General features: G+C 40.5%; 3 protein-coding genes, 1 non-coding gene and 1 pseudogene across 16 annotated transcripts; 3 read left to right on the top strand and 2 right to left on the bottom strand.

The window, feature by feature from the left end:
* Window positions 1-4121: 4121 nt before the first annotated feature.
* HABP4 (hyaluronan binding protein 4) lies at window positions 4122-39495 on the bottom strand. 2 transcript variants are annotated; one of them, XM_025282024.3, is made up of 8 exons: window positions 39023-39494; window positions 34406-34568; window positions 27501-27662; window positions 27219-27287; window positions 25215-25298; window positions 11142-11313; window positions 7552-7737; window positions 4122-5513 (listed from the first exon to the last, which is right to left on the bottom strand). In XM_025282024.3, the coding sequence occupies exons 1-8, from the start codon at window positions 39381-39383 to the stop codon at window positions 5457-5459; spliced, it is 1254 nt and encodes a 417-aa protein (XP_025137809.3). In that variant the 5' UTR covers window positions 39384-39494; the 3' UTR covers window positions 4122-5456. The 2 variants fall into 2 exon arrangements, with proteins under 2 accessions (XP_025137809.3, XP_025137810.3); XM_025282025.3 differs by lacking the exon at window positions 27219-27287 and having other exon boundaries at window positions 39023-39495.
* Window positions 39496-82201: 42706 nt separating this feature from the next.
* On the top strand, window positions 82202-107973 carry ZNF367 (zinc finger protein 367). Of its 2 annotated transcripts, none has more exons than XM_045165128.1 (5): window positions 82202-82805; window positions 97928-98078; window positions 100996-101115; window positions 102124-102262; window positions 105453-107973. In XM_045165128.1, the coding sequence occupies exons 1-5, from the start codon at window positions 82389-82391 to the stop codon at window positions 105673-105675; spliced, it is 1050 nt and encodes a 349-aa protein (XP_045021063.1). In that variant the 5' UTR covers window positions 82202-82388; the 3' UTR covers window positions 105676-107973. The 2 variants fall into 2 exon arrangements, with proteins under 2 accessions (XP_045021063.1, XP_045021064.1); XM_045165129.1 differs by lacking the exon at window positions 82202-82805 and adding an exon at window positions 92961-93947.
* A 2595-nt stretch (window positions 107974-110568) lies between these two features.
* On the top strand, window positions 110569-242135 carry SLC35D2 (solute carrier family 35 member D2). Of its 11 annotated transcripts, none has more exons than XM_045165120.1 (22): window positions 110804-110936; window positions 118495-118582; window positions 119915-119948; window positions 121850-121936; window positions 132329-132396; window positions 138177-138248; window positions 139654-139722; window positions 145032-145134; window positions 146672-146764; window positions 152204-152271; window positions 165080-165158; window positions 166267-166349; window positions 169380-169476; window positions 213899-213974; window positions 215730-215837; window positions 216864-216931; window positions 218510-218545; window positions 221611-221645; window positions 223029-223110; window positions 223630-223695; window positions 226860-227009; window positions 241396-242133. In XM_045165120.1, the coding sequence occupies exons 2-22, from the start codon at window positions 118554-118556 to the stop codon at window positions 241504-241506; spliced, it is 1614 nt and encodes a 537-aa protein (XP_045021055.1). In that variant the 5' UTR covers window positions 110804-110936; window positions 118495-118553; the 3' UTR covers window positions 241507-242133. The 11 variants fall into 11 exon arrangements, with proteins under 11 accessions (XP_045021053.1, XP_045021056.1, XP_045021059.1 ...); XM_045165119.1 differs by lacking the exon at window positions 110804-110936 and adding an exon at window positions 117858-118368; XM_045165117.1 differs by lacking the exon at window positions 118495-118582 and having other exon boundaries at window positions 110571-110936; window positions 241396-242129.
* LOC112583946 lies at window positions 210513-211847 on the bottom strand (annotated as a pseudogene).
* On the top strand, window positions 212002-212107 carry LOC112584073. The gene has a single exon (XR_003108428.1). It is a non-coding gene; the product is annotated as a U6 spliceosomal RNA (small nuclear RNA).
* Window positions 242136-242341: the final 206 nt, after the last annotated feature.

Genomic DNA, 242341 nt, shown 5'->3' with positions numbered 1-242341 from the left:
TTGGAGCCCAGGAAAATAAAGTCTGTCACTGTGTCCATTGTTTCCCCATCTATTTGCCATGAAGTGATGGGACCAGATGCCATGATCTTAGTTTTTTGAGTGTTGAGTTTTAAGCTAGCTTTCTCACTCTCCTCTTTAATTTTCATCAAGAGGCTCTTGAGTTCCTCTTCGCTTTCTGCCATAAGTGGGGTGTCATCTGCATATCTGAGGTTACTGATATTTCTCCCTGCAATCTTGATTCCAGCCCAGCACTTCTCATGATGTACTCTGCATGGTAAGTTAAATAAGCAAGGTGACAATGTACAGCCTTGACATACTCCTTTCCCAGTTTGAAACCACTCCATTGTTCCATGTCCGGTTCTAACTACTGCTTCTTGACCTGCATACAGGTTTCTCAGAGGCAGGTCAGGTGGTCTGGTATTCCCATCTCTTTAAGAATTTTCCACAGTTTGTTGTGATCCATACAGTCAAAGGCTTTAGCGTATTCAATGAAGCAGATGTTTTTCTGGATTTCCCTTGCTTTTCCTATGATCTAGTGGATATTGGCAGTTTGATCTCTGGTTCCCCTGCCTTCTCTAAATCCAGCTTTCATGTACTGTTGAAGCCTGGCTTAGAGAATTTTGAGCATTACTTTGCTAGCATGTGAGATGACTGCAATTATGCAGTAGTTCCCTGGTGTATCAGATGGTAAAGCGTCTGCCTACAATGTGGGAGACACGGGTTTAATCCCTGGGTTGGGAAGATCCCCTGGAAAAGGAAATGGCACCCCACTCCAGTACTCTTGCCTGGAAAATCCCATGGACAGAGGAGCCTAGTAGGCTACAGTCCATGGGGTCGCAAAGAGTTGGACACAACTGAGCGACTTCACTTTCACTTTGAACATTCTTTGGCGTTGCCTTTCTTTGGGATTGGAATGAAAGCTGACCTTTTCCTATGTGTAAGTTGATGCCACTTTATTCTCATGACAGGTGTTCCCCAACGATGCTCCCAAGTCAGCCTTCTGAAATGGGGCCACATTTTTGCAAAGAAACAAGGCAGTTGGTGCTTTCCCCACACTATGGGGCCAGCTTCACCTGTGGTGAAGCTGTGATAGTTTAGAGAGCGTTTGTGGTTTGGTTGGGGAAAGTCCTACTGCCTTGGGTCCTGGGAAACCTAAGGCCAAGGAAAAGGCTCTCCCAGAGCAACAGGAGATGGGCAGAGGTGGCCTGGGCAGAGGCTCCTGGAAAGCTTCGGACTTTAGGTTTCATGAGGCCCCTGGGAGAGCCAAGCTTCTGCCTGTCTCCACCAGCACCTTGCCAGCAGCCTTGAACCTAGTCTCGTGCCCTCCCAAGACTTGCCATCACCACCTGTGCAGGAGACCTATTAAAGCTTTCTACATGTGTACTAAGTCGCTTCAGTCATGTCCAACCCTTTGCGACCCTATGGACTATAGCCCACCAGACTCTTCTGTCCATGGGATTCTCCAAGCAAGAATACTAGAGTGGGTTGCCATGCCCTCCTCCAGGGGATCTTCCCGACTCAGGGATCGAACCCACGTCTCTTACATCTCCTGCACTGGCAGACAGGTTCTTTACCCCTAGCACCACCTGGGAAGCCCCAAAGCTTTCTAAGAGTTCTTCAGATGTTTTTAGGAGAATGTGTCACAGTGTGGCATTGCCATGGGTACCACCTCACCCCAGGGAGTAGCTAAACACAGAGCACACCCCATGCGGTCCTTTGGCTCCCACAGAGGCACACGTATCTTCTGGCCTTTCCTGACCCTCTCTCTACAGCTTTGCCCAAAGGACTAGTAACATTAACTAGAAATTTCAGGGGTGTGTAGAAAGAACACAGCTTGGGGACTGAATCTTCTTTCTCCTTCATCTTTTCATCCCATTCCGCCCAAATACTAGTTAGGGAGCATGGAAGATGGATGTCTCTTCCTGTTCCCTGACAAGTCATGAGACAATTATAAGACAGCACACAGCAGTTACTCAAGAAATGCTCATTTCCTCAAGTTACCCAGGTTCTGCAATAAAGGTAGAGGAGGACCCTTCAGACTTAAAGGACATTCAGGTAAAGGGCAGAGCCGTATCGCTAAGGATTGCCTCTTTGGGCAGTGCTTCCTCTAAGTGAGGATAGTACTCCTTTCAGAAGGAGGGCAGGCTGTGATTGGCAGGGTCACATGGACAGCCTCCTGGGCAAACAGGTTCCTTGACTTAGGTGGTGGTTACAATAAAGTTTTGCACTTTTGTGTTGTATTTAACAATAAAGATTTCTTTTCAATAACTTGCTTTCTTCCTTTCTCACTCGCTTTACTACACAAATACTAAGAGCCTCCACCCCTGGGACATGCTGTGGGCAGTGTCGCTGGCTGCCCGAGCACCTCACTTCAGGCCAGAGTCGGGAGGATGTGGAGGTGAGGCGGCAGGACCCTGGAAGGCGTTCACAGAATGTGATCCCCACGGCCCTGTCTTCCCCGGGTGCCGAGGACAACAGCAGCAGAGTGAAAGTGGGCACATTTTTTCCCTCGAAGTGAACCTCTGCTTGTCCTGCTGGACTCATGCTCTGGTCTCCCCGCCCTCTGTTGGCAGCGTCTCTCTCTCCTGGGTAAGTTAGTAGGTGGCAGTCCTGTTTTCCCTTCAAGGGCTGACCTTTCCCAGCATCTGAGGCCTGGATCCTGCTCTTCCCTAGAACTTGCCAACACCACACATGGTGTGGTTTAAAGGAGAAGCAATGCCGTCATCCATGAAACACCTAATGCCCTGGGCTGGCATGGAGGAGCCAGGGAATACGGGAGGACAGAGCCTCCACTAGAACCCAGCACTAGAAAATGGAGTGCCTGCTACGGCTTCTGTGAGGGGCCAGCCTTGCATGAGATGAAAATGTCAACTGTTCATCAGTAACACTGGGCTAAAGATATATTTTCAAAGTAGCCTGGCTAGATGTTCAGACCATCCAGCACCAGGTTCCCGGCCAGCAGCAGCTTCTGCAGTGACTCCGCTTCTTCCTAGATGCTCAGGTTTTCATCTGGTCAAAGCAGGGACCAAACCCTCATCCAGCTCACACCTCTTTATTGATGAGCCTCTCCTCGCTGCAGGTCCTGGGACCAGCTCATCTCTAATTCCCGCTCTGGCAGCCTGAGCCCCTGAAGTGAGCTCCTGGGTCAGAAAGCTCGGGGCTGGCACACCTGCCTTGGGAATTCAAATATGCTTGACCTCACTTTCTAAAAGGGTTTGTTAGACTCACAAGTTTTCTTAGCTGGGGTTAATTTGCTTAGTATTAAAGTTAGCAGCCAGAAACGGGTCCCACCTCATGACAACATGTCTATACCAAATCACCTCAAAGGAGTTGTGCAGGGGAACTCCTGTGGAAGGCCTTGCCTTGTGTACAGGTCCAAACTCAATCCTGCCTCCTGAGTTTCCCTACATCACATTATGTATTCCTCCTGCCCTGTGCTCCTGCCCTGTCTTCTCTGAGGCTGGACTGTGGACAATCCTGTGACAAAAGCCTGACATTCATCTGACCCACCAAATTGGTGAGAGGTAGGCCTGGTGAGCAAATGAAGACCTCTGCAGGACCAGAACCCATCCCCTATCCCCTCACCAGACTTTCTGACCATGAGATCTGAGACTGCTCCATGGTACAGGAATTCTCAGTCTCTCTGGGAAGGATGCAGTGTTTGCATATACAACATGAAATCTAGCACAAGGGGCTTTGCAAGTGTTACTCATGACACTAAAGGGAATAAGGGAATTTTGAAAGGGATCTCTGTTTTGCCAATCTTCAAAGCCAAGGCAAGGCAGAATGACTTAACGTGACAGCTCAAGCCTGCTGAGTAGTGACACACGGCACCAGCTCTCGGCTGAACATGACATTTACTCTCACAAGACTTCTTAACTCAGATTAGGTACTCACACTCACTGTCTTTTTCTGGGGAGGGGGAAGAAAATGATGACCTTAATACTCAGATTAATAACAAGAATCCAAAAGTAGGCTGTCAACCACAGTGGCTTAATGTGACTAAGGGTTCAGCTCTGATTATTCAACAAAATGTGAAATGACTCCACTGTGGTCTTTCCCCATGTTCTTCCTGCTTGACCTGGGTGTCACCAAAAGGATTCAACTCTCTATACACAAAGTTAGGAGGGAATACCAACCTTTATTTACACTTGGGTTCAAGTTCAGAACTGCCATCTTGGACAGTATAGCAAGGCAAAAAAAAGCACAAATCCTGAGACCAAGGTTCAGATTCCAACATAAACATATCAACTGTGTAACAAGTTTGTGACTGTTACCCAGTTTCTTCAGTAAAATGGGAAGAGTGTCGCCCCAGCTTCCGGGGCTGTTAACAGCTGCCTCCACCCCAGCCACCATCGCGGCACTACCCACAGGCAGCTAGCTGAACCGCCATGGGCCTCCCAGTCTCAGCCCTGCTGATTAGTGGGGTTTTCTTGAACCTCCAAGGAAACCCCTAACCCTAACATGCTCCAAAGGCAAGAAAGAGGAACTCGAACTGGTACAGGGCCGAGAGAGAAAAACTGCTTATGGGTGTTCAGTATTATTTACAAGTCTTGCCCAGGACAGGGACAGACAGCCTTTGCACACAGGTGTTGAATTCTGACACTAGCTTTGAGGGAGAAAATCTGCAACACTCTTTTCCCTGGACCCTTTTCATTTGATTGGTGGGTTAAATAACATGATTTTAAAGATCATATACTTAATACTCATCCTAAAAACCACCCAAACACTAAATATGCACATTTATACTAAGCATGTGTGTATGTGTGTTACATACACACAGAAACCACGAGGTAGTTTAAATCACCATGAAAAACCCCAATACTTGCCCTAATTCTCTGCCACAGAGTGGTAACCTATGAGTGCACAATAACTATTTAAAATTATTGGTTAAATAAAAAACCAAAAAAATTCCAGGAGAATATAACATTTACAAGTAAATGGTAAATATAACTGTATTTTAATTTCTTGGTCTCTGAAAACTAGGCTGTGACTGCTTTAAATTAATAGCAGAGTTATATGTATTTCCTCTAATACTGAAGGACACAGCCTTCCGGTATCTATACAACTTACTAAGTAGTCTCAATAGATTCTATTTTACAACTTGCTTCACTCTCCATGCTTTTGTGGAGGATTCAATACAATTTCTATGTACAAGTTTTAAACATTATTTCTGAACTACATTTGGAATTCATTAAATAAAAAAATAATCACCATTATCTACTTTCCTGGGAAAGTGCCAGACTAACCCCCAGCCAGAACTGCTGCTCTTTAGGTGTCTGGAGAAATCCCTATTCCCACAAACCACCCAGACCAAAAAGAGTGCAATGAGTTCAAACTATACAGGAAAAAGCAACATCTATTGTTCTTAGAGTCTGACTCTCTTCCCCACAGCAAGAAAAGTCTCTTCATAGGTATGCCAGTGCTGTTTAAGTTGCCAGGGAAATTGGGCTGTCTCAAGCCAGAGCAGGGAAGTCTTCAGGGTCATCCGGGTTTGGAGCAACATCTTGTATCTGAAAAAGAGAAGTTTTGAAACCAACTGTCAGTTCACCCATTCCCACCTGGGTGCAGAAGTGTGTGAAACACAGTACCTACTCTCTCAGGGAGGAGCTAACCGAGTAGGGGCAGCCCAAACACTGAGGGAGGGAGAGGCCCAGTGGGAAGAGAAGAGTGGCAGGGGCACTCTACGCGAGGCCCTGCTCTGAGCTGCAGCCAAGTTCTGCACAGACCCTGCAGAGGGGGGCACAGAAGCATGCTTCTCCCTCCTCTGACCTGCTCTGTCCCCACTGCAGAATGGCTGGCAGTGCCTGCCACCCTGCCTCGCCCACACCCTGCCCCAGCCCTCACTCCCACAAATCCTTACTGTGAGCCTTTATTTGCACCTTGCGTGCATGCGTGCTAAGTCACTTCAGTTGTGTCTGACTCTTTGCACCCCTATGGACTATAGACCAACAGGCTCCTTTGTCCATGGGATTCTCCAGGCAAGAATACTAGAGTGGATTGTCATGCCTTCCTCCAGGGAATGTTCCCGACTCAGGGATCGAACCCGTGTCTAACGTATCCTGCATTGGCAGGTGGGTTCTTTACCACTAGCACCACCTGGACCCTTTATCTAGCCCCTCCTTCATCCAATAAACATGACGGAACGTTTGCTACATGGAGATACAAGGATGATTAAAGACAGTCCTACCCTCAGGAGCTCACAGAGCTCCTGCAGGAGAAGCATACTGGTCACATCAGTAACAGGTGGCCTGGGAACAGAGGCCCACAGTCAGGGCGTCCAGTGCAACTTGGTGGCCATGCACATGTTACAGTTAAGTGATGTCTTCTAAAAGAGAAACTTCTGGAGATAACCACAACAAATGAGCAAAAAGAACAGGATTCTGACACAATGCAGCTGTGAAGGGGGTGGGGCCTGAGGGTGGTGCAGAGCTGGAAGAGCCCGGGTGGGTGGCAGGGCCCCTTGCACCAGATAGCCACACTGCACCACAGTGGCAGAGCTGCTATTGGAAAGGGGCAGGCGTGTATTTTCTATTTCCAGAATTGATCCTTTTTCCAAGCTGGCCTCAGATCTACCCAGAAAAAACACTTGTTTTCGTTCTTGCTGAAGTATAACAAGTTAGACTCCTCCCAGGGGTTGCTCCCTGGAATAAGGGAATCGGCAGCAAAAGGAACATTTCCAAGATCAGCCACAAAGAAGGGGCTGCTCCATTCTCACAGGGACAGCATTGGTGCCTCTGCTGGCCGCCGAACCTTGTGCCCAATTCCCACTAAACAGGTATTGGTATATTTGTTCATAAAACACTGATGAAGCGTCCAGTACAGCTTATATTATACTAGGCACTGGGGAAACCAATCTGTCTTCTGGAGACAGCAGACGCTGACCAACAACTGTACCAGCGATAGTACAATTAAAAATGCAGATGGTGCTTCAAAGAAAGGAAGGCCTCTGATCTGGTCTGGAAGCCTCCTCTGATGAAGGGAGATTAGAGGATCTATCCTAGGTAAACAGGCAAAGGGGTGGGAAGAAGGCCAGCAGGCAGAAAGGCCCCATGGAGTAAGGAACAAGGTTGTCTGTCCCAGAAGTAGGGCAGTGTTGGATGAAGAGTGGCAAAGAATGGTTTAATGTGAAAAGGTTGCCTTGAAGCTGTTGGAAGGATTCTGTCTACTCTGAAAGCATCAGGGCACAGGGTCGCTTACACCGTAGTAAGCAACTGTCAGTTGATCTAATTCAATACCAAGCCTGGGACCTCATCTGATGCACATGTGTGAATTTTTCTCCAGCTGAGTGTACAATCATAGCAGACAGACTTCCCTGGAGACCCTGGAGGCCAGGGCTACACAATGGTCTGTATCCAACTGATGCCCATCATGCTGATGACCATTCCAAACACTCTAACATGAGACTCACACTAGACAGAGGAGAAAGAATGTCCTCTATCTAGATCAGGAAGAACTTGATGATCCTCCAAAATTAAACTATGTAGGCCCAGGGCATCTTCATCCTCTCACTTTAGAAAACCATCCAGGACTTAGAATATACACACTTACCACCACTTCTGCTCTAGGTCCATAGTTTTCTGCCCTTCTGATCCTTCCCCGGCCTCCCCGTGTGCCACCTCTGGCTCCACGCCCGGGACGAGGGAGGTTACCAAAATTAATCTCCAGCTGGGATGTGATGTCATTGGCCGCTTTCCGGAAAACGTGGGCATCATCTTCATAGTCATCCTTTACCATCTGAAACACAGTTACAGCATCAAACACAGAACATACACATGGCCGTCTCCATGGACACTCACTGGGCTGAGCAGGGGAAGATGATACGGCTGCTCTGCTTCCAGATGTGTGGGTTTTGCACATTTTGCAGCCACACTTTCTCATACTGACAGGCCTTCTTTTTTTATTTAATTGGAGTAGCTGATTTACAGTGCTGGGTTAGTTTCTGCTGTAACATCAAAGTCAATCAGCTATTGCTTTTGTTCAGTCACTAACTCGTGTCTGACTCCAACCCAATGAACTGTAGCCCACCAGGCTCCTCTGTCCATGGGATTCTCCAGGCAAGAATACTGGAGTGGGTTGCCATGTCCTTCTCCAGGGGATCTTCTTGACCCAGGGATCAAACCTGTGTCTCCTGCACTGCAGGTGGATTCTTTACTGCTGAGCCACCAGGAAAGCCCCAGTTGGCTATATAAATGCATAAATCCACTCTTAAGATTCTGTCACCATACAGATCATCACAGAGTATTGAATAGAGTTCCCTAAACTCTACAGTAAGTTCTTAATAGTTATCTACTTTATACACAGTAGTGTCATAGTCTTAATTCAAGCTTTTTTGAACTTACTTCAAGTCAGACCAAATTTCTATCAGTTTAGCAGGTTAAGATGTAAGATTTAACATGACTAACAGAAATCCTATAAATGTTGCATATCTAAGTGTATTTTGCTGAGACTGAAAAGTTTTAGTTCCTGCCTTTTGTTTCGTTCACAAATGCTACTTTGATAAATAAGGAAAATTCACCTTCCTAGAAAAGAACTTGATGGAGAAACTGCTCTCAACATGGGTGCTGACTGTACAAATACCATATGTTAAAAATTGGATGATTTACAGTAAATAATTTTGACTCAAAATATATTGGAAGAGTAACATAACAGTATGATTATCTAAGGGTTGCTACCAAGGCTGAATAAAGAACTCAGGCTGCTTTTTAAAAACCGCCTTAGTTAAAATTCTTTGAGAATATACATTTTATTGTATGGGGCTTCCCTTGCAGTAGCTCAGTTGGTAAAGAACCTGCCTGCAATTCAGGAGACCTGGGTTCAATTTCTGGGTTGGGAAAATACCCTGGAGAAGGAAATGGCAACCCACTCCAGTATTCTTGCAGGGAGAATCCCATGGACAGGGGAACCTGGCAGGCTACAGTCCATGGGGTCACAAGAGTCAGACATGAATCAAAAGGTCATATTAGTTCTGTCTCTTGTCAAAACTATATTAATAAACCTTCAAATTTGATTTAGTTTCAATTCCTAACAATGAATGAAACAAAAACTCTCACTTGTAAGTAAAATATAAACCTACAGAGAAATATAAACCTGCAGAAAATAGGCCAATGATTGTGGATGAGAATCTCCAAAGTGTTATGTGGTTAAACATCCATTTGCTTGTCCAGCAAATGGAATCAAATTTCCCAGAGCACGTATTTCCCTTTTGGCCATATGTGTATTCCAGGCTTCATGTTTAGCATTTGTGTCCCTAGGCAGATGTACTCTTGAAGCTAAAAAGACGAAGGAAAGAACAATTCAGAACACTTGCACTCTGGTAACAAGATAAACACAAAAAATGTAAAAGCGGCAAAATAATAAACTGCTGCCTGATTTAGAAAACAACTGGCTGTCAAGGCACCTCAGCAGAGACACAGCAGACTTCCCAGTAAGAAGGCACAGCTTGCGATGTAAGTTGAGTGAGCAAATTGTCAGGCCAAAGTGCTTTAAGGGCCTGCTCTATTCATAGGCTACTGTTAGGTCTTAACTTTGGCAAGAACAGAGCTCCAAGGAAACAAGAGGTATTATTCTAGTGCTTTTGTTCTCTTTAGGGTATCCAGAACAAAGTAGTGACACCAAGATTTGGCCTCTGTCTCTATAAGAACAACTCCTGGCTGAAATCATCAACGCTGTAAGGTTAATAAGTACCAAAGATGTGTGCCTTACTGAGACCAAGCTCAATGACTCAGCTAACCCAGTTGCTTCAAAGATTCCAGGAGACCTCTCTCAGAAGCCAGGGAAGATGAATCTGGTGTGGATTAAGAAGAACAGCTTCTGTTTTTACTTAACATGTCAGCTGCACATTTCAAATCCTGACAGCACAATTGTTTTAGGCAAAACTTTATGTACAAAAGAAGAAAGTGGATAGGGGAAAAAAAAACCCAACCCAACTAGCTGATAGACTTGTAAAAAGACCTCACAGAGCTTTCTGAGAGAATAAGGCTCTGGCCTCGTATGTGTACAAAAAGTCTTTCCTAGAGGAACAGCTCAAAACACAGACTCCCGGAGTTCGACTGCCAGGAAGAGGAGGTAGGAAGGAGTCCAGTATCATAAATGATCCCCAAGAGAAATTATTCATAAAAAGAATATAACTAACCAAAATGTAAATGGGAACACAGACAAATCTACATAGTATAAAACTCCTGATTTTCAAATGGAAAATCAATGAGTAACATCAAGCAGAGAGGAAGAGTGTTCACCACCATCATTGACACAGAGACTGGTATCAAGATAAATAGCTGTGACTGAATGATACTAACTCTAAATTTTAAAATTACAATGCTTCAGTGTACCCTCCCTTAAGTTTAGGAATCCGAATAGAATGTGATTAAATAACTCTCTGACCATCCTTATCAATATATGCTGGAAGATATTTTCAAAGCTGAAGACGCCAACAAATAGGTGAACATAAACCATGTAAAATCAGATCTTAAGAATGTGTGAGCAATCCCAAGAGGATAGCTGGCCATGCTAGCATGCCTGTCATGGGGGAGGGGCTTCAGGGGTCCTCTGGTGAATTTCTGCAGCGGGAGCAAAGCTACTGCAATATCACCAGAAAGGATTCACCCAACTCTGACTGGTTTAAAGTGACCAACTAGTTTCAGTTAAACACACTTATTAAGAATTAGAACTGTGAAAAATAACATTGAATCAGTTTTTTGCACACCTGAAACTATAAAAATATTGTAAATCAACTCTACTTGAATTAAAAAAAAGAATCATAACTGAAGGTAATCTAATCACAAAAATGCCTAGTTGTTATCCTATGAAATGGCATCATTCAGGGAAACATTCTGGATCTCTCTTTGGACACAAAATTGAAATGTAACTAAAACACAACAGTGTGAGCATAGTCTTCACACAGTTCTGAAGTGAGCAGAAAATGTGCTCACTATAACTGCTTTGGATCAAGTATTAATGGGTCAATTTTTTTCAGTTAATAAAAATATAGTAAAATTAGGCATGCATGGTTACTCTTAGGTTGAAACAGACACGTCTGATTACTATAAGGTTGAAACTAGAATGTCAACTACTAATGTTCCATTTCGTTTTCAGTAAGGTAACAATGAAGATTACCTCTAGATATAAAACATCATGCTTACATCATCTCTATATTTAGACTTGTGTATCACCACTGCTTTGGAAGGGACAGTAGACTCAGGTTTCCGGATGTTAAATTCGGGCTTTGGTCTGGTCTGTTCTTGAAGATTTTTCCACTCATCTAGGGTCATCTCTTGAACTTGAGTTTCTTCTTCTACCTCCAACTCAGGAACTCTATAAAGAAGTGTAATCATAAAGAATGATTTTTGATGGGTCTGAAATGTCTATTTTATGAAAGAGGAAGTCACACCCATTAGTTTAATGTACTTTCACAGAACTCCATCTCAGATTTAAATAAGGTAAGAAAATCTTTGAACCATAGCTTCCTTATTTTCATAATTTTATGCCATCACTCCCAACTGAAGATACTCCCTGTCTGTGTTCAAAGCAGTCTTTGAAAAATGGGAATATAACCATTCCAGTGACATTCATATTACACTCACCACCAAGCATTCCCTTCCCATATGGCATTACATACAAAATGAGATAATTGTAGAAACAAATGGGAGAAGCTATTGAGACAAAACATATATAGAGAACCATGAACAGGGGTTATAAACAGTGAGTCACAAATGCATTCTTTTGTAAATATCCTCCTTAAATTCATGAATTCTGAAAAAAGACAGACATATAGAACAATGAAACAAAATTTAACATCTAGAAATAAGCCCTCATATTTATGAGCAATTAATTTTTTTGACCAGGGTGCCAAAGACCATTATTTTACAAGTGGATATTAAGTCTTCCCAGCAACAGTTGTTGAAAAGTTCTTTCTCCTTTGAATTAAGTTGAACTTCTACCTCATACCATAAGTATAGGAGCTAAAAGTATAAAACTCTTCAAAGAAAATATAGGCATAAACCTTGGATTAGGCAATGGCTTCTTAGATACAACACTGAAAGCAGAAGCATCAAAAGAAAAAGTAGATAAACTGGACATCACCAAAACGGAAAACTTTCATGCTGTAAAAGGACACCATCAAGAAAGTGAAAGGATAACTCACAGAATGGGAGGAAATATCTGCAAACCATTTATCTGATAAGGGACTTAGATCTAGAATACAAAAAGGACTCTTACAACTCAATATAAGTAAATGACACAACTAAAAAAAGTGCAAATGTCAAAACAATGAATGTGCATGTATTTTTGCACATTTCACAATACGTAAATTCTATATCAGTTTAGGTGGTAGGAACAGGTGTGTTTGCAAATTTTCACAATGAGATGTTGGGAAAATACTAATATGAAAATATATCCCAGCAACTTCCGTGGTGGTCCAGAGGATAAGGCTCCATGCTCCCTGTGCAAGTGGCCTGGGGTTCAATCCCTGGTCAGGAAACTAGATCCCACATGCTGCAACTGAGAGTTCACGTGCTGTGATGAAGATGAAAGATCTGGTGTGCAGCAACTACGACCCAGCACAGCCAAGTAAATAAATATTTAAAATAAAAACATATCCCAAATATACACTGGCAAAAATATAAAAAGACACTAAATTTTGTAATTTCAAATACTGGAAATGACCCAAAATCATCTGAAGAAGATCTTAGTGGAAAACTTATAAATACTACACAGCTAAAAAAGAATCAGAAATACATATATTGCTATGGGGCACCTCCAGGATATACTGATAAAACAGCAAGGTAGAATATATGTTTCCATTCACCTAAGGAATACAAATATATATATATACATACAAATATATATATATACAGATTTTAAAAATAAAATCATAATATACACCAGGGAAAGAACAGGGATATACACTAACTGGAAAATATCATGTCTTAACAGATTGTATTTTGGAAACATGTAAATATTTTGTATAATTATAAAACAGATTTAAATTCAATATCTAAAATTTGGAAGCAAGATTAATCAAATTAGCCTAGTTTATCACATTGGCGATAAAAAGCATCAGAAAAGAGCTATTTGGAGTGCCTTGAAATATAAACTTGATTTTTCATCTCTATATATAACTTTTTAATAATCATGTTACTGAAGATAGTGTTGGTAATGTTATGAATATTTGTCGTGTGTGTAGCAAATGACAGTACAATATTACTGACAACTGGGATTTTCAGCATGGAAGAAAAAGAAAAACAAATGTAAGAAAGTTTAGCTAAAATCTTGTACTCCTAAATTTCAAATGAAAATAATGAATAAACTCATAACATATTTCATCTTAAAAATGTGTATATGTGTATTTCTCAGCTCATCCACTTAAATGTACTAGAAACAGTTAAGAATCTAGTAGTAGTAAGTAACCCCAGTGCCTAGATTATGGTTTCTAAATACCATATTCTATCTTTTAAGTTTATTTTATGGAAGTACATAAAGTAAATTTACAATGAACAGTAAAGTGATTCAGTTATATATAGTTATACATTCTTCTTCATATTCTTTTCCATTATGCTTTATCACAGGATATTGAATTCTCTGTGCTATATAGTAAAACCTTGTTATTTATCCATTCTATGTAAAATAGTTTGTATCTACTAATTCCAAACTCCATCCCATCTACTCTTCCCCAACACCCACTCCCCCTTGGCAACCACAAGTCTGTTCTCTATGTCTGTGAGTCTGTTTCTGTCTCATAGATAAGTTCACTGGTATTATATTTTAGATTCCACGTGTAAGTGATACCATACAATTCTAAATACCATATTCTATTAAAGGACTCTGGCTCCCTGGAAAAATGACTCAGTATAAGGTGTGAACTACAGATGATGAGTCATAAACATGTCTTGCCAGAAAGCAAGCAAGCTATCAAAGATTACTGAATGTGTCTCAAAAGGATCAAGGATCAACTTGAAGAGGCCCCCTTCAGTCAAAAAATGGATCAGTTTAAGTACCAATAAGCATAAAATCTCAGTGGACTAAAACATATCAGATATGTTTAAATCTCTAAGTTCATAATGACACTTAAAAAAAGTCACTGGCACCTTTGAAAGATATGAGGGAGCCAACTCTTTCTAAAAATGAGTAAAAGTAAAATATTTCTTTTATTATCCTTCATTTCCTTAACAAACTTACACCTCACTGTAATCAACTAGTTTTAGGTAAGTTTTTCTTTATAGATCATCCCAGCTACTTAAATAAAGAAAGAATGATAGAATTAGACTATCACTAATTTGCAGCCCTAATAAATCAATGGATAAAGGAAATGATAAGCAGCAGCCATTCATAAACTTTGCAACAATCTTACCAAAAAGTTAAACCTGAATTTGATCAAACCTCTGCCTCTCACTATTAGTATTAAGAAAATTTTTTAAAAATATGAATAACAGAGAAACATGTTTTACTACTCTATAATGCCATGCTGGATTTGGCTTGCACTAAGTAATAACAGCCAATATTTTTTTCAGGAATTTTGTGATTTGGCTGTTAAAATACAGTTGTTAAAAATTAACTTATAGAGAGAAGAACTACAATCCTGCAGCCTTCAAAATGAAAACCACAATCACAGAAAGTTAAACAAAAATTAAAAGGCAGAGGGTTATGTCCCAGATGAAGGAACAAGATAAAACCTCAGGGGGGAAAAAAATAGCTAAATAAAGGTGAAGATAGGCAACCTTCCAGAAAAAGAATTCAGAATAATGATACTGAAGATGATCCAGGATCTCGGGGGCAGAGGTGGGAAATGAGAAGATGCAAGAAATATTTAACAAACACCCAGAAGAATTAAAGAACAAATGAAGAGAGATGAATAATACACTGGAAGGAATCAGTAACAGGATAACTGAGACAGAAAAATGGATAGTGACCTATAAGACAGAATGGTGAAAATCACTGTTGTGGAACAAAATGCAGAAAAAAGAATGAGAAGAAATGAAGACAGTCCAAGAGACCTCTGGGACAACATTAAACGCACCAACATTTGCATTATAGGGGTCCCAGGAGGAGAAGAGAGAAAGGGCCCAAGAAAATATTTGAAGAAATATTATTTAAAAACTTACCCAACATGGAAAAGGAAATAGTCAACCATGTCCAGGAAGCACAAAGAGTCCCAGGAAGGATAAACCCAAGAAGGAACACATTGAGACACACAGTAATCAAATTGACAAAAATTAGAGACAAAATACTAAAAGCAACAAGGGAAAAACAATAAATAACATAACATACAAGGGAACTCCCATAAGGTTATTGGCTGATTTCTCAACACAAACTCTGCAAACTAGAAGGGACTGGCACGAAATATTTAAAGTGATGAAGAGAAGAACCTACAAACAAGAATACTCTCCACAGTGAGGCTCTCATTCAGATTTGACAGAGAAATAAAAAGTCTTTCAACAAGCAAAAGTTAAGAGAATTCAGCACCACCAAACCAGCTTCATAACAAATGCTAAAGGAACTTCTCTATGTAGGAAACACAACAGAAGGAAAAGACCTAAAAAAACATACTCAAAACAATTTTTAAAATGGTAATAGGAACATACATATTGATAACTAATGCAATTATTGATTAATCAAAATACAAATACATGAAATGCACCAACCAAAAGACATAGACTGGTTGGGTAGATTCCAAAACAAGACCCATATATATGCCGTCTATAGGAGATCCACCTCAGATGTGGGGACACTTACGGACTGAAGGTAAGAGGATGGGAGAAGGTATTCCACACAAATGGAAATCAAAAGAAAGCTGGAATACCAATACTCATATCAGAAAAAATGGACTTTAAAACAAAGACTTGTTACAAGAGACAAAGGAGGAGGACTACTACATAATGATCAAAGGAACAATCCAAGAAGATATAATAATTCTATTTATATATGCACCCAAAAACATAGGAACACCTTAATATGTAAGGCAAATACTAACAACCATAAAAGGAGAAACTGACAATAATACAATAATTTTTTAAAACTACAGTAATAGTGGGGGACTTTAACACCCCACTTTCATCAATGGACAGATCATCCAGATGGAAAATTAATAAGGAAACACGGGCCTTAAATGACACATTAGACCAGATGGACTTAATTGATATTTATAAAGCTGCTGCTGCTGCTGCTGCTAAGTCGCTTCAGTCGTGTCCAACTCTGTGCGACCCCATAGACCAGGCTCCCCTGTCCATGGGATTCTCCAGGCAAGAACACTGGAGTGGGTTGCCATTTCCTTCTCCAATGCATGAAAGTGAAAAGTGAAAGTGAAGTCACTCAGTCGTGTCCGACTCCCAGTGACCCCATGGATTGCAGCCTACCAGGCTCCTCTGTCCGTGGGATTTTCCAGGCAAGAGTACTGGAGTGGGGTGCCATTGCCTTCTCCAATTTATAAAGCATTCTACCCCAAATAGCAGGTTACACAAGTGCACATGGAACATTCTACAGAACTGACCATATGCTGGGGAACAAGATGGCCTTGATAAATTTAAGAAAATTGAAACCATATCAACCAATTTTTCTGATCATAATGCTATGAGATTAGAAATAAACTATGAGAAAAAACTATAAAAAACAGAAACATACGGCAGCTAAACAATATGCTACTACATAACCAATGGATTACTGAAGAAATCAAAGAGAAAATTTTTTAAAAACACTTACAAATGAAAATGAAAAGCTCAATGGTCCAAACAAGAATGGTCAAGAAACAAGAAAAATCTCAACTAAACAACTTAACTGTGCACCTAAAACTAGAAAAAGAAGAACAAAACAAAACCTAAAGTCAGCAGAAGAAACTATAACAATCAAAGCAGAAATAAATGAAACAGAGACAAAGAAAACAATTGCAAAGGTCAATGAAACTAAAAGCCAGTTCTTCACTTTAGATAAGTTTGACTTAATTGATATTTATAGAGCATCTCATCCAAAAGCAGCAAGACTACACATTCTTCTCAAGTGCACATGGAACCTTCTCCAGGATTGACCACATGCTGGGCCACAAAGGTGAGCCTTGGTAAACTGAAGAAAATAGAAACCATATTAAGCATCTTTTCTGATCACAATGATATGAGATTAGAAATAAACTACAAAAAAAAGACTCTAAAAAACACAAACATGTGGCAGCTAAACAATATGCTACTAAACCATCATTGGATCACTGATGAAATCAAAGAGATATACATAAAAATGTATATCCACAGAAAGACACACAAAAATGTTTATAGCAGCTTTATTTATAACAGCAAAAACTAAGTAATCTAAATGATCATCATCAGGTAGATAGTTAAGCAAATATTGGTCTATCTGTAAAGTGGATTATCACTCAGCAATAAATGGGAAGAAACTGTTGACACATTTAACAACCTGGATGCATCTTAAAATATGCATGCTTAGTAAATAATATAGACAAAAAAAGAATACATGCTGTATGATTCCATTTATATAAAATTATAGCAATTGCAAACTAATCTTTAATGACAAAAATGTAGGTCACTGGTTGCCTAAGTGGAAGGGGCAGGAGAGAGGGATTACAAAGGGATACAAAGAAACTTTCTGGACTGACAGATGTGCTCATTACTTTGATTGTTTGAAACTTGTAAGACTGTATATACTAGATATGTGCTGTTTATCGAATTCAGATTATACCTCAATAATGTTGCTTTATTAATAAAAATATATAAAAAACACACCCATTAAAATGTATATTTCAATATTAATTCAAACAAATAAATTGTTTTAAGAAAAGATTTTAAGATAATCAGGAAAACTCAGAAACTGACTAGATATTTAATGAGATTAAGGAATTGCTTAAAAATTTTAGATGAGATAACGATATTCCAGTTATTTTCTTTATTCTGAAACATTTTTGGATGATATGTAACATATCCTGGGAGTAGAAGAAGTGGGTAGAGAAATCTATGAAATAAGAATGACCATGATTTGGTAACAGTTTAGTTTCAACTACTTACTCCCAGTTTCAATATACCATTCTTATTTAAATACATTTTTTTCTATAACTTTTAACAAAAGGAGCTAAAAACAAAGAAATATTAAGGCGTCCTGAGGGGTTTTGTAGCCTATTTGTGACAGAATTAAGAAATTTGTGGAACTGGATGCTACGAATTTGAGGATTCTTTCATAACTAAGATAACCTAATAGAAGTTAATAAATTCCAAAAAGTTCAGTAAGAATGGGTTCTGTGTTAAGATCACAAGGAATTGTCCTCAAAACATATGTCTAAACATAGAGAAATAGAACAAAAAAGTAAAGGCATGTAAGAAAAGCAGACCTGAAGTGAAAAAAAGACATCCAAAATAAAGCAAATAGTGCAGTTTAGAATAGGGCATTTGCCACAAGTGATTCCCTCTATGGAGGTGATCAGCCTGACACTGTTCACTCAGATGCACCTCATTTAAATGTGTTCTTACCGATGCCCTGTATGCATTTCCCGTTATCACCTGCCACTTCAACAAGCCACGTTGGGAACAGTATAAAATTACCAAGGATAGGTTCCTTAACCTTGTTGTCTATTGACCAAAAATTATTAAACATTCTAGGACTTTTCCGGTGGTCCAGTGGTTGGGATTCTACCTACCAGTGTGGGGGACACAGGTTTGATCCCTGGTCCAGGAAGATTTCACATGCCATGGAGCAACTAAGCCCATGTGCCCACAACTACTAAGCCTGCACACCTGGATAGAGCCTACGCTCCACAACAGGGGAGCTGCTGCAATGAGAAGCCCAGGCACAACAGTGACGAGTAGCCCCCGCTAACTGCAACTAGAGAAAGTGTGCACAGCAACAAAGACCGGGTGAACCAAAAATGAGAAAAACCAGAAACAAAACACACTCTAAGCAAACAAACAAAACAGGAAGATTCCATCGTCCCACTTGAATCAGCACTGAATTCAGTTTTTACTGTCATTTTAGCAAAGACTGGATATTCAACAAGAGATACCGCTAATTCTCAGTTTCAGGAAGGACTAATGCAAGTGCATTTCTAACAGTTATAAAAGCATCATAACTGCTATCAGTCTAAAGTCAACAACCCTTTTTTTGAATAATTCAAATATATTTACAGCTCTGGTTTATGACAGAAAAATTTTGGAGAGAATTTTCCATCAAAACTGCTTATAAACATAAGGTGTCAAATGTATGACTTGAGAACAATGCTATATGTAAAATTGATAATAAAACATTTTATTTCTAAATGAGTGAAATTACAGAAGAAATAGCTGTTTTAACAACAGTTACCTTTATGTAGAAATAAGTGGGTAATAATGCTAACATTCACTGCATGTTTACTGGGTGCCAAATGCTCTTCAAAGTGCTTTACATTAATTTGCCTGTGATAATTAATCCCACAAGTTAGATAAAATTAACAGCTCCATTTTACAGATAAAAAAATCAAGAAGGGAGATCATACAGCTAACAAATAGCTAACAAGTTTCACATGCAGTCATTCTATCTCCAAAGCCCACATTCAGCCTCTATGCTATGTAGGGAATAAGACGGCAGAAAAAATGCTTAGATGGAAGACAGTTGAGATATGGACAGAGAAAGCATACAAATCTTCAATTCAAATGTCGAAACCTCCATTCAGACAGTTATCTTTTCACCTGAATATGTGAAAATGTGAATCAAGGAAAAGTGGGTTCTAGACATAAAACTTTACTCAATGAATACCTGACTGGAGCACATGGATCTAATCTAACATGTAAATAATACCACCTACCTCCTTCCAATGAAAGGGAAGAGAATTTCATGATAAACTTTGAGTTCCTTATAAATTTGCTATAAAAATTTTTAAAGAGCTATAGTCCTGCATTAAGAAAACTCAGTACATAATAATCTTCATTGTCTAAGCCAATATGCTTGGAAACAAAGTACAAAATAATTCATAGCAGATATTTTGTAATAATGCTTCCTCACCATTCTCTTCTCATGGTTAATAATTTTTAAGGATGGAAGGGGCAGTTGTTGATCCATATTACTGAATAGGCAAATCCTCAGTGATCCTGGTAGCTCTTTCCCTGCTTACAGAACCACCTTCTCCCATTTGCAGTTCTTAATAGCAAGTTCATCTAAATGGCACTCTTAACCTTTCCTAGCACTCAGTATAGGGCTTCTCAGGTGGTTCAGTGGTAAAGAATCCACCTGTCAAGGCAAGAGACGCAGGTTTGATCTCTGGGTTGGGAAGATCCCCTGGAGAAAGAAATGACAACCCACACCAGTATTCCTGCCCGGAAAATTCCATGGACAAAGGAGCCTGGCACGCTACAGCCCACAGAGTCTCAAAGAGTCAGATACAACAGAGCACGCATGTGCCACTTAGTACAGTTAAGAACATGAATGTTTGTGCTACGAGATCTGGTTCAAATTCTGGCTCTGCTACCTACAAAAACTAAGTTGTCTAACCCATATGTCTCAGCATTAGAATAATTAACAGTACCTTCTCCTTTACAAGCAGCAAAAGATTAAGTGAGTTAAACCATAGAAGCACTTAGCGCAGTTACTGGCATACCAAAAATGCTCGGTAAATGTTCAATTTATTTTTAAAGCAAAACACAGTTAGTTGTCACAGGTATCCTCGGACATTAGCACACCACAAGACAAGAAACATATAATACTTCTGTAACGAATCAAGGAAGGAAGGTCATAACACATATAATTGTCAACAAAATGTGTCCAATTTGAGGAAAATGTATGTACTCTGGGTCATAGCTTTGAGCATATGTTGAGGGTATATTAAATTTACCAACTAAGTGGCACAGTAGTAAAGAATCTGCCTGCTAATTCAGGAGACCCCAAGAGATGCAGGTTTGATTCCTGGGTCGGGAAGATCCCCTGGAATAGGAAATGGCACTACACTCCAGTATCCTTGCCTGGAAAATTCCAAGGGCAGAGAAGCAGAAGTCTACAGTCCACAGGGTGCAAAGATTCAGACACAACTGGGCACAGCGTGAAGTATGAAACCAAGAGTCTCACTGAATATACATTCTGGCTTGATCAATATCCAGACAAAGCTGAGACCAGAGAGCATCTCCATCCTAAGATGTATTTACAAGCCTAATTTTGAAACTATAAAAAACTGTAATTGTATTATTAGAAATGTTAGTAGTAATAATTTTAAAATTTGACAAGGCAGTGCAGAGACACGAATTTCTCAGTGTGCTCAGCAACTAGAGCACAGCTGCTGTGCACTGAAGCTCCTGCAAATCTAAATGGGTGCTCACTGTCCACCATGGTCAGCAGAGAGAGAGATTTGCTGACTAGCTCCACCAGGATATTGCAGACAGTGAGACTGCCACCAGAATCATTAAGTATTTATTTTGTCTTTCAGAATAACTGATTTAATTGAAAGATTTTGTCTAACACTATGAATGCTAGAATACCTCAATTAATTCTAAAGATTATAATTATGCTATAATTTACTATTATTCTGCCTTACATTATCTGAACTTGTATAATGGTTTACCGGCTCCAAAAGGATCCAATTTTTCTGAGGGTATCTAGTTAACTCACTTCTTAACATTCGTATACACTGTTGATCTATTTCCTTAGTTAACTCACTGTCTAAATATTCATATGACTATTAATCTATTTCTTTAATTAAATACACTTCTTAGTTGTTCTGAATAGTAAATTAACAGCTTTCACAATCATCAATCATTGCAGCACTTTACTCTTCTAAATAACAATAATAATAGTAGATATTTATATAGCTGGCCCCACCCTACATGAAACTCATGCACACCCAACCAACACTTCTGACAGCCTTCAGATGTAAGGACTATTATTATTCTCATTTTACAGATGAAAAGAACTGAGGCACAAAAAGATGAAATAACTTGCCCAAACTAGTAAATGGCAGAGCTGGGATTTGAACCCAGAACACTGGCCCAGAGTCTCTGCTCTTAACCACTTGATACCCTGCCTCTTCACAGTGGAAGGATGAGTAAGAGTTAAATAAATAGGTGAAGGGGCTGTAAAAGAGAAGTATAGAAAAACAAGAAAACAGCACTTGTGAAAGCTTTTTGGCAGGTATGGTTAGGAGCTAGAGAAAGGTGCTTGCGAACAAGAAAAAGGGTCATGTGGTAAACATGTGGAGAAGGCATAGGCGTGTTGAACTTGAGGGCTCTTTGGGGGTCAGGCCATGCAGGACTGCGCAGGTCAAGGCAAGGGACAGAAAAAGGACAGGAAGCCACTGGGGGTAGGTCTTAGTGGGAGCACGCCGATCAGAATGGCAGAGTGAAAGCCACTTTGGTGTGGAACAGGTTGATAGAAGCTGAGAATACAGGGAGCCCCCTTAGGAGCTCTGGTGAGAGAACAGACAGAAGTAGCTGAGACTAAGGTGGTGAGTGGAGATGGTAGATACAAAAAGGTACAAATCCTCAGGGTAGAGTGACAGATTGGATTCTGGAGAGACAGCGGGTCAGGAAGAAGGAAATCTCAAGAATGACTCCTAGGTTTCTGGTTTATGCAACTGAATAAGTGCTGATGCTGTTCTGAAAGACAGAAACACCTAATGAGAATGGGGGCTTCCCTGGTGGCACAGACGGTAAAAAATCTGCCTGCAATGCAGGGAGAGCTGGGTTCTATCCCTGAGTTGGGAAGATCCCCTGGAGGAGGGCATGGCAACCCACTCCAGTATTCTTCCCTGGAGAATCCCCATGGACAGAGCATCCGGGCAGGCTACAGTCCATGGGGTTGCAAAGAGTTGAACACGACTGAGTGACTAAGCACACAGTGACTAAGCACACATGGGGTCTGTGGACCTCAGTTCTGGCCACGGTGGGCATGAGGTGCATATGGGATGCCGATGGGGAGGTGTCCAGGAGACAGATGGACACACGGGCCTAGAATCCATATTGAAGGTTGGAGCCAGAGGTATATGTTCCGGAGTCAGGAGATAAACGACAATTCAAGCTGCAGGAGTGCATGAGACGTTAGAAACAGACATCAGACACACAGAAGAGGGTCTAAGGCAGAGCCCTGAAGAACTCAACATTCTAAAAGAGCAGAAGACAAGGTTGAGCCTGCAAGGGAGGAACTGATGGTTGTGGTTAAGTGGAAATCAACACAGGCATACCTTGTTTTATTGTGCTTCACAGAGTCTGCCTTTTTTGTTTGATTTTCACAAAATTTTATTTTTTTTAAACCTTCTGTTTGTTTTTTTTTTAATTGGAGGATAATTGCTTTACAATATTGTGTTGGCCTCTGCCATACATCAACATGAATCAACCACAGGTATATATATGTTCCCTCCCTCCTGAATCCCCCTCCCATCTCCCATGCCATCTCACCCCTCTAAGTTGTCACAGAGCACTGGGTTGAGCTCCCAGATTCTGCCTTTTTAACATATTAAATATCTGTGGCAGCCCAGGCTAGCAGCACTACTTTCTCAATAGTATTTGCTCACTTGATGTCTCTGCGTCACACTTTGGTAATTCTCGAAATCTTTCCAACTTTTCATTACTATTATATTTGTCATGGTAATCTGTGACCCAAGATCCACAGACATTACTACTGTAATTGCTTTGGAATGCCACCAATTGCACCCACATAAGACAATGAACATAATGAGTAACTGCTATATGTGGTTCTGACTGCTCCACTAACTGGTCTTTCCATCTCTCTCCTGGTGCCTCCCTATTCCCTGAGACACAATAATATTGAAATTAGGCCAACTAATAACTCTATAATGGCCTCAAAGTGTTCAAATGAAGAGTCAATCAATATGGCAAGCTTCATTGTTGTCTTATTTTAAGAAACTGCGTAGTCACCCCAACCTTCAACAACCACCACCTCCATCAGTCACCAGCAACAACATCAAGGCAAGACCCTCCACCAGCAAAAATATTATAACCCACTGAAGACACCAATGATGGCATCTTTTAGCAATAAAGTATTTTTAACTTAAGGTACGCACATTGGTTTTTTTAGACACAATGCTATTGTACACGTAATAGACTACACTATAGTGTAAACATGATTTTTACATGCACTGGGAAACCAAAAACTGCTGTGTGACTCGCTTTATTGTGATATTAGCTTTAATGAGGTGGTTTGGAATCAAACCCACAATATCTCTGAGGTATGCTTGTAAAGTCAAATGTTCTGAGAGATCAAGAAAGTTGTAGACTGAAATATCTGTTAGGTCTGGAGATATGTGATGACTGTTTCAAAAGAGTGGTGAGGACAGAGTCAGACCTGGAGTGAAGTGAGGATGAAATGAAGGGGAAATGAAGGGGAAGAAATGAAGAAAGAGTGCACACAACCCCAAAAAGGAAGGTGGATGAGAATGTAGGGGCAACGAGAGGCTTAAAACAAGAGAGACTTAGCACATATAAAATGCTGACTGGAAGACCAGATTTGGCGGGAAGAAGGTGAGTATGTCTGAAAAGGAAAGAGCTAACTGAGATTTCAGTGAAGTCAGAAGGAAATACGAACCAAAGGCTGAAGAGGTTGATGGTGAGACTCTATTTTACCATGAGGAAAGAAGCCCAGGAGAGTGTGAAGTTCCCATCTGATGGCTTCTAATTTCTCTGTGGCATAGGAAGCAAAGTTGTACTCAGAAAATGAAAGAGGAGGTGTGAATGTTGGAAGGATAGAAGAAGGAAAAAGTGGGAAGCAGTGTCAGGGCTTTGAGGGGACAAGAACTGAACCAGTCATTGTAGTGGGTTGGGGGAAAGAGTGAATCCAAGAAATGGGCATTGCTGGGCAGTGTTGAGGGCTCATCTCAAAATGCGGTGATGGGGAATTTACAGGAGTTCCCATCAGCCTGCTGAGGGACTTGCAGTACTCAATCTGTGGGTGCAAGTAGAGAGATGGCAGATGGCTATCAGTTGTCCAGGAGGTGGATTCTGCTAGCAAGGTACTCATAGACCCCAAGGGCAAGGGTGCTAGAGATGGACTAAGGAACTAAGCTCCATGAAGAAAAGAGGGAAGGAGGGACCAGAAGAAAATAAAAGGACAAAACATGGGGGTACTGAGAGAGAGAAACTAATTACAGTACAGGCTGCTGATGATTTGAATTAATTAGTTTGATTATTCATTAACACATTAAGATCAATCCTCTGTGATATGACAAAAGGCTGAGCTTCCTGTTCTATGAAGAACTTCTTATAAATCTTTAAGAAAAAGACCAACAACCCAATGGGGAAAATGAATGAAATACCCACTTAGCTGGAGATTCATCCTCCAGAGGGCCCAGGGACTCCTCCACCACTGTGGTCTCTTCCATGGGGGCAGCCGGGTCCGTGTCACTGCAAAGCGGCAAGAACCAGTCTAGTCAAACAAATCTGTTTACATCAATGACCTTCTATATTCAAGACAGAAATAAACACACTTTAATGCCCTTTTTCCCTCAAGAAATTAATATGTACATACAAGTAACCCACATCAAAATAAAAAGAGAAAAAAATGCTCTTAATTGCTAATCCATATAAATTATTTCCAAAAATGTAAAAGTATTTGATAAATACAAGTTTTTATTGATGGACTAAAATTAAAAACATATTGGAAAGGACCAGAACAACTATTCAAATCTGTTATTATCCTAGGAAATTCCAAATATTAACAGGAACCATAAAAATTCTTAACGTGTAAGTCTTCAATGACTTATAATAGATAAGAATATGCCTATCTTATCAAACTTTATCAAACTTTAAAAAATGGCAAGAAAGTGGAAACATTCCATAAAAAGGAATGTGTAGGATTACAAAAAGGTGTAATTACCAGATTACCAGAAAAATAAGGCTTTGAAACATTAATTTATATACTGTCACATCTAAATATACAATCTGCAGATTAGAAATTAGAGCACAATGAAAAGCAATTTGAATTTTAACAGCATAATAATCTTAATTTTTATGTTGATATTAATCCTATATGACTATTGCTTTTTAAAAAAATATTAGCAAAAGAAATTTCATTCTCATGAAACCCAGAGGGGCCTGGCGGGTTACAGTCCATGGGGTCGCAAAGAATTGAACATGACTGAGTGACTAAGCACACGACTGGACTATATCATGGTGGCAAATCAAAATCTCAGTGTATTAAATAAGAATTTAAAGTCTTATGCTACAAAAAAACATTCAATTACAGATTATTACCACCTAAGAGCTTTGACTTTGTAACTCACAAACCAATCTAAAGTAAGTGCCCTGGGATATGCGTCATTTTAACATTGGGACATACCACCTACTAGGAGCATGTTTTGGTCTCTTCCAAGGCCAATGCTTACCTCTTAGAGTAATCAATCATTTGGAGCCAAAATGATTTTAAATTGAAATGCAAACTGAAATGAGGTGGTAGTATTAAATAAGGTGGTAAATCAGATGATTCAGAAGGTACTTGTACATTTTAAAAAATATATTATCACAGTAAAATAAAATGAAAAGATCTGTAAACATTTAACAAGTTTCTTTTCAAGGACAACACAGATATGCAATGGTAGTAAATCTATATTTGCTGTTATCGTATACATTTATTTTTAAGGATAAAAATTTAAGAAAAATAAGTTTATGTAAAAAATTTAATTCTTCAAAAGAAGAAATGTGGAAGTCTTGATCTCCTCAAGCCTTCAAACTTGTGCAAAGCTTGCCCTACAACACATCCTAGGGCAACTCATTCCTCATATTCCCTGCAGCCCTGTAATAACAGAAACAGCAGAACCAAGTACCTCTCCTAAATAGCAAAACCGGTTCAAATCTGAGATACCATAAAACCTCAGAGAAATGCCAGATTTGAACCTCAGGTGGAACTTGTCATTGAGCTTGGATCTGCAAATAATTTTATAAGATCAAGATGCAATATATATAAAAACTTTGGAAGGTCACAGAGAAATAAAGTATAGAATATCTAGTAATTTAAAAAAGCAATCAGACGCATAGGTAAATATACAGTGCCATGTGCTTGGGATATGAACAAATATACAAATTTACTTGGCTAAATAAGACAAAAGAATTTTGAAAGTGGTTTCAAAGCTAACTACAATAGAGCAAACCTGTTTTTAAAAGTTATCTCATGAAACAAAAGCTTAAATTCAATTTCTATATAAAGCACACAAGTCTAAAGACACCACAAGCATACCACAGAGGACATAATCTTCAAGACAGGCAAATAAAGGTCCAGATATTTCCACTTAATTGCAGGTTCACAGAAGATACATATTTGCACCATACCTGGTATCTTTACCTGATCCCCAGGTGCGAACTCCATATCCACCCATGTTGTCTTCAGTTCTGATTGCTCTAGACAAAGAAAAAGTATTCCCTTAAACTAGAAACCTGTCTCCAGTCAATCTCCAAATTAGAAAAGTTGATCAGAAAAGCTGTCCCAGGATCAGCTCCCTCAGGAATAATTGCATACTAATATAAAGTCAACTAAATATTAACACACAACAGATTCACACCATATATTACATCAAGATCTTAAAGAGACAACAGCATTACAAAGAAACTTACATTTTATCATTCCCACCATATCTGTCAAATTCTCGTTTCCCTCTCTGGTCAAAACCGTCAAAAGTTCTGTTCCCAGGACCACCTCTGCCTCTGCTTCGCATGCCCCCTCTTGGGCCTCCACGTCCTCTCAGTGGTCTGTCTCGATCAAACCTGTCAATTGGTCTAGGAAGAAATGAGTACCATAAAAAGTGGTGAACTGAATTAAAGGGCTAAGGCTTTTTTTTTTTTTTTGAGGAAAAAAAAATTCTAGAAGTTCATTATGGCTACAGTATGTTGGAAAGAACATATGTTGTGGCTTGAATAATAAATTAATAGTTAAATTTTACTGAGCACATACCACCTTTGATACTGTTGTGTGCTCTTGGCATACAGTTTATTCATTATAACTAGTGACCACAGATGAGGAAAATAGCTGAAGATGATGTCCTTGTTGTTAAATCCAGTAGCCACTTCTGTCTCTAGGTCATTTGACCCCTATGCATCATTTGATACTGCCAACCACTAGTTTTCCTCTGCTCTTTCTGGCTTCCCTTTCCCTGTTTGTCCTTAAAAAGTTCTTTTTGCAATAGGTAACATCCAAACATTCACAAGGTACTCATCCTGCTTCTTGGGCACCCAATTCGACTTCTTGGAGCCAGGGACTGCAATCACATATAAAGAAAGGAGGGAGGAGGGTTCAGGATGGGGAACACATGTATACCTGTGGCGGATTCATTTCGATATTTGGCAAAACCAATACAATATTGTAAAGTTTAAAAATAAAATAAAATTAAAAAAAAAAAAAAGGTCCCATACCTTGTCTTTTTAAGGAATATGTCTTGGATACCCTTCTTCTGGATACCCACCCATCTGTCTAAGAATATCAGCATTCCCACCTCCCCACTCCTGCACACACCATCCTCATCTCTATGCTATTGATATGTGACCCTTTCATGTGCCCCTGTGTCTCTCATTTGGGGGTCTCTCTGATTCCAGGTCATAAAGACAGTTACTTCCTGGACATTTCTCCGTGTCACCTCATGTCCCTGAAGATACATGACCAACACTAACCAAGGGATTAGTGTTGTGCTCCCCTGTGGTCCCTAACTCACATCACAGAAGTATCCAAAGAATCTGCCTTTTCTCACTCTTCCCCCGCCACACCCCCTGGATCCAGGGCCTGACTGTGCGCTTCTCCTCACTCTGCTCTCGGCTGCCACCAGGTCACAGTCACTCTTTATAGGGACTTGTTTCTCCTCCACCAGACTCAAAGCTTCTGCAGGAAGAATCTGATCTTTTTCATTGTTAAACCTTACGTTAATAAGATAAATTATATATATTTCTAATTTGTCAAGACTTTGAAAAACATTGAAAGCAACAAATTACTTACTGAAATCGAGCGACATTGATGGCTCAAACACCAGAACTGGAGATGTATTTCAGTCTACTTTTAGGGCTGAAAATGTTACCTTAAAAAGCTACTATAGATCGTGGATAAAAACACACAAAGTTCACAATTCTCCTTACTCAAAAAGATGAAAAAATACAGAAGCACTGATCATTAACTTTATGCCAGTCTCTTTCAAGAAACATCACCCTAAATCAGTTTCCCAAGTTGGCTTTTTCTGTCTCCCACCTCCTCTGACCAAAACCAAAATTTTAAATGGAGACTGTTGTAGAATATGATTCCTCATTACAGTAAATATCTAAAGCAGAGTTCTAAAACAATAATAAATGAAAAGTAACTGTAAGTTCTTAACCGGGAAGCTGGACAGGGCCATAAAAGGAGTCTACCTAAAAACTGAGAGGAAATGAAGCATAAAACCGTATGTGGAAAATAATACGAGTAAAAATTAGGTTTAAATGTACATGAAATCTAGATCAGATACTGATAAAATAACAAATTCATTAAAAATATGATAGTAACTGAAACTGGTCCCCAAAACAGCTTTGTGGTCTGGTTTATTCTAATCCCTTAAATAATTTTTCTTTATCCCACAGGTTTACCCCACCTCTACCTCATCCCAATTAAAAGTATTCTCAAGTGCTTCCTTATAATTCCCTTCTTATAAAAGATATCCTCTATTTTTTTATAGGTTGGTAAGCATTGAGGAATCCTCGACTCCACTTAGGAAGCTTTATCATGACATACAAGCAAAAAGAAAACAATATTGCACTGGGCCAACCGTCCCATCCCACTTCTCAGTTCAATTCAGTTCAATCACTCAGTCGTGTCCGACTCTTTGTGACCCCATAGACCGCAGCATGCCAGGCCTCCCTGTCCATCACCAACTCCCGGAGTTTACCCAAACTCATGTCAATTGAGTTGGTGATGCCATTCAACCATCTCAACCTCTGTCGTCCCCTTCTCCTCCTCCCCTCAATCTTTCCCAGCATCAGGAAAAGCATCTTTTCAAATGAGTCATGTCTTCTCATCAGGTGGCCAAAGTACTGGAGTTTCAGCTTCAACATCAGTCCTTCCAATGAACACTCAGGACTGACCTCCTTTAGGATGGACTGGTTGGATCTCCTCGCAGTCCAAGAGACTCTCAAGAGTCTTTTCCAACACCACAGTTCAAAAGCATCAATTCTTCAGTGCTCAGCTTTCTTTATAGTCCAACTCTCACATCCATACATGACTACTGGAAAAACCATAGCCTTGACTAGACGGACCTTTGTCAGCAAAGTAATGTTTCTGCTTTTTAATAGGCTGTCTAGGTTGGTCATAACTTTCCTTCCAAGGAGTAAGTGTCTTTTAATTTCATGGCTGCAGTCACCATCTGCAGTGATTTTGGAGCCAAAAAAAATAAAGTCTCTCGCTGTTTCCAGTTTCCCCATCTATTATATCCCTGTAATCTACTCTTTTACTGTAGTCCTAATAAGTAGACACGAGTACAGGTTTTACAGGTAAAGGGAATGAAGTTTATGGAGGGAGGAATTGGGAGTTAATGTTTAATGGGTATAACGGGAAGATGAAAATTTTCTGGAGATGGATAGTGGTGATGGTTGCACAACAATTAGAATGTATTTAACATCCCTGCACTGTACGCTTAAAACATGTGATGCATCATCATGTGTGCATGTTCAGTTGTGTCCAAGTCTGCAACCCCACGGACTGTAGCCCACCAGACTCCTCTGTCCATGGCATTTTCCAGGCAAGAATACTGGACTGGGTTGCCATTTCCTACTCCAAGGGATCTTTCTGACCCAGGGATCGAACCTGCATCTCTTGCATCTCCCACATTGGCAGGCAGATTCTTTATCATTTTACTACAAGTTTTAAGGCTCCAGGAGTTGGTGATGGACAGGGAAGCCTGGCATGCTGTAGTCCATGGGGTAGCAAAGAGTCGGACATGACTGAGCAACTGAACTGAACAAGTTTTAAAAATTCTTCCTGGTGAGGAAGAAAAAAAATTTAGACTTCTGAGTAAGTGATTCTTTTAGGACTGGAGCTGACTTTAAATGACCAGAAGTAAACTGCAGAAAGAGCCAAAGAAAGAATCAAACTATATGGAGTCAGAATAATTGTCCAGACTAATTTCCTAACAGTCTGTTCTAAGAGTGTACTTAAGAGTTCATCATTTGGAGAATAAAGAAAAATTCTTACTGCATTAAAAACAGTAGCTGCATTCCCAGAATATATACAAGTGACACGGCTGATCTCTGTACCTAAGCCACACGACAGTTACTTGCAGCACCATCCATGGCTGTTGCTTCTATGTGAAAACTATGTTCTGCTCTAGGGGAATAAAAATCCATGCCACTAAAACTCTGGGTATATCCTTATCCATAAATTGAGAGGACTGAATTAAGTAGTCTGTTAAGATTATCGAAATCCTATACACAATAAACATGCCCAATAAAGATATATAGATATCAAATTTTATCATACTGAAGTCTACAAAAAGTGCTATGAGAAATACTCTTATAGATTACTATTAACAGCAACAGAATAAACTGCCATGTTACCAGCATGGTGATTTGTCACTATGCATTAATAGTCCCCTCCAATTTTTGTTTGTTTCACACTACAGGTACCAATCCAACCTCACACTGAAGTACCAACTGGGTCCCAGATTTGGAGACATGATACACAGTGGAAAACCACTGCTTTAAGACCCTAATTGGGACTCCTACTTTAAGAACCACATCTAGGAAAGGCCTTGTATGGGTAAAAGTCTGCTCACTGAGTATTATTCTTGAAGCAAAAAGCTGAAAGCTGAGCAAAGATCCAACGCTAATGGAATAATTACATTATAATACTCCAAACAAAAGATCATAACAGAACCATTAGAAATGCTCACCAACACTGTCCATGACATCATCGTTAATGACTTCTACTTGTCAAGTGGAAAAGAAAGAATATATAGTACTCAGTGTATATGCACTGGTGAAGAGTTAAACTGTAGTCACCTCAAATGGTAAAAGAGTGGTTTAAATTTTTTTTAATTTTATTCATTTTCTGAATTTTCTAAAGTGACTATAAAATTATTTTTATTAAAGATCTTATGGCTCTTTATCAAATGAAAAGTATTTTTTAAGAAAAGAGGAAAATTATCTTTTCTGATACTACAAGACTTCACAAAATATATTTTCAAATTTCCTTGAAAGTAAACATTTCCTACATATTCCTAATATGATACACTGGGAAGGACACAGACATCACACTTCTACTGTATCCCTGCCAAAATGCAGGACCTTGTCTCATGAGGAAACAGCAGGCAAATTCAACTCCGGACTGTTCTACAGAATAACTGGTTCATGTTCTTCAAAAATGTCAACTCCATAAATAAATGAAAAACTAAAGAGCTGTCTTAAGACTAAATGCAATACACGGAACCTCGCTGGCAATACAGTGGTTAAGAATTTGCCTTCTAATGCAGGGGATGTGGGTTCAATCCCTGGTCAGGAGGAACTAAGCCATGGGGCAACTAAGCCCAGCTGGAGAGCCCGTGCACTCTAGAGCCCATGCTCTGCAATGAGAAGCCCGTGTGCCCCAATGAGAGAAGCCCCCATGTACCACAACAAAGACCCAAAGCAGCCTAAATAAGTAAATATAATGCATATTCCTGGACTCTGAACTGATTTTTTTCTTTTGCTAGCATATTAAAAAGCAGAGATATTACTTTGCCAACAAGGGTCCATCTAGTCAAGGCTATGGTTTTTCCAGTGGTCATGTATGGATGTGAGAGTTGGACTGTGAAGAAAGTTGAGCACTGAAGAATTGATGCTTTTGAACTGTGGTGTTGGAGAAGACTCTTGAGAGTCCCTTGGACTGCGAGGAGATCCAACCAGTCCATCCTAAAGGAGGTCAGTCCTGGGTGTTCAATGGAAGGACTGATCCTGAAGCTGAAACTCCAATACTTTGCCCACCTCATGCGAAGAGTTGACTCATTGGAAAAGACTCTGATGCTGGGAGGGATTGGGGGCAGGAGGAGAAGGGGATGACAGAAGATGAGATGGCTGGATGGCATCACCAACCCAATGGACATGGGTTTGGGTGAACTCATGGGGTTGCAAAGAGTCAGACACGACTGAGCGACTGAACTGAACTGAAAGGGATATTAATAGGACAATTGGTACAGTTTGAGTAGTCTATAGATTACATGATTCAGATAATTAGATAATAAGTATTGCAGCAACGTTAATAAGTTTGATAACTGAACCATGTTTTTAGGAAACATTCCTGCATCTTACTCTCAAAAGCCAAAGAAAAAAGATATGTGTGTGTGTGTGTGTGTGTAACAGAGAGAGAAAAGGAGAAAGAGGGGGAGAGAGGAAGGGAGGAGCATGATAAAGAAAAGGTGGTAAAAAGTTTTTGGAGAATCTGGACGAGGATATATGGGGATTTCTTATACAATTCTTGCAACTTTCTGTAAATCATCCCTCAATAAGGCATTTTTTTCATGTTAATATATAAAGACTTATCCTTTAAAAAAAACTCATAATTTTGCTACTAAAAAAGCTGGAAATTTGAGTTATAATTTATTTCCACAGAATAAGTCCCTGAAGTAGGGGGAAAATACACAAATGCTTCCCCAATAAGCAGCTCTGATCTAGAAGGCTTTCTGTAAGCAAGCAGACTATAGTGGTTGCATAGCTAATTTGAACTAATCACCCCCAAAAAGCAGAATTAAACCTTTCTCTTGCCTTCATCCTCTAACATGGTGGCAGATATACCATCTCTGTTTTGAATGTGTAATGAAATACATAGTCAAGAAGTTAAAAGACTTTGGGAATAACAGATCCCTTGACATTAAACTGTACATTATTCTAGTCTCTTTTAGCTTTTTAAACTTTCTATTCCTTTAAATGTGATTCACAAGTAGTTTTGTTTTAACCTAAATCCAGTGCTATGTAGGTTTAATAATTAAAAACTTGAGGCAGCAAGTATCCATCCTGTTAATACTAAGCATAAGACATTAAGAACTGCTTCCTGCGTTCAGGTGGGTATGATAGCCCACATACTGCCACGTTACTCAGACTGTATCAGCCTGAGACCATCTTCCAGGTCAGAGCACTCTCTAGAGAAGGCATGGAAGCCTTAAACTGGCATTACACATTCTATCAGTTTTTTCATCAAATTTCATCATAAATTTGTTTAAATTCATTAGTGGTCCAAATTAGTTCTACTAAATCAAGAACATAATTATACCTCTGGCCTAAACTTCAAAAGAAAATTTAGCATACTCCTGTAGAGTTTGTTATAAGAATGTCTTTCAAAGTTATCAGTAAATTATCCACTTTTTATTTTGTAATCATTTCCTGAACCAATGGAAGATCCTTCATGTGTTACCTAAAGCCGTATGATTTGTTACTTAGATTGGCAAACTATTCCCAGGACTGGCACCACCAAAAGTTTGCAAAGGCTCATAGTCCTCTGAAAATCCTTCTGGTTCCTCCAACCTGAGGTCTGCAGTACCTACTTTTCATCTGTAAACTTCTCAGGTGTAAAATCCGCCTGCCTCTCGGTGTCATAGGGTCGATATTCCCTGTAGGATCTCCGCTCTGCTCTATCAAGCGTCACCTCTGTCCCTCGGCTATCACTCCATCCTTGTTGCTCCCCTCTTCTGGGAGTTCGCTTCTGGCCTGAGAAGGAGAAATCAAAGGGAAGAACTAGAACCAAAGTCTGCAGCAGCACATTATTACAGGTACTTTTAAATTTCACTTTTCTAGAAATCAATGTCATAGGAATATTTGGGAAGTTTGAAAAACTTCAGAGAGAAAAAAAGTTGCTGATATTACTACTGCCCAGAGTTGTCTTTTAATAAAACTTTGACATTACCATTGAAGCATATGCTTTCCCTTATGTCCTAGAAAATATGATAAGATAAACTATACCAACTAACCTACAATTAAAAGTGTCTCACAATGACTTTGTGATAGCTATTGAAGATATATATCAACTACATTTCACAAGAGCAGCTTTATCAAAACATGGTAGTTAAGGTCTTTCCAGAAAAGTAAAAGACAAATACCCTGTGTTTGGAATCCCACCTATAGTTTATCATTCATTACCTAATAAACTTTTCATTTTTAAATAGTTTGTACCATTATAATTATTCTTATTTGAAAACAGATTTTCCTGTTCTTTGATGAGATTTATACATTCATAATCGCACTTCTCAAATATGAGGCCAAGTTGGTATTTGCCAACTCATGTAAGGGCCGGCCAGCATTTGAAGGGGTATCTCCTGTCCATGGAGAGGCCGGCACTGAGGAGCCTGGGGCTGGGGCCACTCCAGTCATCTCTGTTCTCCCTTTACCCTTCTCAGTTTTGACACTTTAAAAATTTTCAGCAGAGTCTATGTCTTAAGGCCTCTATTATTTGGTAAAATCAATGTATTATGAAGAACATTGTTACTTCTTAAATAATCTTCCAAAAATATGTTTATTCTTCCCTTGTATACATTTAGTAGGTCTCCATCTCAAATATTATGTATAACTTTTATTTTAGTAGCTTCGATTTTTCTTGGTATAAGTCACCGTTCACATTCATTGTATGGTTGTAAAAATATATTAAATGTATTTGCATTAATGGGTATTATTTAAACTACTGGGTTCCTTTCTTACTTAGGAGATACTCATGACTCTTAAGGAATATATGTTTACCTGTATTCTATTTTCCCATTTAATATTTTCTATCAAAAGTTTATAAAGAAGGCACATGTAAATATTAACCTAGTTTCAATAGCTTACTGATCTCATTTTAAAGCAAAAATCATGTTTGCAACATCACTAACACAAAACTGTACAATTTATTACTTGTTAGTTAATTACTTGAAATGTGAAATGTTACACAACAGATCTAAGTTCAATCTTAAGTTAATGTCCCATTAACCTAGGAAATGCTCAAATCTGATTTGAATCCTGAAGCCACAGTCTAAACTTGTGACATGTTTAGGATACAGGAAAGATGTTATCATAAATAAAGCATTATCCTTTTATTTCAGAAACAAAACAGAGACTAACACTCATACCCAGCTGTCCAGGAGTATGCAAAGCCATATCCAAGAGCACACATGTTACTAAGAGAGATCAAATTTGGAAGAGGCATTTAAAATGTAAGGCAAAAATGTTATTATGAAAGTTAACTAACAAGTTGAAAACTGTAATAGACTATGACATAATAGCCATCAGCAAGTACCTCAACAGTAATAATACTTTTCCCTCAATGTAAACAGTTATTTTAATACAGTTTCAAATTTCCTATCCATAACCTATAACTTATACTAAATATTTCCACTTAACCACACTTAAGAGCTTATTTCCACCTTCCAGTTTTCAGTTATTTTTAAAACTGTATCAATTAAATTTGGAATTTATCATTCAAAACTTAAAATGACATTTGCTACATACTTTATACTACAGCATCTTCCAAAGCTTCTGTGTATAAGTTGAAAAGCATTAAATATGACCTGGCAATTTATTAGGATAATTATCAATACCCTGCAAACATTTCATTTTCTTTCCAAAATCCAAAAAACAAAGATAATAGAGGTCCAGTTTTTCCCACAACTTACTACTAAGAGATCAGGACTGCAACTGAAGCTAGTCGTTCTGTGCTGGATCAGCAGCTCCAAGTGGATAATGCAAACACTGAATTTTACTAGCCCTTTCGAAACAAAAGGCTGGCATATGCAGTCTGATCACTGATCTAACCCCAGCCCACATAAAGAGACAGAATACTGTAAAATTTACAGTGCAATCTCCCTGAAATAAAGTTGAGCTTTGACTTGGAGAATTTCTGAAAGGCCAGGAAAAGCAAAGCTGAAACAGCCTCTGAAGACAAAGAATACATTTTTTCAGTAAGGGTCTATATTGTTAAATAGTGAAGGATATTAAAAATCTATTTCTATGGGAAAATCTCATGATTTTCACATTCTTTTGTGATTAATGTTTCTGTTACATGTCAAACTTGTTTTGACTTTGACTCTTGTCTACACTAAGTATTCACTTTTAATAGCCAAATAAACTTTAAAAACTTGAGTGTTAGAGAAGTACAGTCCCTATCAATTAGGGTTACAAAACCTTAAGAGGGAAGCTCTCTGACACCCATTACAGATAAATTCAGTACAGTAACTGCACAAATGGAAATTAATGACCTGTTTGCTTCTGAAATAACACACTTGAAAAAGAACTAGAACTACAAAACTTCCATTCTAACTACAAAATTAACTAAAGTTCTTTAATACAGATCTCAAAAACCAGATGACCTGGATTATAAACAATTGACAGAAAAAGTTATTAGCATACTACATTATAATGCTAAGTTTATTTATTATGCTAAACGCAGGGTGCAACTGAGTTTATAACATCTGAAATTTAGGGGAAAAAAAGAAGTAGCTCTGTGCATTTATATGTGTAAATACAAAGTGTTAACAGTAAGAAAAGTATGGATTTTCACTTTACTTCATACACTTCTGAATTGTTTAAAATACAACAAAATGCATGACAATTTTACTAGTAAAAAGGTTAAAAAGCAATACATTAACAGAAAACTAAATTCCGTTTCTCACTAAAAGATAATACATATTTTCACTTGTTAAAAAATAAAGCTTAGCCTGTCCAATTTTTTATTACTATGATATTTATCTAAATAGATTTAAGAGAAAAATAGAACATATACAAAATATACAATATATCTCAAGTCTCACTCACTGTTTAAATAGGCTCATATATGTACTTGCCTATCAAGAAATCTTGGGATATCCCAACAGCATTTAAAATAATTGTCAATATTATAATAACTTAATTTTCCGATTCTCAAGAGATATTGCTGGATTGAACTTTGCACAGATAAAGGTAAACATTACCTAGCTGCAGAAGTCAAGGCCCCAACAATCAAGTCAGGAATTATTCTCTCAGGACTGGGCTGACAATTGTTATCAAGCATGGAACAAGCCAGTAAAGCCGAGTTGAATACACCGCCAAACACTGGCTGGCGTGGTCGAATCATGCATCTGAAAACTTTTTTTCGGAAACCTTAGGACCACTATTTTATTTTTGGAAAACAGAGGAAACACAGGTGGAATCTTGGAGGCTTTACCACTGAAGCAGTTCAGGTGGGAAACGACTCTTAAGCACCATCCATGCACAGATGCAGTCAGGAGTACACCAAGCTTTGCACTGGCCATTCTGGCTAAGCAGGGAATGGGGAACTTTGAATATTCTTGTTGAAAAGGTTAAAACCGCTTTTCTTAAAGCAGCCTGAGTTAATGACAAGTTACACAAGCCATCAACACTACTTGATGTATTGAAAAACCCGTGCGGGATGACTGTTGTAAGCCACCGTAAAGGAGGTGGATGGGTGAAGTGAAGGCACAGAGCTTGGAATGCGCCGGGGACCCCGCGTCAACCCCCGCCGCGTTGTGCTCGCGGCTCTGACGTCACAGCCCACCCCCGCGGTCACCTAGGCCTTCCCTCCATCACAGAGGCCCTAGCTCCTCACCCCGGCGATCCTTTCACACACCCCGAGTTCTCGCCGCCACCCCCAGCGGCCGGGTGCGCCCTCCTCCATTCTCCCTAAGAGGCGCTCCCCTCCCTCCTCCCACGACGCTTCTTTTCGCCTCCCGACGCGAATCTTGCAGAGGTTGGGCTGGAGGATGGAGAAGGTCCCTGCTAGTTTTAGATCTGAGAGCCCTGGGGCAGCGACCCCAGTGTTTGCCCTCATACACCACCCAAGAAATATCCCCTCAACTTTGCCCAACTTGTAAAGGCTCAGTCCCACCGTTCAGAAACCCCCTACTCCAAGCCGGCACTCTCCTTCGCTCCCAGAAGGGACTGGGAAAGGCCAGAAGGGGCGTGACACTCCCCCCACGCTGTCCTTTTTCCCACCTTCCTCAGCCACTGGGACCCTTAACTTCGGTCAACTCTTCCCAGCGCCCCCTTCCCTTTCTGGAACAGGTTCCAGCGACCCCAGTCTCGCAGTAGCAGGTCCTGGGGCGGCTGAGGAGGAGTGACCTCCATGACCCCATTCTCCTTCCCCTCCCGCCCACCGCGCCCACCCTGGGACACCCAGGTGCTGGGCTGGGCGCGCGTACCGGGCGGCTGCGGGCCGCCCCCTGGGCTATCTGGCTGTTGCGAGCTGGGGGCCGGGAGGCTCTTGCGCTCCTTCTGGGACTCCCTCCGGCCGCCGCCCGCGCCGGGTCTGTGGCCCGAGGCCCCAGCCGGGCTCCTGCCGCCGCGGTTGCCAGCCCCGGCCGCCGCCGCCGCCGCCTCGTCGCGCCTCTTGCGCTGCAGCTGCTGCTGGCGCCGGCGTTCGGCCTCGCGCAGGATGTCGAACGGGTCAGACTCATCGTCTAGCAGCTGGTGGAAGCGGTTGGCCACGACGCAGCCGAAACTCTCCTGCATCGCGGCGCCTGCGGCAGCCGCAGCCACAGGACTTCCCAGAGCGCCCTTCATGCCGCCGCGGCCACTGCGGGCCCGCCGCGGGCAGCCCACGCGAGCGAGTCTCAGCGAAGCCGGCGATGAGGACCCATCCTACCCGCAGCTACTGCCCTCCCAGCCCTGCCCTGCCCAGTCCCGTCCCTCCCAGCGACCGCCCCCGCACCGCGGCCGCCGCTGCCCGCCTAGCTGCTTCCCACCAGCCAATCAGCGCACGAGGGCACGCCCCCTTTCCTAGCCGGCACGCCTGGAAGCCCAATCAGAGACCGGCTGCTGTCACGTCAGGCGACCTCTATGCCCCGCCCCACGACTCAGCAGGGAGGGGCTGGACCCAAGGGGCGGAGCTGCTGGGAGGAGCAACGAATCTTGTGGTCCAGGCTGCTGGGCCATGCTGGTGGGTCACGGCCCTCATTTGTGTTTTCTCTGAGACTCGGTCCACATTTATCATCGTCCACTCTTCTTTGAAGTGTATATATTGATTAGAAAACTATATAATGTATACTTACTATGTGAAGGTGTTATGTTGTAGGAGATACTAGCTCCCTGTTTCGGAAGATCTTAGTCTTAAGGCAGAAAAGTGCCCTAAAGGAAAAGCACAGACTTCTCTATGACCTACTTAAGAAGCTTGGAGAGGCTTTCCCATGGGAATGACGGTTAAGCTGAGATATGAAGGATAACAAGGGCCAGGAGTAATGGCAAGTGCACAAGTCTGAGGTGGGGTGGAAAGCTCAAAGAAAACCAGTTAAATGAATTGCTAAGAGTTGGGGAGTTGGCATCACTGATGCGATGGACATGAGTTTGAGTAGGCTCCGGGAGTTGGTGATAGACAGGGAAGCCTGGCATGCTGAAGTCCGTGGGGTCGCAAAGAATCGGACACGACTGAGCGACTGAACTGACTGAAGAGTTGCTGCTGCTGCTGCTAAGTATCTTCAGTCATGTCCGACTCTGTGCGACCCCATAGACAGCAGCCCACCAGGCTCCTCTGCCCCGGGATTCTCCAGGCAAAAACACTGGAGTGGGCTGCCATTTCCTTCTCCAATGCATGCATGCATGCATGCTAAGTCGCTTCAGTCGTGTCCAACTCTGTGCAACCCCATGTAGAGCAGACCACCAGGCTCCCCTGTCCACGGGATTATCTAGGCAAGAATACTGGAGAGGGTTGCCATTTCCTTCTCCAGACTGAAGAGTTGGGGAAGGGCCTTATTTTGGTCTTTATTCCAGGAGCAGCGGGAAGCAAATTTTAAGCATGAGCATGTGTTTAAAAAGGCCACCTTAGCTATAATGTGGAGAACTATGTTGGTGGGAGGTCAAATTCGATGCAGGGAAACCAAACTGAAGATTCCTGCAGAGCTACAGGGAAAAGGTGATGATAGTGACTTGGAGTAGGATACTGTCAGTGGAGGTGAAAAGAGTAGTAGTAGATCCAAGAGCTATTTTGGAGGTTATATCAACAGGACTCAATGATGCACCAGACACAGCTGGTAAGGAAAAAGAATATGATGACTCCTGTTTTTCTGGCTCTTACAACTGGAATGGTGGTGCTATTCACAAAGCATTAGAAGAGACCACTTTGATGAGACTCATAAGTTCAGTCTTGGACATGTTGAGATTTAAGGTTTTTGTTTTGTTTGTTTGGTTGGTTGTTTTATTCAGTTGAGGCCTTGAAGTTCAGAGGAGAACATGAATTGGACTTTCTCCAGGAATTCTTGCTTAGGCACTCATGGAGACACTTTTATACATCCCCTATATTACAACTCTTCCTTTCTCTCTTACATTTTCCCAGAAGTGTGTTTTGTTGGTGCATCAGGTAGCTGTTTGACCCATTGGGGAACTGGGCCCTTTTCCAGCCTCAAATTTGATTAATCTTAAATCACTCTTTGTACTGCCATTCCCCTACCATGGTTGCTGTAGGAATAGGCTTTTGGTGCAAATCTGGCAAAACAGACCTGGGGAAGTATTCTGGAGAATTTCTTAGAGGGAACTTTTTTTTTTTTGGTGGGATCTTCCATCTTTCCACTTCTGTACTTTGGTCCTTGTTGTGTAGGAGGACATGATCCCTCGAGTTGCTTATCCTTATTGTGACTATGAAGATGATGAAGATGGCAGACCAGAAGGATAGAGAAAACCTAGTTCCTTGATGCTGTGGAGCTGCTGACTTATCACAATCAGGAAACTTCCTACCTCAGACTTAGGTAAGGCAGTAAATGGGCTTCCCTGGTGGCTCAGATGGTAAAGAATCTACCTGCAGTGCAGGAGACCTGGGTTCGATCCCTGGGTTGGAAAGATCCCTGGGAGGTGGGCATGGCAGCCCACTCCAGTATTCTTGCCTGGAGAATTCCCATGGACTGAGGAGCCTAGCAGGCTACAGTCCATGGGATCACAAAGAGTCAGACATGACTGAGCGACTAAGCACACACACACAAGGCAATAAATGGTCTTTATTCTAAGAGCTGCTGCTGCTGCTGCTAAGTTGCTTCAGTTGTGTCTGACTCTATGTGATCCCAGAGACGGCAGCCCACCAGGCTCCCCCGTCCCTGGGATTCTCCAGGCAAGAACACTGGAGTGGGTTGCCATTTCCTTCTCCAATGTATGAAAGTGAAAAGTGAAAGTGAAGTCGCTCAGTGGTGTCCAACTCTTCGCGACCCCATGGACTGCAGCCTACCAGGCTCCTCCGTCCATGGGATTTGCCAGGCAAGAGTACTGGAGGCAACCCAAGCTGAAGATTCCTGCAGAGCTACAGGGAAAAGGTGATGATAGTGACTTTGACTAGGATACTTTCAGTGGAGGTGAAGAGAATAGTCTTCACCTTTAAACTAGTCTTAGTTGTACTAGTTTCTTGCATCCAAAAGCATTCCATTATAGCATCTTGCATCTTGCTCAGATGCATCATTACCGGCTTTGACTTCCCTTTAATAGCAAATGGAAAAGGAACCTTTAATCATAACTGCTGCCAGGTCTGTGTTTTACTAACTTACTCAGTTTTCTGTCATTCCTGAGGAGGGCAGGGATGTCTGTCTTATTCATTGTAACTTACATTCCCAGTGCTTAGCATTCTAGGTAGCTGAATAGTAGGTTCTCAGTAAATATTTGTTGAATGAAGATTTTAAGATATCTGGTCTTTTCCTTCTTGGAGTCAACAGAGGCTTATGATCAAAAGCCTATAATTTTTATCCAAAAGAATTGAAAGCAGGTGTTCAAACAAAACCTTCTACCTGAATGTTCATATTAGAGCTTCACAAGAGACAAAAAGTGGAAACAACCAAATGTGCACCCACTGATTCATAGATAAACTAAATGTGCTGCAATGGTTAACATTTGGTCAAAAAAGGAAATGAAGTACTGATACCTGCTACAACATGAATGAATCATGAAAACATTATGAAAAGTGGAAGAAAACAGACACAAAAGATCCCCTATTATATAATTCCATTTATGAAATGTCCAGAATAGGCAAATCCTTAAGAGACAGAAAACAGATAAGGGGTTGGGTGGGAGCAATGAGGAGTGACTGCTTGATGGGCATGAGGTTGCATTTTAGAGTGGCAAACATTTTCTAGGACTAAATAGTGATGGTTGCAAAAAATGTGAATGTATTAAATACCACTGAATTGTAAAATGGCTAAAATAATAAGTTTTATGTTTAGTTTGCCAAAATTTTTAAAGCTTATATTTTGGAGTTAAATCATGGTTTGAATCCTAGCAATGCCACTAATTGACTTTGTAACCCTGGCTATATTCCTTATTATTGTGCCTCAGTTTTCTCATCTGTAAAAAGGAGGCAATAATGGTACCTACTTCAGAGGTTTATTGAGAGAACTGGGTCCAATAATGCATATGAAGTGTTCATCATCATACTTGCCACAGATTACATCCTCAATAAAAGTCATTTGATAGTAATTATGATAACAAAAGAAAAAACCAAAAATGCATGAAATCATATAACTTAGAAAATAAAACATACAAAAAAAGCAGTGAGGTGTGAAGGCTGGTACTACCAGCCTTCTCATAGCAGTTATTTATTGGTACCAGTGGAAATGCAGTGAAGTTTAACTACACACAAAATGTAAACTGCTGTTTTTCAGTAGTTGAGTTATGTCTGACTCTTTGAAACCCCATGGACTGGAGCAAACCAGGCTTCCCTGTCCTTCACTCTCCCAGAGTTTGCTTAAACTCATGTCCATTGAGTCAGTGGTGCTATCCAACCATCTCATCCTCTGCTGTCCCCTTCTCCTGCCTTCAATCTGTCCCACATCAGAGTCTTTTCCAATGAGTCAGTCAGCTCTTCGCATCGGGTGGCCAAAGTATTAGAGCTTCAGCATCAGTCCTTCCAGTGAATATTCAGAGTTCATTTCCTTTAAGATTGACTGGTTTGATCACCTTGCTATCCAAGGAACTCTCAAGAGTCTTCTCCAGCACCACAGTTTGAAAGCTTCAATTCTTTGCTGCTCAGCCTTCTTTATGGACCAACTCTCACATCTGTATCTGACTACTGGAAAAACCATAGCTTGGACTAGATGGACCATTGTTGGCAAAGTGATGTCTCTGTATTTTAACATGCTGTCTAGGTTTGTCATAGCTTTTCTTCCAAGGAGCAAGCATCTTTTAATTTCATGGCTGCAGTCACCATCCTCAGTGACTCTGGAGCCCAAGAAAACACTGTCACTGTTTCCATTTTTTCCCCCCATCTATTTGCCATAAAGTGATGGACCAGATGCCATGATCTTAGTTTTTTGAATGTTGAGTTTTAAGCTATCTTTTTCACTCTCCTATTTCACCTTCATTAAGAGGCTCTTTTGTTCCTCTTCACTTTGTTCCAGTAGGGTGGTGTCATCTGCTTATCTGAGGTTACTGATATTTCTCCCAGCAATCTTGATTCCAGCTCGAGCTTCATCCAGCCTGGGCATTTTGCATCATGTATTCTGTATATAAATTAAATAAGGGTGACAGTATACAGCCTTGATGTATGTACTCCTTTCCCAATTTGAAACCAGTCTGTTGTTCCATGTCTGGTTCTAACTGTTGCTTCTTGACCTGCACACAGGTTTCTCAGGAGGCAGGTAAGGTGGTCTGGTATTCCCAATTTTAAAGAATTTTCCACAGTTTATTGTGATCCACACATGCAAAAGCTATAGCATAGTCAATGAAACAGATGTCTTTCTGGAATTCTCTTGCTTTTTCTATGATCCAGTGGATATTGGCAATTTGATTTCTGGTTCCCCCTTTGGTTCCTTTTCTAAATCCAGCTTTACATCTGGAAGTTCTCAGTTCACATACTGTTGAAGCCTAGCTTGAAGGATTTTGAGCATTACCTTGCTAGCATGTGAAATGAGCACAATTATGCAGTAGTTTGAACATTCTTTGGCATTGCCTTTCTTTGGGATTGGAATGAAGACTGACCTTTTCCAGTCCTGTGGCCACTACTGAGTTTTCCAAATTAGCTGGCATATTAAGTGCAGCAACACTTCAATAGCATCATCTTTTAGGATTTGAAATAGCTCAGCCAGAATTCCATCACCTCCACTAACTTTGTTCATAGTAATGCTTCCTACTGCTGCTACTACTGCTAAGTCGCTTCAGTTGTGTCCGACTCTGTGCGACCCCATAGACGGCAGCCCACCAGGCTCCCCCGTCCCTGGGATTCTCCAGGCAAGAACACTGGAGTGGGTTGCCATTTCCTTCTCCAATGCATGAGAGTGAAAAGTGAAAGTGAAGTCGCTCAGTCATGTCCGACTCTTCGAGACCCCATGGACTGCAGCCTACCAGGCTCCTCCGTCCATGGGATTTTCTACTTCACATTCCAGGATGTCTAGCTCTAGGTGAGTAATCATATCATTGTGGCTATCCAGGTCATTAAGACCTTTTCTGTACAGTTCTTGTGTGTATTCTTGCCACCTCTTCTTAATCTCTTCTGCTTGTTAAGTCCTTACTGTTTCTATCCTTTATCATGTCCATTTGCATGAAATGTTCCCTTGTTATCCCCAATTTTTTTGAAGAGATCTTTAGTCTTTCCCATTCTATTGTTTTCCTCTATTTCTTTGCATTGTTTGTTCACTTAAGAAGGCCTTCTTTTCTTTCCTTGCTATTTTCTAGAACTCTGCATTCAGTTGGGTGTTATCTTTCCCCTTCTCTCTTGTTTTTTGCTTCTCTTCTTTCTCCAGGTATCTGTGAAGCCTCCTCAGACAACCACTTTTCCTTCTTGCATTTCTTTTTCTTTGGGATGGTTTTGGTCAGGGCCTCCTGTACAATGTTACGAACCTCTGTCCATAGTTCTTCAGGCACTCTGTCTATCAGATCTAATCCCTTGAATTTATTTGTCACTTCCATTGTATAATCATAAGGGATTTGATTTAGATCATACCTGAATGACCTAATGGTTTTCTCTACTTTCTTCAATTTAAGTCTGAATTTTGCAATAAGGAATTCATGATCTGAGCCACAGTCAGCTCCAGGTCTTGTTTTTGCTGACTGTATAGAGCTTCTCCATCTTTGGCTGCAAAACATATAATCAGTCTGATTTTGGCATTGACCATCTGGTGATGTCCATGTGTAGAATCATCTCTAGTGTTCTTGGAAGAGGGTGTTTGCTATGACCAAATAAAACACACTAAAATCTTCCAGATTGACTTAAGATTCACAGAAAGATCAGAGAATTTAAAAGCATGTATCTTTATTACCTTTGACTATATGGGTGAGAGGTCTGCCTGCAATACGGGAGACCTGGGTCCTATCCCTAGATCAGGAAGATCCCCTGGAGAAAGAAATGGCATCCCACTCCAGTATTCTTACCTGGAGAATCCCATGGAGGGAGGAGCCTGGTAAGCTACTGTCCACGGGGTAGCAAAGAGTCAGACACGACTAAGCGACTTCACTTTCTTTTCACTTTTCACATGCAGAGAGAAACACTTGGGTGTGGGCCAAGAAGGAGGCACCAGTGAGGCTGTAAAGGGTGTGAGTTTTTGTGAATCATCGAAGAGTTACACTCCACACACTCTGTTTTGCCACTGGATTGTTGCTCCCTCTTTGCTTACTTTTCTCCTCTGTAAAAGTAGGATAATTAAATTGATCCTGTGTTCCTCATATGGGAGGATAAAACCAAAGAAGTAAATTTTAAAAGGTTGAAAAATTATATTATTTTATAATGGTTTCTACTTGAATAATATATGCAAGAACAAAAATATGTTTCCTGACTCTAGGAGTATCTCATCTGTCTTTTGTGTCAGTTGAGTTGATTGTGGTAATATCAGTGAAATCATAGTTTCTGCCTTAGTTGTTACCAAATATAAGTGGGTTCAAATTCAGTTTGCCACAGCAAATGAATAAAGCAAGTACACAGTTTCAAAGTTAGGGGTTGAAAGTGAAAAGTGAAAGTGAAAGTCACTCAGTTATGTCCAGCTCTTTGCGACCCCACAGACTGTACAGTCCGTGGAATTCCCAGGCCAGAATACTGGAGTGGGTAGCCTTTCCCTTCTTCAGGGGATCTTCCCAGCCCAGGAATCAAACCAGGGTCTCCTCCATTGCAGGCTTTTACCAACTGAGCTATTAGGGAAGCCCAAGTTAGGGGTTATAGAATCATAAATCATTAAGAATCAGGATGCTGAGGTTAGCATGTTGAAGTTCGACAGAAAACACCAAAATTCTGTAAAGCAATTATCCTTCAATTAAAAAATAAAAAGAATCAGGATGCTGCAGGAGAACGCCGAGCTAACCAAAATCTATTAATGATGACCAGAAACAGAATACCAACAAATATTTGTATTCTTAGTGTCACTGAGGTTCTTTCCAGTTTTCTTATGACAATATGTTACTGGCTACCACAGTGCTTTATATTCTCAGGCACTCATGTCAAAAGACATGTTTTTTATTCTCTGTCCTACTATTAAAACGTTGGTCTTGGTTGTAATTTTAATCAGGTCTGAATTTGGACAGGTCCAAAATAATTTGGAATTTAGAACTTCTAGGTTCCACATTTATTCAGGATCCTTACAGTTGTGAGCAACAGAAATCCTATAATTAAAACAAAGGAATTTGTTGGCTCAAGAAAAAAGTCCAAGAGTCTATCAGGCATAGCTGTGGCACTGACAAACCATACTAGGACTTGACCTCTCGTTCCGCCACTTGCCATCTCTTTGCTATATTTTCTTCTATATTTACCTCCCTTTGATCTGTTTCATTCTGTAGATAGTCCCATTAGTGGCATTTTAAAATCCTTATAGTTATAAGCCAAGCTAGAAAGGAAAGCGGAGAAGGCAATGGCACCCCATTCCAGCACTCTTGCCTGGAAAATCCCATGAATGGAGAAGCCTGGTGGGCTGCAGTCCATGGGGTCGCGAAGAGTCAGACACGACTGAACGACTTCCCTTTCACTTTTCACTTTCCTGCATTCGAGAAGGAAATGGCAACCCACTCCAGTGTTCTTGCTTGGAGAATCCCAGGGACGGGGGAGCCTGGTGGGCTGCCGTCTATGGGGTCGCACAGAGTTGGACACGACTGAAGCGACTTAGCAGCAGCAGCAGCAGCAGAAAGGAAAGGGCCTAGTTCACCAGGTCAAGCTGGAGTTAGCCCCCTCAACTGAAGCTGAGTGAACGAAGTGGATCCCCAAGGAAAATGTTTCCAATACCAGCAGATAGGAATGGATGGCTGGGCAGACAACAAACAGAATTACCCACAAGTGACGATTAGCATGAACATGTTACTGGCACCCCTCTTGCGGTATTGGATTGTTTTACTTTGTATTATAATTCTTATTCTTATTTGTCCTCCCTAAGGCAAGGAATCGTATATAATTCATTTTTCTGTCCTCTCCTTCCCTTCTTTATGGCCTCATCCTCAGTGCTTGCGAAAGTGCTTTTTATCCATGAAATATTTGTTGTGTGAGTTTGTTCTTTGCATGTATGTGCTCCTGAAAATTTTGCATGTGTTAAAAGTGAAGTAAAAATGCAACAAACTAATTAATGTGTGCAAGTTAATTAATACATTCACATGATTAAATGGATGTGACAATGTTTCTTTTATCTGTAAGATTCATTATTCCACACATTTGCTAATAATCATAGTTGAATTTTATATAGGGCTTCAGTCAGTCAGTTCAGTTGCTCAGTCATGTCCGACTCTTTGCAACCCCATGAACCGCAGCACGCCAGGCCTCCCTGTCCATCACCAACTCCCAGAGTTTCCTCAAACTCATGTCTATCAGGTTAGTGATGCCATCCAGCCATTTCATCCTCTGTCGTCCCCTTCTCCTGACCCCAATCCCTCCCAGCATCAGGGTCTTTTCCAATGAGTCAACTCTTTGCATGAGGTAGCCAAAGTATTGGAGTTTCAGCTTTAGCATCAGTCCTTCCAATGAACACCCAGGACTGATCTCCCTTAGAACAGACTGGTTGGATCTCCTTGCAGTCCAAGGGACTCTCAAGAGTCTTCTCCAACACCACAGTTCAAAAGCATCAATTCTTCGGCACTCAGCTTTCTTCACAGTTCAATTCTCACATCCATACACGACCACAGGAAAAACCATAGCCTTGCCTAGACAGACCTTTGTTGGCAAAGTAATGTCTCTGCTTTTGAATATGCTATCTAGGTTGGTCATAACTTTCCTTCCAAGGAGTAAGCTTCTTTTAATTTCATGGCTGCAGTCACCATCTGCAATGATTTTGGAGCCCAGAAAAATAAAGTCTGACACTGTTTCCACTGTTTCCCTATCTATTTGCCATGAAGTGATGGGACCAGATGCCTTGATCTTAATTTTCTGAATCTTGAGCTTTAGGCCAACCTTTTCACTCTCCTCATTCACTTTCATCAAGAGGCTTACTAAATCTTTCTAAATATTTTCTGTTTAATCCTTACAACAACCGGAAGAGGTGAACACTTCTTCTGTCTCCAGGTTACAATGCCATGTATGTATGGCATGTACATTAATTAATGCATGTATTAATTACTATTATTTATTAATGTGTTAATTAATTTCATGAGATTAATGCTTCAGTAAGTGGTAGTTCTGGGATCAGGAATGTGAGTCTATACTCCTAACCATAATGCTTTTTGCTAAACACTGAGCTAACAGCTTAGTTGTGAGTAGGACACGGTTTCACTCCTTCAAGAGCTATGCAAGCTGGGAACAGACATTGTGCATTTAAGGCACAGTTCTCAGAAGAGCCCTAAGAGGAAGCTAAGTGGGGGTCTGTAATTATATCACCAGTAGAATTTTGTGAGGGAGTGCTCACTGAAACATGAGTAGGGAAATGGTATACTTCAGTTCAACTTAGACCCCTAAAAAACATAATTTTGTGAACTGAAAGTTATACTGTGTCCAAGCTGTTTGCATTAACTAAGATGTTGAAATAAGATGCTGCTCTTCTGCTTAGATTATATTTTAGAAATATAATAAGCTCTCATCTCACTCTCTAAGGACGATCTGTGAACCAGCAGCTGCAAGTCACTGAGGAGCTTTTTAGAAAGGCACGATCTGAGGCCCACCACAGAGCCACTGAATCTGAATCTGCACTTTACAAGGTCCTGAAGAAATGTCTGTACACAGTAGAATCTGGGAAGTGCTGAGCTAAAGTGAAAATACTTTTGTTCCCCAAACACCCCTGACTTCTTCATGCATCGGTGACCTCACATGCGCTGTTTTGTCTATCTAATCTGCCCAGGGAGACTATTCATCATTCAAGATTTAGCTTTAAATTCTCCTTTCTTTCAAGGTTATTATTTTCCCTACCAGAAAGTTTTGGCCATTCCATTTTCTGTGATTGCATAACACTTTGTACTGGTATGTCTTATAAGTTTTCTATCAGATGATCTAACAAAAGTAAACACACAGAATGATAATGCAGGATGAGAAGGTGTTATAACTGATCTCCAAAGATGGCTCTCAATGAATGACACTTTCCAGTATCATGTATTGTGCAGTTGCCTCCCTCACTGAATCTGGATTGGCTGTGACTAGTAAGAAACAGAGTAAAGTAGAAATGATACTGTGCCAATTCTGGGCTTAGCCTTTAAGAAAAGCTTTGATTTCCTTCTTGAACCTAACTTCCATGGTTTGAGGAAGCCCTAGCAGCCATGTGGAAAAGCCACATGAAGAGGAGAAGCCCTAAAATCACATGGGTATGCTAAGTAGCTTCAGTCATGTCTGACTCTTTGCGACCCTATGAACTGTAACCCAACCAGTCCATGGGATTCTCCAGGCAGGAATACTGGAGTGGGTGGCCATTTCCTCCTTCAGGGGATCTTCCTGACCTAAGGACTGGACCCATGTCTCTTCAGATCAGATCAGTAGCTCAGTAGTGTCCGACTCTTTGCGACCCCATGAATCGCAGCACACCAGGCCTCCCTGTCCCTCACCAACTCTTGGAGTTCACTCAGACTCATGTCCATCGAGGCAGTGATGCCATCCAGCCATCTCATCCTCTGTCGTCCCCTTCTCCTCTTGCCCCCAATCCCTCCCAGCACCAGAGTCTTTTCCAATGAGTCAACTCTTTGCATGAGGTGGCCAAAGCACTGGAGTTTCAGCTTTAGCATCATTCCCTCCAAAGAAATCCCAGGGCTGATCTCCTTCAGAATGGACTGGTTGGATCTCCTTGCAGTCCAAGGGACTCTCAAGAGTCTTCTCCAACACTACAGTTCAAAAGCATCAATTCTTCAGTGCTCAGCCTTCTTCACAGTCCAACTCTCACATCCATACATGACCACAGGAAAAACCATAGCCTTGACTAGATGGACCTTTGTTGGCAAAGTAATGTCTCTTCTTTTGAATATGCTATCTAGGTTGGTCATAACTTTCCTTCCAAGGAGTAAGCGTCTTTTAATTTCATGGCTTTGGATTTTTGGATTTTGGAGCCCAGAAAAATAAAGTCTGACACTGTTTCCACTGTTTCCCCATCTATTTCCCATGAAGTGATGGGACCGGATGCCATGATCTTCGTTTTCTGAATGTTGAGCTTTAAGCCAACTTTTTCACTCTCCACTTTCACTTTCATCAAGAGGCTTTTGAGTTCCTCTTCACTTTCTGCCATAAGGGTGGTGTCATCTGCATATCTGAGGTGATTGATATTTCTCCCAGCAATCTTGATTCCAGCTTGTGTTTCTCCCAGTCCAGCGTTTCTCATGATGTACTCTGCATATAAGTTAAATAAACAGGGTGACAATATACATCTCCTGTATTAGCAGGTGGGTTCTTTACCACTAGTGCCACCAGGGAAGCCCCACAAAACCACATGGGAAAGGAAGGAAACTTAGCCGTTTCTGCATACCAAAAGCTTCCAGATGACTTTAACCCCACCAGCTGCTGAGATACATCAAGAAAGACCAGCAAGAACTGCCCAATTGAGTTCAGTCAATCCACAGAATCATAAGATAATAACATGGTGGTGGTTTTAGGTCACTGGGTTTTGAGTTTGAAGATCATCAGATTGGGGGTTCAATAACACAAAGATACTAAATTTCCTAGATGTTTCCTTAGCATAGAGAAACTATAAGAGAAAGTATAATAGAGCAAGCAGTGTGCAGCTCTTAGCACACAGTCATTGTTTGCCATTACCCCCCACTCCATTACCAGGTAACAGTTACCTCGAAACCACTAACAGTCTCTCAGCCATTGGCCAGCACCACAGCGGGTCCCTTCTCCAAGCAAGCAACTGTTGGTGGGCCCTTCACCCAACAGCTGGTAGAGTGGTGGTTGTCAGGCAGAGTGAGGTAAGAGGCGAATCCTGCCCTTCTCCCCTGGGGCCTCCAGCTCGCCCAGTCTTGGGCCACCAGGTGAGCTGGGGCCCCAGCAAACAGTCTGGGGACTGTGTTTTGCTGGGCTCTAGAGCCCTGGCCAAGGCTGCCCGCTGGCCAGGCCCAGGCCTTGACGCAGCAGTGAACCTCCCCCCATCTCTGCCTCTGCAACCTAATAGCAGTGTAAGTCTGCCTGGGTCAGTCTGAAGGACATAGCTCCCATGGTTTGAGTGGCCTGAGGAGCCTGAGGGTCAGTTGAGTTGGGCACCTGGCTCCTTCAGTGATGACAGCTGGGCAGAGTCTGGGGACCTGTCCCTGAGGTAGCCGCCAACTGAGATCTGCTTCCTCTTAGCCAGGACCTGGACCTTGGAGGATGAAACCTGAGCCTTGGGACCTTGATTTTTCTTGTCAGAACACAGAATAACATTTGTTTGGTAGAGAGTTACAAGAAGATCGTTACCTGACCGTGACCTGACTTCTAGAAGAAAGGCTCTGACACCAAGAAGTTTGCAACAACTAACCATGCTCCACCACTACCTTTCCTGGAAAAGGGCTTTGTTGAAAGTTTTCAGGGAGTTTGGGGTTTTTAAGGCATGAGTCACCCATCTCCTTGCAAGGCCCTGCAATAAACCTTTCTCTGTTCCAAACTCCAACATTTCAGTATTGTTTCACTTCACTGTGCATTGGGCACATGGACTTGCGTTTCAGTAACAAAAGTACATAAGCATCCTGAGCAAGAAGTAACACAAAGGGCAGTTCAGCACAACAAACGTCTACATAAAAAGGCATCTCTTCTGATTGTTTCACTGGTCAACTAAATTTCAAGAGCTTCATGATGTGTAGCTTACATAAGCTCTTCAGGTAAAATGCAATATTTTAAAAAACAAGGACTAAAGATAGTGTCTATGTGGTGATCAGATCAGATCAGTCGCTCAGTCGTGTCTGCCTCTTTTCTACCCCATGAATCAGAGCATGCCAGGCCTCCCTGTCCATCACCAACTCCTGGAGTTCACTCAGACTCATGTCCATAGAGTTGGTGATGCCATCCAGCCATCTCATCCTCTGTCGTCCCCTTCTCCTCCTGCCCCCAATCCCGCCCAGCATCAGAGTCTTTTCCAATGAGTCAACTCTTCGCATGAGGTGGCCAAAGTACTGGAGTTTCAGCTTTAGCATCATTCCTTCCAAAGAAATCCCAGGGCTGATCTCCTTCAGAATAGACTGGTTGGATCTCCTTGCAGTCCAAGGGACTCTCAAGAGTCTTCTCCAACACCACAGTTCAAAAGCATCAATTCTATGTGGTGAAGACTTAAAGATAAAAATAGATTAATAAAAAAATTTACTTTTTTCTTTTTTAAAATAATTGACATTGTTTAAGCAACAGAAGCATAGTAGGTTCTACTATTTATTAAAATTTTATTTTAAATATTAATATAAGGCACTTCTTACTGAGTCTCTAATCATGGAGAAAATGTTGAGTTCTGGAGGCCCTTTTTGGATCATTTGGGTATGAGAGATTTAGTGCTCTCTTCTACACATTTAAGAATGTCAGAGAACCTCACACCTGTCAGAATGGCTATCATCAAAAAGAGCACAAACAAATACTGGTGAAGATGTGGAGAAAAGGGAGCCCTTGTACACTGTTGGTGGGAATGTAAATTGGTGTAGCTACTGTGGAAAACAGTATGGAAGTTTCTCAAAAAACTGAAAATAGAATTGCATGATCCATCAAATTCCACTCCTGGGTGTATATATATATATATGTATATATATATAAAGAAAACACACCAATTCAAAAAGATACATATATCCTAATATTCATAACAGCATTGTTTATGATTGACAAAATATGAAAGCAGCCTAAGTGTCCATCAACAGAAGAATGAATAAGGAAGATATAGTATATACATATACACAATGGAATAATCAGTTCAGTTCAGTTGTTCAGTCATGTCTGACTCTTTGTGACCCCATGGACTGCAGCACGCCTGGCTTCCCTGTCCATCACCAGCTCCTGGACCTTATTCAAACTCATGTCCATCAAGTCGGGGATGCCATCCAACCATCTCATCTCCTGTTGTCCCCTTCTCCTCGCACCTTCAATCTTTCCCAACATCAAGGTCTTTTCCAATGAGTCAGTTCTTTGCATCAGGTGGCCAAAGTATTGGAGTTTCAGCTTCAGCATCGGTCCTTCCAGTGAATATTCAGGACTGATTTCCTTTAGGATGGACAGGTTGGATCTCCTTGCTGTTCAAGGGACTCTCAAGAGTCTTTTCCACCATCACAGTTCAAAAGCATCAATTCTTTGGTGCTCAGCTTTGTTTATAGTCCAACTTTCACATCCATACATGACTACTGGAAAGACCATCGCTTTGACTATCCGGACCTTTGTTGGCAAAGTAATGTCTCTGTTTTTAAATATGCTGGCTAGTTTGGTCATGGCTTTTCTTCCAAGGAGCAAGTGTCTTTTAATTTCATGGCTGCAGTCACCATCTGCAGTGATTTGGAGCCCCAAAATATAAAGTTTGTCACTGTTTCCATTGTTTCCCCATCTATTTGCCATGAAGTAATGGGACCAGATGCCATGATCTTAGTTTCCTGAATGCTGAGTTTTAAGCCAACTTTTTCACTCTCCTCTTTCACTTTCATCAAGAGGCTCTTTAGTTCTTCTTCACTTTCTGCCATAAGGATGGTCTCATGTGCATATCTGAGGTTATTGATATTTCTCCCGACAATCTTGATTCCAGCTTGTCCTTCATCCAGCCCGGCATTTCACATGATGTGCTTTGCATATAAGTTAAATAAGTAGGGTGACAATATACAGCCTTGACGTACTCCTTTCCCATTGGAACCAGTCTGTTGTTCAATGTCCAATTCTAATTAATGGAATAATATTCAGCCATAAAATTTTGCTGTTTGCAACAACATGGATGGGCTTGGAGGGTATATTCTGCTAAGTGAAATGTTAGAGAAATATAACTACTGTATGGTATCACTTACATGTGGAATCTAAAAAATAAACTAGGAAATGTAACAATAAGGCAATAGACTCATAAACATAGAGAACAAACTAGTGGTTACTAGTGGAGAGAGGAAAGAGGTGAGGGGCAAGATATGGGTAGGGGATCAAGAGATACAATTGTGTATAAAATAAATAAACTACAAGGATGTATTGTACAACACAGAGAATATAGCCAGTATTTTATAGCAACTATAAATAAAATAGAATCTCTAAAAATTGGCTTAAAACTCAACATTCAGAAAACTAAGATCATGGCATCCGGACCCATCACTTTATGGCAAATAGATGGGGAAACAATGGGAACAGTGACAGACTTTATATTTTGGGGCTCCAAAATCACTGCAGGTGGTGACTACAGCCATGAAATTAAAAGACACTTGCTCCTTGGAAGAAAAGTTATGACCAACCTAAACAGCATATTAAAAAGCTGTCCATCTAGACAAAGCTATGGTTTTTCCAGTAGTCATGTACGGATGTGAAAGTTGGACTATAAACAAAGCTGAGCACCAAAGAATTGATGCTTTTGAACTGTGGTGTTGGAGAAGACTCTTGAGAGTCCCTTGGACAGCAAGGAGATCCAACCTGTCCATCCTAAAGGAAATCAGTCCTGAATATTCACTGGAAGGACCGATGCTGAAGCTGAAACTCCAATACTTTGGCCACCTGATGCAAAGAACTGACTCATTGGAAAAGACCTTGATGCTGAGAAAGATTGAAGGTGGGAGGAGAAGGGGATAACAGAGGTTGAGATGGTTGGATGGCATCCCCGACTTGATGGACATGAGTTTGAATAAGGTCCAGGAGCTGGTGATGGACAGGGAAGCCAGGCGTGCTGCAGTCCATGGGGTCACAAAGAGTCAGACATGACTGAGCGACTGAACTGAACTGATGTTGCACACCTGTAAGTTATGAAATAGTGTATCTTAACTATATCTCAATTAAAAATTTAAAAAGAAAATAATGGCAGAATTCTCTCTTGCTTTAGGGTCTTGCTGTTTGGAGCTGTTTCTTCAATAAGACTCATTCTCTAAATTCTTTTCCATCTGTGCTCAGATGTCTGCTTATCAGAGATACCTTCCCCGGACAGTCCATTTTAAACCCCATTTCCCAATTTATCTTCCTCCACAGCATTTTTCGTGATGTAAATTCATTTATTTGTTGTCTGTCTCCTTCCACTAGAATGTGAGCTCTGAGAACAGAGACATTGCTTTGTCCACTGCTGTATCCTCATTGCTGAGAACAGGGATTGGCACATAAGTGGCACTCAGTAAATATTTGTTGAATGAATGGTGGTAGAATATCTAAAAATGTACTTTCAGCTAAACAAAAATGCTAAGCAATACAATGTACTTTATTCCTTTGCTTAGCATCAAAGATGGTTTTGGCCATTGTAGAAAGTCTTTTTTAAATGGCTGGGTTTCCTAAGTCATTATATAATTATCCTCTTAAGTCTGAGTGAGCACTTAAAAGCACAGTTTCTAAATTGTTTTGCTTATATAACACTGCTGTTACTGACATTATCAATTTAGCAAGCATTGTGATGGGGGATACTATTAAAACACAGCCTAGGAGAAGTCAGCTTGTGATAGCACTGCAGCATAAAGAAGAGTAGACTTGGTGCCAGTACTCCCCTTGCCCCGTGTCAGCCAAATGGCCTTAGCAAAGCCACATAATCTCTTTGGGATTTTTTTCTTTGACTGTAAAATGAAGATAACCTGCCAAGTCTACCTAACAGAGATATTGTGAGTCAAATAAGAAAATCTGTATAAGTGCTCTGAATGCCTGAAAAGCATCATGAGAATGGAAGGTATCATCATTATGTCAAAGTAGTGATCAGTCATCAATTTTGGGGCACCTGATATAACCAAAGGACTCTGCCTCTACTATGGGAGAAATCTGTATCTATGCTCATAGAGAGGCTTTCTGTTGAGATGGAGAAATGGGGGCAGTATGTACATTGAAAATGTGCTCTAACTAATAAGGCAGTCATTTTCAAAATGTGCCTTAGATACAAACATAATTTTTAAAAGAATTGGCTGACTCAAATGGACCTTGGCACATTAACTTTTATCAAGGAGGGTGATTGAGCCATACATAGGTCTCATATAGTAGACACTTACCAGTTAGATACCACCCCTCTGTGTGCATGCATGTGTCTATATCCTTTTTGGGCTTCATTCTTTTGTTCATATTGCTTTTTAAAAAATTATATAAGGAATTTTTTTTCCTTATATAAAAATTATATAAGGAATGGGGGGCTTCCCTGGTAGCTCAGAGGGTAAAGCATCTGCCTGCAATGCCAGAGACCTGGGTTCAATCCCTGGGTGGGGAAGATCCCCTGGAGAAGGAAATGGCAACCCACTCCAGTACTCTTGCCTGGAAAACCTATGGACAGAGAAGCTTGGTAGGCTACAGTCCATGGGGTCGCAAAGAGTCAGACACGACTGAGAGACTTCACTTTCACTTTCATATAAGGAATACATGAACATTTCCACTGAAAAAGAAAAGGAATATAAAAACATACCAAGAATAACAAGAAAGTCTCCTTTCATTCCATCACCCATCATATTAGATATCTCTTAAGTCACACTTTAAATTAATATCAACAAGGGAGAATAACCAGAGACAAGAAACCTTTAAAAACCATATAGGACTACTTTGCAGTAGTAATGTTGGCCACCCAGCCATGTCCGACTCTTTGTGACCCCATGAACTTGTAGCTCACCAGGCTCCTCCATCCATGGAATTCTCTAGGCAAGAATACTGGAGTGGGTTGCTATTCCCTTCTCCAGGGGATCTTCCCCTCCCAGTGATTGAACCTGGGTCTCCTGCACTGCAGGCAGATTCTTTACTGTCTAAGCTACCAGGGAAGCCCACTTTGCAGACGTCCATGCAAATAAATTTGAGCACCTATAGCAAATGGATAATTTCCTAGGGAAACTCAGATTGGCAAAATTAAACCCATTAGAATTAGAAAGCTTAAAGAAAACAGTTTCCATAGAAGAAACAAAAAAAAAATATCAAATAACTACCCTAAGAAAAAGCACAAGGCCTGGATAATTTCCTAGGGGAATACTACCAAACCGTCATATCAGATCAGATCAGTCGCTCAGTCGTGTCCGACTCTTTGCGACCCCATGAATCGCAGCACGCCAGGCCTCCCTGTCCATCACCAACTCCTGGAGTTCACTCAGACTCACGTCCATAGAGTCAGTGATGCCATCCAGCCATCTCATCCTCTGTCGTCCCCTTCTCCTCTTGCCCCCAGTCCCTCCCAGCATCAGGGTCTTTTCCAATGAGTCAGCTCTTCGCATGAGGTGGCCAAAGTACTGGAGTTTCAGCTTTAGCATCATTCCTTCCAAAGAAATCCCAGGGCTGATCTCCTTCAGAATGGACTGGCTGGATCTCCTTGCAGTCCAAGGGACGCTCAAGAGTCTTCTCCAACACCACAGTTCAAAAGCATCAATTCTTTGGCGCTCAGCCTTCTTTACAGCCCAACTCTCACATCCATACATGACCACAGGAAAAACCATAGCATCACATCAAAAGCATTAAAAAAGAAGGAAATCTTACTTGTTTCTTTCCATGAAGCAAGTATAACACTGCTATCTAAACTAAATAGGGTACAAAAAAAGAAGACTATTGGCCAACATCTTTCTTGAATATTGACACAAATTTCTAATCAAAATATTAGAAAAAATAATTAGCAAAAATAATTAAATGCCATGTTAAGAAAATAATGCAGGATGACCAAGTGGGTTATGTACCAGAAATGAAAATTTGGCATAATATTTAGAAATTAATTAGTGTCATACATATTAATAAAGCCAAGAAAAGGAATCAAAGAAGCTGAGCAAGTTTTTGAATAAATCAATACCTATTCATTATAAAAACACACAGGAATTAAAGAATTCTTTCTTAACATGATTATATATCCATATATGTGAAAGTGAAAGTTGCTCAGTTGTGTTTGACTCTTTGTGACCCCGTGGATTATACAGCTCCTCTGTCCATAGAATTCTCTAGGCCAGAATATTGGAGTGGGTAGCCTTTTCCTTCTCCAGGGGATCTTTCCAACCCAGCGATCAAACCCAGGTTTCCTGCATTGCACATCGTTTATTTACCAGCTGAGCCACAAGAGAAGCATATAATATATACCTTACTCTTAAAACTAGTTTCTTATTTAATCAGAAAACATTACAGGCAATTAATTCTTCTAAGACTGGAAATAAGAAAACTATGTGGATTATCCATTACTATTCAACATTGTACTAGAGGTATTCAGTTCAGTTCAGTTCAGTCCAGTCGCTTAGTCGTGTCCGACTCTTTGCGACCCCATGAATCGCAGCACGCCAGGCCTCCCTGTCCATCACCAACTCCCGGAGTTCACCCAGACTCATGTCCATCGAGTCGGTGATGCAATCCAGCCATCTCATCCTCTGTCGTTCCCTTCTCCTCCTGCCCCCAATCCCTTCAGCATCAGGGTCTTTTCCAATGAGTCAACTCTTTGCATCAGGTGGCCAAAGTATTGGAGCTTAAGCATTAGTCCTTCCAGTGAATACCCAGGACTGATCTCCTTTAGGATGGACTGGTTGGATCTCCTTGCAGTCCAAGGGACTCTCAAGAGTCTTCTCCAACACCACAGTTCAAAAGCATCAATTCTTCAGCGCTCAGCTTTCTTCACAGTCCAATTCTCACATCCATACATGACCACAGGAAAAACCATTGCCTTGACTAGATGGACCTTTGTTGGCAAAGTAATGTCTCTGCTTTTGAATATGCTATCTAGGTTGGTCATAAATTTCCTTCCAAGGAGTAAGCGTCTTTTAATTTCATGGCTGCAGTCACCATCTGCAGTGATTTTGGAGCCCCCCAAAATAAAGTCTGACAGTGTTTCCACTGTTTCCCCATCTATTTCCCATGAAGTGATGCGACCAGATGCCACGATCATAGGTTTCTGAATGTTGAGCTTTAGGCCAACTTTTTCACTCTACTCTTTCACTTTCATCAAGAGGCTTTTGAGTTCCTCTTCACTTTCTGCCATAAGGGTGGTGTCATCTGCATATCTGAAGTTATTGATATTTCTCCCAGCAATCTTGATTCCAGCTTGTGCTTCTTCCAGCCCAGCATTTCTCATGATGTACTCTGCATATAAGTTAAATAAGCAGGGTGACAATATACAGCCTTGACTCCTTTTCCTATTTGGAACCAGTCTGTTGTTCCATGTCCAGTTCTAACTGTTGCTTCCTGACCTGCATATAGGTTTCTCAAGAGGCAGGTCAGGTGGTCTGGTATTCCCATCTCCTTCAGAATTTTCCACAGTTTATTGTGATCCACACAGCCAAAGGCTTTGGCATAGTCAATAAAACAGAAATAGATGTCTTTCTAGAACTCTCTTGCTTTTTTGGTGATCCATCAGTATTAACCAATACAATTAGACAAGATAAATCAATTAGAGGCATCAGAATGGGTAAAGAAGAAGTAAAAATAATTTTATTTGTAGATGATATGATAGTATACCTGAAAGCCTCTCAAAAATCAATGATAAAGTTAATTTAAATATTAGAAGAATTCAATGAAGTAGCAGAATGTAAAATTAAAATTTTGAAAATCATTAACTTTTACAATAGAAGCAAAAGCAAAAATGAACAAATGGAATCTAATTAAACTTATAAGCTTTTGCAAGGAGAGGAAAACATAAACAAAATGAAAAGACATTGTATGAGCTGGGAGAAAATATTTGCAAATGATGCAACTAACAAGAGTTTAATTTACAAATAGCTCATATAACTCAGTAACAAAAGAAACAAACAACCCAGTCCAAAACTGGGCAGAAGACTCAAATATACATTTCTCCAAAAGAAGACATACATATGGCCAATAGGCACATGAAAAGATGCTCAATATCGATAATCATTAGAGAAATAAAAATCAAAACTACAATGAGGTACCAACCATCACACAGTGGTCAGAATGGCCATCTTTCAAAAGTCTAGGAATAATAAATGCTGGAGAGGGTGTGAAGAAGAGGGAACCCTCCTACATTGTTAGTGGGAATGTAAATTGACACAACCATTGTTGAAAACAGTATAGAGGTCCCTTAAAAAACTAAAAATAGATTGCCATATGATCCCACTCCTGGGTGTATATCCAGAGAAAACTCTAAATCAAACATGCATGCACCATGATGTTCACACAGCACTATTTACAATAGCCAAGACATGGAAGTAACCTAAATGTTCACTGACAGAGAAATGGATAAAGAAGATGTGGTACATGTATACAATTGAATATTACTCAGCCATAAAAAGAATGAAATAATGCCACTTGCAGCAAAATGGATGAACCTAGAGATTGTTATACTCACTGAAGGAAGTCAGAAACAGAGAAAGACAAATATCATTTATCATTTATACGTGAAATCTAGAAAAAGTGGTACAAATGAATTTATTTACAAAACAGAAATAGAATCACAGATGTAGGAAACAAACTTATGGTTATAGGAGGAAAAGTGAGGGGAGGGATAAATTGGGAGACTGGGATTGACACATACACAGTACTGTATACAAAATAGATAACTAATAAGGGCTTCCCTGGTGGCTCAGATGGTAAAGCGTCTGTCTACGATGTGGGAGACCTGGGTTCCATCCCTGGGTTGGGAAGATCCGCTGGAGAAGGAAATGGCAATCTACTCCAGTACTATTGCCTGGAAAATCCCATGGGCAGAGGAGCCTGGTAGGCTATAGTCCATGGGGTCGCAAAGAGTCGGACACAACTGAGCGACTTCATTTCACTTTCCTAAGGACCTACTGTATAGCACAAGGAACTCTACCCAATACTCTGTAATGACCTATATGGGAAAAGAATCTAAAGAAGAGTGGATATATATATGGCAACCCACTCCAGTACTTTTGCCTGGAAAATCCCATGGAGGGAGGAGCCTGGAAGGCTGCAGTCCATGGGGTCGCTGAGGGTGGGACATGACTGAGCGACTTCACTTTCACTTTTCACTTTCATGCATTGGAGAAGGAAATGGCAACCCACTCCAGTGTTCTTGCCTGGAGAATCCCAGGGATGGGGGAGCCTGGTGGGCTACCATCTATGGGTTCACACAGAGTCGGACACAACTAAGCACATTTAGCAGCATATATATATATATATATATATATATATATATATACACACACACACATATACATACAATTTATTCACTTTGCTGTACACCTGAAACTAACACAACATTGTAAATGAACTATACTTCAGTGAAAATTAAAATGAATAAAAAATAAATTATTTTTGCCTAACAACCTAGCAATAAAAAAAAAGATAACATTTAGTATTACTGGGAATGTGAAAAAAATAGTTACTCTTTTATACTACTGGTAAGAATGTAACTTATTGCATTTTAGAAAAGCAATTTGGATACATTTACCAGTTAAAATGTTCTATAGTTTTCAACCCAATAGTTTTAAACCCAGCAACATTTGTTTGCACATGACCTTCACATGGAGTTTTTGGCCCTCCGATGTTAAAAGGACACCTGGTGCATTGGACACCTGATCAGGCCCAGTTTTACAGTTGGTGGTCCAGTCTTAGCTGGCTTGACCTGGACAAGTGCTGGCTACAAGTGCCTAGGCTGTATGAAGCTTAGAGAGTATGCGATTAACAAATAATAAATAAAGGCAAGCTTGCTCAGTGAAGGCAAGTTGTAAGTGAAGGGTTTTTTTAATATGTATTATCTACTGTTCTATAAGACAAGCTCAAGGATTTCTCTTAGTCACCATTTCTGTTAACCCTATGGGGCACTGTTTCAAAAAGAGGGGCCTACTATATGTGCTGGGCACAATATCAAATGCTGAGAACACAAAGATGTACATCCTTAGCTCATAGCTTTGTATCCAGTTGAGGTGAGAAAAGATAACCTGGAAGCTGACTTCTAAGAAATGAGAAAGCACTGAAGTAGAGAGAGACTTAAGGGAGAGAGACTGGAGGGGAGGGTCTTACAAGGGTATGAGAAGAAGCAAATAGGGAAGTGGTGGCAAGGAAAGGATACATTCAGGAGCATGCTGGAGATAGTATCTGTAGGATTTGTAAATCCATTGAGTTTTGAGGAAAGAGAAGTCAAAGGTGGGCTTCCCTGGTGGCTCAGATGGTAAATAATCTACCTGCAATGTGGGAAACCTGGGTTCAATGCCTGTGTTGGGAAGATCCCCTGGAGGAGGGCATGGCAACCCACTCCAGTATTCTTGCCTGGAGAATCCATAGACAGAGGAGCCTGGTGGGCTACAGTCCATGGGGTCACAAAGAGTCAGACATGACTGAGCAACTAAGCACAGAGTAGAAGGTGAAGACATTGGTTATTTTGTTTTCTCAGGGTAAAAGCAAATGAAAGATTGATTCCACTAATATGAAGTACCTAGGTTTTTGAACTGTGGTGTTGGGGAATACTCTTGAGAGTCCCTTGGACTGCAAGGAGATCCAGCCAGTCCATTCTGAAGGAGATCAGCCCTGGGATTTCTTTGGAAGAAATGATGCTAAAGCTGAAACTCCAGTACTTTGGCCACCTCATGTGAAGAGTTGACTCATTGGAAAAGACTCTGATGCTGGGAGGGATTGGAGGCAGGAGGAGAAGGGGACGACAGAAGATGAGATGGCTGGATAGCATCACTGACTCGATGGACGTGAGTCTGAGTAAACTCCGGGAGTTGGTGATGGACAGGGAGGCCTGGCGTGCTGCGATTCATGGGGTCGCAAAGAATCGGACACGACTGAGCGACTGAACTGAACTGAGAGTGGGCAAATTCATAGAGACAGAAAGTTGATTAGGGGTTAAACAGGGCCTGAGGGAGGGAAGAATAACGAGGCCTGAGGGAGAGAAGAATGGAATTCAGAGAGTTTCTGTCTGGGATGATGCAAATAATGTTGATGGTTGCACAAAATGTCAATGTATTTAATGCCCTTGAACTATACAGTTAAAAATGATTAAAATGGTAAATTTCATGTTATATATCTTTAATAACAATAAAAAAGAAAAAAAAACATTTTTAGATAATTAGCATTTTTTTTACACAGCAGAATCATTCCTTTTTTAAAAAATTGAAGTATATCTTGGCTATTGTGTCCATCTGCTGAACAGCAAGGTTATACATATATGTATATTCTTTTATATATTCTTTTCCATTATGGTTTATCACAAAATACTGAATACATTTCCCTGTGCTATACAGTAAGACCATATTGTTTATTCATTCTATATATAAAGTTTGCAAGCAGAATCATTCTTAATTGCAGAATGCATTAACATCATAAAGAATTTCAGTTGTATGACACACTATGTTATTTCATAATTTTCTGATACACTTTATACAATTAACTCACATGTGTTCTTTGAGGAATATTATATTCAGTGCTGTGTAGATTGTAGGGAAATGACTTGCAAAGAGGGTTACTTTCATTTTTAAAAGCAATTAATTGAGTACCAAATTTCACACATCTTATCTCATTGATTCTCATGCAATCATGAGATAGACACTAGATCCACTTTTAAATGCTTTTTTAGTATGGCTGGATGGCTTCAAATAAATCAGCATTTTCAAATTTGTCATTAAAATTGAAATGCATAGCTACTAACTTTTATTTTGGCCATACCTTGGGCTTGTGGTATCTTAGTTCTCTGACCAGGAATTGAACCCAAGTATTCAGCAGTGAAAATACAGTGTCCTAACCACTGGACTGACAGGCAATTCTCACACTGACTCTTTTTTAAAATTAGTGATATTCTACTGCATTTTTATATAGTCAAAGATGCAGAGTTTTTAGAGTTTCTAACATGAAGACTATATTCCAAAGTTAAATTGGTGATGGTGTCTATTCATATCTATAAATTCTCTTTCCAAGTAGAAGAATTAGTGTTATCTAATGTCTTGATCATTGATATGTCTATTTATGGAATTTTTGGTTTTTATTGTAAAGATTTTTTTAAGCAAATGGTTTTCTCTTTTGCCTATTATTGTGAATTTTGTAAAATAATTCTACTTTTCCCTCAAGCTTACATATTGCCCATATATCCCTTTCAATTAATCTACCAAACCTGAAGAAAATTCATAGAGCCACTAATTAATAGTAAAACTTTTGCTATATAATTTTAAACTACAGATACAGAAAAAAGACAATAGCATTAGTCCTGTTAAACATCAAGCTTGCATACTATGAAAGCCACACAAGTACTGGCAGTATCGACAAAGATCATTAAAAAGAGTCAGGACTTTTATTTTTAGGAAATAATTTTTCTTACTTTGGCATGTGCACATTTGAAAACGGCTGAAAGGTTTATTTGTAACATTTATTCACTTTAGGTCTTCTAATTAGAGAATTTTGACATTTAATTCCTAAGATAAATTTAATCTGATAAGAGATCACACATTTCCAAAGAGGTACTCTGGAATGTCAGAGGTCTATGGGTACAGTTTAGCAAGGGAGCCACAAAACTTCAGGGGGTCAGCTATTATTGTTTTATTCATGTCAGCCTTAGAAAGTAAATATAACCTTTTTGAATGAGCAAGTCCAGAGAGAAAAAGCAGGTTAGTTGTCGCCAAGCCCTAGGGAGAGAAGGGGGAGTGGTAATTGTGTCATGAGAACAAGGTTTTCTTCTGGAATGCTGAAAATGTTCTGAAACTAGATAGTGGTGATTACTGTACAATATTGTGAATGTACAAAGTGCCACTGGATTGTTCACTGTCAAATGTTTAAAAAAGTAAAATGTATATGTATTTTTAACAATCAAAATGTAATCTTGTTACAAAATAGCAACTTTTATTACAGACAATTTATACAAATATAAGAAGAAAAACATCACCATCAGTCCCGCTGCTCACATAGAATCAATGTTGCCATTTTGGTGACTATCCTCCCAGTTATATCCCTGTGCATATAATTACATTTCTGCTTCAGCTAAGACTTTTTGGTTGCAAGTAACAGAAAACAGAAAACCTGGTGTCTTCTGGAAACCTTGGACAGAAATGCCGCTAGGCCTCTGGGAGCTCAAGGGTCATTGAGAGGTCAGGAAGCACACTGCTCCTTTGCCAGGTCTCCCCTCTGTGGGCTCTGTCCGTCAGACTTCATCTCTCTTAGATCATCTCTTCACTTCTCCATTTATTGACTAACTGCTGCCCCACAGCTTCTTAACATACCTGCTAACATTCTAGCCACCCACAGACTGGCTGACTCCCTCAGACCCAATTCCAAATCCTACTCATGGGTCACTCAGTTTTAGCCAGGGGAGTTGGGTCAGGCAATACAGAGAAGAACAAATTCAGATCACTTGCTTTGAAAAATTTTGAGATATCTTCAAAGGTAGAATCAGCTTTAACCATTTTCCAAGGGAGGAAAAAAATAATGGTAATAAACAGTTTATTTATAGGAGCTTTAACAGTGCATTATACATATACAGCTGAGGACAATTTTCTGTATTGTAGATCACAACAAATTGCAAACATGGGTGTGATTTTATTTAATTACTTATTTAAAAGTTGATGTTTATTATATTTTCAGGTAATTCATCAATTTTTCACTTCAAAAGCAATGCTCTGGAATTAATTTTTTCTTAATTTCTTCCCTGATTAAAGGCCAAGTAGTCTTAGGATGCATGTTCATAAGAGAGTTTCATTGATGATATGAGGGTTTCATATAAGTATTCCTTTTAACTGAAAAAGGCAATTGGGAATTTTGTTTAAAAGCAGTTTTAGTGAAGTATAATTCACCTACCACAGAATTCTCCTATTAAGTGCACAATTTGATTTAATCTTGTGATGTTGTGCATTTATCACTATAATCCAATGTTAAAGCTTCTCTTTTACCCACAGAAGAGCCTTCTGCCCAGCTGTAGTCAATCCTGTTTTCACTTCTAGCCCAAGGAAGGCACTAATCTATTTTTGTCTCCATAAATTTGTAAAAAGGGCAATTTTATTTTATACAGCAAAATATTTATGGTCTTTATGGAGCTCTCACAATGTCTTCATCTGTAAATAAAGTCTAATTTCAAGTTTGATAATTTTTTTTATTTTAAGCAAAACATGTAACTTGTTCACCATGTTTTTTCAACTATACTTGTGAAGTTCTACAAGCAAATAAAGTATATAAGTATATATTTTTAGATGGGGATCTTACTTTTAAGTTCTTCTGAGTGTCTCCCATTAGCTGTCCCTCTCTGCCCTTATCGACTCTGTCCTTTGTCCCGCCAGTCACCATTTAGAACTCCTAGACTCCTGTTCTCCACACAAGCCTAGGAAGCCTGAGCCAGTCAGACTTCCCTTTCTGCCTTGTTCTTTACTGTTCATTGGACTACAATGCATGCCTCTGAGAATGCACCAGGCTTTTCTGAAAGCTAGAAATTGTTATGCAAGAGAGGAAAAACTCAAAAGTATACACTGAATATCATTTCCCCAAAGTTCTAGGTATGAATACTCAAGAAGTTAAAACCTCCATGAAGACTTTTCATTCCGGCATTAATCTCTTGCCTCCCTGTCATCCAGGCCATGCTTTTCTTATGCAAGTGCCTCCTGTTCATACAGGTGTCCCAATCCGTTGTTACTTTTCAAGAAAATCTAGACCCTACACATAAGGATTGGTCTTATTTTGAATCTATGTTTCTCACTTAGCAGCTTAAGCCCTTAGAGAAAATGGAAGTCACTCGGTCGTGTCCAACTCTTTGTGACCCGATGGACTCTACACTCCATGGAATTCTCCAGGCCAGAATACTGGAGTGGATAGCCTTTCCCTTCTCCAAGGGATCTTCCCAACCCAGGGATCAAACCCAGGTGTCCCGTATCGTAGGCAGATTCTTTACCAGCTGAGCCACCAGGGAAACCCAAGAATACTGGAGTGGGTAGCCTATCCCATCTCCAGGGGATTGCCCTGGCCCAGGAATCGAACCAGGGTCTCCTGCATTGCAGGCAGATTCATTACCAACTGAGCTATCAGGGAAGCCCTAAGCCCTTAAGTATGAGTTATTCAAATCTAGACCAGAATAATTACCCCAGGGAAGAGGGCCTGGAGAAGAAGAGTTGGTGGTGACTCTCCAAGTCCCACAGAACAGAGGGACGTGGAAGTGAGGGCAGACTTTGGTGCTCCAAGTTTCAAGAAGCAGGTTAGGGTAGCTGTGGGTAACTTAGAATCTTGTTTTCTTGATCTCTGTTGAATAAAAGAGTTCAACATATCTTTTATTCTCTGGACTGTCTAGGCTAACTATGGAATAAAACAATATATATTCATGTTCATCATATCATCTCCAAAGGACAAATTTTAATCCCCAGAAGTAGCATAGTAAACTTGTAAAGAGAAAGAGAAGTATTTCCCTGCTTACTCATAATTTATAAGTCATTTCTTGATAAATGGAATCTGTCCTGTACATTATTTACTGGACATTATAATATAAAATGTACTGGTTCTTTACCTTCATTGCGCCTTCTTTGCTCTCTGCTTTCAAATTATGACCTCTCAGGTCTTCTAGGAAAACAAAGCAATCCTATTTTTAGCCCATAAACTGTACCTTTTACAGGCTGCTCCCTTAGCTATATTAGATCTCACTGAGGCTGTCAAGTCAGTACTTATATATACGTTCTATTAAATTCTTGCCCAAGGTCATACTCTGTCCAGGGAGGAATAGGATGCCGTGATTTCATTCTTCTACTTTTAAGTACATACATTTTAATATGCTCTCAATCTATGTGATTTCCACTTGCCTTATTTACTAACTTATGGATATAGTAGTATTCTGTCAGCCCTGTTTAGTGATAGCGCCCAGTTATCACTAACACAATCTATTGATAAAATAGAGCTGAGTTTACTGCTTATGTTGGTAAGGAAGAACCACATCTCCTCAGAATTTAGGCAGTTTCTCAAATGGGGGAAGGTCAGGAGAACTCATTGAGAATTTGAAGTTTGGCTTAAGAAAGGTCTTTCCGTGTAGGGACTTGATTAGAATTGGGTAAAGATCAGATAAAACTGTTCAGGATTGGTGAAAATAACAAAGAATGGGTTTTGAGGCTAGGAATTCAAGAATCTTAGGGCTCAAACAGCCTGTGGATGTCTTCCTTTGAAGAGTTTCTTTTAGGAATTTTCTGTGATGAACTTCAACATTTGCCTGGGAAAGAAACTCCCAGAAAACTAATGAAGACAGAGGAATAAAAAAGTGTTGTATGTGTCAACGTAGAGGATGAGGTAGGTGGGGAGTGACGTAGTTTCAGTTCTCAGTGTCTAGGGTAAGTCTGGTGTAGATGGTTTTGGTTCTCAGCCTCTTTCCAAACTCAAGTGAATTAAAGTGACTCTAGCTGTTGAAACAGGTACATTCCCAAATGTTTGATGGCCAAACATGAAATAACTTAATTTTTCCAAAAGAAGTGTTGCTGATTGATGGATGATTTTCCTCCTTGGGGAGAGAAGGACTCAGGCCTCTTAGAGACTGAGCTCTACTATCAGGGCCCTAAAGTTTGAGCGTCATCAGAATCACTTGGAGGGCCTGCTAAATTGTATGTTGCTGGGTCTCATCCTGATTCTGTAGGTTGGGGCAGGGGATGGTGGTAAGCTGGGGGGATGGAATCCAATCACTTGCATTTCTATCAAGTTCCCAGGTGATGCTGATGTTGTTGGTCCCTGAGGCCTAGGCTTCATCTGCCGTATTCTCAGCATCACAATGGGAGATTGTGAAAGTGAAGCACATCACTTCTGATCACATTAATTCATGGCAACTTGTCACACAATCCCCACCTAGATAAAGGGGGTCTAGGAAATGTATTCCTTGGACTAAAAAAGAATCTTTGTAGAAAATGAACCTTTAGTGGTGTTAAGTAACAAAAATTCAACCAAGTAAATCTTAAAGATCTATTTGGCTTCATTGGATAATTCACGAATCAGGCAGCATTCCATCTAGCAAGTAGTGAGGAGCACCAAAGTACTACAGAAAGGGAAAGTTTTTAAAAGGCAACACAAGAAAGTCGTACCAGAAAGATTATTTCAGACTTAGGTGACCTCCCTATGGAGGATAGAAGGGGTCTGGGAGGTGGATACCTCATCTTCCATTGGAGGATGGTGAGGGCCCACGTGACAGATCACCTTATAGGTGCTGAGCAGAAAATTCCTGGCAGACCTGTTAAGACTAAATTTCTGGGGGATGTTGATGCTCCAGTTAAGTTAGGTACTAAGCCCTGGTTTGATGGCAGGGCTTAGTATAAGTGGCCCCATTTTGGGCCCATGATTTTCTTTTTAATGGTAGATAGCTATCCATCTCCCCCAAGCCTCTAGCCACCAAATCTCCAAGAGCACCCTTCTCATTCATAAAACACACTCATTTCCTCCAAAGATCCATCCAATTTACTACAACCCGGTGGTTCACAGTCCTCTTTGCAAAGCCCAAAGTGGCTCCTTATGGTTTATCACCTATAAACCACAAAGTTGTCTGCTCTACAATACAATGGTGGATCAGGGACAGGATAAAAGACCCAATAAAACAAGCAAACCTGGAGACACATAGCAGTCCTTAGTACACAGAAATGACAAAGTCCTGCAGGGCTGGCATTGAAATGGGGAGGGCGTGAGTTCTCACGGAGTAGATTCTGGCTATGCCTTCTGGTTTCCTGTCCTGTGACCTCTTATGGTCAGGAATTCTTTGTGGCACTTAGTAGCCTTCTAATCTATTTACATTCAGGCATTTCAGTGTGACTATAACTGTACCCTAGGCAGAATTCTGCGGCCTAATCTGTTTTTCTGTTTCTTTGCCCCCTATTGCTCTCTTCACTACACTGAATCCCTATGAAACAGCAGGTGAAAACCCTGCACTCTTGATCTGATTGTTGCCTTAGCTATAAGTTTAGGTACCTAAATCTCTTTTGGTCTTGTCTCTTACTGTTTGGAACCTGCAAAAGTCAGTTTTTGCAATACCTAGAGCCTAGAGGCCCCAGTGTTTGGTTTTTCTCTATTACATTTCATTTCTGCTCTCAAACTGGCCAATCTTTCTCTGAATTCCATCTTTTGCTTGTAGGAAATTGCTAAAAGCTGAAAATAAACGTCAGTATATGCTATCACACCAACTCTTATCAACTGCTTCCTCTAAAGCTTCTCAACAGACCTATAGTCTTCCTTCCAACTTACCAGTTAGACAGTTTTGCCAAATCTCTTGTGACATGGATCTCTCTCTTCAGCTTCAGATACCAGTTTCTTTGCCACCTTCACCTGATCATGAACCCAGCTTCACATATTGTTGGATTTTTGTAATATCAACATCCTACTTCTGATTCTAATTTCTATGTTAGTTAAGGTAATTCTGACTGCTGTAACAAACATTCCATGATGCTCTTAATGCCTGGCAGCTCCTCTCTTTGTGGTGATGGAGGGACATTACCTCCTTTCAGGTTGTGGCCTTGCTAGTTCCTAAGGACTCAAAGCCTTTGGTTTGATTCTTTGCATCCAGCTGACAGACAGGAGAAGAGATTGTGGATTAGGCACATCTTCCTCTTAACATTGCTAGTCTGGAAATAACATACTGCTTTTGCTCACATTACATTTCTGAGAACAAGTGACATGGTGACACCCAGGTGTATGGAGTGACAAAACAGTGGTCTCTATCAATACTGTTCTTTTATAGGAAAATTCTGCAGTGTGAAAAGGAAGGACACATCTTTTGGTGGATATCTAGTTGTGTGACACAGCAGACCACCCTGTCATTCAGTTCAGTTTAGTTTAGTCCCTCAGTCGTGTCCAACTCTTTGTGACCCCATGAACCTCAGCAAGCCAGGCCTCCCTATCCGTCATCAACTGTCGGAGTCTACCCAAACCCATGTCCATTGAGTTGGTGATGCCATCCAACTATCTCATCCTCTGTTGTCCCCTTCTCCTCCTTCCCTCAGTCTTTCCCAGCATCAGGGTCTTTTCAAATGAGTCAGGTCTTCGCATCAGGTGGCCAAAGTATTGGAGTTTCAGCTTCAGCATCAGTCCTTCCAATGAACACCCAGGACTGATCTCCTTTAGAATGGACTGGCTGGATCTCCTTGCAGTCCAAGGGACTCTCAAGAGTCTTCTCCAACACCACAGTTCAAAAGCATCAATTCTTCAGTGCTCAGCTTTCTTTATAGTCCAACTCTCACATCCATACATGACCACAGGAAAAACTATTGCCTTGACTAGATGGACCTTTGTTGACAAAGTACTGTCTCTGCTTTTCAATATGCTGTCTAGGTTGGTCATAACTTTCCTTCCAAGGAGTAAGCGTCTTTTAATTTCATGGCTGCAGTCACCATCTGCAGTGATTTTGGAGCCCCCCAAAATAAAGTCTGACACTGTTTCCCCATCTATTTGCTATGAAATGATGGGACTGGATGCCATAATGTTAGTTTTCTGAATGTTGAGTTTTAAGCCAACTTTTTCACTCTCCACTTTCACTTTCATCAAGAGGCTTTTTAGTTCCTCTTCACTTTCTGCCATAAGGGTGGTGTCATCTGCATATCTGAGGTTATTGATATTTCTCCCGGCAATCTTGATTCCAGCTTGTGCCTCCTCCAGCCCAGCATTTCTCATGATGTTCTCTGCATATAAGTTAAATAAGCAGGGTGACAATATACAGCCTTGACATACTCCTTTTCCTATTTGGAACCAGTCTGTTGTTCCATGTCCAGTTCTAACTATTGCTTCATGACCTGCATACAGGTTTCTCAAGAGGCAGGTAAGGTGGTCTGGTATTTCCATTTCTTTCAGAATTTTCCACAGTTTATTGTGATCCACACAGTCACAGCTTTGGCATAGTCAATAAAGCAGAAATAGATGTTTTTCTGGAATCTCTTGCTTTTTCGATGATCCAGCGGATGTTGGCAATTTGATCTCTGGTTCCTCTGCCTTTTCTAAAACCAGCTTGAACATCTGGAAGTTCACGGTTCACGTATTGCTGAAGCCTGGCTTGGAGAATTTTAAGCATTACTTTACTAGCATGTGAGATGACCTAACCATGTCATTAGAGCCACTCAATTGAAATCCAGCTTGGATATAGGTATTCTACCAATTAGGAATGGCTTTGGGTCATTAGTAACATATTCCTGAAATAAGAATAACTTAAAACCAAAGTTTATTTCTCTCTCAGGTAAAAGATATCTGGAACTGGGCTGTCTTGGCAGGTATGGCTGTTGCATCAAGTCAAGGCTGTTGCTTCTGCTTTTTTGCTTTACCATTCTTAACACTAAGCGTCAGTTTTTCAGAATGCCTGCTAAACTCTAGACATCACATTCACAATTCAGGTTGAAAGAGGGAAGAAGGGTGAAAAGACTAAAGAAGCTTCCTGAAATTCCATCCCTCGTAACATTGCCTAATAGTTAATTCACAATGACCACATATAGTTTCAAGTGGTATGAAAGTTGCTCAGTAGTGTCCGACTCTTTGCGACCCCATGGACTATCATGGAATTCTCCAGGCCAGAATGCTGGAGTGGGTAGCCGTTCCCTTCTCCAGGGGATCTTCCCAATGCAGGGATCAAACCCAGGTCTCCTGCATTGCAGGAAGATTCTTTACCAGCTAAGTCACAAGAGAACCCCAAGAATACTGGAGTGGATAGCCAATCCCTTCTCCAGGGGATCTTCCTGACCATGAATTGAACCTGGGTCTCCTGCATTGCAGGTGTATTCTTTACCGGCTGAGCTACTAGGGAAGCCGCACTCTCAAGAGAGGATGGTAAATGTAGAATTTTAGCTAGGTGTAATGATGTATCAGGCTTCCCAGGTGGCACCAGTGGTAAAGAATCTGCCTGCAGTGTGGGAGACCTGGGTTCGATCCCTGGGTTGGGAAGATACCCTGGAGGTGGTCATGACAACCCACTCCAGTATTCTTTCCTGGAGAATCCCTTGGACAGAGGAGCCTGGTGGGCTACTGTCCACAGGGTCACAAAGAGTCGGACACTACTGAAATGACTTAGCATGCATGCACAGAGGATGATGTTTCAAAAATATAGGGATTTTATTATAAAGAAAAAAGGGGACAATAAGTAGTCAGTTAGTGCCATAGGATCATTCTGAATATAGAAAGGAGGAACATGAGCTTCCTGCTATGTTTCAGGGTAATAATGATTCCATACAGCACATTGGGTACTTTATTCCCTGTGATAAATCAAATGAATTTGGTAAATGCAAAAACTACAATCATTTTGAGAGTCTGTCCTTTTCCTAAGAACCAAATTCTAACTTATAGTCAGTTTAAGTTATCACTAATTGTTCTCCCTGTATGTGTACTAAACAAATTTCATATATTGATACTTCAATGTGATATTTCCCAACCACGTTACACATATTAACTTATAAAGTTAGTCAACTAACAAATGTTAATTTAACCTATGATATGCTCTGCAATTTGAAACCTACTGGAGAAGATGAAAAATAAACAAGACATAAGTACACTGAATTCAGGACTTATCAAATGGGATGAGTGTGTGCATGCACAGTCTTGTCCAGCTGTATGTAACCCCATGGACTATCCAGCCAGGCTCCTCTGTCCATGGAATTCCCAGGCAAGAATACTGGACTGGATTGCCATTCCCTTCTCCAGGAGATCTTCCCAACCCAGGGATTGAACCTGCGTCTCTTATGTCTCATACATTGGCAGGCAGATTCTTTACCGTCTGAGCCCCCAGGGAAGCCCATCAAATGGGATTGTTGTTGTGTTGTTCAGTCACCCAGTTACATCTGACTCTTTGTGACCCCATGGACTGCAGCATGCCAGGCCTCATCATCTCCCAGAGTTTGCCCAAGTTAATTGCATCGGTGATGCCATCCAGGCATCTCATCCTCTGACGCCCTCTTCTTCTTCTGCCCTCGATCTTTCCCAGCATCAGGGACTTTTCCAATGAGTCAGCTGTTCACATCAGATGACCAAAATACTGGAGCTTCAGCTTCAGTATCAGTCCTTCCAGTGAGTATGTAGGGTTGCTCTCCCTTAAGATTGACTGGTTTGATCTCCTTGCTGTCCAAGGGACTTTCAGGGGTCTTCTCCAGAACTACAGTTCGAAGGCATCTATTCTTTGGCATTCTGTTTTCTTTATGGTCCAACTTTCACAAGCATACATGACCACTGGGAAGACCATAGCCTTGGTTATACGGACTTTTGTTGACAAAGTAACATTTCTGCTTTTCTACACACTGTCTAGCTTTGTCAACACTTTCCTGCTAAAGAAGCAATTGTCTTCTGATTTTACGGCTGCAGTCACTGTCTGCAGTGATTTTGGAGCCCAAGAGGAAATCTGTCACTTCAGTTTAGTTGCTCAGTCATGTCTGACTCTTTGCAATCCCATGGACTGGAGCGCGCCTGGCTTCCCTATCCATCACCAGCTCCTGGAGCCTACTAAAACTCATGTCCATCGAGTTGGTGATGCCATCCAACCATCTCATCCTCTATTGTCCCCTTCTCCTCCGCCTTCAATCTTTCCCAGCATCAAGGTCTTTTCCAATGAGTTAGTTCTTCGCATCAGGTGGCCAAAGTATTGGAGTTTCAGCTTCAACATCAGTCCTTCCAATGAATATTCAGGACTGATTTCCTTTAGGATGGACTGGTTGGATCTCCTTGCAGTCCAAGGGACTCTCAAGAGTCTTCTCCAACATTACAGCTTAAAAGCATCAGTTCTTTGCTGCTCAGCTTTCTTTATAGTCCAACTCTCACATCCATACACGACTACTGAAAAAACCATAGCTTTGACTATCCAGACCTATGCTGGCAAAGTTATGTCTCTGCTTTTTAATATGCTTTCTAGGTTGGTCATAGCTTTTCTTCCAAGGAGCAAGCATCTTTTAATTTTATGCTGCAGTCACCATCTGCAGTGATTTGGGAGCCCCCCAAAAATAAAGTGCACCACTGCTCCATTGTTTCTCCATCTGTTTGCCATGAAGTGATAGGACCGGATGCCATGGACACAGTTTTCTGAATGTTGAGTTTTAAGCCAACTTTTTCACTCTCCTCTTTCACTTTCATCAAGAGGTTCTTTAGTTCTTATTCATTTTATGCCATAAGGATGGTGTCATCTGCATATCTGAGGTTATTGATATTTCTCCTGGCAATCTTGATGCCAGCTGTGCTTCATCCAGCCCAGCATTTGCATGATATACTCCACATATAAGTTAAATAAGCAGTGTGACAATATACAGCCTTGACAGACTCCTTTCCTGATTTGGAACCAGTCTGTCATTTCATTTTCAATTCTGTTGCTCCTTAATCTGCATAGGGATTTTTCAGGAGGCAGGTAAGGTGGTCTGCTATTTCCATCTCTTTAAGAATTTTCCACAGTTTTTTGTGACCCACACAGTCAAAGGCTTTGGTGTAGTCAGTAAAGCAGAAGTAGATGTTTTTCTGGAACCCTCTTGCTTTTTTGAGGATTCAACAGATGTTGGCAATTTGATCTCTGGTTCCTCTGCCTTTTCTAAAACCAGCTTGAACATCTGGAAGTTCATGGTTCATGTACTGCTGAAGCCTGGCTTGGAGAATTTTGAGCATTACTTTACTAGCCAGTGAAATGAGTCCAATTGTGCGGTAGTTTGAACATTCTTTGGCATTGCCTTTCTTTGGGATTGGAATGAAAACTGACCTTTTCCAGTCCTGTGGCCACTGCTGAATTTTCCAATTTTGCTGACATATTGAGTGCAGCACTTTCACAGCATCATCTTTTAGGATTTGAAATAGCTCAACTGCAATTCCATCTGTTCCACTAGCTTTGTTCGTAGTGATGCTTTCTAAGGCCCACTTGACTTCACATTCCAGAATGTCTGGTTCTAGGTGAGTGATCTCACCATCGTGATTATCTGGGTTGTGAAGATCTTTTTTGTATGGTTCTGTGTATTCTTGCCTCCTCTTCTTAATATCTTCTGCTCCTGTTAGGTCCATACCATTTCTGTCCTTTACTGTGCCCATCTTTGCATGAAATGTTCCCTTGGTATCTCTAATTTTCTTGAAGAGATATCTAGTCTTTCCCATTCTATTGTTTTCCTCTATTTCTTTGCATTACTCACTGAGGAAGGCTTCCTTATCACTCCTTGCTATTCTTTGGAACTCTGCATTCAGATGGGTATATCTTACCTTTTCTCCATTGCCTTTATCTTCTCTTCTTTTCTCAGCTATTTGTAAGGCCTCCTCGGACAACCATGTTGCCTTTTAGCATTTCTTTTTTTGGGATGCTCTTGATCACTGCCTCCTGTACAATGTCACGAATCTCTGTCCATAGTTCTTCAGGCACTCAATCTAATCCCTTGAATCTATTTGTCACTTCCACTGTATAATCATAAGGGATTTGATTTAGGTCATACCTGAATGGTCTAGTGGTTTTCCCTACTTTCTTCAATTTAAGTCTGTATTTGGCAATAAGGAGTTCATGATCTGAGCCACAGTCAGCTCCCGGTCTTGTTTTTGCTGACTGTATAGAGCTTCTCCATCTTTGGCTGCAAAGCATCTAATCAATCTGACTTCTTTATTGACCATCTGGTGATGTCCATGTGTAGAGTCTTCTCTTGTGTCATTGGAATCTGTCACTACTTCCACCTTTTCCCCTTCTATTTGTCATGCAGTAATGGGGCTGGATGCCATGATTTTTTTTTTAATATTTAGCTTTAAGCCAGCTCTAACCTGAGAAGATCATCATGGATGCAGACAAAGATTTAATTGTCATTAAAGCATTGAAAACTTCAATTTCAATAACAGAGGTTAGTTGGTGCAGTGGTGAAGAATCCACCTGCCAGTGCAGGAGATGCAAGAGACATGAGTTCAATCCCTGAGTAGGGAAGATCTCCTGGAGTAGGAAATGGCAACACACTCCAGAATTCCTGCCTGAAAAATTTCATGGACAGAGGAGCCTGGTGGGCCACAGTCTACGGGGTCAAAGAGTTGGACACAACTGAAGCCACTTGGCAAGCATCCACATACCACATTTCACTACTGGATTGTGCCTGCTGACTGACGACCTGACTCAAACTGGACAATCACATTCTACCTCTTCATAATCTGAAGTTGAGATTTGTAAATGCCAATCTGTTTCTCCTGGTGACTTGAAGACAGCATAAACAACTCAAGAGGTTGGTGTATGGCTTTGTATATTTAGCAACATATGTGGAAAAGCAAATAAGTGTGTCTACAGAGAGGAAAGAATGAAGCACATCCATAGAGCCAGGAACTGAGGCTGGAAACCACATATCCCCAGCAGGTTCAGATGACGTTCCAGGTTCCAATCCTGACTTTGGACTCCATTTGACACCCCTGCTTTGTTTTAATAATTTTTTGTTTTCTAACCTGGTCTGAAGTTACTCTTATTTGTAACCAAAGTTAGATTGCCTATTTCAAACCAAAAGAGCTATTTCTAAGAAAATTAGCAGTATCATCACAATGAGATATCTGGGCATTTGTGATAGTAAATAGGTAAATAGATACTTAAAATGTTTCCTTTTTCTCTTAACTGGATGAAACTCTCATGCACAATCCTTTTGGAAAATATTTTGGGGAAAGCTGTTTTGAAGAAAGATATGTAGATATGGTCTATGTAGATAATCTCCTGTTGTTAGAGCTTAAAAACCCCACTGATATATTATGGGGAACCATTTCCTCCGAGGTTTCATTCATTTTAAGAGGACTTTTTGGAACTCAAATTTGAGTTTGTTGCCAAATAGAACACTTAGAAAATTATTTTGGAGAATTTTTACAGTAAAATATTTTCCTGTTAATGTCAAAACAAGTGATCAGGCATTTTTATACCATTTCATCTACATTTATTTGCAAAGCTGTTTTATATGCACTTTTAGCTGTGAAGACAAATCACTTAACAGAATCCATGTTATGTTCAGCCTCTCACATAGGAAGATATTGTAGCAGTCAAGCAGCTCCAAATGCTCTCGTTGATATTGTTTTCAAAGTGAAAAAAAAAAATATCCTTGCTTTTGTTTTACTCAGATTTTATCTTGAAACCATTAAGTATATTTTAAAAAGAGTGTTTGAGGTATATATCTTTACCAGAAGAGGTCTACATTTTTAACAATTCGAAAGACTACTGTAATAATATAGCAAGTATCCTTAGATGAATTTTAGTACTCTGAATCTCAGTATTCTCAATTTTAGTATTTAGACTTTGACTAGGGCAGAACAAAGACATCAGAAATATGATCTGCACACTTCAGACAGCCTCCTAGTTGCAGGGAAATAGAGCCAAACAAGCAGATCTTGCATGTCCTCAGCTCTGCTCCAGGAATCACCCTCTGCCCAGTTCACAAATTCCTAGCATGCCTTTCATTCTCTTGTGGCAAAGAGCAAGTGGAGTTGCCAGGTTACTGTTGATGAAAAATAATTTTTAGAAGCAGAAAGTTAGTGTCTTGGTTCTGAATGACTCATCTCACACTCTGGGCCTTGTTAAACAGTAACTATTGGCTGGTGCTTAATCTGAAGGATCTTGCTCAACCGGTAATTTGAGAGTCCAAGTTGGATATATCACTTTTTACTTTTCACTGTTTTTCAAGTATAAAATAGATGAATTATATTTTCCTTACAATGGATTCAGAAGTATCCGGTACAGTCATTTGGGATAAAATTTTAAAAACAAAATGAGTGTTTATTAAGTAAAATGAGAGATAAACTTTCATCTTTCCATATCATCTATTTATTAAAATATCAAGTTGGTTTTAATCTCTAAAGAAAACCTAAAGGTTTTAGACTTGAGAAACAGGTCTCATAAAAGTGTGTGTGTGTGTGTGTGTGGCAGGGGGGCTTCCCTGGTGGTCCAGTGGTTAGGAATCTGCCTACCAATGCAGGGGATACTGGTTAGATCCCTGACCCAGGAAGATCCCATATGCCTTGGGGCAACTAAGCCCCTGCGCCAACTGCTGAGTCTGTGCTCTAGAGCCCACTCACTTCAACTAGTGAAAGCCTACATGCAGCAACAAAGACCCAGCATAACCAAAAAATAAATCTTTTAAAAAAGGAAATGTGGTAGGGGGTGGGGGCAATCTCAGAAATATGAGACCCACAGTTTTCAGCCACTTCCTTTTGTTCAGCAGATGCTAAGGGAGTATAAACCGTAGATGGTTTTCAGAGCCATCCTTACAAGGTATTTTTATCACGTTAGGTGAATTTGGATGAGCCTCAAATTTCCTCATCTGTAAAGTGGGAATAGTAATACCTACCTCACAGAATTGTTGAGAGCAGTAGAACGTGAGAGAAGCATTCATCTACCTTATTGGTAGATATATGCTATTAATACAGTAAGCCTCCAGGAAATGGTACATACATACTATTTTTTTACTAAAAAGATATTTTCACTTGCTTCAAATTTCAGAAGATACAAAATTATATGTTGTATCTTCTGAAATCTTTCCATTTGTTTCCCAGTTACACAACTCCCCTCCTTGGGGTCAACTTATGTATCAGTTTCTTGTGTACCTTGCTAGAGGTACTTTGTATATTTAAAAGCTGAAGTGTATATATTTCCCCTCACCTTTTAAAATATGTGAAAAAAAATCACACTATTCCATATTTTTTTTAAAAATCACTTAAAAATGTATCTTAGAAATTGTTTATATAAGTTGTACTTGTTTTTAAACACTTAGGGGACAGATGTGTGTATTGGGGGTGGGGGCAGACAGGGAGAGAATACTCAGCTATCTATTATGCAGGCCTGTTCTAATTACTAATCCTAACTGTTAACTACTGGATATTCATTCATTTATTCAACAAATATTTATTGAAAGTCTAAAACAAGTCAGGCTTGGCCCTGGCAATACAGCAAAGAACAAAACAAGACAGTCACTTCTTTCACATTCTAGGGAATACGAGGCTGGACATTCCATTTTGCCCCATCCCTTTCTGAGACCCAAAGTGCCCCTGACACGGGTTGGGCGGGGGGAGGTTGACTGTCAGACTTTTGATTCCTGTCAATCAAGATCCCTTGGGTGCCGAGTGGGGTCTGGAATGACCGGGGCATCCATAGCTCCACACCCTTTCAGATAGGGGATGAAGGGGCGGCCCCAGACTGGGTTTGGATCCGCGGCAGGGAGGGCAGGGAGTCCTCTGGCGTCTTTGGGGCATCCGTCTCGAGCGTGAGAATGGACACTCGCCTGCGTTCGTTTCTCTCCGAGGTGCGAGCAGCATACAGGGAACTCAGAGATGACCTCCTTAACTATCCTACTTAGCACAGATGGGAAACCGACGCCCGAGGAGGCGAAGGCTAGGACTGATGCCCACCTCAGTCTTGGGACGAGTCGGGGGCGCGGATTGGGTCCACTCAGCGAGTCTAACAGCTGGGCAGACGGGAATCATTAAGAAACTACACACTTCTTGGTATCTACTAGAAACTACAGTAGGAAGGCCTCGGTCTCTCTTGAGCGGGTGGCGGGAGCTGAGAACCGGGAGGGCGACGCGGGCCCCAGCCCTTTAAATTCGCAGCCGCGCGGGAACTACAGCCCAACAGCCACAGGCGGGTGGGGTGGGCAGACGCAAGCCCCAGCCGGCCAACGACCGCCCCTAGCCCGCCCCGTCACCGATACCTCTCCAATCAGCAACCCTCTTGTCGCTTGCCCCTGCCCGTCACCCCCACTGGTCGCCAACCTCGACTACCCGCGCAGAGGGACAGCAGGGGCGGGGCTCCCGGAGGGTGTGTCTGGGTGAGTGCCGACGTCGCGCGCTCCCCTGGAGTTTCGAACGCTGTTGGCTCCTCTGGAAGAAAAAAAAAATACAAGAGCGGCGGCCAATAGCATGGCAGAAAGGACCCGCGCGCAGGTCCGGCTCCGCCCCGGTCTGGCTAGAAAGAAGTCCAGGCCCGGCCATTGGCTCGCGCGTCCTGTCACTCGCCGCTGCGGCCAGCGGGCAGGGGCCTTGCGGTGATTGGTTCCGCCCAGGCGCGAAATGTAACGCGGGAAAAACAGGAGTAGGGACCCCGGCGGCAGGTTGTTATTTTCGGGGGCTCGGCGCCTCGCGTCCAGCTCCCCTGTCATCGCAAAGGCAAGCCGCCCGCTGCTTCCTGCAGCTGCAGCCTGCGTTGGAGAGTATAAACAGCGGAGAGCGGGTTTGACCCAAGGGTTGGGGGTCCAGCCCTGACCGTCTGGTCCGGCCGAGCCGTTCTGTTCCTTCACTGGCCGCAGCGCAGGCGAGTTCCAGGAAACGTCCGCCTGCCATGAGCCGGCGGGACTGAGAGCCGGCAAGACTGAGAGCCAGCAACTCGGAGCAGCGCCGGCGAGCGGAGCAAGGACCAGACCCGGGCTCGGGGAGTGCGGCCCACGGCCGCCAGAGCTGCGGATCCGGGCCAGGCAATGATCCGGGGTGTGGAGGCGCAGATGGCGGACAACGCCCCTCAGCCGCCGCCCGTCATCTTCTGCCAGGATTCCCCGAAGCGGGTGCTGGTGTCGGTCATCAGGACGACCCCGATCAAGCCCACATGCGGCGGCGGAGGGGAGCCAGAGCCGCCGCCTCCGCTCATCCCCACCAGCCCTGGCTTCAGCGACTTCATGGTGTACCCGTGGCGCTGGGGCGAGAACGCGCACAACGTGACGCTCAGCCCCGGAGCCTCCGGGGGCGCAGCCTCGGCTGCCTTGCCTGCCGCCGCCGCCACCGCCGAGCACCTGGGGCTTCGCGGACGGGGCGCGCCGCCGCCCACCGTCTCGGCCGCCGCCGCCTCGGGAGGTGAAGACGAGGAGGAGGCGAGCAGCCCGGACAGCGGCCACCTCAAGGTAAGTGGCGCAGGCGGGGGGGGCGCGGGGCAGTCAAGGCCCGTTAACGGCGCTGCGGGGCCGGCAGCGCCCGCGGGCTCGGCGGGCGGGGCGGGGCCGAGTTAAAAACGCGAGGTCTCTTTCGCTGCGGCGGGGGCGGGTGGTGGCGGGTGACAGGACGCTGACGTCACTGCCGCGCGCCAAAAATCTGGCCCCCCCACTAGGGGGCGGGACTGGACTTCAGTCACGTGACTTCGGCAGGGGCTTGGGGAGGCCCAGCGGAATAGAAGCCACTGGCCAGCAGGTGCAGTGGGCGGGAACGCGGCCTGGGGGTCACGGACCGGAATGGTCAGCCGGCTTTGTCAGCCGTTCGGCTCACCGCTGAGTCCTCTCTGGAGGGAGAGGGCGGGAAGGGGCCGCAGGCCTTCAGCTGTTCCTCTGGGTGCAGGAAGGGAGGGGTTGCGCCGTTTCTGCTCCATCACTGCAGACACCACGACCCTGCTAAAGATGCCTTGCGGAGACGGCCGAAGAACAAGAAGGGACTTAGGGGAATCTTACCCAGCGAGTACAACTGGCTCCCAGTTGTACTAAGTAAGCGTACAACTTTGCTATGTTATGAGAGCACAGAGTGGAATCGGACGCTGTTGTCACCGACTTCAAATTGCTTGGAGACTCGGTCTGTTTTAGAACCGGGAAGGATTCAAACCTACAATTTACGGATCAGGCAATTGATACTTAGAGGTATTGGTGAAGGGAGCTCCCCAAGGTACACAGCTAGGTAGCAGGAATGCTGATAGGATAGACGCGTTTTTGTGGCTCCAAGTTCTGAAGCAGGGCTTCCATGGTGGCTCAGTGGTAAAGAATCGGCCTGCTAAGGCAGGAGACGCGAGTTCCATTCCTGGGTGAGGAAAATCCCCTGGAGAAGGAAATGGCAACCCACTCCGGTGTTGTTGCCTGGGAAATCCCATGAACAGCGGAGCCTGGGGGGTTCAGTCCATGGGGTCATAGTAGAGTCGGACACGAGTTAGCTACTAAACAATAACAGAAAAGTATTTGTGTAATGAGTAGTGCTGATATGTCTAGCATTCAAGTTCTATTAGTTAAGTGGCTATATAAGGTAAGCAGTTTGTTAAAGATAAAACAAATCACCTTGTGGATAAGTACATCTATATTGGCAAATACTGTATAAATTGAAACAAGTTGGTCATCATTTTACACACAGTAGCAAAGATACTGAAACTCTGTTGAGCCCTGAGGAAATTGGTACACTTTGTTACTAATTGCATTGTTATTAAAGAACTGTAATTATACAGCTGTATGTCTTGACACACTTCAACTCTTAAAGCTATACTTAAGTAAAAATTTGAAAGAAGTAGTAGAAATATTTATATTAGTGCTGTATTTGTGAAGTGAGCAATCACAGTGTGCTGTCTCTAAATAGGCTTTAATAAGCTGGCTGGGTAGCCTAGGTATTTTTCCATATTAATATATTTACATGTTTACCACTTGAAAAAAACATATAGTAGGTTATATAGTTGAGCAACATAAAGACATATATGCATAATTTACTTGTAGAAGATTTTGCATCTATTATTTTATTCCTGATTATAACTGAATCTAATTTTGGATTATCCAAGGAGGTTAATGTTATCATAGATAAATGAAATTCTATAGGTATGGGGTTTTTTTGTTGTTTGGTTTGGATTTTTGGCCCCAAACAGTCTATCTTCACATAAATCTTTAAAAAAAAGTTCTTAATAATGCATGAGTTTGAATTTTATTTTTACTTTGTCTATTATCAGAGGTAAAATATAGTACAAGTTAATGAAAAACATGTAAAAAGCTTTTATACATGTTACTTTTTTCCCTCCTCACAGTCCTTCATACTATAACTGTTTCATAAATTGTTAGACAAGTTGATCCTTTTATCAGTGAAGAATCCAAATACAGCTCCAAAAAATTCATTCATTTAGCATCTCCATCCTGATGGGGGAAGGTCTGGAATATACTTTGCTTTAAGGCAGTTACCTAGTTTGATTTATGATCAGTACATTCTTTACTTTTAGTCTAATTCTTTTGTTTTGCTTTTCTAAAGTACTCATAGTTCTTTTATCTCCACATGCATGAGTGAATCAGAATCGGCTCACCTTTTGGGAAGATGGAAGACAAGTCTGAGATATAGTTGATGCCAATAGCATGCTTCCCTCTGGCCCCCTCCCCCCTCCCCCTTCTCTCAGTATTTGGGTAAGAGGCAATAACTGCTATGGGTTTGAGAACATTTGTGTTCATTCACTATTTGTTACCACTGCTGGGAAGGGAGGCTTCAGCATCTCAGTCCTTGCTTGTTTGTTGTTGCCCAATTTTTGCCTCCCCTGCCTGTGGGGAAAATATCCAACTTCTGCCAGCTTATTTTGGCCCCTCATCACAAGATTGTTTAGCACTATTGGGATACAGTTATATATTACCACTGTCTCTCCCCAGGTTGTAGAATTCTGGGACGGAAGGGAGCAGGTCTAATATTCCTCTGGCAAAGGATATTCCAAGCCCCCATAGCTTGTGCCCTTTACTCAGATTGCATTCATGAAGTTATTCTTCCACTGTGGGACCTGTGTAGTTTGACTTCTCTGCACATCCTCAGATTTACCCTTCAAGACCTGCCAGCTGCCTATCCTGTTTCACCTTTCTATCACAGATCATTTTAAACGTCTAAACTGTACTTAGCCTTGTAGTAGCCCATAGCCTTGTAGTAGCCAATAGTTTTGATCACCACCATATTTAAACATAACATCGTATTAACATGTTTCATCAACACAGTAGCCACTATTTATTATTCATTGCCTTGCAGAGCAAACCACCAGACTTTGTGTTGATTGTTTTGAATTTTTTAATCAATTTACCTTGTTTATCTGATGAAAAGAATTAGAGAAGTCCCCAAAGTTAATATCATATGATAAGCAGCAGAACTGATTGGAACCTTTTAGAGCTCTTACTCTTAATCCCTACATGATACTGCTTCTGTGAGTTGACTTTAGGGTTTTTTGTTTTTTTTCCTTTAATATTAAGATTCAAGTAGGAAATTTCCTGGTAGTCCAGTGGTTAGGACTCTTCCACTGTAGGAGGCATGGGTTTGATCTCTGGTCAACTCCTGGTGGGGGAACTAAGATCCTGTGTGCTGGGTGGCTTGTCCAAAAAAGGAAAAGGAAAAATGGACTTTCTTGGTGGTCCAGTGGTTAAGAACCCGCCTGCCAATGCAGGAAACATGGGTTCAATCCCTAGTCCAGGAAGATTTCACATGCAGCAGGGAAACTAAGCCCATGCACCACAACACTGAAGCTTACATACTCCAGAACAGCCTGTGCTCTGCAACAAGAGAAACCAGTGTAATAAGAAGCCCATGCACCATGACTAGAAGCAGCCCCTTCTTACTGCAACTAGAGAAAGCCAGGATGTAGCAATGAACACCCAGTGTACCCCCCCAAAAAAGAAGATGCAAGTAGACTTATAAAATACACTATTCAAAATGATATCTCAATTGAAGTGCTTTATGAGAGTACATGTAATCAGTCAGTTCAGTTCAGTTCAGTTCAGTCGCTCAGTCGTATCCGACTCTTTGCAAACCCATGAATCGCAGCACGCCAGGCCTCCCTGTCCATCGCCAACTCCTGGAGTTTACCCAAACTCGTGTCCATCAAGTCGGTGATGCCATCCAGCCATCTCATCCTCTGTCATCCCCTTCTCCTCCTGCCCTCAATCCCTCCCAGCATCAGGGTCTTTTCCAGTGAGTCAGCTCTTCGCATGAGGTGGCCAAAGTACTGGAGTTTCAGCTTCAGCATCAGTCCTTCCAATGAACACCCAGGACTGATCTCCTTTAGGATGGACTGGTTGGATCTCCTTGCAGTCCAAGGGACTCTCAAGAGTCTTCTCCAACACCACAATTCAAAAGCATCAATTCTTCGGCGCTCAGCTTTCTTCACAGTCCAACTCTCACATCCATACATGACCACTGGAAAAACCATAGCCTTGACTAGACGGACCTTTGTTGGCAAAGTAATATCTCTGCTTTTGAATATGCTGTCTAGGTTGGTCATAACTTTCCTTCCAAGGAATAAGCGTCTTTGAATTTCATGACTGCAGTGATTTTGGAGCCCCAAAAAATAAAGTCTGACACTGTTTCCCCATCTATTTCCCATGAAATGATGCGACCAGATGCCATGATCTTAAGTTTTCTGAATGTTGAGCTTTAAGCCAACTCTTTCACTCTCCTTTTTCACTCTCATCAAGAGGCTCTTTAGTTCCTCTTCACTTCCTGCCATAAGGGTGGTGTCATCTGCATTATCTGAGGTTATTGATATTTCTCCTGGCAATCTTGATTCCAGCTTGTGCTTCTTCCAGCCCAGCATTTCTCAGGATGTACTCTGCATATAAGTTAAATAAGCAGGGTGACAATATACAGCCTTGATGTACTCCTTTTCCTATTTGGAACCAGTCTGTTCCATGTCCAGTTCTAACTGTTGCTTCCTGACCTGCATACAGATTTCTCAAGAGGCAGGTCAGGTGGTCTGGTAGTCCCATCTCTTTCAAAATTTTCCACAATAGATAGATACAAATTAAGACTTGTAAAGTTGTGAAGATAAGTCAAAGTAACGGATGGCGTTAGGAAGCAGATATGTGAGCCACAGGAAATTTGGATCAAATCTGAATTGGAAAAGGGAAATAAGATCTATTTACATTTTCTCATAAAAACAAGAAGGTATACACCTCTTCTACTGAAAACTGTTTTTCTTTTCCTTCCAGGTTGTTTGTGTACTTTATTCAAATTTTGCTTTGTAAAAAAATGTGTCAAGAACTTTTAGTGTTTTTAGTAATCATGTGAACATCAAGTTTGAATATAGCTTTTTTGAAAGCCTAGGGAAATGTGTACATTATTCTAAGTGTCTTGAGAAATAACTCAAACTTTATTAAATAACTTTAAAGTTATTGATGTTTGAAAATAAAACATTTATCGTGACATATTTTAGAAAACATTTTTAAATCACTACCTTTTGGTGGTATTGGGATTGTTTTAAAAATTAAAATTGCTGAGATATGCAAACATTTTTAGCAATATATTTATTTTACTTCTTTCTAGTAGCTTATTTTGCCGCAGTTGCCATATAATAGCAATAAGATGCAAAGAAGGCAATGGCACCCCACTCCAGTACTCTTGCCTGGAAAATCCCATGGACGGAGGAGGCTGGTGGTAGGCTGCAGTCCATGGGGTCACTAGGAGTCGGATGTGCTTGAGTGACTTCACTTTCACTTTTCACTTTCATGCGTTGGAGAAGGAAATGGCAACCCACTCCAGTGTTCTTGCCTGGAGAATCCCAGGGATGGGGGAGCCTGGTGGGCTGCCGTCTACGGGGTCGCCAGAGTCAGACACAACTGTAGCGACTTAGCAGCAGTGGCAGCAATAAGATATGTTAGAGTTTCTAATTATTTATTATTATTATTTTTGCAGATCATCAAGTAGTCTTGACAAGGTTTGTCTCTTAAACTACAAGTATACTTAGTCACTGATGAGTTAACACTTTGTTATTGTCAAAGTGTACATGGAAACATGCTTTTGTTTTTAATTGCTAAGGCTGAAATGAAAAGTGTTTTCTTAGAGTGACATTTTTGTATATATGGTTAAAAGATGCTCTTTTTTCATTTATTTAGGGTAGCAGATGATTACTTGCCTTGCTTAATTTTCTTAGCTAAAAGAATACATTTAGTGAAGCTTTACCTGCATATCACTGAGATGTTGGATTATGTTGCATTTTTCAGCTCTATTTCTCATTTGGAAAATGAACATGTAGTTTGTAGCTGAGACAAGATCTTAGAGTTACTGGGAAGCAACCAAATAGTTAACTTAAACAAAAAATGTTCCCCCACTGTAAAACATGCTTGTTAATTTTTTTTTAACCAAAATCAGAAAATAATAATGGGTAATCTTAAAATTTTGATATTAAATAGTTTACTTATTTGATACTAAATCAGTTATTTCAAATTGTAATACAGTGAATAGTATGTTTTATGTATTTAAAAAATAGTAGGGAAATGATCCTTTTTGCTGTGGCGGAGCTGAATCACTAAAGTTTTTAATTAACCTTATTTCATGTTCCATTTCTTTCTTAACAGAACCAATCACCTGTGATTTTTATGGATCATAGATGGTGTGTTTATTTTGCATTTAGAACAATTATTCATGATACCATGAAGTGAAGTGAAGGTTGCTCAGTCATGTCCGACTCTTTGAGACCCCATGGACTATAGTCCATGGAATTCTCCAGGCCAGAATACTGGAGTGGGTAGCCATTCCCTTCTCCAAGGGATCTTCCCAACCCAGGGATCAAACCCAGGTCTCCCACATTGCAGGCAGATTCTTTACCAGCTGAGCTATCAGGGAAGCCCCATGATACCATAACCAGCAATAATTTATACAGTTATTGTGGAGAATGGGTGAGATTTTTATCCCATCAACAAACATATATTAACAACATACCTGAGTCAGTTAGCTTAGGCTAAACCATGCTGCAGAATACAACCTCAAAATCTCAATCTCAACCTATGCAAAGCTTGTATTATGCATCCTGTGAGGGTGCTCTTTATCCTGTCATTCTGGGACCTAGAAGGGAATGTTCCCTACCTGGGACATGTTAGTCTTAAGGTGGAGCAGAATGAGAGATGGTAGAACCTTGTGATGGCTTGTAAACCTTTTGCTCAGAGGTCACACATGTAATTTCCACTCATGTTTTATTGGTCAAAGCCAAGCCATATGGCCAAGTTGGCCTCCATGGGGCTGACAGGAGGGAGGGGCAGTGAATATTTTAACATTGTTAATAATCTGCCACAGTGCTCTCTTACATTCTTTTTTTCTTTTTTCACTTTTGTGGCAAAAAAGAAAAAACAAAAAATTTACCAACTTAACCATTTTAAAGTACTAACTATATGAACATTGTCATAATAGAACTCCAGAACTTTTTTATCTTGTGAAACTGAAACTATACCCATCTAGCTCCCATTTTCTCCATTCTGGATCCTGACAACCACCATTCTGCTTTGTTTTAAGAGTTTTGAAACTCTTTAGATACCTCATATAAGTGGAATCATGTAGTATTTATCTTTTTGTGACTTATTTCACTTGGAATAATGTCCTTAATGTTCATCCATGTTGTAGCATATGACAGACTTGCCTTTTTTAAGGCTGAATAATAAGAAAATATCACATTTCTTTTGTCCATTCATTTGTCAGTGAACATTTAGGTTGCTTCCATCTCTAAGCTGTTGGCAAAATAGGTTTTAATATCTATGAATATTTAGACATGATTTATCCTATAAGATACTCATCCATATTGAGATTATGCTTTTCTTACAAGGTGAACATTGACTGAAGGGAATCTTGCTTATTATCAAGGTTTCAGGTGATGTTTTTAAGCTTTAGGAAGACTTTAGGTTTTTATATGGAAAGCAGTAAAGACATCTTCAGTTTGGATGTAGGTGTTATTTTTTATATATAACTTGTATGTGTAAAAATGTAACTTACCTGGGAAGAAAGCTTTTTTTTTTTTTTTTCTCCAAGTAAATGCTTATGGTTGATTAGTTTTAGATACCTAGAAATCTTAAGACAGTACAAGGAGTTCCCATAAAGCATGTACCCAGTCTCCTCTGTTGCCATTATCTTACATCATTTTGACACGTGTTGTGCTTAGTATATTTTTATTTTGCTACACCAGGTCTCATTTGTGGCATGTGCCATCTAATTCCCCAACCAGGGATCAGATCTGGGCCCCCTGCATTGGGAGTGCAGAATCTCAGCCACTGGACCCCTAGGGAAGTCCCACATTCACTGTAATTAATGAACCAAATTGATACATTATTAACTAAAGGCCATAGTATGTTCTGAGCTCTTTAGTTGTTTTTTTTTATTGAGCTGACATTTGCATAGCATAAAATTGACCATCTTAAATTGTAATTCACTGACACTTGGTAGTTCACAAGGTTGTGAAACTACCATCTATATCAAGCTTCAAAACATTTTCATCACCCCCAAAGAAAGTTGCTTATTCATTATTTAGCCACTCGTTTTTCCCCTCTATAGGCAGTCTCTGAAAAACACCAACTGTTTTCTGTCTGGACATCTTATAACATAGATCATACAATATGTGGCCTTCTGTGTCTGACTTCTTTTATTTAGTATACTGTTTTCTGAGGGTCATCCACCATGTAGCATGTATGACTGTTTCTATCACTGAATAACATTCCATTGTATGTGTATATGTACATATATATATATGATATTGTATCACACTGTCAATCTCTTCCAAAATGGCTAAACCACTTTACATTCCCACCAGCAGAAGTTTCCAGTTTCTCCACATTCATGCCAAAAATCACCTTATTTCCTACTTATGTTCCTGGTTTTTTTTTTTTTTTTTTTTAAATATAATTGAGTTGGTGTGAAATAGTATTTCACTGTGTTTTTTTTTAAATTAATTTTTTTCTCTTCAGGCTTTACTGAAGTATAATTAACCTGAACTGTGGTTTTGATTTGTATTTCCATGACCTTGCTGGCCATATGTATCAATATAACTGCTTTGGAGAAATGTCTATTCAAGTCCTTTGCCCCTTTTTTATTTGAGTTTTCTTTTTGTTGTGTTGCAAAAGTTCTTTATATATTCTAGATACTGAAACCTATCAGATAAATGATTTGCAACTTATTGTATCCCATTCTCTAGGTTGTCTTTTCACTTTCTTGATAATGTCTTTTGACGTGCAAATGTTTTTAATTTGAAGTCCAGTTTGTGTATTCTTCTGTTGCTTATGCTATTGGTGCCACATCTAAGAATCCACTGTCAAATCTGAGGTCATGAATATTTATCCCTTTTCTTTTTTTTAAAAAGAGTTTTAAAGTTTCAGCTTTCACATTTTGGTGTGATGCGTTTTGAGTTAATTTTTGATATATTGTGTGAGGTACGATTTCATTCTTTTGCAGGAAGAAATCCAGTTATCTAAGAACTGTTGAAGAGCTGTTCTTTCCCCATTGAGTGTTCTTGGAACCCTTGTTGAAAATCAGTTGGCCATAGAATAAAGGTTTATTTCTTGACTCCCAATTTCATTTCATTGGCCTATGTCTATCCTTACACCAGTACCACACTGTCTTAATTTCCATTGCTATATTGTTTTGCCTACTTAGAACCTCTTGCAGTTCCATGAGTAGAGGATTGCTTTTTCCATTTCTGCAAAGACCTTTGGGATTTTAATATGGGTTGCATTGAACCTGTGTATATGATCTCTTCTTTGACCCATTGGCTATTTAAGAGTGTTTAATTATCACATATTTTATGTGTTTTCCAGTTTTCTTTCAGTTACCAGTTTATAGTTTCATTCCATGTGTGTCAGAGAAGATGCTTTGGATGATTTCAATCTTTTAAAATTTACTGATACTTGCTTTGGGCCCAACATATGGTCTGTCTTGGGAAATGCTCCATGTGCACTTGAGAAAAATGGGTATTTTTCTGTTTTTGTGTGAAATGTTCTGCATGTGTCTTTAGGTGTAGTTGGTTCATAGTGTTATTCAAGTCTTCTGTATCTTTGTTGACCTGTCTAATTGTCCTATCCATTAATTGGAGTGAAAATCTCCAGCTTTTTTGAACTATCTCATTTTATTTTCAGTTCTGCCAGTTTTTGCTTCATATATCTTTGGAGCTCTGTTGTTAGGTATGCATGTGTTTATAATTGTTCTCTTTTTCATCCTTTCACTTTTAACCTTTTTATGTTTTTGGCTCTAAGGTGAGCTTCTTGTTGATAGCATATAGTTGGTTCATTAAAAAAAAAAAAAATCCATTCTGCCAATCTGTGCTTTTTGTTTGTAGTATTTAATCGATTTACATTTAAAGTGATTACTTATGAGGAAGAACTACTCCCCTTTTGTTTTCTATATGTCTTATACCTATTGTGTTTATGAATTCCTCCATTACTGCCTCCTTTTGTGATTGAGTTTTTTGTAGTTTATCGTTTTCTTTCCTTTCTTGTTTCCTTTTCTGGTATTCTTTTCCTTCCTTTCTTCTTTTTAGTGATGACCTTGGGAATTTTGCTTAACTTCTTAAAAATGTGAAAAATAACTATTTTGAATTAATATCACCTTAGTTCCAATAGTATACAAAAGTTCTGCTCCCATATATTTCTGTTTCTCTCCATTTTTGTTATTGTTGTCACAATTATACCTTATATTGTGTTCCCACTAACAAAGATTTATTATTTTTTAATACACTTGGCATTTGCCTTTTATATAGGACAGAAGAGAGACGTTATAAGCCCAAAGTACAATACTTCTAGCTTAGGTAGTTACCTGGTGTTGTTTATTTCTTTGTATGGCTTTGAGTAATTGTCTAGTGTCTTTTCATTTTTGTCTGAAGAATTAACTCCCTTCAGATTTATTGTAGGGCAGACCTGCTAGCAATGAACTCTTAGCGTTTATCTTGGAATGCTTAATGTCTTCATTTTTTAACAATAGTTTTGTTGAATATAAGATTATTGTTTGATTTTTTTTCCCTCTCAGCACTTTAAACATATCCCACTGATTTGTACAATTTCTCCTGAGAAATCAGCTGTTAATCCTATTTAGAATTTGTAGGCATGATAAAAACTGACAAAAACTGCTTCCAGAATCTTTGTCTTTTGATTGTTTGATTATGTCTCCCTTTGCATCTCTCTTTGTGTTTATTATAGAAGTTGATTGACCTTCTTGGGGGTTTAGACTTGTGTCTTATCAACTCTGGGAAGTTTGCAGCCATTATATCTTTAAATATTCTTTCTGCCCTATTTCCTCTTGCCTCTGGATCTCTGATTGCGTGTGTGTGTTGATAAGCTTAATGCTAAGGTGTCCCCCTAAATTTGTGTGTTGAGATCCTGACCCCCAAAATGATGGTGTTAGGAGATGGGGCCTTTGGGAGGTGGTTAGGTCATGGAGGTGGAGCCCTCATAAACAGAATTAAAGCCGTTATGAAAGAAGCCCTGGAGAGCTCTCCTGCCCGCTTCTGCCATGTGAGGACACAGCAAGAAGGCACTGGCTGTGAACCAGGAAGTAGTCGCTCACCTGACCATGCCGGCACCTTAACCTTGGACTTTACAACCACAAGAACTGTGAGAAATAAATTTCTGTTGTTTATAAGTTACCCAGTGTGTAGTATTTTGTTTCAGCAGCCCAAATGGGCCCGTAAGACACTTGATGTCTTACTGGTGCCTTAGGCCCTGTTCATTCTTTGTTCCTCAGACTGGATTAAAAATAGTTGACCTATTTTTGAATTTGCAGGTTCTTTCCTCCTGCCAGTTCAAATCTGCCATTAAGACTCTGGAGTGAAATTTTTTTCTTCTTCTTCATTTCGGTTATTGTATTTTTTAGTTCTAGAATTTCTATATTTTAAACATAATTTGTTTCTTTATTGGCATTCTCTGTTTGTTGAAACAGAGTTCTCCTGGTTTTCTTTTGTTCTTTGTCCATGGTTTCTATTACCTCTTTCAACGTATTTAAGACAGTTTATTTAACTTCTTTGACTAGTAAGCCCAAGGTCTGCTTCCTCGTAGGAAAAATTAACTCTTATGCATGGGTCGTATTTTTTTTTCTTGCATGCTTTGTGAAACATTGTTGAAAACTGGGTGTTTTGCATATTATGAAGGAGTAGCTCTGGAAATGAAACTCTCTCTCCTCAGAGTTCGTTTTAGTTGTGTACTGTGGTTTGTAGTTGTTTGGTGACTTTTCTTGGTTTTTTTTTGTGTGTGTATTTTTTGTAAACTCTTTGTTGCATTTGTTCTCTGAAGTCTGTTTTCTTTAGCTTGAGATCAGCTCATGTTTTGAGATTTTCTTGAGTGCTTGGAACCAAACAGGGGGCAGGGTTGTGGGAGGGGTTGGTGGTGGAGAAAGAAAAAGTAAAAAAGTAAAACCCTTTAACTTTGCAGAATGGTTCTGTGCTGTAGTTCTCCTTATATACTTAGCCAGACTGTTTACAATTCTGTTTTAACCTTCATTTCTTGCTTGTGCTGAGCCTAAAAATCAGTCAGAAGTGAAAGCTTTGATTCTTCTCATATCTTTTCTGAGTATGATTCCTGTGCTGGGCAAGTATGTGGCTTTCTAAATTCCTTCCTTTAGGATATGTGGGCACTTTTCAATGCCCTAACTTCCCAAAGAAATTCTCTCCCCAGCTTGTCCTCCCAGGCTTTTGGTGTGTCTGTGTGCCTTTGTTGAAATCTTTTTCCCCAGGTGGCAGTAAGTTGTTATTGGCCTTACAAGGTTTTGGAGAGATGCCCTCCATGTAGCCACTTTTCTGCCCAGAGAGAGTTCTAAGTTAGTCAGAGCTTCAGGTAGCCCCCAGGCTGGGGAAAACAGGCAAACACAATTCTTTCAGAATATAAAGTCTTCTCTCTTGAACCAGGGACTGGGATCCTACACTGAGAATGAAGACAACTATCTTCAAAGACCACTGTGAGGAGAGGGTGGGGCAAGGAGTTGTTAAATGTGCTACACAACTTTCCTACAGTTTTACATTGCTAGTTTCTTGAGTTATTGTTGGCTGAGTTGCTGTAAATTTCTAATTATTTTCTGGAGTTGTGACAAAGCTGATTTTGGCAGTTTTTGCTTGATTTTTCAGTGATTTGTGGGGGGGTGGGACCTTGAAACTACCTACTCTGCCATTTCACTGATGTCACTGAAGAAAGGTATTAAATGGTTATTTACAGGCACACCTTTGAGATTCTGTGGGTTTAGTCCTAGACTGCTGCAGTAAAGCCAATACTGCAATAAAGCAAGTCACGCAACTTTTTTGGTTTCTTAGTGAATAAAAAGTTATGTTATACTATAGTTTCTTTAGTGTGCAATAGCATTATGTCTAAAAAAAAAATGTTGTTCAGTCGCTAAGTCATGTCTGACTCTTTGCAACCCCATGGACTGCAGCACTCCAGGCCTCCCTGTCCTTCAGTATCTCCCAGAGTTTTTTCAGACTCATGTCCATTGAGTCAATGACAACAATGACAATCCAACCATCTCATCCTCTGTTCCCCCACTTCTCCTCCTGCCTTCAGTCTTTCCCAGCATCAGGGTCTTTTCCAAGGAATCTGCTCTTTGCAGCAAATGGGCAAAGTACTGGAGCTTCAGCTCCAGCATCAGTCCTTCCAATGAATATTTAGGGTTGATTTCCTTTAGAATTGACTGGTTTGATCTCCTTGCTGTCCAAAAAACACTTTGGTGCTTCGCTGGTGGTCCAGTGGTTAAGAATCCACCTGCCAATTCAGGGGACATGGGTTTGATCCGTGGTCCAGGAGGATACCACATGCTGTGGGGCAACTGAGCCTGTGTGCCACAACTACTGAGCCTGTGCTTTAGAGCCCAGGAACTACAACAAGAGAAATTACCACAATGAGAAGCCCGCACACTGCAACTAGAGAGTAACCCCCGCTTGCCACAACTACAGAAAGCCGGCACACAGCAATGAAGACCCAGAGCAGCCAAAAAAAAAAAAATTTATTTCTAAAAAATGCTAACTACCATCTGACTACACAGAGTTGCTACAAATCCTTCAATTGTAATAAATGCAGTGTCTGCAAAGTGCTTTTCATTCCAATCCCAAAGAAAGGCAATGCCAAAGAATGCTCAAACTACCGCACAATATGGCAACCCACTCCAGTGTTCTTGCCTGGAGAATCCCAGGGACGGGGGAGCCTTGTGGGCTGCTGTCTATGGGGTTGCACAGAGTCAGACACGATTGAAGCGACTTAGCAGCAGCAGCACACGCTACTAAAGTAATGCTCAAATTCTCCAAGCCAGGCTTCAGCAATATGTGAACCGTGAACTTCCAGATGTTCAAGCTGGTTTTAGAAAAGGCAGAGGAACCAGAGATCAAATTGCCAACATCTGCTGGATCATCGAAAAAGCAAGAGAGTTCCAGAAAAACATCTATTTCTGCTTTATTGACTATGCCAAAGCCTTTGACTGTGCGGATCACAAAAAACTGTGGAAAATTCTGAAAGAGATGGGAATACCAGACCACCTGACCTGCCTCTTGAGAAACTTATATGCAGGTCAGGAAGCAACAGTTAGAACTGGACATGGAACAACACACTGGTTCCAAATAGGAAAAGGAGTACGTCAAGGCTGTATATTGTCACCCTGCTTATTTAACATCTATGCAGAGTACATCCTGAGAAACGCTGGGCTGGAAGAAGCACAAGCTGGAATCAAGATTGCCAGGTGAAATATCAATAACCTCAGATATGCAGATGACACCACTCTTATGGCAGAAAGTGAAGAAGAACTAAAGAGCCTCTTGATGAAAGTGAAAGAGGAGAGTGAAAAAGTTGGCTTAAAGCTCAACATTCAGAAAACTAAGATCATGGCATCTGGTCCCATCACTTCATGGGAAATAGATGGGGAAACAGTGGCTGACTTTATTTTTCTGGGCTCCAAAATCACTGCAGATTGTGATTGCAGCCATGAAATTAAAAGACGCTTAGTCCTTAGAAGGAAAGTTATGACCAACCTAGACAGCATATTGAAAAGCAGAGACATTACTTTGCCAACAAAGTTCTGTCTAGTCAAGGCTGTGGTTTTTCCAGTAGTCATGAATGGATGTGAGAGTTGGACTATAAAGAAAGCTGAGCACCAAAGAATTGATGCTTTTGAACTGTGGTGTTGGAGAAGACTCTTGAGAGTCCCTTGGACTGCAAGGAGATCCAACCAGTCCATCCTAAAGGAGATCAGTCCTGGATGTTCATTGGAAGGACTGATGCTGAAGCTGAAACTCCAATACTTTGGCCACCTGATGCGAAGAGCTGACTCACTGGAAAAGACCCTGATGCTGGGAGGGATTGAGGGCAGGAGGAGAAGGGGATGACAGAGGATGAGATGAGATGGCTGGATGGCATCACCGACTTGATGGACATGAGTCTGGGTAAACTCCAGGAGTTGGTGATGGACAGGGAGGCCTGGCGTGCTGCGATTCATGGGGTTGCAAAGAGTCGGACACGACTGAGCGACTGAATTGAACTGACACAAAGTATGCCTGAATTATGATACTATATTTTAATGAGTGGAGTGAAATAAATTATATTAATGTTTTACAAATTGTTAACAGGATGGAATCCGACGTGGTAGACCCAGAGCAGATACTGTACGGGATTTAATAAATGAAGGAGAGCATTCGTCCAGCAGAATCCGTTGTAACATCTGTAATAGGGTGTTTCCACGGGAGAAATCACTCCAGGCTCACAAAAGGACTCATACAGGTAAGTTGAGCAAATTTTAGCGAATGCCAAAAGTGAAACTTAAATGAAAGCTGATTTGATGTTTAGGCCTATAAATTAATTTTTTAGTTGCCTCACATTTCCTTATTGTAAGATTTTAAAGGCGGGCGCCATATAGTCAGGTTCTCCTTTGGTGGGGAGGGATAGTTCTGAACATTGATACCATGTGATTTCTAAAGTTGTCATGGTAATTAGTGTGGCTGTCACAGGAGTATTACTAAATTTGGTTCTATCCTATCCAAATTTTACTTGATATGCCTTTAAGTTGTCTGTTTGACTGTTAAAACTGATTTATAAGTCAAATCCTAAATCACTAATAGTCAAATTTTTAATAGAATGTCTAGAGTCCTCAGTGCCATCAGGATATTTGAATCTAAGGTGAAGTAATTTTTCAGAAATAAATATATTATAGGTAGTTATCCCAAGACTATCATATATCTTTATTTGTGTAAAGAAGTCATACTTGCATTTAAAATACCATACAGAGAAGAAAAAGATAATATAAAGAGGGTCTTGTTCTTGCCACAGAGAAAGTGGGTCCCTGAAGGAGCCATATATTTCTAATAATGACATCAAAAAATTTACAGATGAGGAAACTGAGGCACGAAAGCACCCAATTACCACTGACTTATAACTTCTCATACTCTTTAGTCTAGAAGTATACTGCCAATACAGTAACGTATGTGGCCCTTGAGCACTTGAACTGTGGCTCGTCCAGATTGACATGAGCAGTATGTATAAAATACACTTAGTATGAAAAAAAGAGAGTAAACAATGTCCTTAATAATTTTTGATAATGATTACAAATTGAAATGATAAAATTTTAGATGTATTGACTTAAATAAAATGTATGGTTAAGTTCATTTTACCTGTTTTTTATTACTTTGTGAATGTGGCCATTAGAAGTGGTTCTCATTCTATTTCTCTTGGTCTGTTCAGTTCAGTTCAGTTCAGTCGCTCAGTCGTGTCTGACTCTTTGAGACCCAATGAATCGCAGCATGCCAGGCCTCCCTATCCATCACCAACTCCCAGAGTTCACTCAGACTCACGTCCATCGAGTCAGTGATGCCATCCAGCCATCTCATCCTCTGTCTGCCCCTTCTCCTCCTGCCCCTAATCCCTCCCAGCATCAGAGTCTTTTCCTGTGAGTCAACTTTTCACATGAGGTGGCCATAGAATTTGTGTTTTTAACCTGTAGTCCCCTGTTTGTTCCACTATGTTTATGGTTATCACCTGTTTCTTTTTTCTTTTAGTTTTTGAAAAGATATAGTTCAATGACATGCTAGAATATAGGTGTTCTTAGCTAAATTTCTGAAAAGGGGTAAAGTTTTAATTTTGAATCATTGTAAACTAAGGTGGCCAAGAGGATTTGAATTCAGGTACCATTCAGTAAAACTATTATTTCATGCATATCTGATTCTGAGAATTTTTTTCAATCAACTTAGCCTGAAATATGGAGAAGGAAGTGGCAACCCACTCCAGTATTTTTGCCTGGAGAATCCCAGGGACATAGGAGCCTGGTGGGCTGCCGTCTATGGAGTTGCACAGAGTCGGACACGACTGAAGTGACTTAGCAGCAGCAGCAGCCTGAAATAACCCCAAATAAGTGGTTCACAGCTATAGAGTACATGTTGCCAGTGTGGAATCAGTTGCCACGATTCAAGATGACGTGGCATAATAAAAAGGTGCTTGAGTCCAGTACTGATCTACCACTGATCCATTGTGTGCCACCCAATACTTCTACGCCTATTACAGTGTGTACCAGGGACCTGAGCCCAAGATCTCCATGCTATAGTTAAGTTCTAATGGTATATGCTTTCAGAGAGTAGAAAAACTTTTCTCTTACTCTAGTCTATGTTTATTAACTTGTGTCCAACTGTTACATTCATTTAGTACATTTCTAAATAAAAAATTTAGGGAAGACTCATTACTGTTCTGTGAGTCATATTGGAAGAACCAATGTATAATTGTTGACCAAAAAGAATGTTTATTCAGGAAGTAAGTTTAATTATGATTGAACAACAACCTTTTTGAGCACTTTGTTTAGCCTGACACTATGCCGTGTACAGAAATTGAAATGGAGTACAAGGTGCTATTCGTCTTTGTATAAGGAGAGTTCATGATACAGAAACAATATAGGATACTAAGTTAGTGGAGGGATATGTTGCTGAATTATTTGGAGGTGGGGGCGGTGGGGGTAGAAGAAGTTTCACTGGGAGCCTACTGGATTGGGAAGATTTGAATGGGCAGAAAAGACAGGGATTTCAAGGAGTAGAAGGTAGGGAACTGCCTCATGGCTGGAATGAATCTCCAGGAGGGAAGTTAAGATAAACCCTGCTCCCGAACCCAGTAGCTACATTGCAGGTATTAGAGGGCCATTTAAAAGTCAGCAGACCATTTTTGCTTGTTCGAGGAGAATAGTAGAGTTTGGGGTGGTTTTAGAGAGTTGTTGGATGGAAAAAGCAAGTGCTCTGTGTCATCTACTCCAAAAGTGGTACACAGAGGCAGAGACTAGCAACCAGCCAGGCTTCCTTCTAGGTGGGGGGTGACCAGTCTGACCAGAGGAGGGTGGCAGTGGAGACATTTTAAATAATCAGCAAGAGCTAGCGACTTAGACTGTGGGGGGAAATATGGGATAAGCTGAAGATGATAACTGCAAAAATTGTGAACCTCGGTACCTAAAAGCTCAAGGGCTAAAGAAAACATTGTGCTTCCAAAGTGATTAGCTGCTTCATACTATCCACGTGTGCCCTTAGCGCTTCCATTTGCAGCTCTGTAGAGGCTGTAACGTGTTTTATTGTTGTTTGCAGTCATGACTTATGTAAAGGTTGATTCTCTCTCCCTGCCCCTTCCCCCTCCCCACCTTATTGTCTCATAAATATAATATCTGTTTACTTAGGTGAGAGACCTTATCTGTGTGACTATCCAGACTGTGGAAAAGCCTTTGTTCAAAGTGGACAGCTTAAAACCCATCAGCGTCTTCACACCGGAGAAAAACCTTTTGTTTGTTCAGAAAACGGTATGGTGTTAGAAGTTAAGTTTATGGAATAACCGTTTGAGTTAAAGGTTAAAATATCTTTTGCTTGAATTTTTAGGAAGTGAAATTTTTGATAGAGATTTTATCAAAACTTTTAAGTTAATATTTCCTTGCTAATATGTGATCCAGGCTCAATTGCTGGGAAATGATTGATTTTTAAGTAAAGTATTCTTTTTAGGTGAAAATCTTTATAAAGGGCAATTAAAAATCTATAACCAATTGTAGGCAGTAGAAAACTATTCAAGTAAATACAGCCTTTAGCATAGGCTTTTACTTTGGTGTTAAACTTTTTAACTGTTAAACTGAAGGAAGCACATTATTGTCTAAATTTTCAGGAGGGGCAGGGGTGGGGTGGATTTTACCAGCTCAACATTGCTACTGTTGGTAATTTCTTAACACTTTTCTTAAGTGTTTACTTACTGTTTTACCAGTTTCTTAATCTGTTTTTCTTATGTACATTTTTACACAGTTATATTTGAAATTCAGTACAGTTTTGTTCTGTTGCTCCGTGGTTTTCTTGATTAATATCAGTTGTTACAAATGTAGCACATATACATAGCGATTGCCTCAGTGTTAGATATTGAATATTTAATTTGCTTTTAAAATTTGCTTGTTATCAACAAACATGAGAGGCCTGTTTTCCTATTTAAAGCTTTATTTACCTTTGGGGATTTTTTTATGACAGATGCCAAGACCGAAATTCCTGGGTCAGAGATTTTTGAATATTTTTATGACTTGTGCTAATAAATTACTTTCCCCTGGGGTTTAATGCATTTACATTGCAATGACCAGGAAGTGAAAGAACCGTCTTCACCTTCCTCTCAGTGGCATTGATAATACCAGCTTAAGGTTTTTTTTTTCCTCAAATTACAGAATGATGAATCTCATCATCTTATTTTATTTTTTTCGGATACCAGTGAAACTGAACGTTTTCCATGTCTGCTGGATATCCAGATTCTGATGAAGTGTGTTTCCTTCTGTGTTTTGAAGGCTGCCTAAGCAGATTCACCCATGCAAACCGCCACTGTCCGAAGCACCCTTATGCCAGGCTGAAGCGAGAGGAGCCCACAGATGCTCTCAGTAAGCCCCAGGCTGTGGACAACCAGGCTGCCGCTGAGTGGTTGGCAAAGTAAGGCTCTCCCTGCAGTCTACCGCGGAACACTGCCCAGTGTGCGGGTTGAAGCTGGGGACTTACACAGTTCTATCAGTTTAAGTTGCTTTTGTACACGTTTTTTAAAAATAACTTGAAATGGCACTTTATTTCTTTAAAGCACAGAATTGTTAGGAGTTTTATTTGGATCTGTGTGCGATAGAAGACTACTGTATGATATTAGTCTGAGTGCCCAGACCACAATGTATTTAAAAGCAAGGGTTTACCCCATTTGAAAAGGATGTTTTTTATGTATTGTATTTCATTTGTCATTAGTACAATCCGTCTTCATTTTCTTTATATTGAATTTAGTGATGTATTGATTATTAGAGAGATAGAGACTAGAGGTTCTTCTAAAGTAAAATTTCCCAAAGCATCCAGTTTCTTTTTTTTTAATGGCAACAAAGGGACCAGTATAAAAACATTCCTGTAAGGATGTTTTGATTTAAGGAGTCCTCACACACCAGCAGCAGCTGATTGTGCCATTCCTTAGCTTCACTAGTCTCCTCTGCACTGAGGATAAACTCTAGAATCCCTAATTATGTTCTGTGGTTCTGCCTCCCTCTAGAACACAACTGTCTCCAGCCACTTGGGTTCCTTGTCTCTCTACAGCACTGTTCCCGTAGTTTCTAGCCTTTGTGCTCACTTCTTTCTTCATTTAGCCACTCTGTTCATTCTTCATTTCTTACTCAGATTAAACATCACTTCAGGAAGTTCTTCCCTAACCTACCCAGTAACCCTCAAAACAAATAAGGTTAAATCCACTTAACAGATGATTTTATAACACATTGTATTTTCTATCTCAAAACCTCCATCACACATTTATTTATTCAATGACTATCTTCCCTGCAGAATCATAAGCTCCACAAAGGCAGGGATTGGGTTTGTCTCAAGTATTGCACCATTTTCTTCCTCCCTCTTCCTCCTTGCTGGCCTCCACTGCCCCATTAAATCTAATTTTGCCCAAGCCAGAAACTAACTAGTTATTTTCATCTTTACCTTATTTTTCTCCCATCTACTCAGTGACCAACCTATGGATTCTACTTCCTTAACAACTCTCAGATTCAGCCACTTAAGGCTTCTCAATCTGTACTTCATGCTGCTGCCAGAGCAGTCTTTCTAAAATGCTAATATGGTTCTCAGTATGAAGTCTAAACCGTTTATTATAGCATTCAAAGCCCTTACCTAGTCCTTGCTGATCTTGCTGACTTGTATTTTGCTGTTTTCCTTTTCTAGTTGTCCTTGAAGTCATATTGAACTTCTTGCATTTCTCTTTTTATATTTCTTAGTATTTCCAAAAGTTTTCTAGTTTGAGTAGTCTGAGTTTCCTGAAATCTGGTAATTGTAAATTTTTTTTTTGTATGTAATTTTAAAAACAGCTTTATTGAGGCATAATTGTCAAACAATAAAGTGTACACATTTAAAGCACGTAATTTGATGTGCTTTGACATATGTAGATATATGTGAAACCATCACCAAAATCAAGATAGTGAGCATACCCATCACTTCCACAAGCCTCCTCATGTCCCTTCGTAATCCACTGATGTAAGCCTGCATCTCCCTGCCACTGCCAGCCCCCCAAAATACTCATCTGCTTTCTCTCTGTACAGTTCGCTCACATTTTCTAGAGTTTTATACAAATGGAATCGCCCACTATGTACTTGGTTGGCTTCTTTCAACCAGCATAAATTATTTTGAGAGTCATGGTGTTGTTGAGTGTATAAGTTCATTCCTTTTTATAGCTGTGCAGTAATCTGTTGGATGGCCGTAACTCCAATTATTTATTCATTCACCTCTTGATGGGCCTTTATGTTGGTTTTGGCTATTACAAATAAAGCTGCTGTGAACATGAATGGACATTTTTGTAGGTAATGGTACTGTGATTTAAATATGCCTTTCTTTGGTTTTCAAAAACGGTGGAATATTTGCATTTTCTCTTGTGAGTTATCAGTTGACCATGCAATAGAATAATGATGGTGCTCTTAAATTCTTGAGTAAGCTCTATGTGTTACCCTTATTAATCCATTTGTGCTCTTTTTGGTGGGTTTAAACTTTCTCATAATAGATAGATAGAGCTATCTATCCCTCTGTGGAAAGGATAAATAGGCTTCTATGATTATTCTGTTTCTATATTTTACTCTAGTCCATTTCACATATGATCTTGAAATCAGTTTAATGATGAAAACACATGACTCCAGAGCTGAGTCTGAGCTGCTATTTGTTGACTGTGGAATTCTAAGCAAGTCCTTCAGTTTCCTGAACTTGAGTTTTCCCCTCTGTTATGGAATCACAGCAGATGATGACTGCAGCCATGAAATTAAAAGACGCTTACTCCTTGGAAGGAAAGTTATGTCCAACCTAGACAGCATATTGAAAAGCAGAGACATTACTTTGCCAACAAAGGTCCGTCTAGTCAAGGCTATGGTTTTTCCAGTGGTCATGTATGGATGTGAGAGTTGGACTGTGAAGAAGGCTGAGCGCCAAAGAATTGATGCTTTTGAACTGTGGTGTTGGAGAAGACTCTTGAGAGTCCCTTGGACTGCAAGGAGATCCAACCAGTCCATTCTAAAGGAGATCGGTCCTGGGTGTTCTTTGGAAGGACTGATGCTAAAGCTGAAACTCCAGTACTTTGGCCACCTCATGCGAAAAATTGACTCATTGGAAAAGACCCTGATGCCGGGAGGGATTGGGGGCAGGAGGAGAAGGGGACGACAGAGGATGAGATAGCTGGATGGCATCACTGACTTGATGGACGGGAGTCTGAGTGAACTCCGGGAGTTGGTGATGGACAGGGAAGCCTGGCGTGCTGCGATTCATGGGGTTGCAAAGAGTCGGACACGACTGAGGACTGAACTGAACTGAACTGATGGAAACGTGGAGAAGGAAATGGCAACCCACTCCAGTGTTCTTGCCTGGAGAATCCCAGGGACAGAGGAGCCTGGTGGGCTGCCGTCTATTGGGTCGCACAGAGTCGGACACGACTGACATGACTTAGCAGCAGCAGCAGCAGCATGAAACATGTAACATATTCACTTTGTAATTTTATAAACTGAAACACACAAAATAATACTGTAGTAAAGACCCCCTCCACTCCCTTTTTTTTTTTAGAAAAGTGAACATTGGAGAGTCTTACTATGTGTGTAAGTAATGCGGATGCATTTCATTACAGGTACTGGGAAACACGAGAGCAGCGCACTCCCACCTTGAAAGGAAAGCTGGTTCAGAAGGCTGACCAGGAGCAGCAGGACCCGCTGGAGTATCTCCAGTCTGACGAGGAAGACGACGAGAAGAGTGGTGCGCAGCGGCGGCTCCAGGAGCAGCGGGAGCGCCTGCACGGAGCCCTTGCTCTCATCGAGCTCGCCAACCTGACGGGAGCACCGCTTCGCCAGTAGCCCGAACACTGACTCGTCCACTGTACAAAAGTACTGCCCAGCATACTTAAAAAGTAGATCCTTGGGCATAAGCTAAGCACCTTATTTGCTTATCATAGGCTGCTATTCTGTAGAAATGTATGAAGAATGTCATTGCCCCAGAATATGGGGTGAGAGAGAATTGCACTTTTTTATATGGTAAAAGATATGTTGTAAAGTTTAAAATATTTTGTAAATATGGGACTTCTAGTACAGGGTAGAAAACTAAATATTGTGGGAGGCTAGATTTTGCAAGTTTAATGCATTCATTGGAAGCAGTTCTCACAGAAAGCACTTTCTGAATAAGACACTTGTATGGGGGAAAAAAAAAAAAAGCATGGTACATGTAGCCAAAGAAGGTTTAAATAGATTATTTATAAGATCATTTTTAACAATGTATATTAGTATGTTTAATAATACTGTAAACACTGAAGCAAGCAGAAAGTATAAGATGTGAGTAAGGTATGTATTTTTAAAATTGCAAAATAGTGTGCCTAATAAGACTAGAGATGGAAAACTGACTTTCAGAAGACTTTCTAACTTTGGGACTTTGGAAGAAAACAGATATTTGAAGATCTTGGTAAGATGAACAGTAGTTAAATTTTTTCAAAATTGTATTGAAATCAGTCTTATTCTATCTTTCTGAGGTTTTACAACTCGCTATGATGTTTAGGTTTGAAAGCACTTGTCATCCCTAGCTTGTTAACTTGGGAACTTTTGCACATTTCATGTTTCTCATTTGCTGAAATCGAATGATTAATCTTGCAAAGTCTAGGTAACTTGGTAATCGGTATTTTAAAAATATATTATGGGCCCTGTAATGAGATTTGGCACTTGGATTTTTATTAATAAAAGGGACATCTACAGGGTTGTTTTGTAGTGAACCATTTTAGATCTTTTGTTAGCAAACACTAAATTTAAATGTACTGCTTGTTTAGAATTATTAGCAAATGGAAGCCTCCTATTTATATTTTCAGTGCATAAAGCCACCTTCTTGCTTTACTTCAGAATAACATGCCAAGCTATTTTGTGTTCACTAAATTAGCTGTCAGTTAAACACTGCAGAAAATATTAGCTACTCAAATAAGTAGGCTTCCAGAATAGTTTTAACTGCAAGTGTGTTAACTTGTGTGGTGGTTTTAAATAATTTTTTCCAAAATAGATGAAATTTTTAAACACCACTTTATGTACTGAAGCATGAATAGAAAAATGAAGAGCAGAGTAGTTCACCTCCTTTATGTAGGCATAAACTTCCATCATTTTACCTTGTTTTAAGCAGAAACTAAATAACATGCATAGCATGGTAATTTTATAGGTTGCTTAATTGGAGTAAACATCACAATAAGGGAAATAAGGGCTCATCAGTGCCTTTTTTTCTTTTTTTTGTATTGAAGTAGTAGCCTACAGATGTAGTTTAAACATCTAAAATGTAGGCTTCTTTATCTCAAAATCCCAATGTGTTGCAGTACACAGATAGTTTAAAATATGTAGCCATGGGGAAGGGGATGTATGTAAATGTACTGAAATGAGGCAAAAGTATGAAAGATAATAGTAACAAATAATGTGTATGATGAGGACATACTTTAAAAATGTAATTCCTCTGTACAGTAAATTACAAATCTTGAGGGATTTTTTTTTTTTTTGTAATAAGAGAATTTATATTTGTAATGGTCTAAGAATTTTTTTTTTTGTAATCTGGTATATAGAATTTTAACTTGGAGCACTTATGAGCACAGACTATAGCATCTGAATTTTCTTGGTTTAGGTTTCAACATTTTTCTCTAGAATTTTTCCTCTCAAATATGACTTAAATGAACTATAAAAAGCTTCATCAGTTTTGGGAAATTTAATGAACTTACCTAAAGAAGGAAATGCAGTAGGAATTTAAAAAATACAAATACTTGCCTGTTCACACATAATAAAATTTAAGGCCTTCAAAAGTAAGAGTTTTTGTTTATTTCTCCTGTCAGCTTTTGTCAATTATAATAGTTATATTCACAAACATTTTTTATTTGTATAATTGGAAGTTTTAAGAAATTATTACAATTATTTACTATAGAAATATTTAAAATGTTCCTTTTTTTGATATAAGCTATATATTTGGAAAAATACATTGGCATCTAAAATTTGAGGTGTGTTAAAAATGTGGTTTACATTCAAATTTTTGAAGTGTTTTATGCTTCATATGGCTAAGTTGTAGTTTGGCAGAGTTAACAGCATAAGAATAAACATGCTGTAATTTTAAAAGTTGCTTTGAATAAAAACTTACTTTAATTTACAGTTTAAAGTACATGCTCATTCTTAAACCCTTTATAATTTGTTTTCCTTTTAAAAATACAGTAACCATGATATAAAAATTTAAAGATGGAAAGAAATATCACGTAGCCATATATTCTCCTGTCATTATTATTTTTGGTGCATTTTATATTTCATTCCAGTCTCAGGCATCTTTTTAGCATAGTTGGAACCATTGTGTGAATTCCTTTTCCTTACTTTAAAATTTTGGCCTTTTAGACTGTGGATATTCATTTAACTTCTTCATCTGTTTTCATTATTACAGTGTAAAAATACTGATATGAAAAAGCATCAGACTACTGCCAGCTCTATCCCAGGTTTTATATTAGGGTAATCAGGAATTGGAGTTTTATTTCACTTATATCCAGGATGTGTTGAATCTGAAGTCAACCCTGGAGAAATCACTCAAGGCTCGTTTACTTTTCTGAGTCTAGCAAATTGCTTTAATTTTTAAATTATTTGTGGTAGATCTTTAGTTGTTTACTTGCAACGGCAAGGTTTCAGCCTGTCCAGGCTTTGTGCAAAAGAATTTCACAAGCAGCTCTTCAGTGTAAGTTGTGGTTTAAACACAAAAGGATGAGATTTTTGACAGTGACTTAAGTTCCAGGAAGTATGTACACAGAAGCAAATTAAATGCAAATATGATTAAGGCTGTCTAGAAAAGTGACTTTAAAATACTGTCTTGGACTTGTGGTCCAGTGGTTAAGACTCCAGGCTTCCAATGAAAGGGGGGGCAGGTGCTGACCCCTAGTCTAGGAACTAAGATCCCACATGCCTTGTGGTGTGGCAAAAAAAAAAACAAACCCCAAAGTGTCTTGTTGCCAAAACTTAGTTGGAGACTCTGGAACTCACTGGAAACTTAGTTGATCTTTTTGATGAACTTAACTAAAATGACTTCCAATTTCAGATTTTTAATTCAACCTGAGTATGAATTTATTTTCTATTTTAAAAGTCATGTGTATTTCTTTTCTGTTTTGGGTAATGTAGACTTCCTTTCTGGCTTTTTTAGTGCTAGTTATTTGTTAAAAGCTGGGGTCGCAAAGAGTCGGACACCACTGAGCAACTAACACGTCACATCACATCTTCAGTTCAGTTCAGTTCAGTCGCTCAGTCGTGTCCGACTCTTTGTGACCCCATGAATCGCAGCACGCCAGGCCTCCCTGTCCATCACCAACTCCCGGAGTTTACCCAAACTCATGTCCATTGAGTTGGTGATGCCATCTAACCATCTTACCCTCTGTTGTCCCTTTCTCCTCCTGCCTTCAATCTTTCCCAACATCAGGGTCTTTTCAAATGAGTCAGCTCTTCGCATCAGGTGGCCAAAATTTTGGAGTTTCGGCTTCAACATCAGTCCTTCCAATAAACACCCAGGACTGATCTCCTTTGTAATCAATACCAAAAATGTTCTTGGTCGTTCATTACCTCCAACAGAAAACCATTGCATGGCATAGCTTCAGTCTCTATTTAACCTGAAAACTAGCTTTTCTAAAAAGTTGAAATTTCAAGTTTTTAAAATTAATTATTTAGAATGAAAATATGGGACATTTAATTGAAAGAATGTTAGAGCAGGTAGACTGGTCAGAGTAGGCAGTTCTGGGAGGCCCTCCTTGAATTAACATGGATAACAAACCGATGTTTAACTATACCGTTGTAGAAAAGAAATACGTAAGGGGAGAACCTGCCTTAACCCAGAGGCAAGAAAAGCCTGGAGACTTTGCACACACCATACCCGTGACCCCTCTACTCCTAGGTACTTCCCGAAGATAAATGAAAATATACTTTCACACAAAAACTTGTACACGAATGTTTGTGGAAGCCTTACTTTGGGTAATAGCCCGGAACTGGAAACAACCAAACATGGCCACCACCTACCTAGGGAATGGATAAACAAATTGTGGTACTTACTCAACAATGAAGACTCAAACATGGGTGAGTCACAAAAACACTAAACTGGGCGACAAGAGCCTTGAAACAGTACATGTGCATTTATATCAGCTTTCTGAAAAGGCAGATCTAACCTACAGTAATAGAAATCTGATTGCAATGCCAGGGGAATTGACTTCAGTGGGACACAAAGGGCACTTTTTGGGGTGATGGAAATGTTCTGTGCCTTGATTTGGGTGATCATACGGCTGTATGCATTTGTCAAAACAGCGGCTGTGGACTTGTAAAATCTGCATTTCACTGTAGGTAAATTAAACGTTCAGTTCAGTTCAGTCACTCAGTCGTGTCCGACTCTGCAACTCCATGAACCGCAGCACGCCAAGCCTCCCTGTCCATCACCAACTCCCGGAGTCCACCCAAACCCATGTCCATTGAATCTGTGATGCCATCCAACCATCTCATCCTCTGTTGTCCCCTTCTTCTGCCCTCAATCTTTCCCAGCATCAGGGTCTTTTCAAATGAGGCAGCCTTTCGCATGAGGTGGCCAAAGTATTCGAGTTTCAGCTTCAACATCAGTCCTACCAATGAAAGACCCAGGACTGAAAATACTGTTTAAAAAAAGAAACCCTAAGTCTTAACGTTTTTCTCTAAGGCGGCAGTTTAGAGGAAGACAGGGTTTTTAAAAACTCTCCCAAACCCAGCCAAGAGTCAGAGGGTGGTGCCTTTGACGACGAACTTGAGCCGAACCTGCTCCTACGTGCGGGCAGTTTTGGGGCGCCTGGCGTGGGGCGTGTGGGGTTTCCTTCGCGGCCCTTCCTGTTTCGGCCTCGCCTCCTCCCGCGCTGGCTGAGGGCGGGGACTGAACTGGGGTGGCGCGGGCCCGAGGGTGGCCCAGACGGGCGGCCGCGGGACATGACGGCCGGCGGCCAGGCCGAGGGCGCGGGCGCGGACCCCGCTTCCGCGCGGCTGCCTTCCCGGGTGGCCAAGCTACTGTCGGCCCTCTTCTACGGGACCTGCTCCTTCCTCCTCGTGCTGATCAACAAGGCGCTGCTGACCACCTACCGGTGAGGCGGGAGCCTTGGGGCTGGGAGCAGTCCGCGGGGGCGCCTGGCTGTTCCGCGGGACTCCGGGACCTTCCCGCTCCGGCGCCTCGCGGGGCGGGTGTTGGCAGGACTCCGGAGGTCCCGAAGCCGGGGAGAGCCGTGGGGCTGCCTGCCCTCGTGCCCTTCGGTCGCACTCGGGTCAGCGGGTGAGTGGGAACGGCGAGCGGGAAGTCTCGCTGCTAACTCCGGAGCCAACTTGGGCGGCTCGTGCACTGCGCACGGGCCACGTATTCACAGGCCGGACCTTTGCACTCTTCTAGAAACCAAACCACAAGCTAGCAAGTCAGCGCGGGCGCACCTTACCGCGACTTGATGCTGCAGGACAGGAAGCGCACCTGTGCTTTCACGAGCACCAGTGAGCTGAAACTAGCGATCCGAATGTGTCTTTCAAATGTAAGCTATTTCTACAAGTCTAGATATTCAACCATCAGAAGAGTCCTGAGTGGATGAGTTTATTCTCATTGTTTGATCATTTTCAAATTACCAGCATGTTCATGGGAAAATGGAGAAAACAAAATTTCATATTTTCTACTTTTTTTTTTTTGATGAGTATGTAGTAAACCAGCAAATTTGTGTTTCCTTGAACCTATTTGTAAAGATAGAAAATCCTGTTTAATTCTGCTTTGGTTATATAGGCATCGAAAGCGCTGTGAATTTAGACCCAGCTCCACCAGATAATTCATTCAGTTCAGTTCAGTTCAGTCGCTCAGTCGTGTCCGACTCTTTGCAGCCCCATGAATCGCAGCACGCCAGGCCTCCCTGTCCATCACCAACTCCCGGAGTTCACTCAGACTCACGTCCATCGAGTCATTGATGCCATCCAGCCATCTCATCCTCTGTCGTCCCCTTCTCCTCCTGCCCCCAATCCCTCCCAGCATCAGAGTCTTTTCCAATGAGTCAACTCTTCGCATGAGGTAGCCAAAGTACTTACATCTCTGTAAATTATCACCCAGAGCTCGGCATGAGCAGCCATAAGTGAGGACTTCTTGTAAACTATACTGTGCTACAAGAATGTAAAATCAGAATTTTATAAAGAGTCCAAAGGGCTTCCCTGGTAGCTCAGTAGTAAAGCATCATCCTGCTTGGGCAGGAGACAGAGGTTCCATCCCTGGGTGGGGAAGATCCCCTGGAGAAGGAAATGGCAACCCACTCCAGTATTCTTGCCTGGGAAATCGGATGGACAGAGGAGCCTGACAGGTTACAGTCCATGGGGTCATGAAAAGAGTGAATACTACTTAACAACAGCAAAGAAACCTCAGAGTGTCTTCAGCCTCCTTATTTTAAACTAGCAGAAGCTGAAACCTAGGTGGGCTTGGCTGGTTCCACCTCTAACAGATATTTACTGAGCACCTACTAGGTGCCAATCCCTGGCACCGGGGAAGCAGCTCCACCCTGCAGTGGAGCCCCCTACCTTATCAGTGGCAGAGAGGAAAGTAAACAAGTGGGCTCATGAATAAGCAAGGTGATTTCAGGTTTGCTGTGAGAGTTCCTGGGGTGGAGTGGTTGGTGGAGAGCATTCCACACAGAAGAAAATGTGCTGAAGTGGGCATGAGCTTGGCCTACTGGAGGAATAGAGAGAAGGTGATCTGGCTAGAACTGAATGAGCCAGTGGTAGGAGAGAGTGTTGAGATCGGTAGGATCAGATCCTTCATTCATTCAATAATATTCAATAGACACCTATCATAAAAAGAGAATGCTGTTAATAGGCTTTTGGGGAATGGCTGACAGATATATCAGTTGAAGTTTGATGGTAAATCTCTGCTTTCTGCTCTTGACTGAGCAGTCTGCTCGCTGACCAGAACTGTCAATGAGTCCAAAAACATGTGTCTCCTTGTTGGAAGCAGGGACCATTAAACACTGGTTAAGTGCTTGGAAGATGAAGGACAGTGTTTGACTGGAAAGAATTATATGAGGCATCTCCTGCTCTAACCTTCCCATCTTTAAAATTTTGAGTCCCATGATTGAAGGAGGAAATTGTTTTTGTCTCAGCAAGGCAAAGCCCCTTATAACCTTATATGTTTCACGTTTCCGTAATGTGATACACAGTTGGAGAGCCCTGTTCAAAAAACATTGTTTAGTCTCTCATCTCAGGATGCTTTCGGAGCATGTTTTGAGGCGAAGAGAGTTGGGGTTATTGGGTTATAACAATAAGCCATAGAAATCTGATCCAGACATTAACTGTTTGAGGATAGAATGTTGTGTTGTCGGGTAGAAGGAAGAACTTTTGTAGTTACCTAGTTCACAGGATTATGGGAATGTAGCTCAGGGAATGTTTTTTTCTCTTCCAATTTGAGTAGATTGTGTCCGGTTGGAGTACCAGACTGATGAGTGGTCTTAGTTATATGTTAGTCTTAGGTCATTGAGAGAGAGCCTTGGAAGGACTTGGAGTCAGACCGTGTTGGAGTGAGAGGGAAAAGAATCTGGGGGACAAGATGGGCTTTGATGGTTCAGTGCATGTAGCCCGAAGTCCTGAAGGGTGGAGAGAAAGACCAGGACTCCACTAAATGAGCCACAGAAGCTCAGGAGGCACTACAAAGAAGAACACTAGCGCTGAACCATCAAAGCCCATCTTGTCCCACAGATTCTTCTCCCTCTCACTCCAACAGGGAGGAGAACAGTAGTGGTTCTTTGGAGTCACCTTCATGAGGTTTGTGCAGGCAATCTCAGTTGTTTTTTTGTTACTATGTTAATACTGTTCTCTGACATACAAGATTTTATGAATAATGCTTAATAAAAAGTGTAAACTTAGTTGTATTTAGTTCAACAAGTATTTGCTTGGTACTTGCTGTTTGTTTACACAGTCCAGGGCTTTGAGATCATTTAACACAGCCGTTTCCAAACTTGCTTGGTAATCTGAATCCCTAGGAGAGATTTTTTTTTTAAGCTATTGAATCAGAGGCTCCAGTGGTGGGAACTGGAAGTTTATATTAAAAATCAAGAACAACTCCTAATGTTCTCCTACTCTGATGAAAACTGGCTCTCTCCTAAAGACACTGCTCCTTTCGGCTCCTGGGAAGGAGCTGGATCCTGGTCGTGCCCCACCTGTTGCCAGGAGGTGGGGTTGGGTCCTCGTCGCTCCCCATTGCCTCTGCTCTGTGGCAAGTCCAGGCTTAGCACTCCCTTTGTGTCCTCTCTATAGTGCCTCCTAAGCTTCTGTGGCTCATTCAGTGGAGTCCTGGTCTTACTCTCCACCCAGACTCGCTTAAGCCCTCGAGACTTCGTGCTACGTGTGCTGAACCATCAAAGCCCGTCGTGTCCCACGTTCCATGTCACTTCCAGGGCCGTGTGCTCAGGGTGACCCTGCCAGCCACTGCAGTCCCTCTGCAGGATATCCATGCTTAGTGCTGCAGCCCAGGTATTTCTGCCACATCCACCCTTCAGGCGTCCCTTCTCTCCTGGTCTAGCTGGCGGGCCCCTCCCTGGAAGCCCCTAAGACTCCTTCTTAGCTCTTGCCTGGGCTGGTACTTATCTCACACAGCCTGCCTTTTGCAACTTTCCTTCAGCACTGAGCAACTCTGACTGTCCTGGGAGAAAAACTCACTTCAGGTACGGCTGGGTTGACTTTAATTTGATGATCACAAATCTCAAAACCAGCTCTTCTGCCACCTGCTAGTTTCTTCTGGAGCCTTGCTTTCCTTGTTTCAGAAATGTCTCCTTCCTGCTTTCTCTTTTACCCTGAAACCTTCCACACCCCCATCCTCCACTCTCCTCTGATACTTCATTGAGGAAAATAGAAACTGTCAGATGAGGTCCCCTTTCTGCTGGGATGGAGGGAGTGCTTTATTCCTGTGGAGGGCCCAGCTCCCCGTTTCTGGATGTCCCCTCCTCCCTGCTCCTTTCATTATCCTCCTCTATTCTTCATCAGCCACCTCTCTCTGTCAGCTTAAAACAAGTTTAGGTTTCTCAAGCAAAAATAACCATCCCTTGATCCACGTGAGTGCTCGTTTCTCTGATCCTTTCAGAGTCAGACTTTAAAAGGTTGTGTACACATACTATCTTTACTTCCTTGCATTCACTCCAAAAATAATTCAGTTTAAAAATTGGGTGTTATTTAAATATACAAATGTACAAAGAAGATGATAATAATAATTGTTCATATTCCCACTATCTAGAATCAATATTTTGAATTTTTTAAAAGAAAAGTCATTCTGTGTGATCATTATAAAGAATTCAAACAAGAGAAAAATATTAGGGTAAAATTTTAAAAATTACTATAGTTGACATTAGGCAGTAATTTCAGACATCTTTTAGATAGATGGATGGATTGGAGAAAGATAGTTTGAATTACTTTTTATATAAAGTATATTTATAGATATAGCTACTTATTTGCTCATTTCTTTATAAATTACTTTCTTTAATTCAAAAAGGAGTGGGAAATGAGTGGGAGCTTTCATTTAATTATTCAGTTGTTTGAGGATCACCAAAGTCTCTCTGAGCTTTCCTGGTGGTTCAAATGGTAGAGAATCTGCCTGCAGCGCAGGAGACTTAGGATCAATCCCTGGGTCAGGAAGAGCCCCTGGAGAATGGAATAGCTACCCACTCCAGTATTCTTCCCTGGAGAATCCCATGGAGAGAGGCATGGGGTTGCAAAGAATTCGACATGACTGAGCAATTAACACTTAAGTCCCTCTACCACTTTTTATTATGAAAAGTTTCAAGCACACAGGAAAGTAGAAAGCAAAGTACACTGAACATTTGTACGTACACCACTGAAATTAAGTAAAAACATTTTGCTATATTTGAGTGCTGAAGAATTGATGCTATTGAATTGGAGTACTGCAGGAAACTCTTGAGAGTCCCTTGGACTGCAAGGACATCAAAACAGTCAATCCTAAAGAAAATCAACCCTGAATATTCCCTGGACCGACTCTTGCTGAAGCTGAAGCTCCAATACTTTGGCTACATGATGTGAAGAGATGACTCATTGGAAAAGACCCTGATGCTGGGAAGGATAGAAGGCAAAAGGAGAAGAGGGCGGCAGAGGATGAGATGGTTAGATAGCATCACCGACTCAATGGATATGAATTTGAACAAACTGTGAGAGATTTTGGAGGAAGAGAAGCCTGATGTGCTGCAATCCATGGGGTTGCATGAACCATTGAATACATCATTCATACATCATGACACTGCACTTTCAGATATTTCAACATGCATGTGTGTGCCGTTCAGTCGTGTCTGACTCTTTGTGAACCCATGGACTGTAACCTGCCAGGCTCCTCTGTCCATGGGATCTCACAGGCAAGAATACTGGAGTGGGTTGCCATTTCCTTCTCCAGAGGATCTTCCTGACCCAGGGATGGAAACCACATCTCCTGTGTCTCCTGCATTGGCAGGTGGATTCTTTACCACTGCGCTACCTGGGATGCCCTATTTCAACATACCTCTCCTGAAATATGGATATTCTCTGACATTAGTATCATTTTTGCTCTTAGCAAACTAAACGGTAATCTCCTAAAATAATCTAATACCAAATCTATAGTCATCCCAATTGTCTCCAAGTTGTTTTTATGATTGTTTTAAACATTTGAATCAAGAACAAATTGAACTTCATGCAATGTATAGAGATACGTCTTTTTAGTATATTTTAATCTAGAAGAGTTCCCCATCCACCTCTTCCCCCTGATTATTGCCGTTGTTTAGTCGCTAAGCTGTGTTCAACTCTTTGTGACCCCAGGGACTGCAGCCTGCCAGGCTCCTCTGTCCATGGATTTCCCAGGCAAGAGTACTGGAGTGGGTTGCCATTTCCTTCTCCACTTCCCCTTGATATTGACTTTGAAATGCCTGACCCAGGTGTGTTGTAAACTGTCCCCTATTATGGATTGTTTGATTTATTTTTTGAAGTCTCACTTAACTTACTTTCTTTTTTTTTTTTTAACTGAAAGTTAGATCTAAAGGCTTGATTACATTCACATTAAACATTTTTTGGCTTTATACTAATAGTGGACCCTGTAAATTTCAGCTTGCATCATATGAGGGGTTGTAACACCATTAGTCATTCTTGCTGCGTTTGAAGGCTTAAGGTGAGGGCTGCAAGTTGCATGTATGTATGAAATTTAGTTTTAACTGAATTGAATGGAGAGAAGAGAAATTAGAGTTCAATGAAAAGAATTGTTGACTTTCAAATATGTTTCTTCAGTTTCTGACTGTATGTATGGCTTCTCTGCTATGAAGCATAACACCGGTGTACTTCTTCCTATCTCCCCTCCCCTCCATGTCTTCTTTTATAGGGTAGCATCCTGTTGTGTGAGTATAATCCCACAGTTGTTTGAATCTGGTCTATGTTAAATGAATGCAGTAGTCAGCAGCCTTTTATCTCAGTGTCTCCATTCCAGAGTCCAGTGTTTTGGTTTGACTCCTAAGTGGTGGATTCCATTGCAGGGTTTTTATGGAGAGTTCATGGCTGCTGTATTAATCGTGTTGAATATTCTTAACAACTTTTTCTGCAACAAATGTGCTTTTAGATCTGGAGAGTTTGCTTATTTTCCTCATGTCAAGGAAACAAATTTGCCTTTTTTATCTTCGAATTATTTTCTCTATTGAGAGAAAACAGCACAGAAATTAGCCCTTTCTGGTGGTATCTGTCTTCGAAATCTGTTTACCTTTAAGAATGTATCTTTTTCCTGTTCATTCACTGTGATTGCCTCGTCTTGGTAATTCATGTTTCAGCAGCAGTCGTTGACTTCCGTTGTTTCTAAATTACTCATACGGCAGTTGTTTTCTTCCTCAGTTGGTTTCCTTAAGATCTGTGCTTCCCTTTTCATCTCACTTGTTTGCTTTGTTATCTCAATTTTGAGCTGTTGGTTTTGTTGATATCTTCTTATTAAGGTGTTCTGTAGCTGGAAACAGTTAAAAAGGTGCCTTCTCTTCTTGTGTTACATTCTCTTCTAGGCTGAGCTCTTTGTCTTCCTTCCGTAAGCCTTTTGTTGTTGTTTTACTGTTCGTTTATGTTGTAATCTTATGCTTTTGCTTGCTGTTGCAGGTTGTATTCCTGGGCGAGGAGACTCTAAGATGCGAGGAAAGTATACTGGGCAGTGCTCTTAGGACCCACTCCTGTGGGAGAGTGAGGGAAGCAGGATTAAGAAGAGAGAGAAGCTGGGCTATGCTTCATCACAACAGAGCCTTATCCCAGGGTCTCTGGAGCTGGAAGGGCTCAACAGAGTTGTCTTGAATTGGGTAGAGGGCCCTTGGCCTTTATACTTCTGCACAGACATGCAGGCTTGGAACCCAGGCTGGTCTTCAGGGAGTTGCGGGCTGTTGGCAAGGCAGCTTTCTCCTGCTGAGGATGCTCTTGGGAAACTGGGGAATGAGGGCTTCAGTCCAGAAGCAGATGTCTGGGTGACACTATTTTATTTTCATGGTGGCGCTGTTCAGTCATTCTGTTTTCCCTGACAAGGTAGGTTAGTTCCTTATTCTCTTCTCATGCTATCTGAAACAGGTGTTTCCCTGTGACATGCAGTTTAGGGGATGAGGTGGTGTTGTTGGTGGTGGTTTTTTGAGTGATATTCCCTCTTTTTAATAGCTGGACAGAATGACTGGGAGCCAGTGAAGGGCTGGACAGTGAGTGAGACTGGCGAAGTGATGTGCTGCCTTGTTAACTACGGTATTAGGTAGGGAATAAGCTTCTGTATCCAGTTGCCTGGTGCCATTTGTTAAAAGACCGACTGTCTTTTCCCTACTCCTCTGTGTGGTCATCGTTGTCATGAGTCAGGTTTCCATGTAGGCGTGTATCTGTCCTCATCTCTGTTTTCTTGCATTGTCTGGTTAGAATATCATTGTGCAAATACCACACTCTCTCATTTGGTGTGACTTTAAAATCAATCCTGGGAAATTCCCTGGTGGTCCAGTGGCTAGGGCTCTGCCATTCCACTGCAGGGTATGGGTTCAATCCCTGGTCTGGGAACTAGGATTCCAGCATGCTGCAGCCAAAAAAAAGAGAAAGAAAGAGAATACTGGCATCCAGCAGAATCAGTCCTCCGATGTTTTTTCTTCATGATTATCTTAGATCATGTTTGCTTTTGCCTTGAAATTCAGTTTCAGGGACAATACAAAATACCCGTTCTTGTTTGTAAAGAGAGATTTGAGTTTATAGATCAGTTTGTGGATAATTGTTCACGACAATATTGATTCTAATCCATGAACTTGATTTAGAACTTCTTTCATTTTTTAAAATATAGATTTATAGTTTTCTATGTAGAGGTAGTTCTTGGAAATATTTTATTAGATTTGTACCTGGGTATATTATTTTGAAGAAAGGAAACCAGTATAATGAATTTCCATGTAGCGGTCATCCAGTTTCAACAAGTTTATTACATTTATATCACTCTTCTTCTCAATTCCAACATCTCCCCCCAGATTATTATGAATTTCTAAAGGATAAGGTGGACTATTTTGTTTTAAAAACACCACAATATCATTTCATGCTTAAAAAAGTAAAAATAATTTTTTATTACCATAAAATACCCAGTTAGTTATTTGATGTTTTTGCATGCTATTGAAAGTGAAAACCTTTAAAATTATTATGTTCTTTGTGTCTTTATGATATATAGACCTAGAAGTGATTTTTTTCACATGTTCATCTATCCATTAACTTTGCTAAAGTTATTTATTAATTCTAGTCATTTATCCCCAGATTAATTGGGCTTTCTACATATACAACTGTGTTGTTTGTTAATATGACAGTCTGCCTCAAGGGGCAATAGAAGTTTGCCAAGTTTAGCAATGATCAGTTTAAAAAATGGAAAAGAAATGAACAATGAACAAATTAGATATTTTCACTAAGACAGAAAAAATAGCCTAAGACCTTTTAATAAACTTTTAATAAGTTTAATAAGCTTTTAATAACATAACCTTTTAATAACTCCTGTCATTCTGTGTTGTACATTGTTTTCAAATGTTTTCATCAGTTGCTAAAATTATTTGTCATTCTCTATTTTTTGTAGTTTCCCATCACCAATTGTTCTTGGAGTTGGACAGGTAAGTGAAAAAAGATAAATTAACCTCTTAATTATTTGTTAGTACATATGATGAAATTGTAAGTGCTTTTGTTGAAGACTGTGGTTTACGAATTTGTTCAGTTGGCAGAGGACTGTGGTACTTTGGGTGAAACGACGTGAAGTGTTGATACATTTTATTTCATTTTACAATTTAGGAATAGTTGTATTTGTAGGAAAAATAACTAATTCTAATTTCTTTAATAGAATTTAATTACTCTGAAGTAAGGGGTCAGCAGACTGAAAGCCTCCAAGATCTGCTGGGTTACAGATGAGTGTGCATAGTTGAAGTCACTGTGCTTGTTTAAGAAAAGGATTGGGGGGATGAGGTGAGGCTCACTAGGAATCAGGGAAATTTTATGTTCACAGCAAACCTCCCAATTTGTAAATGGTGGCAACAGATTCATATTTTTTCATTAAACTCTCTATGGGCCAAACTAAACAGGTTTGCAGTTTCCTTCCTGAACTTCGTGATGTTTGTTCTCAAGTGTAAGGGTAAGCTTGGATAAACTTTCAAACTTACCCACATTTGGCTGTTTCTGAAATTTTCCATTAATATTGTTTTGTGACTTGCTTACATTTTTTGGGGGGGGTCATATGCTAGTAATTTCTAGTAGACCATGTTAACAGGTACTGAAGGTGTTTTTTTGTTGTTGTTTTTCTTTAGGGAAAACTGTTTCTCCCTGTTTACAGGGAGAAAAAATATAAAAATTATGTCTGTTAACTAAATTTTAAATTGTGAATCTGGAATTTATACAAATAAACATTATTCTAGTTAAACGTTTTGCTAATAAGATACTCTTTGCACATCATTTTAGGGTGAAAAAATAACAAGGAAACAGTGTTTCCTTAAGGTAATAAAAATATATCTTTATGGTTGAGTGTGAAAATGTGTTTAAAGAAGTACTTTAAAAAATCAATAGTATGTGGTAATATGCCCTATGTAATGCCCAAGGCAAATAAATTCACTGTCTTGTACTCAATTAAGGAAAAAACCTTTCTGATTTGCAGTTTGTAAGGGAAGAAGCCAGTAGACCAAACTTTAAAAATTTAAGTTGCAGAATAGTTTACATAGTGTTGGTATATTTCTGTTAAGAATTATAAGGTAAGTCATAAATACAAACTACAATTATTATTCAGAGTGGTCCGAGTTATATAAATCTATCATAAGTATCTGTACACTCAGGCTTGAGGTTTAGGACAATAATCATGTTGAGGGAGTCCTTATGTTTTTGCATCCTAATATGGAGAAAAGTGAATAAATTCTAAAATTTGCATAGAAAGATGATAGTAAAACTATTTATTTCATAATAGTAATCGGGAGTATTCCTGATATACCTGGTGTAACCCAGCTGAAGAGCATTTGAATGAGGTATTTTTTGTAACACTGGCTAGGTGGAGAGAAAATGTCTTCTGTGTTATAGAAATTGTGTACTTTACAAAATATGTTTATGTGTGGAATTTGCCTCCCTTCTCCCCCTCCTTTCACCCCAACACTTACTTTATGGGGGAAGGTGACCATATGCTCAGTACATTGGAGGTGTGGTTCAGGATCAATAAGCAGCCTCACTGACTGTGGTCATACTGGTCTGTTTGGGGCACACCATTGTTTTTTCCCTCTGTTCTTGTTCCTTGAACCGCTTGAGATCACGAGTGTATGTGTGAGTCTATTTAATGTTATACTTTTTGCCTATAGTTCTAATGCAATCTATGCAGTGGCAAAAAAGTTAATATTTTAAGGAATAATAATTTTTTTGGAACCTAGATAATAGATTTTCTGATACATATGTTTTTGGTGAATCTCTTTTCTTCTGATGATGTATTTGTACCTCAAATAGTCTTTCTAGATATTTTGCTGAAATTTTTCTCTTCCATTTTCTTTAGATGGCAGTTACCATAATGATACTTTATGTGTCCAAGCTAAATAAAATAATTCACTTTCCTGATTTTGACAAGAAAATTCCTACAAAGGTATGTGATGGAAAGTACATATAGCTATGTTGAAGATGTGAAAATTATATAAAATTACAAATTGATCTTAGAGTACAGGTCCATTTCCATATACCTTGTGCTTCCTGCTGGCTAGAACTTCTTAATAAAGATTTTGTATCATTCAGTGGTCCACTAATGTAACATAATAGTAAAAGTGTGTGCTTAGCAATGGATATTAAGTAAATACTATGTGTCTTCTGAATTAGCAAAACTCTAACAGAAGTTGTCAAGCTTGTTTGGTAAAGGACCAGATAGCAAATAATTAGACTCTGTGGGCCACACTATCTCTCTTGCAGCTATTCAGCTCTGTTCTTTGAAAGCAGTTATAGATGATGTGTGTACAAATGAATCGATGTAGTTGTATTCTAATAAAACTTTATTTGCATGAATAGAAGATGAATTAGATTTATCTCTTGGGCCTTCCCAGTTTGCTGATCTCTGCTTTAAATTTTCATTTTTAGCTTGGGTAGATAAAACCTGTGAGTGGAATAAAGAGTAAATACACTTTGATATACATAGTTTGTTTTTTTGTTTTTTTTTCCCCATGGTAGAACTACAAACACGAGACCTGCCATTTCTTCCTGGGTATGTGGAATGGAACTAATTTTATTGAACAGTTGCTAGGTGCCAGGTATGAGGCTAGACATTTAATTCCTAGAACAATCCCCTGAGACTGGTGGTATTAAATGGATCATGGTGACATTTTTGGATTTAGGGAGGTTAAATCAGATTGCAGTTCCTTGAAAGTAAAGAGCTCACATGGTTTGTTCACGCCATGTCTCTAAGGCCTGGAAAAACATTGGCTTCTAGCTCTGGATTATTCATCAGACTGACTAAACATGCTTACAGCATCAATAATCAGGGATATCCACAAACAGAGAAAAACAAACCACTGAAGTGTAGGAAAGGTATTAACCCAGTCATCATAAGAAAAATCAGAATATTGTTAGGCTTGCCTACACTTAGTTTATGATATAGTTTTAAATACTTTAAACAATTGTGAAATATCTAGACATAGGAAAAAAAGACATCATCCATGAATGTGTAGTTGAATGAATAATTACCTTGTAATCCTTACCTAGGTCATAAGATGGGGTCACAGAATCCTTACCTGTTATTCTGACTTTTGTTGTAATGATTTTCTTGAGTTCTTTGTAAGTTTTCTAAGTTTGTATGTATACTACTTGAATTTAGTTTTGCCTGTTTTTGGAGGTTATATAAAGGGAATTAAACTATATGTATTTTTGTATTTTGCTTTCACTTTATTATGATGGTTAAGATTCATCTACACTGTTGTGTGTAGCTGTATTCTTTTATTTTCATTGTATAAATATAATTTATCTGTTTTACTGTTTATGGTAATTGGATTTGTTTCTGGTTTGGGCACTAGGAAAATAAAAAGTACTGTTCTGAATGTACTGAGAGTTGGATCTTGATGCAGATGTATTAGTCAGATAAGGCTCCCATAACAAAATACCATAGACTAAGTGGCTTAAAAAAAAAAGGAATTTATCTTCTCACACTTCTGGAGACAGGAAGTCCAAGATGAAGGTGCTGATAGGGTTGGTTTCTGGTGAGAGCTCTCTCCTTGGCATATAGACAGCTGCCTTCTCACTGTGACCTCATGTGGCCTTTATGCAGTGCCTATGCACTCCTGGTGTGTCTTCCTCTTCTTTTAAGGACACAGGTCCTATTGGATTAAGACCCCACATTACTAGCTCACTTAACCTCAATTACCTCCTTCCAGGCCCTATCTTACCTGCAGTCACCTGGGGTCTAGGGCTTCAAGATGTGAGTTTAGAGTAGACACAGTTCAGTCCAAAACAGCACATGTGCATGTCGTTTCTTTGGGAGGCTTGTCACAAAGTGGAACTGCTGACTCCTGCTGCTGCTGCTGCTAAGTCGCTTCAGTCGTGTCTGACTCTGTGCGACCCCATAGACGGCAGCCCACCAAGCCCCGCTGTCCCTGGGATTCTCCAGGCAAGAACACTGGAGTGGGTTGCCATTTCCTTCTCCAATGCATGAAAGTGAAAAGTGAAAGTGAAGTCGCTCAGTCGTGTCCGACCCTTAGCGACCCCATGGACTGCAGCCCACCAGGCTCCTCTGTCCGTGGGATTTTCCAGGCAATAGTACTGGAGTAGGGTGCCATTGCCTTCTCCGCTGCTGACTCCTTGAGTGAATGTATTGTCACCTTGAAAAGATAATGGCAAACTGTACTCCCAAGTGATTGTACCAATTCACACTCCTGACAAAAGTGTATGAAAGTTCCTATTGCTCCTCATTCTTGCCAGTGCTGGGTATGTAATGACATCTTCTTGGCTTTTATTTGCATTTCCCTGGTTATTAATTAATGAGGTTGAGTGCCTTTTCATTTTTTAGTGCCCATTTGGATACCCTCTTCTGTGAAGTACTTGTTAAGACTTGTGCCCATTTTTCTGTTGGTTTTATGTCTTTTTCTTACTGATCTGTGTAGGAGTTTAAAAACTATATTAAAAATATATTAATGATAGTCTTCTTGTTAGTTATTATAGCATTACAAATATATTTTCCCCTTCTGTGTCATGTCTTTATTTTCTTGATTATGTATTTATCTTGTATTTCTTTATCATGAAAAAGAATCTTAATTTTAAAACAGTTATATTTCATCAGTCTTTTCCTTAATAATCACTATTTTTCTTACTTAGGAAATACTTCCCCATCCTGAGATTATAAAGATATTTTTCCAGATAAAAAGTATATTGTTTTTCAGAATTAGGTTTTTAATCTGTTTGGAGTTGATTTTTGTGAATGGTGTGAGGCAATGGTCCAGTTTCATTTATTTTTTTCCAGTTGGGTACTCAATTGTCACAGAATCAGCTGAGAAGTTTATCCTTAATGTTGTGCCACTTATATCATGATGCTGTTGTTTCTGGACTCTCCATGCTTTTTCATTTGTCTGTGTTTCTGCATTATTACCTCACAGTCATAATTACTATTGCTTTATGCAAAGTCCCTTGTGGCTCAGCTGGTAAAGAATCTGCCTGCAATGCGGAAGACCTGGGTGTGATCCCTGGGTTGGGAAGATCCCCTGGAGAAGGGAAAGGCTACCCACTCTAGTATTTTGGCCTGGAGAATTCCAGGGACTATACAGTCCATAGGGTCGCAAAGAGTCAGACACAACTGAGCGACTTTCACTGTGCAAAGTCTTGCTGTCTGATAGAGCAAGTCTTTACCTCCTGAACTCTTGGTTCTTCACATTTTTAGATGAATATTAGAAGCACATTGTCAAGTTTCAGGAAAAATAACCTTTTTGGATTTTGATTGGGATTGCATTGAGGCTGTAAAGCAATTTGGAGTGAATTGACATCTTTAAAGTGTTGAATCTTATAATCTACGTACATGGTGTACATAAAGTGAAAGTGTTGGTCACTGGTTGTGTCCATCTCTTTGTGACCACACAGATTGAAGCCCGCCAGGCTCCTCTGTCCATGGAATTCTCCAGGCAAGAATACTGGACTGGGTTGCCATTCCCTTCTCTAGGGGATCTTCCTGATCCAGGGATCAAACCTAAGTTTCCTACATTGCAGGCAGATTCTTTACCATCTGAGCCACCAGGGAAGCACATACTCCCTTTTAAATTGCCCTCAGTAAAGTTTTATAATTTTCTCTATATATATGCGTGTGTTAGTTGCTCAGTTGTGTCTGACTCTGCAACCCCATGAACTGTAGCCCTCCAGGCTCCTCTGTCCATGGAATTCTCCAGGCAAGAATACTGGAGTAGGTTGCCATAGAGTTCTAATATTTTTTGTTAGAAGTAGATTTTGTTGTTGTTGTTGCAAATATCATTTAAACAGGGAAATTTCCTGGTGTCCAGTGTTAGGACTCTGCAGTTCCATTGCAGATGGCACAGGTTTGATCCCTGGTCAGGGAACTAAGATCCTGCATGCTGCAAGGCATGGGCAAAAAAAGATTATTTGGAAAGTTAGAGGTATGTTGACTCAATATTGTTCACAAACCTTAAATTTCTGAATTGTAGTTTATTCAGCAGGAATTTTTAGGACTTCAAGCCTAGGAGGCAGCATCTCAAGTAATTGTGAGAGAACTACTCCGAGGAGTTGAGGCAGGGAGCTAGGACATATAGGAGTTTTGCAAAAAAGTGAAGATAGTCTGAACTTCAAACAATTACTGTTAATTAAAGAAAACCAAATATGTTAACTTAAGATATATAGCAGTTTTCTGTTTACAAGAAGATGCCAAATCTGGGCTTGGAAATCATTCCTTTGATATGCACCTCAGCTATCTGGGCCAGTATCCTGTTTTCATATCCTAAATTTCCTTAAGTCTCATGTGGGAGCAACTGCAGTCTGATGGCTCCTATATGGCAGGTTTTCTTTCCTTCCTGAGTTCCCTTAGGCCTCACCAGCTCACTGTAGGCTGTGGCTGCGCAGGTGGCGGCTGCAATAGCTGATGACCTTTGTTTAGTGACATAGCATGAAATAGCCCATTTCTCAGGTACACGTGTTCATCTTTCTTTTGTATATAGTTTTTGTATCTGCAACGTTCTTTCATTTCTTTTACTTGCTTTCCTGTATAGCATAGGACCTACAATTCAGTGTTAGAAATGTAAATACTGGGCATTTTTGTCTGATCTCAAAGGGAAAGCTTTTAATATTTTGCCATTAAGTATGTTGTTTGCTGGAAGTTTATCTGAGATGCCTTTTATCTGTGTTCTAGTTACCTTTTGCTGTTAGGACATAGACCCTACCTCTGGATGGAAAGTGAAAGTGAAAGTGGCTCAGCCATGTTTGACTCCTGGTGGCTCCATGGACTATACAGTCCGTGGAATTCTCCAGGCCAGAATACTGGAGTGGGTAGCCTTTCCCTTCTCCAAGGGATCTTCCCAACCCAGGGATCGAACCCAAGTCTCCCACATTGCAGGCAGTTTCTTTACCAGCTGAGCCACAAGGGAAGCCCATCTCTGGATGGAAGGGAGTATCAAAGTCACATTTTAAGAGTATGTGAGAATGGAGATACTGTTACAGCCATTATCTCTGATTACGGATTTGTGTATTTCTCTTGGTATTTGTTAGGTTTTTTTTGTTTTGTTTTCTGTATTTTGAGACTGTATGATTAGGTGCCTAGGTCTTTTTTTTTTTTTTTTGTCCCACTACACAGCATGTGGGCATCTTAGTTCCCTGACCAAGGATCGAACCCATGCCCCCTGCAGCAGAAGCACAGAGCTCTAACCAGTGGACTGCCAGGGAATTCCCATAGGTGCCTAAAATTTTAAGTTAGTTAAACCTTCCTGGTGCATTAAAGTGTTTAATTGTACGAGGTGGAACTCTTGTTTCAGTTCGTTTAGTGTTTCCCTGGAATCCAAAACAGGCATGCCTAACTCACCAGATTATAATGGTGAATGTATTCTCCCTGTCAACAACGCAAGGACTTTTACTCCATTTCCCTTTCCTCCCAACTTATATGCTCTTGCCACTAAGTGCTTTAACACTCTAAATCTCGTAATACATTTTAATTTTCTTTTAAGAAAATGTCCATTTATATTTACTGCTTCCTTTGTTTTCCTTTCCTTTGTGGATCTCACACTTGCCATTTTCCTCCTGACTGAAACTACCTTCTTTAGAATTTACTGATGGTCTGCTTCAATTCTCTTCATTTTTGTCTGAAAAAGGGAAAAAAAATTCCTTTGTTTTTGAAATATATTCTTGTTTTAATTCTGCTTTCGCAGAGCTTCAGAGATGTAATTCTGCTATCTCTGGCTTCCATTGTTTCTCTCTGGGTTTCTGTTCTCCCTTTATTTTTGACCTAGGAGTTCCTCACTATCTTCCTAGCCCTTTCATGCCTTATGAAGGTTTTAAATTATTTTACCTAGCGTTTTTAATTGTTTTCAGCAGCGGTATTTTTTTTTTTCCCCAGTGGTACAGCTCTATTTTATTTAGAAGATAGCAGGAGAATCCCTCCTTGAAGCGTGAGGGCATGCCAACCCAAAGACATGAAGAGAAGAGAGTGGAGGAGTGCGCCAGCACGCGGGAGAGAGAGAGAGAAAGAGTGCACGCACACGGGGGAGAGAGAGAGAGAGCGCGCTTTGGCTCCTCCTTTTGTATGTTTTTTCCAGCCCCCTGGGCCTACCCTATGCAAATTGGGCTAGCCAGGAGTGTTGTTTGTTCTACCTGAGGTCTTCACTCTGGTCCTCGGACCTTCCTTTGACCTTCCTTTATTCTATTTTTGCAGCCTTTTCCCTTCCTCGTCTTTTAGCCACCACCATTTTGGACTCCTGTTTCCTATTCTAACTACCTAACATTCCCCCCTCAAGAGATGAGAAGTCCAGTTCTTTGAGAATAGGGGCGTCGAGGTCTTTCTGGCTACTTCCTGCTGAATTGGGACAGCGAGGGGTGTTGGGCCTCCCCCTCTTGCTAGTCTCAGGCCTCAGAGTCTTCATAGCGGTGTCCATCTAAGAGTGAGCAGTATTTTCCATGGTTGGCTGTAGTTTTGTATCTTTGTTGAACTGGCACTGCATGTTGTAGCTTGTTGACCTGCCACATCCAGTTGCACCCTTGGCTCCAGCCCCATGATGGTTATCTGTGACAGGCAGGCTGGCTGGAGCGGGCCGCTTCAGTCCTTAACCAGAGGTCTTCTGGAATCTGAGGTTGAGCTGCATGAGCTTTCTGCTGAGTTCGTTTTTTGCTGTCCTGGTCTCCAGCATGATGGGCCTCTTGGCACTTCTCTTGCGCTGGGTTTTCTTTGCTTTCTGCTTCAACCACGGGAGGTTTCGCTGAATTGGGCTCCTGCTGTGCTTGGCCTCTTCCTCAAGTCATGGCACCATAGATGTTAGGCGAGTGTATGCTCCTCGGTTCTGTCTCGTCACAACAAAGGTTCGGAGTGATGGACATTAAAGCCCTCAGCGTGCCACAGCTCTCAGGTCTTAGAAAAACCATGTTAAAGCTCTTAGACAAATCAGTGTTACAGCTCTATTTTATTTAAAAGATAGCAGGAGAATCCATCCTCGAAGCGTGAGGGCATGCCAACCCAAAGACATGAAGAGAAGAGTGTGGAGGAACACGCCAGCGCACTGGAGAGAGAGAGAGAAAGAGCTCACTCACTCGGGGGAGAGAGGTCAGCAGCGGTATTAACACAAATAATTTTGCCCATGGTTTACCAGAAACTAGAAGTCAGTACTGCCTTTATTTTGAATTCTATATGGTAGTAGGGGCAACTGATTCTCTTCGATACCTAAGAACCTCTGAAATTGTAATATCACCAGCTATATGACTGAGTCAGTTGTACACTGTTAACCAGAATATTGTTGACCAGAAAAAAACACACAACCTGAAAGTGTGGTGGATTCATTTTGATGTTTGGCAAAACTAATACAATATTGTAAAGTTTAAAAATAAAATAAAATGAAAATGAAAAAAAAAAAAGAAAATTATGTTTTATTGTGAAGACAAAACGAGGACTTAAGCCCAGGAGGCAGTCTCTCAGCTAAGATAGCTCTGAGAGAGTGCGCCAAAGAGGTAAGGGAGGAGCCAGCATATGTAAAAATTTTTGCAACAAAGATCAGGTAGTTGGAACTTCAAAAGATTACTGTTAATTAAAACTGTGTAGTCAAGGTTATGGTTTTTCCGGTTGTCATGTATGATGTGAGAGTTGGACGATGAAGAAGGCTGCTGCTAAGTCACTTCAGTCGTGTCCGACTCTGTGTGACCCCATAGACGGCAGCCCACCAGGCTCCCCGGTCCCTGGGATTCTCCAGGCAAGAACACTGGAGTGGGTTGCCATTTCCTTCTCCAATGCATGAAAGTGAAAAGTGAAAGTGAAGTCACTCAGTTGTGTCCGACTCTTAGCGACCCCATGGACTGCAGCCTACCAGGCTCCTCCATCCATGGGATTTTCCAGGCAAGAGTACTGGAGTGGGGTGCCACTGCCTTCTCCGATAAAGAAGGCTGAGTGCCGAAAAATAAATGCTTTCTAATCGTGGTTGTGTTAAGGAGTCCAAGCTCGCTTTACATGTCACACGGTAGGCCAATAAATCCAAGAAATGAAGCTTTGAGACAAGGAAGGGACTTTATTTGGGGAGCCAGCTGACCAAGAACAGAGGCTAGGCCTCAAAATAACTGTCTTGTTGAGGCCTGAATGCCAGGTTCTTTTATGGATCAGAGATGGTGGGGAGGTAAGGAAACAAAGTAAAAAGACCATTTAATTCTTGCAAATATCTCCTAGAGTGGCAAGCCTTAGGCAGGGGCATGTGTTAGTTTCACTTCCTTATACCCTTCACAAATCAAATCCCTTATACAGTGGAAGTGACAAATAGATTCAAGGATTAGAGCTGATAGACAAAGTGCCTGGAGAACTATGGACAGAGGTTCATGACATTGTACAGGAGACAGGGATCAAGACCATCCTCAAGAAAAAGAAATGCAAAAAGGCAGATTGGTTGTCTGAGGAGGCCTTACAAATAGCTGAGAAGAGAAGTGAAAGGCAAAGGAGAAAAGGAAAGATATAACCATTTGAATGCAGAGTTCCAAAAAATAGTAAGCAGAGATAAGAAAGCCTGCAAAGAAATAGAGGAAAACAATAGAATGGGAAAGACTAGAGATCTCTTTGAGAAAATTAGAGATACCAAGGGAATATTTCATGCAAAGATGAGCATAGTAAAGGACAGAAATGGTAGGGACCTAACAGAAGCAGAAGATATTAAGAAGAGGTGGCAACAGTACATGGAAGAACTGTACAAAAAAGATCTTCATGATCCAGATAACCACGATGGTGTGATCACTCATCTAGAGACAGATATCCTGGAATGCGAAGTCAAGTGGGCCTTACGAAGCATCACTACAAACAAAGATAATGGAGGTGATGGAATTTCAGTTGAGCTATTTCAAATCCTACAAGTTGATGCTATGAAAGTGCTGCACTCAATATGCCAGCAAATTTGGAAAACTCAGCAGTGGCCACAGGACTGGAAAAGGTCAGTTTTCATTCCAATCCCAAAGAAAGGCAATGCCAAAGAATACTCAAACTACCACACAATTGCACTCATCTCACATGCTAGCAAAGTAATGCTCAAAATTCTCCAAGCTGGGCTTCATCAGTATGTGAACTGTGAACTTCCAGATGTTCAAGCTGGATTTAGAAAAGGCAGAGGAACCAGAGATCAAATTGCCAACATCCGTTGGATCATTGAAAAAGCAAGAGAGTTCCAGAGAAACATCTGCTTCTGCTTTATTGACTATGCCAAAGCCTTTGACTGTGTGGATCACAACAAACTGTGGAAAATTCTTAAAGAGATGGGAATAGCAGACCATCTTACCTGCCTCCTGAGAAATCTGTATGCAGGTCAAGAAGCAACAGTTAGAACTGGACATGGTTAGACTGGTTCCAGATCCGGAAAGGAGTACGTCAAGGCTGTATATTGTCAGCCTGCTTATTTAACTTATATGAAAAGTACATCATGTGACATGCCAGGCTGGATGAAGCACAAGCTGGAATCAAGATTGCTGGGAGAAATATCAACAGCCTAAGATATGCAGATGCTACCACTGTAATGGCAGAAAGTGAAGAGAAACTAAAGAGCCTCTTGATGAAAGTGAAAGAGGAGAGTGAAAAAGTTGGCTTGAAACTCAACATTCAAAAACTTAATGTAATGGCATCCGGTCCCATCACTTCATGGCAAATAGATGGGGAAACAGTAGAAACAGTGACAGACTTAATTTGGGGGGGGCTCCAAAAATCACTGCAGATGGTGACTGCAAGCATGAAATTAAAAGATGCTTGCTTCTTAGAAGAACAGGCTACATTGTTTAACCTTGGTAGATATTTACTTATTGTAGGCCTTTAAGACAAAGTAATGCGGCCAGCATACACAGCTTTTTGAAAGCGTCACTATTTGACACATCAGTGAGATATGAACCTTTGTCTTCATCCAGAAAAGTGCTTATATGTCTAGATAGCAGAAATTTGTACACTTTTTCAATGGCTTTCTGAGCCTCATCCATGATCTATATTTGTAGAGTTTATAAACTATAAGCACCCATCCTCAACTCATCAACCTACCTAGGGGTCTCCGCCCAAGAGAGGTGCTTGTTCAGAGCTTTGTTTTCAGGAAACAGTCTACTAATATGGGCAAGGCCAAAATTTCTGTTTCTATCCACCTTCCCCACCACCACCAGGATTGGGGATATCACTGCATACCTATTTTTTGATCACATGGAGAAACTTGTATGTGTTCTGGATTCTGGAAAATTCAGTCATTGCAAGCAAAGGAACTCTGAATGATTTGCTTTCTGATGGGGAGTGAATGTCACCATCTTTATTGATGAAGGAAAATGTTATTGGAGTTCTAACCAAATATTCTTTCTTTCTTTTTTTTTATTGAAGCTGTTTCCTCTGCCTCTCCTCTACGTTGGAAACCACATAAGTGGATTAGCAAGCACAAGTAAATTAAGGTAGAGTGCAGAATAACGGTTGCTTGGCGGTTCTTCACTAGTTTTCTTTTAGTGTCACAGAGATAAACTTTGATTTTTTCAAGATATTGCTTGGGCTATATATGGAAGATAATAATATTTCATAATTTTAAGGAAATAAGGTAGTTTTGAGTTTGATAATGCTTTAGAAATGTTAAAAAGCTGATATAGTTTTCTTTATGTCCAAGTCTGAAGATAGAATGTGAGATATGTAGGAATCAAGATAGAGAACATATGATTTTCCAGGAAGATTCATTTATACGAATGTGGTTCTGTGTAACTTTTGATTCCATCACAGTTTTATAAAAGCAGGAACACTGTCATTTTTCATGTAGTTCAAGTTTGGTACAAGGAAAAAATAATGACAGATATTATTTTCAAGTATGTGATACATATTTCTGAAGTTTGCATCTGCATTTATTTTATGGTCCTTTGACTACTTTGTTAATAGTCCCTATAAAAATGAAAATGGAAGTGTACGATGAACAAGTCATCCTATAAATTGGAAAATGTGGTGTGAAATATGTAGCCTAATGAATACACATGCGGGTCACGAAACTTATGAAAAAGATGTGAATAATGAGAAAATCAAGTTTATGTAAAGGGTGACAGAAGTAGAGTAAAGTCTGTTCGTATAGGAAGAGTAGAAAAGAGGCAGGTAGGAAGTAAGCTAGAAGGAGAAAGTACATAGAACCTGTTGCCTTTCACTCTTGTTTGGAAAGGGTGGATCGTGGTGGTTGTGAAAAACAAAATGTGCAATCCTGTTTCTGACTATACCTTTTAGTTTTTCTTTCTGGGATCAGGTCAACCAATTTTCCTTAATTTCCAAATTTGTATTAAAGCTTCCTGTGGCAGGTGCTATTGCTGTATTGCCATGTAACCTCTTGGCCTGTCTCTGAGCCCACTTGCAGCGTGGGAGTGCCTTCAGTTCCCCTGATAGCTGCCCAGCTCTTGCACTGGGGGTCTGGGTAGATGAGGGATTCTTTTTTTTAGTGATCTTAGAAACATCTTTATTAGTAGTGTTCTTCAATACTTTTCTGCATGCGTAGCAGAAGAGGAAGATGAAGGCCTTTAGCAAGTAAGACTGAGGAGAAGGGAAGGAAATTGCTTGCTTATACATGGTGTCATGTGGTATGTTTCTGTCTCTCCTGTTTTCAGTAAACTGGAAGTTGGTTCTAGAGGCTTAATCAAATTCAGATTCAGTTTTTCAGGCAAGATCAGTTTATTAGTGATGTTGGGTTCTTTCTTCTGCATCACCTCATAGGGCACATAATGTTTTATCCCACTTCTAATGATATTTAATTGATCAAAAATTCAGTCTTTAATGATTTTAAGGGGTCAGTCTGGTCCCTTCATTAGAACGTTCCTCATCAATTTTTTACTTAATGAGGTTAGCACACACTGATGATCACTGTGTAGATCCATTATTTCATTACAAATTGAAAAATGATGATTTTCTAAACTATATCTCCCCTTCTGCAATTATTATCTAAACTTCCTCAGTGAATACAAATTTTCATTCACCATTTCATACAGGAAAGGCAGGACAAAAGCTTTATTTTTAAGCATCCAGAGTAATAAGCCAGTGTTGTGTTACCGTCAGTAGTGAGCTGCAGTTTTTTGTTTGTTTTGTTTTTTACCAGCATTATTAACTCATGAATTGTTATTTACAAGTCCCATATCAGATACGCACTTTGCAAATATTTTCTCTCCGTCTATAGCTTGCCTTTTTCATTCTCTTAACACTGTTTCTCAGAGCAGAAGTTTACATTTTAATGACATTCCACTATTGTTTTTTTCTTTCATGGATTATGCCTTTGATATTTTATCTAAAAATTCATTACCAAACCAGGGTCCTCTAGATTTTCTCCTACATTATCTTCCAGAGGTTTTATGTTTTACATTTAGGTGTATGGTCCATTTTGAAGTTAAGTTTTATGATAGGTATAAAGCCTGTGTCTAGATTCAGTTTTTTTTTTTTTTTAACATGTAGATGTCCGGTTGTTTGAAAACCATTTCTTGAAAGGCTAGTCTTTCTCCCTTGAACTGTATTTACTGCTTCGTCAGAGATCAGTTGACTCTATTTGTGTGGGTTTATTTCTGGGCTCTCTATTCTGTTCCATTGAGCTATTTGTTTCGTTTACCTAATGTTTTAGTTCATTATACGCATCTTCTTTTGATGCTTAAATTGTATCATCTCAGGTCAGTGGGAGCTCTTTGAGTAGACGCCTATGTTCTAGGGCTCCAGTAGTCTTTGATTACTTCCTTGCTTCCTGGCACATGATGTCCAGGTTTATCAAACTTTTTCTGCCATTTCTCCAAGGGTCCCCTGGTTATTTTTGTTGTCAGATTGAGGCCATAGTATGAGTGCTGGATATATTTGGAAGGAAGGGCTAACACAGTATCCTGATGAATAACATACAGTGTATGAGAAAAAGAAAGACCAAGATGCCTTCATCGTTTGGGGCCCAATGAAGTGCTATCAACTGGGTCCATACCTGGGAGTGGGGTTGCTGAGTCATATGTGTTTAACATTTTGAGGAACTGCCAAACTATTTTCCAAAGTGGCTGTACCATTTACTTTCCCACCAGCAGTGTATGAGGGTTACAATTTCTCTACGTTCTTGCCAAATTTGTTATTGTCTGTCTTTCTGATTATGGCTGTCGCAGTGGTTGTGACGTGGTATCTCACTGTGGTTTTGATTTGCATTTCCCTGATGACTAATGATACTGACCAGCTTTTCATGTGCTGATCAGCCATTTATCTGGCTTCTTTGGAGGAATGTCTATTCAAGTCCTTTGCCTATTTTTAATAGGGTTATTTATCTTTTTATTATTGAGTTTTAAGTCTTTATATAGTCTAGATACAGGTGCTTTATTATATACATGATTGCAAAATTTTCTCCTATTCTGTGGATTGTCTTTTTACTCTCTTGATGGTATACTTCGAAGCACAAAAGTTTTAAGGTTTTAAAAATTTAGTGAATAATTAAAGTTAAACATACCTAGTATACGCATTTTAGCCATTTTTAAGTGGACAGTTTATTACATATATTCACAGTCTTGAGCAACCATCACCACTACCTATTTCCAGAAAGTTTTCATCATCCCCAACAGAAATTCTGTACCATTAAACAATAATGCCCCATTCGCCCTCCCCCCCAGCCCTGGTAAACTCTGTTTTACTGTCTCTATGAATTTGCCTGTTCTAGATATTTCATACAAATGGAATCATACAGTATTTGTCCTTTTATTATGTCCAGTTTATTTCAGTTAGTGTAATGTTTTTAAGTTTCATCCATGTTGTAGCATGTATCAAAATTTCATTCCTTAGTAAGATTGTATAAGATTCTACTGTTTGGATCTATCATATGTTCTTTATCTATTTATACATTTTGGTAAAGTCTGATATTTCTATTTTTTGTTATTGTTGCTGTGCTTTTGGTATTGTGTCTAAGAAAACTTTGCCTGATCCAGTGTCATGAAGATACAATCCTATTCTTTCATGTAAGAGTTTTATAGTTTTCCTATATTTAGGTCTTTGATATATTTTGAGATAATTTTTTATATATAGAGTGAGGTAGGGGTCCAAAATCATTCTTTTGCCTATGAATGTTGAGTTGTTTCAGCGTTATTTATTGAAAGACTGTTATTTCCCCATTGTATGGTCTTGGTACCCTTGTTAAAAGTTAATTTAACATTTCTAATTAATTAGAAAGATTTATTTCTTGATTCTAAATCTTAATGCTTTGATTAAATGGTTAACTTTAAACCAGTACTAGATAATACTGAAAATTGTAGCTTTGTAGTAAGTTTTGAAATTGGGCTCACCAACTTTGTTCTTCTTTTTCCAGATTGTTTTGGTTTGTTGGTTTTCTTGCATTTCCACACTGATTTTAGAATTAGTCTGTCCGTTGCTGGATGAAAAGGTGGTTGAAATTTTGATAGGGATTATGTTGCATCTATAGATTTATTTGACAAGTACTTCCATTTTAACAACATTAAGTCTCTGATCCATAGCATGGAGTGTCTTTCCATTTAATCTTCTTTCATCCTTTAACAATATTTGGTAGTTTGTAGTGTATTCCAGTTCTTATACTGCTTTTGTTAAGTTACTCTTAAGAATTTTGTTCTTTTTGATGCTATCATAAATGGAGTTGTTAATTTCCTTTTTGGATTGCTCATTTCCTTTTTGGGTTGCTCATTGCTAGTATATAGAAGTGCAATTGATTTTTGTATATTCTTTTTGTTTCATGCATACTTATTTCATTTGTTCTAATAATTTTATGGTGGATTTCTTAGGATTTTCTAGATATATATTATCTGAAAATAGAAACAACTTTCTTTTCTTTTTTTTCCAAACTATATGCTTTTTTTTTTTTGGACTAATTGCCCTATCTAGAAATTCAAGTGCAATATGAAATAGATGTAGTGGTGAGACCAAACATCCTAGTCTCATTCCTGATCTTAGGGGAAGAACATTCAGCTTTTTACTATTAAGTGTCCATATCTGCTTTTATTTTATTATTATTGCTTTTTCTTTTGGGCCACAGTGTACAGCTTATGGGATATTAGTTCCCCAACTAGGGCTTGAACCTATGCCTTTGGCACTGAGAGTGCAGAGTCCTAACCACTGGACCACCAGGGATTTCCCTTGTTGCTTTTAAAAGGCATCTAAAAGTATTTTTTTTTAATTTAATTGAAAATAATGACTTTTTAAAATCTTGCTTTGAAAAAGGCCATTCAAACCAGTCTCATAAGACATCTTTAAGTGTGGACATAAAGTTCCTGAAAATTCTTTCTGCACTGCTCTCTGGTTGTCGTGGGAAACCCTCCACAGGTCTGGTCAGGAGGAGCTGCCCCCTCTCCCTTAAGGTTCTGACTTTCCTTCTTTAGCTCACATCTTCTGAGAGTCACACTGGAAACAGATGGAGGTGGGTTTTTCCAGCCCTGGCAGTCTGTGGCTATGCATTGAGCTGTGTCCTGGAATCTCTGGGTTTTGAGTGAAAGGCTCATAAGTATTTTTAAAAGGCAGTGAATATGGCCTTTTACATTAAATTTTTGGGGAAAATTACCCATAATTTTATCCTCTTGCATACTATTTTAAATATTCACTTTCAGTCTCTTTCTGTACATAGAATGTATCTTATTACAGTTGTAGACTCTACATAGTTTCGTTACCTCCTTGATTTATTTAACGTTTGTAAATAAAGTTTTATATTATAGGATTAGTGCATAATGTTCCCTCAAGTGGATTTAACCAGAATTTGTTTGATCATTGCCTTGTCTGATATTTAGACTGTTTCTGATATTTTCCCCAGATACACTACTGCAGTGAACATCTTTGTGCACATGAATTTTTTCTTTTCTTTGGGTTATTATCTTAGGGTAAGTTTCCTAACAAGAAGTGATTAGATCTGCGGTTAGGACCATTTAATGACTGTCCATACCTAGTCCTAACTTGTTTTGTCAAAGGGTGTATAGGTTCACATTGCATATAATCTTTTAACACAATCTTTGTAGTTTCAACACTTTGTAGTAGTTGGATAGTATGATGTTTTGAATTGTTAATAAGTAAAAGTGGCATGAAATTATTAAATTTCCATTTCTTTTTATTATTTTATATGACTTAGTAACATATGTGATAATTAAAGTTGACTCCTTATATTTAATTTAGAAAATTAATGGGCTTAATTGAAAATGTAAAACATTAAAAAAATACTTGGTGTCTGATTTTATTATACTTGATTCTTTTCTGACAGCTTGCCGATGTTCACTGTGCTCAGGAAATTTACCATTCCACTTACTTTACTGCTGGAAACCATCATACTCAGGTGATTTTTGTTTTTCCTCTCTTCCTTTGGTGTCCTCTCCCCACACGCCCACATTATTTTTACCTAGCCAATTCTCAACATCTAGTCATCTTTACAAATAATTGGTTTGAAGTGCTTGTTGTAATAACTTAAGGGCCGATGGTTTATTCATTTAAAAGCAGACTCCTATGTCCATGATTTCTTAACATGTTAGGAGTGTTTTTTTAAAAAATAGTTATAATTTTACAATTAGACAAATAACATGCACGTGTGGTAGAAAATTCTAAAAAAAACCAACCACTGCAAAACAGATGTAGATCTGTTTTCTGAGCTGAATGGAATATACACTGATCCTGGAATGGCAAGGAAAAGTTGTCCACATGTATAGGATGTGTGCTGTACTATAGTAGGTGTACAGGAGATGAGGGAAATTCATTCTGATGCAGTAATTATGATGTAACATCAGAATAAATTAATTCTTATAATGTTGGCTTAAAAATTTCATGTAAAGATATTCAGGTGGACTCTAAAATGGATTCTTGATTTTGCTGTGGAGGTTACTTAACAATGAAATTAGGATGATGGTCCAGTGTTCTAAGTTTTACTATTGAATTTTATCTTAATCTTTGGATGCTTGATAAAAATACAAACCAACTAGACCTACCAGCAGGAGCTCTTCTGCTTTTTTTTTTTTTTTTTTAAGGATAATTGCTTGACAGAATTTTTTTTTTTGCTTTACAAAAAAAATTGCTTTACAAAATTTGCTATTTTCTGTCAAACCTTAACATGAATCACCCATAGATATACATATATCCCCTCCCTTTTGAACCTCCCTCCCATTTCCTGCCCCAACCCACTCCTCTAGGTTGATACAGAGCCCCTGTTTGAGTTTTCTGAGCCATACAGCAAATTCCTATTGGCTATCTGTTTTACATATAGTAATATAAGTCTCCATGTTACTCTTTCCATACATCTCACTCTCACCTCCCCTCTCTCCATGTCCATAAGTCTGTTCACTATGTCTGTTTCTCCACTGCTGGCCTGTAAATAAATTCTTCAGTACCATTTTTTCTAGATTCTGTATATATGCATTAGAATACGATATTTATTTCTTTTTCTGACTTACTTCACCTCTTACGCATTTTGTCCCAGCATCTCTCTAGTGAGAACAGAGAAATACATGTGTACTTAGATTAAGACAAATACTTAAGAAATAGAGTAAATTTGGTTTGATTTACTAATCCATTTAATGTGCTTTTAGTGCTCTTTTTACATAAAGCATTGTCCATTAGAGTTTATGATAGCTATAAAACTGTTAACAATGTCTATTCTCAGTTTATTTAAAAGTATAATTTATATTTTCCCTCTCCTCCTCCTTTTCTTTATCTATCTACCTATCTCTCCATCCACTATTTATTTATTACAGGAAACAATATTCCTTGAACATCATTGTCAGTGTCTTTGCCATCATTCTTGGTGCTTTCATAGCAGCTGGGTAAGACTTTGGACTATTTCTGCTCAATAACTCCTTTGTGTCTTTGACAACAGGCCTGGCCCTGTCCTCGTTTTTCATTTTCCATCTGGTTGCAGTTGAATTGAACAGCTAAGAGACAAATCTGTTGATGTTAGTGGAACCTCCATATATTACTGTGAAAGTCAAACTGAGTTCCAAGTTGGCCAGAACATTTCCAAGAAATATATATAGAGAGCATTACAAGATATTAATACAGCTTTTCTTCATAAAAGGAATGAACTGTGTACTTTTATTACTGAATGTTTGTCTTCAATATACAAATTTTACCAAGAGTTTTGAGAAGTTCTTAGGCTAAGAATATAACAGATTTATAAAGCCCTTATATGCTGATTTGTTTTATCATCCAGTAATGCCTTAGCAGTCAATATTTCCAAGGGTGGAATACTCTCATTAAATGTATTTGTATGTTTGGGACCAGAGCCAATACCAGTGTATGACTGCTATCTTATTCATTAATAAGCCTGACCAGGAATAAGGGCTTCAAGTTTGCATCTGAAAGCAGGCACTCAGACTCCTTTTATAGCACAGTGTTTAAAGTATGTGTGCAGTTACTTTTCTTGGGTTGAAAACTTAACCCTGCTGTCTGTTAGCTGTTTCTTAGCCTCTCTGTGCCTGTTTCCTCATTTATGATACATTTAGCCATTTGTATCTGAGGCTTTTGCATCTGTGGATTTAACTAGGTATGGATCAAAAATATATTTTTTTAATTCTAGAAAATCCCCAAAAGCAAAACTTGAATTTGCTGTGCACTGGTAACTGTTGACATGGTATTTACATTGTATTAAGTATTACAAGTAATCTAGAGATGATTTAAAGTATATGGGAGGGTGTACATAGATTAGGGCTTCCCTGGTGGCTCAAATCGTAAAAGAATTCACTTGCAATGCAGGGGACCTAGGTTTGATCCCTGGGTCAGGAAGATCCCCTGGAGAAAGGAATGGCTACCCACTCTAGTATTCTTGCCTGGAGATTTCCATGGACAGAGGAGCCTGGTGGGCTACAGTCCATGGGGTCACAGAGTCAGACACGACTGAGTGACTAACAACAACAGCAACAACAAAAACAGCATAGGTTACATACAAACTTTGCACATCGATTTATATAAGGGACCTGAGCATGCACAGATTTGGGTATCTGCATGTGGAGGGGTTAGAGGTGTGGGGTCCTGGAACCAATCCCCTGTGGATATGGAGGTACAACAGTAATAGAAGAGAAAAACCTACATGAAGTGAAGGGGAGAAAGAAAAGTTTGGAGAAATTTCAGTTAAACTAGTTTCATTAACTCATTTAGAAACAAGAGTTCTGGATCATCAATTGCAAATTAATGGTATAGGCTACAGAGCCAGGATGTCTGGAACCTTATTCTAGTCTCCTCACTTACCAGCTGTGTAACTAAGAACAAGCTACTCAACCTCCCTGTGTCTCAGTTATTTTGACTGTTAAGTGAAGATTAGAATAGCATCCACCTAATATGGTCACTTGTGAGAATTAAATGAGATAATAGTGAGCCAGGATTCACTCTAATTTATGGCTGAGTCCAACAGAAACATGTTGCAGCATTTACTGTATGCCAAGCATCATTCTATGTGCTAAAGAATCTAGCAGTTAATAAAACAGACAAGAATTCTTGCCTTCATGGAGTTTCCATTCTAGTAGATGGTGACAGATATTGGCAATAATAATGATGTTTATTATTGTTATATTGCAAATAGAAGGGGAAAAAGTGGAAACAGTGACATTTTTTCTTTTCTTGGGCTCCAAAATCACTGTGGATTGTTACTGCAGCAATGAAATTGAAAGACGCTTGCTCCTTGGAAGAAAAGCTATGACAAACCTGATAGCATATTAAAAAGCAGAGACATCACTTTGCCAACAAAGGTCCATAGAGTCAAAGCTGACTTTTCCAGTAGTCATGTACCAGTGTGAGAGTTGGACCATAAAGAAAGCTGAGTGCCAAAAAATTGATGCTTTCAAACTGTGGTGCTGGGGAACACTCTTAAGAGTCCCTTAGACTGCATGGACATCAAACCAGTCAATCCTAAAGGAAATCAACCCTGAATATTCATTGAAAAGACTAATGCTGAAGCTGAAGCTCCAATACTTTGGCCACATGATGCAAAGAAATGACGCATTGGAAAATATCCTGATGCTAGGAAAAATTGAAGGCAAAAGGAGAAAGGGATGGCAGAGGATGATCGTTAGATAGCATCACCAACTCAGTGGACATGAATTTAAACAAATGCTGGGAGACAGTGAAGGACAAGGAAGCCTTGTGTGCTGCAGTCCATGCAGTTGCAAAGAGTCAGACATGACTTAGAAACTGAACAACAAATTATTGTTATAAATGTGTTTAGTCCCTTACCTAGGCCAGGGTTTATTATTTGAATTTTTATCTATAATTTCCTCTTCTCCAATTCTAGCTATGTCTGAGCTGGCCTGTTTGGTTTCAGTGCTAGTCCAAACATTAAGCATCCACAATTAGAGCCTAAGTTTTGGTCATGAAGACTTTTGTTCAAACAGAATAAGATACATAAAGTAGCTAAAAATGGGATTTGTTCTGTTGAAAGTGCCTTCCTCCTACAGCGCTCTGAGGTCTCCTCTGGGCCTCCTCTCTTTTCTAGGTTTCTTGGAGCTCAGTTTGAAAACCACTGACTTAGAGTCATTGAAGACTTTTTAAAAAATTAGTTTATAAAAATGTAAGTCTTTGATGAGGAATGGCAGTTCAGGTACTGTGTGTGTGAAGGCACATTTCCAGAAGCAGTTAGTAGGAATTCAGCTCATATCTAACATATGTGATAACTCTAATGAGCTGAAAGGGTAAAGAGTGCTTCCTGAAACATCTGACTTCTACCCAAGAGCCAGCTTGGAGTAGTAATTCTTGACTTTTTCTTTCCTCAGCACCCACAGAATGGATAACCTTCTTATGGGTAATGGGTGCAGTCTTAGCTGCAGGCCAGTTGTAACCCCACCTTTCTTTGCTGTCACTCAAATTAATTCATCAAATGCAAGTATAGATGAGCCAGTTTGGGCTGCTATAACAAATAGACCCCACATCTTGGTTGTTTAACATACCAAATATATTTCCCCCCCATTCCATGTACATACCAACATCAGTTAATGCTGTGGGGGTGCTCTGCCCATTATAGCTACTCAGGGACCCAGGCTGATGGAACCTCTGCCTCAAAGGGGGTTTCCTTACTCATCAAGAAAGGAAGAAGACATGTGGGGAATTGTATACTGGCTCTCCAAAGTTTTCCTCAGAAGTGACATGTGTTACCAAAGCAAGTTACATGGCCAATAACAGTTGAAATAGAATGTCTGTGAACAGCCCTAAATGACAAGGGTTAACCATGAATCCGCCCCCATCTATAACACAAGTAAATTCTTCTCAAACTTCTGTGCTTTCACAACTGGCCTAAACAGATGATGTTGGGAATTCTTGGTCCCCCTCAAGTAGGAGATGTGAAAACTCAAGAATTCCCCTAAGGCTCTCTGAGGAAGTAAGTAAAATACTTCCTTTCCATTCCTTTGGAATCTTCAGGTTTTTGCCCATTCAACTCTTGGCCATCCTAAGGATGGCAGATTCTTTTTTTTTTTTTTGGTTGTACAAAATCCTTATTTTATTTGCATTGTTTTACATTTTCCAGATAATTCAGTTTAGACTCTCAGGAGCTTCCATAGAATCTTGTAACATATGCCAGTCCTCTGTAATAAGCCCATCTTCTGTGCAGGTTCTTCTTTACACTGTGCTGAATGGGGTAGGCACGATTTGGAAAACTCTCCTTTGAGAGATTCTATTTTTGTGACTGAACCCCAGAATTCTGATTTACAATGATTTAAAATTATAATGTCACAAATATATTTGTAGGTAAGTAATACCAGTGGAAGCTTCAGGCAAAGTCTGGTTTAATTTGCATTCCAATCTTGATGCAGTTTTTGCATATTTCCCTCTTTTGGGGTAGAAATAATCTTATTTTGATACTGAAGGGGACGAGGATATGCTACCCCAAAATGTGCCACTTTGACATAAATGGTATTTTGAGTTGAAAGCAATTGAGAATTAACAAGTGTGGGAAGAGTTCTCTGCCCTCCCCTTTTCTGCATAAAAGTAGACCATAAATTTCCCTTTGTGAAGGTGTCCCTGGTCCTTAGTCAGAATAGGAAAGCAGTTCTTATCACCAGACACAGAAAGTCAGCATCAAGATGAGTCAGCGTAAGCAAACCTTATTAAAATAACCCTTATCTTCCATAAGTTTCCTCCATATATTTCCCAGTGCCTTTTCCACAATTTATTTATTCCTTGAAGCCCACACCCTCTGCTCTGTTTATGTGGTATATAAGCTCCATAGTCTAACCACCTCTTTGAGTTTCATTTCTTTTCTGTGAACTCCTGTGCATGTAAAATATTTAATACGATTTGTATTTTTTTCTCCTGTTGTCAGTTAAGTTTGCAGGCCCCCAGATACTGACCCAAAGATGGTAGAGGACTCCTCCTTGACAATATATAATTCATATTATTCATACTTATGAATTATGACATGGGTGTGGCACTGTTTGCAAGGTCAAATACAGGTGATGAATCATATCTGGGCGTAGCTGTTGTTTACTCTCCTCCCTTTGCCATATTCCCCTCAAACATGTTTATAGTAGTGTTGTTTATTTAAAATGGAAATTGAAGAGAAGGCTTCAAAGAATGGGAAGAGAGAGGCCTTAGAGGAGTTGCAGAGAAGGACATGGACCCTGCCTTGCCTTTTCGATGGATAGTGAGGATACCGGTAGTAAAGTGATGTTAGGGGACCAGATGGAAGTGTCAGCTCCTCCTTTGACCTCTTTGGCCTGTCCCTGCCCAGCTGTCCCCAGAGGGCTGTACTCTGGGGATGGCCCTGTGTACCACAATAAGAAAAGCCACAGGTGGGTTGAACAAATCACTCCCCTTAGAAAAACAAGGCTCATGCTGATTTATTAGCAAAAGAAGGGCTTCCTAGTCAAAGGAAGATGGTTAATGTCCGTCTGGTTTTAAGCTCTTATGATTGAGATGAAGCTTCCTGGTGGCCTGATTTTGTTCTTGTCTGGAGGCAGGGGAGAAGAATTAGCCATTCCCCGCCACACAGGGGGAAAGTATGCCAGAGAAAAGGCAGTTTTACTAGCACTACAAATGGATTTGATCAGGGAAAGAGAAAACAGAAGGCCTCTGAGGCCAAGCTGTGAGTTTCTTTCTTTTTTTTTTTTGAGTTTCTGATAATCATATTCCTTTGTATTCTCCCTCCCAGTTCTGACCTTGCTTTTAACTTGGAGGGCTATATTTTTGTATTCCTGAATGATATCTTCACGGCTGCGAATGGCGTTTACACCAAACAGAAAATGGACCCAAAGGTACCAGACTTTCGCTTCTTTGGCTTTTAGGCTTTGTCATCTGACCCCTGAAATAACATGAAAAAATAAACTTGTAAAGCGGGCATGTAATTTAATTTACATGTTATGATCTACAGATTACTAATTTCTTTTAAATTATACTGTGCATAGGTTCTTGTTATTCCTTGTCATGCAAAATTTGGGGTGAAAATTAGCCAGGAATGGAAAAATAGGCACTATTTTGGGTGCAAAGAAAGAATGCTACATAGAAAGGGGATCATTTTGAATGGCAAAGTAAAACTAGAAGTTTTTTACCATCACCATCAGTGATCAAGTAAAGTCAGGAGTTTTCTGAAAGCAGCTCTAATATGAGAGTCTGGAGATGTGGGTTACAGATACAAGTATTGCTGAAAAAAGTGAAAGTGAAGGTCACTCAGTAGTGTCCGACTCTTTATGACCCTATGGACTATAGTCCACTGGGCTCTTCTGCTCATGGAATTCTCCAGGCAAGAATACTGGAGTGGACTGCCATTCCTTCTCCAGGGGATCTTCCTGACCCAGGAGTCGAACCCATGCCACCAGGCTGACAGGTTAATGTGACTTCACTTCTCCAAACCTGTTTCCTCCTCTGTGGAGTTAGATGACTGGAATGGACCAACGATAAGGCCCTTTCATGAGGGGCGGATGGGCAGATGGGCTTTCCTCCCATGTGGCTGCCCCTGGGTTGGAGCTCCAAGCCCTTACCCCCACCCCAGCTGTGCAGGAAGCTCTGGAGGATGGGCCAGGCATATATTCCTTTGTTCCAAGTTCTTTGTGTTGAGTGAGGATGTTTGCTCTGATGGACAGGCTTATTCCTATGAGCTGTTTTTTTATCTGCACTGTATTTTTCTGTATTATCATTTATTTTTTAATGGCAGTTTTGCATAACTGGGTTTGTTGCCTTTTGAGAATCACAATATGTCACCCTGTATGGAAAGTGGTGGATGTAGTCTCTTTAATGAAAATTAAATTTATGCAAGATTGGAAACAAGATACCTGGTGTTTTAACCCTGCTGTTCCTTAATAGAAGGAGCAGATGTTTTTAAGAAGTTTTGTTTATATTAGCATTTTTAATGCTATTGACTTTGTTCCAGACTTCCTGTTTTGAATAGCATGCTTAAAAAAAAAAGAGGAACAATTAGCATGGAGAATCCCAGGGACGGGGGAGCCTGGTGGGCTGCTGTCTCTGGGGTCGCACAGAGTCGGACACGACTGAAGCGACTTAGCAGCAGCAACATGTTAAAGATTGGTGGAACCTCGGAGTCCATCCAGCTCCATCCATTTTATATCTCATTTTTTGGGTAAAACAAATTTTTTTTAAAAATCACAGTATACTTGAAGCATTTTATTTTATGCCAGAAATTTGCTGAAAATATTCAAATACAGAACTGGTCAGAATGTGTATTCTAACTCTGCATAAGTACATGGTTGTATAAATAGCTCCAGGCGAATAAATGGCTCCAGGAAATCTGACACTTTATATTTCTAAAACTGAGTGGAGTTTTCTTGGCTTTTGCAGGAGTTAGGGAAATATGGAGTGCTTTTCTACAATGCCTGCTTCATGATTATCCCAACTCTTATCATTAGTGTCTCCACTGGAGACCTTCGACAGGTAAGCTGATGACAGTCATTCATTCTACTTAGCAGTCTTCACAATTTTAACATTTAACCTGCAGTACTCATTAAAATAAAAAGTGTATAAAGGAAAAAAGTGTCTAAAGGTACCTAGGATTTCCAAAAGCAAGATGTTTGATATCCTCAGTAATACCTTTAAGCACTTTCCTTTCTTTGCATTTGTCTTTAAACCCCTGGGAAGTAGCGGGAAGTAGTCAAAAAAACTCTGGCCTTGAAGCTTTTAGCAAGACAACAATAACGAAAATCTGGAGTTTGAGTCTCCCTTTCCCCTTTGTTGGTGTGAGGACCCTGGGAAAGTTAATTAACATTGAAGGGGATTTTGATAGTTTAAAAAATGGATTTGCTTATTTATTACCTTTATTATGGACATTTGGAAACATACGCACAAAGTAAAGAATGATTTGATGAGCTCGCATGTATCCATCACACAACTTCAGCATATTTTGGCATTTCACCATTCTTATTTCATCTGTCCTCATCTGCTTTCACTCCCCCTTCTTCCCCTGGAGTATTTTAAAGCTAATCCCAGACGTCATGGCATCTGCCTCTAAATATTCCAGGATCTGGAATTTTGAAGTCTTGTTCTTTTGGTATTTGGCCTGTTCACTTATCTGCTGCATACCTGTCAGAGACAGGTAAATTAGCAGAAGGATATGAGGTTCAGCTGGGGTGCGGGGGTGTCTCTTAGGAAGGGTGAATGTTCACCCCATAACATCCACAATGGCCACCTTGAAACATTGCTGGCTCAGAAAGTTGCCAGACGCACCACTTGAAGTTCATGTGAGAAATGAGGTGTGTTGGGCAAAACCCTTGTCCAGTGTGGCCTCTGGCCTCTCCCACAGATGCCCACCCCACCCCCCGCACCAGTAGCCAGGCATTAACCCTCATTAATCCTGTTGTTGCTAGGCTGGGGTGGTGTTTACAGCCCCCTTACCCCTGCCACCACGGCAGACGTTTCCCTACCATATGACAGTATTTCTGCATTTAACAGCGTGGTTGTGTGGTGCACACTGGTTGAGCATCAGTGCCCCTTGTTGCCCGCTGGGGGTTTGAATAACTTCAGAAGGCTGCAGACTCCTGGGGACTCCTGTGGTGAATATCAGGGCTTCTTGTTCCTTCTCAGAACTATACTTTCTCCCTTTTCTGATTCCTTTCTCAGAACAAGGGAATAGTGGACTGGCTTAGTAGCATTGTCCCCAGGGGTAAACATCCATTTCCATGTGTTTATGTTGAAGACTACCAAGAAACACCAGTTTTAATATAGGAGTCTTAGTTTGTGAACCTGGGCCTCACTGTTAATTCAGAATATTGGAAGTTAAAGCAAGCACCCCAAGTGTCTTTATTAATAATGAACAAGGGCAGAATATCTAAAAACACAATACTTATTTTTTAGTTACCATCAATTAAATCAATTTAGTGCCAGCAGCCTTACATAAACAAGATGAAATTATGAGCCCTCAATGACGTAGTCCTATTGGCTTGCCTCATTTCATTATTATAAAAATGAGTTTTTCTTTTGAGTCTCTGGAATTTATCTCTTCTGAGATTCTGATGCTTTATAGCTTTTCAGATATATATTTATTTCTAAAGTATAAATCTAGAAACTCTTAGAACACTTGATTGAAACTAAAAGTTTGTTTCACAATAGAAACAATGTTATGAATGGCATAGTGACCAGAAACTGAATTTTAGGTACCTTTTGAAAATAGACTACATGTATTATGTTAATAATTTGTAACAGTATTTCAATAGGAATATGTATTTCTACATTCAAGTTATTGACTTACAAACTTATAGCATGGTGCTTTCAGAAGTTGCCACCTGCTGTAATTATTATTATGCAGAATTATTATATTTTCTCATGTAATAATAAAAATAGCTAATAATTATTGAGGAATTATTCTATCAGACATTGTTTGAAACAGTGTACATGACCTATTTCATTACATTCCCACAATAGCCTGAGGAGAAGGTATTATTAATTATTCCCATTTTATATACAAGGAATCTAGGGCACAATATTTAAATAACTTTCCAAGGAAAGTAGGTGATGGATCCAAGAGGCTGTCTTGCTCTAGAAACACACTCTCTGCTGTAATCTCGTTTTTAAATTTGTATATTGAAAGTGTTTGTTTCTTTCCTTCATATATGAAAAAGCATGACCTATCACTATAGCTTAGAAAGTATAAGAGACCTTAGATTTTCTTCAGCTTACTCAATTCTAGTGTTCTAGGAGAATATTGTATTCCTATTCTGACTTTCAGCTTACTCAATTCTAGTGTTCTGCGAGAATATTGTATTCCTATTCTGACTTTCAGCTTACTCAAATCTAGTGTTCTGGGAGAATATTGTATTCCTATTCTGACTTTCAGCTTACTCAATTCTAGTGTTCTGGGAGAATATTGTATTCCTATTCTGACTTTCAGTTTACTCAATTCTAGTGTTCTAGGAGAATATTGTATTTCTATTCTGACTTTCCATGCTGGAGTATCTCAGTATTTACCCTATCTAACCTCTTCCATTTGATCAGTTTCTTAAGATTTTAAACAGAAGTTCCTATAGTTACCTTAGAGCCCAAGCAATGATAACTATTCTCTGAAATTCCAGATGGATCAGAGCTAAATATATAGATTTATTTAAACATCTATAAGAAAAATTATTATCAGAAAATATATATTTTTTTTCTGTAAGAGAAGGCCTCTATAAGATGACAAAAATACAAAAGTCATTAAGTTAAAAATTTGACTAACTTAACTTGTTATATGGTAAGAGATGCCAAAAGAGATGAGATACTGTAATTAGCAATTTTAAAAAACTCTGTAGGAAAAATAGTAAGATTCTCATTTCTTTCACTTCATTGTTCTGCCCTGTGTTCACTGAATCATCATGGATTTCTTCCAGCTGGTCACTTTTAACCATGGCTGAATCCATTTTAGACTGTGAACAAAATATAAAAAGTAGTGAACTTATGTAATTAGGTGTGTTAGTCTGCAATATAAAATTGTGTTTTATTACCAAGTTTGGTTTGATTGTATTGAAAGTTGATTGATGAATTTGAGTGAAAGGTTAACTTCTCTTGTTAATGGAAGGAGTACTTTGATGAGTCATTTTTCCCAGTTGACTGGAAGGGTCAGAGATTCTGTTGAGACTCATGTGTGTGACTCACTGTACTCCTGGACCCTGGACTTCCACAGTCTGCAGATCTGGTAATAGCACCTTGATTCTGTTTGTGATTAACAAAGTCAGTAATGCCAGCTCCTCTTGTTAACAAATTAGGCTCCTGGAAAATAATGTGTAAACTTTCTTTAGTTAATCAAATCACTGCAATAAGTTCAAAGTACAGTTAATGTATTGCAGTTGATGAATAGAAATAAATAATAGGACTTTTTTCTGATTTAAAAAAATAATGAAAAATGAAAAAGATTCACACTCCAACATACTTTCACAGAAATAGTTAAGTTTAAAGCAGGAAGTGCTTTATTGTTACTCATTTTAAATTATTTTCTGTTTTCAAATAAGTATCATTCTATGTGATTTTTTAAAATGCCACCAACACAGCTCATCATTATTAAAGGAACAGAATAAAACTAAAATCTATCAAAATTGAAGTTGGCAATGAATCCAAATATTTTTTATGAAAATTACCACATAGCACTCAATGGTTTATGTGGTATCAACAACATACAGTTTTTATTTACTGTTTTCATAAATACTCCCAGTTCATTGAGTAGATAAGAATTTCCTATCTTTGGTTTGAAGTTTGGGGCATATGGCTTTCTCTTATTCCCAATTTTATTTAACTTTTCAGACACAGAGTGTTTTCTGTAAGTTTCTGTTTTGTTTTGATCTTTTGACAATCTTGGCATAAAATGTCCTGGATGTTTTCTGACCCTTTGATTGGCTTGGGGCTTGCCTGCAAGACAGATTTATATTTACTATATTTTTTGTTTCAAAAGTAAGTGTTAAAAAGAAAAGTTTTATTATGAAAACGTGCAAACCTATTCAGAAGGAAAGAGAATAGTATGCAGGTCCCATGTACCCATCAACCAGGTTTGGTGGTTATCAACATTTAATGTGTATTTTTTCCATAAGAAAGGTGGGCAAAGTATTACTGATGAAACAGGTACAGTAAAGTGTGACAAGGTTGTACTAGTCAGAGAAGAGAATTCCACTTTAATTGGTTTAAAAATTTGAATTATAAGCTTAAGGAGGATTTAGTATTAAATCTATAAAGTTACTAAAACTTGGCTAACAAAGTATTGTTAAATAGAAAGTGAATAGAAGTCATATTTAATCATGTTATTTAGCACATTCTTACATATAGTCTTGAGTCACTGTAAAATCATTTTTGGATTCAGGCAAGGGAAAAATCATGAATAAAATACTCCTTTTTATTGTTACCTATCTTTTCAAAAGCGTTAATTTTATTTTCTCACCTAGGGACTAAGAGGAGAAGGCAATGGCACCCCACTCCAGTACTCTTGCCTGGAAAATCCCATGGATGGAGGAGCCTGGTGGGCTGCAGTCCATGGGGTCGCTAAGAGTCGGACACGACTGAGCGACTTCACTTTCACTTTTCACTTTCCTGCACTGGAGAAGGAAATGGCAACCCACTCCAGTGTTCTTGCCTGGAGAATCCCAGGGACAGGGTAGCCTGGTGGGCTGCCGTCTATGGGACTGCACAGAGTCAGACACGACTGAAGCGACTTAGCAGTAGCAGGGACTAAGAGAAGAAGCTGAGCATTAAACTTCTCTACCAGCTCCTTTACCCCAGTTACTTGATTGGTTTGTAAATAGGAAACAATAGTTTATTTGTTCATGATACTTTTAAGCATCTATAAATTCTTTTTTTTTTTTTGGCTGCTCTTAGTTCCCTGACCAGGGATGGAACTTGGGCCCCGGCAGTGAAAGTGCTGAGTCCTGGCTACTGGACCATCAGGGAATTCTCCTTCCACCCTTTTCCTTTTGTGCAAATTCTTAAAAATAGTTTGTGAACTGAAAAGTTTTCTTAGTCTTGCCAATATCATTAATTTTATAATAAACTTTCTTTTAAGATTATTAAAAAGTGAACACAACCTTGATTTTATGACTAGAAATTAGTAAAAATTTAAAAATAGCCACAGCAATAATAGCTGTCATTTTGTTCTTGCCACCTGCCAGGTTCTAAACAGTTTCATTAAATTCTCACATTGACCTTTGAGGCAGTTTTTAAAATAATAATTCCCATTTTGTGAAATGAGCCTCAGGTTCAGAGAAGAAAAGTAATTTGCCCCATGTCTCACAGCTGATATTACCCAGGAGTTTTGAAACTGTATTTTTCTGTTTGTGAAAGTGGAATTTGTACAAGAGTGTGCAGATTGATAAAACCAGTATTATTATTCTAACCATTAGTTTTCTTTGCTTTTTTTAACCATAGGCTACTGAGTTCAATCAATGGAAGAATGTTCTGTTTATCATACAGTTTCTTCTTTCCTGTTTTTTGGGGTAAGAAGCCACAGATAAGAAGCTTTGGTCTGTTGTATCTCTTGATAAGTCAAATCAAAATATACATTCTCTCTGCTTTGTCAAAATCCCTTAGTCTGTGCTTCTCCAGCTTTTTCTGAGATGTAGCCCCATAGCAGCCCTGGAGAAGGAAATGGCAACCCACTCCAGTACTCTTGCCTGGAAAATCCCATGGATTGAGGAGCCTGGCAGGCTACAGTCCACGGGGTCACAAAGAGTTGGACATGACTGAGCGATTTCACAAAGCTCTGTAGCAGAGGAGTGGATCGGGACCCATGACCTCCAAAATATGATGTTGCCTATGGATTTCTGCAAGTTAGTTTGAAATACAGTCAGCTGCCCTATCACATTCAAATGTGTTTTTTGTCTTTGTCCCAATGTCCCAAGTTTCCCAAGATTCTCACCTCACATAAATATGTGGAAATAACCATTTTCTGTAGTGCCGTACCTGTTATATTCAGGGTGTTTTCTGAGGAGATTTGCCCAGGCCATTGTCCAATAATTTTAGACTTTTGTTCTTAAAATTTTCCTCAGGTGTATCATTCTGTTGAGGGGCCTTGCAGCTTGTGTCTTTTTATATGTTCCCCAAACTTGAAAATTTCCTTTCATAAGTAGATAATACATACAACTAGTAAATAATTCAAAAGCTGCAAAAGGATGCACGGGGGAACATAAGCTACCCTCTGTTCTTCCCTGCCTTGTGGCACTCACTGAAGTTTTCCTCTTTAGAAGTTTTGAAGAGACTTCCTCTCCACTGCTTGAAGTCTTTGAAGTATCCTTCCTGGGCTGGGCTCCATGTGCACGCAAGCACCTGTGTCTTACCCCATGAGAAAGGGTTTTTGAATGACTGTCTTGGAATTACTTGTCAAAAGATTTTTCCGGTGAAGAAAGATGAATTTCCCCTTATTATTATTATTTTTTTGATTACTAGTACTACAATTTTCATTGTTGTGTAGATGGACTGAGACAACTCATGATCTCTTTGGTCAACAGTCTTCAATTCTTAAACTTGATCTTCCTTGCAGTAATGTAGTCCCATACAGTAAAAGTGTTTATGTATATTCTCCAGCTCAGTAATTCTTTCTTTAGCTGTGTCTGATTTAATGTTTAACCTATTTCTTGGAGTTTTAAAAAAATTTATAGTTTATTGAGGTATAGTTGATGTACAATAATACATAATGGCAACCCATTATATATTAGAATACTTCAGTATTCTAATAAGTATGTATAAGAATACTCCAGTATTCTTGCCAAGAGAATCCCATGGGCAGAGGAGCCTGGTGGGCTATATAGTCCATGAGGTTGCAAAGAGTCAGACATGACTTAGTGACTAAACAAGAGCAATTATATATGTTTCAGGTATACAGCATAGTGATTCACAGTTTTTAAAGGTTATAGTCCTTTATAGTTATTATGAAGTATTGGATATATTCCCTGTGTTGCACTATATATCCCTATAGATTATTTTATACGTAGCAGCTTGTTCGTCTTAATCCCCTATTCCTTTCTCGCTCCTCCCCACTGGAGTTTTTGATTTTAACAATTTTATTTGTAAAAGTTCCACAGTTTTTTTAAAACTTAATCTGTTCATTCATGACATTCTTTTGTTGGTTATCTTTGTGACTGTATCTTTTATTTCTTTAAATATTACACACATAGCTATTCTGTATCTGATGATCCCAATATCTGCAGTTCTTGAGAATCTAAATATATAGGTTGTTCACTCAATATGTGTTTGTGAGTGTCATTATGGTTTATTTTCTTGTGTATTTGGTGACCTGTGATTTGCAAGCATGTGATTCAATCTTAATCGTTAGGATTAATCTTAATTAATCATAATTTTGTGGACCAAAATTAGGAATGTGAGAAACTTTCCTGTATGGACAAATTGTTTTTAGTCTTGATGGTCGCCAGGTGTGCTCCTGACTTGGACCACTCTGGCCTTTGTGAGGGTCTGGGCTCAGTGGGCTGGTATCTCTTCTCATTTGAGGTTTGGCCCAGGGCTCAGGCCCAGAGAGTGTTGTTTTGCAATGGCCTCTGCCCTGACGTACTCTGATCCTGTACCGTTTCTCCTGTTTTCAAAGGAGGGATTTTGGGCAACCTCTTGCGCCTCTTTCAAAACCAGTAATCTCTCAAATAATGTGTTCTTTCCAGGCGTTGATTGTTTGACAATGGTGAGTACTAAGTGCTCCCAGAACTTAGGCTGCCATTGTTGAATGCCTAACCATAGTAAGATATTTATATCCCAGTTGCTGACTGAGAACAAATAATTTTGAAAAAAATCTACTAACCTGTGTTTGTGAGTTACTCTTTGTCAATTACCTTCCCCCCATTCCAGATAATAAAAAATTCAACTTATATCACACAGACTCAGACTAGTTAGTACCTTTCCTTGCGTAAGCCTGTGTTCACCTATATGTAAACAGCAGAGTCAAGTTTTAGTTCTATCTTATGTCATTAGAAACTTGATGAGATACTGCTTTTTTTTTTTTTCACTTGCACTTTACATTTTTTTTTTCACTTGCTCTTATAGCCATGACATTCAGAAAATCAAGAAACAAACCCTTTGATGTCATCTGTCTGCAGTGAGTGGTGGGGTAGGCAGTGCCTAGATGTGAGTTGGCAGCTTCTGGGGCTTCTTTGTCAGAATCTTGACCCCATCTGTCTACAACTCGATACATTTTTTTTCCAGTTAACAGTGTGCTTCCTAGAAAACAAAGACGCTTTTGATAAATGTTCTTAATTGTTATTTTATGAGTAGTCATTTTGCAAGTAAAATCTAATGAAGACTTTACCATCTGAGCCACCAGGGAAGCTCAATAAAGGCATAGTAATTAAAAATGAATCAGTAAGTGATAAAAACAATATTTCAGATTCTACAACTTTAAAGATGAAAATTAGTTAAGTCCCAGTTTTTTGGAGAAGGAAATGGCAACCCACTGCAGTATTCTTGCCTGGGAAATCCAATGGACAGAAGAGCCTGGCAGGCTACAGTCCATGGGGTTGCAAAAGAGTCAGACAAGATTTGGTGACTAAGCAACAGTTTTTAAAGGGGGTCTTTTGAGGACATTAATTCATGGCATCAATCTAACAGTTCAGTGCCTCTCCCCTGGAATCAGATGGATTTGAATCCTGGCTTTGCCGCTTTTTAGTTCTGAGTCCGTGGACTACTTATTTACTCTCTTTGAGCCTCAATTTCCTTATCTTTAAAACAGGAACAATGAGGTTACATAGCTGATTTATAGTTCTGTGAATTGTGGATTGCTCAAACTCATATCCATTGAGTTGGTGCTGCCATCCAACCATCTCATCCTCTGTTGGCTCCTTCTCCTCCTGCCCTCAGTCTTTCCCAGCACCAAGTTCTTTTCCAGTGAGTCAGCTCTTCACATCAGGTGGCCAAAGTATTGGAGCTTCAGCTTTAGCGTTAGTCCTTCCAGTGAATATTCAAGATTGATTTCCTTTAGGATTGATTGGTTTGATCTCGTAGTCCAGGGAACTCTCAAGAGTCTTCTTTAGCACCACAGTTTGAAAGCATCAGTTCTTTGATGTTCAGCTTTCTTTATGGTCCAACTTTCACATCTGTATATGACTACTGAAAAAAACTATGCTTTGACTATATGGACCTTTGTCAGCAAAGTGATGTCTCTGCTTTTTAATATCCTGTCTGGGTTTATCATAGCTTTTCTTCCAAGGAGTAAGCATGTTTTAATTCTGTGTCTACAGTCACAATCTGCAGTGACTTTGAACCCCAAGAAAATAAAACCTGTCATGTTTCCATTTTTTCCCCATCTATTTTCCATGAAGTGATGGGAACGGAGGCCATGATCTTCATTTTTTGAATGTGGAGTTTTAAGCCAGCTTTTTCACTCTCCTTTTCCACGTTTATCAAGAGGCTCTTTAGTTCCTCTTCGCTTAGATACCATTAGAGTGGTATCATCTGCGTATCTAAGGTTATTGATATTTCTCCTGGCATCCTGATTCCAGCTTGTGATTCATCCAGCATTTTGTACTCTGCATTTTGTTGTTGTCTCTTCAGTCACTCAGCTGTGTCCAACTCTTTGTGACCCCATGGACTGCAGCATGCCAGGCTTCCCTGTCCATCACCAACTTGTGGACCTTGCTCAAACTCATATCTGTTGAGTCAGTGATGCCATGGAACCATCTTGGCCTCTGTCATTCCCCTTCTCCTCCTGCCTTCAAGATTTCCCAGCATCAGTGTCTTTTCTAATGAGTTAGCTCTTCACATCAGGTGACCAAAGATTTGGAGCTTCAGCTTCAGTATCAGTCCTTCTAGTGAATATACGATTTCCTTTAGGATTGACTGGTTTGATCTCCTTGCAGTCCAAGGGACTCTCAAGAGTCTTCTCCAACATCACAGTTCAAAAGCATCAATTCTTTGGTCCTCAGCCTTCTTTATGGTCCAACTCTCATATTCATACATGACTACTTGAAAAACCACAGCTTTGACTATACGGATCTTTGTTGGCAAAGAATATCTCTGCCTTTTAATATGCTGTTTAAGTTTGTCATAGCTTTTCTTCCAAGGAGCAGGCATCTTTTAATTTCATGGCTGCAGTCACCTGCAGTGATTTTGTAACCCAAGAAAATAAAGTCTGTCACTGTTTCCATTGTTTCCCCATCTATTTGCCATGAAGTGATGGGACCAGATGCCATGATCTTAGTTTTTTGAGTCTTGAGTTTTAAGTCAGCTTTTCTACCCTTCTCTTTCACTTTCATCAAGAGGCTCTTTAGTTCCTCTTCGCTTTCTGCCATAAGGGTGGTGTCATCTGCATATCTGAGGTTATTGATGTTTCTCCCAGCAATTCTGATTCTAGCTTGTGCCTCATCCATCCTGGCATTTCATAGAAGTTAAATAAGCAGAGTTACAATATACAGCTTTGATGTACTCCTTTCCCAATTTGAAACCAGTCTGTTGTTCCATGTCTGGTTCTAACTGTTGCTTCTTGACCTGCATACAGGTTTCTCAGGAGGCAGGTAAGGTGATCTGGTATTCTCATCTCTTTAAGAATTTTCCATGGTTTGTTGTAATCCACACAATCAAAGGCTTTAACATAGAAAGCGAGGCAGAAGTAGATGTTTTTCTGGAATTCGCTTCCTTTTCCTATGATCCAACAGATGTTGGCAATTTGATCTCTGGTTCCTCTGCCTTTTCTAAATCCAGCTTGAGCATTTGGAAGTTCTTAGTTCACATACTGTTGAAGCCTAGCTTGAAGGATTTTTAGCATTACCTTGCTAGCAGGCGAGAATAGTGCAATTGTGTGATAGTTTGAACATTCTTTGGCAGTACCTTTCTTTGGGATTGGAGTGAAAATGGATGTTTTCCAGTTGTATGACTACTACCGAGTTTTCCAAATTTGCTGGCATATTGGGTGCAGCATTTTAACAGCATCATCTTTTAGAGTTGAAATAACTCAGCTGTAATTCCATCACCTTCATTGGCTTTGTTCGTAGTAATGCTTCCTAAGGCCCACTTGACTTCACACTCCAGGATGTTGGCTCTAGGTGAGTGCCAACTGGATAACCACACCATCATGGTTATCCAGGTCATTAGGACCTTTTTGTACAGTTCTTCTGTGTATTCTTGCCACCTCTTCTTAATCTCTTCTGCTTCTGTTAGGTCCATACCAGTTCTGTCCTGTGTTTTCCCCATCTTTGCATCTATCTCCTATTTTCTTGAGAAGATCTCTAGTCTTCTCCATTCTGTTTTTTCCCTCTATTTCTTTGCATTGTTCACTTATGAAGGCTTTCTTATCTCTCCTTGCTATTCTTTGGAATTCTGTATTCAGTTGGGTATATCTCTCCATTTCTCCTTTCCCTTTCACTTTTCTTCTTTTCCCCGGTATTTGTAAGATCTCTTCAGACAGTCATTTTGCTTTATTGCATTTCTTTTTCTTGGGGATGGTTTTGGTCACCGCCTCCTGTACAACATTGTGAACCTCCATCCATAGTTCTTCAGGTACTCTATCAGATCTAATCAAGCCACTAGGCAATTCAGGTATGACCTAAATCAAATCACTTATGATTCAGTTCAGTTCAGTCGCTCAGTCGTGTCCGACTCTGGGACCCCATGAATCACAGCACGCCAGGCCTCCCTGTCCATCACCAACTCCTGGAGTCCACCCAAACCCATGTCTACCGAGTCGGTGATGCCATCCAACCATCTCATCCTCTGTCGTACCCTTCTCCTCCTGCCCTCAATCTTTCCCAGCATCAGGGTCTTTTCACATGAGTCAGCTCTTCACATCAGGTGGCCAAAGTATTGAAGTTTCAGCTTCAACATCAGTCCTTCCAATGAACACCCAGGACTGATCTCCTTTAGAATGGACTGGTTGGATCTCCTTGCAGTCCAAGGGACTCTCAAGAGTCTTCTCCAACATCACAGCTCAAAAGCATCAATTCTTTGGTGCTCAGCCTTCTTTATAGTCCAACTCTCACATCCATACATGACTACTGGAAAAACCATAGCCTTGACTAGATGGACCTTTGTTGGCAAAGTAATATCTCTGCTTTTGAATATGCTGTCTAGGTTGGTCATAACTTTCCTTCCAAGGAGTACATTTCTTTTAATTTCATGGCTGCAATCACCATCTGCAGTGACTTTGGAGCCCAGAAAAATAAAGTCAGCCACTGTTTCCACTGTTTCCCCGTCTATTTGCCATGAAGTGATGGGACCGGATGCCATGATCTTAGTTTTCTGAATGTTGAGCTTTAAGCCAGGTTTTTCACTCTTCTCTTTCACTTTCATCAAGAGGCTCTTTAGTTCTTCTTCACTTTCTGCCATAAGGGTGGTGTCATCTGCATATCTGAGGTTATTGATATTTCTCCCAGCAATCTTGATTCCAGCTTGTGCTTCTTCCAGCCCAGCGTTTCTCATGATGTACTCTGCATAGAAGTTAAATAAACAGGGTGACAATGTACAGCCTTGATGTACTCCTTTTCTTATTTGGAACCAGTCTGTTCCATGTCCAGTTCTAACTGTTGCTTCCTGACCTGCATACAGATTTCTCAAGAGGCAGGTTAGGTGGTCTGGTATTCCCATCTCTTTCAGAATTTCCCACAGTTTATTGTGATCCACACAGTCAAAGACTTTGGCATAGTCAATAAAGCAGAGATAGATGTTTTTCTGAAACTCTCTTGGTTTTTCGATGATCCAGTGGATGTTGGCAATTTGATCTCTGGTTCCTTTGCCTTTTTATTATTTCTTCTATTATGTGTACTTCATCTTCAGTCAGTTTTAAGTCTGAAACTGATTTAGAAGAAATCTTCTATTTTTTCATGGTGCATTTTTCAGAATGCTGCTTTCTTACTCAGAAGACACTGTGATCAGATCATTTCCTTCTTGGCAGTAATACAAACCTTTGTAAGCTTCTGAGCACATCCTTGGTTTTCAGAGCAGCTGGGACTGGGCTCGGACTGTCCCTTCGCTTTGGTTCAAGCTCAAGGAGCCACAGGATTAATGTGTGTGCGTTCCAACCCTGACTCCAGAGAACTCTCTGTCAGTTTCTCTCTTATTTTCACTTTCAAGTTTGCGTTTCCAACTTGCTTTTTCTGACCACCCAACCTCTATCCAGAGTTGAAAATGTAATTTAACAACTCTTTAGCACTTTGAAAATGTACATTAAGAAGCCAACAGAATGGTGAAAAGGGCAGATTTTTCTTTTGAGCTAGGGTTAAGGATTCAGCTTTAAGGAATGCTATTTGTAATCAAGAATTTGTAAATAAAGCTTATGATGAAATTGCATCAGGCAGGTGAACTGGATTGTGGCAGCCATGATAATTTAACACAGGCAAAGGTAAAATAAGACTGAAATTTAAGTAGACAAACTAGATTTTAAAAAGCTAGCTCTGCCGGTCTTTTTAATCTTGCCCAGAAGTGACAGGTTCCAGTTCATTCACACCAGCAGCTGGCACCAGCTCCCAGGCCCTGGAGGCAATTATTTGACTCTGTTTCTGCTCCAATAACAGCCTCTTTGATGGGCTTCCCTGGTGGCTGAGTCAGTAAAGGCTTAAATGTCCCTGTGTCCGCCTGCAACACAGGAGACACAGGTTTGATCCCTGGGTTGGGAAGATCCCCTGGAGGAGGGCATGGCAACCCACTCCAGTATTCTTGCCTGGAGAATCTCATGGACAGAGGAGCCTGGCAGGCTATAGTCCGTAGGCTCGCACAGAGTCGGACACGACTGAAGAACTGAGCATGCACACAGCAGCCTCTTTGATCTCACTGAAGCAGTAATATGTTCCTTGATAGAAATACAAGTGTATCTGTTTTCCCTTCTGACAGTATAAAAAATGTTCTATTCTTTGAAACTTCACCGATACTGCCAAGATGTAGGGTCCAAGACAAAACAATTCTGCTGGTTGCTTGGGCACTGGAGTGACAGAACCTTCAAAGAGTTTAGATATTCCCATCATTGCCCAACAAAGCACATCCTAGTGTGAACTCAATGCTCCAGGAAAATGGGCCATATTTATCCCATGGCTTTGGCTTCCTTGGCACACCACTGTGGTCTGGGGTAAGAGTGAGTTCTTACTAGAGTTGGGCAAGATGAGAGTACTTGAAGTTCTTTGAAATCTGGAGTAAGAGAGTAATGTGCTTGGGTATCATTGTGATTGGTGGAAGGAGTGTGGAAGTGGCCTTTTATTATTCGAACATTTGTGTTGGATTTCTATATATGCTTGTAAGTGGAATAGTAATCAACAACAAGATGTAAACAAGGCCATTTAGGTTCTGCTTGTGACTGCCAGGAGTGTGCCATCCAACTTTGGGTTAATCAGTTATTTTTTGTGTTATTTTTCAGAAACAGGAAGAAACCTTTGAGCAGGGGTTCTGGTCCAGGGGTTTCCACATGAGCACCTCCATCCCTCGGGGCCCTATAAACACCAGCTGGTATCTGTTGTCTGAATAAATGTATCTTGTATCTGTGCCATCATTTTTCAGATGTACACAGATGATAAGTATGATTTTAAAAGAATGGAATGGCAGAAAGCTGAGAATTCAGCAGTGCTTTTAAATGTCTTTTCATTTTATTAATTCATAGATGCTAAAATCAAAACTATCATGTGAAGATTGACATTTTTGGTTTTAAAAGTGGTTTCCTTTGCACTGAGTTAATGGAGGGTCTTTTAGTTCAGAATCTTGGTCTTAGCCAAAGGACTGTATAGGTCCTTTGCATATAGAAAACTATTATATTTCTTAGAAAATTTTAATATACTCCTTTGGGCCTAGTCATTTTATATAATAGTTACTCTCTCTGCCAACATTTGTTGGATCATAGAAAAAGCAAGAGAATTCTAGAAAAACATCTGCTTCATTGACTATCCTAAAGCCTTTCACTGTGTTGATCACAACAAACTGTGGAAAACTCTTAAAGAGATGGAAATACCAGACCACCTTATCTGTCTCCTGATAAACCTATATGCAGGTCAAGAAGGAACAGTTATAATTGGACATGGAACAACAGACTGGTTCCAAATTGGGAAAGGAGTACATCAAGGCTGAATATTGTCACCCTGCTCATTTAACTTCTATGCAGAGTACATCATGTGAAATGCTGGGCTGCATGAATCAGAAGTGGGAATCAAGATTGCCGGGAGAAAGATCAACAACCTCAGATATGCAGATGATACTGCTCTAATGGCAGAAAGCGAAGAGGAACTCTTTAAAGAGCCTCTTGATGAAGATGAAAGAGGAGAGTGAAAAGCGCTCTTAAAACTCAACATTCACTTTCAGCTGCTGAAGAGCTGGGCAGATGGCTCGAGAAGGACGTCGGATGTCATTGTCCTCCCAGCTTTTCGATCTTCCCCCGAAGCCCCTCAATAAAATGGTTTGATCCCCCCCCCCCCAAAAAAAAAAACTCAACATTCAGAAAACTAAGATCATGGCATCTGCTCCCATAACTTCATGGCAAATAGATGGAGAAACAGTGGAAACAGAGACAGACTTTGTTTCCATGGGCTCCAAAATCACTGTGGATGGTGACTGCAGCCATGAAATTAAAAGACGCTTGCTCCATGGAAGAAAAGTTACGACAAACCTAGACAGTGTATTAGAAAGCAGAGATATCACTTTGGTGACAAAGGTCTGTCTAGTCAAAGCTATGGTTTTTCCAGCAGTCATATATGGATGTGAGAGTTGGACCATAAAGAAGGCTGAGCGCTGAAGAACTGATGCTTTTGAACTGTGGTGCTGGAGAAAACTCTTGAGAGTCCCTTGAACTGCAAGGAGATCAAACCAGTCAATCCTAAAGGAAATAAACCCTGAATATTCACTGGAAGGACTGATACTGAAGCTGAAGCTCCATTACTTTGGCCACCAGATATGAAGCTAGAAAAAGACCCTGATACTGGGGAAGATTGAGGGCAGGAGGAGAAAGGGGCGACAGGATGAGATGGTTAGATGGCATCACGGACTCAATGGACATGAGTTTGAGCAAACTTCGAGAGATAGTGAAAGACAGGGAAGCCTGGCGTGCTGCACTCCATGGGGTCACAAGGAATCAGGCAGGACTTAACGACTGAACAACAACAACAAAAGAAATGCAGCCTGTCTGTCTGCAGAAAGTGGCTGTTCCTGTATCAGACGCCATCTGGCACTTAGGAGAACTGCTGCTAATTCGGATTCCCCCAGGAGGCTGGAGACAGGGACTCCTCCCCTCACTCAGCCCAGCTGGTGGGTGAGTGTCCTAGTGGCCCACATTCATGGTAGATGGAAATTGGCCAAGGTGGTTTCACTAAAATTTGGAATGAAGAAAACGTTGCATGTTCGGAACCCTGGATTAGGAAATTTAAAGAAAACTGGAACATAAAGAACATCATGGTTGTCTTGGGTATAACGCTGCGGTCCAGGTTAGGAAGCCTACAGGAAGCTTTACTGTGTCCTGGAAACTGGGTTGGGCCCCTCCCAGGAGTTGTGATTTCTGCTATTTTATTAGACTCTTAGCTCCTCCAGGGCAGATGCTGTGGCTTATGTGCTCTTACTACCCAGGCCCAGAAAAGCAGGCAACAATCAACATTGGGTTGATTTTTTAATCTTTTTATTATGCATGCTTTGGATTATTTATAGCTGCCTGGGTCTATAAATTAATGTTGAATTTATTAAAACTAAAAAAAACTTGGATTTTCTTAAGCCAATTTATAAATATTCTTGCTTTATTTATAAAATTAGTAACTTTTGTATTAATATAAGAATACTTTCATTATTTGGTTAATGGTTTAAGTGAAGTTTAAGTGATTGAAATCTCCTAAACAGCTTACTGTAAATCAGTCTCATAACTTAGTGAATTAAAAAAAAATTAAACATCTTAAATGTGATTTACAAATGTAATTTACCTGATTTTTTCCTAGCAATTCCAAGGTGTTATGAGACCCTAGAGAAGCTGATGGGCCAGGTTGTTTTATAAACCTAGAAACTCTTTGAAATCTAGTAAACCAAACTTGGCAATGTGGTATATCACCTTTTAAACATCAGAATACTGTGTACAGACTTAGATTTTTGTATTCTTTTCAAGTGAAAATTGCAAATTTAATATAGATTTCAGATACAAACAACCAAAGTCAAGATGCTGGATTCTCTCACTTGTAAAATTGTTGTAATTACCTTAATAACAAAGACATACATTATTCTGAAGACTACAAAATTTATTTGTAATTGAGTTTATTCCTTAACTTAGTATAAAAACTTGATGTATATTATCTCTAATATTTTTTCTCTATCATTCCTGGTAATGAACATATTCAGGCCAAAAACAGTTATTGTGTTACATATTAGTGATCTAGATTCTATTGTTAACAATCAGAAATTTGGACCTGGACCTGAAACTGGTGGGTACATTGCCCCAGGGGGAGTCTCCCTAATGCCTGGGGCCTGAGCCCTTTCTTAGAGTACAGTTCCCAAGCTAGGATTTAGCTTTAAAATCCAACACATCTTATGTTCTCTGTATCTTTCCAGTTTCATTCTTAACCAGTTTTGATGGTAACCTCTTTCAACATTTAATCTCTGATTCCAGTGGATGAAATTTTGCACCCCACTTAGGTTACACCTAATTTTCTTTACTACTTGAATGAAATGAATGTATTTCTTTACTTTTGATTGGATTCTTCATTCTTTTCTGTGTATGTGAATATATATTTTCTTCTCTGATGCCTGATCATGATTCTGTAATCATTTTGTTGACCAGTGTCGGACATACTGGTCAATGCTGAATACCTGTTAAATTAACTTTGGTAGTAGAGTACAGGAGTATTATAGGCATGTGGAACCCATTATCTAAATCTTCTTAGTCCAAAGCTAGCAATCGTTCAGCAGCTTTCCCTAACACCAGTGTTTCTCAAAACTAGCTGCACGTTTTAATCATCCACAGATCTTTGATACAGCACGTGTCTGGGGCCCCACCTCAAACCAGATGAAAGAGACTGTCTGTCAGGTATCATGGTGTTAAAAGTGTATCAAGCGATTCTGATCCACAGAGAGTATTGAAAACCATTGTTGTAACATAGCTGTTAAGTGAAAGAGTTCAGATCATTTAAAAAAATCTTATTGTCTTTATGCCCTTTTGTGGAAACACTGACGGGAAATGCACAGATAAAATGAAAGGGACACCTAAGGTAGAAAGTTTGGCTAATGCACGACTAGACCATTTTCCTATAAAAAGTTGAAGTTAATGAGGAGATGTTTTGAAATATAGGTATTAAAATCTTCATAGTATGTTTTTCTTTTTTATTTATTTAAAACAGCTGACTCTCCACTCAGGTGTTTGCTTCCTTGTCCCAGGTTTCTGCTGATGTACTCCACAGTTTTGTGCAGCTATTACAATTCAGCCCTGACGACGGCGGTGGTTGGAGCCATCAAAGTAAGTGGCTGAAGCCTTGAAATAAACAACCGAATTGGGGGATTGACTGTTTGATTTTATTGTTGTTATTATCCGTGGTATAGTAAGAATGGAGGCCTGTGATATTTTCAGCTATGGCTGGGTAATTCCTTCTTACATTTTCTAATCTTTTAATTCACAAGACAGAGGGAAGGCCTGCTAATTTAAAGGTTGTTGTTCTGTTGCTCAGTTGGGTCTGACTCTTTGCAACGCCATGGACTACAGCACACCAGGCTTCCCTGTCCTTCACTATCTCCTGGAGTTTGCTCAAACTCATGTCCATTGAGTTGATGATGCTATCCAACCATCTCATCCTCTATAACTTTTAAATTGGGAATGAAGGAAGGGATGGTATGGGAAAACCAAGTAAAATAGCTGAAAAAATTACAAATTTCTGCGACAAGATACAGAGTGATCTACATTTTGATTTTCTGGGAGAATACTGCTGACTAAGGGAATCCTTATGAAGAACTGTTTTCAGTCTAGATCTGCACACAGTTATAAGGTGATTAACTCTGGGATTGGTGTACATGCTGTGTGTGTACAGCATTTGAGTACACACACTAATGAATCGGAGGGTGAGGTATTCTAAATTCTGTTCTGCCGTTGCTTTGTGTTTCTGTTCACATGAGCTTCTATGATGAATGAGTGCTTCATCAGTAGACTTATCTTTTGGCTACCCAAAGACCATTGAGAATATACTGGACCAAGTACTGCTTAGAATTTGTCAGCTGTCTTAATCAGTTTACGTTTAGGACTAATATGATTAAAATTCCCTACCCAGTGATGATAAAGAGATGAGATCTGAAAAGCTGATTACAACCCAACTCTTACATCTTTTTTCTGGTATAGTATGTGGAAGAAGGCATGGATGATGCAGTTCTGTGATTATAGTGTTATAGTTTACTTCATTTTTTTTATAAAGCCATATGTTATAGTTTTTATTCACATATTCAATATTCCATGAATTCCTATTATATGCAAATCTCTTTCAAAGTAACTAAAATATTTTGTTTCAGATTTCACCATATATATGTGTTTTCCCCCCAAATCCTTTACTTCTAAGATCACTAATCCTCTCTTTTTGCAGAATGTATCCGTGGCCTACATTGGAATGTTAGTAGGTGGAGACTACATTTTCTCTGTGTTAAACTTTGTAGGGTTAAATATTTGGTAAGTGGGATTTTTTTAATGAATTCATTTTAGTAACATGAATTTTAAAAGCCTGAGTAATATGTTATAAGTGAAAGAGCAGGAGGTGTTTTGATGTTACAATCCCTAGGATAAATTTTACTTGAAATATTCAGTTCATCTCTATGCCATACTTGCTCGTGTGGTCCATGGGGATGTGTGTAATGAAAATTCAGAGTTGAGAGCTGAATTTAATTCATGTGTCTTCCTCACAGAAAAGACCCTACATGTGGCCTTCCTTTTGTGAATGCGCCTCACTAAATCTGTGCTCCATCGAAGCACATGTGTTAAAGATGTTCGGAGATACTTTTGAAAGGCATTTTGGGGTCTCAGGGGTAGGACACCATTTTAAGATAATCAGTTCAGTTCAGTTCAGTTCAGTCGCTCAGTCATGTCCAACTCTTTGCGACCCCATGAATCGCAGCACGCCAGGCCTCCCTGTCCATCACCAACTCCCGGAGTTCACTCAGACTCACATCCATCAAGTCAGTGATGCCATCCAGCCATCTCATCCTCTGTTGTCCCCTTCTCCTCCTGCCTCCAAACCCTCCCAGCATCAGAGTCTTTTCCAATGAGTCAGCTCTTCGCATGAGGTGGCCAAAGTACTGGAGTTTCAGCTTTAGCATCATTCCTTCCAAAGAAATCCCAGGGCTGATCTCCTTCAGAATGGACTGGTTGGATCTCCTTGCAGTCCGAGGGACTCTCAAGAGTCTTCTCCAATACCACAGTTCAAAAGCATCAATTCTTCAGCGCTCAGTCTTCTTCACAGTCCAACTCTCATATCCATACATGACCACAGGAAAAACCATAGCCTTGACTAGACAGACCTTTGTTGGCAAAGTAATGTCTCTGCTTTTGAATATGCTATCTAGGTTGGTCATAACTTTCCTTCCAAGGAGTAAGTGTCTTTTAATTTCATGGCTGCAGTCACCATCTGCAGTGATTTTGGAGCCCAAAATAATAAAATCTGACACTGTTTCCACTGTTTCTCCATCTATTTCCCATGAAGTGATGGGACCAGATGCCATGGTCTTTGTTTTCTGAATGTTGAGCTTTAAGCCAACTTTTTCACTCTCCACTTTCACTTTCATCAAGAGGCTTTTGAGTTCCTCTTCACTTTCTGCCATAAGGGTGGTGTCCTCTGCATATCTGAGGTTATTGATATTTCTCCCAGCAATCTTGATTCCAGCTTGTGCTTCTTCCAGTCCAGCGTTTCTCATGATGTACTCTGCATAGAAGTTAAATAAGCAGGGTGACAATATACAGCCTTGACGTACTCCTTTTCCTATTTGGAGCCAGTCTGTTGTTCCTGGTCCAGTTCTAACTGTTGCTTACTGACCTGCATACAAATTTCTCAAGAGGCAGATCAGGTAGTCTGGTATTCCCATCTCTTTCAGAATTTTCCACAGTTTATTGTGATCCACACAGTCAAAGGCTTTGGCATAGTCAATAAAGCAGAAATGTTTTTCTGGAACTCTCTTGCTTTTTCCATGATCCAGCGGATGTTGGCAATTTGATCTCTGGTTCCTCTGCCTTTTCTAAAATCAGCTTGAACATCAGGAAGTTCACGGTTCACATATTGCTGAAGCCTGGCTTGGAGAATTTTGAGCATTACTTTACTAGCGTGTGAGATGAGTGCAATTGTGCGGTAGTTTGAGCATTCTTTGGCATTGCCTTTCTTTGGAATTGGAATGAAAACTGACCTTTTCCAGTCCTGTGGCTAATGCTGAGTTTTCCAAATTTGCTGGCATATTGAGTGCAGCACTTTTCACAGCATCATCTTTCAGGATTTGAAATAGCTCCACTGGAATTCCATCACCTCCACTAGCTTTGTTCGTAGTGATGCTTTTTAAGGCCCACTTGACTTCACATTCCAGGATCTGGCTCTAGGTCAGTGATCACACCATCGTGATTTCTGGGTCGTGAAGATCTTTTTTGTACAGTTCTTCTGTGTATTCTTTTTTTTTTTTTTTTTTTTTTATCTTTCTTTTTTTTTTTTTTTTAAATTTTATTTTATTTTTAAACTTTACATAACTGTATTAGATTTGCCAAATATCAAAATGAATCCGCCACAGGTATACATGTGTTCCCCATCCTGAACCCTCTTCCCTCCTCCCTCTTCTGTGTATTCTTGCCATCTCTTCTTAATATCTTCTGCTTCTGTTAGGATAATAGTATATTGTTTATTCCAATAATAACCAGTTGCTTATTTCTCTCCAAGTTTATGTATTAGATCTGACCTGCTCTTTTTCTACTGCCAAAGATTTGTAAATAAGAGGGTTAATTCTCATCAATTAATCCACATATTTGAGGAAGTAAAACAGGGGGTTTGATAATTTCCTTCTCATTAGGCCAGTTCAGTTCAGTTCAGTTGCTCAGTCGTGTCCGACTCTGTGACCCCATGAATCACAGCACGCCAGGCCTCCCTGTCCATCACCAACTCCCAGAGTTCACTCAGACTCACGTCCATCGAGTCAGTGATGCCATCCAGCCATCTCATCCTCTGTTGTCCCCTTCTCCTCCTGCCTCCAAACCCTCCCAGCATCAGAGTCTTTTCCAATGAGTCAGCTCTTCGCATGAGGTGGCCAAAGTACTGGAGTTTCAGCTTTAGCACCATTCCTTCCAAAGAAATCCCAGGGCTGATCTCCTTCAGAATGGACTGGTTGGATCTCCTTGCAGTCCAAGGGACTCTCAAGAGTCTTCTCCAACACCACAGTTCAAAAGCATCAATTCTTCAGCACTCAGCTTTCTTCACAGTCCAACTCTCGCATCCATACATGACCACAGGAAAAACCATAGACTTGACTAGACAGACCTTTGTTGGCAAAGTAATGTCTCTGCATTAGGCCAACTGCATTGTAAATCAATTATACTTCAACAAAATTTGAAAAAAGAAATAAGTAGCCAAAGTATAAAAAAAATTAGGCTGATTATATTTATCAAGAGTATAACTTTTGATGGTACCACCTATGGAATTTATTTTTACTGTTGTTTTTTTTCTTCTTCTTTCAGCATGGCAGGAGGCTTGAGATATTCCTTTTTAACTCTAGGCAGCCAATTAAAGCCTAAACAACCTGTGGATGAAGAAAACATCTCTCAAGATTTGAAGGTCTAGAACCTGGGGCAGAATTGCAGACTCGCTTGCAGACTGTGGGGAGGGGGGGATATTCCCAGCTGTTTTGGCTGTGGCACTTGCCCTTCTGGTTAAGGCACAACAGGAATGTCTGCAAAATGCAAAGCGAATCTACCTCATGTGCTGCACGAGGAGCCATCATCAACCCTGAGAAACGTACCCAGGCAAAGCCTTACCAGCTGAAAGTGAATCTTTTCAAACAGTTGGTGAAAGGGATCGTTTCCAAGGCACTTGCAGGGCCCACACACCTGTGTACTCTTCCAGGTATCCAAAGTGCTTCAGAGGCGGTCAAAGGCCGATGCTGGTGAGCGTGCTTATCAGCACCTTGGCCTTAATTTCAAAGATCGCAGCCAAAGCAAGGTGCCAATGAGAACATTTTTTTGGTTTAAGCAGACATGTCTTCATTTTAGTAAAATCAACCACTTAAATGCCAGTAAAGTTGTTAGCTTTGATTTGATCTTATATGTTGATATCTTCACAATCACCAAAGTAAAATAAAAAATAATTTATATGCATGCCTCATACTGTTATGTTATTGTAGGCAGGCAGTAAACAGTAAGTCATTTTATTCAGTCTGCCTTGAAGGGTAATAAATGACTCATGTTGGGAAAAATTACAAAATAACTCAATGGAAAAACAATACTCAGTGTGCTCCGTCAACATTTAAGTAGGTTATATTATTTAAGTAGGTTATATTTCTCTCCTGTTCTCCTCCCAGGTTTGTCCAGGGGACTCTGAAATTCAGATCACATCAACTTTAACCAAGGTATATATTTTTTTCCTGGGCTTGCCTGACTTCCCAGACCAATGGTGTGTGGGAAGCAACCTCGGATTGGATGACAGTTCTTATCCTCTCCTCCCAGGTGTCTCAGTGGTAAAGAATTCACCTGCCAATGCAGGAGGCACAGGAGATGTGGGTTCGATCCCTGGGTTAGAAGGATCCTCTGAGGAGGAAATGGTAACCCACTCCAGTGTTCCTGCCTGTGAAATCCCATGGACAGAGGAGTCCACTGGGTTGCAGAGTCTGACATGACTGAGCATGCACGCACTGTACGGCACCATTTAGAAATGGACTGTCCTCACAGGGGTTGTGGCGCAAGGTAAGGCCCCACTCTGGGAATCAGGGGCCCTTCTTTCCAGTCTTGTCTTCTCTGCTGACTCACTGAGAGCTCCACAAGTCACCTTGCCATGGTTGCCTCCATTTTTTAATCTGTACAATGGAATGATATTCCCAAATCCCTGCCAGCTCTGACTTTCTAAGTTTATAGAAGCTGAACCAGATGGACAGGACAGCAAACCGGGTGGACAGGGCAGCAAATGAAGGAATGATTGTGTTGACATGTTTAATTAAAAAAATTAATTGTAAAATACACATAACATACAGTTATCAGCATAACCATTTCTAAGTGTACAGTTTAGTAGTGTTAAGTATATTGACAGTGTTGTGTAGCCAATCTCCAGAACCTTCTCATCTTGCAAAACCAAAACTCTATACCCATTAGACAATGACTCCCCATTCCTCCCTTTCCCCAGCCCTTGGCAACCACCATTCTGTTTTCTGTCTCTATGAATTTGACTACTATAGATACCGCATAAAAGTAGAATCACACAGTATTTATCTCTCAGCTAGCTTATTTCACTTAGGATAATGTCCTCAAGGTTCATCCATGTTGCAGCATATGTCAGAATTTCCTTTCTTCCTAAGACTGAATAATGTTCCATCATATGGATATACCACATTTTGTTTATCTATTCATCTGTCAGTGGACTCTTGGGCTGCTTCTGCCTCTTGGCTATTTGTGTATAATGCTGCTATTAACGTGGGTGTACAAATATTTCTTTGAGACCCTGCATTCAGCTCTTTTGGATGGTAAAAGGAAACCTGTTTCTTCTACACATAAAACACTTCTGACACCAAATGTGTAGGGACTTTCCCTCACATTAAGCAATTCTTCAACTCTCTGGATGCCAACTAGGGGTCCTACAGTTAAATTCTGACTCCACCCAGATTTCGCACAGACCCCACAGGTTAAGGGCCCAGTCCCCCAAGATTTCCCCCTGCTTCAGATGCCAGTCCCAAGTCCCAGGTTGTGACTAGTGCTTCTGACCAATTGACCAGAAAGCTGGAGTCTTCATACCCGCTTCCTTGGGTTCAGTAATTTGCTGGAATGGCTCACAGAGCTCAGGGAAGTGCTTTACTCTCTATTACCAGTTTATTATAAAGCATTTGACTCAGGAATAGCCAAAGGGAAGAAGTACATAGGACAAGGTATATTGGAAATGGTTTGGAGCTTTCATAACCCCTCTGGCACATCAATGTGTTCATCGAGTGGAAGCTCTCCAAACCTCATCATTTTTCACAGTAACACATGGACCACAGAGACCATTTTGTATTCCCACCAACAGTGAGGGGGTTCCTATTTATCCACATCCTCACTTGTTATTTGCTCTTTTTGGTAGCAGTAGTAGGAAGTGGGGAGAAGGCAATGGCACCCCACTCCAGTACGCTTGCCTGAAAAATCCATGGACGGAGGAGCCTGGTAGGCTGTAGTCCATGGGGTCATTAAGAGTCAGACATGACTGAACGACTTCACTTTCACTTTTCTCTCTCATGCATTGGAGAAGGAAATGGCAACCCACTCCAGTGTTCTTGCCTGGAGAATTCCAGGGACGGGGGAGCCTGGTGGGCTTCCATCTATGGGATCGCACAGAGTTGGACACGACTGAAGCGACTTAGCAGCAGCAGCAGCAGCAGCAGCAGTAGGAGGTGGTGGTGGTTTAGTCTCTAAGTCGTGTCTGACTCTTGTGAATCCATGGACTGTAGCCTGCCGGGCTCCTCTGTTCAGTGGGTGTGAAGTGATATTGTAGTTTTGATTTGCATTTCTCTGGTGATCAGTGATGTTGAGTGTCTTCTCGTGTGCTTGTTGGCCATTTGTACATATTCTTTGGAGAAATGTCTGTTCAAATCCTTTGCCCATTTTGAATTGGGTTGTTTGGGTTTTGTTTTTTTGTTTTTGAATTATAGGAGTTCCTTATTGTTTCAATTTACTTTTTAAAGGCTTCTAGAATATTACCTTGGGGCTCCCAAACTGTGTAATCACCTTTTCTTGCATCATCATCAAATGAAATCCAGGGACCAAAAGTGCTAAGACTTGAAAAATGTTAACTTCAACTCATTTTTTTTTTCCCAATGTTAAGCTTAAACAAGATTTGTTTTCTTCCAAAATTGTTTTTTCTAATTTTCATTTTTAGAATTCTTAAAGGAAGATGCTTTTGTGTTTTTCTAGTCTTACTATGGTTGGTCTTTTGTTTCAATAGCCAGGATGCCTCAGGATGGGTTCCTTTTATTTATTTATTTAATTGAAGGATAATTGCTTTACAGAATTTTGTTATCTTCTGTCAAACATCAAAATGAAGCAGCCATAGGTATACATACTCTCCTTCCTCTTGAACATCCCTCCCGGAATGGGGTTCTTATTTAAATATTTTTCTTTTACAATCACCTCAAATACTTGGTCTTACATGACCTGCCCACCCCCCCTCCCCCCACCCTTTTTAAAATCAGTGTGGAAAGCTTTCCTTCCCTTGTTTCCATATGTGGCCAGCAGAGGGCACCCTAAGAGCAGTCCAGCAGTCCTGTGTGTTGTGTCTAGCTTCCTCCTGTCCGACTCGGTGTGATCGCATGGACTGTGGCCCGCCAGGCTCCTCTGTCCATGGGATTCTCCAGGCAAGAATACTGGAGTGGGTTGCCATTTCCTTCTCTAGGAGATATTCCTGACCCAGGGATTGAACCTGGGTCTTCGACAATGCAGGCAGATTTTTGTAGCTGGGTCGAAACTTGTAATTTTTGCTCTCCTCTACAGAACTAGGGTGGGGTTGATGGGAATGCCAGTCTGGGTTTTGAATTAAGTTTAGCTGAGAATGTTGGATGCAGAGAGGTGGTGCAAAAGGGATCCACGAACTTCAGAGAGGCTGAAGAAGAATAGCCGAGTGCATCAGGTCTCCAGATTTCTTTTTTCTTAAAAAAAAAAAGTAATAAAAACCATTCTGGTGGAAGAAGGAAAATTAGTTTAATATACTTGCTACTTTGCTTACTTCTGGCTATTTTACTGCTAATAGCAGTGACGTTTGTTAACTTGTACTTTTTCCTGTTGTTTTAGTATTTTTAAAATATATTCCATATATAAGTAAAAGTACAGGGGCACTAGGAGTTAGTGAAAGCTGAGTTTGCCTAAAGAATAAAACCTAGTTTAGAGAAGAGTTATATATTATATGTGTATAATTGTTAGTATATGTTTATATATTTTACATATTTTTTTATTTATATATATTTTCTGTGCTCTCGGGAAAATGGCAAAGGTACATATGTCAATACTTTCAGAGACTTTAGTGAGTTTTTTCCTTTTGCATGATCACTTCAGCTTTGTAGTCTTGTTGAGTCATGTTTACGACTTGTGAGTACTTTTTGTTTTCTGTGAATGGGTGTGTGTGCTTGTGCATATATTTTGAGGACTGGGACTTGTCAAGGGTCAGTGGTTTAGCTGATCAGTAGCTGCCACTCTGTACTTTGGGAAACTGAGGGCGCCCAGCAACTCAGGATCTCTAAGTTCCCTTTCTGTCACTAGATACTGAAGCATGTGGTAAAACAAAACATGTCCCTTTAGGATGAAGCCATCCCTGGGACCTCCCAGGGTCAGGGAACACCATCTGTGTGTCTCTGATTCTCACCTCCATTCCAGGCTGAGGTCTCCCATGATAAGCCTCAGAACCTTTTCTCTGCAATGTGTGGTTCCTGGATCAGAATATCAGCATTACCTGGGGCTTGTTAGAAATGCAGAATATCAGGTGCACACACACACTGAATAGGAATCTGCATTTTAACCCTGGTAATCTGAGGAGCACTGCTGCTGCTGCTGCTAAGTCGCTTCAGTCGTGTCCGACTCTGTGGGACCCCATAGACAGCAGCCCACCAGGCTCCCCCGTCCCTGGAATTCTCCAGGCAAGAACACTGGGGTGGGTTGCCATTTCCTTCTCCAATGCATGAAAGTGAAAAGTGAAAGGGAAGTCGCTCAGTCGTGTCCGACTCTAGCGACCCCATGGACTGCAGCCTACCAGGCTCCTCCGTCCATGGGGTTTTCCAGGCAAAAGTACTGGAGTGGGGTGCCACACTACCCCAGACTTTTGGTCCAGATCATCTTTTTAGTATCAAGGGTTCGTAACCTGAGGTTCACAGAATTTAGAGGGCTGGTGAACTTGAATGGAAAAAGAAAACATCTTCATTTTCTCTAATGAAAATGTAGCATTTCTTTTCATTTGAATGTAGGCAAGACCATAGTTAATACTGGCTGTACTTGTGACTTAGTTATCATAGAAGTTGAAATATTTTTGTATCACCTTAGAGTTTTTGTAGAAAATCATTGGTGCATTGCTCAGTATTCTTATAGTTATTAGTGCCTCCACTAGTTCTTATTGTTTAATATGTTCATAAGAATACATCAGATTTAGATGTATTTTAATATGTATTCATGTGTATTTAATGTTATAGTACATCATATTTAGAATATTTAGAAAATATTGCTGTAACTTTATGACAATTGGTTTTCATTATAATTTTATGTGTTTTATTTCATGCATTTAAAAACATTATTTGGAGAAAGAGGCTGTAGCCATTTATAGACTGCCATTGTAATTCATGGCACTGAAAAAAGTAAGGATCCCTGCTTTAGAGGAAAATAAAAAATTCAAGATTAATATGTTTCCTCAAGAAGTTGTCCCATTTTTGGCCTCAGGAGGCTTGCTCCTGGATGAGCCCAAGGGTAATTTTTATATCTGCTACCTGGTGGGAAGGCATCTTCCTCCAGCCAGTGTGGTCAGCTGCCTGCAGTCAGAGGGAGAGAGAGAGGCAAAAGGAAAGGAAGGGGAGGAAAAAGCGGGGAAAGGGTAAGGAAGGGAGAGACCAGGAGACAGGACAGCTAGGCTTCACTGCCACATCCTTCTCACTCACAGCTCAGAGCAGAGATGTGCCTCGTAACTGTGTCACAGTACTTGAACCTTGTTCTTCAAATTCTGCTTACTTGAAGTGTGACATTCTGTCTAGGGAAGGTGGGACAGCAGCGTGAGATGCTCTGTGGGCCCACTCTCCAGGGATACAAGGGGAAGTAGAGAAGACTGTAAAACCATTTAAGATCCCTGGAAATTGTCCAAAGGGAGATTAGAGATTGCATTATTTAGTCTCAGTTCAATTCAGTTCAGTCGCCCAGTCATGTCTGACTCTTTGAGACCCAATAGACTGCAGCACGCCAGGCTTCCCTGTCCATCACCAATTGCCAGAGCTTGCTCAAACTCATGTCCATCGAGTCGGTGATGCCATCCAACCATTTCATCCTCTGTCATCCCCTTCTCCTCTGGCCTTCAATCTTTCCCAGCATCAGGGTCTTTTCCAATGAGTCAGTTCTTTGCATCAGGTGGCCACAGTATTGGAGTTTCAGCTTCAGCATCAGTCCTTCCAATGACTATTTGGGACTGATTTCCTTTAGGATTATTTAGTCTATGCTTTGTTAAAATGCTTTTTGAGTTAGTGGCTTTATTTTCTAGCTGTCATTCAAATAAATTTTTTTTTATAAAAATTGAGAAATTTCACATTAGAAACTGGATTTCTTGCAATAGTTGAAAAAAAAATCACAACTTGCCAGGTGGGCCAGAATCTCCACAGGGTAACAGCTGGAGCTGAGGTCGGGAGTAGTTGTTATTTTGTCATGTTCTCCACCATTTTCTGTGTCTCCAGTCGTGTGACTGAGTGTCTGCCTTTCATTAGTGTGCTTGTAGTGTTGTTTTCCTTGAAACAAAGTCGAAGGACTTTTATGGTGGTCAGAGGCTAAGACTGAGCTCCCAGTGCAGGGGGCCCAGGTTCAATTCCTGGTTAGGGAACTATTGATAGATCTCGCATGTCACACCTAAAGATCCAGCACAGCCAAATAAATAAAAATAAATGTTAAAAAAAACCCAAACAACAGAGTTGAGAGGATAGGAGGGAAATAAAAGCTGAATCAAGAGAGCCAAAGGTTCAAGAGTGTATTTGTAGAAATAGAAATTACACCTACTATGTGCTTGTTTTGAAACAATACAGATTAAGGTGCCTGGCCTACTTCACTAATTTATATTACTTGTCTGCCTTGGGGCTCCCCAGGTGGTGCTAGTGGTAAAGAACCTACCTGCCAATATAGACGATATGAGACGTGGGTTTGATCCCTGGATTGGGAAGATCTCCTGGAGGAGGGCATGGCAACCCACTCCAGTATTCTTGCCTGGAGAATCCCCATGGACAGAAGAGCCTGGAGGGTGTAGTCCACAGTACTGTAGAGTTGGACATGACTAAAGTGACTTAACATGTACACTAATCTGCCTTGATTGTAGGCATTTCAGTTTTTGATTCCAGTTTCAGAGGCCCAGTTCTCAAACTATTCTGTCTCCATCCTATGTAGAGTTACTAGACATGTATCATAAGAACACTTTTTTGTTACCATTTATTGAATTTGGGCTTCCCTGGTGGCAACAGTAAAGAATCTGCCTGCAGAAATGGAGACCTGGGTTCGATCCCTGGGTTGGGAAGATCCCCTGGAGGAGGAAATGGCAACCCACTCCAGTATTCTTTCCTGGGAAATCCCATGGACAGAGGAGCCTGGTGGGCTGCAGTCCATGCGGTCACTAAGAGTTGGAAACGACTGAGCACGCAATATATTTACAGACAAACAATATATGGGTGGTTGCCAAAGGGGCGGGGCAGCAGTGGGTGAACTGGATGTAGGGTGATCAGGTCAAAAGGTAAAAACATCTAGCTATAAACAAGTTATGGGAATATAATACACAGCCTGGTGACTATAGTTAATAATACTGTATTGCATATTTGAAAGTTGCTAAGAGAGTAGATCTCACCATAAATATTTAAAAAAAATTTTGTAACATGTATGGTGATAGATATTAACTAGACTTACGGTGGTGATTATTTTGCAACATGTACAAATATTAAACCATTATGTTGTATACCTGAAACTAATATAATGTCATATGTCAATTATACCTCAATAAAAAACTCAAACATTTAAAAAATTTGCTGATATAAGTATACTTAACCATACTTATCTATACTTAACTATAACTATACTTATACTTCTCCAGCTTTCCCAGAGAAGGCAATGGCACCCCACTCCAGTACTCTTGCCTGGAAAATCCCATGGACGGAGGAGCCTGGTAGGCTGCAGTCCATGGGGTCGCTAAGAGTCAGACACGACTGAGCGACTTCACTTTCACTTTTCACTTTCATGCATTGGAGAAGGAAATGGCAACTCACTCCAGCGTTCTTGCCTGGGGAATTCCAGGGACGGGGGAGCCTGGTTGGCTGCCGTCTATGGGGTCACACAGAGTTGGACACGACTGAAGTGACTTAGCAGCAGCAACGATAGCTTTCCAGCTTATACAGTTGTTTTTAAAATAAAAAATATATAATAAAAAATTTTAAAAGACATAAAAGTATTTAAAGATTTATATTGGAGTTAATATTTATTGCTATAATAATATAATCCATTCAGTTGCATTTCTTCAGTGGGAAGAAAACAATAGCTAACAGACTGGGAAAAATAACATATCTCCACACAGAATTTTCAAATGCATTGAGGTCCTCTTGTGAATAGTACAGTACAAATTTATTTTAAATCTTTTCTGGATTCATATTCAGATATTGACAGATAATTTCTCAGTCTATTAAACAGCATTGAATATATCTTTTGATGTTGAAAAGTAAAGGTAGAAGAATCCCCTGGTTGTTCAGTGGTTAGGACTCCATGCTTTCACTGCAAGGGACTCAGGATCAATCCCTGGTCAGGGAGGACCTAAGGTCCTATATGCCACATGGTGTGACAAAATAAAAAAAGTAAAGGTGGGATCTTAGGTTTAAAAGCAAGCACACAAGTGAATTACTAATACTTCCATTTCTGGGGCTTCCCTGGTGGCTCAGAGGGTAAAGAGTCTGCCTACAATGTGGGAGACTAGGGTTTGATCCCTGGGTCAGGAAGATCCCCTGGAGAAGGAAATGGCAACCCAATCCAATATTCTTGCCTGGAGAATCCCATGGACAGAGGAGCCTGGTGGGCTACAGTCCATAGAGTCACAAAGAGTCAGGCATGACTGAGAGACTTCACTTACACTTTGCATTTCTGGTAATATGGAATGCTAAGTTATCCACTCTTTAGAGAATAAGATAAAGTTAGTTTAAAATTAAGATATAGGGACTTCCCTGGCAGAGACGCCATGCTCCCAAAGCAGGGGACAGGGATTTGATCCTGCTGGATCATAGAAAAAGCAAGGGATTTAAAAAAAAATCTGCTTTATTGACTATGCTAAAGCCTTTGACTGTGTGGATCACAATAAACTGTGGAATATTCTTAATGAGATGGAAATACCAGACCACATTACCTGCCTCCTGAGAAACCTGTATGCAGGACAAGAAGCAACAGTTAGGACTGTACATGGAACAACCAGCTGGTTAAAAATTGGGAAAGGAGTACGTCAAGAATGTATATTGTCACCCTACTTATTTAACTTCTATTCAGAGTGCATCATGCAAAATGCCAGGCTGGAAGAATCACAATCTGGAATCAAGATTGTTGGGAGAAATATCAACAACCTCAGATATGCAGATTATACCACTTTAATGGCAGAAAGTGAAGATGAACTAAAGAGCCTCTTGAAGAAGGTGAAAGAAGAGAGTGGAAAAAACTGGCTTAAAATTCAGCATTCAAAAAGGAAGATCATGGCATCAGGCCCTATCACTTCATGGCAAATAGATGGGGAAAATGTGGAAACAGTGTCAGATTTCATTTTCTTGGGCTCTAAAATCACTGTGGATGGTCACTGCAGCCATGAAATTAAAAGGCACTTGCTCCTTGGAAGAACAGTTATGACAGACTTAGTCTATAAAAAAGCAGATACATCACTTTGCTAAGCTCAATATAGTCAAAGCTATGGTTTTTCCAGTAGTCATGTACAGATATGAGAGTTGGGCCATAAAGAAGGCTGAGTACTAAAGAACTGATGCTTTTGAACTGTGGTGCTGGAGAAGACTCTTGAGAGTCCCTTGGACTGCAAGGAGATCAAACCAGTCAATCCTAAAGGAAATCAACCCTGAATATTCATTGGAAGTACTAATGCTGAAGCTGAAGCTCCAATACTTTGGCCACTTGATGAGAAGAGCCGACTCATAGGAAAAGACCCTGATACTGGGAGAGATTGAGGGCAAGAGGAGAAGGGGATGACAGAGGATGAGATGGTTGGATGGCATCACAGATTCAATGGACATGAGTTTGAGCAAACTCAGGGAGATAGTGAAGGACAGGGAAGCCTGGCATGCTGCAGTTCATGGGGTCACAAGGAGTCGGACACGACTTAGCAACTGAACAGCAATGAACAGCAGGGAACTGGATCCCACATACCCTACCTAAAGATCCTGCATGTCACAACCGAGACACTGCACAGCCAAACAAATTAAAATTAAAAAATCTGAAGTATAATGTACTTTCATGAATTATACAAACCTTAAGTGTATAATACATGAGTTTTGATAAAGGCATACTTTCATAAACAGACATACTTATCAAAATATAGAACATCCTCATCACCATAGAAAGGTTCCTTATTACCCAGTCAATCACTGCATGTCTACCAAGAAATCAATGTTCTGATTTATTTTACTGAAGATTAGGTTTGCCCTAAATGGCAAATAGATGGGGAAACAGTGGAAACAGTGGCTGACTTTATTTTCTAGTGCTCCAAAATCACTGCAGATGGTGACTGCAGCCATGAAATTAAAAGACATGTACTCCTTGGAAGGAAAGTTATGACCAACCTAGACAGCATATTCAAAAGCAGAGACACTGCTATGCCAACAAAGGTCTGTCTAGTCAAGGCTATGGTTTTTCCTGTGGTCATGTATGGATGTGAGAGTTGGACTGTGAAGAAGGCTGAGCGCCGAAGAATTGATGCTTTTGAACTGTGGTGTTGGAGAAGACTCTTGAGAGTCCCTTGGACTGCAAGGAGGTCCAACCAGTCCATCCTAAAGGTGATCAGTCCTGAGTGTTCATTGGAAGGACTGATGTTGAAGCTGAAACTCCAATACTTTGGCCACTGATACAAAGAGCTGACTCATTTGAAAAGACCCTAATGCTGGAAAGATTGAAGGCAGGAGGAGAAGGAGACAACAGGGGATGAGACGGTTGGATGGCATCACCGACTCAATGGACATGAGTTTGGGTAAACTCTGGGAGTTGGTGATGGACAGGGAAATCTAGTGTGCTGTGGTCCATGGGGTCACAAAGAGTCAAACACAACTGAGCGACTGAACAGAACCGAACTGAAATGGCATCGTATAGTAAATACATGTTGTGGGTAGCTTCTGAAATGGATCACAATGCCTGCCTCCTCATATTCACTTCCTTGTATAATCTCCTCCCTTTGAATATGGGCTGGACCTAGAATGTGAACTAATTTCTCATTATAGAATACAGCAAAAGTAATGGGTGGTTCCTTCCAAGATTAGGTTGCAAAAGAGTGTGGCTTCTTTCTTTCATCTAACTCCTCATTTGCTTGATCTGATGAAGCAAGGTGCCATTTTGCAAGTTGCTTTCCAAAGAGACTTGTGTGTCAAGGAACATCTAGCTGTATGTGTGTGTGTGTGTAGGGGGGGGTGGTTACAGGGGGGTAGGGGTGAAAGTGAAAGTCGCTCAGTTGTGTCCAACTCTTTGTGGCCCCATGGTCTATAGAGTCCATGGAATTCTCCAGGCCAGAATACTGGAGTGGGTAGCCTTTCTCTTCTCCAGAGGTCTTCCCAACCCAGGGATTGAACCTAGGTCTCCCGCATTGCAGGTGCATTCTTCACCAGCTCAGCCACCAGGGAAGCCCAAGAATACTGGAATGGGTACCCTATCCCTTCTCCAGCAGATCTTCCCACCCCTGGAATCGAACTGGGGTCTCCTGCATTGCAGGCTTATTCTTTACCAACCTTTGTGAAAGCCGCTCTCCATTTCTGGATGACATTTGATGACACACATCATTAGAAAAAATTAGTTTTGTCCTCTTTTACTGAAAACTTGGCAACAAAGTCACATTCTCTTCAGGTCTCTCTGGTGTAAAACTTCTTATAATTCTTTCCCCTAATGCATACCACAGCTTACTTACACAGATGCTTCAGGTGGAAGGCCACGCCCTTACAAATATCTTACAGCCTTCTTCAGGCCTCTTTCTTTCTCTGAATTTCTCCAGTTTCCCACCCCCTTGGCTCTCACCTCCACATCTTATCACATTGAGTCCAGCCATTGTGTCTTCTGGGACAGGTAAACACCAAAAAATATCGATAAATGGGTCAGTTGTGAAGGAATCCATTCCCTTTTTGCCTTGTTCGTTCTTTTGCATTTCTTCGTCACTTAACGCCACAGGCTTCCAGTTGAGATCCAGCCCTCCTCCCTGAGGCTCTGCAGCTTGCCCCCAACCTGTACCAGTGTCTGTCACCTGTCTACCAAAGACTTCTTTAAAGGACAAACTTCATTGCACCCACACAAAATAAAGGCTTATTTTTCCTTAAAGAGTGAATATTTATTGAGTGGGCTTCCTTGGTGGCTCAGACGGTAAAGAATCTGCCTGCAATGCAGGACACCCAGGTTTGATCCCTGAGTTGGGAAGATCCTCTGGAGAATAAAATGGTAACCCACTCCAGTGTTCTTGCCTGGAGAGTCCCATGGACAGAGGAGCCCTGTGAACTATAGTCCTTGGGCTCAAAAAGAGTCAGACACAACTGAGTGACTGACAACAACATTTATTGAGTCAGTTCAGTTCAGTCGCTCAGTCGTGTCTGACTCTTTGCGACCCCATGAATCACAGCACGCCAGGCCTCCCTCTCTGTCACTAACCCCCGGAGTCCACCCAAACCCATGTCCATTGAGTCAGCGATGCCATCCACCATCTTATCCTCTGTCGTCCCCTTTACCTCCTGCCCTCAATCTTTCCCAGCATCAGGGGCTTTTCCAGTGAGTCAGCTCTTTGCATCAGGTGGCCAAAGTATTGGAGTTTCAGCTTCAACATCAGTCCTTCCAATGAGCACCCAGGACTGATCTCCTTTAGGATGGACTGGTTGGATCTCCTTGCAGTCCAAGGGACTCTCAAGAGTCTTCTCCAACACCACAGCTCAAAAGCATCAATTCTTTGGCACTCAGCTTTCTTTATGATCCAAATGTCACATCCATACATGACCACTGGAAAAACCATTGCCCGACTAGATGGACCTTTGTTGAAAAAGTAATGTCTCTGCTTTTTAATATGCTGTCTAGGTTGGTCATAACTTTCCTTCCAAGGAGTAAATGTCTTTTAATTTCATGACTGCAATCACCATCTGCAGTGATTTTGGAGCCCAGGAAAATAAAGTCAGCCACTGTTTCCACTGTTTCCCCATCTATTTGCCAGAAGTGACGGGACCGGATGCCATGATCTTAGTTTTCTGAATGTTGAGCTTTAAGCCAACTTTTTCACTCTCCTCTTTCACTTTCATCAAGAGGCTTTTTAGTTCTTCTTCACTTTCTGCCATAAGGGTGGTGTCATCTGCATATCTGAGGTTATTGATATTTCTCCTGGCAATCTTGATTCCAGCCTGTGCTTCTTCCAGCCCAGCATTTCTCATGATGTACTCTTCATATAAGTTAAATAAGCAGGGTGACAATATACAACCTTTACTACTTGCTTTTTTTTTTTAACCATATAATTATATTTTATTTAATTTTCAAGTTTGAAATCATCATGAATATTCAGGTTTTTCACTGTACATTTTAGTATACTATAATTATTACAAGCAAAAGATTATGTGTGAAATGCATATAAGTTATAAAACATTGTATTATATTGTGTAAACACTCATGTACATACTACTAAGTTCAAGAATCACATGATACCAGTAGCTTATACCTGCCTATAGGGCCTCTCCATCATATCATTTCTCCCCAGATGAAACCACTTTATTGAATTTTGTGTTTATCATTCCATTGTTTGTAATAACAATTTTATCACATTTTAACATAAGCAATATATTTCTTTATATTGCTTTTTTGAGTTTATAAAATATCAGACTTAACGTAATATTCTGGCATTTGCTTTTTTTTGACTCAACATTATGTTTCTGAATGTCACATATTGTTCTGTTTGGCTATCATTCATTCATTTGCACTACTGTATAATATTCCACTGTGAGAATAAACTCATTGGGATAGTTCCCAGTTTTCCCTCTTTTAAATATTCTTCTACTTGTCTCCATTTGTTATGTTAAGGAGCTGTGGGTCAGAGTACTTTTGCTCTACAAAGCAAAGTCCCAATCCAAAGGAATTTACTTGTCGTGGCAGGAGACCCAACCACAAGCAATAAATAAGATAAGCCAATAAAAAATATGCTCAGAAGAAAACTAAACCAGAGTCACAGGACAGACTGCTGGGCATTGGCCAGGCCTTTCCCAGACCTTAGTAAAAACAATAATTGTTGTCTTCATGTTTATCAAACACCTCAGCCTCTCACTCCTTTGGGAACATTTGTGGATGAGCTGAGATGGTTGATCTATACTATCTGTTTCTGCCAACTAACCATCAGTGGAAAGAGTAATAATTAACCAAGACAGGTAATCCTTGTAATGTGCTTAGTACAGAGTTGGGTACACAAGACATAGTAAATAAGGGGCAGTCGGACAAAATGGGAAGGAGTGGGGAGCCACTGTTGGCAAAGGCCATCTCATTTGCTCTAATTAGAGTTTAATCTCCATATTACTTGTACTTTTTTCAGGTAGCCCATAGCTTCATGAACAAGTGACAATTGGAACTGAGAAGCTGCTCCAGATAAGGACCTTAGTTGAAAGTGCCAGGGTAAATACATGCCATGGTTTAGAGAGCGATGCAGGCTGAACTTGGCAGTAACTTGTACCTCTCACTTTCCTTCCTGGGTCTCCTCCTCACTGAAAGGATTTTGCTCATCACCTGACATACAGGCAAACCTGTCTCCAAGGTTTTTAATCTGAACAACTGGAACATAAGAGCTGCCATGTTCTGGTATAGGGAAATTGGTAGGGGAAATAAGTTTTGACATTTGAAGGTAATATCAGAAGCCATTATTAGACTTAAGCTTGAGATGACTATTAAGCATTCAAATGGAGGTGTTAATGTTACTTGCATTCAAATGGAAATGCAAGTATGAATGAGCAGCCTGGTTACCGCTGAAGTTATTATACATTTAGGGGTTCTCAGTGCACAAAGTCCTTAAAGTCAAGAGATTAGGTAATGCCATCAAATGACTAAGTGTGGACACCAAAGAGAAGAGGGCCAAGAGCTGAACATGAGGACACTCTTCTTGGATGATGTCAGAGTCTCTTCATTCCCCTGTTTCTATGTCATGACCATTCTCCATCCCTACCTCCAAAAGGTCATCTTTTCTCAGCATCAAGTGACTCAGATTATGTAATGCTATTGTCTTGGAAGAAAAGCTATGACAAACCTAGACAGCATATTAAAAGGCAGAGACATTACTTTGCCAACAAAGGTCCATATTGTCAAAACTATGGTTTTTTCAGTAGTCATGTATGGATGTGAGACCTGGATAAAGAAGGCCGAGAACCAAAGAACTGATGCTTTTGAATGGTGGGGTTGGAGAAGACTCTTGAGAATCTCTTGGACTGCAAGGAGATCAAACCAGTCAATTCTAAAGGAAATCAACCCTGAATATTCACTGGAAGGACTGATGCTGAAGCTGAAGCTCCAATACTTTGGTCACCTGATGAGAAGAGCTGACTCATTGGAAAAGTCTCTAATGCTGGGAAAGACAGGGCAGGAGGAGAAGGGGATGACAGAGAACGAGATGGTTGGATGGCATCACTGACTCAATGGACATGAGTCTGAGCAAACTCCAGGAGATAGTGAAGGACAGGGAAGCCTGGCAAGCTGCAGTCCATGGGGTCACAGAGTTGGACACGACTGAGTGACTGAACAACGACAACAACAACAATTATCTGAGTGTCTTTGGTGGCTTCTTCTCACTTAAGTAAAGCCCAAACTCCTCACCAGGAGTATCTGGCTTCTCTGCATGCCTCCATCTTACTTTATTCTTTTCTTTTGTTCTGTACACACCAGATCCTCTGTGTAGTGCTATTTACTCCTCAAATACATGCATCTTTCTCATTTCAGGTCACTTGTACTAGCTGTTCCCTCAGCCTGGAGGAAGAAACTTATCTTTGTAGGACTATCTCCTTTCCACTCAAATTTCAGCTCAAAATACCACCTCTTCACAGAATTTTTTCCTGTCACTCCACAGCACTTTTTTACGGCACTGATATGTGACATTATCTTTTTATTTGCATATTGACTCTGAATCTCAGCTCCCCCTGGCAGTGACTGCCCGTGTTTACTATTCTCTATTCCCAAGGCTTCAAACAGTGATTGCCACCTGGTAGGCAGTCAATAGATAGTTGTTGACTAAGTGAATGAATGACTTCTAGAATTTTGCATAGTTTTTAGTATCTTTTTTAGCTTCTAGATTTAGGGAGGAAATGCTGGGCTGCCATTTTTCTTTGTCCAGTCTTTATCTTTATGTTCACCTTTGACTTCTTCAACACTCCCCTGCCTCACAAAAGCCCAACTGTGCTATAAAGATATTAGAAAGAATATTTTATTCCAAAGCTTGTGAATCAGAGGATTGTGTAAAGAAGTTACTCTAATCTGAATGCCTCGACACAGTGACTCATTGGAATGTTTCCAGTGACTCCAGAAGGGGACTGACGCTCCTGCAGAGCAGGCACGCTCACTTCGAAGGCTGTGAGGGACTGGACCAGGTCTGAAACAGCATCTGCCGTGGTGCCATCATGGGGGAGGTTCTGGAGCAGTTCTTTATTTTTGTAGGGTTGCTGGTTTGCCTGGTCTACCTGATGAAATGCGTGAGATTCTCTAAATGTATTTTCCTGCATTTCTGGAAAGTTTTGCCAAGATCTTTCCTGAAGTCAATGGGAGAGTGGGCAGGTAAAGAAAGCTTTCCATCTTTTGTTGTTGTTGTTGTTTTTATTATTATTACTTAGGTCTCAATGATATATTGCATCTTTTCCTTTTGAGAGCAAAGATGTAATTCCTTTGGGTTAATATGCAGGGTTGTAAAGTACAAATGAAATTGACTGAAAAATGTGATGTGAGGCATCAGGAGAATCATTCAGGAAGAATGTGACTCAGTTCTTTCCTGTGTGCTTTTCCTCTCATCCTCACTAGTTGGGTTTTCTTATTTTTGGAGTTTCTGATGATACAAATCATGGATGAGGCAGAAAATTATGTATCTTCTTCCCCAGATTTTCAAAAACCCAGAATGCTTTCATTTTCTTAAACGGAGCTTCAAAATTCTGAAATCCAATAATAATTTAAATCCATTTTATTATACTAATTTCTCAGAGACTTGTCACGAAGTGAGGGTAATGCAAAATCAAGGCAATAAAGATCTCTGTGGAGACATGTTTTTAAATGGTTATATTCAGAATCTGGGTCTGGTTTATGTCCCAAGTAGATTGATTAATCACTGCCTCTCAATAGGATTTAGCTCCTGAAACTGTCATGCAGAATTTCAGCCCTATACTGAGTTTAAGGTGAAGAACATGAAGCTGTGGTTTCAGCATCTCCTTGAATGAAATGCTAGGTTTGCATTTCAAAGTTGGTATTATGTGTTGGTGTCAGTCTATCAATAACAAATGCTGTGACCTGGCTGGCCCTTGTGGGTCTTACTATGATTGCAAAATGCCTTTCAGCACCATCAGGAAACGTAAGAAAAAATAAAGGTTTATTACCTACAGGACCTGTAAATTACACAGCACATCTGGTGCCACAACAAGGTCGTGTGTAGAAAGAGAGAGAGAGTGAACGGGCCTGGGGTTCTGCGTTTATTTTATTCTAGACTAAGGGCCTAGGGTTTCAAGAACTCTTTCTTTAATAGTGAATTTAAGACATAAGAGAGGGAAATTAAAGCACAGGAAGAGAAAAAACAAGTGGTCAAAATGGTCAGTTATTGAAACCAACCAAGATTTTTAAAAGATGCTTGCTCCTTGGAAGAAAAGCTATGGCAAACCTAGACAGCGTATTAAAAAGCAGAGACGTCAGTTTGTTTTTTTTTAACAAAGGTCGGTATAGTCAAAGCTATGGTTTTTCTAGTCATGTACAGATGTGAGTGTTGGACTATAAAGAAGGCTGAGTGCCGAAGAATTGATACTTTTGAATTGTGGTGCTGGAGAAGACTCTTGAGAGTCCCCTGGACAGCAAGGAGATCAAACCAGTCCATCCTAAAGAAATAAACCCTGAATTTTCATTGGAAGGACTGATGCTGAAGCTCCAATACTTTGGGCACCTGATGAGAAAAGCTGACTCATCAGAAAAGACCCTGATGCTAGGAAAGACTGAGGGCAAGAGGAGAAGAGGGTGGCAGAGGGTGAGATAGCATCACTGACTCAATGGACATGAGTTTGAGCAAACTCTGGGAGATAGTGAAGAACAATGAAGCCTGATGTGCTTCAGTTTTGTGGGGTTGCAAGGAATTGGACACGATTTAGCAACTGAAGAACAAAATTTTTAAAGAAGAGACCTCGTTTGGGGGAGATTGTCTGGCTCTTTACATTATCCTGTGGCCAACATAACTTATATTAGCAATCACCATCTTTAAAGTTGATGCCTCTTTGAAATTGATGCCTAACTGGCAATCAAAGCATAAGCCAAGAACTTGCATTATGAAAAAGAAAAAAAACAAAAACAAAAACCCAACTGTCAGGTTTTATGCTACAATAGGGTTGTAAGAAATCCAGTGACTTAAAAAAAATAAAAAAGAATTTAAGTGGCTTTAGGAATACAATCCCAGGCTAAATAGGAGAGATTGTAAACAACCTTATAGGAATGGCAGATAAAATACAGGATACTCAAGTTATATTTAAATTTCTTATTTAGTGATAAATAAAAAATAATTTTTAATATATGACACTCCAGTTATTACATGGGACATTCTTATACTAAAAAATTATTTGTTGTTTACCTGAAATTAAAATTTAACTGGGCATCCTGTGTCCTTATTTGCAAAAGCTGGCAACCTTATACCCTCAGCATTGGAAATTAAAAAATTATTATATGAAAATTGTTTGGCATGAAAAAAATGTGTTTTTAACTGTTGCTTGTTATATCTGGAGAGAGAGAGAGAGAATATGTATGTGTGAGAACTCCTTCCTCTCAGGTCAGTAGGAAGTTCCCAAAGTACTTGCTGAGCAGTCTGAACTTGAGTGTTGTGGATCCTTTAAGCCCGGCTCCACACAGATTTAAATGCCATGCTCTGAGGGGTTAGAACTTGGCCCTTCTAGGAACAAGCATTCCAAAAGAAATTCATATGCAGCCATATGTGGCCGATTTCCCAATTTTGTCACTGGTATCCTCTATAGAGGTGTGGGGCTGAGATCAGAGCCTGGGTTCAGATCCGGCTGCCATCATCTTTAGCAATGCGGCCTTGACTGGGTTAAGAACTTTCCCTTAGCTTCCTCGTTTATAAGGGAAATGATGGTCCCCGCATTGCAGGCTTCTGTTGAATATTAGATGAGATGGTGGCTGTGAGGCTGCCCAGCCACATGTGCTTTCTGTGTGTCTGTAAGCCTGACAAGGAAGAACTTTATTGGACCTACGATGCCCGTTCCACCTTCTCCCTAAATCCAGACAGCCTCATCTGTCTCCCTCACCCCCAACTCCGGTGAAGAAGCTGCTAGTGGGAGCCCAGGTGGCTGTGGAGTGACAGAGCCTGGACCTAATTTAACCTGTGTCCCAGGGCCGGTCCGGGAACTGGGATGGAGGCGGCACTGAGGACTTCACCGCTACACACAGGAGTGGGAGGGGAGGTGGCCAGGAACCTCAGCAGCCAGCCGCCTCCTCTCTTCTGTCTCCCGTCCATCTCATGCTGTGTAAAGCTGCTGTGTAATTTAGTTGGTAAATAATTAGGTCTAAGTGAATGACAAACAAACCCCTCAAATAAAGTGCATGGCAGAAAGTAAGCACTCAGTAGATGCCAGCCACTTAGCGACAGGATCTTGCCTATGTAGTTCAGGCCTGGTACTTGGTGATTTGGAGGATGCCTGTAAGGAAGGGGAAGATGGAGCAGAAGACAATAGATCCCTGAGCATAGTACCTCTACCAAGTGAAATAGGTCATATGCACTTAAAAGTATCCAAATAAACTAAAATAAAACATAAAATAATTGGTAATTATTAAAATGAGGGTGCTTCTGCCAGTGTGCTGCTTGAAGTTTGTTTAGCTTGGTCTGCTCTCCCTCTCAAGTAAACTGAATGCACACACAGCTTTCGTACACACTTTTGGAAAGCATATCCTTTGATTGTTGCTGCAAAGGTAAATTGCAGATAGGTATATACTGAATTATAGTTTATTTTGAAACTATGACATTCACACAATTGAGTTTTACTCTAGAGCTCAGTCATTAAATACGTATGTGCTGTTATACAGTGGAAAATTACTCAGTTCTACAAGGAAAAAAACTGAGTCAGTTGCTGTGAGGTAGATGAACCTAGAGCCTGTTACACAGAGTGAAGTAAGTCAGAAAGAGAAAAATATCATATATTAACACATATATATGGTATCTAGAAAAATGGTGCTGATGAACCTATTTGCAGGGAAGGAATGGCGATGCTGAGGTAGAGAATGGACTTGTGGACTCAGCGAAGGAAGGAGAGGGTGGCAAGAGTTGCAAAAAGTAGAATTCACATATATACACTCTTATGTGTAAAATAGATAGCTAGTGGGGAGCTGCTATATAACACAGGGAGCCGAGCCTGGTGCTCTGTGATGACCTAGAGGGGTGGGATGGGGGCAGGGAATATATAATTATGTCCAATTTCCATTGTTATATAGCAGAAACCAACACACCACTGTAAAGCAATATTCTTCCAATTAAAAAAAATTTTTAATGTATACGCTATGGATTATAAAAGGACTAGATGGCACATTTCACTGTCATCTATGAATCAGTTGGTCTAGTGAGCACAAATTCTTTAGATTCCTTCATGTCACTCCATCCTCTTTTTGCATTTCTGTGTTTTCCTCCTTGTTAAAAGTTCTCTATCTTCCATGGGTTTTGATTTCTGCTGTCCTATGAGGGTGAGGATAGGAAATGGGGAGAACTTGACTTTCACTAGGAACCTTGAAACATCCTTATAGTGACAACTGGGTGTGTGGGTAGAGGGAGAATAGAGTACACTGCTTGTCCTTGATGAATTAAGGCTCAGAACTGTAAACCCTTATGGGGTCTGGATAAAGTGTTCTCTGGCTGAGGCACTTTGTTTCATTTTGGACCATGTTTTCCACAGCCTCACCAACTCTTCCCCCCAACCCCATCCAAAAAAAATGTTTCATTTTGAAGTTTAGTGAAGGAAGTCAAGGCTGGAACATTCCCAGTTAAGCAAAGTTGGTCACAGTTGAGCAGAGTTGGGTTAGAGAGTAGGAGGGCATTGCTTTGGAATATTATATTGTATCTTAGAGAGTAGGCCTGCAGTCAAATGTAGCCAGCAAGAAAGAAGATCTTAAAGATTAATTAATTCTATCCTTTAAAACCATTTCTGCTTTTTTCAGTGATCACTGGAGCAGGAGATGGGATTGGGAAAGCTTACTCATTCGAGGTAGGTTGTGTTCTTGGGGACTTTCTCCTCTCCTTGCATTAGACATACCATGGTCATGTGTCACAACAAACACTACTTTTCTGATTAGAAAAGCAATAGACATTCCTTTACGAAGAAAACTATTTTCTATTGAAAAGGAAATTTAAAAATCTCAATCTCACCCCCTCGCTACCTTAAAAAAATACAATGATATTCAAAGGTGGCAGTATCTCTCCTTAGGAATTGTTTTAGGAATTTATGGGGGCACTGTTATTTTCTAGGGTAATTGTACCATAAGCATTTATTATACTTAAAACAATAAAAAATCATAAACTACTTTCCTTGTGTTTATCCTTAACATCATAGCCAGGGCATATGTTAATTTAAAAATCATTTGTATAGGTAGCATATATATATAAAACTTTCATTTCAAGAAGATTAATGAACATGAAAAAAATAAAGAGAACCTGATAGGGTTGAGGGTCACTGGTGTATGATGTCTTTGAGTGTTTTCTTCTAGGCTTTTTGTTTCTCTGTAGACAGATAGATAGCAGGTAGTAACGCTTTTCTAAAAATGCATTTACAGGATATGTAGTTTGGTAAGCTATTATTGGGCTTCCCACGTGGTGCAGTGGTAAAGAATCTGCCTACCAATTCAGGAGACACAGCAGACGTGGGTTTGATCCCTGGGAAGATACTCTGGAGTAGGAAATAGCAACCCACTCCAGTATTCTTGCCTGGAAAATTCCTTGGGTAGAGGAGTCTGACAGGCTACAGTCAATGGGGATCACAAAAAGTCGGATACGACTTAGCGACTAGGCAGTGATCTAAGGGTCAGGAGCTATGTACTCTAGTCCTCACTCAGACACGGTCTGCAGATTTTGGATGAATTATATATCCTTTCTGGGCTTCCAGGTCTTTACTAGCACAAAAGATACCACCTAAGAACTTTCAAATTCTGTTTCTGTTCTAGACTAATTCTTGCCTTGCTCTTGTAGAATCTTATTCTTTGTTTCCTTTCATTCTTTTCTAAGGCTGTGTTAAACAATTTTCTGTGATCTTTCTTTCATGCAAGATTTTCTCTCTTCCAGAGAACCTGTTCTTGTCTCCCTGCTAAATGCTGCTTCAAGGAAAGCAGTTCAGAGTCTGGAATACTATGGATTGTAATAGCTAAGAATTTGAGGTTGAAAATTAATTAGATCACTGTCTGTTCAAACTCTGCCTCCAATATGCTTACTGCAGAATTTCCACATCAATAAACTGGAGGAGATGCTAATTACATCTGGGCTTTTGGAAAAGTTAAATGGATGAGGTGGGCAAAATGCTTTGCAGAGAGTAAGCTTTCCAAGTTTAGCCACTGTTATTATTGAATGTATAAGCTGCCTTTTCTCTCCCATATATTGCTTTTTTTTTTTTTTTTAGAAAGAAAATGTATGGTACTTACCCATATTTTTATTCTTTTTATTGTTTCTTCTTCCCTGATGTTCCAAGATTTTTTCTTTTCTAATTTCCTATCTGTTTAGAGAAGTTCCTGTAGCTGTTCTTTTATAGTAGTTCTGTTGGTGGCACATTCTCATTGTTTTTCTTCATCAGAGAATGTCTCAATTTCCCCTTCATTCCAGAAGGATAATTTCGCTGAATATAGGATTTATAGTTGACAATCCTTTCCTTTCAGCACTTGGAAAATGTTGTGCCTCTTTCTTCTGGCCTGTATGGTTTCTGGTGAGTTTCATGTCATTCAAATAATTTTTCTCATAGGTCAAGTGTTGTTTCTCTTTCATTGTCTTCAAGACATTTTTCTTTGTGTTCGGTTTTTAGGAGTTTAGTTATGTTTCTTGGTGCGGGTTTATTTGAGTTTATCTTCTTTGAGATTCACTTAGCCTCTTGAATCTGTAAGTTTATACATTTTCACAGATTTGAGAATTTTTCATTCATACTTTCTGCAAATATTCCTTCTGCCTTCTTTTCTTCTGGGACTCTGGTGACACAATGTGATTTTTCTTATAGTCCTTCCTTGTAGGTCTCTGAGATGCTGTGCATTTCTTTCAGTGTATTTTTTCTCTGTTTAGATTGCAGTTTAGTTGCTCAGTCATGTCTGAGTCTTGTGACCGACCCCATGTACTATAGCCCGCCAGGCTCCTCTGTCCATGGGATTCTCCAGGCAAGAATACTGGAGTGGGTTGCCATTTCCTTCTCCACTGTTTAGATTGGATAATTCCTATTGTTTTATCTTAAAGTTCATGGATTCTTTCCTTGGTCTCTCCATTCTGCTATTGAGCCCATCAGTTGAGTTTTTAATTTCACTTTCTGTACTTTTCAGTTCTAAAATTTCCATTTGTTTTTTTTTTTTTATCTTTATTTGCTGAAACATTCTATTTTTCTTTTGCTTTACTTGGGTTTGTGATTGCTCTCTGAAGTGTTTTTATGGCAGCTTTTAAAAAATTCTAACCAGATAATTCTAATATCTATGTCATCTCAATGTTGGTATTTATTGATTGCTTTTATCTTACTCAAACCGAGATCTTCTTGGTTCTTGGCGTGTTGAGTTTTGTGTTTTTTTTTTTTTTTTGAATCTTGGATATTTTTGGTTTTAAGTTGTGAGACTCTGGTTCATATTTAAATTTTCCTATTTAGATGTGTATGGACATTGCTTCAGAAGGGGGAGGAGAGGGTGCTGACATTTTTCTATCAGGTGAGGTAGGAGCCCAGGTTTTCCACTTGGCCTCCACTGGCGGTTGCTGGATATGGGTAGGAGTTCTGGCTCCTCAAAGGCCACTCGATTTTCGGGGGAAAGAGTGCATCCTTACTGCTCTCCACAAGTGGTACTTGGAGGCAGTGGTCTCACTGTTACTGCGGTGATGGTATAAGTCCTGAATATCCACTAGGCTTCCTCTGTCATCATTCCAGGGGAAGGAAGAGGGGAGAGAGCTGAGGGGGTGCTCTGGCACCATGAGGTAGAAGTGCAAGCTCAAGTCTCAGCTGACATGAGGGGTAGGATGGCTGGGATGAAAGTCCTGGCATCCTGCTCAGCCTTATCTGGTGCCAACATGGCAAGGGTTGGAATCCTTGTTAGGGCAGCCCTCCCAGGGTAGAAGTGTCAGCTCCCCCCTCAACCTTTGGAGGCGAGGGTGGCAGTAGAAGCTTATATGCATATATGTATGTGTGTGTGTATATATATATATATATATATATATATATATATTTGAGTTGTTTGCCTGCAGTAAAGCAGTTATTTTCTTAAGTTTTCAGCCTTGCTAGCATGCCCGTTTTCTAGTCTTTTTGTTAGAGACAGCAGACTCTTATTGGGACTTTTTATGTCCATATCTGTTGGTGTTTATGAATATCCAGCTTCTCCAGCAATAAGTCTGGGATATATGAGGCAAAAATAAAACCCAGGAAACTCATGGCTGGTTTCCTCAGGTCTCAAGGCCCATAGCTACTCTTCTCACTCTCTTTTGGAGTCTTTTTATATTTATTTTATGTATTATGTCCACGTTGCCTGTTTTAGTTGCATTTCATAGTAGAGATAGGGAAAAGTATTTTCACTCCATCTTGCTGGAAGCATTCTAACCTAGTCTGTATTTATAATTGGAGAAGCAAGAGAGACTTTGTCTCCTTTTAAAGGAATGTCAACCATTACTGGAAGAAGGTGAAAAAAGTTATTGAGAGGGATGGCATGGAGGAAGGAGGACAAGAATGAGCCCGCTCTTCACACCTCTGAAGCCTCTGCTTCACTCTGTATTTCACACCATTTCTGTTCCTTTGGCACCTGAATTCAAGCTTTTCTATTTACTGCCTCACAGAAGAAGCCCTGTCTTCCCTGGTGTTCCCACCACCTGTTACAGATTAGCGGTGACAAGCACCTTCCTTGACCCAGGCCCTAACACACAGCAGAAGGAAAACGGCCCATTCATCACAGCAGCAGCCATTCTTCTTTAGTACAGTGCCCAGCGGGGACTTCTGGGAAAGTGAGTGCTTCAGGGGCTTAACTCCCTGAAGCAGGGGAGCAGTAAAACCCATATATGGAGCCTGCCAGCCTGGACATTCTAGAATAAGATTGAGCCCTGCTCAAATGGACAAAGGGAACAATGCTGGCCCAGACAATCAAGTGTTTTCCACGCCCCCCTCCTGACTGTGACCACTTCACACGGAACCTTTGCAAAGTCTATGGCTCGTAAGAGAAATGGCACAATTCAGGAGAGGCTGGAAGCCCACAAGGCAGAGAGTCCTTTGTGCTGAAAATGCAAATTGTTTTTCATTTAATGAACAGTTTCCTTTGCAGGAGGCTGATGAAGTGAATTGTGAGACGAAGGTGCTTAATTTTTAGCCATGCTTTGCTAGATTTCCAGACTGAAAATGAGGGCTGGTGGTGGGTGGGAGGTGGGGGATTTTCCAGGAGAGAAAGAGAAGACTTCACGATATCACTAGCTTTAAAATTGGACAGTTCTTACTTTTAATTTTTTTATCTTTTAATTTTCTATTTATTTTGAAAGTTTTAAAGTAGACAACTTTTTCGAGCAGTTCTAGACTGACCACAGAATCTTGCAGAAGGTGCAGCGAGTTCACATATACCCCCTGTCCCCATATACACTCCAGAGTGGCAAGTTTGCTACAATCAGTGAACATACACTGATGCATCATTATCACCCAGAGTCCATAGTTTACCTTGGGGTTCACTCTTCTTGGTTTAGTTTTTCCATGGTGGTTGTTTTTCAGAGGGAATTGTGGTATGGGCACAGCTGAAAATGTGTTTCTCTTAGGGACCCTCTTCCTACCCTCTCCTCTGTTCAGTCTGATCTGAATGAAGCTTTCTCTATCTCAGGTAGGTCAAAATTGATACAAAAGTCTTTGAGAGATTTTCTGTGGCTTATTTCCTTTCCATAGCTGTGTTCCAGCCAAACTATCTGTGAGTAAATTTCTTTGCATGCCATTCAAAAATATACTAGGAAATCAACTATTTAAAGAAACGACAGATGCAAAATGAAAAAAAAGGGAAGGTGTTAGTCACTCAGTCGTGTCTGACTCTTTTCGACCCCATGGACTATAGCCTGCCAGTCTCCTCTGTCCATGGAATTATCCTGGCAAGAATACTGGAGCGATAGCCTTTCCCTTCTCCAGGGGTTCTTCCTGGCCCAGGGATTGAACCCAGAATATCACCCCTAATTTTATATATATATATATATATATATATATGTCTTTTTACAAAGTGAAACCTCACTATACAGATTCCAGGCCAGGGGTGGGACTTGTAATAATACTTTATGACTGAAGATCAGCGTTAGACTGAGTATAATTTGCTTTAAAATACTTCAGCATGCATAATATGATATATATGTGAGTCCATAAGTTTAAACAGTTTCTTGAGGTATAATTCACATACCATAAAATTCAGCTAAATGTACAGTACAATAACTTTTAGTAAATTGACCAAAGAGTTCGCCATCATCACTATCCAGCTTTAGCACATGTCCATCATCCTAATGACCCTAGTGAGATCACTGACAACTGGCCACGGTTAATCCCCCATTCCTACCCCTAGTCCTAGGCTGCCGCTCATCGTTTCTGAACATTTCATGCAAATGCCACCACACGCTATGCAGTCGTTTGTGTCTGATTTCCTTCAGAGTATTTTTGAGGTTCACCCATGTTGTAGCACGTGTCAGTGGTTCTTTAGTTTTTATTGCAGAATAATATTCTATCATATGGATATACCACAGTTTGTTTATTCATTTATTAACTGATGAATATGTGGGTTGTTCCCTCTTGGGAGGTATATAATATGCTGCTGTGAATACTCTTATGTGCTGTTTTGCATGGACATATATTTCCATTTCTCTTGGGTAGATTACCTAGGAATGGAATCACTGGGTTGTACGGTAAATTTGTATATAAGATTAGTGAGTACACATTTCTGCCGTGGGTTAACAGTTGAAGATAATGTCCAAGGTGGTGTGTGTTGAGTTTCTTCTACCTGCCCCCTCAGGATTCACTCTCTGCTCTTCTTCACCCTCCTCTGTGCCCCAGGAGGCTGACCTGCACCAAGCACCTCAGTTGGTCTCTGGTTTCAGCAGGGTTCGTGGGGGTTGGGAGACACTGGCAACAGGTAAGAGGGAGTCAGGAACATGAAGCTGGGTTTTTTTCTGCTCTCTTTCTGTGGGTCAGGGAAGGCTGTGTCCCTCTGCTGAAGGCTGTAGCTCTGTTGAGCAGCCCTCTCCACCCTCTGGTTCTGGTATCTGTTCATCCCCCAACCCTTTCAGGTTCACAGCTGCTGTTGTTAATAGCTCCAGAATATCCTGGGTTTTCCACACACTACTCATACTTTGTAAATCAGTCTTTTATTAAACTCTCTGCAAGTTACCCAGAGAATGTGCTGTTTTTGCCAAGACTTTGGCTAAATCCAGGTTTCAGCTAATTTTTAAAGATGCTAAATCAGAATTCATCAACATCTGTGCTTCAGCTAACCTGACTTTCATTAGAGAGTTTGCCCCTTAGCCTAAGAAAGGTTATCGATAGTTTTCCTGAGGAAGTATCTTCCAAGATGTGTGGATTTGCTAGAAGTGTTGCAGAGGCACTTTCGCCCTCCTGTGAACAAGGATGTGGTGTCTGTGAGCACAGCAGAGTGGTGTTCTTGACCTTGAATGGATTTGGCCCCGTGTCCTGCTGAGAGTGGAGGATTCTGTCACCTAACCCTGCCAGAAGTTTGACTGCACCGTGCCCCCAGAACATGATTGTATCTACCTGGGATGAGCCTTCACAGAGTGCCTAAGGAACAGACGGCTGGGACTCCACTAAGCTATGAGAACAGGTTCATAATTGCTTTGATGCCTGCTTACTGACAGATGTTGTTGTTGGTAGGATTTGGTCTGAGACTTGTTTGCATTTTGCAACACACCATCCGCTGGCTATTTGTTGGGTGGCGGGGAGATCCGTAGCCAAAATCTACCTCTAATCTCTGGAGACTACAAGAAAACCCAGTGATTGTGAACAATCAAGTAGTTTAGGTCAGTAGGCATATTTAATGCCTCCCAGCGTTCCAGTCATTCAGAGTTCTAGTCAGCTCTGACCAGTCCTTAGGGAGCATATGCACTGTTATCTAATTTTCCTGTATTTATTTAGTTCTCCTTTAACTTTTTTTTTTAAACTAACCTTTTAATTTTGACATATTTATAGATTCATAAGTAAGAAAGAATACAAAGAGATCCCATGTACCCTTTACCCAATCTTACAAAGTTATCATATAAGTCAGGGTATCAACATCAATACAGTCAAGATACAGAATATTTCCCTCATCATAAGGAGCCCTTGCATGGTTGTTTTATAAATCCCCCCACCTCTGCTCATATCCTTCCTCCCCTCTTTTTCTTTCTTTCTTTCTTTCTCCTTCCTTCCTTCTTTCTTTCATTATTTCTTTCTTGAAGTATAGTTGATTTATAATGTTGTGTTAATTTCTGCTGCACAGCAAAATGATCAGTTATATATATTCTTTTTCATATTCTTTTCATTATGGCTTATTACAGGATATTGAATATAGTTTCCTGTGCTACAATAGGACCTTGTTGTTTATCCAGCTGATACAAAATAGTTTGTATTTGCTAATCCCAAACTCCAAATCCTTTCCTCCCCCACCTCTCCAGCCCACTGGCAATCATGAATATGTTCTCTGTGTCTCTTACTTCCTTCTTAACCTGTGGCAAATGCTTATCTGGTCTCCAGTTCTATAACATGGTCTTTTAAAGAATGCTATATAAATGGAATCATATGCTTTGTAGCCTTTTTGAATGGGTTTTTTTCTGCCCAGCATAATTTTCTGCAGATTCATCCAGGGTGTCCCAATATTCTGTTCCTTTTCAGTACTAAGTAGAATTCCACGGTATGGAGGTTACACAGTCTGTTTAACCATTCATCCACTGATGGACATTTAAGTTGTTTCAGTATTTTGGCAACACAAATAAAGCTTCTATAAACATTTATATGTAAGTTTTGTGTGAACATAAGACTGTTTTTTTTCTGAAATAAATACTCAGGAGTGCAATTGCCAGCTGGTATGGTAGAATCCCCATGGACAGAGGAGCCTGGCAGGCTACAGTCTATGGGGTCATAAAGAGTGGGATACTACCGAGTGATTAAGGACAGCACAGCATGATAGCTGCATGTTTAGTTTTTTAAGAAATCGCCAAACTATTTCCTAGATTGATTGTACCATTCTCAACAGCACTATGTGAGTGGTCCATTTTCTCAACATTCTCACCAGTATTTGGTGTTGCTATTTTTTTTTCTTTATTTTAGCCATTCTGAGAGCTGCGCAGTAACATATCATTGTGCTTTAGATTTGCACTTCCCTGATAGCCGATCATGTTTATGTCAGTTCAGTTCATTCAGTCGTTTCTGACTCTTTGCAACCCCATGGACTGCAGCATGCCAGGCTTCCCTGTCTATCGCTAATAACTGGAGTTTACTCAAATTCATGGCCATTGAGTCAGTGATGCCATCCAGTCATCTCATCCTCTGTCATACATTTCTCCTCCTGCCTTCAATCTTTCTCAATATCAGGGTCTTTTCAAATGAGTCAGTTCTTCACATCAGGTGGCCAAAGTATTGGAGCTTCAGCTTCAACATCAGCCCTTTCAATGAATATTCAGGACTGATTTCCTTTAGAATGGACTGGTTGGATCTCCATGCTGTCCAAGAGACTCTCAAGAGTCTTCTCCAACACCACAGTTCAAAAGCATCAATTATTTGGTGCTCAGCTTTCTTTATAGTCCAACTCTCACATCCGTACATGACTACCGGAAAAACCATAGCCTTGACTAGATGGACCTTTGTTGGCAAAGTTATGTCTCTGCTTTTTAATATGCTGTCTAGGTTGGTCATAACTTTCTTTCCAAGGAGCAAGCATCTTTTAATTTCATGGCTGCAGTCACCACCTGCAGTGATTTTGGAGCCCCCCCAAAATAAAGTCTGTCACTGTTTCCACTGTTTCCCCATCTATTTGCCATGAAGTGATAGGACCAGATGCTATGATCTTAGTCTTCTGAATGTTGAGCGTTAAGCCAACTTTTTCAGTCTCCTCTTTCACTTTCATCAAGAGGCTCTTTAATTCATCTTCACTTTCTGCCATAAGGGTGGTGTCATCTGCATATCTGAGGTTACTGATGTTTCTCCTGGCAATCTTGATTCCAACTAGTTCTTCATCCAGCCCAGCATTTCTCATGATGTACTCTGCATATAAGTTAAATAAGCAGGGCGACAAAATACAGCCTTGATGTACTCCTTTCCCTATTTGGAACCAGTCTGTTGTTACATGTCCAGTTCTCACTCTTGCTTCCTGACCTACATACAGATTTCTCGAGAGGCAGATCAGGTGCTCTGGTATTCCCATCTCTTGAAGAATTTTCCACAGTTGTGGTGATCCACACAGTCAAAGGCTTTGGCATAGTCAATAGGCAGAAGTAGATGATTTTCTGGAACTCTCTTGCTTTTTCGATGTTCCAATGGATGTTGGCAATTCGATCTCTGGTTCCTCTGCCTTTTCTAAATCCAGCTTGAACATCTGAGGGTTCATGGTTCATATACTGTTGAAACCTGGCTTGGAGAATTTTGAGCATTACTTTACTAGCATGTGAGATGAGGGCAATTATGTGGTAGTTTGAGCATTTTCTGGCATTGCCTTTCTTTGGAATTGGAATGAAAACTGACCTTTTCGAATCTTGTGGCCACTGCTCAGTTTTCCAAATTTGCTGGCATATTGAGTGCAGCACTTTCACAGCATCATCTTTTAGCATTTAAAATAGAACAACTGGAATTCCATCTCTTTCACTAGCTTTGTTCATAGTGATGCTTCCTAAGGCCCACTTGACTTCACATTCCAGGATGTCTGGCTCTAGGTTGGTGATCACACCATTGTGATTATCTGGGTCATGAAGATCTTCTTTTTTGTATAGTTCTTCTGTGTATTGTTTCCACCTCTTCTTAATATCTTCTGCTTCTGTTTTAGGTCCATACTGTTTCTGTCCTTTATTGAGCCCATCTTTGCATGAAATGTTCCCTTGGTAGCTCTAATTTTCTTGAAGAGATCTCTAGTCTTTCCCATTCTATCATTTTCCTCTATTTTTTTGCATTGATCATTGAGGAAGGCTTTCTTATCTCTCCTTGCTGTTCTTTGGAACTCTGCATTCACATGGGTATATCTTTCCTTTTCTCCTTTGCCTTTTGCTTCTCTTCTATTCACAGCTATTTGTAAGGCCTCCTCAGACAACCATTTTGCCTTTTTGCATTTCTTTTCCCTGGGGATGGTCTTGATCCCTGCCTCCTGTACAATGTCACAAACCTCTATCCATAGTCCTTCAGGCTCTCTTTCTATCAGATCTAATCCCTCCAATCTATTTGTCACCTCCACTGTATAATCATAAGGGATTGATTTAGGTCATACCTGAATGGTCTAGTGGTTTTCCCTACTTTCTTCAATTTAAGCCTGAATTTAGCAATAAGGAGTTCATGATCTGTGCCACAGTCATCTCCCAGTCTTGTTTTTGCTGAGTGTATGAAGCGTTTCCATCTTTGGCTGCAAAGAATATAATCAATCTGATTTTGGTGTTGTCCATCTGTTGATGTCCATGTGTAGAGCCTTCTCTTGTGTTGTTGGAAGAGGGTGTTTGCTCTGACCAGTGCATTCTCTTGGCAAAACTCTATTAGCCTTTTCCCTGCTTCATTCTATACTCCAAGGCCAAATTTGCCTGCTACTCCAGGTATTTCTTGACTTCCTACTTTTGCATTCCAGTCCCCTATAATGAAAAGGGCATCTTTTTTGGGTGTTAGTTCTAGAAGGTCTTGTAGGTCTTCATAGAATATTTTTGTTTTTAATTCAAAGAAGTGTAAGGAAGAAAAGAGAAAAAAGGTCGTTATCTCTTTGCCCAGATAATTCATATTAAAGATAAAATAATACAGGTATAAAATTAGAAAACTCAAGCAGCTCAGAAAGGCATAGAATGAGAAATAAAGGACTCTCCTCACTCCTGCCCTTACCTGGCCCTTCTCTGTAAAGGTCACCAGCGTTCACAATGTCTTGAGGTTCCTTTCAGAAAAGGTAAAGGAAAACCATGGCTATATCCATACTTACATGTTGATATGGAGGTTGATAGTACAGAGTAGTTTCAGCATAACAATCCAGAGACTTTCTTTCGTGGTGAGTGGCTCTGTCTAGTTCCTTCTGTCTTGCTTCTTCATCTATCCTGTAAGCCTCTGTGCTACTCTTCAAGATTGGAGCTGGGTCATAAGCATGTCTGTGTCCTGGAGCCCATTGACAGTACTCAGTCCTGTAACCAGAAGAAAGACCAGGAGTGTCATCTGGTCACATGCCTGGGAAGAAGAGGGGGACAAATTTTACTGGCCTGCTAGCAGTCTCTTAGCAGAAATTACACCTATGTGTCTACCTTTTGCCCACATGAGCACAAATGGGATCCTGCGTCCCACAACCATAAACCCTTGTTTAAACTTTGCTTGTTCATTTAATAATGTAACAGGGAGATCTTGCCATAGCAAAGGCAAACAGATGGCCTTCATTCCTTTTAATCATTTCAGGTTATCCTATCCCAGCAATGTACTATGTTTCTTTTATTGGGATGGGCTTGCCTTTAATTTTTGTATTTACAATAATGTTTCAAGACACATCTTTGAAAATAAACCTACATATATCCAAGAATACATCCCTATCAGAAAGATTGCTGGATCAATGGGTGTGTGCACTCAAGTACTGGATATGAGTGCCAGATTGTCCTCTATACTATTGAACCAATTTTAACTGACCCTCTACTACTATAAATTTTAATATTTATATACATATAATATATTTTATATATATTTAAACATTATAAGGTTTACTTTTCATCACTCTAATATATGTAAACATGCATTCTTGGCTATTAATGTGCACAGAGTGCTAGAAGCAAAATATATGACTAAAGATTGTCTGGTTAATTTCTTCATACCTGGGCAGTTCTAGTGCCACCCCCCAACATCTGGGATGGCAAAAATGCTACAAGCTCCAGTGTGTCAGACAAGCTGTTAGAATTCTTCTCAGGACAGTGATCCTGGCAGATACAGGTAATGGCACAGAGTTGCCTCTTCAATTAAAATCCCTTGGCTCAGCCCAACCCAAGAAAAACAACTGCTTTTCTCTATTCTTGAATATTATCCTACATGTACTGGCAATATATGATGGTGTCTTATGCTGTTTCAGCAAGGAATTTCTTCTTCCTAATGTCTAAATTATTCTAGTCTAAATTACTCCAGCTGCACTGTAAGCATATTTGCTTTCATCTTGCCTTAAATGAAAGCAGCAGCTTTTAATTATCTTTATATTTTCTTGGCTTCATTTCTTTGTTCCTGTGTGGCTTGACTTCAACCCTATAATTTCTGATTCTGGCTTTGAATATCCTAAATTCACTGTATGTTGAATTGTGTGCAATTATGTTGTGGCTGTGTGCATGTGTATGTGTGTGGAGGGAAGTGTACCAGACAAGAATGTATATAATGAATAAGCGAAAATCGCTCAGTGGTGTCTGACTCTTTGTGACCCCATGGACTGTAGCTTGCCAGGCTCCTCAGTCCATGGAATTCTCCAGGCAAGAATACTGGGGTGGGTTGCCATTTCCTTCTTCATATAATCTGAATGTGATTACAAAAATAAAAATTAAAATGAGTGCAGTATCCCTTATCACCGAGCTTAAGAAATGCAGCCTCACCAGTTACCTTGAAGCGTGTCATACAGGCACATGTGTCATGCCTTTGTGTTTCCCCTCCCTCACCCCCGGAGACGTAACACTATCATGAACATTGTGTTAATAATTTCCTTACTCTAAAAAAGTTCTGTAGCATGTGTGTGTCTCCCAGTACATTTGGTTGCATTACTTAATTTGAACTTAATGTAAATTGATTCATATGTCTTTCAGAATCTGTTTCTGCTTCTGATCAATACTGTGCTTTTTGAAATTCATTCATGCTGGTGTGTGTAGAACTTGGTTCATTCATTTTCAGTATTGTATGGTATTCCATTATATAAATTGACCCAATTTAGTTATTTATAATAATTTAATTCACAATGGCCACAGATAAACATAAGATACTGGTGGCTGGAACAGCTAAGTGTCCCCCAATTCCTTATTCTTCCATTGTATAAAGGTGTAGCTGGTAGGCAGCTATCCAGCCAGGGAATTTCCCAGACTGCCTTACATCTAGCTGGAGTTTTGTGACATTTGCCCAGTGAAGTCAAGTAGAAACGATGTGTGTCACTTGGTCAAGGAGGTTAAGGGAAGAAGGGTTGTCTCTTTTCCACCCTCTTTCAATCCTCTCACTGGCTGGATGTCAACAGCCAGGGCAACCTTGGAAACCTAAAGTTAAAGGTGGCAATGCCTTTCTCAGTTGTGGGTCCTAAAGAATTATGTGTAATAGAATCTGTTATATAAGATAAAAACCAAACTTCATTGTGTGAAGCCACTGAAATTTTGGAGTTATTTGTTATAGAAGCTTAAGTTATCCTAACTAATGCAAACTAATAAGAAATGCCCAAGATTTTAATGAAGAAACTTCTAAAAGTTTTAGAAGAATGCAGAAGATCTGAATAAATAGCATGTTATGGACGAGATAACTGATTTCTACAAAGATATAACGTTCTCCTTCAGTTCAGTTCAGTTCCGTCGCTCAGTCATGTCCGACTCTTTGCGACCCCATGAATTGCAGCACGCCAGGCCTCCCTGTCCATCACCAACTCCCAGAGTTCACCCAAACTCATGTCCATCGAGTCAGTGATGCCATCCAGCCATCTCATCCTCTGTCGTCCCCTTCTCCTCCTGCCCCCAATCCCTCCCAGTATCAGGGTCTTTTCCAGTGAGTCAACTCTTCGCGTGAGGTGGCCAAAGTTCTGGAGTTTCAGCTTCAGCATCATTCCTTCCAAAGAAATCCCAGGGCTGATCTCCTTCAGAATGGACTGGCTGGATCTCCTTGCGGTCCAAGGGACTCTCAAGAGTCTTCTCCAACACCACAGTTCAAAAGCATCAATTCTTCGGCACTCAGCTTTCTTCACAGTCCAACTCTCACATCCATACATGACCACTGGAAAAACCGTAGCCTTGACTAGACGGACCTTTGTTGGCAAAGTAATGTCTCTGCTTTTGAATATGCTATCTAGGTTGGTCATAACTTTCCTTCCAAGGAGTAAGCGTCTTTTAATTTCATGGCCGCAATCACCATCTAATTTCAATATAATGCATTAAAAATACAATGTTATCATTTACTTGGGAAATTAAACAAAGAAGAAAACACAAAAACATTTTGAAAGAAAATAACAAATAGTAGAGACTTCCTCTGGAGAAGGCAATGGCAACCCACTCCAGCACTCTTGCCTAGAAAATCCCATGGAAGGAGGAGCCTGGTGGGCTGCAGTCCATGGGGTCCCTAAGAGTCGGGCACAACTGAGCGACTTCACTTTCAGTTTTCACTTTCATACATTGGAGAAGGAAATGGCAATCCACTTCCTTGATATCAGACACCAGATATCAAAGCCTATTATAAGATGATCAGAAGTGACACTGACATAGGAAGTAAGAAACAGTCCAGTGCGACAGAACAAACAGGTCAAAGACAGACCCACATACATATGAGAACTGGGCATATGACTAAGTATTTCAAATCAGGAAAAAAACGGATAAATAGAAAAATGTTGCCAAGACAATTAGCCACCCATTTTGAAAAAAAATAATACTGGATGATTTCAACCTCACACTATTCTCAAAAAATAAACAACAGCAACAAAAATCAAACTACAAACTACAAAGGGTTATAAGAAAATGTATTTACATCCTTGAGATTAGGCAAATAATTAATACCAAGAATATATAAAAATAAAACTCCTACAAATTGATAAGAAAATGAAAACGGAAAGAGTAGAATTGGCAAAAGGTGTGTTCTGGTTATATCTAGACAAACCTGTAATTCAAAAAGATAAATGTACGCCTATGTTCATAGCGGTGCTATTCACAATACCCAATGCACGGAAGCAACCTAAATGTCCATTGACAGATGAACGGATACAGAAGATGTGGTGCATACACACAGTGGAATACTACTCGGCCAGAAAAAGAACTAAATAATGCCATTTGCAGCAACATAGATGAAACTAGAGATTATCATACTAAGTGAAGTAAGTCAATATGACATAAATGAAACTATCTATGAAACACAACAGGCTGGACTTTGCCAAGGGGGAGAGGATTAGGAAAGGCATGTACTAGGAGGTTGGGGTTAGCAGATATTAGCTTTTATATAGAGATGGATAAACAAGAAGGCCCTACCGTATAGTACAGAGAGCTATATTCAGTGTTCTCTGATGTGTACCACATCTTCCTTATCCATTCCTCTGTTGATGGGGACATATGCAACAGAATATTACTCAACCATAAAAAAGAATGAAATAATGCCATTTGCAGCAACATGGATGGACCTAGAAATTGTCATACTGAGTGAAGTCAGACAGAAAGACAAGTACCATATGATATCGCTTATATGTGGAATCTAGAAAAAATGGTACAAATGAACTTATTTACAAAACAGAAATAGTGTCACTGTTGTAGAAAACAAACTTATGGTTACAAGGGGAGATTGGGATCGACATATACACAATAATATATATAAAATAGATAACTAATAAGAACCTGCTATATTGCACAGGGAACTCTACTTAACACTCTGTCATGACCTATATGGGAAAAGAATCTAAAAAAGGAATGGATAACTCATTCACTCTGCTGTACAGCAGAACCTAAAACAACATTGTAAATCAACTATACCCCAATACAAATTAAAAATAGAAACACAGTGGGAAAAGTTTTCAAAAAAGGTGCACTGAAAGGTTCATTGATGATGGGCGAATAAACAAAATGTGATATAGGCATATAACACAGTACTTTTGAGCCTTGAAAAGGAAGGAAATTCTGACATACTCTACAATGTGGATGAATCTTGATGACATGCTTAGTAAAATAAACCAGTCACAAAAAGAGAAAAACAAATAAAATATTCTGTGATAAACCATAATGGAAAATAATATTTAAAAAGGAATGTATATATATGTATAACTGAATAACTTCATTGTACAGGAGAAATTTCCTGGAGAAGGACATGGCAACCCACTCCAATATTCTTGCCTGGGAAATCCCATGGACAGAGAAGCCTGGTGGGCAACAGTCCATAAGGTCGCAAAGAGTCAGACACGACTGAAGTGACTTAGCGCACACACATAGAATGCCACTTATAAAGTGTGAAAAAAAGAAACCCCACAAAACAAACTTTGATTTCTGCATGTACGTATGGGAGCATGTAGATGAAGAAAGTTAGAAAGGAGGATCAACAGCAAACTAAAGATAGCAGGAGCCTAGCAGCGGAGGGGAAGTGGGACTGTGAGGGCCGTGGGGACATCTTTTACAATGAGAATATACTTGTGTATTTAATACTGTAATTTAACAAATCAGAATAGAAAAAGACATAAATGCTGAGGCTTTACGTCCAGAGATTCCTTTTTTTTTTTTGCAAAACCAAATTTTACTTAAAACACAAATACGTTACTTTTTGCAAACAAATCCATGACACATATCTAGATAGGTTAAATAGCCACTTAGCGCTCATTTAAGTCTACAGCACCTCTCAGGTGCTGAGAGAGTGGCCCCATGCCCTTGGACACAGATGTCTGGGCTGGCTGTAGGCGGTGACAGTTCAGGCTAAAGTTTAATGCCTTAAATATTGGCTTCACGTGAGTACCGCCAGCTTCCCTGGTGGCTCAAATGGTAAAGCGTCTGCCTGCAATGCAGGAGACCTGGGTTTGATCCCTGGGTTGGGAAGATCCCCTGGAGAAGGCAATGGCAACCCACTCTAGTACTCTTGGCTGGAAAATCCCATGGACGAAGGAGCCTGGTAGGCTCCAGTCCATGGAGTTGCAAAGAGTCAGACATGACTGAGCGACTTCACTTTCACTTTCATGTGAGTACCACACAGTGGCAGCTCTTGATATTATTAAAAAGGGAGCAGCGCACTAAAGGGAAGGTTACAGAGAGGTTTGGTAAATGACTAATTCTCACCACATTAACATGCAAACTTAAGTTACTGTATCAGCCATTCTAAAATCTATACAGAAATACCCAGGAAGACGTTAGCCTCCTTCAAGGCTAGTTGTAGACCAGGACATACATTTTGGAAGTTGGTCCCTTGCAGTGTCTGTAACAGGAGTGTCCTTGAGATGCTGTGGTGGCAGGACAGGTCACTTTCTAGAAGAGTTGCCTGGGGCCCAGAAGCTTCATCCTTCATGCCCTCCTTGGTGCACGTCCAGTTTGGGGGACATACTCTTGCCTGGAAAATCCCATGGACGGAGGAACCTGATAGGCTACAGTTCATGGGGTTGCGAAGAGTCGGACACGACTGAGCGACTTCACTTCACTTCACTTCTTGGGGTGGACAGGGAAGATGCACTCAGTAAATTAGGTGAGAATACAGACTTGGGCTTCACACTCACCCTGCAGTCCCCCTTAGCCCATGTAAGCGACTTAGGAAGAAGGAATAGCAGTCAGCAGGGTCTGAGCGGTCATCCTGCACTCCTGCTGGGGTCTCAGTTTAGTGGCTAGTGGCTCAGTGCTCTGATGAAGGCTGGTATCTCCTTTCTGCAAAAGCACCAGTCCACACAGGTAGGATGCAGGTGCGACTGTCCTAGAGCCTCTCCGGTGACAGGTTCATGAGACAGTGGTCAGGAAGCAGCTTAATGGTCTGGCTAACACCGTTCTTTCCGAGAGCTGCTGACCTGTGAAGGAGAAGCTCTAGTCCTTCGTCTTCAGTGTTTCCGGTGGAGCAGCAAGTGGAAAACCTGGGCTACATGTAGTGTGGAGAAGCTGGCGTGCTGGGCACAGAACTGCCTATGAGGGCAACGACCAGTGCTTGGGGTCTGCTTGGTGTGGGTGTCTGCTCCAGACAAGGTGGCTTCCACTTTCCTGCAAGGGAGGAAGAAGCCCTGGGCCCCCACCCACATGGGGAAGCAGGGCTTGAAGTGGTCTCTCTCCTCCCTGCTGGAGAGTGAAATGTGGTTGAAATCACAACTTCAACAGACCTCGTTTAGCCAGTTTTTGTTCCCTTGCCAAAAAAAAAAAAAAATGCAGAGAACCAAATTCTAAATGACAATAAATACCTTTTTTTCTCCACAATATTGCTTAGGAAAATCAAGAGCCAGCAATCCATTCATCCTGAAGGTCCTAAGAGTCACGGGCAAATGGGGTTTTCCTGGTGAGGCAGATCCCTGCCTGGGGTGGGCTGATTCTGTGCTAAGAGGCCTGTTGGGTTACATGACACCCAGGAGATGCGATCCTCGGAAGAACAGAGATCCCAGAGTAAAAAATGAGACCCAAACCAGCCAGGGGCCTGCTCTTATTGGCTTTAGGCTGATGCCAGAGCTCTGCTAATAGATTCGGGGAGGTGAGCAGACACCCCTGAGGGGCTGTCCTGGGCTTGGAGGGAAACTGGCAGAGGGGTGGAGGAGTCCATAGTGCTGTTTCCATGTCAGAAAACCCTAAGTAGCCTAGATTAATGCTCTAACAGGTCAACTCCAGAAATCCATCATTTGCAGCGAGATCTGGAGAGCAAGGTCTCCACCAGATGATAGCGCGGTGGCAATGATGGTAGCAGAAGGCTGGGTGATGCAGAGATGAGAAATGCTGTGAAGTCAGGATTCAGCACTTCACATTGTAAATCAAAGTCCTGATGCCAGACCAGTCCCAGGCACAGGAAAAAAAGAAACCATAACAAAATTCCACATCTTGTTCACAGAAGAACATAGGAGGGGGGTGCTAGAAATACTGTGGCAGTGTGCTGTGCTTTGGAATGGAAGCAATGTCTCTCCAAGGAAGCAAGGGTGTGTGGCAAAGCAGCGGTACCAGCCAGGGAAGGCCGCCATCCACACTCCAGTGCTGGAAGCCCACCTTTGGACTCATGAAGTGCCAGGAGTGCCACGGAGGCCAGCAGCGCTAGAACTGCTGCATGAAAGAAAGTGAAAGTGAAAGGCGTTCAGTAGTGTCTGACTCTTTGTGACCTCATGGAGTATACAGTCCATGGCATTCTCCAGGCCAGAGACTGGAGTGGGTAGCTGTTCCATTCTCCAGGGGATCTTCCCAACCCAGGGATTGAACCCAGGTCTCTCACATTGCAGGCAGATTCTTTACCAACTGAGCCACCAGGAAAGCCCAAGAATACTGGAGTGAGTAGCCTATCCTTTCTCCAGTGGATCTTCCCAATCCAGGAATCGAACTGGGGTCTCCTGCATTGCAGGTGGATTCTTTACCAGCTGAGCTTCCAGGGAAGGTCCAATGAAGCATCTGTAATGAGGTAACACTTGGTTCTTGGGAAGGTGGAGAACAAGTTCCTAGACCACGAGCACCATAAACTCAAACCCAGTTAGATCGCATTTATTGAATTGAAACCTTTCTTTTAACTTGTCGATGAGCTGCTCCATGTCACACTTGAGGAGGTCGCTGCTGGTCTTGCTGCAGAGCCTGCAGTTCTGCTTGTTGAGCTCACCCTGCAAGACCAACTTCTCCAAGTACAGGTAGACATGGACACCGTCATGGCTCCAAACCACACTTCCTGGACAGGTTCTGCATTTCTGGTTTTAAAGTTCTAATTTTGCTTAGCGTTAGCTCGATGTGCAGGGACTTCTCTGGGAAAGTTTTGCTCATGTCCTTCTTGAGGTTGGGGGCCTTCACGTACCCTATCACTGTGGTGATGTAGCAGATGAACATGAAGACGGCACTCGTGCTTTCCACAGGGCCCCCAAGAGTCATCCAGGAGGTTGGGGTTGTACTCCAGGGCATCCCCGAGTTGTCCCCTAGTTCTGAGCCGACAGAGTGCGGGGACGCTGGACCAGGGCCTTCTGTCTTGAGTGTGACCAGGGTGTTGGTGGAGTATAGGAACTTGACGTAAGGCACAACCTTTCCATTTGCCCCCAACTGGAAGACTGCCTCAGAAGAGCCGCTGGAGGGATGTGTCTGCTTCTGGCTGCCCACCCTCAGGTCACTGACCCGCAGCCTTCTCTGTAGGGTGGGCCTGAGAAGGCTGCACACTGGGACCGCTTAGCGCAGATCAGCGCAGTCCTGCGGTTCTTGGAGTCATACTGCCTTATGTCCTTGATGAGTCTCCTCCATGCCTTTGGGTCTGGGGATCCAGATATGTTTGGTTCTTTGAAAGAGGCACATCCCACTGCGTCTTTCAAGGGCAGGCCACAAGCCGCCTGTGGCACTGCCTGTCCAGGCTCTGGCCCAGTCTGAGGGCTGAGCAGGCCCTGGGGCGTCAAGGCCCTGCCAGGAGGTTCCAGCAACAGATGGCTGCGGCAGGGGCAGCAGGTGCTTCTTGCTGTGCAGGCCCAGACTCTGGGGCTGCCTGTTGAGGGGAGAAGATTGCAGCCTGGTTGCATCTCCAATCCCCTTGCTTCTTCAGCACCTGCTGGGTGGCCCTGGCAGCATGGCTGGGTATGGGCCTGGGAATGAGCAGGGTGATGCACATGCTTTGGCCACTGCCCTCAGAGATTGTTAACTGGATGGTTTTGGTGGGAATTGTTTTGTTTGTTTGTTTGTTTGTTCGATGTCTTCCTAGGTGATTCTGAGACCACAGGCTTGAGTATTGGCTATTGGAGACTATATGGTAAAATCCTCAATTCAGCTTAAGTGTTTTTATAGAATAACTTGTTAAAATTTGGCATAGTGTTTGCTTTGGCAGCACACAGGCTAACACTGAGCAATGCAGAGAAGATTAGCATGGGCCCTGTGCAAGGATGACACGCAAATTTGTGAAACATTCCATATAGTTGTTAGGACGGCAAATTTTATGTCGTGTGTATTTTACCAAGGTTTAAAATCGTAACAGTTTTGTTTAATTAAAAACATTAAGAAGGATTTCAGTTCATTGAGCCATGTCTCCATAGTCTGAGCTTGGGTTGGAAAAGAATTTCCAGACAGTATTTCAGAAAGGAGTGAGTTTATTAAGAACAAAGAGCAGAGATAATGAAGGTGCTGCAAGCACAGAGGGCTGACCTCCTAACAGACCAGGGGAGAGTCCACAGGAAGCTATTAGACCAGTGGATTGGCTCAAGGGAGAGCCCACAGAAGTAATAGATACTTCTGAACAGATAGTTCTGAATGAATTGATACCTCTGAATAGATAGTTCTGAGTGAATAGATACTTCTGAATAGATAGTGAGGGAGGCTGCGAATACACCAGGCCGACTTCCTGACAGACCAGGGAAAGATGACTCTTCATGGGTTAGTAGCCAATTTTTGGAGCCTCAAGACAAAGAAAATTCTTGCTGGAAGGGTAGCATTAAGTGATTGATTAGGGCACTGTAGGGTGAGCAGCGGGGTGGGCATTTTTGCCTAATACGGGGTCAGGAACTGGCCAATAAGGATCGGGGGCTTTTGGCAGCGGTTAAAAAGGGGCTCAGTCATTTCTGGAAATGACCTTGGTTCTGGGCTCTGCCTCTGTGGTCTTGGTGTGCAGCCTTGCAGCTGTGGGCTTGCGATAGGGCTCTGTAAGTCCTCTGTCACTAACTCAAATGTTGTCTGTTTCTCTCCAGATGAACGTTGGTTTTCCCATTTTTCTTCAGGCAAAACTCTGTCTTTTCTCACCTGTAGCATTTTTACGTGTGAGGAGTCTGGGCCTGTCTGTGGTCACCCAGCACACGTGTCCTCTGGGCCATATTAATGCATGTCGCTTCTGCACATTGTTGCTCTGCCCCTGTGAGTCGAGGCACTGTCCATTCTGAAGAGAGTTCCTTGTGATCTCAGGAAAACATCCATTTACTCTCCAGTTCCCTATTTCATTTTCTATCCTGTTGGGAGCCAGAGAACAGAAAGAGAGGGCTCAGGTCCATGACTGTGCCTGAGTGAGGAGAACCACAAGAGAACGTCCTTGTGAATAGAAGCCAGCTCAAAAGTTGCTGCAGAATTTTTTTTAAATTATAGGTTGCTGCCCTAGACCTTGTTACATAAATTATAGTATGAAATCCTCCAGCCCTAGACCTTGTTACATAAATTATAGTATAAAATCCTCCAAATTCTGAATTCCAACACACATCTGACCATAAATGCTTCAGGTAGAGGGCATTCAGATTGTGGATCTGTACAGAAAAGCACTTAGAATAATAGTTCCTGGCACGTAATGCGTGCTCAGTTGCTTCTGTCTTGTCCGACTCTTTGAGACCCTGTGGTCTGGAGCCTTCCAGGCTCCTCTGTCCGTGGGATTCTCCAGGCAAGAATACTCGAGTAGGTTGCCATGCCCTGCTCCAGGGCATCTTCCCAACTCAGGGACTGAACCTGCGTCTCCTGCATTGTAGGTGGATTCTTACTGCTGACCACGAGGGAAGCCCTGGTGTATAATAAACATACACAAAGAAACTACTGGTATTATGTCACGTTTAGCCTGGCCCAGCTTGTCTGTTTTACTTAGCCTAGAAACCATTGTTACATTGTGCACATTTAAACTTAGGAAGATCAAGCATATCACCCTATGACCAAATGGGTGATGCCCCAACTCACTTTAATATAACAAGCCTTCCTTGTCTGCTTATCATCTCTGTTTTGGTTTTCCCATCCTTACCTTCAGTTAGCAAGACAGGGATTCAATGTCGTGCTTATCAGCCGGACACTGGAAAAACTACAGGCCATTGCTGCGGAGATTGGTGAGTGACTCCAAGAAATAAGGGAGATGTTTGTGGAGCCCACTAGCCAGGTCTGCTCACATCCTGCCTGCAGAGGCGTCTGTCAGCATCCCTACATTTGCTCTCTGGTGCCTGGGGTACAAGCCTCCTTTGGGGAGCCCAGTTTACAAAGTTAAGTGCAGGACATAAGTGGCTTGAGCTCACTTTAGTTCATCAGTGATTCTTTGGGCTTCATGAAGCAGAAAGACATTCACCCCACAAATAGGTCCACTCTTTCTTGTGTCTAGGGTCTGTCTCTAGAATCAGATTCCCTCATTCAGAGGCCTCAGCTGTCTGAATGCTTCAGTTACTTCCTTGAAAAGCAGGGACTTCCTTCCTTATGTCTGTGCTGTGCTCCTTGCAGAGGGATGAGAGACAATGCTCACTGCTAGTTGTTAGATTAAAAAAAAAAGATTTGATTCAGGGCTGCTATGTATGGTGTGAGGGTTGTCACTATACAACCCTAAGAGGTAGGATTTATATTATAATATTTTATTTTGATGATCCACTCTGAAGTGTTTTTAGTCAATAATGATCATCATATCCCCTTCTGAGCATTTGAATTTGAATAATTAACTATTAACTTAGTGATTAATAAACTCAATGCAAAGGAATGAGTCTTTAACTATGAAGACTCACGAAGACCATAGCAGGCTGTCTGTGGACAGTCTTATTTCCCTGGGACAAATTTGGATAAGAGAAGACCGTGGGGGAATATGTGTCTGAACACTCACAATGAGGAGGCTCAGTGTCCTTGAACCAGTGAATTCTGCTTTTGTTCTCTAATTGGATATCTGAAATAACTTTGACCAGGACTAGGACGTTCTTCAGTATTTTCCTGACTGTGCACTTTTTATTGTCTTTTTGAAAAACAAGTAGTGTCTTTGAAGTGTCCCCAGGCTATGCCTTAAGATCACTTGCCCCAGAAATATTGGGTCTAACTCCAAAGCTGAGTGGGCAGCAGCTAGTGAAATCTGCCTGCAGTTTTTATATCTAAGAAAAAGCTCCAGCAGAAGGCAAGTTCACATAGACCAGTGGAAAGAAGATTGAACTTGGAGGGAGCAGGGAGTGGGTGCCCTTGGTCAAGCTAGTAAGCTTCTTAGAGCCTTAATTTTCTCCTCCAGAAAGTGGAGACAATGCCTACTTCATTCTTGAGAATATTAAAAAAAATATAGTGTGCGTGTAAATGTTTTTGTAAATGCTAAAGTGTTGGACAAATGCAAAGGGTTTCTGAGTGTACGTGGAGAGGACCGGATACTCACCGAGCACAAGGCTCACACTTTGCTCTAACAGCCCTCAGCCCACGGGTCTGAAACGTGAGCAGGCACCACAGTCGCCCCCAGTGCGTGTGAAAACAGACCACCAGGCCCACTCCCAGGGCTTCCTGGTTCAGCAGGCCTGGGTGGAGCCTGAGATTTTATTTCTAACAAGTTACCAGTGATGCTGATGCTGTGGTCTGCGGGCCTTGCTTTGAGAACTGTTGTATTAAATCTGTTATAATGCCTTTACTTGTCACTGCAGTGACTCTTAGAATCACACAGAAACCACCATTCACAAATCTTTTAACACATTCCAGCATTTATCTGGGGCTATTTCTTGTTTCTAATTAAGACGATGGGCTTGTGTTCTTAAGTGTCTGTTCTGTTCAGGTAATACTCAGGGAGTATTAGGGGAATAAGGACAAGAGGCGGATTTGGACACCTGTTCATTGAAAAATAACTATTGTCTCTCATGCAGAGCTGACGATAGGAAGCACCGTGAAGATAATACAAGCAGATTTTGCCAAAGATGACATCTATGACTATATTAAAGAAAAACTTAAAGGCTTAGAAATTGGAATTTTAGGTAAGTAAATTGCAATAATGCAAAGCTTGTCAAAATAAGTCAGTGAAATAATGATCTTAGTGAGACTTGATTATTCAGTAGTAGCTTAAATTTAACCCATGACTGTAAGCTGTAGCATTAAACCAAATATTAAAGTTCAGTTCTACAAAAGGCATTACTGGATTAACAAATTTGTATATGGTTTTGGAATGTAGCAAACCTTTACATAATTTCAATCTTCCCAACCATATTTCCTAGTATTAAAATATTTTTCTTTCACTGAAGGTTGACATTTGACAGGAAGAGGGAAACTTTGGTCTAATGGAATTAATTGAGTAAACAAACATTGCTGTGATTGATTCATGAAGTAGTGAGTCAGTATGGTTATTTGAGGATAGAGTTTCTCATTTGGGAAATAAGATCCAATTTCTTTTTTCTGTGATAATTTATAGATGATCTGTTTTGTGATCACATACACAGTACAGTGTATTGTAGAGAGAAGGAGGATTTTGATTTTCAAAATAATTACATTTACTAATAATAATGTAAAATGTACTCTAGGAAAACTAGAAGGAGCAGATGAACACATAAAAGAATTATGAGTTCCTTAAAATCTTTAACAGCCTGAGATGGCATCTTGGTACATATCTTTCCAGATACATACATGCATATTTTCAAAATGAGGATTAAACTTACATACTGTTTTGCAACATTTAAAGAAATTATACATTACAAATGTTCTCCCAGGTTTTTAAAACTCTGAGCAGTCATAGTTTTGAATGACTGCATTGCATCCCACCATACGGCTGTACCATGGTTCATTTTATCTGCATTGTATTATTGGATCACAATTTTTTCCCTTCCAATTTCCTCACTGTTATTGAATTATGTTGCAGTGAACAGCCTTTTATATATTCTTTTTGTACATGCTTTCTTGGAAAACTTCTCAAGAGAATTTCTGGGTTGAATATGACAATTTTTAAGGCTTTCAATAGACATTTGCCATGGACTCTTCTGATATCTTTTCGTTTTGCCTTTCTCGGTCAGTCAACAATGTTGGAATGCTTCCAAACCTTCTCCCAAGCCATTTCCTTAACACGCCAGCTGACATCCAGGTAGGCTTGTACTGTTCTGTGGATATTTTCCTTTCCTCCAGTCCTGAGCCCCCAACTGGGTAATACCAGGGCTGGGAAGGGGTGATGGGAGTGTGGTCAAAATTCTGCAATGCAGGTGGATGACTGGAGGTGTCCCCTTCAAGTACTCACCTGAGTACTTGATACATAGTGAAGGGTATCACTGTTCTGGACTATCTCTAGGAAAAGAACATCTTCCCTCTTCTCCACACATCAAAATTCACTTGTCCCAGTTTTTTGGGGGCTCTACACTGTGCTTTATAAGGGAAGTAATGCTGCCTAACAAATTCATAGCTCTGGATTCATTGGGAGAAAGCCAGCTCTTTGGCTTTTTTTGCCTTTCAAGGTCATAAGATTCACTCAACTTTCGGTGTGAGGGAAGTCCATAATACAGACTTTGTGGCTGAAGGTGTTGTAAGTTCAACAAGCTTAACTCAGACCCATGACTGTCATTGTTTGGTCTTGAGTAAATTTATTATGCATTAACAGTCTTTGAAGGCACTGTATTTTGACTCTTCTCCAGGCTTTGCCCTTTGAAATCAAAGGGTTATACTAATTTTGAACAGGCTATGATGCTTCTATTTCCCAATCTTGCAAGTATTCCTAAAGGTTCCATGTAAGCCCCAAGTGTACTGCATGGACGAATAATGCCAGATTGCTTGGACACTGCTGAACCTCCTCACCAAACCTCTTCTGGCCACATGTCTAAGTCCATGTTCCCTGTTTCTGGCATAAGTCTGTGTGTCTTTTCATTAAGTTCACTCCATTCCTGCTTTTCTTTATTTATGTCTACATTTGTACTTGTCTATGTGTCTGTCCCTCTTTCCTTCTTTGTGTGTCTTGGGTGATTCTGGTAGTTTCTTTATCTGGCTTCTGGAGCCCAGAACCTCTACCTTATATTATACAACCATTCATCTTTATAATCTTTATGTTGCTACTGCTAAGTCGCTTCAGTCATGTCCGACTCTGTGTGACCCCATAGACGGCAGCCCACCAGGCCCCTCCGTCCCTGGGATTCTCCAGGCAAGAACACTGGAGTGGGTTGCCATTTCCTTCTCCAATGCGTGAAAGTGAACAGTGAAAGTGAAGTCGCTCAGTCGTGTCTGACTCTTTGCAACTCCATGGACCGCAGCCTACCAGGCTTCTCTGTCCATGGGATTTTCCAGGCAAGAGTACTGGAGTGGGGTGCCATTGCCTTCTCCAAATCTTTATGTTAGTGTCTTCTAGACCCACATTTACTAACCTCCCTTTCTTTAGCTGCAAATTGACCATCTCCCTTTGAGAAACAGTGTCCATATTCCTCCCTAAATTTTCAAGGAAACTCTTAATTGACTCCTATTCAAGGTCATGTTCTTGGAGACGCATAGAGTAGTTGTCAGATTTTTCCCAGTTCTAGTGCATTGTTGCTGAATATCAACTTGGAGCGTAGTTTGCAGACTAAGTGATACAACCATTTAGGCACACACTTTTGTCCACTTTGTGGTTCTTTAGCATTGAATATTTCTCAAGAGAATTTCTCAAATGATCAAGCTAAATCATGATTGTGATTATTTATTACAGAGCCTCATCCACTGTAACATCACCTCCGTTGTGAAGGTATGTGATCACTGTATGTGCTCAGCGCATTAAAATGTAGTAGCTGTTGGAAGTTGGCCACTCAGGAGAACTGGCCCCTTCCCTGTAAATGTAGAATTCTTTAAAATTGAACTGTACTTGATTGAAAGACTATGTAGTAGCCTTTTAATTGTCTTATTCTTTTTTCATTAAGAAAATACGGTGGATTCACTCTCCCTAGCATCTGAATCTTATTTCTGCAGTCAGTTTTGTCATATGTCAGAACATATGAGGCTTGATGATGATGAATTCGGGATTCCAAAGCAACTTATAAAAATTAGTACCCTCCTCTGAATTTAGTCTTTGTAAATAGAGGAAAGCTCACTCTGTTTGGAAAAAGGACAGAGACTGTGGTTTAAATTTTATAGACTTGTTAAAAAATTTTTTTGTTGTTGAATTGAAGTTCAAGTGCATGTGTATTCTGATTCCAGATCAGTTACTAGTTAAGTAGACATCATTGGGCATGCTATTTAGCTCCCTTGAACTTCATATTCTTCATCTGCTATTAATGTATTGAGGGTTGAACTAAATGGTATGTCAAGTGCCATTCAGCACTCAGGTCCTTTTATTAGAATTTACTGCATAAGCATTTATAGGCTTGACTACCACAAAGCTATCCTATGCTGTACCTTTGTGTGAATAAAAAAAAGGTAGACAGATTGTCTGGGCAGACAGTTTGGAGAAAGGTGCTGCCTGAAAGTGGACATAGCCCTATCTATGCTTGATGAGTAGATGATGCTTTTGTGTGGAAACAAAAAAAGCCTTTAATCTTTCCCAGCATCAGGGTCTTTACCTCTGAATGATGAAAGCCATTTAAATAGCTTGAGTGAACCCTGGACTTTTAGCCCACACTCACTCCCACAGCTGGGCATCTTGTTTGGTATACGAAATTCCCAACTGTGCATGGAAGCCCTCATAACTGCTCTGGATGGTTCAGTGAAACATCAGCAATGAATCAGGCATGACTGATTTTATTAAACTGGGACCCTTGTTGTAGAGCAGTGGGAAGCACAGACTCATCTTCACAACATGCACTGGCAGCAGAAGACTGCTTTCCAGAGGAAAGGGGGGTAGATGCTGAGCAGACCAAAACTATATATATATATATATATATACCATTGGTTTTTTTGTTTGTTTTGGTAAATATACATTCTTTTTATGTTGAACAATTAATGGCTTTTTAAAATCCCCAGGCCATATAACTGAAAGTTTTATATGTCCTGCTGTTGTCTGCAGCCTTACCACTAAAACCTTTCCATTAATGTATACATTGCTCTTTTAGTCTTGGTCTATTTGATCACAGGGTTTCCCAAATGTATTTGACAACCTTCTGACTCTTTTAGCAGAAAAATGCTTTGATTTTCTAAAAAATATATATATTTTTTATACACTGGTAGACACTAACTTCCTTAAGTAACAAAGAAAACAAATTGAAGTTTAGCTTCTAAGTATGTCATGCCCAAGATGGCCATGCTGGTTGGAAACATGACTCAGTTCAGTTCAGTTCAGTTGCGTCCAACTCTTCGTGACCCCATGGACTGCAGCATGCCAGGCCTCCCTATCCATCACCAACTTCTAGAGCTTGTTCAAACTCATGTCCATTGGGTTGGTGATGCCATCCAACCATATCATTCTCTGTTGTCCCCTTCTCCTCCAGCTTTTAATCTTTCCCAGCATCAGGGTCTTTTCCAGTGAGTCAGTTCTTTGCATTAGGTGGCCAAAGTATTGGAGTTTCAGCTTCAACATCAGTCCTTCCAATGAATATTCAGGACTGATCTCCTTTAGGATGGACTAGTTGGGTCTCCTTGCAGTCCAAGGGACTCTGAAGAGTCTTCTTCAACACCACAGTTCAAAAGCATCAATTCTTCAGTGCTCAGCTTTCTTTATAATCCAACTCTCACATCCATACATGACAACTGGAAAAACCATAGCTTTGACTAGACGGACCTTTGTTGGCAAAGTAATGTCTCTGCTTTTTAATATGCTGTCTGGGTTGGTTATAACCTTCCTTCCAAGGAGTAAGCGTCTTTTAATTTCATGGCTGCAGTCACCATGTGCAGTGATTTTGGAGCCCAAAAAGATAAAGTCTGTCACTGTTTCCATTGTTTCCCCATCTATCTGCCATGGAGTGATGAGACCAGATCCATGATCTTAGTTTTCTGAATGTTGACTAGTATCATTTAGTTATTCCAAAGGAACCATCTGGAAACACTAGAGTTCTCTCAAGGGCAAAATTGGAGAATGAGTTTGAGGGCAAAGGGAAGGTAGGATAAGAGACTAAATACTGGAACATTTGAGACAGGGACCCACAAAGTCCAGTGTTGTCTGTCTAATTGGGATCATTCACCCAATCAGGCTTTTGGGAGACTTTGAGAAATGCTGTCCAACAGTGCTCCACCTTAATGAAGTTGGGAGAATCAAGGCAAGGGTGTTGCTCCTGAACTGGCAGGGAAGACGTCTTCCAGGGGCAATAAATTGGAGCGGGGAAGGGATTTTTCAATCCTGTTGTAACTCCAGCAGACCAGCAGACATGTATCTAGGGAGCTATTTCATAGACCGCATGCAGGCTAACAAGGCTGCTGTTGAATTGAAGAGATGTCCTTCTTTATCTTGTACCTTTTATGTGAGATGGACACTTGTTAGGTTTCCTGATGGTTCCCTAATTCTAACTCCTGTGGGAGTTTTATAATGGCCAACCTACTTTTACCTCTCTGCCAGAATGAAGGGAGTCTGGGAGCCTCAGTGTTGGTCTCATAGCCATACGTCAGTTCCATAGCTTTTCACTCCATTTTCCACAAAGACTTCAGTTTTAGGAAGAAAAAACTAGAGGCCTCTGAACTGTTTGTCATTTGTTTAAGATGCCTTCGGTAGGTTCCAGCAGACTCTAATGTTGCCAAAATTACCTCCAACGCGTGTCAGCAGATTTTCAAGGCCATTTGAGAAGCTGAAGTTCTTTCTCCAGTTTCTTCCAGCACCTATTTCCCAAATTCCCACTGCCCATTGCTACTTGGTTTCTTTAATGTCAGGGCTTTGGCCTTCTCTTACAGATGACACAGCTGATTCTGAAACACATGGAATCAAGGTAAGTTCTTTCCTTGAAAAGGCTTGGAGCAGCCTGTGCTGCCTGGCCTGGCAGTCAGCTGAGCTGGGGATCAGGGGGACAAGGTTCATCTGCTGCTGCTTTAACAAATGATAAAACTGTGGTGAAAGTTCATGGAGATTGTGGTTGAAAGCCTAACATTCTGGACCAGGCCAGCTTTGCCAACAGATAAGCATATTTGAAGGTCAAATGTAGCATATACTGGAGGGAGGAAGAAAACAGCAATTCCAGCAGACCTTGTATTAAAAAAAAACTAACTCACAATGAGCTTAAAAGAAACTTCAGAAGTTGGCCTGAGACCATTTCTTTGTTATTATGTATTTCAACTCTTGTCAGAATGAATACTCCAACATAGGGGTAAAAATCACTATCCCATCAGTGTCTCTATTTATTCCACATTTTAAATCACCCTAGTACAATGCCCGGGAGAAGGCAATGGCACCCTACTCCAGTACTCTTGCCTGGAAAATCCCACGGATGGAGGAGCCTGGTAGGCTGCAGTCCATGGGGTTGCTAAGAGTCAGACACGACTGAGCGACTTCACTTTCACTTTTCACTTTCATGCATTGGAGAAGGAAATGGCAACCCACTCCAGTGTTCTTGCCTGGAGAATCCCAGGGACGGGGGAGCCTGGTGGGCTGCCGTCTATGGGGTCACACAGAGTCGGACACGACTGAAGCGACTTAGCAGCAGCAGCGGCAGTACAACACCCATTTGGGAACTGGTTTTGCTCAGGTGGTATTCATTAAAGCAAATGGTTGATAGTTTTATCTTCCCTAGAGAAAGAAGGGGCTTGGCCCTGGTATTCAAATGTGAAGCTTCTTGGTTTTTCTGGATTGAATCCATCTATTAGGGAAGGGTTAAAGATACTGAACTTCCAAAGGGTAAGAACCTCAGAGACTTGTGTAGGAATGCCTGTGTAAGCTGATGATGGACTGTCAAATTCCACCCAGGGACAGGATTCTACATATGACATCTTTCCTGTTGTGGGTCATTTTTATGAGTCAGAAGGGACTTTGAGCTCATGTGGTCACACTTGAGAGAGAAGCCTCTCTTCCCCCTTGAGTCTTGTCTGAGCTGAGTTCTCTGCATTTTCATGGGGGATCTTTGCTGGAGCTGAGCCCCTGTTTCCTGTCACCAGCCCTTGAGGTCAACTGGCTACCAACTGACATCACTGTGTGGTAGTATTGTTCATGATGGAGGTGAAGTTGGACTCCGTTCTTGGAAGCAAAATGCTTAGCACACACACAGAAACCTAGAGAGGATGGAAGTTTCCTAGTGTTCACATGAGTCCCTTTGTTTTCTCCCTTCTCAAGGTGTAATCAAGTATCAAAGTAACTGAAACTTTGTTTCATTGCCTGTTAGGCAGAAAGGTCTCATCTTGAACATATCTTCTGGGGTGGCCCTCTTTCCCTGGCCTCTGTACTCCACGTATTCAGCTTCCAAGGTGAGTGACAGATGTAGTCCACGTCTCCTTCTCCTTCTTCCCCTTGCTTTTCCCATTTAGCACTTTCCTTCAGATCATCTGGCAAGCTGATAGGCAGATTTGCCTAGAGGAACTCTTCTAGGTACGGGGAGCTAGTCCACCAGTGTCTGGGTGCAAATTTGAAAAAGATGTGCCCCTGGGCTGATGAAGCCTTGCGGTAGCACAGCCAGGCCGTGCAGCCCCCTTTCACTTCCTAGCCTGGGAGCCGGTGCACTCTTCCTGCCAGCAAGTAACATTGTATTGACAGTTTCTTTCCATCCCAGAGACCTCCATGGGTTATGGCATCTACGTGCAGTGGCCCTAAGTAGGTATTTATTACAAAATGTGTGTTTCTGCTTTTTGAGGAAACGCTTCCCAGACCAGGAAATGAAGTTCTAACTAACTCCCATCAAGGCGAGCTCCCTTGGTATCCTTTGAAATCTGAGCAAGTTGGCTCTGACAGAGAATCAAGTCCTTAGGTGTTTCTCCTTCTTGTTCCAGGCTTTTGTGTGCACATTTTCCAAGGCACTACAAGCAGAATATAAGGAGAAGGGAATCATCATCCAGGTGAGGTCAACAGTTCTGAGTCCTTGGGAATGGAAACTCTGGACCCCATGGAGCCAGGGCCACTCCTTCCAGCAGGATGGGCTGAGCATGTGTGACTGGAAGAGAGGGTCTGTATGACACCACATGGGTTCCTGTGATCCTTGAGGTGGCAGCGGGGCCACCATGGTTCTATCTGTTGCTGCCCTCATCTGTGCCCTGAGTGCCGGAGAAGGAAATGGGGTGGGGTGAGTGAGTGCTCAGAAACGCTTGCTGCCTGATGCTGCCATCAGGACAGAAATTAGGATCTTGTCTAACCATCCTTTACTGTCTGACCTAGATCTAGAAGATAGGCTCATGTGGGAGGAACTATGTGTGGGGAACAAGCAAAAGAAAACCGGGTACTTGGTCTATGTTGGAAGAGGGGAGAGAGTGCTGTGTTTGGTTGCTGTTCATCTGTGATGGGCCACAGAGATTCCCACACTCTGGTTCTTGAGCAGTTGGGGAAGAGGTGCTCTGCTTTCTCTTTCTCCTTGTTTGAACTGTAAACAGAGTTGTATCATCACTGCGGTCTTTAGACTGAACAATATGCCATGTGCTTTCTTTGGCAACACAGTTAACTCTCAAGTGGTTTCTGGAACCTGGAATAAACAGTTTAGAGAGGTTTTTTTTTTTTTTGTTAATTGTTTGTGGAGAAGTTTGATGACATACTATTATATATGAATAGGGCTTCCCATGCAGCTCAGTCAGTAAAGAATCTGCCTGCGATGCAGGAGACCTGAGTTCAATTCCTGGGTCGGGAAGATCCCCTGGAGAAGGAAGTGGCAACCCACTCCATATTCTTGCCTGGAGAATCCCATGGACAGAGGAGCCTGGCGGGCTACAGTCCATGGGGTCACAAGAGTCAGATACCACTTAGCAACTAATCCACCACCATTATATATGAAAAAGTCACACTCATAGTTTTATTTTTAAAATTAGTGCTCTACATACCGATTTTCAATTAAAACACTCAGGTGGCCATTCCTATGAATTAACCAGCTATAGGATGAAGCTTATTTAATAGGCAGGTGTGAGTTAATAGTAGGAACTGTGTAAATAAAAGCATCTTCCCAGTTATAGTGAGTACAATCCCATTCTTAGCCTTGCTGAACTGAAGTCTTACTTATCAAAGAGTTTTCCCTTCTATCCATTCTCCAGCTCCTAGCTGAGGACAGATTCCTTTTGCAACATTGTTATTCTGCGTAAGCTAATTTTGCTGCAGTAAAAAATAATTCCTAAAATTTCATTAATTTAAAACCACAAAGATATATTTCTGATTCATGCTACATATTCACCGTGAACCGTGAGAGGGGATTAGTTCCTTGTACTGACACGGGTGCCTAGGCGGATGGAGCAGCCTCCATCTTGAATATTGTCAGTTGGCATGTCAAATAAAAAGTGGTACAAGTTCAAAAGAACTTCCTTTGATAATTAAGGGCTCTGGGTCGGACAGGCCACCTGTCACTTTTACTCATACCCATTGGTTGGATCTGATTACACAGTCCCACCCAACTATAGGGACCCAGGAAGTGCAAGTCTATCATGTGTTTGGAAGAAAGAAGAACTAGAAATACTTGGTGAGCAGTGCTAATGATTACCAGAGCCACTGGCTTCCTAGCCATGTGACAGTCTCAGCATCATCTTGAGCTTGATAGCTGTGGGCCAGAGATACTGTAGCTGTTGAGTCAGTGGGTTTTGTGGAGCAGAAGATATGGGGGAGGTGGGGTAGAGGAAGGGAGCTCCTTCTCTCATGCAGAAGCCTTGGAGCTGCTACAAGTCCTGGAAAAGACTCTGTGATGTTTTGAAAACTAACTGGTCTCTCCAAACACACAAGTAATTGGTACTCAATGAATATTTGTAAAATTCCTGAGGAAGTGTGCACTGTACACTTGGGTTTGATTTTCAAATCCCAGTGCTGCCGTTTAACCTCTGAGTGATTTTGAACAGCCTGCTTAAACTCTCTGGGTTTGTCTCCCCATCTGTAAAAAGGGGTTAAGCTGTTTACTTCTCTGGGTTACTGTGAAGATGTAGTGAATAAGTAATTATGCAAATTTTTACCAATGTTTATTGAGCCCTTGTTTTGTACAGAAAGGTGTTTTGTCAACCAAAACTCACTGTGGGAATAGAAACACTTTTATTATTTCCCTATCTGAAAACTGAGTTTGAAAATGCATACTTCTTATATTTCTCTAACAGTACACTTAGAGATCTTTGGAAGAAAAGTATTATACAAATGAATAACTGTGTCAATTTCCGTGAGAACAAATTGAATTGAATTGACTGACACACACTGGATTCAACTGCGAAACAATGTAATTTCAAGTGTGATTAGAAAAAAAAGTGATGGGACAAAAATTTCAAAAGTAATGTGAAGAAAAAGAAAACAAGATTTTTTTACCTAAAGATGCCAAGGTCTCTATGTCAGGGAATAAAGTAAGAAACCCCATCATGAAACCTCACGCCAGGCCACATGTGGTGAGACCACCGGTGGAAGCATGGTGAGGTTTTCAGAGTCCAGTGTGCAGTTGTTTTTTTTTTTTTTCTTACCAGAATAGGAAAGATTATGAGTTATGTGCCGTTCCTGGCTCCTAACCAAAGTGTGAAAGTGGGAATCTAAAGTATTTGAAAGTGCTCTAACTTTGGTCATGTGTGTTAGAAATAAACTTCTGTGATATCTCTGCCAGATGAAACATAGAACATCCAGTTAAATTTGAATTTCAGATAACAGATAATATTTTGAGAATAAGTATATCCCATCAATACTTGATATATAATTAAACTAAACATTTTCCCATTGTTTGTCTAAACTTCAAGTATAACTGGATGTCCTGCATTTTCACTTTCCAAGTGGGGAAACTGGTTTCTAAGAGCTCATGTTCTCACTCAAACTGTGTGTACTTGAACCACCTGAGGTAGTGTGACTAAGGCCTCATCCGGAGTTGGTTGCTAAATTAAGCCAGAAATCAACCTTTCTGATCCCAGCTCTGTGCTGGTTCTACACCTTTAACTATTCTATGATCATATATTGTCCTGAGACTTTTTAAGGGAAGAACAGAGTTCGAACATGAAGGGATGGTAACATGGGTGTTAATTTCTCAGGGCTGGGCGGACTGCTCCTGTGTCATGGTTTTCATTTCCCATTGTAGGTGTTGACCCCATATGCTATTTCAACTCCGATGACAAAGTATCTAAGTACCAACATGATAACCAAGACTGCTGACGAGTTTGTTAAAGAATCACTGAATTATGTCACGATTGGAGATGAAACCTGTGGCTGCCTCACCCATGAAATCTTGGTAATTGATAACTTCTCCTTTCTTGAAGCAGGGGAGGACAGGCATGCAGGTGGCCCCAGCAGGGATTGGTCAGCCTTTCCTTGCTGTCGGAGCTTTCAGTAGTTCTCTGTCACACAAGGGTAGTGATGCCAGAGGTATGCTGCTGAGGGTAATCTAGCCCATGAAAAGGCATATTTAGCAAGGGCAAGGAGAAGCTGGAGGGCTGGATGTCCAGCTATAGATGACTCCGAAGTTGGCATATCTCATCCTTGGGTGCCTCACGTCTCCCCTCAGAAAGTAAAGTGATTCCCAGAGCTTTGTGAGGGTCAGACCAAAACACAAGGTGCTTCTCCACTGTAGGGGCTGACTATGTTCTTGGCCTTCTGTGCCAGTAAATGTTTAACTTTCCAGGGGAAAAAAAAACCAAAAACACCTTGAAAGTGAAAGAAAGTGAAAGTGAAGTCGCTCAGTCGTGTCCAACTCTTTGCAACCCCGTGGACTGTAGCCTATCAGGCTCCTCCATTCATGGGATTTTCCAGGCAAGAGTGCTGGAGTGGATTGCCATTTGGTAGCATTTACTGATTGATTACCATGATTGATGTGAAGCTACCACTGTGTTGTCACTGCACATGAACTCAGGAGGAAGCTCACAATTGGCTCTCATGAGCAAGTACAAGACGGTTCCTGTATGCTATGGACTCTATCAAATGTGGAAATAAAGTCTGAAGTATGTGGCATGAGGAGTTCTGGCCATCCCTGGACTGTTTTTAGAAAAACAAACAAACAAACAAACATGAAACAAAGGTAGAGGAGTTGCATACTAATACTGAAAACAAACAGACAGTGCCAGGATAGTTCTGTTTCCAGCATCACCAAAGAATTTTAGCCAGATATTTACTTTTCCTTCATATATCGACTTTCTCCTCTACCTCATATGCTTTTCTACTATGGGAATTCAGTTCAGTTCAGTCGCTCAGTTGTGTCCGACTCTTTGTGACTCCATGGACTGCAGCACTCCAGGCCTCCCTGTCCATCACCAACTCCTGGAGCCTGCTCAGACTCATGTCCATCAAGTCGGTGATGCCATCCAAGCACGTCATCTTCTGTCATTCCTTCTCCTCCTGCTGTGGGAATTATCTCTTTCTTTCTGTCTCTGATGCTAGAGGGATTCATAGAGCAGTGCACTGAATCCTCCCAAAGCATTCGGCTATCTCCTGAGCCTCAGTACTGAGGCTGTGGCAAGAGGTATTAAATGTCTTAGCTGATTACTTGCTACTTTTACTGTAGAATGTCAACAACGTGTAGAATCACCGTTTGAACTCACATTGCAAAGTAGACAACCAGAAAGAATATAAGATCTTTATTGCCAATTGCTGATCTGGTTTTTCTTCAGACCACTGCTTTCTGCATGGCACGAAAGCAAATTAGTGGAATGTCTAATGAATTTTAACTTAGTTTGATCTGATAATCTAAACTGTGCATTTAGGAAATATGCCGCCCATTATTTAGAGAAAAATGTTCAGTCTTGCTGGAGTGTCCCTTCTTCCTGCCTCTCTAAGGTAACAGTGGGGAAAGAGTACTTATGAGCTCCTACTGGTCCTTAAGTGTATGTGGCCGGTGTCCCCTCATCTACCTGATGATCGCTCACCTTGCTGGTTTATGTCTGTGGGGGTGAGGGGGTGACTCTTTCTGTCCTTTGGGCTAGCTACTGATGGCTGCAGATCCCTGAATCTCTGCTACCTCCTTCATCCCGTCAGAGGCCAGCTGTCCATCTGCAGCTTTGGTTAACAGAGGCTCTCTGGCTCTCTACTCTGCATCAGCACCAATGTGAACTGAGAGGTGCTGGAAAATCAAATCTCAGCACCTACCTTGCCAAGCTGAGATAATGGTCTGTGGCTGCACTCCAGAAGAGTGGAGACAATAAACCCTCCTTGGCCACCCTTACTTACTTATCACACTTCCCTATCATTCACCCCAGGCCCCCAGCCCTCCAGCCTAAGCCCAGAGGACAAACATATCAGAGAACACACATCTGGCTATGTCTGGCTCTTTCTGTCTTCTACTTCCCACCATCTCCAGGGCTTTTTGCATGCTTTCCCACTGTCACATCCTGTCCATCTCAGAGGGATTTAGCTAGCTCCAGTGGGTAAGACATCCTCTCCGTCCCCTAGGAGAACTCTGTACTTGCAGTCATCCAGGATATTGATATTTTAAATGGAATTCATTAGCATTTAGAAAATGTTTTCTTGAGACAATAGCATGGCTTGCAAGACTATTGTCTTGCTACATACTGTAATACAATTCTAGATGTCAAAAGTTGAATTTTTAAAAAAATTTCTCTTTGATTTCTTATGTAACAAATTCTGATCTCTACTGGCAAACAGATGCCAAAAACAAGAAAAAAGTCTGTGCTTGGTGAAGCAAAAGAGAAAACAAGGAAAACACGTAAATCATTAAAACCCTTAAAACCAATTTTGAATATGCCAGGGTGTAGAAAGATCATTGAATCTAAAATTATGGGTAATCAAATAAAATCAACCAGCAGACAAGCAAGTCTTCCACTTCAGAGAGGTGAGGTCAACACAGGATGCTGTTCTACCCCCAAGGAGTTTTGGGGCAACAACTGAGGTGGGACTGGAGCCTCTGCCTAAGAATCCATGTGGAACTTGGGGCTTCAGAGTTACCTCATTTAATTCTCCTAAACATCTTGTGAGACAGGACATTGGCTCCCCTTTTACAGCTGAGGAAACCAAAGCTCAGAGCTGGATCAGATCAAATGAAGCTCAGATGGATCCAATGGCCTAAGAGCACCTGGCTTGTAATGGTAAAGCAAGGTTTTAAGCCCACTTTTCCCTGATGCCAAACATTTCCTGTCCCTTTTACATGGTGCCTCCAGGTTGGGAGAAGGTAGATAAAGATGGGGATGGGAGAGGGGACTTTTTAGAACATTTTCTTGGAGCCTGAGATTTCCACTTATTTTATCTATGGCTGACTTCAGCAATCCAGAACATTTAGTTCAAGACAAGGCTAACGATGTATATCTATGGATGATTCATGTATGACAGAAACCAACACAATGTCATAAATCAGTTATCCTCTGATTAAAAATAAATAAATTAATTTTAAAAAGCCAAGTTAATGGTTTTGTTGTGAAATTAAAAAGTTCTGGCTGGGATAAAAATGAAGTTTTTTGAAGAAGTTGCGTTGATTCATAGAATTGGCCAGTGAAAGAAGAGTTCTACTTTGGTTCAACAACAGAAGTTCAACTAGAGGAAAACTTGAACCTTGTGGGGAGTATCGTGATTTCTTCAGGCAGCTTGAGCCTTGTGATTTTTGCACTCCTCTGAGGTATCCCAAAGCAGGAAACTAAAAATGGTTTCTGGGATGTTTCGTAGGTCAATTGAGGAATGTTGGATTAACAGGATGACTCTGTGGATGAAATAATTGCTTTTACCTAGACCTTTACATTTATAGGACACAAATGTAATTTGAGGTCAAGAGTCTTCCAAGGCCTGCGCCTCTTGCCTCATATGTATGTAAATAGGCATCTGTGTCTCAACTTGCGGCTTCCCCCCTTTTTCAAAGTAAACACTCCACGATAATAACTTACGCCTTGCTATGCCTGATTCTTGGAGAAGGCAATGCACCCCACTCCAGTACTCTTGCCTGGAAAATCCCATGGACGGGGGAGCCTGGTGGGCTGCCGTCTCTGGGGTCGCACAGAGTCGGACACGACTGAAGCGACTTAGCAGCAGCAGCAGCATGACTGATTCTGGAGAAGGAAATGGCAACCCACTCCAGTATTCTTGCCTAGAGAATCCTGTGGACGGAGGAGCCTGGTGGGCTGCTGTGCATAGGGTCCCTTAGAGTTAGACACGACTGAAGCGACTTAGCGTGCATGCATGCATTGGAGAAGGAAATGGCAACCCATTCGAGTATTCTTGTCTTGAGAATCTGGGGGACAGAGGAGCCTGTGGGCTGCCGTCTGTGGGTTCGCACAGAGTCGGACACGATGAAGTGACTTAGCAGCATGACTGATTCATTAACTCTGTAAATGATTTTTTTCTTCCAGTTTTATTGGGGTTTAATTGACCTACAGCATTCTATAGATTTACAGTGTACATCATGATTTGACTTACATGAAAACTTTAGCACAATAAGATTAGTGACCATTCATTATCTCATACAGATACAAAATTAAATAAATTTTTTGTTTAATGAGAACTCTTAGGATTTACTCTCTTAACAACTTTCATGTATATAATACAACATTTATCATGTTGTACATTATATCCCTGGTACTTTCTTATCTTTTAAGTGGAAGTATGTACCTTTCGACTACCTTCATTCACATACCATATCCTCATCGCTGGTAAACTGCAAATCTGATCTCTTTTTCTGTGTGTGTGTTTGTTTTTGAAGAATAATTGACTTACAATTTTATGTTAGTTCTTGTTACACAACATAGTGATTAGATACTTCTATAAATTTTAAAGTTATCCCCGTAAGTCTCTCACTACAGAAAGATATTATATAATTATTGACTGTATTTCCCACACTGTCCATTTCATGCCTGTAACACATTTGTTTTGCAACTATAAGTCTGTGCCTCTTAATCTCCCTCATCTATTTCTCTCCTCCCACCAACCTCACTTCTGGGAACCACGTGTTTGTTCTTTGGGTCTATGTTTCTGTTTTGTTATGTTTGTATATTCATTTCATTTTTTAGATTCCACATATTAAAGAAATCATAGAGTATTTGTCTTCCTATCTGCCTTATTTTACTTAGCATAATACCCTTTAGGTACACCTATGTTGTCACAAATAGTAAAATTTTATTACTTTTATGGCTGAGTAAATTATATATAATATATAAATTATTACACACACTAATTATTAATATATAAATTATTGCATCATATATATTATATATATATATATCACATCTTCTTTATCCATACATCTACGAATGGGCACTTAGGTTGCTACCATATTTTGGCTACTATAAATGATACTGCAATGAACATAAAGGTGCATGTATTTTTCAAATTAGTGTTTTCATTTTCTTCGGATAAATATCCAAGAATGAAATGGCTGGATGCTCTGCTGCTGCTGCTGCTGCTGCTGCTAAGTCGCTTCAGTCGTGTTCGACTCTGTGCGACCCCATAGATGGCAGCCCACCAGGGTCCGCTGTCCCTGGTATTCTCCAGGCAAGAACACTGGAGTGGGTTGCCATTTCCTTCTCCAATGCATGAATGTGAAAAGTGAAAGTGAAGTCGCTCAGTCGTGTCCGACTCTTAGTGACCCCATGGACTGCAGCCCACCAGGCTCCTCCGTCCATGGGATCTTCCAGGCAAGAGTACTGGAGTGGGTTGCCATTGCTTTCTCCAGTAGCCTATTGTTAATATTTTAAGAACTCTTCATACTGTCTTCTATAATATCTGAGGGTTCCCATTTCTCATATCTTCGTCAGTACTTGTTATTTGTTGTCTTTTTGACAATAGTCATTCGGACAGGTGTGAAGTTGTATCTTATTGTGATTTTGATTTGCATTTCTCTGATAATCGGTGATGTTGAGCATCTTTTCATGTGCTTACTGGATATCTATATGTCTTCTTTGGGAAAATGTCTATTCAAATCCTCTGCCCATTTTTTCTTTTTTAATTAATTTTAAATTGGAGTATAGTTGATTTGCAATGTTGTGTTAGTTTCTTCTGTACAACAAAGTAAGTCAGTTATACATACATATATCCACTCTTTTTTAGATTCTTTTCCCATATAGGTCATTACAGAGTATTGAATAGAATTCCCCGTGCTACTCAGTAGGTTCTTATTAGTCATATATTCTATACATAGTAGTGTATATATGTCAATCTCAATGTCCCAATTTATCCTTACCCCTGCCCCTGCTTTCTCCACTGGTAACCACAAATTTGTTTTCTACATCATCTGTGACTCAACTTCTATTCTGTAAATAGGTTCATCTGTACCATTTCTTTGGAGTCCACATACAAGTGATATTATATAGTATTTATCTTTCTCTAACTTCACTCAGTATGATAATCTCTAGGTCCATCCATATCACTGCAAATGGCATTATTTCATTCTTTTTTTATGGCCAAGTAACACCCCATTGTATATATGCACCACATCTTCTTTATCCATTCCTCTGTTGATGAATGTTTAGGTTGCTTCCATGTTCTGGCTTCTGCCCATTTTTTAAAAATAATATTTATCTATCTGTAGTTGATTGATTGGTTTACAGTATTGGTTTGATTTCTGTCATACATCAACATGAATTAACCATAGGTGTACATATGTCCCCTCCCTCTTGAATCTCCCTCACACAAGTTGGTTGTTTTTTTTTTATGCTGAGTTTTATGTGATCTTTGTGTACTTTGGACAAATCTTTTGCAAATGTTTTCTCCCATTCAGTAGGTGACCTTTTTGTTTTGTTGATAGTTTCCTTAGCTGTGCAAAAGCTTTTTAGTTTGATATAGTTTCTTTTGTTTCTTTTTGTTTTTGTTTCCTTACCTGAGGAGATATATGCAAAGATATTATTAAGACTGATGTCAAAGAGCATATTGCCTATATTTTCTCCTAGAAATTTTATAGTTTCAGGTCTTATATTTAAGTCTTTAATCCACATTGAATTTAATTTTGTGCATGGTGGGAGAAAATAGTCCAGTATGATTCTTTTGCATGTAGCTGTCCAGTTTTCCCAATCCCTTTTATTGAAGAGGGTGTCTTTCTACTCTTGTATATTATTGTCTCCTTTGTTATAGATTTATTGCCCATGTAAATGTCAGTTCAATTCTCAGTTCTCTATTCTGTTCCACTGATCTGTCTGTTTCTGTGACAGTACCATACCATTTTGATTACAGTAGTATAGTTTGTATAGTATAGCTTGAAATTAGGTAGCATGATACATAACTTTGTTCTTTTTCGAAGTTGTTTTGCCTATTCCTTTGCATCTTTTGTGTTTCTATGAAAATTTTAGAATTATTTGTTCTACTTCTTTGAAAAAATGTCATTGGCATTTTTATAGGGATTGAGTTAAATCTGTAGATTACCTTGGGTAGTGTGGTCATTTTAACAATATTAATTCTTCCAATTCATGAACATGTTGTATCTTTCCACCTTTGTGTCATCTTCAGTTTCTTTCATCAGTGACCTATAGTTTTCTGAGTACAAGTCTTTTAACTCCTTAGGTAAAAAGGTCTTTTTTTTTTTTATGTAATGGTAAATGAGATTGTTTTCCTAATTTATCTTTCTGATAGTTTGTTGCTATTGTATAGAAACACAGCAAGTTTCTGTGTGGTAATTTTGTATCCTGAAACTTTACTGAATTCATTGATGAGTTCTAATGGTTTTCTTGGGTCTCTTTAAAATTTGCTATGTATAGTGTTATGTCATCTACAAACTGATAGTTTTACTTTGCCCTTTTCAACTTGGATTCCTCTTGTCTGATTGCTTTGCTAGGACTTCCACTAATATGTTGAATAAGCGTGATGAGAATGTTCTGACCCTAGAAGGAATGCTTTTTCTCATTTAGTATGTTAGTGGTGGGCTTGCCATATTTGGTCTTTTTTATGTTGAGGAAATTCCCTCCATACCCACTTTGTTGAGAGTTTTGATCATAAATGGATGTTAGATTTTGTCAAAAGCCTTTTCTACATCTATTGAGATAATTATATGATTTTTATTCTTGAATTTGTTAATATGGTGTATCACATTGATTGATTTGGGAATATTGAACAACCCTAGCATCCCTGACATAAATCTCACTTGATTATGGTGTATAATCTTTCTAATTATTGTTGAATTTACTAACATTTTGTTGAGACTTTTTGTATCTATATTCATCAGTTGTATTAGCCTGTAATTTTCTTTTTTGGTGTGTGATATCTTTGTCTGGTTTTGGTATCATAGAATGAGTTTATATATATATACATATACGTACATATATATGTATATATATACATACATATATATGTGTGTGTATATATATATACACATTTACATATATATATTCTTTTTCAGTCTTTTCTATTATGGTTTATCACAAGATATAGGATCTTGTTATTTATCTACTTTATATATAGTAGTTTGTATCTGCTAATCCCAAACTCCTAATTTACCTCCCTCCCCCCTGCTATCCATTTTGGTAGCTATAAATTTGTTTTCTATATCTGTGAGTCTATTTTTATTTTTTAATAAGTCCATTTGTTTATTGTTTTTTAAGATTCCACATGTAAGTGATATCATATGATATTTATCTTTGTCTGACTTACTTCACTTATTATGATAATCTCTAGGTCCATCCATGTTGCTTCAAATGAAATCATTTCATATATATATATATATATATATATACATCCTCCTTATTCATTCATCTGTCAGTGAATATTTAGGTGGCTTCCATGTCTTAGTTATTATAAATAGTGATGGTATGAATATTAGGGTGCATATATTTTTTCAAATTCAAGTTTCTCCAGATGCCCATGAGTGGAATTGCTGAATCATATGGCAACTCTATTTTTAGTTTTTTAAAGACCATCCATACTTTTTTCCATAGTGGCTGCTCTAATTTACATTCCTATCAGTAGTGTAGGAGGGTTTCCTTTTCTCCAGACCATCTCCAGCATTTATTATTTGTAGACTTTCTAATGATGGCCATTCTGACTCATGTGAGGTGATAATGCATTATAGTTTTGATTTGCATTTCTGTAATAAATAAGATGTTGAGCATCTTTTCGTGTACCCATTGGCCATCTGAACCTTGAATATTCACTGGAAGAACTGATGCTGAAGCTGAAGCTCTAATACTTTGGCCACCTGATGCAAAGAGCTGACTCTTTGGAAAAGACTCTGATTCTGGAAAAGGTTGAAGGCAAAAGGAGAAGGGGGTGGCAGAGGATGAGATGGTTGGATAGCATCACTGACTCAATGGACATGAATCTGAGCAAACTTAGGAAGATAGTGAAAGACAGGGAAGCCTGGAATGCTGCAGTTCATGTGGTCACAAAGAGTCAGACATGACTTAATGACTGAACAGCAACAATGTCTTCTTTGGAGAAATGTCTACTTATGTCTTCTGCCCATTTTTCAGTTGGGTTGTTTGGAGTTTTCTGAATTATAGGAGCAGTTTGTATATTTTGGAAATTAAGCCCTTATTGGTTGCATTGTCTGCAAATATTTTTCGCCAGTTCATAGGTTGTCATTTTGTTTATAGTTTCATTTGCTGTGCAAAAGCTTATAAATTTGATTAGGTCCCATTTGTTTATTTTTGCTTTTATTTTTATTGCCTTGGGAGATATTGGGAGTCTTTTTAATTACTGATTCAGCTTCATTATTGGTAATTGGTCTGTTCATATTTTCTGTTTCTTCTTGGTTTAATCTTGAAAGATTGTACATGTCTAGTGATTTTTCCAATTCTTCTTAGCTGTCCATTTTATAGGCATGTAATTGTTCATAGTAATATTTTATGATCCTTTTTATTTCCGAGATTTTGGTTGTAACTCCATTTCTGATTTTACTGATTTGGATTCTCTTTCTTCTTTTCTTGATGAGTCTGGCTAAAAGTTTATCAATTTTGTTTATGTTTTGAAAAAGCAGATATTATTTTCATTGATTTTTCTATTGTGTTTTAGTCTCTATTTCATTTATTTCTGATTTGATCTTTATTATTTCTTTACTTATACTAAGTTTGGATTTTGGGTGTTGTTTTTTTTTTAGTTCCTTTAGGTGTATGGTTAGATAGTTTATCTGAGATTTTTCATGTTTCCTGAGATAGGCTTGTATTATTAGAGACTTCCCTCTTAGAACTGCTTTTGTTGTGTCCCATGGATTTTACATCATTATTTTTGCTTTCATTTGTCTCCAGGCAGTTTTTAATTTCTTCAGTGATGCACTAGCTGTTTAGTGGCATATCGTTTATGCCGCTAAGCAATGGCCCACATGTTTGTGTTTTTTTCAGTTTTTTTTTTGTTGTTGTTGCTGTTTGATTTCTAGTCTCATGGTGTTATGGTTGGAAAATATGCTTGATGTGACTTCAATCTTCTTAAATTTCCTGAGACTTCTTTTGTGGCCTATCATATAATCTGTTGTGAAGAATGTTCCATGTGCACTTGAGAAGAATGTGTGTTTTGCTGCTTTGGGAAGGAATGTTCTATATATATATATGTATTAAGTTCATCTGTCCTAACGTGTAATTTAAGGCCTGTGTTTCCTTATTGATTTTCTGTCTGGGTAGCCTGTCCGCTGATGGACAAGTGAGTTGTTTAAGTTCCCCCCATTACTGTGCTCCTGTCAGTGTCCCCCTTTAATATTTGCTTTATGTGTTTGTCTGCTCTTATGTAGGTTGCACATCTATTTACAATAGTTATATCCTCTTGAATTGATCCCTTAATTATTATATAATGTCCTACTTTTTCTCTTATTACAGTCTTTGTTTTAAAGTGTATTTTTCTGATATACATACTGTAACCTGACTTTCTTTTTATTTCCATTTGCATGGAATACCTCTTTCCATCCCCTCATTTTCAATCTGTATGTGTCCAAATTAATTACTTAATTTGGTCACAGTGCCACAAGCTTGTGGGACCTTAGTTCTCTGACCAGGAATCAAACCTGGGATCACGGCAGTAAAAGTGCTAAGTCCTCACAACTGGACCACCAGAGCATTACCTGTGTGTGTCTTGAGATATGGAGTGAGCCTCTTGTAGGCAGCATATATACTGGTCTTGTTTTTATATCCATTCCACCACTCTGTGTCTTTTGATTGTAGCATTTAATTCATTTACATTTAAAGTAATTATTGATATGTATGTTCTGCCATTTGAATTGGGTTGTTTTTGTAGTTCCTTTCTAAGTTTTTTCCTTGCTTTCTTTAAATTTGGTGACAATTGTTAATGTTATATTTAGGTTCCTTTTTCTTTTGTGTGTGCATATATCTATTACAGGTTTTTGGTTTGTGGTTACCGTGAGGTTTATATATAGCTATCAAGCCCTGGTGTGCAGCAGTCCATCGTGTCACAAAGAGCTGGACACAACTGGGCGACTGAACAATATATATACATGATTGCTTTAAGTTAATGATTGCTCAAGTTTAAACACATTTTAACAACTCTGCATTTTTACCCCCTGCCCCTCCATATTTCCTTTTTTGACACTATAATTTGTATCTTTTTGTTTTGTTTATACCTTGACTACTTATTGTGGATATAGATGCTTTTACTATTACTTTTTTCTTTTAACTTTCCTCCTAGCTTTATATGTGGTTAATTTACTACCTTTACTGAATCTTTGGCTATACTGATGAGATTTTTTATTTAGTACTTTTTGTATTTCTACTTGTGGTCTTTTCTTTACTGCCTAGGGAACAAGTTCCTTTAATATTTCTTGTAAAGCTGATTTCATGGCGCTGAACTCTTCAAGCTTTTGCTTGTTTGTTAAAAAAAACCCTTGTTCTCATCTTCAAATCTGAATGAAAATCTTGCCAGGTAGAGCATTTTTCTTTGTAGGCTTTTCACTTTCATCCTTTTCAATACACACACCACTCTCCTCTGGCCTGCAGCTTTTCCTCTGATGAAAAGCTAGCTGATAGCCATTTGGGAATTCCCCTCTATGTAACTTGTTGCTCTTCTTTTTCTGCTTTTAATATTCTCTCTTTGTCTTTAATTTTTACTGTTTTTAATACTGTGTCTTGATGTGGTCCTCTTTGTGTTGATCATGGTTGGGATTCTTGTGCTTTCTGGACCTGGATATCTGTTTCCTTTCCCAGATTAGGGAAGTTTTTAGCTGTTATGTCTTCAAATATCTTCTCTTTATGTTTTCTCTTTTAAAAAAAAATTTTTTTTAACTTCTCACTCTGTTCATCTTTCGCCATTCTGCTCCTGAATTCTTTGAGCATCTTTCTGATCGTTACCTTGAACTTTATCAGATAGATTGCTTAACTCCACTTCACTTAATTCTTTTTTCTGGTGTTTTATCTGGTTCTTTCATTTGGAACATATTCCTCTGTTGCCTTATTTTGCCTAGTTTACTGTTTTCATTTCTATGTATCTGGTGTGTTGGTTAAATTTCCCTATCTTGAAGAAGTGGCCTTTTGTAGGAAAGGTCCTGTATATCCTAGAAGTACGCTCTCCTCTGCTCAACAGAGCTATATATTCTAGGAGTGCCTCCATGTGGACTGTGCAAGCTCTTCTTTTCTGGTGGGCTGATTACTGTGGGTGGTCTGATAAGCTTGGCTGGCTTCCAGTTCTGTCTTTTGCAGAGGTTGCTGGCAGGTGGGTCTGGGTTGTTAGGAGCCAGGAGGGAACTCCAGGGGGGTCCTAGGGCTAATGCTGGATCACTGGTGTGTGCAGTCAGACTTCAGGGTGGCTGGTTGCAGAGCTTGGCATCCTGGATCTAGTGTAGGTCTACTAGTGGATGGGGCTGGTTCTTCACATGGCTGGCTGCTGAGTCTGTGGTGTTCCAAAGCTGTAAGCAGGGTCTGATTCCAGGGCAGCTGTGAGTCCCAAGGTGTCTCAGAAGGCTACTGGTGTTAGCCTACTGGTGCGTGAACTGGGTCTTGACATGTTAGGTTGTGGGAATGTTGCATTCTTGAAAATAGTGTCCATCTGCTGGTAGGTGAGACTGAGTTCAGGGGCAAGTGACAGCCCATTGGTGGGCAGAACCAGGTCTTGGGTTCTCTGGCTGAAGGGCCTATGGGTCTTGGAACTGGTGTTTGCCTGCTGGTGTTCAAGACTAGGACCCAGAGTGTCCTGGAGCTAGAGACAGCCCAGTAGTGAGCGGAACTGGATCCCAGGGTCTCTGGCTACAGGCCCTGGGAGTCCTGGAGTTGGTATTGGCTTGCTAATGGACAGGTTTGGTCCTGACAGCTGACCATGGGGCCTGAGGGTCTTGGGGCCAGTGCCAATACACTGGAGGTTGGGGCTGGATCCTGGGGAAGCTAGGTGTTCAGGAAGGTGTCCTAAGACAGCCAGCCTACTGGTGGGTGAAACTGTGTCCCTGACTGGCTAGTTGCTTGGCCTGAGGAGTCCCAGTACTGGTGCTGACAGGCTGGTGGGTGGGACCATGTTCTGACACTAAAAAGCTGGTCGGAGGATTCCAAAATGGTGCTTACCAGCATCAGTGTCCTTGTGGTAGAATGAGCTCTCCAAGTGGCTGCCCAAGGGTCTATGTCTCCAGAGTGAGCTCTAGTTGTCTCCTGCCTTTTGGGGAGGCTCTCTAAGATCAACAAGTGGGTCTGACCCAGGCTTTTTTCAAATTACTGCTTCTGCCCTGGTTCCCAGAGTGTGTGAGATTTGGTGTGCACCCTTTAAAAGTAGGGGTTTCCTGGTGGTTCAGTCAGTAAAGAATCCGCCTGCAATGTGGGAGACCTGGGTTCAATCCCTGGGCTGGGACGATCCCCTGGAGAAAGGCATGGCAACCCATTCCCGTATTCTTGCCTGGAGAAACCCCATGGATAGAGGAGACTGGCAGGCTATAGTCCGTGGCGTCACAAAGAGTCAGACATGACTGAGCGATTAAGCACACAGCACTTTAAAAGTGGAATCTCTATTCCTTAACACCCTCTGGCTTTACTGAAAGTAAGCCTGCTGACCTTCAAAACTAAACATTCTGTGGCCTCGTCTTCCTGACAAAGGACCCTTGGGCTAGGGAGCCCAGTGTGGGGCTCAGACACCTACTCCTTAGGAAAAACCTTCACAGTTGTAATTATCTTCCCATTTGTGGGTCTCCTACCCAAGGGAAAGGGCCTCGACTATACCACATTCCACCACTTTTACTCATCTCTTTGTGCTTTCCTCTTTCTGTCTTTAGTTGTAGGAGATTTTTTCTGCTAGATTTCAGGTCTCTGTCATTAATCGTTGTTCTGTAAATGGCTGTAATTGTGGTGTGCCTGTGAGAGGAGAGGGGCTCAGCATCTTCCTACTCTACCATCTTGGCCAATCTCCTGTTCATTAACTCTCATGCATTCAAGTACACCAGTGTGCCTCAGCACTGTGTCAGGTGATGGAAAGCATTTCTGATTCTTTCCTGGAATCTCATTTTAGTAGAACCTTGGTAGAATAAATATGAAGATACTGGGAGATCAAGGGCCAAGAGAAAGGTGCTCACCAAGAGAAGGAAGATAGGGAGGGTGTTACTATGGACAGAGTTCTCTTAATTTAGAAATATATCACAACTGATCTGACAAGTGACCACTTTGGTTCCTGAGAAAACCTCATTTGCCAAGAAAGTGTCACAAGACATTGAAACTTTAACACCTACTTAAAAGGTTTGGTACTTAACCTCATTCATCAGATATGTATTTTTAAGGATGATGAATATAAACAGATGTTATAGTGCATCCTCCTTGTTCCTCTTCTCTCCCAGACACTCATGTTTTTGTCTATTTAAGGCTGTCATTCTGAGCCTGATCCCAATGTGGGCCTTCTACAGCAGTGTGTTTCAGAAGATGCTCCTGACTCGTTACACGGACTACCTCAAGAAGAATGCCAACATCAGATAGTGCTGGTGAACTCGTGTGCCATCCAGCATTGCTTTCTTCACCAGATTCTGCATTGGCCACAGAGGACCCAGGAACAGACCAGTACCTTTCACCTCCCACCTCCCTGAAATTGGAGGGCCCATGTCACAGATACAGCACATAAAACTCAACTTTTTTTTTGCAATTTTACTCAAGTCTGGGGATCTTTGGGAGAGCTGTGATGTAAAAACATGTGTTGTGCAATGGGGTTTTAATAGTTAGAGAAGGTAAGAGTGTCTGTATGTCATACTGGAAATTTTCTGTATGGGATTATATAATGTGAGAAGAAAGCTTCTGATTCTTTGAATATTGAAAACAATTATACCTAGTAATCTACTTTTATAGCTATATTATAGACTGTCTGAAGTCACCAAACATTATCAAGATTGCAGTAGTTCTTGAGTAGTCACTGGTTCTCAAGCTGGCTTCCTTAGAGACCCAGGAAACTGTCTAGGAGAATAGGTGGGACAATGGCTACTTCAGGACAGTTGCTGGGAACCCCTTGTTTCAACTAATGCTGCACCAGATTTATCTATTTCAATTTTATATGTAAGACTGTTTATAAAAATAAAAACAAAAAATGATACATTGCTAAATAAAAGTAGTTTAAAAAACCATTGTTCTAGTGCAGGAGTTGATATCTACAGAAATGAGATTTTTACAGGTCTCCAGTTCTTGGGGTGCAGGACTGAGGGTTTCAACTGTCAACATATATAGGGTGGCATGTTGGGGAATTACTCATTCAAGTCTTGAGGGAGTTGAGGGAGGATCATGCCAGCTGGTGAGCTGGTATTGTCTGGCTTTAATGAAGGGTGCC

This window comes from Bubalus bubalis, chromosome 3, assembly GCF_019923935.1.
Source record: "Bubalus bubalis isolate 160015118507 breed Murrah chromosome 3, NDDB_SH_1, whole genome shotgun sequence".
Lineage (NCBI taxonomy): Eukaryota > Metazoa > Chordata > Mammalia > Artiodactyla > Bovidae > Bubalus > Bubalus bubalis.
The sequence above is the reverse complement of the archived record's forward strand: the minus strand, read 5'-3'. Positions and strand labels throughout refer to the sequence as shown.

Excerpts from the sequence above, each read along its gene's own strand:
- SLC35D2 (XM_045165117.1), top strand. The coding sequence starts at position 110,785 with ATGACGGCCGGCGGCCAGGCCGAGGGCGCGGGCGCGGACCCCGCTTCC. Across the intron at positions 119,949-121,849 it reads TTGTTCTTGGAGTTGGACAG|ATGGCAGTTACCATAATGAT; the intron begins GTAAGTGAAAAA and ends CATTTTCTTTAG. Across the intron at positions 169,477-213,898 it reads ACATCTCTCAAGATTTGAAG|TTAGCAAGACAGGGATTCAA; the intron begins GTCTAGAACCTG and ends CCTTACCTTCAG.
- HABP4 (XM_025282024.3), bottom strand. The coding sequence starts at position 39,383 with ATGAAGGGCGCTCTGGGAAGTCCTGTGGCTGCGGCTGCCGCAGGCGCC. Across the intron at positions 27,663-34,405 it reads GAGAAGTTTACAGATGAAAA|ACCAATTGACAGGTTTGATC; the intron begins GTAGGTACTGCA and ends ATTTCTTCCTAG. Across the intron at positions 25,299-27,218 it reads GGATCAGGTAAAGATACCAG|TGACACGGACCCGGCTGCCC; the intron begins GTATGGTGCAAA and ends GCCGCTTTGCAG.
- ZNF367 (XM_045165128.1), top strand. The coding sequence starts at position 82,389 with ATGATCCGGGGTGTGGAGGCGCAGATGGCGGACAACGCCCCTCAGCCG. Across the intron at positions 82,806-97,927 it reads CGGACAGCGGCCACCTCAAG|GATGGAATCCGACGTGGTAG; the intron begins GTAAGTGGCGCA and ends AATTGTTAACAG. Across the intron at positions 98,079-100,995 it reads TCACAAAAGGACTCATACAG|GTGAGAGACCTTATCTGTGT; the intron begins GTAAGTTGAGCA and ends CTGTTTACTTAG.